The sequence below is a fragment of the Anopheles moucheti genome, chromosome 2, assembly GCF_943734755.1.
Source record: "Anopheles moucheti chromosome 2, idAnoMoucSN_F20_07, whole genome shotgun sequence".
NCBI lineage: Eukaryota > Metazoa > Arthropoda > Insecta > Diptera > Culicidae > Anopheles > Anopheles moucheti.
The window spans coordinates 4,432,260-4,699,008 of record NC_069140.1 but is presented as its reverse complement, the minus strand read 5'-3'; the positions used below and the strand labels follow the sequence as shown (position 1 = coordinate 4,699,008).

At 47.1% G+C, this 266,749-nt stretch overlaps 12 protein-coding genes and 2 non-coding genes across 16 annotated transcripts; 9 read left to right on the top strand and 5 right to left on the bottom strand.

Annotated features, from left to right (window-relative positions):
- Positions 1-68,403: 68,403 nt before the first annotated feature.
- Positions 68,404-83,731, bottom strand: LOC128303623 (fructose-bisphosphate aldolase). Of its 2 annotated transcripts, none has more exons than XM_053040643.1 (6): positions 83,696-83,731; positions 80,889-81,057; positions 80,568-80,811; positions 78,296-78,486; positions 77,797-78,225; positions 68,404-68,559 (listed from the first exon to the last, which is right to left on the bottom strand). In XM_053040643.1, exons 2-6 carry the CDS (start codon positions 81,021-81,023, stop codon positions 68,467-68,469), a joined length of 1,092 nt encoding a protein of 363 aa, XP_052896603.1. In that variant the 5' UTR covers positions 81,024-81,057; positions 83,696-83,731; the 3' UTR covers positions 68,404-68,466. The 2 variants fall into 2 exon arrangements, with proteins under 2 accessions (XP_052896603.1, XP_052896594.1); XM_053040634.1 differs by lacking the exon at positions 68,404-68,559 and adding an exon at positions 74,264-75,439.
- Positions 83,732-85,405: 1,674 nt separating this feature from the next.
- Positions 85,406-88,435, bottom strand: LOC128310458 (ras-like protein family member 10B). 2 transcript variants are annotated; one of them, XM_053047104.1, is made up of 6 exons: positions 88,414-88,435; positions 87,815-87,918; positions 87,500-87,736; positions 87,162-87,269; positions 87,026-87,093; positions 85,406-86,937 (listed from the first exon to the last, which is right to left on the bottom strand). In XM_053047104.1, the coding sequence occupies exons 2-6, from the start codon at positions 87,878-87,880 to the stop codon at positions 86,817-86,819; spliced, it is 600 nt and encodes a 199-aa protein (XP_052903064.1). In that variant the 5' UTR covers positions 87,881-87,918; positions 88,414-88,435; the 3' UTR covers positions 85,406-86,816. The 2 variants fall into 2 exon arrangements, with proteins under 2 accessions (XP_052903064.1, XP_052903063.1); XM_053047103.1 differs by lacking the exon at positions 88,414-88,435 and having other exon boundaries at positions 87,815-87,994.
- Positions 88,436-90,302: 1,867 nt separating this feature from the next.
- On the top strand, positions 90,303-90,375 carry Trnaa-agc (transfer RNA alanine (anticodon AGC)). Its single transcript has one exon. It is a non-coding gene; the product is annotated as a tRNA-Ala (tRNA).
- Positions 90,376-99,638: 9,263 nt separating this feature from the next.
- On the top strand, positions 99,639-108,499 carry LOC128310596 (odorant receptor coreceptor). The gene is made up of 8 exons (XM_053047278.1): positions 99,639-100,077; positions 100,333-100,493; positions 101,985-102,083; positions 102,241-102,358; positions 103,966-104,173; positions 107,817-108,021; positions 108,110-108,265; positions 108,449-108,499. Exons 1-8 carry the CDS (start codon positions 99,639-99,641, stop codon positions 108,497-108,499), a joined length of 1,437 nt encoding a protein of 478 aa, XP_052903238.1.
- Positions 103,418-103,490, top strand: Trnaa-agc (transfer RNA alanine (anticodon AGC)). Its single transcript has one exon. It is a non-coding gene; the product is annotated as a tRNA-Ala (tRNA).
- A 10,291-nt stretch (positions 108,500-118,790) lies between the features above and the next one.
- On the top strand, positions 118,791-127,004 carry LOC128309747 (alpha-tocopherol transfer protein-like). The gene is made up of 3 exons (XM_053046211.1): positions 118,791-118,869; positions 125,797-126,101; positions 126,177-127,004. Exons 1-3 carry the CDS (start codon positions 118,813-118,815, stop codon positions 126,796-126,798), a joined length of 984 nt encoding a protein of 327 aa, XP_052902171.1. The 5' UTR covers positions 118,791-118,812; the 3' UTR covers positions 126,799-127,004.
- A 1,095-nt stretch (positions 127,005-128,099) lies between these two features.
- On the top strand, positions 128,100-129,850 carry LOC128298865 (odorant receptor 83a). The gene is made up of 4 exons (XM_053034668.1): positions 128,100-129,146; positions 129,377-129,481; positions 129,578-129,733; positions 129,800-129,850. Exons 1-4 carry the CDS (start codon positions 128,100-128,102, stop codon positions 129,848-129,850), a joined length of 1,359 nt encoding a protein of 452 aa, XP_052890628.1.
- A 6,734-nt stretch (positions 129,851-136,584) lies between these two features.
- Positions 136,585-156,745, top strand: LOC128299672 (glucose dehydrogenase [FAD, quinone]). Its single transcript, XM_053035694.1, has 5 exons — positions 136,585-136,929; positions 149,734-149,965; positions 150,067-150,193; positions 154,708-156,002; positions 156,067-156,745. Exons 2-5 carry the CDS (start codon positions 149,816-149,818, stop codon positions 156,316-156,318), a joined length of 1,824 nt encoding a protein of 607 aa, XP_052891654.1. The 5' UTR covers positions 136,585-136,929; positions 149,734-149,815; the 3' UTR covers positions 156,319-156,745.
- Positions 156,746-156,880: 135 nt separating this feature from the next.
- LOC128299673 (uncharacterized) lies at positions 156,881-157,292 on the bottom strand. The gene is made up of 2 exons (XM_053035695.1): positions 157,247-157,292; positions 156,881-157,143 (listed from the first exon to the last, which is right to left on the bottom strand). Exons 1-2 carry the CDS (start codon positions 157,290-157,292, stop codon positions 156,881-156,883), a joined length of 309 nt encoding a protein of 102 aa, XP_052891655.1.
- Positions 157,293-158,191: 899 nt separating this feature from the next.
- LOC128298863 (uncharacterized) lies at positions 158,192-158,582 on the top strand. The gene is made up of 2 exons (XM_053034666.1): positions 158,192-158,237; positions 158,320-158,582. Exons 1-2 carry the CDS (start codon positions 158,192-158,194, stop codon positions 158,580-158,582), a joined length of 309 nt encoding a protein of 102 aa, XP_052890626.1.
- A 5,120-nt stretch (positions 158,583-163,702) lies between these two features.
- On the top strand, positions 163,703-164,360 carry LOC128298861 (general odorant-binding protein 84a). Its single transcript, XM_053034664.1, has 3 exons — positions 163,703-163,987; positions 164,064-164,193; positions 164,272-164,360. Exons 1-3 carry the CDS (start codon positions 163,703-163,705, stop codon positions 164,358-164,360), a joined length of 504 nt encoding a protein of 167 aa, XP_052890624.1.
- A 239-nt stretch (positions 164,361-164,599) lies between these two features.
- LOC128297945 (cytochrome P450 4c21-like) lies at positions 164,600-166,794 on the bottom strand. The gene is made up of 5 exons (XM_053033665.1): positions 166,443-166,794; positions 166,110-166,365; positions 165,585-165,711; positions 165,301-165,498; positions 164,600-165,240 (listed from the first exon to the last, which is right to left on the bottom strand). The coding sequence occupies exons 1-5, from the start codon at positions 166,792-166,794 to the stop codon at positions 164,668-164,670; spliced, it is 1,506 nt and encodes a 501-aa protein (XP_052889625.1). The 3' UTR covers positions 164,600-164,667.
- Positions 166,795-167,805: 1,011 nt separating this feature from the next.
- On the top strand, positions 167,806-171,478 carry LOC128309330 (microprocessor complex subunit DGCR8). Its single transcript, XM_053045686.1, has 4 exons — positions 167,806-167,852; positions 168,326-168,658; positions 168,720-169,009; positions 169,076-171,478. Exons 2-4 carry the CDS (start codon positions 168,397-168,399, stop codon positions 170,513-170,515), a joined length of 1,992 nt encoding a protein of 663 aa, XP_052901646.1. The 5' UTR covers positions 167,806-167,852; positions 168,326-168,396; the 3' UTR covers positions 170,516-171,478.
- Positions 171,479-226,229: 54,751 nt separating this feature from the next.
- Positions 226,230-231,900, bottom strand: LOC128297636 (uncharacterized). Its single transcript, XM_053033317.1, has 4 exons — positions 231,713-231,900; positions 228,764-228,940; positions 227,338-227,452; positions 226,230-227,247 (listed from the first exon to the last, which is right to left on the bottom strand). The coding sequence occupies exons 1-4, from the start codon at positions 231,867-231,869 to the stop codon at positions 227,082-227,084; spliced, it is 615 nt and encodes a 204-aa protein (XP_052889277.1). The 5' UTR covers positions 231,870-231,900; the 3' UTR covers positions 226,230-227,081.
- Positions 231,901-266,749: the final 34,849 nt, after the last annotated feature.

The window sequence follows — 266,749 nt, the reverse complement described above, 5'->3', positions numbered from 1 at the left end:
TTGGGCATCGTGAAGAGGTCAATAAAATGCGAAATTTTAAGCGGAAATCGAAGTCGGTAAATTCACACCGGGTTGTGAATTGGTTTATTTTGGAATGTGTTTTTGATTCGATAGCAACTTTCAAAAAGGGCTACAGAAGGAATGTGGGAAGGAGGAGACGTGTGCGGAGTATTCCATGACGATATGTAAACACAGCGAACCGTTTGGAGAATTCACGGATTATGACACCTGTCGAAGGTTGTTTCGCATTACGGAGTAGACTTAAGTTCACCAATCCCATCGGACAGTTTGTTTATCCATCGATTCCCCGTTAGATCAAGATGGTGAGCGCGAGACCCTTCGAGGGTGGATGTCGGTAGCAACAGGCGGTAAACGATTCAGTTTAATAATACCGGAAGCTATCGCGTGGTCAAATTATACTAATCTCACACCGCTCACTGCTACGCGATCTTTCGATGGAAACCCCTTAATCAAAGCAGGCGAGGGCAAAAAGTGAGAGGTGATTGTTGGGTGAACTATGATTACGAAATCTGATACCGGAGCTCTGGGGAATCCATTCACAAGCACTTGGTGAGAAATTTTATGAATGAGCTATTGCTTTAGGTTGATGCAATAGTGTGTCTTGTTTGAAGTGTCGATTCTAGCTCGGTAGCGATTTTGTTTTTGCTTCGAAATTCTAAACGATCATGATCAAATTGTTACAGCTATAAACACTATTATCCGATTATTTGTCATCCGTCAGTTCGAGGTAATATTCGATTTCCATTTCTAATCCCGCCATGAATAGCAAATCATGTCCGGTTGTTATCGACCGCCGCGCACAATGTTGTGCAGGGGCAATCCTTTCCGGTAGCCGGAGCCATCGCAAAACAAACTACAATGCAACATTTTGTCGCCGGCGCCTTATTGCCTTATTCCAGGCACGTACTGCAGTGCGTTGGCTATGAGCGAAAAAGACTGCTGCTGTTGAAGGGGAAACTTTGTGGATTGAAAAATCCCCCAAACCCCGCTCGGCACGGTGAGCGAATTCCGGTGGGACACTTCGGTGGGACACATTACGCGAAATCGTATTATGGGTGACCGTGCGCACCATTTTAAATCATTTTAATGATGGATATTCAGCGTTTCCGTGAACCGCTGCTGCTGATGTGCTTTCGTTTTCCGGTTTGCCCTCCGTGGGCCATCAAAGTAACATTATCGGAAGCGGTGAAAAAAAAAGAAGATAAGTAACGAGAGACGAAATTAAATGTTTATGAGTACTTAAATTATACTTTAGCAGTAGTTGATGAAGCTAGCAAAAGTTGGGTTTTAAAAAATAATTTGAATTGCACTTGAAATTTGCAGTTCGCGACCACGCTGCCAAAGTCGTTACACAATGCAATGTATAGTTTGCAGCAAAGTTTGGTCTTTGGGCAAAGTTTTGGGCGTCCGGGGGTCTCATCACACACACACACACTCCACTGTCCGGGATGGAACGGGTGGGTCCATCGCCTGAGCACGACCAACTTTCCACTTCCAGCACGATTGATCGTGAAGCCATCGTGCCGGTAGAGAGTGCGAGTGGGTTGCGGGCAGAAAGTTGCTCCGGAGGTTCGGAAAGTGAAATGGAAATGGAGTATTACGACACCCGCAAATCGTCGACTCCGTGCGGGGGTTGGAAGAGTCGTTTCACTGCCAAGGCCACCGGAACCGACCCGAGGTGCACATACGGGCTGGCACTATTTTAATCTGTTCCAGCGTAAAAAGGATCGTAAATTGGTGGTGGACTTGGAGGCTCAAGCTCCCCCGATGGTTGGGAGAGAATGCACTGTGCCGGGCCACAACACCAATCGGTACTGTGCGTGCATGAAAGTGTTATAACTCTTTCGCATCTTGCCGCTTGAACCGATGCATACGGTGGATGGAGACGGAAAAGTACCAGTCAATCTGACTGGCGTATCTGGTAGCCAGTAGCGTACAGCGTCTCCCGTTCTATTTATTGCGTTCGCATCAACCACAACCGTCGGTGGATACTGCCTCACTAATGGTGAGGTAGCCGGGCAAGACACCGAGACGGAGCGGCGCGGGTAAGGTGTTTACAAACCGGATAACGCTATACTGCAACTGCAGTTGCAGCTGTCCGCTGTACGCATTCCACGGCTCCCCATCACCCACCGGTAAGACTTGATCGTGAATCGGGTAGACCCGATTATATGATAATTAAGCACCAGCTCGCACACCGCATGCCGCATCGAATATTTGCCGACACGCTCGGCCTGCTCTTTCCACGCTTCCGCATCTCCGGGATGTAGCTGCAAGTGCACTGCCCTTGCATTCTGACAGTGCGGTTAAGTGCGTTCCCATTGGTTGGCTGCATTTATCGCTCTTTCTTATGGGGTTGTTTTGCTAAATGCAAATAGCTAAAAGCACAGCAAAAACAGAAAAACTCTCACCCGCTTGCCAGCGACTTCCGCTGCTTTCGATGGGTTGGGGATAGTTATGGTCTATTTTTATGGCTTCCTACTGTCCGACCCTGGATGCAGCTGAAGATGAAAGCGGCCGGGAGCAGTCGTTATGCCATTCGCGCGTACAGAAATCGTTCCGAATCGACAGTGTTTACCGCCGATTATAGTGGTTGTGGAAATTATCTTCTAAAACTTCCATTCTGTGTGATGTAATGCGCGAAGAAAGGCGGTTTGCGATGTGTCTTCGTGTGGTTACGGCAGCGTTACTCTTCCGAAACGGCGTTGTTTGACGGTATCTGGGGGTTAGACGATCCCTCCAAGATTTCTTCACATACAGAGCATTCATTGGTAACAGTGAACGTTTACAAAAATAAATTTGTTTTCAGAATTTTGTTCTGTCGAATTATTAGATAGAGGACCTTTGCTGTCATTTAGCGAGATCTTTGTAGTTAAAGAATTGCCCCTTCTCAAGTGAGCCTTCGAGCTCCATCATCCTCTACGTCCAATTCCGATGTGCTACAGGAAACATTAAAACGGAACTGCAAACGTTACGGAACGTTGCATGCATTAAGCGTAAAAAAGGCATCACCACACAACATACAAAAAGCGTCGAAATCCGAAACTCTAAAGATTCTTTTGCTTCCTGGTGGGATGCGGTTGCAATTTGTTTCAATTTATGTTCTATTACACGTCGGAATCGATACTGGAGAAATGGCACAACATAAAAGCTCCCGAACACGGGGTGCTGTGCCGCTTTTTCCTTCGCCTTTCGGTAAGGAATATTTACGATCTTCATCGGGGCGAGAATCGACAAAATGGGGGTTTTCGTCTGGTTGTGACAAGGGAGAATTAGATTGGAAAAGTAAGCTCATAAGGAAAGGGTAATTGGAACACAACGGATTAGAAAACTTTGTGCTATGCGCTTGATAAAAAAAGGGTTTACAACTCTCGATCCCTCAGTGCCAATTGAAGGTATGGGAAACGATGTTTCAATCGATGAGATTTCTTCGAAAATTGTTATTTATCTCAATACGGGTTGCGGGGAATCAGGAATTTCATTACAACTTTAATTAGCTACTCACCGATCTTTGGAAGTATCGGTACGATTTGTTCTCGAACCGGCGAGCTATTTATAGAGGGAAACTTCCCAAAACATACAGCCATCACATCGACTATCGATGCTAATGTATGCCTTATTTCAATAAAGCCATTCATCGCTGACGTTGGTCGTACCGCTTCAGGATGCTTCCGCTTCGAGTTCCCGTACGTCACTTCCCGATACCTTCCCAATCGGTGATTATTAAAGCTTTAAAACGTTGTTTACATTTGCATACCCGTGATTGAGCGATAAAAATACGTTGCAATGCATTCGATTGCCGGGCCGGTTGGTCTCGTGCCCGTTGTGGATGGTAAGGTTATTAACTTAGACCTAGACTGTATTGCCTGCCAACAGTGATCTGTTGATAGGCGAAGGAAACTCCCAAACAAATGCGTCATGCGGTGTGCTGGATAGTTTTTGAAGCTGGCAGTATAAGATTGTTCGTGGTGCTTTCGTGGTGAGAATACGAGCGTAATTTATTGCTGTACCAGTTACTATGCAGCTCTTGCATTCCAACTGTATGATGGGTAGAGCGATGTTTAGAGAAAGAAAATTTTAATTTTAGGTGTTCTGTTAAAAAAAACACTCACACATTTTATCCGGACATTGTCCATGCTCGACCCCAAAAGGTCAATGAAACAGTAAATTTTGAGCAACGTTGAGTACATGCAATCAAAAGCAGGGGGACCACTCCCTCATAAATAAACGCCAGTACAATCAACGTCCAATATTGTGAACAGCTGGATCGTTACGGTTCCGTGCGGCCTTGGACACATCACAGTTTTGCAAAAAGACATCTTCTCCGGGGGCGGAACGGGGCACGGGCTAGGCAGTGCATTAGCGGGTGGTACCGACTCGCCTTAATTAAGGCTACCACTTGATCCTGCGTGGGACTAATGACGAAATAAATGCATGACCGGACAAACACAGCACAAACACACGCTTTGTATGGCCAAATCGACTGTACGGAAGGGGGCCTCACTAATTACGCTCCAATGGCGTTAGAAGGAGTGAAGAAAAAGACGGACCTGCCAAAGGACAGACAGCGCGCAACAACTGGACACATTGAAGTAGAGATAATGTCACCGTGTATGAACACTTTCCTGCCAAAAGAACGGGAGCTTTAATGAGCAACAGGATGTTTCGATGCTAACGAACGACTAGCGCTATCTGTGCCATCATGTCAATCCCGCACGAGCCGTGTGGTGTGCAATGTGGTCTACGCGAGAGTGTTGATTGGCATTCAAGTGGCTTGAATATGTATGGTCGGGATATGATCGCTTTTGCAATGATAATGCTTGATGCAAATTGGAATTTTGCTATCGGGACGGAATGTTTACAGAAAATGACTCTGCTTTGACACGCTTTGTACACGTGGATTTGGAGTAAAACGAAGAATCTTGGTTAAAAGCCAATAAATTATTGATGTCATACATATTCGTTTACCGTGGGGACATTGATAAACTTCGACTGTGTATGGAGTCCCAACTCGCTTACAAAAGTGTTTTATCTTCATAAATCTGCCAGATGGCGCTGTCAAACTTATCTCTAAAGTGTGAACTCATGCAAACTGTCAGTGTCTATGTTGGGTTGCTTGGTTTTCCTGGCTTAAGAAGTGGCTTAACGAACAAAGCTAATGGTAAAGTTTAATTAAACAATCAATCAAGCATGCAATGGGTAGCAAATGTTCCCACTGCGCTGCCCTACGTCCAAAAATGTTCTATGTTTAGTAATAGAAATTCCCGAAAAAATCCATCCACATCCCGGAAATAATCACGTCCGCACAGCTAGCGACTAAAATCTAGGTCAAGGTATTTATCGCGCTGCTGATTGCGATCGGATTTAGTCATTGTTTTGCTCATCCTCCTCGTTGTGTGCGCTTCGTATTAGCAAACAACAAAAAAGTCTTATTGTTTTTTTGTTGGTTGTTGTCGGTATGTTTATGCTTCCCTGTTTTGCATGGCGAAATTGCTAACGAACCTCGAAGCACGGCCACCGTTACGCATTACACGCTCATCCGAGCACAATGGTGGTGATAGCATGAACGGCCGAACCAACAACAAAAAAAAAGGGAAAAAACAGCGAATTGTACACACAAAACAAAACAAAATGCCGCACGGTAAAGTTCGCGTGCCATTCGTTGGACGGAACGGTGGTGGTTTTCGGTTGTCCGACAGAATTTAGCATATTTTTGGCAATAAGTATAACCGCGCCAACCTTGAAGTTAATGTCAGACATGCAAGCACGCGAGATGGACGATTGGAGGTAGGTTTTATTGGAATTTTAATTTACGACATAATTGTGGTCAATTTAACGACGCTCGTATGATGGTTTTTGTTTCGTGGTCGAGATGTGTAGTCCGAAAAAACGATGCCCCAGAAGTCGTATCAGCTGCATGCGAAAATTCCAATTTTTACGCAGCTCGATTTGAAACAGCGCATTTGTGATTTGCGAACCATAATTGAGTGCATGAAGTGAATAAGTGTGAAGCAGTGGAAAAAAAGGGAGTGCAACAGCTTGCTGAGGTCATCGGGGAAATAGCGAGACACATTTTATTCGACTGCACAAATGTTACTTTCAACGCACAGCTAACGACCCACAACGAGTTTGACCGATCGCGCAAATGTTAATCCCAATTCTCCCTCTGCATCTCATTCGCATCCGGCTGATCCGGTTAGATTTTGCGAAATTAAATCAAAGAAGCAAATCCTCCTCCGAGCCAGATGGATCCGGGTGCGGTGGATGGAATGTAAATTGGCCTTTATACGCCCATTTGACGATTGCTTTTCACTGCAATCCAATTATCCAAGGCCAGGCCAGGTATTGTGTGGCGCTTATCATCATCCCAGCATCGACGGCGGCGATGATGCGATGAGCATAAGATGCTGGATGGTGGGAAGAATTCAATACAATTACCAGTGGACGGTGGAGAATTTTGGCGAAACGGTTTCGGTTACGGTTAAAGGTGGATTAGGGTCCGAAACCCCGATCATCTCCGTTGCTTTGGTGTGAACGTAAGTAATTGTTTGTATTGTAGCTGTTGCGTGTGGTTCATAGAATTACGATAGCTACGATGGGACGAGGCAGGCGGTGACTCCCGAGAGAAGCAAACTCGGGAACCAATTAACCCTGAACCACGAACGCTGCGTCTCCCAGCGTACAATGCAATTAGGGGCAAATGTTTGCTTCCATCGGGAGCTAACCGATACCGCGTATCTGTGGTTTGTCTACGCGACCGAAGGTTAAGGTAAGGGGCATAGAACTTTGCTTTCACCATTAGCCCTAGTTACCTACATGTCATTTGTTAAAGCAGAGATATTCCACAATGGTTTTAAGTAGGGACTTTGTGTATGCATAGTTTTTTAGTTTACGCTGAGTTTAAGCTGTAGCTTCGCGGTGCACTAAAAGAAACAGTCTATGGCTTACAGCGCTTCCGGTATCAGTGTGAAGTCATGCTGATCACTAGTACCGCGGTGATCCACGCTTGATTGCTTCAAATACACTCGATGCCGACGTTGATGGACGCATGATTGGGCACATGGTTCTCTGCCTCCAAAAAAATTCCCCCCCTACTCATCGAACACATCGAACAGGCTGACGTTTGATCGATTTTACCTCGACCATTTGGAGGCGATAAAACACAACTTACACCCCTTTGTAGCATTCCGAGTATCGACGTTGCAAAACAGGGAAGCGTGTTGAGTGTGCATAAAATTTGACAAATATTATCGCACAAGTTTGCGTGCGTTAAAGTGACGGTTGACTTCCCCGTGACGCGTTTCGCCAGGCACGTGTGAGTTTCAAGCGTAATTACCTTTATTTCACAGTCTCTCTTCACAGCATGAACCGAGCTAAGGTGTGCTCGACAGCAGGCGGTTAACGAGTTGGAAAGGTAGAACCCGCGGACCCGAGCGCCGTTGTTACGTGGTGTCAATTAAATTTGGTTGAAATAATAATGGCCAACAGCAAGAATGCCAACGCATTGTTGCACTTTACCGATGGTTTGTTGTTTGTTCTTGTTGCAGTGTGTGCACATACCACAGACACCCTTATGCATGTCGTTGAATCCAAGTGTAAATAGCAAACGATGTCAGTGTCGCTTTGCAAAGTGATTAAATATTATTTAAATTTTCATGGTCTTCTAGATCCAGCACGGCAAACTTTTTGTTGCTATGAATGATCGAGTATTCCAAGAGTGCTGCGATTGAATCATTTACGTAAAACATTCGGGCAGGAAATACTCCTCATCACAATTCAGCAATGTTCGAAATTGACATAGGTTGAACTAATGATTTGCAGTAATTTCATAAATTATTTCAACATTATGGGAATAGAATTAGATAAGCTAGCCATAAAATTTTTCTAGAGCTGTAATATTGAACTCATAGAATAAAGCACTTTGAACCTTACGATGAGAAACAAATCCAATCCAATTAAAAAGTACTCTAATATTTAACAATCTTTTTAGGAATAACTGTTTATTTAGGATGCACTACTTGAAGTATAGTGATTGAAAGGATAACCTACCTTTCCAGAATTTCCAAAGTACATCGGAAACGGTCATTTCATGTCAAATATCTCACTTTATGGTTTTAAATACATTACATAAATAATTAATCACATAAAATTGTAAGAACAATCGATCTACAAATACTCCGTCCCACGACAAAGTCTACGCTGTGAAGAAACAACTGCGCTCAGTGGAACAGAAGAACAGTAATAAAGGGCGATGTTTCATTCTCCATTTTATCAAATCAAGACCACCAACAGGTTGTAAAACATGACACGGAGCGAAAAGTTAGCTTGTTGAAAATTTTGGTCCCACCCCATTGGTACGATTCGGTACGCCAAGCGGATTAATATAGCGAGATTAGGAAGTACTTACCTCGCTTATGACTGTTTGAAAAGAATCTTACCGGTATTTGACATTTGCCCCTGGGTCCCATCCGCTCCGGGAAGTGCTTTGACCTGTGATAATTTCAGCATCCCCACACAACGCCACGCATCTCGCGCAAAAAGGGTATGTCACTGTAATGTCGTCTAAGTGCTCGAACGCACAGCTCCCACCGTGTCCCGTCGTAATCCTGTGGCGGTGTAAATCTTGAAGCACATTTAAGACGACATGTTCGGTCTCACGTTTCGAGCACGTTGCCAGCTAGAGGGATTAGGCAGGGTTTCATTACGGTACCCCTTCGGAGACAGCGTGGCGGCCTTTTTTGTGGTTGCGAGTGTGAGTGTGGCTCCCCGTTTTTCGAGGTGGTTTTGTTTCCGGTATTCTACTTCCCCACCGGTTGGTTGGTTAACCGGATACAGTCGGGCGGACGAAAGTAATAAAAAAAATCTTATTTATCCTGCACTACGCGACATCGACAACGTGGAAACGACTGTACCGGTGACGTATACACTAGCGGATTACCGGTTGCAAGAGCAGCACCATCACGGACTGAGCCAGAACGAAAAACAAAAGAACGAAAAACACTTTGTACGAAAATAAACTGGCCACACTTTTGTGTGCTGTAGCGAACACCAGCGGAAAATGACATCGCAGAAAAGGGTGTAATAAAAATTTACACTTCGTTCATGTTCCCATCCCACGTTTGGAAGCTTAACTTTTTAGAACGGACCGAATTTTCTCGTAACCACCGACAAAAGTGCCGTTGGCAGCTGGAAGGTCCACGTTGGAGAAGGAGAGAAAAAAAACCCCCACAAACACAATGTGCAAAAGTCCTTCTGCACCGCTGGTCACACGCTAGATTGGGCTTAGCCGAAAAATTATGGCTCTTTGGAGTGTTCTCGCCGGGATCCACGTGTGCCGTTGGGCTAATGTTTTATTTAAACGATCTCCGGATGCATCCATCCCACGTGGGGTTTTTAGCGCTTTTCATCCGCCGTGGGTTCTAAAGAATGCACTTGAAGTACATCGAGCAAAACTAAAAAAGCTTGCCGGCACGAGGATTCCAACGTGAATGAACGGGATAGGTTTGTTTGCTACGTGTAAAGGAAGTTACATCAGGTTTTTTTTTCATCTCGGGGAAGGAAATTATAATTCCTTTGGTACAGAACGCCGATAAACAGTATGGAATGGTGGCCACCTCCGGTGAGGCACTCATTAGCGCGTGAAGTGGTAAGTAGAGTAGTTACCATTACACACTGTGCTTGCTGTCGGAGCTTTGCTGAGGGAAAACGCTGGCTTCGAAGGCATGTATCGCGTGGAAACTTTATAATCCGCTTCCACAACGGAAGGGTCCAACGGAACTCAGGCTGGTGTAGTCTATTTTTAGTACAAAAGGGTAGCATTTTGCTAATGGTTTTTGTAACAGTGTTTACAACAATCAAAACTATATTTCATTCTATTAGAACTTCCTACCACTTCCGGCAGAAGAAAACAAGTTTCCAAATTTTACATGCTGGATTAAAGTGAAAGAGAATTTAATTTAATGAAACTTCCTAACACAGTTTAAAGCTTTTTGTGTATTTATCGTCAAAGTTTGGTTGCTTTTAGTTCCGCTTCGTTCGGTAGGTTTTGGTTCGGCAAATTAAATTGACCACCCCGACAACATCCCGTTAGAACCTTTCGGCTGGAAAATTGTTTGCATCATCTGGAATTGGTTTCAAAGCGCGATGAATTTGTGCTTCTCGTTTGCTTTGGGATTGCTTTAGGAAACTTTTCGTTGCCCACTATTTGTCGGAACCACAAAGCTCGCTCACGTTACATGTTGACAAGGGATTGAGTTTTTCTATTGATTGTTTTACAGACGGTGAAGCACCCGCTCGTACAACCAGACACTTTCCCAGCGCCACGCGTGGCGTAGTTTAATAGACAGAATATGCGAGAATAATAGCCGGGTTTCGGGTCCGCCTCGGGTCAGATGATGTTTGATGCATTGTATTCATGGGAAAACTTTCCGCCGTAGACCAACCCTTTCTAACGGTGCGCACACAGGAACGCCACTAAACGGATGGAGGCCCATTTCGGCCGATTCACCGGTTGGGTCAGACTTTTGACGTTTTGTTGGGCGTGCTGGGTATTTGTGGCCGGAACGGGGCAGTTTTGATTATGCTTTTTGTGTGGGAAAGTTTTGCCACCCATGTTCTGTGCGTGTGTAAAAGTTTCGGCGAATAGGCCTTTAATAGGTGGAAACTATAACAAGATGCCTTTTGGAAGTACGTTTGAAAGAGATATTTTAAGCCCAAGGTTGGAAGTAAGTGGAATATAATATGAACGTTAAAAGTGTCGAAGCTAAAAATAGAGAACGGAGCAAAGGCGGAAATCAATCACAAATCTACACAGGCTCTTGCTGTTCAACAGCTGTCAAGATGATTGTATTGCTGAGATAACCATGCTTACTCTTCTCTTATCGGAACTCTTTAATTTGCTGTATGATTTTTGGTCTAGCATTGTTTGTCTATCGTTTATTTCCTGCTGGTGGACTTATCTATGATTGAGTTATTCACTATGTGCCTGTTCTATTACGGGGATGACTTAGACTTTGGAATTGAAATGTATCGCATAATATTCAATTCTACGAGTTTTCGTTTAATACTGCTGTTCGTTATGCCTTCTAAAAGGGCATAACGAATTTTTTAAAGTATTCAGACGTCACCACCGTTTGACGTTTTGGAACCGTGGAATGACATCTGTCAGTAAAAAGAAGCAAACGTTGGTTTCTGGATAACACGTGGAGCACAAAACACAAAAGTTGTAAATTACTCAAATAAACTGTACTCGGATTAAAAAACATAAAACTGAGCTAAACAACTGCTTTCAATTGTGAATTCTCAGTTTATCTATTCCATCTTAAGATTAAAATTGTCAAAAAGAAGGTAAAACAAGCAGCCACGTGTCGGAGAAATTCACTGAGGAAACGTATCACATTCGTTAGTATAAGTACTGCTGGTGAAGTACTCTTTTTTAGGACTCGACCCGACATTCGTTTCGCGCAAGCAGATATTAGAATCGTGCTCCGAAAAATTGCATTGATTTTTTTAAGACGTTTGGTATGTTTGAAAACTACCGATCGTTGTCAGAGAATTCAATCAATAATTTAATAGAAACAATAAAAGAAACCCCTTTAACCAATTGCATCCAAAGATCTGAAGAAGTTTCATATATTCGGCCCGGTCGTTCTACCGCCAATAAAAACAATCTGAAGAAGTTCCAATATTGAGTCAATGATTCTTCAACCCTGTCGAATCGTATCCCTTTTGGCCAACATGAGTCTCTTCAGTTCACAGACGCGCACCTTTTATAACGCAGTTGCCCCAGAGGATCGGAAGTGCTGGAAAGGTTTAGCGTACCACATTTACATCCTCGAATGGAGTTCAGTGTGGCAGAAACATGAGTGCCTCCTCTGGTTAGCAACAAGCCCCTTGGGGGGTGGAAGCAGACGATGGTTTGAATTTCTTATTGATCAGTAAGGTCAAGTTCAGTGTGCACGTTCGGCTGATGACCATTTTTCAGTTCATCCCCATTGAAAAAACGAGGAACGAGAAAGGTCTCTAATGGGTTATGGTCAAAAGCACTCGGTGGACAGGAACACAAAGAACAAGAACCATTGTCCACTGTACGAGCGCCATGCACCGGAAGGTTAGGATAATTTTGCAGAAAGATTATACTCTCGGGAGATCACGTAACATTGTGCTTTGTGGTGGTTGGAAAATGACATGGGTTCTAGTGGACCAACTATCCACAAACTTACCAGTGTCGCTTAGGCAGAGTGCCCATTATTGGTGTAGCGAATAGCAGGGAGAAAGCGTTCAACAATGGAGTTTAATAATGGAAGAGTGCTTGTGGTGTTGGGGTGAAAAATGTTTGAATTAATGATTCCAATGTGATTAACCTTTTCTCTGTCCCTCGGAAACAATCCTTACACGATTGTAGCAGCCTGGCTTTTAATGAAGTTCCATAAATTAACAATTGCATTGACAATACGTGCATCACTTTCATCTATGCAAGGATTAGAAACCATTGTGCTGTAAATTGCAAAAGGGTAATATTTATACTGCCAAAACCCATCTTTTGGGATTAATGTTTCCGGCAAAAGGACCAAAATTTATGCGGCCCCTATTGTTACAATCCAAAACTCACTTGTGAAGCACCCCGGAATCACTTGTCGGGTTGTAATTTTGTGCAACATAATTACAGCACAGTGAGACGGGTAACTCACCCGGGGTGGCGCCCACGAGTGGTACCGCAAACGGTGTTAGGAAATTGACCGTTAGCGCCGTAACAGTACGGGGCCAGCATGAATTTGCCATTAAGTTTTAGAATTTATTACTCCCGCTTTGCTGTTCGATGACCGGGCTCGTCAAGCACGGTGCAAAAAGCTCGACCATTGCCCAAACGGCGAAAGCAACAATGGACGTAGTGGAGCTTCCGCCATTTTGGTTGACGTCATCGATTTTGCAAGTTTTGCATACAGCAATGGTTTCATTTATTATGCCATTCTTCCTGGAACGGTTATGGCCTCTTCGAATGCCATTTCACTGAGGCCGGAATGGCCGGTGAGTGGTTGTAGTGTTGGTGTAAACCTGCACCACATGCATCACCCCAGTTGGGAGGCTGTTTTTACCAATAACGTCGGAAAAATTGTTGTAAAGACACGGGGAGAGAAGGATGCTGTGCCAGATTTCAAAATTCAGTAGAAACCACCGGGAGCTTTCAAATATATTATGAACGAATAAAAGTATTCTTGGTAGTCGTCTCTGCTGAATCCTTTTCTCCGTATCTTGTATTTTTGATGCTGTTTTATATGCCAACAGTTGTAAAGTTTTATTGCAAAAGTTGGTGTGAAAAATCATTCCACTCACTTGTTCTGAGTAGAGTAACAGGGTCCCTGGATTTAAAATTAATGGAAACAGGGAGTTAGACTCAATTTGTGAAGAGTAGCAATTTCTTAAACACGCTACCATCAGACATTCTTATACATTTTTAAGATCTTCCGTATATCATTTCTTCGATCGAAATGTGTTCGAGAAGCACAACATTAATAATAAATTAGCTCGATGCGAGAACCTTCTCCTCGATGATGAAACCATTCTTGGGAGCACATACAAGGGTCGCTCCAAGAAAAGCAATCCATATAATTACACCTGGTATTTGTTGGCAATTCCCATATAGAAAATTCCCTTTTTACGACACACACACAAACACACTTAGAATCGATTCATGTTCACTAGTGAGTAGTTCGCTAGTCTTGTCATTTTCCAATTAAAATCTCATCTAGTGTGTCTCGATGTCAGTCTGGCAAAAAAATAGCTCAAACACGTTGGGTGATTTATTAACTGCGATCACGTTTTAAACAACGATTTACAAACCGGAAGCATGTGGTTTTCTTCTAAAACGTGTTGAGTGTGCCATGGAGCACGAGGTGAGGCTGTTTCCTTCCTGCAGATATTGTTCTGATTGATGCGTAACCCGCAGCTGGTTCCACCGGTGAGGTGACACGGGTACGCGCTAATGGTGCCGTAAGTATGCGATGGTGTTAATGGCATCGAGTTGCCCCTCAGATATAACGCAGCGTGTGATGACCGATGGGCAGAACGATTACTTGTAAACATTAGCAGGAGGTAAACGTTTTGCACCGGCAGCATTTGTTTGGTGTATCGTTTGATTCTATCAGTTTCTCCCACATGGGCGTTTAATTAGTTAGACGCTAAATTAACATGTTGCGAGAGATTAAAAAATAAAATCTATTCATAACTTTCAGCACGTGTTTCGATATGTAGTGAGGCAGTGCTTCTTTCATCAGATTATCATAGTGTGGAACAGCTTTAAATACATTTGTTCGCCAACAAACATACGCGTTCAAGGGCAACCCCCTTTTGTAGCTCAAATGTATTCGAAATTCATCATAGTAATGATGTTCGAGAGAAGAGATAAAGCAGAAAAGAAGACAAAACTGAAGGAAAAATGCAATAAACGCAAATATCTTGTGCATTTTGATGAAAGAATTCTTCGGATTGCAGAGATCAAACAGAAACTTCCCGGTAGTACAATAAATCAGACAAATGGGAAATAGAATAAAACATTACAGACAGCAAGACCACTGACAAAAGGAAGACACAACACAATGTAAACGAGCTCGAGTTTGTCCTCGGAAGAATAAAAAACCAATGTGCTATAGTTTTGTTTTGCAAGAACCAACTTAAAGTCGGCCAACATCCTGTCCGATCAGGTAAACATTACATTTTATTCTTGCCCGTGGCGAATCAGATCAGAGGATCAGAGGAATGTGGACGTTAGTATGATGGTAAGAGCATTACCAAATCGTGAACACTGAACGGAGGAAAAGAAGAACACATCCTGAGAACGAAACCTGGAAACTTTATGAGAAAACGTGCCTCGACAAACATTGGCCCGGCCGTCTGAGCCAACCGTCACCTGTTACTGGCAAGAATATGCATAAACCAGCTGGAAAAAGGAAGAGAAATACGAATCCAATACTGCAGCGCGAGAAAAACTGAAATATGCTACCAGGGTGAATGTTTTATTAGTGTTTCGTGCTTTGGCACCCAGCGCCGCCAGCGCGTGTGCTTTCAGTTGCAGAATATTGCTAAAAATAAAAACTTCCTCTGACGCTGAGGCGGTCCTGCACACACAGCGCACACCCTGTAATGGTGGTCAAGTACCGCCGGGGGTGGCCAGTTCCATCCGCAAGGATCGAGTTTGCTGCCCGATGCATGTCAAGGAGGGTGAAAGTTTCCTATTTTGATTAGATTTTTCTCGCTTTCTTGTCATTTCGCTCGCCGTTGCGGCTCGTGTTACACGAATGGAAATTTCATTTTCGTTTCGAAGCGTTTTTTTTGTTGTAGTTTCCGCGAGTGTGTGCTTGTGGCTCATTTTGATTGACTGTGTTTTTGTTTTTCGTCCACCGGTTCCGACCGTCGTATGGTTTTGTACGATCGATAGCAGAGAAAAACGAAACAAATGTGCCTTTGGTGCATTTTGTCCATGGCAATTGCTAACCAACTGTCAAATCGATTCAAAGACATGTTTTTTTTTGTGTGTACGCTTGTACCCACGGATGCCCGTCACAACCGACAGCCAGAGGTTCGTTCGATCGGGGCGTTTCTTTATGCAGTGGAAGTCATTTCAATCATATGTACCTTCCGGAGCTTAACGACGGATATCGCTGAGCAGCGAGTCGCTCAGTCGGGTTAGCTTTCTCGATGAATAGAAGGACGAAGAAAAAAATCCTTGCCCAAGTGTTCCCAAGGTCTCATTGAATCCGGTTGACTGGAAGGCAGCAATCAATGGAGACACGTCTGTGAGCATGCAATTGATTGCAAAATTGCTAGAATCAATTCCAAATCGGAGTACTTGTTTCGCTGGTTTTTGGCGCAGTTTTTGCGAAACCGGGCACATTATCTTCCCAAGGACAGCTTGAGAACCAAGGACGACCCGACCCGGTTACAATTTGTGCGTTTTTTTGGTTGGCTTTCGAAAACTTTCGAGTTCCCGGTACGAGCGGTGTAGCAGCAGCACAAACGGATGTTTGTGCCTGCGAAGGAATGTTACCAACGCTTCCGGGAATATTTTCCCCGAAATGTGCGATGCGTACGACGGAAAACACAACTTTCCGTTCCTGGTAATCACCCGGTACGGACCTTCTGCGTTTGTATGTTTGCCAGTTTTTACACATTTCCCTTGGGGAATTAGGAAGTCAGTGGAGTGCTTGTACCACACAAAGACGCACATGCGGAAGGACGAGTAGGATGTGATACCTTGAACACGAAATGGGTGTGTTATTGCACGTTAAAGTGTATTTAGTGAGATCCTTTAGTGAGCATGAACGTGCAACACATATTAATCAAGTGCTACCTGTGCTGCTAGTAATTATTTCCCAAAGTTTCCAGAATTTCTTTCTGGATACATTCCGCTCGCGAACATCTCTCAAGCATCATCAATTTATTGTCGTCTAAAAATGGCAACACACTCGAGATGGTTGATGGAAGTGGTGCCGAGTGTGACAGTGATGAATTAATCCTAGAATATCATACAATCGTTCAAGCAATAGCCCTAGCCTCGTCCCCATAATTCGTAACCAAATGTTGATGGATGACAGAGTGAGACTTTTGTTGATCACCTGACGGTGAGTAGCGGAAAGGCGGTACTGAAAATATTGTTCCAAAAATAAAACCTTTCGCAAAGGTGCAGTATCACTCGAGATCGAGAAAGTAGGTTACTCCTAGAATTATCCAGTTACACATTTCTCAAGTCATGCGAAGCAATACTTCGACTATATTCGCACACAGACCGTTTCTCTCGTACAGAGTTTGGAGTTTTGGAGAGATCCAGCCATCACGAGACAACCGGGTGCCAATGGCAACTCACGGATCAAGTACCGGTTAACTGCTTTTCGTGCTTGTCGTTGTAGTCTGCCCGTCATCTGATCACTAACAACCATTTTTGGTAGACGGCTTGTCGTCGTCCATCATCGTTTCCCCCAGCGGTAATCGCGGGTGTGTATATCTCCCGCTCGAGCACTGTCTCCGAGTGTCTCAAGATGAAACCGGGAAGCTATCTTAACCGCCCGGCGAAAACCCGTTTTGCGAATGAATCATCGACGGGAACACGAACACGGTTGACTTCTGGGCCGTATTAAGCGCGGAAAGACAAATTGAAGCAGTATCATCTTGGGCCGAACCTGGTGTATGTTACGATCGTGAGTTGTCATTTCCCCACAGGGCCACACCACGGGTGGAATGAAATATATGCAAACGCGTCGGCGGAAAGAAAGTGTCAATGCTCGAAGATCTGACATCTGATTGTTCGTTTACGGGCGGTATGTCCGGATCGTTGGACAAGGGTAAAAAAGCCGTGAGATACTAGCGCATTTTTTTATTCGCGCAACGAGACACTTCGCAACAAGCGTCTCTTTTGTGGCTGCAACGACACTGCTGGAATGACACGTAGAGCTTAGGGATGGCGAAGCAAAAAAGTGGAAGTGCCCGTGGAAGATTCAAAAAACCAACACCTTTCTGACACTTTACCCTCGCAGCTTGACATTGACCGCAGGATTGGTGCTCGGGAGCACCCACAGTATGTGCGGGTTGAGTTTTGAATTTCACCAGACTGGCTGACGACGCTGCGTGAACATAGTAATGGACGATTGGGCGAACAAAAAAAATGTAACGAATCAGCAGGCAGCATTGGATTTTTTGTCGTTATTAATTCTCAAAGTTTGCTGTGTAATCTGACAGCGTAAGATAGATGGCATTTGGCCATATTTAAGTTATTCGTTTTCAGTGACGATTAAAAATGGAGCTTGTCACCTCGCAGTATAAAGGCACTGTATGTCATGGCAATGGTCGAATTAAAAAATATGCTCGTTTGGAGACGAGGTTAAGCTTTGCTCAAAAGCCCAAAATTTGATCGATAGCTCTCTATAATGCATCACCGTTTAATTTATCGTCGCTCAATAAAACGTTCGCTGTACGAAAACGTTGATGGGCTGCTTTGTTTTAATCGATTCTCGTCTTTAATATGAACCGAACTCCACGAGAGCTCTATTGCTGGTGGTCTCTCGAGTACTGCGTTCCGTGGGTGTACGTTCGTCCACCGTCCTGCCGGGCAAATGGTATCAGCTGACGGGCTTTGCTTATGCGCTCGGCAACAGTGACACGCAAGCCCGATTCGCCGGCGAAAGCCATTAGCATTAAGATCGTTCGAGAAGCGAACCATTTTCGACCTTTCGGTTTTGTTTTGGTTTCATCATACCATTCTTGGGCCTGGTCCTGGCAATTATATATACAATAGCAGATGCCGGCGATTCTTCCGCAAGGCAGCTCCAATGGTAGTGCTAAGAATGACTCAAATGAGGGCAATGGCAAACCGAAAAGCAAAAAAGCGCCATAAAGTGATGAAGATTGATATTACGAAAGTGTGTTAGTGCTGTAAAAGTGGAATACATAATGAGTTAATGATCTTGGAAGGCTTTCTAAATCGTTTCCAGATTGGATTGCGTAATGCAACCAATGTTGTGAAATGTCAGCAATGTTTTAAAGTGTTAACTGTTCCACCGTAACATTGGTCGATGTTTAATGAATTTTTCTGAGTGCATTTGTTTGTTTCTGAAGCTCTTAAAATGTCGACCATTCGATAACGTAATTCTTTGTGTACAATAATGAATACTGCCTTTGTAACAGCAGCAAAATTTGATATTCTGCTGCTAACTCAAATCTACCGGGCTGGTGGGGTCATAAAAGTAGCTAAAAATGGACAAACAACATCGATTGATATTGGCCGGTTGATAGTTCTTCCATCTGCCGGAGCTTATTGAAATTGCAAAGCTATAATTCCAATCGATACACAAAACAGGCTTTGCCGAACCAGTCAGTCTGGCACCGGAGATGAGAACTGAGATCATAGCGGTGTACAGTCAGTGTTCGGCAAAAGTCTTTCCTTTAATTTACGAATTTTCATTAATGCCTCGTATGAAACGTCAACCAGAATACCAAATAATGACGTATAAACGAATGTACTAAGTATAAAAAGCGACATCTGTTGGATAAACTGTGAATTATAGTTTTAAAAACTGTTGAAAGTACGGTGAAGTCATCAGAATTTGTTAACAAGCTTGTCGAACACTGACTCACTAGATCGAATTATTTATCACATCGTATCGGCACATTTACCTGTGGTAAATGTTAAGCCGAGTAAGCAAGTTTTGCCCAATAGATGTATCCTTCCAAAGCTGTCCGATAATGTGTTACACATTTGTCCAGTTCCTGTTCGATTACAACCATTGGCTACACTAACGTTTATTATACACCGTGTTTCCATCCAACATCCCTCGGCCCGTGGGGGTTTTACCAACGAGGTACACCTCCAACAGGGAATTCATAAATTTCGCCAAACTTTTGCAACATTTGTCATGTCCGTCCGTCAGAAAGCGCAGCACGGTGGGGACTCGTTTTTCCCTCCCAACCATTACACGCCCGTGGTTAAACCCATCCATTTCTTGTTCGCAACCGGTCTATCCAAATAGGGCACACTCGAAATCCCATTCATGTCCCATGCCCCTTTTCGGCAAACGATCAGACAATCCCCGGGAGCTGACTCACTGCCGGGGGTGGCAAATTCCACGGGCGAACTGGAACGGTTCTATGCTGCATGGGCGAGCGATAGAGCATGAGTGGATTGGCTCATCTGTAATACAAAAAAAAAAAATACCCCGCCACAGACCGTTTGGGACCACAACAAATCATAAAATTAGCATTGCAAACCATATTCGAATGGTTTGAAAGTGTGCTGTGAACGCATTTTTATCGGCACTATTCTTACACTACCTACACTGGCTTCAGTTGGTGTAAAAAGTGTTCGAATGTGGGGGATTGATTTTAAGGCACCTGTTAGTCTTTTGGTCGCATGGGAACTGTTTCCGGCTTTACTCTACCGAGTCGTTTCGTGCGGAGATCGACAGCCAATGCAAATTGACGATACCACACCACATCTCTAATCGCTTTATTGTGATCGTTAGTGATCGCAGTCAGCAAGTGACCACTCTGGTGGGTAAATTTGCATACTAAACAACACCGCCGCAGGATGAAACGAAAGCCACTCATTCGCCCGGTTCGCCATTTCGGATGGTGTGATAAATGTTGGCAGAATTCGTTTCGGCACTGAGGTGAACCGAACGCGTAAATTAGTTCGTTCGCGTATGGGAGTGCGGCCGTACGTACGAGAACGATGGAGGTGTTTGCCACAAAAAGCAACCATCAATCTTCGTACCGGAGCGCTTTTCCTGTTTGTAGTAACAAGCGAAGACAACGATGGAAAAATGTTAATTTTGATAACGATGTGACCATGTTCGACGTTTCGCTGCACTCGCTGTACGCTTAAGAACGTTTAGCATGGAGGCGGTCCGGAGGCCCACACGAAACGGCCTTTTGGTAGTTCGTTCTAAATCATATTTGTTGCGCTTTGATGTACCGCCGGGGATGTGGATTGAAAACAAAAATGCTTAATTATTATTTAATTAATGTTTGAAGCAGCAGCGAACCACTCCAGCGTCGGAAATCGAGCAGAATTTCGTCGTGAGAAAACGCTCTGTTCAACCATGAAGAATTACTGATTGAACCATGTGGCGTGTGCGTGATGGATTGGAAAGCTAATACATTCTGATCGAAAACGGAATCCTGATCCGTCGCGTAGGAGATATATTTCCCCGTTTTTCTTCCAGCGTCCAAAGCTGGCTGACCTTTCCGTGCGGACGGTCGATCGTGTGGCGTTCTGACGTTTTGTTTGACTTTCGATTTTGTTCCATTTTTCATAACGCCACTAGGGGTGGCCATTTCGTCCACGTGGCAGTCACGTTCGACGCTTCCGGGCGCTTCTGGTCGGTCCCTTTCAGCTGGCTGGCTGGCTCGAAACCCGGCCCAGAACTTTCCCTTTATCAAACAATGCAATCAAACGTCCGGGTGCGATGGGCAGGAAAATTGAATCTTCGAAACTTTGAGACACATGTTTGCGGTAAAAGTTACGGTACGGTGCAGGCTTGCGGACTTTCGAATTGCTGGTGTGACATTCTGGCAGCGATGGTCACGGGCCCTGTTTACTGAGAAGTTGTTTACGGTGGCCTAAAGCATGGTTACCGGTTGACCGTAAAGCTTACAAACACTGGTCGTGGAAAAGCGAAGAAGCCAAGCAGAGAACAAATTTTCCTGGAAGGTTATTATTTTTTCTTTCGACAAAGCATTACGTTTGCAGGATAACTTTAACAGAAGCTGCAAGCTGAGGAAATAGCAATTAGGACTTTGTTGGAAATGTTTTGCGTGTCTGTGAAGATAAGAAAACGCATACCATTGAACGGCAGTTACATCGTTGTTGTTCAAGAATCTTTCTCGACTAATTTCCCATAGGCTCCCATAAGTTTATTGGAAATTACGAAACAACCTGTAAAGCTCGGAAAAACAACTCAAAAAAGTTACATCCTTGCCGTATGCACTCACTTTGTAATTCAAATTAGAGTGCTTGTTTACTTAGGACAGACTGAGACCCCGTAAACGTTCCCGAATTTTCTATACTGTGGAGATACTGGACAAATTCTCGCGAGCTTACGAAGGAAAGTTAGAGAATTACTGCACTTACCTAATATAGATTGTGTCGGATCTTTTTTTCTTGGCCCAATTTATATAAAGTTGTTACACGATTAGTTCGAATCTGCAAATAGAATAAAGCAATCGAACATTAATAAAAGTCAGTTAGCAAAAAGGCACATGGCCACGAAACTGTTTTCTTTCATTTATAATTATTTACTACTGTTATAAATCAACAATTCATCAATAGCATGCCAAAAACAAAACACTAAAGCGCATTACACTAAACACTGTTCCGCACTTCCATCCAGAGATACGCAAAACAACATCAGGGGCAATCGACAACGTCAATGCGATTTGCATCCCTCATGGGACGACCGGCAGCTTATCGGTGGCGCTGTCCTTTGCCGTCACCATCAAAGCCTCCCGGGACGACTTCCGGTGGAAGGTTTCGGCTGCGCCAAGCTATTAGGCAACAATGCCGCTTACAACAATAACTAAGCAGAGCGGACTTCTGTTTTTCTGTTATCGTCTAGCGTCTAGGGTTTGTGAATGTGTGCGCGAGCGCACGCCTCCGGAGGGCGTGTTTCGGTGTGTCCCGAGCAACCAGCATAATGTGTCGACCCGCCGTCTCGATCAAGCTGAATAAATGTTTATATGCATGGAAATTAAATTTGAATTAAAACACCCCATGTCCGGGGGGCAAGCAAGACGATGTTGCCACGGAGGTGCCGCACGCTCGCTGGGTTTTGACGCAAATCGGAACTGACGGTTTAGAGATGTTGGTGGACGGATTGATTCGTGGTCGCTAATGCTGATGGCTTCCAGACAGGTGACGCCGTTTTTAATCACTTTGACCATAACCTTCTGAATATCGCCATACCAAAACTGGACAAGTTTTAACGTTTTTTGCATAAAGTTAATCTTTCGCGAGGTGTGTATGAAAGGTGTGAACTATATAATTAACAAAAACTCGGAAAATCGAAAATAGAACAATTGTAGAAGAAAAAGGGTTCAGTGTAACATTTACATTCGAGAACATTCGTCTGCTTCAAACAACCCATTACGATACACGATAAATGATCCAAACCCGGATAAATATGCGAATAACCCACCGGCTCGTTGCGAGAAGGATTTTATATTTTAAACAGTTGCTCGAACAATCTCGATACCAGCGTTTCGCCATGTGGGATTATTTATTTGTGCGTCATTACCTGATACCTATGGCGATTCGAATCGGTAAGCGAATGGAACCTTTTTTGCACTGTTCAGGTCCGACATAAAATTCACTTGTACACTCTAGCAGGAACTCATGTTTTTACATTCCCAACCGGACGGATGTGCGGCGGTGGCGATCAGCTTGCCGACCGGTGCACAATGTTAGTGTAGACGGAATGTAATTAACGGCGGCATGATGCAGTGTGAACGTTTATCCATCTGGTTCTTATCAATCACCACATCCGATTTTCGCCCTGATGAATCATTGAGGCGCGTATATGTAGATCAAGCGATGGAATAATCCGGCAGCATCAGCTCCCGGATTATGTTGTTTCGGGAATTTTCCCAACGCGAATAAAAGGTAACTGACACATTACCCCTGTTCTTTGCGCTGTTCGAGAGAAGGTTAACACCTTTCTCCGAGGGATACGTTTCGTCCCTTACGTTCAACTCAAGCGCAATGTGGCGTTCAATCCACAGTGTTGTGCTTCCATTGTGACGTTTAAATGAACAATGCAAGTGTCATTCGTTCGTCGCCAAACCTTTTGTCAAACAAACGGCACAAAGCTTTTCACTAATTGCTCCGGTATCTGCTGTCGGAGGTGGAGTGATCGTTGCAGGTATGCTCGGAGACTCTGCATCATGCAAATGTGCTTTCACTTGCTGGCTTTCGGTTGGATTAGGCGTGGGAAGCAATTTTGGAAGGGAACTTTGCTGAGGATGCTGTAAATCAGGACGGATCGTTGCAAGACGGCGAACAACCGAACGTAATTGGTCGGTAGTTGTAGCTAGTGAAACATGGAAATAGGCTTGTAACTATTGGGTGAGAACAATAGTACTGCTAATCAACGATAGCAAAATACAGAAACAACTAAAAGTGTACAAATACAAAGCTAAGATCCTTGTTAGATTAAAGTAAGTCTAAATAAAAAATCATTCCTTCAACTGATCAACCGGCTTAACCAAATATCCGTGAGCCTTAGCTATGCAAGCAGCGAGTTAGTGACATGTCATCCACTAAATCCTAAACAACAACTAAACACTCTAAGCTATACATAAGCATTTTACTTTTTCAGCTCCATTTTGTCATAAAAATAAATAGACCTTTTGGCAGGATCAATCCAAGACAGTGTTGCAATGCAATAAACCCTGTACCCGGTAAGTATGAACAATTTTTAAATAAGTTATTAAGTGAGTTAAGTGCAATAGTACTTTCTGTCAATGATGTAGGACTCAGAATCTTCTTCCTACTTAGTTGTTTCTTAGATACGTATTGAAATAAAACAATTCTCCATACACCACAAAAAAAAACCTAACTTTCGTGTTCACCTAGTTTGTTGTAGAAAACGGTAAACTTCGCAACAGACTTGCAGTGACGAAAACGAGACAGCCCAATGGCGGTGTGTAATTGCTGTTTTAATTAAATTTCAGCAACCAAACTAAGTCCTGTACAACCCCGAAAAAAATAAACCCACCGAACAACCGAAGCGCGTCCGTATTGCGATGTTGCGACGCTCATAAAACCATAACTCCACCCAGTCCCGGGTTCCATTATCGTCCGAACAACCGGCTGCCCGGTCCAACCAGCACAAAATTCCTGCGCAGGGAATATCGTACGACCAAACCGTTTGTGCACGGTTGCCGCCGTTTGCGTGTTAATTGGAATCAAAACCGATCATTTACGGACGAGTCTGACACCGGCATTCAGGTAGTTGACAAGTCATCGGCAATTAATGCGTCCCTGCCGAAGTGGCGGACTCTGATCGAGTATGACGCAAGAACATGACCGGGTGTAAAATTACCCTGCACACCGACGCCACCCGGTCGGTCAGAAATCTCGTTCTCGAAAGGAGATTCCGCGATCTTCTGTGTCTGGCCGCGGTCAAAGGTTTTCGTATCCGGTGGAGGAACTCCTCCTGGTTACAGGCTCCCGGTCAATTACTCCATTTTACTAGAACCGGTGCACTGCGAGTGTTTCCGATCGATACACATGCGAGTGTAAATTTATATAATATAAGAACACGCTCAAAACATCCCATTTAATGAGCTGGAGCGATTGTGCGGACATGTGGCAAGTCATGTCGAGCGCTGTTATGTCATGAGTGTACGTTGCATGCATTCAACGCCATCATCATGATTACCAAACCACCCAGACGTGGTTGGATCTAAAGATTGGCAAAGTTACAAAAAAGACAACAAGCAAATCACCTTCAACCAGTGACACCAACTGCGACCAATCCGAATTATGGACTTCCGAACGAGCCGTGCGTCGAGTTTGATCTAATTAAAGTCCATTTTCTTCACGCGATTCTCGGCTACGGCACAAGGTGAAGCAAGCGTTAGAACCATGAGCACATATTGTGCTGTCGGTCTGATGCTGTCTGATGATGTTTAAAGAAGGAAGTGCTATTCACTGCTGACACCTGCCAATGGTATGTCACCCATCGTTGTGCATTGAGCAGCATCAGACATGCAGACGCGAAAGACGAACTGCATGGAGCATGGTAGTGAAGGTTTTGCTATCCCTTTTGATGAGTCTTTACCCGGTGGGATTTGTACGGGAAACAGACGAAAGGAAACGGAAACTCTCGCTTACTGTTGAAGCGTCCCTGCCATCTTGAGGATGATGGCACAAATAAAGCGAAGTTACTTGAGGGAAATTGTAACTTCACTCAAGTGATTGCGATGAGGGTTTCGTTTTGGGGTTCGAAGCCTCGAGACAATAAAAACCTCCCCTCTAGAACCCTCTAGCCGGCGATACCTTTACGCGTCTTTGAGACATCGGAATTCTCTTTGCACCTGCAAAACTAAGGCAAACTATACGGCAAGGGTATTTATAGCGCACCGTGTCCTTGTGTCGGTGTACATGCAGTACACCGTACCGAAGCTGTGGTGCATTAATAATTCATTAAAGGTTATTTATCAAATAATTAGCAAGCAATTCATGCTATATTGACTCAAAGTGGTCAACACTGGCACTATCACTGCACGTCTAGTGGTGGTTGTGTTACGTGATGTTTGATGAGTAGTTGCGGCTGCCGTACCTGCATTGCCTCGCCAAACACTAATGTGCTCGGTACAATTTCGATCAATATCTCAACATTGGTACACGCCGTCCGAAGGGATCACCGTGGTTTGGTGGTGTCTTACAAGCAAGCACCATTTGTAACTCGCTTCCGCGAAAGGGTTTTAGGAGCGGGCGCACAGTTTGGCGTGCAGATAGTTACCCTGCAATGTACGGTGGGCGTGGAGACCGGCAAGGAGCATAATGGACCATTAGAGGAGGGTCCGTGCCGTCCTTGACGGGAAGGGTCGATATCGATTGTAAAACATGACATGCTCTATTATCGCATTTGTAAACCCATCGATTGTCAAGGTTAGGTTGCGATCGCCTTGGGACCCTTTTGTACATGACGAATTTTAAATGTCTCATTACGAAGCTGGAAGGCGTTGGTCTGAGGTTACAGCATTACGCTCCACGGAAGTTGACGTTAAATTAGAAATTGGACCATCTGGGTCCACTTCAGAAACGCACCCGTCATTCCTTTGATATCACACCAAGCGATTCCGCGAATTCATTCGCCGGTGGTGGTAAATTGAAAAAAAGAAGACGAATAAATCAAACATAAACGCTGTACGCGGTTCGGGACGGAATCGGTTCTAAATTTAACAGTCCCGCGTACCAACCAACCAACGGAGGGTAACCTTCACCGTGGGCTTGATTCACGGCGTATCGGCGTCTCGGTTAAATAGTCGCGCAACTAACCAACCAACCAACCGACCGACCTCCCACCATCCTTCGCGCCGTAACTATTCAATCCGATTCGGTTCATCACACTTCGCGCGGTCCCTTCACCCAGCTCTCCTGCCCGAGACGGAAGTGCCCTTGCGAGCAGTAACTTTTCCGGCCCGGTTGGATGAGATGTGCGGAAAATCACTTCATCGTCACCTGTGCGCGAAACAGACGGCCCCCACGAAACAGACGGCACACGATCGAAGTTCAATTTTTCTTTCTACACTGCGCTACGCTTACCCAGTGGTTGTGTACGTTACCGACGGAAAATCGAAACAGAACGAACGGCAGCGCGGAGGAGGGTTGGGAACGCATTTACAACAGACAGTACGGAGATCATTTAGGCCAAGTTTAGCTGACGACAAGCTGATCGACGATGAATGGAAGCTGACGGTGGTGGTTTAGAGATCGCGCACGAACAAAGGAAAACAAAGAGCGTGATGGGTTTTCTTCGTCTGGTGGTGGTGTGGGATATTCGGGGAGGGTGGTTTTTTTTACGAGCGACAGACCGGTCGATGTTGCTTTTGAGCGGCCACATTTTGCACGCATCACTCATCGGTTCGGTACGATGCGTAGACGCACCGTACGCGTCGCAGATCGGGTTTCTATTTTTTAACCCGTATTTTCCTCTCTTTTATCTCCACCAACAGCTAAATGTCAACGCGGTAATGCGTTGAAATGGATCGTTCGCTTTATCGCGGGATCTTTGTACATTAAATGGACCAGTACAACTTTATTTATGAGGTGCGTGAACATGTGTGCTAAGAGTGTGTTTTAATTCCGGGAACGAAGATAACGCGTGTCGTTTGCTTTACCTGATTCATTGTGAAAGAAAGACTGTGTACAGAATCATGTATAAAGCTGGATGACAGATTGGTGTTATGTGAGACAAAGAGCTTTTATAAGAACGCGAACTGGCAAGAAAATTGTTTGAAAACTTCCTTTGTAATTGCTAATTTTGCTTGGATCGATTGCGAGTTTTTGGAATTGGAGTTTGTGATAATATTGATTGTAAGTTTTCAGAACTTATCAAAAAATAATTTGAAGTTCTTATTACTAATGGTCTTCGAGTAGGCGAGTGAGGACTCATAATAGGATACAGGGGCTCACAATGCGCAATATTTAACTGATCCCATCAGTCGAAAACTAGTTACGTAGTACTATTACTAATCTTATTTTCTCGTTTTTTGTGACCTTTCTGGCAAAATGAATTAAAGAAAATATTCTGTGTGCAATAATATTGTTGCCGTTCGCAATTTTTTTTGGAGGATTGCTTTGGGTGACTATCAACGTGATACATTTGCATACATTCACCCCCCCCATGTTTCTGAACGTTCATTTTTCAAACCAGTACGGTCCTGTCTAACAAACAGCTCGTTTACGATCGTACATTATATTTTATTATCTCTTCAAAGTTCCAGCGCAAATTGAAAAATAGGTTTCATTTTTTACACGCAGCGAAAACAAAAATCTTCGCTTGGGAATACCTTCGCCAAGTGCTCGTGCACTGAAACTAACCATCAACCAGCAGCGGGAAACACGAACGGCATTCTCCGCGGCATCAACGAGCGCCACATTTCGGTGGTAACAAACGCCAATCTCCGTCCATCTCCGTCCATCAGTACGTCTGTCAACACCCCCCGGAATAGTCATTGCAAAATGATTGTTACTAGCGACCACCGTCACCACATGCCGGGGCAAATTTGTACACCAAACGAAATGTTTCCACGCACAGCTGACTCCGTTTTTCCGCCTAACCGTACCAGCCAGGTGTTGATTAATGGTCTTTGTCTTGGCTGATGATGTACGCACAGTGCAGAGCTGAGCTGCCAGTGGAGCAAGAGAAGACCACGCAAACGAAACGCTCAGCGATGGGTGGCAAAAATGACGAGTACGACGACGATGATGACGATGATGATGATGATGGTGATCGGTGCCGTTTGTTGCGTTGTGGATGAAAATTTGATTCCGCCAGAGAAAGAAACCCGCCCGATGTTGGTAAGTTTAACCGCTAGTGCGAAGTAGTCGCTGTAGTGGTGCCATGACTGGAAGATTGCAGCATGGCTTGCTTTGTTTGCTGTGAGAGTGTGGCGTTATGGCAGTGACTGCAACTGTTCCGCATCTCAGGCGGAAAGTTTCAATTAATGCATGACGCGCGATGGAGTGTTTCGCTGTTTCGCTGGAAATGAGATGCAGTTGGATTACTCTCGGAATTCCGGAATTCCATGACAATTCCAAGATGACAAATAAGGAGGTTCTTGGTTTGCCTTCCGTACAAAGAATCCTGAAGCGCGTTGAATAAGGACCACATAAAGTGCTGTAAATTGTTGGCTTTTGCTAAGCGCGGGGAACTTTACAATTGCTTTTGTTACTTTGTTGCGATGATCGTTTTGTTCGATTGAGGTTTCGATAAAGTTGTTGATATATTTTGCATATAAACAGCTTAAGCAATACCATGAGTCAACTCATTGATTGAGATATTTTTGCGTTGCGTTAGTGAAGCCTATTGCGACTGAAATTTAGATTTAGAATTTATCCGTTGGTAGATTTAGAAGATTTATCCGTTGGTGGTTCGTTTTTCACATCATTCGGTGTCATAAAGCGTGCCAGTTTAAATTTATAACCATCCCGGATGGGGACCAGAGAGTTTCCTTATGTTGAAGACGCAAACAACAGGTGTTAGTTTTGAACAGTGGTGGAGACATCTTAAACGATAGCTCGAAGAACTCATACCAGCAACTGCAATCAAATCGAAGGACGATTATTCGCACGAGGAAGTAAACGACGTGACGTCAAATCACGCTGAGCGGCGTAACGTTTCGGGAGCATATCCTTGCCTTCAGTGAGTAATGAACATTGATTTCTGACGAACAACTCCCCCGTTCGCCTGTGCGACGAGTAATTGTGGAGTATGAAAGATCAATGATCCGCAAACGATGATGTGACGCTAGGCTAGATCACTCGCTGATTTTGCAAGGCTGTGACGGCATTGTGCGGTGTGCCGTGCATCAACGTCGCATTAAGCAGGCAGCTATTTATAAAAATAATTTCACGTAATACCCTTCACGTTCAGCAAGGAAAACGAACGAAATCGAGTCGGACACACTCGCATACATGTTTTTTTCCACTCCATTTTGCAAACCCAGCAAGGAACCGCCGGAACCGTGCGTCCCAATGGCAATGTTCTATCGATGTTTCAGCAACATCATCACCATCAGCAGCATCAGCAGCCTGTCCGTACGCGGAGCACGAGGATTTAGGCCATCGATGCGAGAGGGCGGAAAATTGCACATCGACCGAGCAAGATGGCAGCTAAGCCGAAACCTCGAACACGACACGTTCTGCGAAAGGCAAGCGTAGGACCTTTCGTGTATCGTTCACTTGTCTTGTTTTTTTCCGGCATGGAATGTATCCACTGGCCGGTGTCTATATTGGTGACCCATTTGTGCGATGCTGGGCAGCCTGGTCGGGCCGCTAGCACTATTTGGCCGGCGGCAAACATCGGCAGCTCGTTTTATGCGATGTAACGATGTGCTGTTTACCCGCGAAACTCCAACCAACTCGGGGCCCTGGCCGATATGACGGCGTATCGCAAACAGGGGGGGCCAGTTAAGCCGCAAGAATGAAGCTTCTTTTCCAAGATTAAACATGGGCCGCAGGGTTTCGAGCGCTTCGAGGCGGTGTTTGCGCTTCGAGCGAGAAGCTCATTAGAATTCGGCGAGCGAAGATTACAGATTTTGCATTATCCTGACGTACTGGTGCTACGCCGGCGACGCTACTTTCGACATTGCCACACTTTGGGACGAAGAGTATTGTTTGATGCTGAACGTTCGGAAAAATTAATGACGCCTTTATTAAGGTCTGATGGATGTGATGGTTCTGTGCTGGTGGTGGTAAGCAGCAGTACGACGTCTCTTTTTCTTCATCAACCAATTACCGGGAAGATGCGTACTTTGCTCAACTTGGCAGCAACTTGGAAGCGTTGTGCTGATGTGAATGTTGCATTAGCGCGTGAGTACACCGCATCAGACAGTTTGATGTTTGTAATCCATCCATTTCTAAAGGTGCATTATTCATGAGAGAACACATGCTTTTTTTCCGCAAAGTAAAATCAACATCAAACTGTGAAACAATTTCGTCTGGTATGGCTGTAACAATAATCAATAAGTTTTGTTGTTGAAAATGTTTCAATAAATACGAAGATGGAAACATTGTTGACATGCGAAGGTTGGAATAATATTTATGGCCAGTGGAAAACAAGTATTGTTACACGACCTTTTGCTTCAGCCACGTTCGTTTCCCCAGGTGAGAGAATCGGATTGGGACTAAATATGTCTCCAAGGAGGTCGTTTTAGTGGATCAATGAACATGAGGCGCGTAACGAGAGCCAAGCAAGCTGCCTAAATAAACTGGCAACCAAGCCTTAAAACGGTTACACGGGAATCATCGACCGCATGGACACGCGTGGTCGCAGGTGATTGCATCCAATCATACAATCATACGTTGATCCTATTACATGGAAACGCTCCCCGGGAAAGAACGACGCAGTGTAACAATTCTTCGATGGTGTGTTGTTTTTTGGCGATTTATTCCCCAATATTTGTGGTGTGGTGCACGAGTTGAAGGGTCATTATTGAGTTGCCCTGGCAGGTCGGAACGGTGATGGGAAATCGCGTCACGCGGAAACGATCTAATCACATGCGTCTTTTTGTTGCGATTTGTGGGTGACTTTCGTCTTCATTCTTATGTCACCAATCGGACACAGAAACATACGTACAAGAAGGAATAATCTCTGGTCTCTGGTTTGTTTGTGTGAGTCTCGCGAAGCTTCATAAACGATGACAACGCATGGGAAGAGAAGCGTAACAAACGGATACGGAAAAGCGGGTGTATTTTTGGTCTATTTTTAGCCTACCGTAGCGCAAACGAACGATGCCAAAACAATCATATTTTATCGTAGCCGATTTTCCCGCGCCTGCAAAGCATCTTCTCACGGAAAACGATCCCACCATTTTTACTGCTCTTGTTCCGCCATCGGACGCTCGATCGTACCGGCACCAGACGATATGGGTTTTTGGCATAAGGCTTTTCTTAGAGCGAGCGTTTTGGAGAGAAGAGAAAAACAAAAGAAACCGAAAACACAAATACATGACAGATTTCCGAGTGGGGAAAGATCGTAGCAGAATAATATATGACACACGAATCACAGCGCCGGCATGGGTGGTGTGATTGAAGGGGATTGTGCGAAATAAAAACACACAACATAACGCCTCAAATTAATACCAATCGCCACGAGTACTCGGGCGAATGATGAACGGATCTGGAACCCAAAATGAAACCACGACCCAGGGGAAGGGCTTATCGGATCGAAGTTCTCATGGCATAAAACAAAAGGCACAAAAGAAAAAACCCTTTTGTGGATTATTTGCGACAGAAACGAATCGCTTTGCTTTGCTAACTTTTGCCTAATGAAAGAAAATTGGATGAATAAAATAGTAATCTGAGCGTTCATGAAGAGTGACGCGTTTTTGAGCTGTGACTGTGGCCATGATGGATGCATGGTTGGATGTTTGTCTTATGCTTGAAGCTGAGACGATGGTGGATGGTTGAAAGAATTCTTTAAAGGCGACCTAAAGCTGTTAACCCCTTTGAATTGATCCAAGTAATCGTATTGTAGAACATTGCAAAAATTGCCTAAAAGTAGGCAATCTGCTTTACATTGTAAGAATTTTTAAGCTTTATGGACCACAAGTGATAGTGATATCTTTGAAATTGGAACATAAATCACGTTTATTATCAAATTTGCTAAAAATCTTCATGTAAATCCTCAATTGTTTGTTGGTTTTAATAAACGCGAGAACCAACATTTACAGCATGAAAACGTGGGCAAGGATCTCTATGCTTTCGGACATGTCCCTTAATGGTACTAAAGCGATTCACGAACCTGGTGTGCGCCCCTAAATCTAGTTTGTAATTTTCGTGCTGCTTTACGGTATGACAACTCATTTACTTCGTCCGAACTGGTCGAGCATCTCTAAGGAAAACCACTGTGCACTGTGGTGAGCAAAGTTTGCAGATTTTTGTGAAACCCTTTGCTTTGGCACAAGTTGCACAAGCTGCAGGACCATTGCAACGGCAGCATACAAATTACCCCACTAACTATGAGTAATGACTATGGGTTCAATTAGTGGTGACCCGTCGTTTTTCAGGCTCACTCTAAACAGTACCGGTGTACCGGGGATATGCTGACTGCAGCCGAGGGCTCTGTGCAGAAATATAATACATAAAGGTTAGAAGGAGCGCGGCACTCGGTGCGCAGGCAATGTAAAATGTTGCAACGGTCTGACATACCAACCAGGATGGAAGGATGGAATGTACGTGACGAGTTTTGGTACAAAAGATCCTAGCCTGAAGCGTGGCTGCAGAGTTTTCCGGCGGTTGAGTTAGTGTTTTTTTTCTCTCGCTCTAACTTCGGTTGGTCCCGTGTCTATGTGCATCGTTTCTATCATGATTCCGGCCGGCATCCTGATGACTGTGACTAAGACCGTCGTCCACGATGGACATAAATCATTCTGATAAAACAGCTTGATTTTTCCGGCCATTTTCCTTCGGCAACAAAGAAGATAGATCACAGAATGCCGACCAGCGGACATGGTCTCATGGAAGTGACGAATAATTATCACAAAATCTAATAAGCACCATTTTAATGTCGTCCGTGTGTCCGGGGCAGAAGTGTTGAAGCGCCACGTTTTGTGTGGTTGTGCTGCTGTAATGCACGTCCGATGGCGTTCATTAAGGCACATTTGTTGGGTGAAGCGTGCAGAATGGCATACTGATGAAACGGAACTAGCGAATGGCCGTTTTTAATTAGTTTATCTTATTTGAAGAATTCGTGAAGCCATAAAATCAAAATGTTGCTTGTAGTAAGAGTATTTTGATACTGGACTGCTTATACTCATCAATTATTACAGTATCAACCTCTCAAGAGCACTGTCACACTGCGTTTATTGACATTGCACTATGTAGTACGGGACCGGAGTTGCTCCGTCCGGAAGCATCATTGACCGGAATATGTGTATATGTGTCAACGATCTCGTGCCGTGTGCAATATCATCCCGCCCCAAACCACAAAACATCCAGTGTCCTCAAACGGCCAACGAAGAGCACCCTGCAAAACGTGTTGTGCGTTGATATGTGGAACGCTTTCGACGAGAGTGTCCTGGATTCGTTTCCTTCCCTCGAACATTTCCACAGCTCATTTGGAGCGTGCTCTAGAAACGAAAGGAAGCACTTCGGGTTCTCCGGGTCCGTGTTCGTCCCCGTGCTGTACGTCCCCTCCATCATCCGGAGGGAATACGATCAAGGTTAGGTACGTGTGCGGTAGTTTTGTTGCACAGAGTGCGGGATGGGTTTTATGAGCTTGTACGGCGTTGACGAACCCTGATCCGGTGGTCATTATTGCTCCGGTGGAACATGGCACTTCCTTCAAATTGATTAAGAGCACAAGCGTATCATCCTTTTGCGCTGACCTCAAACATCATCCAAGCCGGTCGTGTCATTAACCGACCCGTATGCTCTATTTCGGGAATCTCGTTAACCCGTCACTGGGTATTGTAAACAATATGACTCATTTTATGTTGGCAACAGAAGGAAAATTAGATGCAGAAGTTTATAGGCGATAAGGCGACATAACCTCACATTTGTTTTTGTACGGAAATGACATCAATTTGATTCCAGTAATTTTAATTAAAAATAATTGTTTTAATAGCCACTTCTTCAATGGTGCCTAAGTATTCAACAGGCTGTCCCAGGATCGAATCACAAGAATACGGCCTATAACATGGTCTTTCCGGCCATACTTCAACCCCTTACAAGTGTACGCAGGGTTGGGGTATCGATCAGTTGGAGGGTAGTGAAACGTTTTGTTAGGATCTGCGAAGGTGGTAGGTTGGTAGCCGCTGTATTTGCTGTCGTCAATTATGTAAATTGTGCAATCCATTAATTCCCAATCGATAAAGCAAACCACCGACCACAGAAGTGTAACACAACCACGATACACCGGTTGTAGGAGCTGCAAGAGCTACAAATGACCTTAATTGAGGAAGCCAGCAACAGCTATCCTGGGCTATGGGGTAAGCAAATAGTCCGGGAAGTGATTTCGGTGTGTTTAAATAATGTTCGTTGTTGAAACATTTTTTACAACTTTTAACAAACGAACCAATATTGAAATTAGTATTTGTTGGTATTTTTTACCATAATTTGCTATAATTTATGGAAGAACCTAATTGAGAAATGAAATCTGAAATCGCTTATCTTGTACAGAAATAAAAGTGATTCCTGTTGTCAGTTTGAAATAGAGCTATAAGTACGCATCCTTCGGCTGTTCTCTGTGACCTCCATAGCATCTACGAACAGCAGCACATAGTGGGGAGTACACGCGTCTCAAAGGGAAGCCGCGTGCTGGTAAGGATTGAATTAAAGTTCGTAGTATCCGGATTCATTCGCCCCTTCCATACGCCGAGTGCTGTTAGCCTCATTTTGTAAGCACGTGTTTCAAAATGATTCCTACGTACACGCAGCGATCCTCTCCCGATCGAGGCCCATCCTTTGTTTCGCATACGATGTGAATCGTTTTCCCCTGTAATCACCCGACATTATCACCGCTGGTAGCCAATCCGGCCGGTTGTTGGAGTGTATTTTTATCATGTTTCTACACTATCGTGAGTTCGGAATCAAAGCCCACCACCACCCCCATCGTGCGTGCGTGCATACTTTGCGCCGCCGTCCCGATTGGCATCGAGTTGCAACCGAGGCGGGAACCAATTTTCTCCGGGCGGATTCCAAAGCAGCTACGCCAGCCTGGTTGGAAAACTGTGGTGCTTGGAGTTGGGGGTGCTACCGTGCTGCTACACGTGTACACGCTGATTCGATGCTGGTGTCTGTCGCTACCGAGCGAACACGTCGCCTTGATGCTTTTTTATTCGCACGCCGGAACACACGGAGACGGCATGTTTATAAGGGCCGTTTTGCACTACATACAGTTTGGATTTAGTTTGCAATAAAATGGGTGGATGGGTAGGACGGGCGGTGTGTTTAGGCGCACATGCGACTCCCTACAGGAACCGATTGCTTGCCTTCGGTCGTGTGCACGTTAGAACTGGAATTCGAATGCCCCATAGAACTTGGGACTCGATAATTGGTTTGTGAGAAACGCTCAGAACACGATCCCTTATCTACGTCAGCTGGGGGACCGGGAGACTGACGGCGAAATTCCTTGTGCAAGTTTTAAGCTGTTTGTGGCTCATGTTTGATTGCATGTGGACGATGCGTCCGATTGTTCGTTACGCACACCCCTTGCTGATCGCCAGTAGCTAAGAATAGCAATAGTGCCACGTTCGTTTAACATATTTAGTTGTACGCAATATGAGCTGAATAACAATTACAAACTAAAAGCCGTTGGAAGGAGAATCTTGATCACGGATTGATAGCGTCTATCTAGAGGGCGTTTATGGAAATGTTATTGTTATCAATTTGTTTTGGTACTGTTCAGCTTACAGCACCATTCAATTACAGCGAAACACAAGAAGGAATTCCTTATTTACCTCTCGAAACAAAGAACACAATGCTGCGTTATAAGTAGGCTATTAAATAAGAGAAGAGTTATACAACTCCTCGATACAAGATGAAGTTTCAATCAACAACGCAATCTGAACGCATAATATTTACCCAACCGATTGTGAAATTATATAAATTTCAGTCGAGTTCTTCTGCGATTTTTCGCCACTTCTTCCGGTGTCCCCATTTTCTTGGAGCGATCCAAAGTTTTCGATTATGTCGCCAAACTCATCAGCATTCGTCCGGGGACGGGAGGCAAATAAATCGGGCCCCATTTAATCGGATGAATGTGCGTTAGTATATAAAATTGTTTGGTATGACGCAAAAACACCGATTGCATGACTACCCGTGATAACGGCCACACTAATGAAGCGGGGTACTTTTCCGCTACCAACATTCTACGGTGGACTTCAATTGTTGTTCTCGGTGTGATCTGGACGTTCCGGGGAGTTTTCCGAGCGATGGGAAAACTGCTTCCTACGGATGATTATAAAACCCGACCGTTTCGAGGCGGATTCCGCTCGGTGCTTAGCGCTCGATTGTATTAATCAATATTGATGGGTGCATAAATTGTGATCTGTATGATAAGGCGACGACGAAACGACCTGCCGCTGCAGTAACGCGATAGCTTAACGATGTCTAAGACGACGCTAATGGGTTTTGGTGCAGGGCAGTGCGTTGTTTGCTGGGAAAAATGGGCATTTGCGCACAGTGCTAGCAGACAAGAATGATGCAATACGACAACTAATTGTTTGGTTTGTTCTAAGGAAAAGTAATCGAAAGCGATGATTAAAACAATAAATTTATGTTTGTTAAAAACTTATTAGATCAAACCCAGTATGGCAGAAATAAAACACCGACTTCAACGTCTTAATCTACACAAGTTTTTACACCAAAAAGGGAGTAAAATAAAACAGCAAAATCAAAGTCACTCCATTGATGAGGTGGTGTGAAATTGGTGCAATCCGTTTAGGTTTCATCCACTTGCCGATTCAACACAGCAGCGGCACACCAAATCCATTCGCTTTTCTCACCCACGATTTTTTTTTATTCCTCCTGCAAATGTGCATTTTTGCCCACTTTCGGAAAATCGCCAACCGATGGGAAAAAGGGTGTAAGCGGGGGAAAAAACCGTACGAAGAAGCGGAATAAATGCCGGCACCGGTAGTCGGGCAGTTGTTTGAAGTGATGCCCTTGATTAATCGTGCGGTACATTGATTGGGTGAAATTGATTTCCGCCTGCAGTGCAGAGCCCGAAAGTACCGACTGCCGGAAGAGCGAAACACGAATTGCTTTTGAACGAAAGTGATGCATCTGTACTTGGATCAGACGTTTGTGTTTAATGGCTTTAGGTAAGAGGATTTTGTTTTGTAATTTATATGAAATGTTACAAGTAGTAAAATGGTTCTGTCAACTTTTCAAGATATCTTCCAATTTCTGCATAATTTTCACTGATTTGTCCTAAAAAACAAACTTAAAACTACACAGTTACAACACCTTACAAGAAATTATTAAAGAATGCGCATGTGACCCTTGACGAAATGAAATTCTTCTGGACGAATTGACCGCTTCGTGGTGTGATCAGGAAGAAGTTTGCCACGTTCGGCAAACGGAACAGGTTTTTGCGATTTTTGGGGCTCGCAGATCGATTGACGCAATTTATGGTGACCAAAATTGCGACCGATCAGTTGAACCGGCTTTAATGACTCACGTCGCAAGAAGAGGAATTCCGAAAACAAAAACATTGCGCGAGGGATTTGTGTTTTCTGTGGTAGTTCTAAAGTTGTTGTCTTAAAATTGTTTTCGTGTTTAATTAGCTGTAGCTATTCGTGTGCGAAAGCGAGACAAAGTTAAGGAACTTTCGTGCTACGTAAGAACTCAACCGAAATGTGAACTCTGCGCCAACCATAACATACCCGTTAAGCCTATCCTTCCATCAAGTCATGTGACTTCTGGTTGGTCTTTCCATTCCGCACCGGTTCCATTCCCAAAAAACAGCGGTCTCCTTCCGTGGGGAGAACATTTGAATCCACTCCGGGAGAACAGGTTTCGTTCGAACCCCTTCCGAGCAGGTTTTACGGTTAAGGGGTCAACGCGGTAAACGAAATTTTCGGCAAACGATCATCCTCCTTCGACCGGTGAAGGGAAATGGCGTGCCCCTTTCGATCGGAGGACAGTCAGGGGCACCGAATGATGCTGGTAGACACTGTGCCTGAGTCACATGACTCGTTTTGGGGGACCCGATTGGGAATGCGGCACGATGCGAATCATTAAGTTGGGTCACATGATTCGCTCCGCCAGGGAATCCGATCGCGCGGCGATGAGTCACGCTTGCGATCTGCGAAGGCATCATCAATGTCATCGTTTGGCGCGTCGAACATAACGATCCTCGTTGATCGGGCTGATCGGTGGGGTGTATTGAGCGAGCAGGGTGAGGACTTTAGACAAAAAAACCGGTCCAGCAAGCGTTGAGACGGAATGTTTAACATGAATGTGTTGAATAAATTGATTGTAAAGGGTGCATTATTATTCTTTTCCTTTTCGACGATCGTTTACGCCTTGCCAAATATAACCAACTGATGGGAGGCACGTGTAGCTTTTCGGGAGGATCGTCAATGTAATTATATCGCACGGTAGGTATGTTTCTGCATAAATGCATATAATTTAAAATAATTCCAAAATGGAGAGAAATCGAAAATAACACTCCTGTGGAATTTAAGATCATCACTGCGGCTCGCCGAAACACATTCGGCCGAAGCACAGAGTGCTGAAACTTTATCAATGCAAATCTTCTATGTCAATATCGTTGTGAGCATTTTTTTGTGTCACGCTTTTAGCGCGATAACATTGAGAAAATATTTCAGAATTAATTAAACAAGAGTCGTCAACATATAAAATCAACAAGTGTGGACATGCGTGTAGCTCTTCCTCGCACACGACGAGTGACTTTTCACCACTTCTTTGGTGTTTATTCTCATTCGATTTGGTTTGTGTAGAGATTATCAAGGGTAGAATTAAAATGTGATTCGGCTCATCACCAAAAAAAAAAGGAAGAAACCATTATTTATTTTCACTTTGCATGGCGACATGTGTTGAAACTCGTCAGATTTTAATCAACGTATTTACACACCTAATTTCAAAGTTTAATGAAGCAACATTCGAGATGTTTCCTTAAGTAAAATAAGAGTTGTTTACTGAAGAACACTCCTCAAATTTTGAACGTTCTCACGAGAATTATTAAAACAAGCATCATGCATGGAATATTGGCTCATTAAGCTTCAAAAAGTGTTAATATGTCAAGTATGTCAATAAGGTGATTAACTGTTGGTAAGTGACGGTATGCTTTACTGAAATCATTAGGCGTTTTAACGTATTTTGTCAATCCTTGTGGATACAATCACCAATGCGGACGTTTTGGAACTACTTGGAAATTCATTTTACTCCAGTAACTAACCAATTTTTATATGCTTGCAGTTGCCACCACGGTACTACTGTTTACTGCTAATGGTCAAGTTATTTTTAGAACACTGCGCAAAAATGCCCTTCAACCTTGAACTCCTTGCCTCTCCGTGCTGGACGCATGATGGTTAAATAATTAGGTACTTCGAAAGCTAAGACTCCCTGGAATAGAGCATCTACTAGTAGAACTCACTTGACGCAGACGGATCGGCCGACCTAACACGTTTTCTTACTGAGGAGATCTGTTTATCTGCCGCTCAATCTTTCCCATCTGACGACGCGGTCAAACCGCCACAATGCCCCACCATTGATAAATAGTGCTCCGGCAGCGGTATGGCGTGCTCATCACCATTTCCGTTTCCATCACTGACATGAGTGGCGCAAAAACATAAGACACCCAGCAGTGGGCCGACGGTTTCCTGCCCGACGGTTCGCTGTATACCGCAATTCGCACAGTGCATCTGCTTTTCATCAAAGGATTGACAGGCCGGTCGTACAAAAATGAAGTGCGCCGCTGGTTGGTATTGGCCGTCGGGCAGCTGTTTGCTGGAGCATACGTATATTTCATGCTCCAGCGAGCGGGAGTCCGAGTCAATTAGATGCTAATTTGTTTATTTACGCAAAGATTTGCAGCGTTTGCACTTCTGCACAAGGTTAGTGTGGTTTGGAGATCGGGGAATTATTTTTTGTTGCCTCGCATCGACGATGATGATGATGATATGCGCGCACCAGTTGGAGGATGCTGTGCGGTGGTGGTTATTTTAAGCCTCAACTACCTGCTTGTGTGGAGCGGAATTTCCATACCCATTTAGGCACTTCAAAGCGATTGGTTTAATTTAACTTCATGACTCATTGATTTTGATTGCAAAATGCGTGGTGTGGCAAGAGTTTGGCGTTAATTTTACGATAACCGAGAGAAATTTAAACACCACCGCGCCGCCGCTGGAAAGAGCAGCTTTAAGATCGATTTAGGCGTGTACTCGCGTCGCGATGCTAAAGTTACGCGAGTAAAAGTTTGGATAATTTTATACGCTTGCTTCCCGGCCGGGAGAGAAGATTGCTATCAATAAATCGGAATCACTAGCAAAGACGGGAACATTCCGGGTTTCGCTGTGACCACCTACTCTGGTGTGGTGGCGTCACACCGCGAAGGCCAACCTGGCCCACATGGTGCAACATCAGAGTGCCGTTCCACTGGTGCAATAACTCAAACACTTCAAAAGTCGCTCATTCGACCACGGCCAGACGGTCGTAACGCTTTTTCTTTCGAAGTTGTACAAACGGTCGCTCGGGTAACCTTCCCTTTGACTAATGAAGTGCGAACGAAGTCAACGCTGGCGGCGGTAACCGAACCAACCTCCGGAACGTCACGTATCCTGCCCACAAGCCACCAGAACTCCCGGTCACTGCGTCCAAAAGGAGCGTTCGCTGGGAGGAAAAAGTGTGAAAATGTAACTTTTCATCAAATTCATCTCACCCAAACCCACAAATTCAACCCTCTTCGGCCGAAGGCAATCGAAGTTGCCACACAAAACGGGAATGATGGGGCGAGCGTCACGAACCTCTGGGGAAGATGAAAGGCACGAAGGAAAAGGGTACGATTGATTTGTGGCGGCGACGTTGGCGAATCTCGGCAAAGTTAAATAAACTGTGAATAAATTTGTGGTTGTATTTTGTTTTTTTTCTTTCTCGCACTTTTTTTATTGAGGGGCGTTGAAAATTCCGATCACTGACCAGGGGCGAGAGTTTGGCTAAAAAAATAAGCAATTCCCAATTCCTGAGCAATTCGTTCTTGTTCGGGTATTTCCTCCACAATGAGGAGGTGTGTAGGACAAAAAATGTCTTCACTTTTATAAAAAAAATGAGACAAACTTCGCAAGTCGAAGATAACCATGCTGCTTGTGTTAACCAAATAACCAAATCTCAATATGGTTATAGTATGGTTCTTCGTATGGTTTAAAGAGACCCTTAAAATGGTGCGAATAGCATTTGCTTTAAGATCTTCGAAATATCTTTCCTAATCTCGATTGCTCAAGGTTGTCTACCTCTATCAAGCTTACAGGATCTATCAAATTTAACTTAGACTTCGTATTGAGACCTCAGATGATGACATTGATGACACAATAAAATACTTCTAGTTGAAATCGAGTAAAAGAATCTCTCATTACATTCAGTATTTGCCGTATTAAATGGAGATAAAATTTGAATACATAACAATCTTCACAGAAAACTCATTCTTAAGTGGAGAACAAGGCTGAGATTAGATAAATTCAGACTCCAAAATCATGTATCATGTATCTGTAACGAAGCTTTAACCTTCAAAAGAATTGAAAATGATTCAGAAATCAGTCAAGTAGAGTAGGTTTTATAATTTCACAAGATTAAGGTGAGATCTCGCCCTGAACTCAAGAAAATAAATAAATTCGAATGTCTATTGGTATCTGGAACCTCTCCGTAACTCCGAAAGCATATTTTGAAGTTGGTTTTATATTTATAAAAATAGGTTTCAGTATGAATGACATAAAAGGAATTAACCTTACTTACTTATCGAACAGCGCTGTTGGCAATGACTTATCGAAAAGTCACAAAACCCCGTCTCACGTCATGCGAACTCGGTGCAACTACCAGTCAGGATAAAGCAAAATCCGAAAACCCAAAACTAGGTTACCTTGCCAACCCGCTCCCGGGGAGTTTGCGAAACAACACGACCTCTGGAGACGTGATCCGTGCGCTCAGAGTCTGTAAATGGAAATTTGTCATTTGATCGCCACCCGCACGCCCGTATTTAAACGCATTCGCCGTTGTTCAACATTCAGCTTGTGACAAGCAAAATGAAATGCTACGCACGTAAGCCATAAATCAGTGAATGGTTGTGTGCGTTAGTTGCTCGCATGATCACGCCCGAAGTGCTCCGGATGGACGGTACGAACTTTCTCACGCCTCCCCACAAAAACGGTACAGTTTAAATGGATTACACATAAGCTGCCGGTAGCATTCATCATAGACGCTTGCACCATGCTATATAGTGGGTCGAAGAAATAAATCTTGCATTAGCTGTATTCAGTCATTTGTTGGAGGGTTTTTTCGAAAGCCAAAATCAACCCATCAGAAACTAATTGCAAAGAAAAAGACACAAACTCATTGCGATCTTCCATCCGGCCATTAAGCGAAATGTCGTCATACCGATACGGTTCCAAATCGGGTGAAGGAAAACCGGGTACAGATTTTCCAGACCGATTGCGTTTCCTCTTGGACGTGGGGATATCGCTCGCGCACACGCACACACACGCACAACTGTCACCAGTTCAATGTTCGTGGGTAAATCCTTCGTGACACCCTCGGCTCATATTTATAAATAAATTTATCTATTTATTTTTTCTGGGCGCGGGACGATCAACAACAATTTCCGATATTTTTTTCGGTCACCCCCGCAGACGATGGGGCCCACGGGCACTACTTTCGCCCCTGCCTGGGTTTGAAGATGGCCATGTGGAGTGGAGTGCACAGCCAATATTCCACTTCATTCGCGCCAATTTGCACAGCATTTTAATGTTGTTTTTTTTGCGCGTGTGTTGGTTGTTGTTGTATCCCTTGCATCAATATCCCAAAAAAACCAATTCCGATAGGCTGTGCCCGTGGCCGGGAGCGTAAGTAAGTGGCCGTGGTGGGTAAATAAACGACAGTGGGAAGAAAAAATTTACGTTCGTTTATGCAAACTCACTCGAACGCCACTATCGGGGCCCCGGGGTGATAGACCGGAACTCACGCAATACGCGCGCTTGTTTACACATCTCGATCGAACCATTCCGTTTCACTTGTTTGAATTCCAACCCAACCCAAGCCCAACCCTTTCCCGGCTGTGTGAACGTTTTACACTTCCCTCATCGAAGGTGAAGGTGAACAGTGCAGGAGATGCTTCTACTACTACTACTACTACTACTGCTGCTGGTGGTGGCCACCAAAAAGTACACCGAGGCGTGGAGAATAGCGGGTAGCGTTCACTTACGTTCATTCATGGAAAGATGTTGTGGGAAGTCTTTGACGATTGTTTTTAGCATCATCCCCGATAAGGTGTCGGAGGGCGCAATGATGGCGCAAATTCGTCCATGATGTCACTGACAGCTGTCAGCTACCGCTTGTTTACGCTCGCTCAACTCAACCGGACGATGCGTTGGTGCAGCTGACGGGCCGCGTGTTTACTTCTGCCTCCAGAAATACCGGATTGGGCCAGTTACAACAGCCATCGCAGGCTACGCATCCCTTCAGGAAAGGCTTCTCCGCGGTCCTCACTCGCGGAGTGACGCATATCGCACACACGTCAACTTCCCCAAAATGTCTCTCGTTTGTTTGGACATTTGAAGCGTCCAGAGCGGTGTCCGCGAAGGTCAACGGAAAGCAGTACGGCGTGGGCAAGGCGCCATTTGTTGATAGCCGCGTATCCGAATGAATCGGAATTGTTAGACCACGCCAGATGACTCATTGCCACGCTGTCAGTACTGCGGATGCTTTCTCTTTGAATGAACGATTGTCCATCGCGCAGTTGGGTGGTCGTTGTGTTGTTGGATATTTTCGGCTTGAGTAAACTCTTCTCCTATAGCCCTCAGCGATGGTTGATATTTTGCTGACGCTCGAGAAGCGTTTGATGGACAAAAATAACAATTAGCACTCGTATGCCACAAGATGACAGTCGGAAACATTTATCAGCAGCCAAGTAATGGGGAAGCATTAAAAGACGTCAAGCAGCACTCGTATCGGTGAAGTTCGCCTCATCCAGGAAGTAGACTGGGTGCTGTTTGATAGTCAGATTCGTGGAAAAAATGTGAAAATTTTAATGTACCCCGATATTACAGATCCTTTCTTTTTTCAAATGATCTAACTGATGCCACCCACAAACACAGTGAAACCACCCAAGATAATGATGATGATGGGAAAATTGGTTTGCTTTCATCCACCACTCTCATTATCCTTCTGCGACTGTCATCTGTGGCAATCAATGGTTAGAGAGACCTCCCTGAAGAGGAATCTGTGGGAAGTTTGCTCTTCACTTTTTCACCTCGGAGCAAAACTCATCCACGTTTTGGTGACACTTGATCGTGGAAACGGCGAAAATAAGGGGAAAATAATTGTTCCTTTTCCATTTCAACAGTTCGCGTAGCCCTAATCCGTTTGCAGCTCCTGTCGGTGTGGTCCTTTTTGGATGTCACTTCTGTCATATTTTTCACATACAACTCATAGTTTTATTTCATTTCTGCTGCAGCTTAAGGGTGGGCCATGTTTTTAAGCGTTTTATTTCACCGCCCGACAGAAACACGTGCTGCTGTCTGTCATTCGAGTCGGTATGTGGACAAGGTTCGTTTGCAGAAAAATTGTACCATTTAAGCGCGGTGATTTAAACGGCGTTTTGCTTATCTTTTTTTCGCGAAAATTTAAAATAGAACAGAAAATAAAGCATTTGGGGGGGGGGGGGGGGGGGGGGGGGGGCGAACATCTTAACACGAATGTTATTTTGTATTTCGTACCTCTTCTAATCTTTTAATCCCAAACATCCTCTGGCCGGGAACGAGCTGGCAAGCGTGCATTTATTCAACCACTGTCCAATTCCAAGAAATGTGGTAGTTCTCCATAAATTTTCACTTTTACATTCAAGATCACGCTTCTACGGTGGCACTCCAGCACCACCCGGCAAACGAATCCTTGACGGTACTTGTGTCGAGTTTAAATTAATTCATTCTTCCCACCAGCACCAGCAAGCGCACGGCACATTTTCCACAGTACTGTCCTATTAGTCCGGCACAGATCCGTCCACTCGATCTCTTACGAGCCTTGCCAGTCGGTTTATTTCAATTCTGCTTGTTATCAATTTATTTGTTTCAATTTGCTGCTGCGAAAGTATAAATTAATTACCTCAGCAAAGCTCAATTAGGATTTAGAGCGCACCGCATCGATTCTACCGAGCTGGGTGTGGGCCGAACCAATCTCCGGGCTTGCCATGGCGATGATGGTGATGATGACTCTCAAGGTTTGCCATTGCGTGAATCACGCCGAGTTCAAGGTTCAAACGGCCATATCTTTTGCAAGGAGTGGGCCAACCGAGTTTACCTTTGCTAATAAATCGCACCGAACACCTCAGCCAGCTCAGTCCCGGTGGCGGCGTCGAACGGATCGCTTTATTTGGTGAAAGAAAACAAATAGTTGCCCCGGGGGGAGAAAAGTGGCGGCGATGGCAGCCATCTGTGTCCTTGGATATCACTTACCGTACGGAGTGAAAAGTTGTTTTTTTCTCTCTCTTTGATAAAACCATTCCACACCTTATCGGTCGGTGTGAAGAAGGATGGATTTAGTGACGATTTGTTACACCTTTTGGCTCGGTTTTTGGCGGGCCCTAAGGTTTGGGTTACTTAAAGGCGAAAAGGGCTGTTCAGTTAAGCCGATCCGCATGCAGCACGGTAAAGTTTTCCCAAGCACCGGAGTGGGAAGCGATGAACTGTTATTTGAAAGATGGTCTAACTTTGCCGCGCTGCCGTTCAATAAATTGAGCATTTAAAATAGACAAAAAACGGTAAAACTTCTGACTAAGACTCTGCGTGCCGGATTTTCATTGAGCAGTTTTCCTGAGCACATAAGAAATGCTGCCGGAATTTCAATGAAAAGAAAACTCACATAATAGAGCTTACCGTTGCGTTGGATCCGCTTTGTCAAACGATTCTCACACCCTTGTCAACAGTGTTCCGAAGTGGTGTGCGGAGGGAGTGTAAAGTATATCATCCGAAAATAAAAAAACGGCAGTCTGGAAATTATTCACTTACCGTCGATATTGAGAAGCTGTGGTAGTCCTTTTTTTGGGTTCGCGTCGTTTATCGAAATCTTTTCCTTTGAACTGAACAGTATTTATTTATGTTGGAATTCTGAAAGTGCATGTTATCATAGTGCTTTGGGATTGGATTGGGTGAATTTTTCGTAAGGTAATCGGTTGATTGACGCTAAAAATAGAATTTCGGGTTGGGTCTCGAACATAATAAGACATTGCAGCTACATTTTACACTTCCATTACGTACTTTAAGATTACTTCAGATCGGTTAATAGATCTGGCCGGTGAATTGGCTAAGCTACTACGAAGAATTCATTCAATATCGGATAGGACTCTGAGGGAGATTTTTGGTTCTTCAGACTTGTAGAATACGAAGATATCTGCTCCGCTTCAACTATAGAACTTATCGAAAACTCTGATTTAATAGCCATAACTTTAGAAACCAGTGATCATGCGATATTTGTTTGCAATTTGATCACTACCAATTTACGACAATCTCGAACGTTTTCGTCAATCTTCTCAGGCTCGTCGACCTTGAATTCAGCTGATTTTCACAGTTCTGCCTGCCATGCAACGACCGTAACAGTACCGCTAAATTTGGTCAACTATAATTTACACACAAGCTGAATATTTTCGCACTGAAGGTAAAATCTCACCCTGCGGCCTTTACGTTGTGCTTCGTACCGATCCGGCCAAGCAGATAGTGCGCTCATAACTTTGCAACCACGCCTGCCTGAAACTTCAGTTGTTTGTTGCAAAAACAAAAAAACCTCTCATGCATCGTGACAGCGCACTTTAACGGCCCACCGGACGGCCTTGGGCGAAGTTGAGCGAAGGAAACCACATACTCATACAAGAACTGGACAATCGTACCAGAGGTTGATATCAAACAAAACAAAATACTGTACCAAGCTTCATCGCGATATGATCTACCACTTCAGACGGCAATACCTTCTCTCGTCCACGCGGAGGAATTCTCGAACATCTGGTTCCTGGTTTTCATGTACGATCAGCGAGTTTTTATTTTTCGTTGGCTAACAAACGGCTGTCAATTGTGACATTTCCACCGTCGATCACGTACGGTATTCATCAATGGGGAATTTGGAAGGCGTACTTTTGTTTATTTTTGCTCCCAGCCTGGCCTCTTGACTTCTTGGTGCGCAGATCAAAACAGCCAGCAAGCATATAGCAGCAAATGGAAGCGGCAGTAAGCATCCGAGACACACGACTCAGCACGATGATGGACAATCGTTTCCCGCTTGTACAGGTTTGTTGAAAACAGTAAGTGTTCTCGGTACACCGCTCTAGCCACCAGCGTGCTCGAGTGACGAATGTTTCTGTTGCTCTCGAGTTCGCTTCAAACCTGCCGGCAGGATGTCAATCATTGGTGGGATATTGATGGAAGTAAGGAGCCAGTTTGTTTAAACCAGTTCTCGCGTATGTTTTTGATGATACATTGCGATACAATTCTACGCGATTGTGGTAGGAGTGGAGCAGAGTGAAGTGCTTACACAGCAAATGTGCTCAGTGGATCAATCAATTGATCATTGGTAGGACATAATTTATGATTGGTTTCATCGCTGCCGCGTTGAAAGTAGTGATACACTAATGGAGATGTAAACGGTGTTTAGACAATCAAGGTAATGGAACTAGTTTTCTGGTTTCAACCGGTCAGAAACAACAGAATGATTAGACGACAGGTAACTAACAAGCAGATTGTAGGAACTGTTCAAGATAAGTCTATTTGATCAGAACCTTTAATTCAAACATAACTTCACTTCAGTTTCGGAGCACAACTCAGCACCAATAGTTACGTAAGTAAGGAGATAAATGTTACGGAGATAAGAGTTAGTATAGATCATAGCAAATCTTGAATATCTTCAAAATTTCAAGTAGGTATTTGGTACGATGAGCTATTATGAGGAGATGCACATAACCGATGAGCACTTCATAGTCGTGAGCGAGGGGAAAAAGTTAGTTTAATAACGAATGAAAACAGAGCAAAAGAAGAACGAGAAGAGATTCTAAATTATCAAAATGCTGAGATTTGAAAAATGAGCAATATAAGGATCTATTGAACTTTTTCAAATTATTTTTAGCTAAAATTTATTATTCCTCCCCCTTGGCAAAACATGACCCATGTATGCATTCCTTTTTTTATTATTGATTTCTCTTTTTTTATCTCGTCATTACTCTACCGCCAGAGTTTAAAATTCAAAACATACTTTGTCATGTAAACAACCCGCCTGCAGTGAGATGCCTTTACCAGTGGCATCTTTTTCCACCGCGCGAACCCATTAATCAACTTACCGAATTTCCCATTCATCATCAATTTTCTTTGGCGTAAAATGCACCAGTTCGGCACCAACCCGGGCATGCATCCGCACATTGTATCCCTCCGGGCAACAGTTTGTGTGCTGTGCGTGCGGCTTGGACGAGGATAAATTGAAAACTGGAAAAATATTGGTCGACCCGTCGCTCGTTCGCTCTTAGCGATAGGATGTACGTGATCGAGTTATGCGAGTTAAGGACAGCACTCAACGACCATGCACCGTGTTGGTAGTTGTGTAGGCATGTTCGAGTACAGCAACTACACGAACTCTTTTAGTGTAGCCAAAGTTTAATTTTTGCGATGTTATGGCAAAACATTGCCCAAATTATTCAATGGCATGTGTAAGCGCACGGTGTTGAGTCTGGTACGGCAACGGAAAATTTGTAACAATTAAAACCAATTATTCGGAACCGGCTCTACGGTAGATCATGGTTCGATCATGCCAGTACGTGCTGAATTGGAAAATTCAATATAAAAGGGACTTGTAAATGAATGGAACAACCAGAGCACCAAAGGATGATTGACCAGGGAGGTATTCCGTCAAGCTTGAAATACTCGGGTACTATTAACTTCTATGTGTGCATCCGCTTGACGTAGTTCATTAGAATGCATATTTTCCACGTACATGAAAGCATTTGTGAAGACATTTTCCGTCGAAATCATTCTACTACTGCGTCATATCCGTTTCCGATCGATTAAGGGAAACTATTTTCCATAGAACACCGTACGAATGGATTGAAGTTGCGGTTAGCCTCGATGCTTAATTGCTTACCGACCTGTAATTTGTGGTTAGAAGTAATGGATCGTATCGAAATCGAATTCTTCGAATTTATAATCAAAAAATGTCTTGTGACATCAAGTTATCTGAATGCTAAAACGATTGCATTACCCAAATGTAGCCCTGAGGATAGAAGCGAAAATCCTCATCCTCAGCACCCTTTCACTGACTGAGGATTATCAATGTGACATCAGTGATACATAATGCGTTTTACTTGTATCAACAACCACCTACTACTGCTTCTACAGAACCAAATACTTACTGATTGAATGTGTAAGCTGCAACTCCGACGACGATTCACAGACTTTCGCGAGTAGGTGTACGTTTATGGGTTTAACTTCCGTTTCGTCAGACGGAAGCATGGAAGTGCACACACTGGATCCGTTTGCAGTTTCGTTGCTGTCAACTTTTCACTCTTCGTAAAAGTGTATTATAGTTGTTAAAGCTTGAACTTATTTCACTGTTTCAATCGACATTTTATCAACTACACAATCACTTTTCACACAAAAGTATGGTGAAACTTATAATTGGGTAGCAGCTTTCCTTCGTAGGTTGCTACTAGTCACAGATCAAACGTATTATTGGGACTTTTTAAATATGTTTTCCACTTATTTCACTTACACTTGATATAGCTCGATCCTACATAAAGAGACACAACGCAATGCATTTAATATTTAATTTCGACCAGCACATCTTAAACACAAAACACCAACTGTCGCACGTCGCATCGCTCCGGTATCGCACCGAGAGAACAATATTTATGTTTTCCACCTTTCACTGCGAACCGAACCGAACAGAACCGAGCACGGGACCGATCTGTGCTGGGAAAAATATTCTTAGAAATCACACACCTTCAACGCACCACAAGTTCGATTGACTGAGGGGACGTTGATTGCTGTTGATTTTCCAATTTTTCCACCTCAAAGAATTTTGCAACGATAGCACCGACGCACCTACGCATCTATCTCCGTTCACACAAACCGTTCAGCAGCAGAAGCATGCAACACCTTCCGCTATGGGACCGATGTTGAGAAAAAAAAATGGCCATTTCTTGGCTCAACATTTAATTTCCATCCCGTCGAGTGACATATTTCGGTCGTATTTATCTTCTCGCCTCGCACCCGTTCGGTTCCAGTCGGGGAGGAAAAATCCGATCCGTCCCACACGGTTTGCGGTCGCTATTTATAGCACACACCCATCCAACAGCGGTACTTTCCGGCCACTAAACTGTCAATGGACCGAACCCGTCCGGTACCGGATGGACGCCGCATTGGAGAGCATCGACAAGTGCAGTTCGCACACGTGAAAGGCTGTGGAAGTTTCAAGGAAAAGTGAGTCCCCTGCTCCGATCAACAGTCAGTGCCACCATGTGAAGGGTTGTGCAAGATGAAATTGAAAGATTTTCACTCATTTGTATCCTTGGACAGAGTTCTATGCTTTTTTTACTACATGTTTAACCTCCATACCATTCGACCTCTCCCGTTCCGTTTTATCGATTGCAAAAGTTTTGAGACGTTGCTTGACGATTTTGCAAAAAAACCGAAACCCCCGGACAGGCGGTCGTTCATGGCCTGTTTCAGTGTTTGAATGATTGATGAAGGTGCAGCCAGGCTGATGATTATGGGGCTGATGAGAAGTTTGATTGGATGGTTTATTTCAGCCTGTGTTAACCTCTAAACTCTACTCTACTGCCCAATATTCCAAACTGTTCGCGCGTCGATCGCGCTTTTTGGGGTGTAGCACCGATAGCAGAAATAGCCCCCGGTCACATTCACACCAAGCGAACACGTTTTGCATTCTCCGCCTGCTTCAGGTGCATAAATATGCAAACACGTTCAACACGCGTTAAAGCACGCACCCCAACCAGCTGAAACCACTAAAACCGTCTCGTAAAACCGTAAGGGACCGTCCTGTTCGGTTAAGGTTGTTTAAAACAAAAAAGCCCCTCACGACCCCTCCTCCAGTATGATGCATTGCGCGGACAACCCTCTTCACCGGTGTGGGGCCAAAAGCAACGCACAATGAAGGTTGCAACCTGCTCAGACCTACATTGACCATATGCGTTGAGGGGAAGGGTGTTGGTGGGTCTTTATTTACGAATTTACCAGCAAAGCTCAAACAGACACACACACAAACATGCCTATTGGGGGGTGAAATGAAGGGAGAGGACGCTTGTGGGGTCGAAGAAACGTACGCACACACACCCCAGTGGCTTGGAGCAGATAGATAATCTAAGCGGCCCCATTTTCTCGGCCACTCGGCATGGTTGGAGCAGCAGTACGCGATGTTTGTTTATTTTTGGCACAACTCACTGCACTCTCTCGCACACACTATCGCTATCTGCTCGTCAGCGCACTCACTGGCGACCCGGTTTTTTTTTTGTTTTGGAACAGCTACCGATCAGAACGGTTAATGCAACTAAAATCTGGAAAAAGCACTACGTAATAATAAGCGCAACCACCAACGGGATCTATTTTCACCTGCGCGAAAGAAAACTCAACGGAGCGCACAGCGTGCAAACGTTAAAAATAAGCATCACAACTGAACGCGGTGCTCACCAGCTCACCGTTTCCTACGCGAGTGAGCTCACACACGGTCGCTCACGGCTCATCGCAGCTCACGCTCACGCAACCCCCTATATTCACCCTGTCACTGCACGATGGAGCGAGTTGTGCGCTCTTTTTTTGTTTACCAACGCACACGCAAACGGAACGATCGTGTCACGATCTACCGCTTGGCCCGAATATCCGAATCGCTTCTTCCCCGGTTGCGTCCAATAAGCAGACTGAGCCGGTATGGAGCTTTTCTTCGCGCTCACCTGCGAGCGTGGAGGGTTGTGTGTTTTTTTTTGCAATGAAAAGCCCCTCCTTTTCGGTTTGTATGGGAGAAGAAGTGGAAAGAAATACAAAAAAAACACCCAGCCATACCGTCATGGTGACCGATCTCGTACCACGTGTGAAAAACAACCAATTTCCCTTTCTCTTCCCCTTCTTTTTTTTTCGCTGTCGTACATTCTCAGACAGGCTTCCGAAGGTCCGATCGCACCGATCAGTTCCAGTGGAGAGCAGCGCAGTTGCAAGAGAAAGAGCGCGAACGGGAGATGGAGCTGTGATTCAACGTGAAGAAACTCGATCAACTTGACAGCAGTTGGGGCATGCATGCGTTGGGAGAAAGGGAAACCTTTCTGTTTGGGGCACTTGGTACGTACGAACGAGACACAAACCACACACACAAACATAACAGCATGGCGTTGCGGAAGAAAAACGGGGCAGAGAAGCCCGAGTCCATGTGCAAGTGGGTAAGCAAAGAGAACAAGCCGAAACGCAAGAGAACAAGCCAAAAAAACAAAAACATCACGAGGTCACCTTTCGACCGTAATTGAAGATGCCGAAAAGGATGTCGGAAGCTGGGACAGTCTGTACAGAAACGGCCATAATGTCCCACTCAATATCGGCACTCGGTGTACTGGTGTGTGACACTAGACGACATTTTCCTACCAATCTCGGTGAGTATTTTGTTGATCCAAGTGGTTTTACTCTTCGGCATCGTGACATGCATCGTATGTTCATCACAAACTACTGCTTGTATCGAGCCGGGTTTCTCCGAATCGACTATTTCGCTGTGACCGGGGGGTGGTTTTTGTTTCTCGTGTGCCAGAAAAACCGGTACCACCGTGGATGAGATGTAGCAATTTTTGGGGGGCACTGAAATTGAACGTCTTCTGTCCGATATGAGGAAAACGAAGCTCGAAACCACACACATAAGTACGCACAGTGAAAGAGAGCGCAATGTTTGATTGTGGAGTTATTTTGAGCCACATATGCTCTTCTATGCAACGACACATACACACACACCGAGCATAACGAGGTTTGGGAGGGAGATGCCGAAATAGGCCACTCACTACTGAGGCGACCTACTTTTGGGTCTTCTACTGCACGGCGGCACTAGACAGGAAAGACTTCAAGTAAAACCTGTTGAAAAAGGTGCACTTTTACAAAGAGCTACAGCGCGAACAGATGCGTTACGATTATTTTCATACTTTTGCACACCGAAACGTGTCGGTGCCATCACATATTAACCCCCAAAAGTGCCCATCACTGTCACGACGGTGTCGTTCACGCCTTGGCACTGGCACACACGGATTTACTGCGCCAACCTCTGAGCTGTCACGGTGCATTCACGCTGCACAATGTTTACATTAATTTTCATCAACCGAGTCAACCTCCTCTGGATGGGTTTACTCCACCCTTTACTGCGGGGCGGGAGGGAGTCCTAAGGAAAAGCTTGGCGACTGCACCATGTGAGAATGATGGTGAAGCATCGTGACTTATGCTCTTATTGTTGATTTTTTTTCCTCTTTCGCTCTATCTCCCCAGGGTTAAGTCCGCCATGCCGTTCGTTCGTCTGCTGGAAACGACATCTCGGGCCGATCCGATGTCCTTCGGGGCCAGCAGAATCACGGCACGTGTGCCAGGACTTGACTTTCGTGTGCAACAGTGCCAAGTGTGTGTGTCTGTGCGAGCGTCTGTACGAACGATTTGCTTGCTGCGATGGCCGTCGCTCGGATGCGATACATCTGCTGGGGGTTGACTGTTTTTTGCTGCTGCATCCATGCTTCCGCCACTGGATCCGGGATGGACACAAGGAAGGAGAAAACAAATCACATACACACGAGCGCGCACGCCGCTGTAAAGTTTGCTGGCACTGATGCTTCCTCAGGGCTGCTCAGCAAACCACCGGAGCCCCCGTTGGTTTGGTTCGGTTGGATGCCTTTTTTCTGGGTCAAGTTCAACCGCTTTCTCGATGAGGTTCCGAGCGGCCAGTGTTCCTTCAATCCTTCCCCGGGGCGAGTCACCCTCCATTTCATCGTGTCCCGGTCATGTGGGGTACGGTCAGAAGTTTCCTGATTGCCACTTGAAATTTCTCGTCCGTTTCATTTCAATCGACCCGATTCCGTATGCAACTTTACTTCACATAAAAGGTTTTTTAATGCGCTGCTTTATTTACAACAAGCTTCGAGATACGAACTCTTGCGCTGCTTAATTGCACCTGTTCAAAGAAATTCCTGCCCGCTTGCATCACACCGAGAGACTGGCCGCGAGCACAATAAACCACCCTCGAGGCATCGCTATCGAAAGCCTCCCCGAGGTCCGATTGCACTTTGCCGCGGGGACGATCACCATTGCAAAAGATCTCCATCTAATTGGAACGCGCAATGGTCGCGGTTTTCCATCGTGGTCGACCACAGGCTTTTGCCGGGTGGAGAAATAGTTTAACTGCAGCTGACTCAATGTCCGCACTCCGTACAGTTGGCAAAAGGTGACAGACTTTGAAACGAGTGGTGCGTTGGAATTCGATTAACATTCGTAACGCGTAAGTTTGCAAAGGAGGTTTGATTCTAGATGGTTTCGGTGCGTAATAGTCGATGGACTTCTAAATTGCGTTCCATTGCGTGTGGCGATGAACGATGTAGAATCCGTGTCAGTAGCTCATGTATTGTGGGACGTTGGAGCTCATCGGAGAGCGTCCTTTAAATGTTTGTGACATAAGATAACGCAATCAGACCTTCGTTGATCAGAACATCGAATGTGTTTGAATAATGAATTAAAATCAGATGTTCTTAACCTACAAATATCGGTTGATAATCTGTCTTTAGGGATTTTTCTCAAGATCAAGTAAAGAACTGATTCCATAAGACGTCGCACAATTGATGAACTCACCAGGATTTCCTTATGAGAACTTGAGAACTATTTTGGGAAATTCTACAAACTTAGACATCTGACGTGGGCAGAGGTAAGTCGTCTAAAGAGAAAACTAAGCAACCGTCAAAATTCTAAACTTCAAAGGGTGTTGAGAATGACATATCTCGACCTTTAAATCTGGGCTACTCAAACGCTAGATGAAGTATGGTCATTCGTCTTCAAGGTGGGCCCCTAAAATGCCACTAGTGGTCGTTCCCAAATAGCATTACACATAGGTCCTCAAGGGAGCTTATTGCGCCATGAAATTCGTCAAGTGTGCCATGAAAGAGTATGATGTCGCTGAGAATAGATCATTACTGCTGGAGGTAAAAGAAGTTGTATTTTACAGACAAGAGATTCTAACTTAATATTGCCTGTCCGGTGTTATTCTTGTGACATGACTTGCCCATTTTGTGAAGTGACTACTACTTCACTTCTAATTATATCTCCACATATTTTGTTGTTCTTTATCTTTTACATACTTAGTAAAAACCATTCAATACAATGTTTAATAATAGTTCAGCTTCATTCCTTCATTCCATCCAACTACTGTATTCGAAAGTAGTTAATTAGCAACAGCCCGTATTGTGTCATTACACAAATAGTTTGCAATTAGAATGGCACAAACACAATCAATTTAAATTGCCCAACGTTTCAACCCCTTTTGCTCAATTGAATTAAACGATTACCCTGCGGTACCTTTCACATGCGCTGCAACAGTGAGGTAATCAATCTCGAGAAGATGATCATTTACATTCAACGCAGGGCCTTTTTGTTGTGCTGTACATCATACCGGTATTAATGACCGTTTAAGATGCAATCCACCCGAAGGATGGCGTTATCCAATCGATAGCCACTACCCGGCTGTTTAATTACACTTCACTTTTCACTTCCGGCGGTAAGGCGCGGGCGCCCACGGGCTCGCGTCAAAACAACGCCACCCCACAGTTGCAATTGCAATTGAGGGACCTACAACAACGAAAGAAAAAAAAACGAAAAGAAGCACCCAATTGAACAAACAATTTACGCTGGAACACACCAAATAACAACAAATTCCCACTTAATCACGTCTCTCGTCTATCACACGCAAGCTTAAAACACTCACAACATCGTGTTAAACTGCCTTCGCCTTCTGCTACTCCACTTCCGTGCCATGTTAAAGCGTACGCCGATACCGATAAACCCCCAACCTCCTCCCCGAGCAATCAATGTTGATGTTTTTCTTTCATAACTTTGAAGAAAACACCAACCGAAGTTTGCCCACGGGCTCCACCGTGGTGGGTTAGCCACAGCGTTCCCCGCACAGCCCCGACCGGAATGCGCTACGAAGCGTGTCAATGTCCAGGGTTAACCCGGGTAAGGGAGGTGAAACAAACAAAAAAAAGCAACAACGACGAACCGAAGCTCGAACCGTATCGATATGTTCAATTACTTACGCTGGCCAAGTTGAGCAAACTTGCACCTATGCGGTTTTGCTCGCCCATTCGCCCCCATGCCCGTCCGATACACCGTTGGTGCCTTGCCTTCTGGTGCTGTTGGCACCGGCAAAATCGGCCGGCGTATGGTGTAAAAAGTAAACAGCAAGGCAGCAAGTACGCTGCACACAAACAAAACCCCACAAGGGCCCTCTGTTACTGTTGCAGAGTTGACAAAGTTACAGTGTTGCTGGCAAATAAGGAAACGAATTCGTCAGCTGGGCCAACAATAGCAAAGGAGGTCGGAAAATATGTTTTTATAGAATAAGTTATTTGATTGGAATACCTTCGGCAAGCTGTTTTGAGGGTTTTGGTCCCTTAAAGGTTGACATTCTTGCTGACCTTGCCCTGGCTGAGGGAAGGACAATCTTTCGCTAGGGTGTAACTTTACGAGGTGTTCTGACACACTGTTTGTCTGTTTACCTTTCATCGAGACGAGAGTGACTTTCCATTTCCACGGGGAAGATGCCTCATGAAGTTCCTCGCAGGAAGGGTCCTACAAGTGCGCTTTACGTTGTCAGCAAATTATAAATATTCCCCCCAAATCAATACAGTTACAAAGATGTCTTATTTTTTCGAAAAATGTTCCAGTTCCATGAGGCAAAATACTAGCCGGCGACTGAGTTCTGACTTGGGGACTTTGGGAGTTTTCCACCAAAAGCAGTCGCCGGTTATAAAATAAGACAAAAACACAACGCACCAGCAGACTGGCATCGACCGGATTCTGCGCAACTACAACGCACCGAACTATCTCAAACTGTGAAACAAAACAAAATCGAAACATTGTGTTTGATGGAACATCTCTGTGTTCCATCTCGTCGGATGGAAGAAACACAAACATCCCCCTTATGCCCCACCAATTGATTAACGCAACGTTACGCAAATCGGCTAAAGCCTCATTTTGTATCTGCTTCCGGATTTTTCCCTAGACACCCCGACAACGGAGCCGGTAATCAATCTGTGTGATTGATAATTTGTGGCTTCTCTCGATAAGAGTGTGGAAAAGCGTGGTTGAGGTGTGTATTAAACTTTTCTTTCCCCATCTTTCGCGAGCCTCACTGACAAAGCCATGCCCCCATAACAAGTTTGGTAGGTATTTCGGTTGCAGTTGCGGTGGAGAGCATTATGTAATGTGTGTGCGGAATGTGAGGTTTTGGTTTTTGTGGCGCGCGTAGACAACCGGTTGTTGATGGCCCTGGAGTTTGACAGCCGCGCGGTTGGTTCGTTCGGAAGATGGGAGAGTTAGATTTGGACGATTTCTAAGCACGTGGTTGATAGAAGACATTGATGCTGTTTTAGGGTAAGTAAAGACTAAGCGCAATCGCTAAATTCACCACCACCCGGAAACATGGCCTACTGACAGGTAGAGCATCCCCAAGAAGAAGTTCCCCTCCCTCATTATGCGGCTCGCAGCAGGCGCAGCTGCTTCGATCAAAATCTGATCAAATCTCGTCTGTACGGTGGTATGCAGTTGACATTCAAACTGCGTCCTCAAGCGCATTCGGGAAACCGGTTTTTGTTCCGAACCGGTGCGGTATTACAAAATAGTGCCCTCCTTCTCCGGATGTATCGGATGTTGCTTCCTCTCTCGGGCGGGTTTTATAGCGTGTGCGTTACGACGCTGCGACATTATTATGTCGGCAAACGGCATAACAAATTGGATATTATGTGAATCAATATCGTTAGATATGGATGCTGTTTCTTTCCCTTGCCATGCACTGGAACCGTCTGCAAACGGTGAAGAGGGAGATGTCACAGTCAGTCGTTTTTGGATTCGGACGTGACGACGTTCTCAGGACTGTTTATGACTTCAACCTCATTTTGGGCGAGCAAAGTTTCCATATTCAGTTCGCGATGCAAACGATGCTTTTGATAACGAGCGGTCGATAGCAAAAAAGGTATGTCAACGGACTGTGGCTGGCAAAATCATAATTTTCGACGCCAAGTAGGTCATATTTGTGAGACCTAGGATCATAATGAATTTACAATAAAATAATACTTTTATGCTTTTATTTTACGCAGCTGTCAAAACATGATGTAGTCTGCCTAATATTATGAAATACTTTATAATTTACCCTATTTTACGCCCATCGGAACGAAGTCCACTGTATGGGCGTTGGGAAATGCGCCTGCATGTAAGCTGCAAGTGCAACAATATTATTTTTCAATCATCTGGTTCGTAACAGTGCCGCCTCATTGTGCACTATTTGCGGAACAAAAGCGAAACGAAACATCTTCGTAAATGAGATGTAAATAAACGCACTGCGATTTTGCCACGATATGGGCATGGAAAGTTGAACTCCATTTGCTCCATTTTCCTTTTCCATTACCATGCTGCTCCGGATGTCTTTCGCAAGCGGAAAATAGCAGCACTGTTGGCGCTATTTTAAGGCTACCCGGTATTTTATTTCTCTCCCAAACGTTTGCCTTCGATGCGTAGAATTTTCCACTCGATTTCATTCCGTTGAGTAATGGCGGATCAATTTTGTGCAGCATCCCCTTATCGCACTAATCACACCATTAGCCCGGGGTTAATGGATAACGTAATGGAATGTCGCAAGTAGCAGCGACACGCCCTGGCTGACACATTTTTGCGAGATCTGTCGAAACTTAATCCACGTTCTCGAGTTCTCCCGTTACGTTGCGCGCACTCGGATGATGTGAATGTTTCACCTTCCGGCTGCGAAATAGCAGCGACCGAGTGCCATTTGAACGTCGTGCCGGATAACATGTTCGCCCACGCCATGGGGGAGTTGGGTTTTTGGCACATGTGCTGTACTCTTACATTGGTGCGGCCAAGATGATTTCCAATAATCTTCTTTTGGGAGACAATTTCCTCGCTAGTTTTTGAATGGAACGGTTTGTATTACATTCGCTTTAAGCTTACAGCTCTAATCTCTTAGTTGAAAAGCGGAGGACTTTTCTTTACTAAATGAACTGTCTCTTGTAGTTTGTGGATCCCATTCATCAAAAGTCGTAAGTCTGCAACAACTATTATCAAACTTGCTTGCTCGGGTGGCGTTTTGTTTTCATTCGTTGCCTGTGTCCAATTTTAGCACTGATTCATATGCGCTAGGTGAAGCGTACTATGGACTAAAAATAATGCCACCGACAGGTAAATCGTAGGTGGATCTTGATTTAGGACGCCCCAGCCAACATTCCGAAACATTGTCTTATGATGAGTAGGTTTTATGATATTTGTGGATCGGTGTTTTTTTTTCTCTCCGAATGTTTATTCAAAATGGAGTCAACAACAGTTCCTGCTATGAAAAGAATGTATTAAATAATAATGTCCAGCAACAATGGTTTGTTGCGTAACTTTGAAATTCATAATAAACGCTCTCCCATCCACTTTGCCCGTTTATTACATCTTCAAGATTTTCGCAAGACATCCTCGGGAATGACATAAATCTTCCCCCCATCGCTGTTCTGTTTCCAATGGATCCATTTAATTGCTTCGCTCGTCACGACCCACGCAGGCTCCCCACTATCGTTGTCAGCTGCATTTCACTGCCGGTGCGGTTTGAAGGAAACCCCGACAAACAGCGACCTACCCCAACGCAGATAAAGCTATTGAGTACAATCTAATTACTCGTCCCATTCCCACGGTCCCATTGTTGCCCGCATTTGTTGTCTGCACGCAATTCATCCCCCAGGACGCTTCGATGCCGGTCGCTCCGTAAACAGGTCATTTCCTTGACTGTTGGGAGAAAGTTTATCTCACTTTTCGGGATCAGCAAAGCTAGTTTGCGTAGTTCGAGTTGCTGCTGTTGCTGCTGCTGTTGTTCCTTACAAAACGGTTTTAGTAGGTGGTTTTTAGTTCGTGATCTACATTTAAACCCTCGTTTGTCGTTGACATCGGAGCGAGGGGGGAGGAGGAGGGGGGCTTTCTGGGTTGACATGGTTCACGGTGTCGACGGTTCTAAATCCCGTTACGACACGAAATCTTGACACGAACATAAGACATTCCATAAGGCACCCGTGAAGGAAATTTGTCTTGCTATGGGAGTCATGGGGTTTGGAGATGACCGACATCACTTAGATGCCGTGTCTGACTAGTGTAATCAAGGCACACTGACAGTGAATTATCTCATTAGTCAAGATCCCGATAACAATCCAATCAACCTGTTGCTGGTGTGACAGGATCCATTACGAAACCTATCACAAAATGAAATATATCTTGTTCCGTGGCATTGCTTCCAATAAATTAAACACAAGAGATATTAAACGAAATTAATGTTTGCCTTTTGCATTAATCAGTTTAAAGCGATAGTTTCGTGTCAAGATGGCTGACATGTATCAATGAACTCACTTACAGGGTATTGCCTTATTGTCCGCACATTCTCAGCAAGTATCCTTGGTCAAAGACATATAATAAGGCACACTATAAGGAACAGATCGAGACCAGCTGACAGTGATTCACATTCCCCATTTCTCGAAACCAAGCGAAGCGTGAAACTGTAACTTTTTTAAACCACAATCTACAAACCACCAGGCGCCTCCTTGAAAATTCATAAAAATCCACTATGCTGGTACAACATTTACCGAACATTCAACTACCAGGGCGAGACCATTGACATCGGTATGTGAGATTTACATACATACGTACAGAAGTGCATCGTACAGAACCTGCTGCACACGGATTGTTCAGTTCCCGTTTCAGTAGAAAATGTTTTACCATCCACCAGGCGCCTCCATCAGCAAGGCGTTGAAGGAGCGAAATGGGGCGAAAGAGCTGGGGATAGAAAGTTCACAGCGAAAAGTGCAGCTGTTCACAGTGGAGTGAAATGCACCAAACGAAACGGGGCTTGTTTGGAGTGTGATTACTCAGTAAACGGTTTGCGCTAAGTTTTACGAGCAGTTTCGTATTAACTTTTCCGAGTTCTACCGGCTGGAGAGAATGAAACAAGGCTCCATATCGAGCGCAAAACTTTTCATTCCATGCGCGTAATGATCTACACCGATTACTTTAACCTTTAGTGAAATTGCTTTAAAACGGTGCTTACACAAACACTCAAATGCCTTTACTACTGGTGCCCGAGTTTTGTGTTACAATTTATCACCAGCGTACGACAACCCCTCGGCAGTGAAGTGAAAACGAAATCGAAATGTATAATGTATAAGTTCATGATGTAGCTTTATTAGCAGCGAACCGGCCCACACGCGCCATCTGGCCCTTCCTTCAGGGCGGGACACCGTTCAAACCGGTCGGTCCTTTTCGGGAGCATCAAACGAACATAACGCGGGCACACTCGTCACCCTAGCGGGGTGATAAAATCGGTGTCATGTTACAAATGGGTAACGCAATTACAAGTAGTCCCCCCTTTTCGGCCAGGGTGCCCATAGCTGTCATGCCACCATACGTTCAACATCAAAAGGAATGTGAGAAGCAAACGTCAATTTGTTTCCACTTCAATATTCGTAAGCAGCTGCTGTTCTGGGAGGGCATCTCTCTCTCTCTCGTTAGTGTTTGTTTGTAGCTTACTGTTGGGGATGTTTTTATCTTACCACCGACAACCGGAAAGGATCAATTTTGATGTTTCGATATCAAAATCGAACCCTTTTTGTCTGATGGACGTACGATTCGGAGGGATATTGCTGACGCGATCAATCTCATGATTTGACAATAAAGATTGTCCCACCCGAGCGTAGAAATGGCAAATGGACAATCGAGGCTTTGATGACCTGACCGATGACCACCCGCCGCTTATCCACACCCCGGGTGTATGGTGTGATTGGATTTTTCGGGAACACTTTGGTCGAATCTCCTTCTGTTCTGAGAAGCAGAATTTCCTGGAATCATCATCCTGAAGGTTTCTCTCCCAGTGGGGAATGTTCAGCTCGTGCGACAAACAAATGGCTCAAAATTACCGAAAAGACCAGAGGGTTTGAAAAATCTTCCCCCATTTTACGGTGCGAATTCCAATGCACCATGGTGCCCGGATCAGGTCAGTGGCATATGAATGAAAATAACCGCTTCAGTGGAATATTAATGACGTACAAGATCGAATCACATCCTGCCTTGAATGGACGGTGGGGCTTAAGCCATAGTTGAAATTCAACCAAAACGCTCACTAATCAAGCGAATCGCGCTTGTTTCGGAATGGAAACATTGTGATGGAATTTTCACGCGTAATAGAATTTAACGTTCCCTTCAAGTGGTTCCACTCCACTGACCGGCAGATGTATGCGGGCAGCAGCTAGAAACGGTCTCCCTTTTTTCATTTTAATTCACATAATGTTACTGATTCGTTATGCTGCTTATTGCCATCTATCTTCACCATCCACCATCCCCCGGATGAGCTTCACCACATTATCAACGTAATGGTGCCCTCTTTGGACGCGACTTATTCGCGGCGGTCCTTTTTACTTCGTTACGCAAACCACCGAGAATCGCCGTACGATACTCGGGCGGGCCGAAAAAAGGAACATGCTGATGGTGGTTGGTGGTTGGCATTAACATAACGCGCGCGTTGCTTCATCGGCGAAGCTGCAGAAGGGAATCCTTCACGAGCCGGGTCTGACCTTTTCACGAACATGAAAACGAACCGGTACTGGTCGTTCGTTGGTTGCGCAATCATTTGTTGCGTTGCGAAGCATATGAATCGTGTGTGGAAAATGGCTTTTTTCGTCCATAGATTGACTGTCTGCAGTGAACTGCAGCTAGCGGGATGCTTTTTTATGATTCGTTTTCTTTGTGTAATGTAATGGATTACACTGAAATGAACCGTTTGTTGCACATTCTTATGCGGAGATGGAGAGTATGTGAAAAAAAATTGAAATATCAAATTCCTATCGTGTTTCGTGATCAATTGTATCTCACTAGAGTAATGAGAAGAAAATCCTAAAGATATTATTCTATACTAAGGAAGGGGTACTAAGGAACGTAAAGCTGACAGTAGGAAACATAAAAAATAATCAGGAACTTGTGCAGACGTAAACCAAAGAACAGAGGGTTGTTACAGTCTGTTGGCAGAGTGAAATTAGAACCAAACCAAACCAACGACCCACTAGATTGATGGTTAGAACACGACCTACTTAATTCTATTTTGTATCCAAGAGGTAACTGTCAACGTGACAGGACCAGTACGTCACCTGTCATTAATGTCAACACACTCTCGCAAATTGAGATTCGTAAATAGATATCTAAATCGGTTTACATCCACAGTCTTTACTATCTCTTCGCAACTATTAGAAACTAAAGTGCAAAAAAAGCCTGAATTGGTTGACCGAGAACTCTTGAGGTTATAGTGCCATTAAAGAGGATAGAGTCTTTTCCAAGAAGAAGATAGAGGGCAATATAGGATGAACTGAGATCAAGGTTGATATCTTGTAAACAAGCGATGAACAACGTTGGAATGAATGAGTCCTGGGTGAGCTAGCAACAAAAGGCTTTGGCCTACATGATGACAGGGTCTCTGAGTTGTGAAGATATTCTTACTATCAACTTCTGATATTTGTTTGACTTGGATATAAAATGCTCAACTTTGACGTTATCAGAGAGTGTCTGTTAACTCTTGCTCATTTTACAATGCTGTTTAATTCCTTAAAAAAGAAATTTCTCTAAAATTATCATAAGTACATCATATCAACGAACTATCACCAGCCACCACTAAACAGGAGGAGAAAACAGCCATCCTCACTGAACAAATGCAATTCGCATCCATAATCAGATAACTTACACTATCACCACCGTGGCAGACGGCTTCTAGCCGTTGACGAGACCAACGTAAATCTTGACCAGCGCAATCCAAAGCCACGAAGTGATTGCATTTATTTTTTCCTTGCTGCTCATGCCCACAAACCACCCGGCATTCTCCATTCCAACGATGTGTTGCATTGCACCGTGGCACATGGCAAATGGCAAATAATATTTACACCAAGCGCAACCTACCCAACACTATCCGGCTTATACCGAATCGTACGCAAGGAGTGAAGTACAGTTTCCCATCATCGGGTGCGAGTGCTTTCGATCCGAACGGCATGCAAATGCGGGGACGGTGTGTGCCTGTATGTCCCGGTGATTGCCGGTGTGCAGGAATAGCAAATTTTCAAATTAGATAACTATGATTCGCTCTCGTCGTTCTGCGTTGATTGCAAACAGGGTCATGTAAACCGGGCCGAATGTGTGTGGGTGTGTGTTAGTGTGAATGCACACACACACACACATTCCTGCGGGAGTAAAAATAGTTTCAATTTCAAATCGATCCATTACCCATACCCAACACATCCATACGTCCTTGCGTTATTTTGCATTTTGCTGAGCCTTCAAACCCCCCAACACCCGGGGGCACTTTATGATCACGATGGCTTCCAAAGGTAAAAAAAGGAAGGAACCGTAAATAGTATTCCTAGATATTGGAAGCAATGGCCGAACGAACGGCCGCCACGAAAACAGGTCGTTGAACAAACCGGTGTTGAATGTGATGGAATGGAATACCTGCGGGAGTGTGTTGTGAGCTTCCTGGGAGTTCAATGTGACATGCCAGAACGCCTTTGAAGATGGTGTACGAGGACGAACCCATCAGGCATTCGCACGGTATGCGGTACGGTCGGGACTTGAATGTTGTTTCCATTCCGGTTTTGGATACGTATTTTATGTTTTGCATTCCTGTTACTTGGGATGATTTATTGTACTCTATTTACAGTATTTCCTTTGGGAGTGCTATTAAAAGTAGTAAATTGATATTAAATAATATCTCAATGTACATTAAATTATTTTAGACGGTTTTGACGTTGGTTATATTGCCTCATGGATGTTTTGTGAACAAAAAACGCCTAAAAGTATGCAATTTGCAAAGCAGATTGTTGTTTTTAAGCGTTATATTTGTTGAATAGGTGATTTAACTAGTCCATTTTCATTACATTTAATAAGTATTGAGACATTTTCCGCGTTGCCATGGTGTAATAGTTGTACGAGTACTAAATCACGGTTTAAGGTTAATAATTCCCCCACCGTAATCGTTTGTTAGAAGAACATTGCTTTGAAGTTGCGCGGACAATGCTCAGTAAAATGTGTCATTACAGTGTAACTTTTCTAGCAAATAAAGGGACAAGAAGAAAAGTACATCCTTGCAGAAACTTTTCAAACTAAAGTTTTCGCTCTCGGATGAAGCACTTTTTTCCGTTCCTTTCTATTAAAATAAACATTTTTCAGTTCTATTGCTTCACTTCCTCAAGCTGGATTCTGCTTCTTCGTCTCGCTTTGTCTTTCTCGCTCTCTCTCTACAAGCAGACTCAACCTCATCCATCATTCAAATGCGAACTTTGTCATGTCCGAAGGGCAGCGAATTTCCCCGGTGTGTCGTTCCGGCCGAAGGTCGACTTTGATGGAGGCGCACACACACACTACACCTTGGCGTGCAGTTCCTTCGTTCGACGGTCAACCGTATGCGGGAAGGGATTGATGGATTTTAAACAGGGCAAGAGCACGGGAGAGTAAGGAATGAGGACCTTCCCTTGAAACCGATGCCGGGAAAACGTTGGGTTCGTTGGATTAATAATTTAACCATCGTAACGACCTTCCATTTGTCTTGGAAATGAGTTTGCGAGGACCAATTGCGGAATGCAATTGTTTTATAATTGCAGTACAACTCCGCCGCGCGGTAAGCGAGCAATCGAAACTTTTACAATGATTGATAAATGTTTGGGGAGTGTTTTTACCTGTGACTTTCTTTATGCGCTTTATTCTAAAGTAAGTTTATCTACAAATAAACATAAGATTCGCATACGTCGAGCCACGCTTCGAGAAAGGCTTTCATCACTCGTTTGCAGGGGTTCGCACAACAGGGTTCTTCACTCACAATTTGTCGTCGTTGTATGAGCGGCTGTGCGATGATCGTTACAATAAATTGTCAATAATTAATTTTCTTCCACCTTTCCGCAGCATTACACCATTCTAGCACAAGACACTAGACCCACCAAAGGCATGTTCGTGATGGGACGGAAAATAAACCATTGTACGTGAAATAAACATTCACCAGGTGCTTATCGGTCGGTTGGCACCTTTTTGTTCCGTACCGGTGAGCAAGGCAGGAGATGAAATTACGCATTTTACCCAAAAGGTCACCAGACGTGTTTTATGCTGCACGATTAGCGATGATGTCGGCAGGTCGACGCACTATTTGTTTGGCCACATTCGGTGACGGTTGATATTTGCGCCGTGTGGCCAGGTGAAAGTTGAAAGGTAAAACATCGCGATGTGCGTTGATTGATCGCTGGTGGAATAATAATGGCAAAGGAAAACGCACGTGTTGATGTCTTGTGTGAGAGGGATACAACCATTCCATTCCATGCCGCTTGGTTCTGAGGGAGCGAGGGCAACGATCTTGTTCAACTTTTCCAGGAATTGGTGTAATAAATCAGCGATTGATTTCGCTCGCGGCCTTCGTTTTGGAAGTTATATTGCGCACTGCAATTGCAAATTTTCACGCGGATGATTTTCCCGCGTTGATTACTGCTGCAACGTGTAAAATTAAAATAACAAGAGAAATTTAAATTGGAGCTGATGGTCCAGATGGGGAGAATTAATATTTAATTTTCTCCACACATCCTCGATCAAGTTGGGCGCGGGTAGGATTACTCGTGATGCATTTTATATTAATTAGTAAGACGCCATACTCCCTGTTGGTAGAACCAATTTTCCTGTTCATTATCCAGCAGGAGCATAATAATTCTGAGGCTGACATTTTCTATCATCTCGTACTTTCGGATATGCAAATGGAAAGGCTTGGGAAAACAATAGTAGTTTTATTAATTTTTATTTGTAACATTATAAGATACGTTTAATTTGTCCGTAGCATGGTACAATTGCTAGTTAGTGTATTGTTTTTGCGTACTTATGTCACATGCATTATTATACCATTTCCGGCATCATATAACAAATCCAGGCTTTCCTTTTTTGTCTCTAAACTAGCGATTATAAATAAGGAAAAACAAAACACAGCAACAAAGGCGATTGTGAGTTGTTTTCTTTTTTGTTTTGTTGGGTATTTTCTTCTTCACTTGTTTGACTAAGCATTGCCTACGGGAAGAAAGCGAGCTTAGCCCGCACGCGAATGGGATACGATAAAGGGAGGAAAGGTTTACGCAGGCGTTAGTAGTGCTTGTTGAATGATTTTTAAAGTCAATCACTTCAAGCCGCCATCTTTGCTTTCGTACCCTTATCGAGCACCTTACGCAACGCGCCACAACTCGCCATTCTTCCACTCAAACACACTAAATTCGATGGACTATTGCTTGACAGCAAACAGTGTGGAACCATTGCGCTATTGTTTTGTATTTTGTGTGTTAAAACTTTATCCTACAACGTACGATACTCGTGCGCGTTGTGTTCGCTACACAGTTCAGTTCTTAATTGAGAAATAAAAACACAATGAAGCTGTGAAATAGACAGATAAGGGAGCAGGGAATACAGGGAAATACACTCACACAGTACGCGTGGCGCCTCACGCCGGTACCACCAATCAGTTATGCTGAGCAGGTCATCACATCTCGGTCCAATGCCCTATAAGGGTGGGGTGTCGAAATGGACGATCTACGGCTGCGGTACTGACATGATGGCTTCTGTGTGATGATGAAACGGGAGTGGATTGGGGGGGGGGGGGGGGGGGGGGAGGTGCGCTAGTAGGATGCAAGTTCATGTAGATGCAAACGAAACGCCTTAATAAGCGTGGTTGGCGACGAACAGGCTGCCAGCACCGGCGGCACCCTGGACACCACCGCCGTACTTGCCGAGGGCGGCATCGCTGTTGGCCTGGAAGCAAAAATGAAAGAAAGAGAGTTTGTTAGTCAACAATTTTCTGTTGGATTCTAGTAATTTTAGTCGCCTGAGAATTAAGAATCTTAACGATTTATAACTCCTGATCTGTAAATATTAGAAGTCTAATTCGATATCTGAAGATAGATCAGAGTTCCCAAAAAGATGATCATTAAACCATTTTTTCCTTTTGAAGAATATGAATCAATTTACATGATATTTGACTCTAGTCAATACAACTTCTCGGGAATCCTGGTCATCGGCCTCAACATTGCCAGACGACCTACTATTCAAACAATATATATGAATTGCATACCTTCAAGTGAGGAAATCCAGTGCAAAATCTGATCAAGTCTACAAAAGATACTCCTACAACTAACGGAGTTCCTACGGTTGCTCCACTCTACTCTAATTCGCGTTAAAGTGTCAAATTTGTCAACTACCCTCGTATAAACAAATCATTACATCACGTCGTCACGGTATCCACTTTCCATAAATGTGCATCTCGCGGATCGCGACTCCGCCGTCTAGCGAATTCTCCGGACAAAACGTGATCTTTCATTCACGGAAAGTCCAAACATTGCTCACCTCCCTCTGCCTCGCCGTAGCTGAATAAACACAGCTGAGCTCCACGGCTGATGGTCCCATCGCAGACACACCGCGGCACACACGAGAGCGAAGCGTGCAACATCGTGAATGATGCTAATGAACTGTTAATTGCACTAGAAGCACGTGCTAAATACATCATTGTTCTCGCTGCGCTGTGGTTAGTGGTCGTGCCATAATCGATCGGAAGAATTTATGATCTGTCGAGTGATATCTCTTCCCGATGGGATCTTCGGTTTTTCGGGACATGAAAACACGGAATGATGCGCCATTTCACCCTGCCCCTGGAAGGGTGTCAAACGATACGATCAACACGATGTTTGTTTGCTGCGATGCAATGTTACTGGCCACTTATACTAATCGAGAGCTAACAGAGGACGGGGGTCTCATACAGTCGATGCCCACCTGTTCGTGCCCGATTTGGTGTGCTCGAGAACTCTTCTGATTCACACCACACGGACTGGTTCGCCCAACCAGTCTCCCGGGTGTTTGATTCCGGCCACTGTGTCCGTTATGCAATTGGTTGCCCTGCAGTTGGTCCGGAGGTGGCTGAGCCATTACCGAGCTACCTTGGCCTGCATTGCTCCCGGTACGGTGGGCAAGGTTTCGCTGTGCCATTATGCAGCCCCCGTGTGTTGGTAGAACCATTTCGTCACCGAGGGTCTCACCAGCAATGCTGGCAGTAAAATATTCATTTTTAGCGCCCTTAATATACTTCCGGTTGTAGTATGATGGTGGCCAGCAAGAAAATGGAGGACATTTGTAAGACGACCCAAACTGATTGGGAGTTATCTGTAATGGACACAAGTGGGAATGAAATGTTCAAATTCCATTCCGTTGACTACACTGAAGCTTCGTTCGAGATGAACATCGCACTCCAAAAAGGCACGCACAAGGTCACACATTGGTCACACCACCGATCGGAAGTGCTTGCAGTCGTCATTTAGTCATCGAGCGTCCCCGATAAGGCGACCTAATCCTATCAGCGATATTACATGCAAACAGTAGAAAACGCCACCAACAACCAAGGTGATAAATCTGTCACGAAATTTGATATGTTTATCATGTTTAGTCAGTCCGACATCCGGCCAACGAGACAGCACCGGGGGAAGCGAATGAACGACACACGGCCTGACCGTTCCGTGTAAGCAGATTTTAGCTGGCGGTACAACCGAATTTGGCACCGCTAAGGCTACTGTGACGCGAATGGAGGTGAGATGATTGAATTGTGCGCTTCATTTGCATAGCTCTTTTGCAGCAGCGGCAGCGTAAACTCATTCACGCCCCAACATATCAGTCACCTGGACGATGGTGGCGTTCGTTGTTGTTCTGCTAGCAATCTAATAAATATTTCACGCGCGAGACCAATCTAATATGGACCGTTTCTTTCCCCCCAACCCACTCTGGATGAGTTTAATTGCGTTAAAATGAGCATCTTTATCTACAATGTTCACTGAACAGACACAATTTGTGTGCAAACCCAAGCGTGCTCAATTTCCATTGTTGCTGATAAGCGGGTGCAAGAGCTCGAAGCAGAACTTAACAGGACCGCACTCGTTCACCACCTCCTTTTCGGTGGGCAACGAGTACGTTTGCTCCAACGATGATGGGATGGAATTTTAACACATTTTCCCAGCTCTTTTGTTATAACTTCCCACTTCCTGGGTTCGGCGACGACACTCGCAAACCCCGGGCGAGGGATAAAGAAGATTTATCTCCACTTTTACACACGGGTGGCTAAATTAATTCCTGTCTTAATTCATTTCATCGTACCGGTTTGTCCTGCTTCCCCTTGCAAACCTTGACCTTGTCCCCTTCTCGGTCTGACAGCTACTTGACCCATCCCCGGCGAGACACCTTACCCGGACCTAACTATCGGACGACACACAAGCTGTCCGGGACTAATGATGGGGAATGATGGGGGTTAATGAATATTCAAATGACATCCACAATGGGTGGAGTACAGTTCTGGATCAAGATCGTACCGCACCACCGATTGGCGACGCTCGAACGAGCAACACTGTTTACTGTCTCGTGTACCACGCGCTCGAAAGACCGGAAGTCCCACCGGAGACCGCTGCGTGCACAGCGAAGGTACGGGTGTCTCGTTGTGCTATGATCTAGTTCCCCGCACAGTGTCCAAATAAAGAATCACTTTCATCCAGTCCCCACAACGCAACTCGGTTCTGTTCGATTACACCCATTATTGGAATCGGGTAGCTTGGAAACCAACTGGAAGAATCAATGTTCAATTTGCATTCAATTATATCCTCAATACGGGGGAATGCTAACAGCTTCGCGATGCGATCGGGCGCATGTCAATTAATGTACAGGCGAACATGCCCGATGCGGACGCGTCCCGGGAGGAATGATTTACTATCGATCGATTTTCGGTGGCGGGAATTTACAAATTAGACACATGTAAAGTCCTATTACTATCGCCTGGAACGGGAGGTTCCAAACAATACCTACAAATAAAGGCTGACTGTCGCCTGTGTCGCACAAATCACAGAAAACCTTGAAAGCGAATGGCGCCAACTTGACATGCTGTGTGCTTCCTGTACTGAGACGCATTCGTCTGAGGTTTTAATCAACAAAAACAGACACTTAAAACCGTACAGTACGGGAACGCCACTCTTACATTGGCAAGATTCGCATTCGTTCGTTGTTTGATCAGTTGATCGTCTTGCAATAACGATCTTGCGGTAATTCGTTATTCTGTCGCAATGGTTCAAGAAGAGTAACTTTTAAATCTTCAGTAGAAACCCTTTTTCCAGTGTTGTCTTGACAACCGCTTCCGGTGGTCCATAGTGAGGGCTACTAGCAGATATTCCGAACCACCAAAAAAAAAAAGGAAAACCACATGTGGCATTGATCGATACTGGTTCAATTCCAAAAAGAGAATAAATTAATCCTCCCAAATGCGAATTCGCCCAGTACAAGCAGCGTCTGAGTTCGGGGAACTTATTTTCGGAATCAGCTCAACCTCGGGTATCGGTTAGCCATTGATCGATTGATCGATTCGATTTAATTGCTTAATTACAGCTAATAAAACACATACACAAGAACATACGGAACACGATGGCGGCAGCAAACCAATGCAATCGAAACCTCTTTCGGGAAAACTAATGACCTTCTAAAACTTATCCCGTACTCTAGCACTCAACAAACCACATTACAATGAGCATCCTTGTTGCCAGGGGTGTCACACACCTTTCGCATTAATTAATGTAAACTTTCACATTCCACGCGTCGTCGCGGTGCAAAGAGATTGCTAACGATCTACTGGCGACCTTGAACTTGTACACGTCCGTACATCATGCATTTTTGAAATAAATATAATATTTAGTACCGAGAGTCTCCCCCGTTATTGCGGCAGACGGCTCGATGCCAAACAGCGTTTGCCGATGTAATGGAGCAGCTACACGGTTGGTCCTGTATCACGAAACGTCGGAATAAACGATGTGGTTTAATTAGTTCTGGTTCGGGGTTTTCGGGTAAGTTAGCTTTCTTCCTGTGTACCGTTTGAGGGGATGTTTGGGGTGGTGGACTGTCGCCCTCGCTAGTACAGCAAAACGGCAGACACAACCCACCGTTGCCCCTAAAAACGGCGATGATTAATGGGAGATGGATGGTTGGGCGGACTTTGGTTGTGGGTTACACAAAACTTCCTCTGCTAAGCACCACATTGGGATGGAAGGAACAACAGTCGGGCAAGGGTTTTGCTAATATCATTTGGAAAGAAAAACCTCCTTCGGATCCCCGGAGGGTGGTTGTACAGCTGGAGTTCCGAATTATTTCGAAACAAGTCGCTAACAGCCTTCTCGGAAAAACAACAGCTGAGGCGGAAGGCTTGTTGTTCGAGTCAACACACTTTGTCGTTGGCTTTCCTTCGCAAACACACTTGCGGCCGGTAGTGAAGGACGCTTAGGCCGTACTTCTATGGTTCCGTTATCGTTTATCATCATCACGATCATCATTCGTCATTTGCGTAGACGCAGCCACCATTGCATTATCGTCGTTTGGAAACACTTTTGATTGCCACCATCGCTCAGGCTTGTCCGGGGATCGTCTATTAGAGAGGTGAGTGCGTGTACTAACCGCGCTGGCCACACAACGAGGAACGACGGTGTAAATTAATTGCCCCACCAGGCTAACTGTCGCGATTTTGGCCGACCAATAGTCCACAATCACATTAAGAAGGCGTTCCTTACTAGGGGGGACGCTGGTGAATGTTTTATTCTTCCCTTCTTCCCTCTCTACTTCAACGGCAACGGTGAAATGTAAACATGTCTCTAGCGCACAATTAGAAAGCCATTGTACACACTACTCTGTGTATCATCGGCTGACAGGTTGCCAGTTTATAACAATATAAGGTGAGCTGGTGAGGTGGTGGTAGAAGCACTTTCATTTTCTTGCTCCCTGCCTGCATCATGCCGGCCACTAATGTCATGCATAATGGAATTCGGTGCAAATCGATGCAAGACGGCAATTAAACGTTTGGAACGGGTGGCGGCTTAAGCTTAAACTGACTACAATAATAAATATTCAATCGAGCAATATTTGAGATATTATTTACACTGCTAGCTTCGGGCTTGGTAATGGTGTGTGTAGATTTTAGTTGTTTCATAAATCATAATTCGATTTCATCAACATTTCTTTCATTTGTTCTTATAATTATTGCATTAAGCGACTGATTTGAACTGTTTATGTTACTCAAATGAGAAATATCAATATTGCAGATGAGTTATTAGCAATTTCTCTTCATTCTGTTTATGTTTGTTCTTGTGTTCTGTTCATGCTCTAATTGATATCTTGAGTAATTGCATTTTCCAAGTCACTAAACAGAGATATCATATTGTTTGATCAGTTGAGATTCTAAAAGAAAATCACAAGTTCATGCTTGAGGAAGCTGCAGTTCAAATCAGTACCTTTGCGATTATTATTTTAAAATAAGCACATAAGGTATCAAGATCACAGCACATCATCAAGATTACGATGAAACAACTAACTTCTTACAAACAAAACTTACAAAACTAAATAAAAGCGGAGAAAGAAACACATAAAAGCAAATAGAAATAAGAAAAGGGGAAAAAATACATGCCTCGCCGTAGCGATCGAACGTGCAATGTTTTTTTTTGAAAGGCATTCAGCAAACGAATTTATTTTTCATATACACTTTTACTTTCCAATGGCTACACGCGCTCCCTCCTTTGCTGACTTATGTTGCGGGTTGACTCCTGCGGTCTCAGACTACCTGCTGTGCGCATTCTCCCGTTTGGATCGATTTTATTCGTGCCGGGTTTTGTTAATTACCGTATTTGATCAATTTATACATCTTTTCGTTTTCGTCACAGGCTTACGCACAGCATGTTGGGCCCCCCACAGAAAGGGAGGCTGTCTTTTCCTGAGTACTGAGCACACACACCCGGCCAAACTGCACAGCGTTAGGGTTTCGGATCAATTGTTTGGGTGTCATTTTTTTCTGCTACAATTGATCCGTTTAATCCTAAGCCACCACAGGACAGCAGCGGTGTGTGTGCTTCCGATTAAAAACATTGCACATACTGATGGTTTAATATATAGACGCCAGAGATTAGGAACAATATTGTGGTACGGGTTATATACTATCGAACAGGGTCGGGGAAGTTTACAAAAAAAAGAAACATTCAACACTTTGTGAGAACATTAAAAAAACATTGTTTGTTTATAAAAATAACAAGCGAGAATCGTAATCAAATCTAACATTTAAGACGGTGTGTGTTATAAAACATTATTTAAAAACAAAAGAACGACATTCAACAACTCTGTGTCTCTGTGTGTGAGCGTGGTAATTTAGGTGTGTATCGGTTTGCCGATAGTTGTGTAAGTCGCAACGTTGTTCGAGTGGATCCTGCGGTTCCGGAGCATGATCCAACGCTTAAAAATGAGACGACAAAATGTGTCCTGCACGGTTCATGCTATTGAGTCCCTCGTTCTCTCTCCATCTACTACGTCGTCGTTCATTCCACTAGCTTATCCGTTTGTGTTTATCCGCTTTCCGTCCTTCACATCGTTCCGCCGGTACCATTCGGTTCTCCTTTACAGTTGGGACACTATCGGTTTATCATCCACTGGATGTGTGTGCGTGTCTGGACGAGCACGAAGAACCAGAGAATGGCTGGGCAGGTGGTTACTAGTAGGCGTGCGACTTCACGAACAAGCTAGCGTTAGCGGCGTACGAGGGAATCGAACCGGGGACATACTTTGCCTGTGCAGCCAATCCGTTTGCCTGCGAATAATGTTGCGAATTGTTTGTTGTTTTGATTTTGTTCAATTGCGGTGTATAACATATTTTGCGTGAGTTTTGTAGTGTAGGGTAGGTAAGCAGTTAGTACAGCCAATGTTAGTGATCTACGCGGGAACACGTATTAGTATGGGACAAGACACACATCACACAAATAGAAAACGCATGCAGACATACGAAGTGTGCAAAGGAATTTGTACATTTAATGTGAAACCGTTCTCTTTACTTCCTTTGGATCGACTGGACAGCTGTCGGAATGACTATTGTTGCTCTACTTCTCTACCTCGCAGTGGTGAACTCTCGCAAGCAAGATAAATCAAACCACATCAAACGCCTCCACTGACAACTTTACTACAATCTACATTCGTAAGCCGATCAACTAGGCCAACTAATTGGCGATGGCAAGCGCTCAAGAGCGACCGTTCGACCGACGTTCGTTGCGTTGCTGCTATCCACCGCCGAAGGTCAGTCCGCTCGTATTAGGAAGGACGTTTCGTGGGTGCCGTAGGATGACGAGCAGCTGAGCGGCATCTAAACGATGAGCGGTTGCACCCCATTCCACATACGGAGCGCGGTAACATGAGACCCGAACAATGACCGCCAACCACAATGGCACAATTCGGTGTGACGGCACTATTAAGATCAGCCACCGCACACGTTTTATGCCATTGAACTTGGCGGCGAGCATGACATCAACCCGGGGTCCGCATATTATGTCACCCCCTCCCAGCACCGAGCAGCGGTTCGGACAACCACGGAAGGATTTGAATTTGGTGGGACAGATTGAAAGTTGTCCTAGCTTTCTTTGGCAACCCCATCAACGATCCCGCTGGGGTCGGTGAATGACACTGACTTTTCGGAAAGGGCTGTTGAACTTGACCACCAAAAGAAGGTACCGGTTGGTACCGAAAGAGATATGCGCCATTCGCCGGGTTCAAGGGCAACTGGACAACTTCAGCACAAAGCACACCAACGGTAGCAGTCCGGTATTCTCCCGTGGGCATAGGAAGCGTGTTCAAGGTACGCTTGGTACAGGTGCATAACTTAGCGTGCAGATGAGGTCACTCCCGAATAGTTTACGAGGGCGTGCGTATGTGCAGTACCTTCCACATAGGATCCGGTTGGCAGCCATCCGACGCCAACCGGTCCTGCTCATTATGGGCAATTTGGTGGGACACATCAACATGAAATAAGTGGAACTATTAAAAAATATTGAGAAAGTATCGCGTCGTCTAGCACACAATCTCCGACTGGACGATTAATTCGCGTTCGCCTACGTGCGGTGAACGAGATTCCGTCCAAGAATCTTTCCCATACGCAAGGGTTAGATGCCAACCGCAGAGTCAGACGTCGCGTCAAACGATACTGCCGTATGAAAAGAAGAAGGGGGAAATTAAACTATTATTTATGCGACTCGTTTTCACTGCATGCGCGTGAATGCGAGGGCAAGCAAACAAGTTGCACAAAACTGCAACAATTTTCCCCCCGGTGGATGGCGGATTCCGAAAAGAATGAGCGGGCGGATAAATATAATGACGGATAAATTATGACAATTCTGGGGTTGGTCCCTCACTCCCAACTCCCGCTGCAGTTTCCTCTGCCGGAACGCACCTAAGCACTGCGATTCAAACGAAGGAGAAGGGACGTTTCACTTTTTTGTGTTACCTATATTCATGGCGTTTCGCGCCTCACCGTAGGACACACGATGCGCCATCATGCGAACCTTGGGTAGAAAGGAAATCGATAGTGGCGTCTGCAATTCCCAGACATGCCAGGCGGCGGGGCGTCGTATGACATCAACCGCATCTAACCAACCAAAGGCGTGTCGTAAATAAATGATGAGCGTGTAGAGAGGGGAAAAGCGAAATGGCATCGCTTTACCGGTGTGTTTGTTACAAAAATATATCATCGATTGACAGGGAAAGCGATCCTATCGATTCACGTGATCGGGTGAATGGGGATGGGGAGAGGATAAAGGGCGTACTATGAACGTCCACACAAATAAACAAGTTGGATGATGCAAACATCCATTTGATTGATTGCGATACCCATCCTGCTACACGCTAGGAACGTTGGAGAAGGGCCAGAATCGGTACTCATCCGAGCAATAAGTAATTAATTCACTTCGTTCCTAACATTATCCACACGGTCGGTCGAATCGATTGGACATATTTCCATAATCTGCTATCCTTTTTATGGGTTGTACGATGCGGATAAATGAAAAAATGCGCTTGGACAAAAGACATAACATACAACACCCAAGTTACCCATTACCAGTAGAAAGGATTTCATCCGTCAAAAGCCCACCTTCACCGTTTAAAATATCATGGAAGCAAACTTACCTTTGCACGCTTGATGAGCTCCTCCTGAGCGGCCTTGAGGTTCTCCTTCTTACCACCCCAGGCACGGAGCACCGAAGCCTGCAGAGCACGACCGTACGAGAAGGTCAGGGCCCACGGTCTCAGCAGCGGCACCTGGTTGATGGCGCTCAGGTTCACGGAAGCTTCCTCCTCGGACTGACCACCGGACAGGAAGGTGACTCCGGGCACGGCGGCCGGCACGGTACGGCGCAGAGCCGTCACGGTGGCGAGGGCAATTTCCTGGGCCGATGGCTTCTTCGCGCAGCTCTGGCCAGCGGTAACCATGTTCGGCTTCAGGAGCGTACCCTCCAGGTAGACGTGATGGTCGTTCAGTGCCTTGTACACAGCAGCCAACACCGTCTCCGTGACCTTCTGGCAACGCTCCAGATCGTGGTCACCGTCGGGGAGGATCTGTTGTAATGGAATGGAAGCAAGAGTTAGCTATCGATATCGAAACAACGCTGAAGAGTGGCGTGCTTACCTCTGGCTCAACAATTGGGACGATACGCTGCGACTGGCAGATGGAAGCGTAGCGGGCCAGCACGTTGGCGTTCTCCAAGATGGCCTGGTAGCTCGGGATGTTCTTGCCGATCTTCAGCACACAACGCCACTTGGCGAAGTCGCAACCATCCTTCTTGTACTGCGCGCAACGAGCAGCGAGATCGTCCAGACCTGGCAATGAAAGAGAACGCAAAGTTTAGTCCCAAAACAGCACACAGAAAGATGGCATAATTCAATTTGCTTTAGAGAAGACTTCTAGTGAGTGGCATAATCCGAAAGACATCAATCCAGTAGAAGAACACACCACTCCGAACAGTGTTGTAAAAAGCAATTTAATTTCGATCTACTCCGCTCACTGTAATCCGATTTACTATTGCTTTCCGAGTTTCAGAAGTGGGATTTAGCTTCCACTGTCTCTCATACTTCAGCAGCATTTGCAAACAACAGCTCGCCAGCAGCACGATGATTCATGTTGACAACCAACTGGTTTTAGATTGTCGAGAAAAGTATAGCGATTTGCACGACGGACCCGAGTGTGAGCTACGATGAGCGATGAGCACCAGCTGTAAGAAAAGCGATGCTCAAGTTCAGGGAAATAAAGATACATATCCGACGCGATGCGACGCACGCTTTCCATTCCCATCAAGCTGTCGGTTCTGTTTGATTTCTCGCAAGTAAACGACGGCTTCCTGCTGTCTGCTTTCGACCCAACACAATACAAGCCAATGGAAATGGAATGAAAAATCCCATTACGGTAGCAGCAGAGCCGGAGCTGGTGGTACACTACAGTGCAGAAGATTTTACTGTAATAAAAGTCTCACCCATTCCCAGAAGGAAGTACCATAAGTGTTGCATTGACCCAGATTCCTGGCTGGTGGCGGGATTAATTGTTTGTACAGGGAAGCATTGCATTGCTGCAGCTATAAACCCACTTGTGTTACCAAGGATGGGAGGTTCGCTTCAACGAAAGAAGCACAATAAAATAAGTTTAAGACGCAGCACACAGCCGTCAGTACAGCAGATCTTGCTTCCTTAATTGAAATTTGGCCCAAACACTTCTGAACACTGTCTGCTCCACACATTGCACATTATCCTTTCGCTAATTCTTCCACTGTGCAGTGGAATGAATTCTTGCATGAAAATAAAACCACAGTGCTGAGTGGATCTAGGAAATAGGATTTCATGTCATAAGCTGCACAAAACTGGACTTCAGACCCGTTTCTTGCTGCACACAGTGGAAGATGGAATTGTAGAAATGTTTCCACTACTAAGCAAAACTCAACCACCTAGCTTTCTATTACTACCCTGTGACACCATTTGCACGGTGCACTTTCTTCACAGAAAATGTTTTGCTCAATCATCCATCCATTTCTGCACTCACGCTTGAGACGCAATTTTCCACAACGCAGCAAATTGCACAAGAAATGCCCTTTAATTAACCCACTTCTTCTATTTCTTGGTTTGATTTGTCCAACGGTCCAGTGCGGCTCCGTGCACCAATACCCTGACCTAAATAAGGACGATTTTCTTTTCCGCTAGGGTAAGGATGTGCCTTCATCGTTGCAATGTTGATCTAGCGCACACACACTTCCATTCCCATTCTTCCCACCATCCATCTCTGGCTGCAATCGCTAAGCGAACCGGGAAAAACAAGAACTGACACGGAGTAAGAGTTGGAAAATCCTTCCACGCTGCACGGGCCCTCCCGTTTATTAAAGGCACCCACACGTTTTCCGTCAAGTGGAAAACTAGCGCATAACGGCAGTGGGCGGATGTCCTCTTATTTACTCACTTAGCGGATGTTTTGCTTTCCCCCACCGCAAGCCCCAGCATACAACAAACGCTTGGGCTCGTGCGGTGGTATCCGGACGGTTGGTCAAACGGCAAACAACTTCCTTCCTAGCGCCACACCACGACAAACTGCCGCCCATTCATCTTAATTAAATACAACTACACACTACAGGCGCACGTTTTACTCGCACCTATCCACCTCATTCGCTCCCTACGGATAAGCGGTTCATCGATTGTTCGTGAGTATCATCATCGGCGTGAGTAACACTTTATCCGGCACATGCACAACGCAAAAAGGAGAAGCTTTAATTAACCGCTTCTCACACTCTGTGCAGATCCCTTTGGGGTGTGCCATCTTACAGTCACAGTCTGACGACATCCCGAACGAAAAGCACTTTTTTTTTGTAACGCACTGATACTGATTAGCCTACATTGCACACGTACGCCGCTGGGATGCTTACCCTGAGTAGTGCATTCGCCTTCCGAGCCCATCAGATCGACGACACCCTTGTCGACCTTGATACCGGCCAGGATGCCCTTGCTTTTCAGCAGCGCCGCCAACGGAGTGCCATTGTCGCCCTTCTGGTAGAGGGTTTCGTGGAACAGGATCACACCGGAGATGTGTTCCTGCAGGCGCTCGTCAGCGGTGAACAGCAGCTGGCGGTACTGGCGACGGTTGTCTTCGTTGTTCTCAACGCCGATATCCTACAAAGCGAGCAGAGAGTGAAGGCACGGAACGTTAAACGCGCTTCCGGGAGACCACAGGTGGTTGGTTTACTTACAGCGAAACGCTTGCCACAGGTCGCCGTGGACTCGTCGGCGGCCAAAATACCCTTACCGGGGGCAACAATCTGCTTGGCAATCTTGGCCAGCTCCTCCTGAATTTCCTTTGGTGGATAATTGAAGTAGGTAGTCATGATGCTGGAGGTAAGTTTGTTGGTATTGATCGAGCTGTAATTAGAGAAACATAATGATGAAATTCGGACCATGATGTCTTATTTTAAATTGCGTGAGAATTGCGCGATGCGTGAGTGAGATATCAACACCCGGCAAGTGAGAAGAAGCGCTCTCTATAGAGAGCATGGTGAATTAAAACTCACGAGCAACATAGATGGCGTTAGCGTCTATTAAGCAAAGACATCTACCGCCAATTGCGCCTCACAAGCGCCATCTATACTCAAACTCAACAAGCTTATTGCGTTCACATTAGCGGCGGTGATGGGAAGATCGAGCGGCCCTTTAGAGCCCTTTAGTTATGATCCTAACCGATTTTTTTTAGCATCACTAATACCTATTGCACCTAACATGAGTACAATTTCGTCATTGTTGACTTCATTTTCGTCATATTCTTCCCACTCCCGGAATCCTAACGCCTGATAACTGGTCCCCGTTTCCTATCGACTGACGTGCCCTCCAGAACATGATAAGCCCGTCCCCATCTATAGACCATCAAAATTTAGGATCGTTTGTTTTGTTGCCAACGGCAACATGGGACACTCTCTGGAACCGAGATTAGCTTTTCCATGGCTCTTGATACCTAGACGAGCCTCCTATTGCGCTCACGACACGCAACTATAGACTAGTTAACTGATAATCGTATTTACAGCTTCTACTAACTAATAAACGCGCTCGTTTTTGGTTGTGGAAACGTAAAGGTCATCTCAGAGAGGTCGTTATGAGAAGGAGAACATGTGTTTGTACTTGAGCTGTTCTTGCCATCGTAGTGTGCATTGATTTGTAATACGTCAAAATGCTTTTCAAGGATCAAAGGGCACTTACGAAAGGCCGAGCTCGGTGGAACAAGACGCAAATTGGCGTAGAAACGACTCAAGCTAATCGTGTTTGCAAGTATTGCTACAAACAACCAACTAGCTATGAATTAAATAAGGAGTATAATCATTCATCGGCGAGTGAGACAAGAGTAAGTTAAAACAAAACAACTACCCAGCGACTGGGGTTCCTTTTGATTAATCAAAAAGCTATTTTTGATCATGCCCCCACTTCACGCGTTCAACGGGAAAACAACCGAGTGTCGGATGAGAGTATCCGGCTGAAATCAGCTGACGTATTTGCGACGATCAAGGGGACATCAGAAGACCTGCACGCACAATCGCACAACCCGGCCTTACGTAACGCGAGCAATTGTAAACATAAGAAAAGCGAAAGTCGTCCTTGAACTTGTGCCAAGGATGAAAGTGATCTTATCAACCCGCATGCGAAGATGATGGTTTGAAGAACTGACGCCATAAAGTAACCCCAAACAACCGTCCGTTAGATGTAGTAACGTGGGGCAATTTTCGCATCGTTTGCGCTTGATTATTACTTCCGACTCGATTGCTTTATCACTTCACTTTAGCAAAAGCTCGAAATCCTCCACACGGCTAGTGAGCCTCAGACTGCGCAGTTGCGCGTGCAAGATGGTGTGGTGGTGTGTTTTGACTTCGCCGAGGAGTGTGCCTTTGGTGCTGACCTTCAAAATGAAATTCTGTGGGGCAAAAGGTGACTGTCGAAAATTTCGTACCAAAATCAAGTTCGAGTGCGGGGGTTAATCCATTGATACAAACGGGCCCCACATTCTGTTTGGGCCAAGGGAAAAGTCCACCTGCTTACGGGTACGATTCTTCGACTACTAAGTAGTTGTAGCGCTTGATCTTAATTTTAGACAGTCGATCGTGTCGATCGAGTCCAACGTGCCATTGCATTCCGACCGATGACGACGTTCGAGTGCAAGTGCAAGTGTTTGGCGGCATGTGTACCACCACCAACAACAACAGCAACAGCAGGGCAGCATTCCCGGTTCTCCATCGTGATAAGCCGAATCGAATGCAACGAAAAAGAATCATCCACTGTCATGCGCAATGGAGCTTGCAACAAATTGGAACATGTGATTATATCTGCCAAAGGTCGAAAAAGGGAGCCACTTTCAATCGAATGCACTTCCTCTCCGCTTTTGCAAGACGCTAAACAGGTGTCTTGCGGCAGATAATGGTGTGGAATGGCGTCCGGTTGGCTTAGGTACGCCAGCAGAATGTGGTGGAGACTCCATCTTCCCATGAAGCCAACTCCTTCTTCAAGGTCATTTCAAAGGTGCGAGGGCAATGACACTTTCACTAGCCGGATCATCTTTCGGGAGCATCCGCACAGTGAAAATTCGCCCCCGCGAAGGTTACTTCAATGTCGTACCGGAATCGTTGTGCAACCGTTTATAAACGCCCAAGTGGCGCTTCGTTGGCGCATCGAGTGAATGATGAAACTTGGACCCCGTGTCTTTAGAACAGTGTCTATAAGCCCCATCCCGTGCGGTTTTGTTGCAAAATCACCATGGCGACCATCATTATCACAAACCACCCCGCTTTTGCATCATTCCACGTATTCACCACGAGCTGGAGGACTAACTCTTCTTCCTCGCGCGGAAGATCGACCGGATTTGCCCATCAAACGAAAGGCCACTTAAATTGAAGCACTTCCCACGCGGTAAAACTTTTACATTGCACACAAATCCTGCCCTTGGGACGCACTTATTTGCAGATAAAGCGACACTTTCTTGATGCAACATGAAAGCTGGGCAAAGTAAGAAGAAAATACTCACTGGAAACCGGCGTTGACGAAAACACGCACACTTATCGGGCTCCGCAAAGTATAAATAACATTTCTCTCGGTCACAACATATTTATATCAAAGTCAAAAACAATATAAACCCGACGGGTTCGCTCATCGCTCTCGTGTCGTGTCGTTCGTCTGACAGTTGAGAGCAAGTGTGTCCACGAAGGTACGCAATAAAATCGCATTTAGATGATTTGGAGCTTTAATTGAAGCTACATTGTGCATTTTTCTACAAGTGCAATTGTTGAACAAGGCGCAGAAGTTGAAAAATCGAATAAAACTCATCCGAATACACGTAACTTCAGTTAATTTTATGACGATTCTCTCCCATCATGTGTACATATTCTTTTGAAAAATCTCTCGGCCATGTGTTCGCATGGCCTGGCCATGTCTTCACTCATTTCGGTAAATACTCTCCTGTCTTTTATTTTCAAGACAATAGTTCAAATGTATGCGAAGTGAAGGCATAGCCATAATTTTCTTGAAACACGTGGCTTTATAGTATGCTACCCAGCAACCAAACACGTGTTCAGTAAAATTGGAATATTATTACCCCAACGAATGATTGAACACAAGAAGAAAATTGATCTTCCTGACGATTTGTCGATTTTTAAGTCCTTACAACTATTGTGTATCTTGCTCTGTGCTGATTTTGCTTGTTTGTTTTATGTAGCTCCTTTCATTTCCAGTGGAATATTTTCTATTTCAAACAAATCGCACTGCATGAGACTTCATTATTGCTCGGATCCTGTTCTCAAGCTAATATTCTTCTTTTATGATATTATAAAGGATGCTGGTCTTGTTTAAATGGAATTGTTCAATAATTATTATTTGTTGTTATTCGTCATCAGTTTTCATTATAGCATGGTGCTATAATAAGGGCGAGATTTAAGAAAAGGTGCTAAAAAAGTGCAATAAACATTCTTCGTGTGGTTGTCAAAATTTTAAATTTCTAGTAATAAACAAAAATGCCTGTAGATGTTTGAAATTTGTTGAAAGATCTTTAACCTACCGAAAATAATTGATTACCTGCCTTTCACTTCTTTGCTTTTGCCCAACATAATCATTGTTGCACAATTTCAGTTCATCTCATGCAACTATTGCTGGAAATTACTTGGAAATAGAAGAAGAATGATGAAATGCTTACCGTTCTTGCTAAAGTTGCATCATTTAATGTTTGTAGGGCAATGAGAAGTACGCATGCGAATGATGACAGAGCGCGTAGAAATGTTGAATGAGTACAAATACTCACCATGAATCATGTTCCGATGTAAAACAACCAATCGGTCAGTATAACACGTTTTTGATTTCGATTATTTTTCCGCTCGCAGGCAGATATTTTTATTGTTATTTTTCAACTAACATTGCTTGATTCAATATCTGATAACAGTGTTTTGCCATTCGTTCAGTCATACCTCAGCCTTATTGAACCATCTGCTTAAATGGTCCTCCTGCCCATCCTACAACGATAGTCGTTTTTTTGGCCAATTTCGATCATTTGTCTGTTTTTACAATTAGTCACAATAGTAATTACGATAGCTGCAGTGTCAAACCTCTTCGGAAATAAAAGCACGTACTGCTAAATTCCTCTTTGAACGGTATAAATGATAACCAATCGTTTATTTGCTTCTGCTGCATTGGTGATAAAGATTTTATCCTCTTTATAAAGTGTCCTTTTAAGGGTTTTGAGGGGTGTTCCGAATATGATGTAACAGAAATGTTCGAATAATTCACACAACTCACTAAATTGTGGCAGTAAGTTTCAGCTTTCTTTAAACTTAAACTATACTCGTCCGCTTTGGCGTATCTCATTCAACAACACAAAACTGTATGTACACCTAACCTGTGCAGAAGGCTTACATTTCATCAAATGCAGCTGATGGTAACTCTTGTAACACTTTCCAGTAACGAGCTAACTAATCGATAACAACTAATCCACGCACAACTGCAAAACTGCTCGTCGAACTCTCGCTTCTGCTCTAAGTAATTCTAACAAATCAGCTAACGCTCTGATTCAACTCGTACGGCAACATAATGCACTACAGCTTAATGCATGCTTTCACTTTTCCTAACAACAACTTTGGCAAATTCTAAAGCGGCGCAGAGCAAACGGAAACCAAACCGTTCGCCATTCTTCGAACCGTGGGGAAAAAGCTGCAAAAGCTCAATGCAAGCAAAACTGCATCTCCTCTAAAATGTGTACGCTTGAACCATACACAACTACACCCACACGTACACACATACACACACATACATACATACATACAGTCCTACGCAACTACTATCGATATTGTTCTGTACTCGCCATCGAATGTCCCGGAGGTGCCCTTCTAACTGAAGCATCCCATGTAAAGGTGCGATGGTGAACTGTTATTGTCTATCTCATTTTTTAAATCACGTAAAATCGTGCGGGTCCTTTGTATGTACACTGGAGAGTAAAACGTGTGGCCTGATTCCGATGGTGATGATGATGACGATGGGTTTGGTTTACTAACGACGGCTAGTGTACTGGCTACTGCTGCTGTCAATACATTGAGGTTAGGTGTGGTGCTGTAACTGCATGCTCTAAAGGTAACTGTGCACGTCATCGCACCGTCTTGCTTTGTGGTATCTGCTCTAATGCTTTGTTGGCTTAATACACTATATTAATTACAGATTCCCGTTTTCCCACACCCTTATTACCGAACGACCAATATCCTGGGGTTCTTTACATGAAGGTCCTGCGATGAAACACATTCGACCAAGATTCAATAAAATCTTTTCACCGGCAATTTCACATGAGGATGGAGGATAGACAAGTGTGTGCCTCAAGTGTGGAACAACCTTTTGCATGAGATGAAGGAAAATATGCTACAAATGCTCCAATTTCTGTCCAAAAATCAATTTACAGGATACAGAGGTACGGGAAACGATGTCCGAATTCCGTTGGACGAAGATTTCTGGATGCGATGGATGCGTGATTGGCACTTCAGATGGAACCGTTTCGCTGAAGGTGTGATTCTAGGCGAATTGGATGGATTTAGCCATTGGATTTTTTGCCGGCGATGACCCGATGACAGGTGCCATCAGCTGAACAGCGTTGGAGGAACCCTCCAGTTCAGCTACTACTAGAGTATCGTGCAACGATTTTTCGAACCAATCGATTGCGTGAACTCCAACTTTGGTGCCGTCCCACCGACCGGGTATCCCATCAGCTCCTTGAAAATATCTCCAATTTTGTAGTTGTGCCTGCAATGGGAGGTGAAACAGGACACCGGCAAAGGAGAGAAAAACGTTACCATAAACGTTCCAGGAACGCTTCATCGCATGCCCTTACTTTGCCGAACATTCGACGTACCCACAGCGCCAGTGTTTCCGAACGAGGGTGGAAATGTCCTTCAGTTCCTGTGAAGATAAAGCGAAAAGGGTTTTTGCAATACCGGAAGATTGTGGGTAACAGCTTCAATGCTTACCTGAGTATGAGGGTTAGATACCATATCAACCTTGTTGCCCACAACCATTATCTTAAAATCACGGTGATTGAAACTTTCCAAAATTTGATCACGCATATTGCGGCAGTACTGTCGACATGAGAAGAAACGGAACAGGACTTTAGTATATCTGTGTGGTTATTCTCAAAGTATTGTACATTTTTTACCAAACGAATTAAAATATTGTCAACAAGCTAATTTTACTATTAGAATTGCATAACTACAGGCGGGATTGTCATGCGAATTGCATACTTCAAGGCTGCAATAATAATTTACAGATCACAGCCTGCTTTATAGTTGTCTCTTTGGAAATCACTAACCTGGAAGGTGTCCAGATTCCCCATGTCGTACACCAGCACATACGTATGGACGGTACGCAACCCTAGCGGATGGCCATTGTTCCACTCGGCCAGATTATCTATCGGGAAGTACTTCTGCGGTGGCACATCCAGTACCATCAGCTCGCGTATGCAGGTATCACAGACCAGACAGCTCCGATAGACGGTACGCTTTGCGGTGCGGAGGTGTTCCTTCGGGAAATCGTGCTTAAAGAATTGCTACGAATCGAAATCGGGAAAGGGCGCACGTTAGCTCAGCTGGAAGTGGTTGAGGAAGGCGAACTTGCAATACGATACCTGTAGGACACTGGTACGTCCAACGCCGGAGGCCCCCAGAAACGCAACCTTAAGGGGGCCTTGCATCCAGGGCGGATCCGGGCCTTCCAGAGTGATACGCTATGCTGAAATACACTTATTCTGTATTCGAATTTCCATATCGATGGACAGGATCTTGTTAAGCTTATTGCTAGCAGTGGTGCCCTTGGTGGTAGTGGTGGTGGTGTTGGTGGAGATGGGTTTAATTTTGGTGGTGGTGGTTTTGGTGGTGATGGAAGCATTAGAAGAAAGAGATGAAACTCTAGCGGCGCCGGTCGTAGCGTGAGCGCTAGCAGAAGCAGTAGTAGTGCTTGTGGTAGTAGTAGAAGTAGTAGTAGCAGAAGTAGAAGTAGTACTAGCAGTAGTAAAGAAAGAAGAAGAGCTGGTTGTGGTTGTGATGGTGGTGGTAGTGATGTTGATGGTAGAGGTTGGTTTGGTGTTATTAGTTTGGGAGGGTTTTCTGGTTGTTGGATGGGATCGGGCCGCCTGCGAGCTCGCTTTGGTCGGTTTGGGCAATCTCGCCTTATCCGAGGACTTACTGTTATGACTGATTTTGAGTGGGTTATTGCAATAATCTTTACCATTATCGTGCAACAGTCTATTGGAATTGGTCGGCGAGAGACGGTTCCACATTTTAGCGACAAGCTTGAGCAGGCTAATGGCAAACACTTTTCCGCTCCCGGGTCGTTGTGCCGGGACCCAGTACCAAGATGCTGCTGCTTTCCTGCTACTGCTGCTCCGACTGCTACTGCTGCTATCTCGTGCAATTGCGGCGTTTTTTGTCCAACTCCAAACAGCACTACAGCCGCTGATGTCACCGTGTTTCTATTTCTTCCGCGTTGTTCTGCTCGGGCACAAACAGTCGCCTCGTGCGCTCAGGTTGAATTATGGTAATGCCTTTATTCAGATTTACAGCGTAACGATGCTCCCGGGATAAGTCGACAATGGTGGATGGTTCTTGTTTAGCATTACCTGGAGCGCAACCAACTCCACGGTGGAGTACATCGCAAAACGAAGGAGTACACGTTTGCACAGGTGGCTTTCGCGTGGTGAACTCCGCAAGTTCTTCGCTCCGGTACGGTCGGTCGCAAACTGAACACGCGTGTAAGCTTCGGCCTAGGAACTGCAGCACCGGCTGTAACTACTCTAATTATCACTAGTCCACTTCGAACACGTTATTGTCTGCTAAAACCATTATTATAGCAGCGAGCAGGTCTTTCGTGTTGGTGGGTGCGTCAGCCAACGTCTAGCCATGGACAGACCTAAACTGTCCACCGTGTACATCCTGTATGCGAAGAAGAAACGATCTATTTGGAAGTCGTCCGTGCGTCCGTCCGGTCCGACATTGGGCAGGAAGAGTAGCGCGGCAACGGGAAAATGGTAAAACAAGGAATTAAATTTGAAATACGAGACAGGACAATTTTTCTAATGGACCAATGCGCAGCGAATGGGAAAGCGGCAGAGTGCGACGGCAGTCCACTTAGGGTACGGTAAGGGTACTTTTGATTGCCTCATTCAGTAATCCAAACCGAGCGATCTGCTGAATACTAACAACTGTGTCTCCAGTTGATTGAGAGTAGGTAATCCTTTAAGGTTGCTATCATTGTATCCCTTTACACCGGGAAGGTGTGCTCGGTGTGGCCAACCGAAGGGAATATGAAACCATCGAATCAATCGCAATTTTCAACCTACCGGCATACATCTCGTAATCCTTTCCATAAATCAAATCGATAAGTTCACCCATACATTAACTAATTGATTTCAACGAATGCCTTTTCCGTACTCGCGCTACTCATCACCCCTTCAGGACAAGCGCAACTCTTCCATATCTGGATTGGTCCTAAGTGCATCTTTTCTACATGCAGCGATCTTCCCGTTCTCCATAGACTTCGTTCGTGCCAATAGACGACCACATGCATGCAGAAAGTCAGCCTCTTACCCGCACGTCTAAGCCATCGTTTGGCTTGTTTTCGTATTCTACTCCATCTTTTTGCTTGATGCCTTCGACTTTACAAATGGTCTCCGTACCCAACCACTTACCGAGCATCGTCAGCCGGTTGACGAGCATAAATATGTTTACGTGCCCGAACGAGCCACACCACACAGGAGACAACCCACAAACGGGAGCTCGAGTTAGCTCAATGTGCACAAGCACCATCCCCGTCGGGCGCATTGGTCCTAAAAATACACCTCTTGTGGGCTAGTTGTGTGCTGCTGCTGTGTTGTCGTTGTTGCTGGTGCGGTTTTGTCGTCCACGGGCGGTCGCCTGGGACCCGAGTCTGTGGACGACAAATCCCCACCTACCGTGCCCACTTGTGAATGATGAAATGGTCAAGTTGAATGTCGAGCTGCAACGGTGCACGGCACACGGCGCTAATGGTGAGTTGAGATTGTAATAGGCTTTTCGAAAGTGAAAGTAGGGCAATGGTGCAGCCAACAGAAGCGTTTACGGTGGAACATTTGCCGGCACGGGGATGTAGCTCAGATGGTAGAGCGCTCGCTTAGCATGTGAGAGGTACCGGGATCGATACCCGGCATCTCCAAGTGTAATATTTTTGTTGACGGAAACTATCCCAAATGAAGTGGAAAAGAGATAAACACGGATGTACACGGCACAGAAAAGCGCTTAACAATTTTGCGACAGAAACATATCTTCAAGGACCCACCAAAACAAGAGCAATGAATGTGTTGTGGTGGTAAAAACAGATCCAATCAAAGCAAAAGGGAAAGGGACTGTAAAATGACCCATAAACTTGAAGAATTTATCTTAGAATGTCCCAAAATGCCATAATGATTGACTCAGTAATGTTCCTACTTCCTTTTATTCTGCCACATTTCATCCTTTGCACTCTGTTCGGTTGCTGCGAACGATTAGAAGATTATGATTTATCGCCATTCGAATCGTTTGGAAGGAGAGAAACAACTGAAAACTGTCGAACAAAGTTCCGCTTCCATTTTCAAAGCTTTTCTTTCGTTCCATTCGCGCGAAACGGATAAGGAACGTTGCTAACCCGGTAGAATTAAGTTAATTAACATCCCGCGGTACCTCTTAATTCGGCGAGTACTTGGAAGGGTTACCGTGTTTGTCCGTTACGGCCGTACATAATGTGTCAACAGAGCCGGAAAGGTTTGCCGAAATTGTTTGCCAATGTCAAGACGGAACAACAAATAAGTACGGGCTTGCTGATTGATGGCAGGCAGAGAGGTGGCGGATGAAATGGCTTCATAAAATGAGATACGAAAAACTTCTCAGTCGCTTTCCTTCGATGGGCGATTGTGGCATGGTCAAAACAAATAAACTCTCTACGTATAGTTTATGTTTTTTTCTATCTTCCGTAAAGTTTATTACGCACGTAAAATTGTACGTGAAAGGAAAGCTGTAAAAGATGAGCATGAAAGTTGTTTCAATTGAGTTTTGGAAGGTTCAAAACAAAGCTTTACGGGTCGTAGTTTGTCATAGGGTGTGTAAGTTACCCGTTGCTCAAGTCATACGGTTCCTTTGATGGATAAGTCACTAACAAAACCATCATCGGACAATGTTGTACGGCCCAGATTGAATGAATACGAGTGTATTTGTGCGCTTATTGCATACATTCAGGCGAAAATACAACGCGAGCAATCTTCCAAAATGAAAAACGCCTAAAGCTATGCAATTAGTTGTCGATTACTGCTTAATTCTATTTGTCCTTGTTATAAAATAGAGGGGCACTAGTAGACAATGTTATTTAGCTCTATGTTATCTCACCAAAAAACATATTTTTTGTTTCGAAAACAAATTTTCAATAATACCAACACAGTTCATAATGATCGTTGTAGATGCTGAAGTGTGATTTGTGTGTAGTACTCCCACATTCGTTTATCATTAGGCAGGCAGAAAACTTTTTTGTGCGTGCTGCATTAAACTGAACGGATAGCAAAATGAGCTCCAAGAAAACGTCCAACCTTAAAGCATTAACGAGCGGCATTGAGGTTTTTCATTACGTTGTTTGCTTTGCCGCGCTTGTGTGTGTGTAGTTCATCAAACGATTAAGATTATTGTTTGGTAAACATTGGCAATAGAAAATCGATCAAGTTGATATGCACAGTAAAACCTTTTGCAAGTGGTGAGCCGTGATGAGGTGGAAGAGTATTTCCCTTTGATCAAGACGAGACTGACCGACCGAAAGCCTTGGTGCCACCACGAATGCCGGGCGGCCGGTTTTGCCGAAGAGTGTCGGAAACGGTGGGGTTTTGTCTGGTAATCAATACGGTACACAGCGCTGATTGCAAAATCCATCCGAACGTTGATTAGATGAAAGGATTTCCGGACCTACGGACCAGTCCCATGCCGGCGGACAAGTACGTCGGTACGTTAGTTAGATCAGTGCGTGGCCGGAGTTGTTTGCCATCCAAACCGACCCATCTTCATGTCGGAGAGCATCGCTTGGAACCGAGTGGAGCCACCATCGAACGTAAGTAGATCAGAGAGCAGAATCCTTTGCTGGTGATCCACTTATCAATCTTGCTGCGAGCACTAGTGAATCCATATTCGTCTGTCCATGCATGGACGAGATGAGCGGACAATATACCATGAAGCCCTACAAAGGCGAAGCATCTTTTCAGCCTAAAGCACGCCAAGTAATACGGAGCACGGCTAACTCTCCTTTGATGCCCACTGCCACGAATGCTTCGTAGTTCTACAATCCCAAACAACCGGTGTACGCCCGCTTAAAATGCAATATACCCGTGCCTTGGCACAATGTGCAGGGCATATTGCTCACAGTGCGCTATTTATCGTGCCGGAGCGGTTTGCATTTGATAAACGATACGTGCTATTTCATATCCATTACGGTAATGAGATAAAGTCGTTACGATGGTTGCAATAGAAATGCGTTCCTACTGCGAACCATGGCTGGTAGTGCAATCCGATCGAAATGTGGCACGGTGCATAATCAAAGAATTTATGCCTCAATTTACAACGCTGTTACGTCGATAACGATGGTTGAATTTAATAAATTTGCACTGGAGATGAAATATTTGCCATAAGTGTATTTACCATCCCGCGCTACACGCCCCATTCCGCCGGAAGGTATGCAATCAGTGGTTTACAGACAACTTTTTATGGGAAAAAGTTGGATTGCTGATGAAAGAGCGAAAATCATATTGCATACTCCCGGGGAACTGAACGATAAATTGTTAGTATGAATCTGATTCGTTTTTATAAAAAGCGATGATGTTGCAGGGCAATTGTTGGCAAAAATGTTTATAAAACCCCGTTAACAAAGTTCGGACTGAAATAACACTTCAACATCAATTCCACCATACCGCACGCGTAAACTTTACTTGTAGCAATTTAATAAAGCGCTTAGTGTGTTTGTGTTGCTGTCACTTCAACAAACGAACCACAGCGAAAGCAGCGAAAAGCTACAGAGCTATTCAAATGGTGGAACCATGTCTGAGCCCTGTCTTTTTATAGCATTCTATTAGATCAGCTCCACTTCAGCTGGCGGGTTCCCGGTACGGGGGCCCGGACATCCACTGACAATGTTCCCGTTTCATGACAAAATAACCATTTTCTGTTGACAGTTATTTCGGAGCAAAACCGCTCGACCAGCACGACGCAAACGAAAACCCCGTCCGATGGGCTGGATCGCGCATCTCCGTCAGCCCATCAACCTTTGCCTCAGCCTCCGTGTACCGTTCATTGAATATTAAACTCCCAATCTGTACGGCTGCTAGGGGTCCGTGATAGCGAACGCATTAAAATTCGAACGGACCATAAACACACGAGTCTTGCATTATTTAGTTGGGACGAAACAAAGGTCCCCGAAAGGGTAGACATTTGTCAGACCCGAGTTCTGCAATGCCGCATGTCCCGTGAGGCGATGATTGGAGATGAAATATTGGCCGCTATCATCAGCGTAATGGCCTGGCCTTATCATGTTGTAAATCAATGAAGATGATTAAGTTTCTCCCCTTTTCCGCGCTGGGTCATGGTAAATCTCACAAGTTCTTAGGTGAACCTCAAAGAAACGAAATCACTGCTTATGCTAACTTCCGTTTAACAAAGTCCCCAACAGTATGATGCTGGTTAGCGTAATGTCAATGCCTATCAAAGCTTGTTTTGAATGTAAATACCGCAACCTAAGGCAACCCTTTCGAATCATGTTATCTTCACCATTCGGCACGAATAGACGTAAATAGAAAAACCGGAGCAGCATTACAGATGAAGTAAATCCATCACACACTTGGAAAACGGGAGAAAAAAAGGCCGTAACGCAGACACGCACGAACTATCCGGCTCGTCCCGTGCCGATATGCTGGCTTGTGATTGCATAACAGCCTCGTGATGCTCCTTTGTGCGGGATGGTGTTGTACAGGGCCGTCCTACGGAAATTCCCTTATTTTCCCCGGTTTCCCCGGTGAGTGACTCACTGCTCGGTCGCGGTTCGTCGTCTGTTCGTCGTCTGAGCGACTCGGTGGTGAGTCTATCTCTCACCCTTTTTACCGAGCGCAGACAAATTTGTAACTGCCCCCTTCCTCAGGCTGGTTGCCACCACCAAAGCTCTTCTGCCCCTTTTGTCGACGAAATTCCTTCAATATCGCTTCCTTACACTTATCCTCACTACCCAGACCCGGAATTATTGTCCGCCCTTCGAACCTGGGGGCTAGGGACCGTGAAAGCATCAACTATGATATCGCCATCCATCCATTGGCATCCACCACGTGCTCAGCCGCCCGTACACGATTGGTTTGCGACATAAGCCGATTACCGGAAATGGTTCGTGCTCATATTTCGTACAAGGTGTAATTCCTAGCCAACATCACCCTGGGTCTCGTTTGTTTGATTAATTAGATTGTTATTCCAACGCGGCCCAATGTTTTCCTTTTCTCTCCTCATTGCCACATGGGCACATTTCACTGAACCGAAAATTCGCACACTCACCCACACGCCCTAATCACAAACTCACAAATTGGGGCAAAGTAAGGAAAACAGGACTACGGCTATATTTATTTACTTCACATCCTTACACTCCCGGTGTATCCGGAAGGATCGATAGGCTTAACACGGCACTGTGGCTTATTGTTTAGACACTTTGTTCACTTTAATCCTTGCGTGTACGTCGCAAACGGAGAACCCTTTTGCACTTTATTTTTCACCCATCACCCGTTTGAATGGACTGTACTTGTTGATAACACCTGCCCGAAGATAGCAAAAACCCAAAAAAAGACTGGGCGGCTCGCGTTCAAACATCAAACACCGTACCTAAACACTAAACGGTTCGAACACCAGGCGTCTCCATCGGATGGGCGATGGTGGCGTTCGGTTTTATTTTTATTTACACTAGCACCTCCGTTGCTCCCACAGCGCTGCCAATAGCAACCATTGGTATACTCGGCTGCTTAGAACACTAACGCTAGTGGGCTCACCCGTCGCAAACATGAAAGGCAATCAATAGGGCGAAATAGAGAAATGGGGCACAGGCAGCACCCAAAACACTTAAAAAACAATACCACTTACTACAAGTAAAAAACAACAACTCCACACCGGGACGCGAACAACGTGTTACGCACTAATGTATTGTGTGTGGGTGTATGTGTGCGCGTGATGTAGAGAGGGAACCGTTTCGAAGCAGCACAGCACACACTATCACCGTCAACGAACCGCCAGTGCGTCCGCTTGATGGAAAGGTTCATGTACGACTAACCCGCGCTCGGTTCACAGTTCGGTGACTGACTTTGCTAAGCTTTTTCGGTGCTTTCGGGAGACCGGGAAGAACCGTCAGAACCGATTACGTCGTGTTTCGATGACCTCCCCGCCGAGAGTTCCCCGGAAATGGTAACATTTGCTCACCCTTGTATCAACTCCGGCGCTTCGGTGCGTGAGAGTGAGAGAGTGAGAAGTGAGAGTGAGTTCCCGTTCGACGGGGATGATTTTGGTGAAATAAAAAAAAAGATTGTAAATAAACGGAGCGGCGCGATGTTTGGTGGGGGGGAGGGGGGAAAAAGATGGTGAAAAACGGAGAAGCATTTGCTTGGACAATTTTCCTGGAAAACAGCTGAGCTGCGTACGGTTCGATGGATAGATAGCCTGTGGAGGTTATTTGTAGCAATGCGGTCCATGCGGTATGTTGGAAAGCGTTGCGAACATTGTGTCACTTTACGGTTCGTGAGGAGCTAATTGATTTTTAACCTTGTGCATTGCTTTTCAATCAGTCCCGTACAGTGATCTTGTTTTATTTCTGACATCCTTGCCTGGCTATACAAAACACTCGATCAAACGTTCTTTTCGGCGAAACCGGCATGGCGGTTTGATGTGTTCGTAGCAGCCGCAATGAATTTGAAACAAGCCCAGCACCCCGCTCAGCACCGTCACGCAGCCTGAGCATGAGATCCCGCGTTCAATGAGTGACGGCGTTCAGCAACTCGCACGCGGGCGTTTAACGAACTTCTGGCACATTTGAACGACATTAAACGTACGACAGCAACCACACACTTTATGAAGTTTAAAACATCGTTATGGTGTTTTTGAATCGATGGAGCAAATATGACGCTTTTATTAATGAGTGTGGTTAGCAGTCGCTCACCGAGCGCGCACGGTAGTGAAATCAATTAGGGGGTTTAATTAAAATGGCGTCTCACAAACCACCATCCCACAACACACAAGGCACGATTCCTGCTTTGAGCTTATCATTTCTGATTTTGATCGATTTTGAGATAGTTTCGTGCGGAGTTCTCCGAAGCAGGTAAGCGCGGAACGCTGTTTCAATCATACCGAACGCCGGGACCGAAACGAAACACATTCCGATATCTGGCGATGAAACGATGAAAGCATAATGTGTCCTGCTGCTGGTGTGCGGATCGAGAGGTTCAATGTGGTACGATGATCTCTTCCCCATTTCGAAAGACACCGATTCCCTTACGACACGTCAGCACGTTGCGAAGGTGCTACCCCTTTTTTCCCTTTATGTGCTTCAATGTCCCCACGGGACGAGTGTGTGTGTGATAGTTACGGTTAGCTTCAAGTGTCTCGTAAAACTAACGCCCTGTCGTCCACATCGTTTATATCATGGTTGGAGCATCGCTCCGCATGAAGCAGGTGGAAAGTGAAAGTTACAAGGCGCGAGCCCTTCAGCATGCTTCTGCCAAAGGGTAGAACAATGTCCCTGATGAGTTTCTTCTGGCCATTCTGCTGTGTGTATGCGCGTGTGTGTGTGTGTGGTGAAAAGGAAGAGTGAATCCCTTTTTCCATCTTTTCTACCATCATCACAGCTGAGGTGTATAAAATATGCCTAGTTAAGCTCTGGCAGGCGTTCGGCCAGAAGCAGCCAAGTGTGAAGGTCTTAAATGGTATTCCTGTCTTTTCTGTCTGTCCTCCCTCGTACTTGGCACCGAAAAAAAAGGCTCCCGTTAAGCACACACTGTTGGGGTGATAAGCGTTCTGTTAAACACAACGATTTAGTGTGATCGTTGTGAAGACGGGCCTACTTCTCCGCCTCTGCTCCGCACTTGGGAAACGAGTACGGCAAGCTATTAGTGGACGGTTTAAATTATTGGCCCATTTTTCATCACGCAGTTCCACGTTGGAGTGGTGCCTGCTCAAGGTAAAGGTCGTTTCCTTGCACCAGGAACTCGGGTCCGGGTGAGTTTTCAATTTTAAATCCTTATTTACGTCACCACTCGATGAGCTGTGCCTTTATTTCGAGGACACTTGTGGCCGCTGATACGCATCAATGAGGGGTAAAGACAATAAATTGGGAGGCAAATGTTACCCTTATTCTCTTGCTTTATCGTGCCGCTTTGTGTCACCGATAAGGCACGGGTTCTAATTCTAAACGCTTCCGTTAGCATGTGTCCTTCGCTTGCGATGACAACGATGCATAATTAATCGTGGGATCAGTGCCCGGCTGACAAATGTGGCCGTAAATGCGTAGAAGGACTTCGGTCGAAATGGATTTTTCGTCTTTCAATGCGACTTTAAAACTGGTTAGTGTGATAATTAAAATTCAGTAAAAAAAAGAAAGTTTAAAGAGTAAACGCTGTACCTTCAAGCTGACCTTAAACTGCTGTGTCGCGGACCGCCGTCCACATATCCGCAAGGTGAATACCAATAACCGACCTCTGTGGGGAAATTGTACACCACCCCACAATGAAAGTATCTCTCAAAGACCTCCCCATGCCACGATCGATCTTGTCTGATGTGAAAGAAAAGTGTGGCATCGAGTGGTTGTTAGCATAAAAGATTAACGCACTTAAAACTCCCCATTTCGGAAACTCCTGGTTCTAGCGAGGCGCACGAAACCGCACACACACACACATACTTGGTATGATAATGGTGTTGTGCGGTGGGAAAATGTGACTATTAGCTTCCCAGACGGAACAGATGTTCTCGGGCAGGGCGGGTGCTTGAATCCGTCTCCTGAAGATGATACGCAGTCCCTTGCGGTTGGTGCATGTGTACCGAGAGCCACCCGGTAAAAGCGACCCGTGGTGGTGTTCGATGCGCTGGGAATCAACTTGTATGTGGCAACGTATTCCTGATGGCCACGTAAGCGCCTCAAGGACAGCGAACCTGTGCGGGATGATCCGTACCATCGCCCGTCTTACATTCGATTGATACGTTGAGCGGAACGGACGTATCAAGTCGATCGTATCGCCGTGAAGCGTATCCGATTGTACAGAGCGTCCCCACTGTGAACTCTCAATCTACGACCGAGCCAATCATAAAGCGTTTTCGTTAGAGAAAGGTTAAGCTTTCAACGGCTAAGCGCTTGTTTCATCTCGGATAGTAGTGATTGGATATTTTTGCCTCGTGTGTACGTGTGCTTTTCCGTACCGAATAATCTTCTGATGCTGAACTGACGTGAACACGAAGCGCTGGAATAATATACGGTGAAGTTCTGAAAGAACAGTCTAAACTTACGATCGACTTGTTGGTGCGGGGCGAGTGCAACAAACCGTAAAGCTAACGGAAAATCGAACTATTTTACGGTCGCGATCCTTTTCCGCCCGTTGGTAGGCAAAGAATGTGTAAAGTTTTCGTTCGGGTGCGTTGTTTCTAGTACGGAACGTTGTATGGTACAGTACGGTGGCAACAGAGAACAAAGAAGATAAGTTTCCGAAGAAGCAATCGAACAAATTTGTAGTTGTTTCTAGCTTTGGTGCATTGTGTTTAGTCGTGTTGTAAAGTAAACTATTACAAAGTAAGTATTGAAACTATGGAAAACTTTTCCACATGTTTCAGTGATAGTTTAATCTGTAGGATTTGTGGATAGAAAAATTAATGCTTTGTATAGAAATTTATTAAAATGAAACTATGCTCCAATACGCCTAAAAGTATGCAATATGTATTTTGTATCGAACATGAAAAACCTCCTTGTTCATCAACATTGCATACTTTTAGGCGTTTCAGTTGAAAACAAATATTCCTAACTTGTTCTATTCTTTCCATCTCAGACAAACATTTTAGATAGTACAATGTTTGGATACTGAATTTCTTCGTTTTGTCAATGTTTGACAATCGTAAATCAAGTTAAAACTGTGTCTAGATTTAGCAAGTTACATCTCTACGCTTCACCAAACGATAGATTTGTTTGCTTTAGAGCTATTCTTGGGTTTCAACAGCGAGAGCTCGTTTACAATCGTTTCTCTTTGTTAGTTTTGCTGTCCCTCGACTAGTGTTCCTATCAAGTGTACGGACAACTTAACTCCTCTCCGTGATGTGTTTTCGTGTGTGTTGCTAAAAATCGATAAATCAATTAGTGACTCTCGGACCTCGGGCAAAAATCCACAAACGAAACTTTTACACTATTGAACATCGTTTCAGATGCAAGTCCAACCGTCGAAATATGTTGGCCTGGTGGCTGACCTGATGCCGAACATTCGGTTGATGCAGGCCAGCGGCCATTTCCTGTTCCGATACGTCACCGGTCCGATCCTGATACGGAAGGTGTACTCCTGGTGGACGCTCATCATGGTGCTGATGCAGTTCTTCGCCATCCTCGGCAATCTTGCCTCGAACGCGGACGACGTGAACGAGCTGACTGCCAACACGATCACGACACTGTTCTTCACACACTCGGTCACGAAGTTCATCTACTTTGCGGTCAACTCGGAAAACTTCTACCGCACGCTCGGCATCTGGAACCAGACCAACTCGCATCCGCTGTTCGCGGAATCGGACGCTCGCTACCACTCGATCGCACTCGCCAAGATGCGGAAGCTGCTCGTCCTTGTAATGGCCACCACAATACTGTCGGTCGTAGGTACGCTCTGGACGGGACGTCCGGCGTGTTCTGCCGGACTCAATCAACTCTCACGGTTGACCTGTGTTGCGTGGCCGTAAAATATCGCTCAAGAATAATTGAGTCTCCGGTGGGACGTGGGGGCAAATTTCGGTTTGATTTATCTTCGGCACGGTTCACTGGTTCTGCAACCGTGTGAGCCATCTTGGGCCCTGTTCCTTTCCTCTCGATAAATTACTCATCGCCTTTGTATGTTTCCTTCTTCCGCACGAACAGCCTGGGTTACGATAACGTTTTTCGGCGAGAGCGTCAAAAATGTGTTGGATAAGGAAACCAACGAGACGTACACGGTGGAGATTCCTCGACTGCCCATCAAGTCCTGGTATCCCTGGAATGCAATGAGCGGACCGGCGTACATTTTCTCTTTCATCTACCAGGTACGTACAGGTAAGATGGGACGGCATTGCTGGAAGTTTTCCCATCGGTAGCGTTCACTTTTTCCAGTGGAAAGGTTCTCGAAGCATCCAAGAATTTCGAATGCTCTGCTGTGAGCTTAAAGAGCCAAAACGAGCCAAATGAAATACATCCCTAAAAATGGAATGCTATTGTCATCCGATTGCATAACCTTAAGCGCTATTAACTACGAACGGTGGACAAAAACGCCCAAAGTTATGCAATGCGATTGAACGACCTGCTTTGAAGCTGTGTTTCACCCCTAACAAGGCTGTCGACGGGATATCAACTGCCTTCAAGTTGTTCAAGGTCAAAGAGCACCAAGAACGGCAATGTTCCTTCAAGATTATGGCCGTTCGCCGTTCGCGATTCGCGTTCAACCACAAAAGGCCTGTGGTACCGAGCGCACAAAGCACAAGGAAAAGGACGATTATGGAGATGTCCAAACCATTTCCCGTCCGTAGCATTATCTGATGATTTGCGGGTGAGGTGGCTTTTGCCAGTAACCATCGGTACTGCAAGCTTGCCAGCAGCGAAAAGAAAATGGACAGTTCTGGCGGTAGACCACTTGAATTGAATGTGGGTACTTAAGTTGGAGGATTTATATCACAAACTGTCCGGCTTTTGCTCCATTTTATGAAGTGGCACAAATTACAATGGCAATTATTTCATGCCAGCTCATTTCATTTTATAAGTTTGCTATAAATTACTCACAGTATTCAATCCACTGGGTGTACGATGTACGTTGTAAGATACGGAGACCACGAGACTTGCAAATGGTGATTTGAAATATTCATACAATCTTATGCAAACTTCTGTTTAATTAATTGGTGTACAATAACTTTAAAGTCTGCCACAGCTGTGATTCTCCTTCGATGTGCCACAGCGTCGACGAACTAATTTATTCCCTGCTATTCATACAGTCGTTTGTGCATTTTAATTAGCACAAAGCAATACTGAAAACACCCGCCCACCATTAAAACAAACTGCTGGCGAGCAATTGTTACGGGTTTGTTTCTATTCCATCATGCCCGAGATCCTGGTGCTCCGGTTCTTTGCGTCCCGAAGTGCATATCCTAGTGCCATTCCCAAGGGTAGTTCCGTAGCTGATTCCGAGCGCCATAAAGTTTGATGGGTGTTTTTAATATTATTTCCGCTCTTAAGCACTTAATGGACTTTTCATGCTTGACTAAAGCTAGCTACCGTGGAACGGCGCGAGCACCGTTGGGCCGATTTCGGTGGTCTATCGCACCAGCTAAACACTCCAATATTACCCTCATCAATCTGCGCTCCTTGTAAGGCACCGCGGGCAGGAAGTGAGCTCGTTGAAGATGCAGCACGACATACCGACGAAGGGATAATCCAACGGGATGGACCGACAATCCCACCATCCCGCCGGGCAACACCATTCGATTGGTGGTTGCGTTCACTGATGGATTGGGTACACCGTTTTACAAACATTTTCTGCTTCACAGATTTACTTCCTGCTGTTTTCGATGGTCCAAAGTAATCTCGCGGATGTGATGTTCTGTTCGTGGTTGCTGTTGGCCTGTGAGCAGCTGCAACATTTGAAGGTATGGTACACATGTTGCTACTTTGCTTTTACGTCCACTTCTGCTTATCACTTATGCACTGCCATCCTTCCAGACACGAGCACCATCGCACGTTCAACATCATCCTTATTGACATAGTGTTAACGATATTAAAAAAGTCAATCCCGTTCCCTCGTAGGGTATCATGCGACCCTTGATGGAGCTTTCTGCCTCACTGGACACCTACCGACCCAACTCGGCGGCACTGTTCCGCGCAATTTCAGCCGGTTCCAAATCGGAACTGATCATCAACGAAGGTATGTATGACGCGGGGTGGACCAGGACCACTTCCACCTTTATCTGTCCGTCTCAATGACCTTAGCACACCGGGAAGTTAAGCGCAACAGAGATGAGAGAAAGAAGAAAAAAATCACTATCCACTCGTCTTTTCGTCCTAAAGCGTACTGACTACGGCTTTTCAGGACGGAAATGAAACACACTGTACCGAGCAGATGACAGGAAAGAGAAAACAGAAAGATAAAACAATCCCGTCGTCGGTCGGACGGATGTACCAGCCGAACCAGAGCTAAAAAATATAAAACACAACAAATAAATTGAAGTTTAAAAATAGACTTTGGCCGTCCACGTGGGACGGTTGAGGGCGTAAAGCTCATTGGCCACCGGATTGCGTACAGTGCAGTGCAATAGTTATACGAACGAACGTAATCCTTGTTGGAAATTGCCGCTTCGTCATCGATGTTTTAGATTGCTTATGTTATCTATATTTATTTATTTATATTTAGTTATTTGAAATTTATTATAAATTATTTTAAATTCTTTATTCAAATCAGATCAGAATATCGCTTCGACTGATGCATCGCTGTGTAAAATCGTTTAGCTCTCGGCCCGAAAGTGGCCACGGTGGAAAGACCACGCCTGCCTGTCTAGTCCTACGCGAAATGCATATTAAAAAACCGTTGCCCATTCCCATTTGCATCGCAAAAGTGTATCACGGAGTTATGCTTTTTTTTGTTTAGTTCTCCCTCACTTTCATTTCGTGCTGCCACGGACTTGACGATGAGGATTTAAAAGAGTGGTTTTGTGTGTTCTCTTGTTCCTTCTTTTTTCGATGCCAATTCACTGGCATTGGCATCACTCAGCAATGGTGGGAGTGCAAGACCGATCGGGGCTAGTTTATTATCAGCTTTAGTGTTTATCCCACCTTGCGCTCACACTCGCTAAGTCCAGTGTAATTTACCGTGTTTATGTCGTTTTCCACCTCCTTCGTAGGATTTCGTTTGCTTGCCATATATGCGAATGAATGTAGGCCACACGGAAGCTTTAGTAGGCCTTTCAGCGATCGCTGTGTATCGCGTGGGGATGTAGCTCAGATGGTAGAGCGCTCGCTTAGCATGTGAGAGGTACCGGGATCGATACCCGGCATCTCCAGTTTTTACTATAAATACTAATGTAAGAAGATTTTTAAGGAGATCATCAAACAAGAGAGCAAAATATGCTCCTTATATCGAAAGAGAAAGAGAGAGAGAAAGAGAGACTAGTAAGAAGAAGAAGTGAGAAGTAGCGAATCCTTTTCTCTCTCTTCTCAAGTCGTTTCATTTGTGTGATCATTTCAACAAGAGAGTGAGAGTAGTGGCTCTTATAACAGACTAAAAAAGATTGCAGACCTCCTGTGAAATCTTCTTACCTTTTTTCCCCAATGTTTTGCATAACTCCCAAGTTAAGTAGCTCCTCTGTGTTTACTTCTTTTTTTTTCGCTTCTATTTGCATCTCGGAAGTGTTTTTGTGTTTCCGTGCTTCGGTTTCGCTTTGCGCTGTGGTTCGTGCACGTCATTTTGAGGTTATATTGCTTGCTGGTTGATTGTTACATTGTCCCCCGATTGCTTTACCCCCCCTAACCACACAGAGAAGGATCCGGACGTTAAGGACTTTGATCTGAGTGGCATCTACAGCTCGAAGGCCGACTGGGGCGCCCAGTTCCGTGCACCGTCGACGCTGCAAACGTTTGACGAGAATGGCAGGAACGGAAATCCGAACGGGCTCACCCGGAAGCAGGAAATGATGGTTCGCAGCGCTATCAAGTACTGGGTCGAGCGGCACAAGCACGTCGTACGGTAGGTAATTCCCTAGGTGTGTCTACACATCCGTCAGAACAGGGGTTGGTACATTCCGACATCGCTTGTACCGAGCGATTATCGCAACGAGCTGTTTTTGCTATATTATTTGAATACATCCAGATTTGGTCCAACATTAACAGCTTATTTACACTTTAAAATATACTTTAGCATAGCTGCTCTCTATCATACTTACCAAATCGTTCATGCAGAAAAATACCCAAACAACCCTAAACAAGCCCAATCCAAATGAGTAAAAGCGTAAAATATTTGCAAAACGGTTACATGCCTTAGGCTTTCGCCCATCCCCAAGCATACGTTATTGTGACTTTTTTCCCGTTCCGAGCGAAGTTACACGATTTCACCCGTATCGATTTTCCGCTAAACATGCTTAAATCGGTACACAAAGCTCCCAAAATCCCATTTCACCAATCCACCAATTTGAAGTCTATCGCCCTTTGTGTACGTGTGTTTGGGCCGGAGCGAGCCGGTAGGATCCCGGTAGGCGCGGGAAGGATCGGAATTTTATCGAAAACCTCCGGGAACCTCTTGGAGTTGCTACGAGACGGAAGCGACACGATAAGAATCCCTTCGGACTGGCTGTCCTTTCCCGCAGCCAGATTCCGATACCGGGAAAAGCCGAACAAACTGGTTGACCTCACCCTGGAGCGGCTGGGCTGGATTAGGAACCGGGAATTGTGATTTCTTCTGCTCCCATAAATCGCTGACGGTTTCCATTACCGCCTGTGGAGAGCGCGAACGTGAAAGGAAAGCGCAAAACGTTTAGATTCCAGCACTGCCGCTGCAAATTGAATCATCCGGACGCGACGACTTGTCCGGGGTTTCGTTCCGTACGGCTGGTGGATTACAGCAACATCACCAGCTGCCGCAGCTAATACAGCTGTAAATTTCGTTAGACATTGACTTGATTTTGTAATAGTACCTACCGATGCACACACACACGCACGGAGAGAGATATACACAAACACAAAGCTTGGCCAGAGTCTGGCACTGGTGTTTTTGTATGGTTACACTGGGAACACAGCATAACCAACAGTTATCCGAATCACGATACGGCTGTGTGTCTGTTTTCGGAAGATCCTTATCGATGACCCACTTTCGGCATCTTGGGATGTTAGCCACTTTGGCGCCTTGCACACAAAAGAAATGAAGATTTTCATTCATTTTCTAAATGTAATGTGTAAAGTCATCCAACCATGATATTTTGCATATTTTCACACATTTTGTGCAGTGTACAGACGTAATTGCTTGTGCAACCCAACGATGAGCACGACTTGAACCACCAATTGCATACTTTTAGGCGATGTTTTGAAACAGGGCTTGCGGAATAAGCATATCAAGCGCCCAAAGGTATGCAATTAGAAAGTAATTTATTCCAACAGCTAGCTTGTAATTCTTCAACAATAATATAAAAGAGGGATATCCTCCAGTTTGTTGACACAACGGATTTCAGATATTTTTCTTTATTTAAGACTTTGTTTTGGCACTGATGAACTTTATTCAGCGTCTCTGCAGAGGATTTTCGTGGGGCTTCCTTTGTGCGGCTGTGAGACGATAACAACCGACATGTGGTTCCTGCTGTTTAGACGTAATTTCCGTTTCTTTTACCTCAACACCAGCACATACACACCGCAATGTGTTTTTGGTTTTCGCTCTTATTTTATTGGACGCGTTTTCCCGGTAAAGGAAACCCGTAAAAAGCAACACGCGCTAAGCTCAGCATCCAACCATGCATGGAAAATGAGTCGTACGACAGATTTAAGCATCGGTTTTGCAGTACCATTCTATTTTGTTCTGTTTACTTTTTTACGACATTCTCTCACCTTTCATTCCCGCATGGCAAACCGTAAGCCGTGTGGCATTACGCAATCGAAACGAGCCAGAAAATGAGCACGCCAAAAGCAAAGAAAATCCCTTCTCGAGTGGCGCTGGGTGCGGGAAAGCTTCATCTTCACGTACCCGAAAGCGCTGAGCCCGCACAAAACATTGTACCAGCGTGTACCAGCTCACCATCGCCGCCAGCAAACATCAACAATTTCCATTCAAAAGTCCCCAGCAGGGAAGCACTGCACTGAAGAATTCAGAACATATCGTTCAGTGCTACTTCGTGCTGCTCTGCTTCTCGCCGGGACCGCCCTTCGGTATTCATTACGGGCGCTGTCTTCTACTAGGTGGATGAGACTTTTCTCAACGTTACGGAGCTGCTCTGCGAGTTTCGAAGACCTTGAACAAACACGCCCGGCAGCAATATTTAACCGAAACAAGAGCATCACCCACCCGCAGAAACCAACCCAGGCAGCAAAACGTCGTGATTTGAATGTCATCCCCCAATGTGTGAGTTGTTATGGAAACGGATGCACAATGGAGCTCCATTGAACGTGTGTATTAATTCAATGCTCTCGATTTTCTCACGATCGCGTCAACATTGTGTGGCGTTGTTTGCCAGCTTCCCTTGAAATCTTTTGGTTCGCCTTTCTTCCGGACAAAAAAAGAGTGCAACGAATCAGAAGGGCTTTTCAGGTTGGAAGAGAATGGGCAGCGATTGAAAGGAAATTCTATATTCATACAGACTTGTCCATTATCAATGGCAACAGTTCTGTTTACAAATGAAATGATGAAATCATGAAGTTATTATGCGCCGAAATGTATGCATTTTGCATTACATACGTTTCACAGGCTCGTAAAAAGTAGGATCGGTACCTCTCCCATTTTCACGCCATGATTTTCCACTGCTTGTATAGCAGAGCGTGTATCACATCACGGTAGAAATAATTTAATTTGATGCTATCATCATTCCTCCATCAAAGCGTACCGATTATTTCCGCATTACCGAACGCTCCTAGATTGGATAACACAATTACACGCATTACACTACTACAGTTCCAGCTCAGCTCACTATGAGCTCATGGTGCTGACAGACAGAACGATCTTCTTTATTGAATAATCTCAAATTTCGGCCCCATTGCGGCTTCTGTTCTCAACACCTCATCGATACGCAGCATCCTCCATTATGTGCCCGTTTGTCGTATTTTCATCGAACAAATAAACGTTGCAAACAGCTTCACCGGAAGCATTGAATGCCCGCCCGGAATGCCATCGATGTGGAGCAAATTCAATTTGGTGCTCTTCTCGGAATCATCGCACAATACGGTGTGGAGTGCGTTCTGCGAATTCTAATGTTTCAACACACAACACAAATGTTATCATTTCCACATCGCTGACAAACAGAAGGCCTAGTGTGTGATTCCCATCACTGAATGATCGATTATAAGCGGCATTCAGCATTCAATTTCCCGCGAAAGAAACCGTCTTCCATCTGCGAATCGCACACTCGTGTCGTGAAACGTTTGAAACGATTCACTGTTATGCTTATTTGAATTCAAACAGTCCCGTCCATCGATCATGCATGATTTGATTAATATTTTTATTATTCACCTGGGCGCATTTGCCGTTGCGCGACATTCAATTTCCGGCAAGTATTCAAGGAAGCGGTTCGAATTGAGCCAGCAAGAGGATGAGGACTCGGGAACGGAACAAGTCTCCAATATAGAAAAAAGCTCTCCACTTTGATTGCCTATTGCTTTATGGCTTCTGTTTTTTTCGTCTTTGCGCCTAAACACAGACTCGTTTCGGCCATCGGAGATACGTACGGACCCGCCCTGCTGCTGCACATGCTGACCTCCACCATCAAGCTGACGCTGCTCGCATACCAGGCAACCAAAATTGACGGTGTCAACGTGTACGGATTGACCGTAATCGGATATTTGTGCTACGCTCTGGCTCAGGTTTTCCTGTTCTGCATCTTCGGCAATCGTCTCATCGAGGAGGTACGCTTTCCACATTTCCATCATATTTGCATCACAAAGCCATATCAGTGCGTCACTATTTTCATTTACCATTTCAATCTCGGCCCAGAGCTCGTCCGTCATGGAGGCGGCCTACTCGTGCCACTGGTACGACGGTTCCGAGGAGGCAAAAACCTTCGTCCAGATCGTTTGCCAGCAGTGCCAGAAGGCGATGACTATTTCCGGAGCCAAGTTTTTCACCGTTTCACTAGATCTGTTTGCGTCGGTAAGTGGTGTCGTGTGCGTGGAAAACGGCACGAGTGCTAGAAGTCATCGTCTGGTTTATGTGCGAGCTTCAGCAAATCCTTCCCGCAACACATCGAGTGTTTGATCTAATGTTTGATCTAACGTTTTTGTCTGTGTGTGTCTTCTGTGTGTCTCCCATTTTACGCTCATCCTTTCCAACCAGGTTCTCGGAGCCGTCGTCACCTACTTCATGGTGTTGGTGCAGTTGAAGTAAACAAATGGTCACACGGTTTGGGTTTTCTGTGCACAAGCCCCTAGCACACTTCTACTGCTATGGTTTACAAACCGTTACACCGGAACGATGGAAACAACATAATTTGTTTTTTGATGGAAGGAAACGTCGGCAAACGGCTACGAAAGTGCTTAAAAACGACTCGGTTGGATAAAGAGAGGGCTCGCTTGACTCATTCTCTTCAAGCACTGTTTGTGCCTTTCATAACATACCTTTATGATAGTAGTGAAACAATAAAGAGTACAAATGTTTCTTAGCTCACGTTACGATTTTGTTTGTACAAAAATGTATCAAAAATCCGAATCATTACTCACAAATGGGAAATCCAGCATCCAAGCGTAGCGCCATCTGGTAGGAAACGTCATCGGGGTAGATTATTTCAGTAACGCTATTAGCTAATGGTTGGAACTCAAAATGGAGTTCTTCTCGGGCAATCGAATGACAAGAACAGTGGCGGATCAAACGGTAGGCGGAGTAGGCGGTCGCCAAGGGCCTCGCCGTGTTGTTGTATGCAAACAACGATGATCCTCCACTGGACAAGAAGCAATAAGAATCGTTTTCATTGCGTTCTACAAGAAGCTCTGTCCGTGAAATGAATAAAGTAGAGAAATTAGCATAAACTATCTCCATCCAAAGAATGGTAATTAATTCTCGTTTCTTCCTTTTTCTTTGCTCAATCCTCAATCTGGCAAAAGAATCTCGATCTCGACAAATTTCATTCAACCAAATTGTCGCTTAATATCTTTACATACCATTCTGCGTTCTTCTTCGTGTTGTTCACTTGCGCTAAATAAAGTTAAATCTTCTTTGTCGGCTCAAACCTACAGCTATGTGGCAGTGGCATGTTTTCACGGAAACGGATGAAAAAAAAACACCCCGCCCCGTCCGCTTGGGTAAAATTTGAAAATGCATAAATTAGCTAAAAATTCGCAAGCCATCCCATCCAAGCGAAACAATCAACTGGCGTGCGCGAAAGAATCCGCTAACGGCCCCAGTGGCACGGATTTTCATTCCCCGTTGCTGTTATTTCGTGTCCGTTTTGCCTTGTTTTTTCGGGGGTGAAAACTTTCCCGACCACTTCGAAGCAAAACTCTTTCTTGCCCAAATTGCTCACCCGAATCTCGACCCGAAAGGAAATGTAATTGCGAAAATGCAACTTTCGGATGCGTTGCGTATGTGTGCCGAAGAGTGGAAGGCAAAGAAAAGGGAGGTTGGATGGGAAAATTGCATTCGCGAAATGGTACGCACGGTGCGTCGTCGTCACTTCCAGCATCAATTAACTGGCCGCTGATTTCTACACAGGCGAGTGCAATAATTTTCTGTGAATTTAATGGGTTTTCTTTGGTATCCACCATTCGGTGGCTATCACTGAAATCGATAATTCGAGTCAAGCGCTGCGAGCTCAGTAAGATCACTGGAACCATTACAAAGACGTGCTCTGCTATATTGAAATCGAATGCTATGGTCACAATACGTCCAGTGCTGAGTTTCTTCGATAAGTTTAATCAGTTGGGAGCTTGATAAGCATTAAAAACGTATTTTCGGTGCAAAGTTGTTGTAAAAACATGCAATGTAAATACGTTGCATAACTTTAGGCGCTTTTATTACAATTTCCTTACGTAAGACTCTGCTTGTAATATTTAGTTCTTTTTGGGAATAAAACGTTTATTGGCCAGCATGAATTCTTCTGCCATGATTTGTATGACTGAAGACGAACAATTAATTCGTGCTATAACAACCTTAACTCTATTGAATTTGCTATTCTATTCTGTGCTTCTCGATTGTGTTTTCTTCCTAAATAGCCAGAAATAACACTTGGGTTATTATTACCAGGAAAGACAAGTACGACCATAAATAAAGCGATGTAAAGATGAACAAAAGCCTCCCTGCCTTAACGCACTATCGGCGTAGTAAAATTGTCCAAATGACGTAAAACGCTACCCCTTGCTTTTCTTGTTTCCTCCAACTTATCCTCCTTATTCCACCTCTCGCGCTTCCTTTCCTCGCCATTCCACACCGATTGCGTCACGAAGCTTCGCGGGGGCAACCGAATGCTACAGTTATCTATTAGTGGATTTTGTTTGCTTCCCGAGAAGGTACATATGCAAGCCGGCCACGACCGATACGGTGTGGCCCGTGCCTCATGAACATACTGCTCGAATAATGAACAAATCATAAACATGTGTTATATCAGGAGCCGACGGCCACACGGCACGGCATCGAAGGAAGCTTTTCATGCATCAAGAAACGTTACCTACCATCGCCGAATGCGTAGCTTGATGCGCCTGCCAGTCTTTTCGGTTGGATGGGATGGGGTTTACTGGCCACCGCACATCACCAGGCCCAGGGAAGCTGCACAGCTGCGATCATCACCATACATTACCCACGCATGCACACACATACAGGAAAGACGCACACGTGCACGCTGAGGCAAATCGCGCCAGACCGTAACCAATGTTCCAGTATCGGGTATAATTATCTCGTTAGCAAGCGGGCCCACGGAAGAGGAAGTTCGCGGCGCGGCCGGAACGGGACGGTTTGCTTTCGCGAACGGGAAATAAACAATAAATCATCTACCACCCGAAATTGTTTCCAGCAGAAAAAAAAGTGTCTCCATTTTGAGGTGCGAGAAGCACAATAGCGCCTCGCGGTGGAAACAAAAGCCTGCGTGGCGCTATTGTAATGAATCATAAATCGCATCACTCGTGTTTAAAGTGCAAGTATTATTGCCGACCGTACCTGCATAGCACAGCGCAGCACACGCGTGCTTCCCTTTAGGGCGTTAAAATGCATTTCTATCGACCGGTAATGCAACCATGCAACTCGCCGTAAAACAGCAAAGCAAGGAAATGATAAGTTTTTCAGCGTTTTTTTTCTCTTTCCTTCTATGCAACCCATATATAACCTCTATTCGTTTCGCTGCACTATTATACCCATTGCGCCATTTTGCTTTGTTTCGCCCTTGTTTCCGATTTAATGCAACGCCTTGCATTACCATCATGTGCACCTTTATTGTACCTTTCGGTTCCATCCGATGCAATCACGATGCCATTTCGCTTCCACGGCTATCGGGCGAGTGCATGATAGTCCGCCCGGTGCGCCCGGTTACGCATCATGGTGCTATTTTCCGGCGTGCAAGATTTACTTGCCCTAGGCGCCGGGAAATCGAATCGCCGCCACCGGTGACCTTCGGCGGCTGTTCGATTTCGTTCGCAGTGTTGTAGGCGTCATGGTCGGGGTTTCTCAAGAGCAATCACAGCGTTAAGGATGTTTGCTGCGCGGAAAGAACGGATGGTCCTGCTTCTCATGAAAGAGAAATTATTTAAGCAAAGAAACAAATAGATTTTAATAAATATTTTATTTCCGAAGGAGTGGATGAATCAAAACATCAACGATAGTAAGAAATAATTAAAAAGTTGTCCTTGGTATGTGAATTGCATACAACTAGGCGTTACCAGCATATACCCTTGAACCTGTTCACCCCTAAAGTATGCAATCCGCAGGACCTAGTATAGGAGTAGAATGGAAATATTATTACAGCAGTAAACACAGTTTTACTGCATTATTTTATGGCAGTACTCGTAGGGTGATAGGATCATAATGATTTGTTTGAACTGCTGACATTTGTAATTTACTGGTGAATCTTATAAACTTTTTGAATTGGCATTATTTTCTAGCAAAGTTGTACATCAATTTCCAACAGATACAATATTCGATTGTCAACGAAAACATAAAAAATCAATAAACCATATTCCAGGAAGTAATGAAGCTCCTACACTGGAAAACAGCTTACCTGATCATAAGCCATAGTACAATAAATGCATCAAACGTTTTCAGAATCAATTACCCAAGTGATTATTGATTCCGTGGAATTTACAGTTCCACCGAACTCGAAGCTTAATTCCTGATGCGTTCATTACCGCGCATCATAAACAGAACGAGGCCGGTAGCAGTACACGGCATCCCCGATAAGCCAAATCCACCCATGACAAATCCCGGCTTTGAAGCGCACTTCAATCAAATAGAAGCACCCACTGACAAGGAAGGGAAACGGTGCCACACTTCCTGAACTCACGCCACTGCTCGTCGTTACTACTTGTTGCTGCAGCCAAACTAACAGCAAGAAGTGGGTGGAAAAATGCAAGGAATGAAGCCGAATACACGGACGGTGTCAAAATGGTGAAAAACGAAAAAGAAAGCAGCAAATAGTTGGGCAAATGAATCAAAACTGCTGCAAATAAAAGCAATACAAACGGCACCGGTTGGGACGTAAACGTGGCGGGATATGAAGGTGGGAGGGTAGGAGGAGGGCTAAAATAAAGCACGATCGAATGGTTGAAAATGATACTGGAATTTTAATTGATAGCGTAGCAGCATAAAGCTTTCAGGTGTAATTACCAATCGTGAAGCACAGGGCAAATAATAACGAATTCCGGTCCGTTGCGTGTCAGCCAACGAGACGGGCCGATCGGGAAGGGACGGAAGCAGAGATGGGATGCGATTGTGGAGGGTTGATGAAATTGAAAATCAAATGCTGAAAGGCACGAAAATCCTCCAGCCACCTCATTATGGGCGGCTTTCGTTTGATAGCGCCATTGCGAACTTCAGTTCCGATGAAAATCGGGCTTTAACGCAGGATTAACGCCGGTGCAGTATGATATGGTGGATGCTGACATGGAAGTTTGTTTCCAAACAAACTGTGCGTAACATATCGGTAATGTATTTAAGGTATGTAGTAATCATTTACACCTACTTAAAAATGCCACTTTATGTGGTATCGGAAGATCGCACACGGACATACGCTCCGTAACAGATTAACATAAAATATTACATTTATATTACGTCTCTCAGTCGCTCACCCCTAGCGTCAAAGTTCAACTGTGTACGGGGTCACTTTCTCCTTCGGATTCACTTTTGTGAAGCGTCCAAATGGTCACCCTCCATGATGGATGGATTTTCCGATTTGCCGTCTGGACAATCCATTTCCCAAACGCCTTTGACCACACCGTGTCCACCCGTTGCATTCGGAAAAGTTCAATCACTTCCACTCGAGTCTTCCACGCAAGTTCGAAGGATTGTACATTTCCGCTTCCTTCTCGCTGTGTGTTTGCAATTAGACGGGCCAGACATGTGCTTGTGTGTATGTGTGTGAGAGTGTATGTGTCGAAATAAAGGTAATCAATAATGACGGACTGGCGGAGGCTGTGGCTCGTTTTGCGAAATGGCGTCAGCGATCGGATCGGCGCTGGAGTGAAATTGATTGATCGTTCGAGATGCGATTGTGGGTGTTACATCTGCACTTAGCGGTGTTGTAATGGATGTGTTGTTATCAAACACTTCCTAGATTTTCTTTTCGTTTGTTTGTTTTTTTTTTGTGCGTTGGAAAAGCTAGACTTCTTCAGCGGAGGAATTCTGTCGGAAAATGGCGTACGTAATCAATGGTGGAAGGTGCAAAAATGGAAACTTAAAGGTGACCTGAGCACAATAATGTGTTTTTTTGTTTATTCATGCGGAAATCAAAGGAGGCCTTAAATTTTCATACCGTCTTGAGCGACATTCTATCAAAGAAAATTGGTTTGAAAACCCCTGCTTTTCTTTGTATCTGTGTTTTATTTTACTTTTAAACCTTATTGTAAAGCAAACAATTACAACGCGATTTTTGTAATAAGAAGAGCACAGAAAGATACTAATTAGTGGAAGGATTGTTTGGTATCGTGTTCATGACATGATTGACCCAGCTGTGCTATAAAAGCTTACAATTGCTTTCTATACCCCGATTGCACCTCAATAGCCCACCCGAAATTGTGCTTATCAGGTCGTTATAAAACAATCAAATTACCACTTTGCAGCTATTAAATCATTTCGCCCTAAGCTGAGGGAATTGAGGGAAATTATCTTGGAAAAGATAAAAATGAAAGTACAATTCAGTGAACATTGATCGACCACCGCTCTCCGTCCATTCGAGAAGATCATTCAATTCGCTCGTAATTTTATGCAGTAGAAACTGTGGTCCATTACGAAAACAACGAAAAATCGTACTTTGGCTGTTGAATCATTCATCAGGTCAGGATGGTTCGAGAGGCACCGACGATGATGATGACTCATAAAGTTCGACGCATGGAAAAACGGCCTCAAACGCAACGTGCGTGCGGCGTTGCATTTGCTAATATCGCACGCGGGGCATGCACTCGGTTTGGATGTGTAAATCTATTGATAGCACAACACAACGGTCCGAATTTGCAATCGCTCGCTCAATTTGCACCCTTGCGAAATGTGGAAATGATTATAGTAGGGCTTTCGGTTGGAATAAAATTGATAACTCAACGGCAGATGGCGCTGGACCGGTTTTGGGAGGCCGTGAAACATTAAAAAATCACATAAACATGAAACGGTAGCTGATTGTTTCGGTGTGGCTCGTAGGACGCGCCATCCGATGAAGTAAAATGACTCTCGTTTTATAATATCGTCGAAAGTCTCACCACCAATCTTCGCGCAAACCGCGCCGATAAACCACCACACGTACCCACACGCCGTATATGTTTCGCGCCGCAAAAGCGAAAATGAAACTCGAAAAAGTGTAACATGCACGCGCTTCACGGGTCACGAACAAACTTTATCACGCGCTGCATTAATTAATCATTGACGTTTATGATTCTGCGTCGGGGTGTGTGCTTCAGGCTGGCGAGCCCAGCGAGCAGGAACGTCGAACCGCCACCGAAAACAATTAAATTTCTATCAAACGGGCAGCCTCTCCCTCCCACGAGGAAGCGGACTGCAACGCTGGAGGTGTTGTCATTGTTGTATGTGTGTGTGTCCGTTTTCCACGTTCCGCTGCATCCGAAGTTGGGTGGAAAAGTTTTATTTCTCACTTGGTGCGCTGCTTCACCATCTTGCTTGTTTTCTTCGTGCTTGTCACGAGCGGGGGCGATATACTGCCATTTTAATGAACTTAGTGCGGACGAGAATGGTGACTGCTGCGTTCGACTGCATTGCAAAACATTCTCTGCTGGCGTTGGAGTTTATTTCTTTTCCACCCAAAGAAGAACTTTCAGTTTAAGCTAAATATGTTGCTAATTGCTTTTGGGGATGAGTTTCTTCGTAACATGGTGCTTCACAGTTAATGTGGTTGGGAGCAGCGTCACGGCTATAATGGAGGTGAGATGATAACGGCTAATGTTTGTCATCTGGTGCTTTATTAAAGTTGAAATTCTGTTGAGCTTTTACAAACATACACTTGGTGTTTCTGAGGTAAATTCCATGAAGAGACAGTTTTCAACTTCAGTGCATGTTCGATAGACAATTCTACTAATTCAAAATTGGTCATAACGAAGAGTGCATTTAATTATTTTATGTAATAGTTACGGTGAATGTGGAATTATTGATATAAGTCTCGGATATATTTATGAGAAAATTTAAGCAGGAATTTCTACCTTTTTTCGAATATTTTCTGTAAAATGATTACTGCTGCTCCATCGCATCGCGTTGGGTCCATTATGCTGGATGTTCAACATTATCATCTCGACCACCTCGTGCTCTCGTACAACAGTTGATAGGGTCCACTTGCTAGTGAGACTAGGACTTCTGTCTATTGTTCAGTTTGTGGTTCTATGCGCGACGTGCTGTACTACTCACATAGAAACCGACGGTACGATACTTACTACTCAAATAATTAAGAATAAGGGAGAGTGGACATTTAGACATTTTTCTCTGATGAGTTTCACTTATGCTAAGCCCTCTGTCGTAAGTATGTCTAACAATGATCTTCCGGCCTTATAAAAGTCTCCATAAGTCCAATGAAGATGAGTTTGTCATGAAAAATAATTATCCATGAAAAATAATTGTCCTGTGATAGACTTTGAAGAGGAGCCCTGACAATGCTTATTGTATCGAGACTTGACCGAACATATTATGAAGTTAAAAGCATAACCTCTAATATGGCAAACTATTATTATATTGTGGCAAACTATTGAATTACTGTTAACATTATTCCATTTAAGATTTCATTTGTTTTCTAAACGGCTTTCTGTGATTAAAGTTTTCTCTGGATAGTCGGATAGCAGCAAAGTCTAGCACATTTTGATAATTCAGCCCAGGCTTGGTGGACATATTTGAAACCCAATCACACTTAATAACTCAATGCTTTATCAAGTTTTCATGTAGAATTGCCCAATGTATAGTTCAATAAATCCCTACCAACTTCAACTCACAGGTCAGCCCATTCGTACAGCAAAGCTCGCGAAAAGCTTGTCCGGACAAAGGCCACCACGCCGAGCAACTTCCCTTACGCTCCAACACCAGGACATTACATCGATAATAACACTCCCTTGCAGCCAGTACAACCGGAGGAAATTGAATTTGTGCATGCCCTTCGAGAAAACAAAGAAAAACGCTCGCTCGGTATTTCCAAATTCCGCAACCAGCGTGCGCAATCTGCCCGGGCATGCACGGTACCTTCTTGTACTGGAGCCCCACCACCACCACGTATTTAGAAACATCCTTTTTGCGTTGGCCCTCCACAGCCCCTCCCGTCCTTCCCCCGACCAACCCCTTTTCATGACAAAACTATTTCGCTCCTCTAACGCACTGCGGTGCGTGTTCGTGTGTGTTTGGTTGCGAAGGTATCGCGTGTCTTGCGGGCCACGGGCTTCTGGTCTCGCCGTGTTGTAGCCAGATCCTAACCGCCGGGGTTTTTTGTTTCGGATTCCTTTTGGCACGCGGCGCCCCAAAGTACAAGTGTGGCGCATGTCAAGCCCTTGGCGTTATGCACCTCGCGGGTCGCGGTTGGGTTGGGTCACTGCCGTGTGTGCGTGTGTTGGTCACTGGTGTTAACAGCTAATGTTATCGATGATTCACCGGCGTGCGTTGCTTGGTTGCGTCTTCATGCATTTTTCGCGCATCATCCGACCATCGCTCCTCTCCACTTTTTTTTTCCACTCCCGTCCGCCAGTTGGGTGAAAATTGAAACGCGTACCAGCATATAGCACTAGCAGCGCGAAATTATGCTCCATCCCACTCGCACCGAATGGCGCACGGGGATTGCGACTGTGTGTGCGTGCAGGGGTAGTGCGAGCGATCTTCACTAGCCGAAGATCTCCCCACCAGTGCGCTGGAGGGTGCAGCTGTGTGCGGTTCTTTAAATATTACCTCCCGGCGCACCGAAAGCATCGTTCAGTTCGGTTTCAGCGGTTCAGCAGTGCAAAGCTAGCAAAGCAAACTCTCCAGCGTATAACTCCGCTTTTGGGACGATCGGACAGCAGCAGCAGCAGCAGTAGCCACCGAACCGAAAGATCTCCTGCACCGCAGCATTAGACCAAAGAGTGTGAACCTCGTGTTCGTGATTTCTTAGCTCGAAACAAACCAACCCCCATTCTTCAAGGTATGTGCACCAGCGGGACAAAAACCCGTTGCGCTAGCGCATAAAACCATTCGTTTGTGCAGGCCACCCCCGTCTCGCCCTCCCCAAAAAAAAGCAAGTGAACCCACCAGACCCCTTAGTGAACAGTTTTCCAGTTTCGCAAAGTCTCGCGGCTCGGTTTTGGCGTACGGGAGCGGTACAAGCGGGCAAAGCTTCCCGGGAAATCAGTGGTACGAGCAGAGTTTGTGAACGACGGACCGCCAAAACCGGTTAGCGGTTGCGAAAAGGCATCCCCCTTCGGGGAGGTGACAAACCCTCTAAGACCGGGTGGCCGATCGAGTGCAAAATCGCTTACGAAATCGATCATCTTTGTTCGGAGTGTACACCGTACTGTACTGTAGTGACTGAACGTGGTGCTGTCTGGTTGATGCGTTGCAACATCGTGATCGTATACTGTACGGCAAAACAGGGGGTTTCTGCCGATTGCTGGAATCGGCCCGTGTTCTTGGAATTGGCGATGTTGAAGTAACGATTCGAATGTGCAACCGGAAGCCCTCCGGGAACGGGTTTTCCTTTCTATTTTAATCGTACGCTTTCCGGATGGAAAGTGCCTCGGAAAATCTGCGACTTTCTAGTGTATCTTTCATCGCTTTTGTTGTGCGTTTCGTGATAGTAAGCGCAGCTTCGTTCACTTGTTGCAAACATACCTTCACAACAGACAACTCTTTTATCTATCGCCTCTTTACTACCAAAAATCAATATCTTCCAACTAGAAAGTTCCTTCCTTTCCCATCTTTGCATTTACGCCTTCTCCAGCAAGCCAAATTCAGCCCTCGCTCTAATCTTTCCAAATTCTTTTCTTCTTTCACGATCGCACCCCCAAAACGCACCATCGAAAAGAACATTGTATCGGTAGTCTGTAAGCAAGATTGTAGCAAAGATGCCACCGACCGTGCACAAGGAGACCAATTTCTCCACCACAGACCTGAAGTGGAAGGTATGTTCGACGGTCGCTGCCCACGGTGGCGTGATCGATGTGCTTTAACCGTTCGGTCGCTACGTAACCAAGTAATAGCTGTAAACGGGGGTAGTGGGGACGGTTCACTACCTTCCCCGAAATTGTCTAACCACTCAATGTTGGGATGCATGTAACCCCCCGTTAGTTAAGGGTGCCATTCCTAAACCTTTGTTCCCTTCATTCCTCACCGAATTAAACCAAACATGTTAACGCAAGGCAAAAGAAAAAAACGCTTCTAAAAAACTAATTTAAAATGTAACTACCATTCGTCTAAGTGCCTGTTGAGGTGTCCCTCGAAAAAAAAAAAACAACTCCCCCTCTAAACCTCTCGTACGCTAATTCTTACCCATTAAGTATTCGCTCTGGTTTGGTTTTGGATATTACTTGCAAAAATGCAACACCCGCAAATCCGCATAACGGAACGGAGCAGTAAAAAATTGGAACGATAATCAATCAAACGATCGCCGGAGATGCGTTCAGCTTTGCGGCCCCATTCGTGCTCCACGATTTACGATTTCGTGGTTGCGGTTTATAGCTTCTTCCGCTGATGGGAGTTTCCCTGGGTGAAATAATCACCAGCCTGCCTGAACGGGGGCCTTTCACCCACGAACGGTGGAGAAAATGTTAATGGAACGAAAAGCGCAGGAAAGGAAAAATTAGCCGATCGAGCCGTAAGTGTGCTGCATTTTCTCCAAAACTTCCACACCGATGTACGTGTGGCTGACCCCTTTTCTTGGTCGGTTAGGAAGGAATGGAAGGCGGGAGAAAAAAGGAAAAACATTAACTCAACCGGAAACACCGGAGCTTCAGAAAAAAAACATACACTGAAGAGCAAAAGAAAATCTTCTCCCGGCTGTTCGCTTTCATATTTTCATTGATATTGGGATCGATCGGGAAAAAAAGCAAACCGAGCAGGCTTGCTGGCGTGTAATTGGGTGAGTTGGAATTATATTTTTATTCCAACGCCCTGTTCCACCCATCCGAGAATGATTTTCCAACAGATGGCCGGCGTTTAGCGCTGGCGGCTGTAGATTAATATTTGACTAGTGCACGAGCATCGGCTTAGCGGGTGCACGGACAAACAATCCCGTAGAATTTCATTTCACGGTCAGCTGCTTTCGTGGCAAACTTCATCGCTAGCTACCCCCTCGCCCATCTCGATCGTGATATTTATTGCACGCAGTAAATATGCCACCGGCCAGTTCGATCGACGTGACTGAATTCGATGCATGAGGCCAGTCAGGTAGGAAAGCGCTAGAATAATTGATTGCACGAATAATGGAACGCGTAACGTGTGCGGTACCTAATTGTTCTGATATGCCATATTTGCGTTGCTACGTGCTTCGGTTATTGCCGATGCAGAAATTCGATGCCCCCATAGAGAGAACGGAGAAACGGTGGCATGGTGAGGAAGTTCCGGAAAGAACATAATCACGTCTATTTTTCTACTTGACACTCGGCAAAGTTTACGATCGAGTTCGGTTAAGTAATCGATTGCGAAAGCATGAGTTATTGCAGTTTGGGGATGAGCTTACGAAGTCTCTCACTATTTCGCATCTTCCCAATTTTTGCAATCCAATGCCATAAATCTTGCAAACAACAAAACGAAGAGCAAATAGAGCTGCTTTCTTTTCCCCCTTTAGGGAGCACCACGGGAAGAACTTTCTACACCACAACACGGAAAGCAAACTAAAAATCATCCCAAAATGGACGTAGCAAAATAACTTGCACCAAAGCTCCGGCGAAAACGATATCGATCGGACACGGGCTCCGGTTTGCAAAAGCCGTCGCTCGAAAAGGTTGGCAGAGAGATTGCAAACTATCATAAATTTAAATAGGAACATCCTGGTCGGGAACTTGTTTACAGCGATGGACCTTTTTCTGAAAGCGTTGGCGTTTTTGGTGGTGGTATGCTGAATGCTTTACACGCCGCGCTGTGCACTGTTTAGTGTGGGAGTTGCAGGAGTACTTGCTGCTATGTCCGGTGAGCTGGACCAGCTGGATAAGGTCTTGCTTTTGACGGCATGCTCTTGTGGTGTGGTTGCTGGTCCAAGTTGGTCTTGTAGTTTAACGAGAGTGTGATGCTTTCGCTGCATATCCTTGGGGAGTGCATTTACAAGCGTGAAGTTTCGTAAACTATTTCCCTGATGCGGAGAACAACGAATAGCGTACCTTTTAATAACGCAACTTCAGAAAAAGGCCAACTTGTTATAAATCTCACCACGTTTGTATATAGAGATGTTCACACACACTGGCATATAAATGGAAGTTCTGCACCCAAAATATTTATGCCTCCATTGGCGGTACTCTCATTGACAGTTGCGTTAGCCAAAGGTGAAGCATCATCTGCAGACCACTTCATGGCCTTTCATCAAGGTTTCTTCTCCCGTATCAAGCCACACTCACCACATCACCCCCCCCACATTTCAATGCATGTCTCATTCGTTAGCAAATAGGGTCATCAAGTGCCCAACAGCTCAACAGCTCCATTAGGCAAACGATAGAATGAGTGACCGAATAAATCCCACGATGAAAAGCCGCTCGGGAGTTGTATGTCCACTCCAAGGGCTTCGAAAAGTTCCGAAAGTCTCTTGTACAGGAGGGGTGTGATTTTTTTTCTCTCGAAATTGACTTTTGCTCGCTATACTTACGCCCCTCGGTACGGGATGCCAAAACGAACAAATGGCTACATTACGTACCACGAGTCATGCAGCCGCTGAATATCTTGAGTATCTCGAGCGCAAAGCGAGACGAAGCAAAGGCCCTCACAGGTCTTGTTGCATAACTTTCACCAGGCCTACACGCTGGTCAGTACTGTGGCGCTCCCCGGCTACACACCGAGCTCGGCGATTTCTATCGTCATCATTATCGTCATCAGACATTGCCCCTCCCGGCCCAACGACATATGCACACCGAAAACTGTAAGGAGCTTCAAGCGTACCAGCAAAAGTGCAAGTAGAAAATATTACGAAAGCTCCGGCATTACATTCGTCGTGGTCGCACACCGTGTACGGCAGACATTCTCAGTTTTGTTTCTCGGAGGCAGTCGCCCTATTTTCCACCGCGTGCTATTTCTATCCTCCTTCCATTCATCTACACACACACACACACACACACGCATACAGATTCCCTTAACCTAGTGCCCGCCATTTGCACGTTCTATTAAGGTAAGTGCTTTTTCCCGTTTGGCTTACCACATCCGTTATCGCCTTGGTGTCGTCGGACGAAAATCTTCCGCAGGAGGAAAAAAAAAACAACCATACGGATGCTGCCAGCCAGCTAGACATCGGAACCTAACCTAGTTGTCATCCTTTTGATGATGGGGTTCTGTGTTTTATACATTTTTTTGTTGGTTTCTGCCCTTGCGTACATGAACCCTTCGGCCTTCGGACAACTGCGTCAAGCCCTTGGGAAGATTTATGCAACACAAAGCCACACATACAGACAGAGAGAGACATTCGCTGCTGTGTGTGAAGTGTCCTTCTGGGACAGTGAGGGAATTGCATGAATCAAACATGAGTGCTGTACTGTTTGATTTTCCCAGCTCATCTCAACCGTCACGATGGGTTTTGAAGGTTTAAAATGAAAATTTCAAATATTCATTGACGGGCGGTTCAAACCTCAGCTACCCTTTCATTTCATTATCCACCAAATACGAAAATGCCACCACCGCCTAATAGCTTCCCTAACCTCAAAAACCAAAAAGAAAAAAACACTCCAGCCTGAACGGGGGTCGGCAACCACCCGGATTGTGTAGATCATCCCTTTTGGCGTTCGGAAAACTTTTTCGCGGTTGCAGTGGTCTTATTTTCGCCATCCGGGTATGCCGCGCCGGAGCGCTTCTACATCTAATGGATCTAAAATAGGTGCTGAAATGCAGTGATAGCCACTTCAGGCGAGAAAAATTAAGAGAACCATTTCCTGGGGGTGTTAATTAAGGAGTAAATTGCGTTTGGCCGGCAAAACGGATAGAATTGGTACGGTGCAGCAAAAAAAAAAACCCCTTGGAGACTGGAGTAAGAAAAGAGAGGTGAAAACAGATCGTTGCTTCAGTACGATTTTTTCATAGTTGATAATTAAATCCGATAAAAAGAAACATTACTGAAGCGAAGGAGAAGAGGCGGCCGACGCATTTTCTACGCTTTCTTGCTGTTCGATAGCCACCTCAAAGCCATCTGTGGCGATGAGGATGGTTTAAGAAAGGCAGAAGCTTTCTAGCGTTTGAATTCGAAAACTACCCCCTTTCAACGCGGGCAGTAGTTTGGGGGTTGTTCGACTGTTTACTTTCACCGCTTTGTACGTAGTGGAGATTTATTTCATTGTCCGTTTTTTTTCTTTCTTCGCGTCTTTAACGATCATCCAACAATCAGCATTACGTGGTGGATTATGAAACAGTAATAAAACTTCAAATTAACCCAACGCGTGCTGCTGGGCCAAGTGCTCCACTCCAACCCCGTAGTTTTGATCCGATTGCCCAACCGCTCAAGCGGAGGTAGATGAATAAATCTTTTTGCTGAAATTATTTCTCAAACCGCCACGACAGCTTTGCGTCATCGTTTGTTTTATATGTATCTTCCTAGTGTACCACCTTCCCCGACGAACGGAGCCCACTCTTTCGTCACACACTGTCCAAAACTGGCGCAATTCACGCTGAACGATGAGAAATAACATAGCATTAATGATAATTTAGTTTTGTTTCTACTCGGTGTTTTTTTGCACCATCTCCTATTAAGAGTAAATGTTCCATGAAACTCAAAAAAAAGACCCCTCACAGTGTGAAAGACTCGAGTGACTAAATTTGAAGGTCCCGTCAGCCTTATTTCTCAAGGTTTTCTTGATAAGATTGGACAACCCGGGGTTTTTTTGCTCTCTCGTTCAACTTTGACACGGGTTGGACTCGGACCCTGTCGGAAAGATCGACGAAAAGCTTTTCTACTTCACAGTCCGCTAGATTCCGACTGCCCACCCCACCGGGGGATATTCGTGTTGACATTGATTTAATAATCTAATTTACCGAACCGCAGTCCAAAATATCTTTCCCATTTCTCCAGTCCATATGGCAACAGTCCGCAACGTAGGCCGCGGTGCGGTGGTTTGCGTTTTTTTGCATACGCTTGGAGCCATTTTTTGTGTATCCTGCCCACTGCAGACCAGGACCGTCCATCACTGAGCTAACCTGCTCGAAAGTCAATGTCAACGGCATGCAGCGAAAATAAATTGGGCGAATGACGGGTGAGGTCTGGCCGGACGATGAAAACCGGTGGTTATATTTGCTTAACCAAGATTAGAAACGGGACATACTCACATGCGTGAAATAATACGGCCTAGACATCAGCCAGAAGGCCACGCAGAGGTTTACAAACGATGTTTGAAGTGTGGAGAATGCGACGAGTAAACACAAATAACGGTGCGCTAACGGTTGAGTAATATCTTCATCCGATCCGATGCAAATGAACGCAAGCAAATTACTACGCCAAAGCAAAACAAAGCTAACCTTCACGACGGGCATGACGCGTGGTGAGAAGTATCACATCAAAAACCTCGCCACGTGTTCGATTCCGCCAACTCACCAAGTGACGTTTTGAGAGCTGTCAAAAGCGCCACTAGCACTAGTGTTGAACTTTAAGCAGCTCATGCAAAATGTATCGCAAATGGAAGTGTGCGAACCGAACCGATTCAGGCTTCACACTTCGACAGCTTTCTAGCGTTACATGAATAATTGCTGCAACGCTTTTTCAAGGTAGGGTTTGTAGCATTACGCCTTTCCCATTCCAATGCGCGCGGAAACATTGCGCGATCGTGGTTTTTCGCGGCATGCTGCGATGTTTGCAGCTACCTGTTTGATGGTTGTGTGTTGGTGTTGGTTTTTTTTTCCTCCTACCATGCTGCTATTATGCTTGCTTCATACTTCGGTATGTTTGCTTGTTTTATGACTGCCCTTGTTTAGGGTACTGTTTCTAGTTTTGATTCTTCATCTGTTTAACTCTCCCTCCCTTGGATGCGAAAACACGATTGCATAAAATCGCACCAGCACACAACTACCAAGAAATGGCATCTCGCACACAGTAGGGCACAGTTGGAAAGGTTTCGCCTATGGATGCGTCCACAGCGTTGATTAAGACGCGGGCCCTATCCAACCGAAAGCCAGCGAAGCCACTGTGGCGGTCCACTAGTTGTGTTGCTGAGCAGGTTTCGTTTCAATGAGCGCGACTTTGGTTGGTGTTGCGGCACCAGCAAGCTGCTGGAAGCTTGTTTCGGAGATGCCCACACACGGCTCTCAGCCACGAGCCCGTGACCAAGCAGCGGGCGAATTTTCTTACGGGTAAAGGATGCAGCCAGTACAGCACGGTGTGGTCGTTGCGTTACCGAAAGCCGCACGTAATTGGAACCATTCGAACGCGATTTCCCGGCACTGGGCTTCAGACTGGCAGGTTCGGTCCGTATGCTTTAGGTTCGTATGTTTGGCTTGGCGCGTAATTAATGGCTTCGGAGCTTGAGCGGGACCGGCTGACTGGGCGGCTACCATCTACCACGTCTATGTTATGTGTCGGTCTGCTGCACAGGAAGCAGTCGCGTGATGAGCTAATTGCTTCCACCACCAGTAACCGCAAAAACCATCGTTCCCGGGAAGGAAAGCCATCACGAAGGCAGCTTTCGGAGCATTATGCAGTCTAATATTGGGCTAACACGAGTATTGTGCACGCTACAATGGAGGGGGGGAATGAGCTGGATGTGTTTAAGTCAGTCTTAATTATTCGCCTCTGCATGATCAACATCTTAATCTAATCCGTATGAAGATATCTCTAATGATGCTGCTAAGGTGTCTGGAAATCTCCAACGTATTGAAGCGAACGAAACTAACAGTACGTTGTCGCGATTTGTCTATCGCCTTTACCACCAACACAGATGTCTCTGATCCAGCCGACCGGTGAACTGAGCGCCAAGATCAAGGAGGAGCTGCGCGAGCCAGCGAACCCGGCCGACATTGAGCGCGACATTGGCATCATCCGCGAATGGTTGGGCAAGCAGCCGCATCTGCCCAAGGATATGGACGATGCCCGCCTGCGCACCTTCCTGCGTGGCTGCAAGTTCAGCCTGGAGCGCGTCAAGCAGAAGCTGGACATGTACTACACCATGCGCAATGCCGTGCCGGAGTTCTTCACCGAGCGTGATGTGAGCCGTGCGGAGATGGCCGAGGTGCTGAATGTGATGTAAGTGGTGTGATTTGGTGGCAGCTCTGGAACTTTGTGCTAACTCCGAACCCATCCCACTCCCTATCCCTATAGCCATATGCCGCCACTGCCGGGTCTGACCCCGAATGGATGCCGTGTGGTGATGCTGCGCGGTACCGATAAGGACATCGCCACCCCGAACGTTGTCGAGTCGATGAAGGCCACGCTGATGATCGGTGACATCCGTCTGGCGGAGGAGTCGGTCGGTGTTGCTGGTGATGTGTACGTGCTGGATGCGAGCGTTGCCACCCCGACGCACTTCGCCAAGTTCACGCCGGGACTGGTGAAGAAGTTCCTGATCTGCGTGCAGGAAGCGTACCCAGTCAAGCTGAAGGAGGTGCACGTCATCAACGTGTCGCCGATCGTCGACACGATCGTCAACTTCGTGAAGCCCTTCCTGAAGGAGAAGATCCGCGAGCGTATCCACATCCACAGCAACATCGAGGATCTGTACAAGTTCGTACCGAAGGCGATGTTGCCGAGCGAGTACGGTGGTGATGCCGGCTCGTGCAAGGAGCTGAACGATGCGTGGCGCGCCAAGATGGGCGAATACACCGCCTGGTTCAAGGAGCAGGAAGGTTCCAAGGCGAACGAATCGCTCAGACCGGGCGCACCAAAGACGGCCGATGAGCTGTTCGGCATGGACGGTACCTTCCGACAGCTGACCATCGATTAAGCCAGTCATCTTCTCCATAACAAACCCAACCCAACCCATCATCCACCGATGCTACGTCATGAACCCGCTTCGAATCATCTCATCAAGTGTGTGAATCTTCCGGTACCGTGGCTCTCTCGCATAGCTTGCCCACTGTACAGCTATGGACAGCACCCGGTACGGAACGAGCACGAGCATAACGAAAAGAATCAAAAAAAAGAATCCATCCTCCAATCCCATTTATTTTTCAACCCTTCATCTACGTCACATAATCATGTTTTTTTTGCGTGTAGTGTTAGTAACGAAAAAATCCTAATTCTCATTTGTATATCCCCTCCCTTCCCACCCCATAAAGCGTTTTCCTTTTCGCCCACTTCCGGTCCACGGGGGCGAGAAGGCTTTGAATTCGATTCGGAGAATTGTCTAAAGATTTCAAGACTTATAAAGTCTGCCGCTAGTGATGCTCAAGGAAATGAAACGGAAAGCGATCATTCCATCCTAACGGGGCTGGGCATAATGTGCGACGCGGGACACTCCATTTGTGGAGCTGCACCTGACCCACATTGATCCGCTCTTTTACTTTTCCTCGTTTTGTTTTGCACGCTCTCGTACGAGAATTGAGATTTTTCCTGATTACTCATTAATATAAGCAAAAAAAAGTCAATTTTGTTACAGTTTGTTGTATTGCGTATTGCTATTAAAGACTTTCTTGTTTAAAAGGAATTTCACGAGATGTGTGTCTATTCATTTGTACAGTTAACATGTAAAAAATATCACATGCGAGTTAACGAGTTTTATGATTCATTTACGAAAGGTTCTCCACCGACGGTCTCCCAAAATTGCTCCAATCAAGCCCACTTTAAAAGGTTCAATATGAAGGTATTCAAAATGTCTTGGGCCATTTTGAAAAGCATTTATTGACTCCAATTTTCCTCAATTATGTTCTTACCTTTGGCTCCGGAAAACCCTTTTCCCGTTAAAGGGGGAACCTCACCGAAGAGGATTATTTTGACCATTTAACCACCTCCAAGAACCTTCCGGGCACCGAGCACGATCCAAACCTGACCCCTTAAATTATGCATGCATAATTTGACAATTAATACCCACGCCAAGTCATATACCACCCCCTCGGAAGGATGCCCACTGAGCTGACTCGAGAAGGACCGTTGAAATTCGCTCCGTGAAAAGGAATAAATAATTAAGGCAAATATATTTACCAGCGTAGATTCTTCGGATCGGAAAGTCATAAAGCTGGGCCCGTGATAAAAAGGAACGTTCTCGCGTTGATTTTGGGTTTCTGTAAGACATCAGCTTACGGTAGCATGACGTTGCGGTCCAGCTGTGAGACACTGTCGTTGAATTTCCGGATGCTCGAACGGGTATTGCGGTTTGTGGCCCTGTGGCCAACGGACTATAATCCCTATCTGCCGAAGTATCTGCGCGGTCGGTATCTACTCTCGGAGCTGATCAATTCGTGCTATATGTTGTTTTGGTTCTTCGTCTGCGTGCATATAGCGGCGTTTCACATCGTGTCGATTCTGACGATCAATTTAAGCTACGACGAGCTGTTTCTTACGCTGATCACTACCAGCATCTACTCGATCCTGACGGCGCTGGGCGCGTATCTTCGACTGTACGAAGCTAACATACGGCAGCTGTACGAGTTCACGACGAAACACTTCCGAAAGCGGTCCGCCGCCGGTGTCCACTACATCTCGATCAGTTCCTCCATGCGGTTTACCAACCGGTACCAGTTCTGGTGGCTTGTTATCTGCGTACTGGGCACGATGCATTGGGCAATCTATCCGATTCTGTCCCAGGAGCGGACGCTACCCTTTCCCTGCTGGTACCCGGTGGACGTCCAGCAGTCTCCGATGTACGAACTGGCCTACATCTTGCAGGTGCTTGGACAACTGCAGGTGAGCCTTGTGTATGGGTTGGCCGGAGCACTCTTCATGGTGCTGGTGTTTATGACCTGCAGTCAGTTCGATATGCTGTGCTGCAGTCTAGCAAACATCTGCCAGTCGGCCATGATCTTGAATGGAGGCTACCGAACAGAGCTTCGCCACTACCAAGACAACCACGAGATAGACACTCGCGAGTACATCCTGCAGGAAGTGTTCCGAGAGGATCTTGAGAATGTGCAGGCTACTCGAACCGTTTCGAAGCTCGACCAACTAACCGCATCCCAACGGTATCTCATGGAGCTCTCGGCAGAGCTAACCTGCGTTCTGGAGGACTGCATTAAGCATCATCTACTGCTTCTCCGCTTCTGTCGACTGCTGGAAAACTGCTACCATCCATACATTCTGTTGAAACTGTTCCAGATCCTACTACTGCTTTGCTTCCTCGCCTTCATGGCAACGGTGGTAAGCTTCCTGTTTTCTCTGTTCAAATCCTGCTTCCTCCTTTCTCACCTTCCTCGTCCCATCCAAAGAAATCCAATCAAAATTCCATCCATTCATTACGTGCACCCTTAGTGTATTTGTCTACTGTTCTCCGTCCCACACGTTCAACCCACTTGAATTTCCAGTTCATTGCAAAGTATTTTCCACTCACATACTAGCGCTGTTCTTCGTCACCCATCCTTTTTTTCCAGGAAAGTTTGTCTACAATGAAATTAATTAATGTGCTCGAGTACTTTATGCTCACGATGACGGAACTGTATCTGTACTGCTTTCTCGGACACATGCTCATGAACCAGGTACGGGTGGATGGGTGGTCGCGATGGTTGGTGGACTGATTTATGTTCTGATTTGTGAGTGTGGAAGTAACATAGGATTTTCATTGTCAATTGCAGGGCTTGAAGGTGGGTGACGCTCTGTGGAAATCTCCATGGCATCTGTGTGGAGCTTCCTATCGCCGCCGCATGTTGATTATCCTGATGAATGCCCAGCGCCCGGTACGCTTGACGGGTTTGAAGTTGTACGAGTTAAACCTGGAAACGTATTACACGGTAGTTTGAACTTTATGTTACTATCCATTCATGGTTGAGATATGTGGTCTGCTTCCCCTGTTACAGGTCCTGAAGGCGGCATTTTCTTACTACACGTTAATTAAAAAGTTCCGTTAGCATGCTGTTGTTCGTCGAGAGTCTTTCATCCATAGCCCGTAATAGCTACCTAATTCCCACAATCAAAGCGTCATGCATCACAGGAAACGAACCGACATTTCATCATTTGTTCACCGTTTATTGCAATCTCTACATCCCAACAAAAAAGATTCCTAACCTTACCCCAGCGTATCTGATTTTAATGAACGGTTCGGTTAAACACCCTTGCTCAGGATTTTATGTACCGCATTATCCTTCGTCAAAAGCTCGTACGTGTACGAGCGACCTCGTGTACCAAACTGGACCAGATGGATAATTTTTTCCTCTCACACGCAGTTCCCTACTCACTCAGGTTACATTGGGTAAAAGGCACATCCCGGCAAAGGCACATGCGAAAAGGTACGCATTCCTGGTACGCTTTTCAAAGAAAAAGCATTTCCACGACTAAATTTCCCTTCGATCAACACGATTTTGACTTGTGTTCTAGATCTCGTTCACTTTCCTCGATGCTTCTTGATGGAGGTCCCAACCGAACTGACTGGGTGTGCTCGGAATTCGAAGATGGCTTCATTGATTCTGAGCACGTGTCAACCGCTGGAGACATCGACGTCATCGAAAAGGAAATCCCAACTCTCTTTAAGCTCTAAAGAAAGGCGGAAAATCCACGTCCAAACATTAAAGTCATCACTTGTGTGATGCGTGCAGATGAAACAAGGAAAGATCTTGGAGATGTAATCGTCAGAATCATTCCTTTCGGTACATTCCATATTTTACGATAGTTATACAGCAGACTGCGGATGTTTTTCATTAAATGGCATAGTTTCCATGAACAAATTCTTTGATGTCTCGAAAAAGAAGAGGTTTCTGTGAACGTTCTTCTTGTTATTCTCTTTTATTAAGGAAGTACTATTTATATGCTCAGCGTTCATCCTGCCTTCTTGGTGGATTATATTGTTTTTAACCTTCTTTCCTTCCTACTTATTGTACACGTTGTCGAATAAATGAATGAAATCACGTTCACCATAAAACTCCCTTGCATAATGTATAATAAAGAACCAACCTTTACCCCGATAGACATTAAAAAACATCCGTTTTTTCGTGTCCTTGGGCATTATCCGGGCTATGTTTTCGGTGCTAACAAAAGCCATTATGCAGCTAGATTTTCTTTTCGTCTCGCAGAGAGTAATGATTGAGCAGTGTAATGCCACTGTTTCCTAAATGAATACCTCCCCACGTGCAACAATGCCAATCCTGCAGCTTCCGCATCTTTCCGACCCCATTTTTAAAGGTCCTTTGTCTGCTACGGGCTGCACTATTCAGAGTTGCCGCCGCAGTTTCACGATTGGCATTCACATTTTGTGGTTTGCTTTTGGTAGTATGCGGCACGATATTTTCCACCACCGAGGAACATTTCAATAGGTGCAGGGCCATGGGAGTTGACAAAATGCTGACAAATTTGTCAAGTGACAAAATCAGCTTGTCACTGCGAAAAAGTACAATACCGTTGCCCGCGCTCACAATTGTTTTCAGATTTCCGATACCAGGAGAGCATCCACGGAAGAGGTAGCACCTAGTACAGCAATTTTGCACGAAAAACGCCGAAAGGTATGCAATGTTTAAACACTAACTTTCGGCAATCTGAAAACAGCTGGTTTGTATGGAAAGTTAGTGTTTAAACATTGCATACCTTTAGGCGGGCAAAATTACCAGGTGCTACCTCTTCCGTGGATGCTCTCCTGGTAGTTATATTTGTGTGAATACTTTACATTATCTACCCAATCTCTTTGTTCAAATATTTCGCTAACGAAAGAAAATACAAGCTTACAGCAAATCATGATCAACGGTAGGACATTTATCGACTGGCATTGGAAACGCTCGTGCGATAAATTATTTACTTCTCTTACCAGTCGGCCCCAGCCGGATACACCGAGCGTATTTAACATGCTAAATTGCTCAGAAAATATTTGCCCAAAAGTCTCCGTTATCTCGACACTGCTAAACACCTTCGTTTTAGGACCATTTACGCCCGAAAAGACACCCCGACACTGCCGCACACGCATCATCCCAGCCGTTTTTTGAGCCGCAATTTGCTGTCTTGGTTTTTCCGAACCCGGGCTAATGCTGTTTGCCCTTCGTTTGCTAACACTTTGGTAAACTTGGCTCCAGAAACTTTCTTCTTTCTCCGAACTTCTTGCCCACCCGAAGAATAGCCCCGTGCCCTCGGTGGTGGATGATTTTCCGGGACGATAATTTGGTGCGTTAATTTATACGCCCCAACAGTGAGGATGATGGGAGACTACCCTGGATGAGCGGAAGCGGAAGTCATGCCGGTTGGGCTATCGTCCAGCGAAACCTTTTGCCGAATGGTGCTTTGGTAAACAGTTCGTTTCAGTCTCCTCCGTACTAGGGACCAAACACAGACCCACACACAAATGCTTTTCAACTTCAACCAAACGCTATCACCGCCATCGGACCATGGAGCATGGACAACGAAGGGTATGCAAGATACAGTCCGAACGGTCTGCCGGTTCTGTGCCGTCTCCCGGGGATACTGCGACACGAGTTTTCCAGTCGACCGGGTTTGCCGGGACGGAATTTCATGCTTCGAAACATGGCTGAAACAACAAAATTATGAGACAGCTGGTCCATTCGTATTATCTTTCATCCCGAAAGCTTCTCTTGCGCACTGTAGCTACCCGTTTCCGTCGCTTACTTCCTGTGACGCGTTGGACAAGCGCCGACGATGGATGGATGGATGTGGCGCGACAAATAAAATTTACACGCAAACGACTGTGTGGGTTTGGGTGTGTGAAACAACTATCCTTGGGCCAGTACGCATCCCTAGACTCGCTGTGCCCATATTGGTATATTATTTTCTCACCCGAGCTAAAGCAGGCCAGCGTTACAAGGAGAAGCTTATACTTTAATTAGAATCAAAGCACATTTACTAACCTACAGCGCCAAGGGAGCATTGTGAGAGGCGAGAGGAATGTCGAGGTGGACTAATCCTGTTTCACCTAACTACTACCGACTGTCGTCGACGGAACCCTGAGTGTTCTCATAATAACGATGAATTATTAAAGCAGATTAATTAATTTCAATCTTCTCCCATAAGGTATTCGGTGTGGCCGTGTCTCGCTCGGGATATAGTAACTGGATGAAAACTAAATGAAACCGCCCGGGGAGGAAGTATATGTTGCCAGAGCGATACAACTTGCCAATGGACGATGAAATAAAAGGCGGTTTTAAAGTATATCATTTGTTCCTGTCACACCAACATGTGACATGGCTTTAATATACGCTTTACTCATTTTTACATGAGATTTACTAGCTCCGTTGAAATAAAATTCATCTCACCTCTGAATAAAGTCGGTCGGTCGGTAGGTCGGTCGTAAAATCGTGCATGCCTAAACCTCTTACGTAAAGTTGTCAAGCGAATAAGTAAGTTGAGTAAGTGAAGTTCATGTTTTGTACATTAAACTCAAAAAATGTATATAATTGATTTTTAAATAATGCTTTAAAAATATGTTATCGCTGCTTTGCCTTCCTCGCGCAAAAGCTCCTTTTAAAGCCAAATGCGCCTATGCTATGCAATCCGCATCACATGAAAGACTATGGCACAGGGTACGGTCATGAAAAAAATAAGCATGCAACAGACTGTGATCGTGGCGAATGTGGCCTATTGGTCAAATTTATTTAAAAAAATTATCAAAAAATAGAGTAATATATTCTAATTAGTTATAAATTCGTCCCTAAGCTCCTTGGACCTGGGACTAGATAGTTCTAAGCTTAATTATTATTATTAATTTATTTTTGTTATAGATCACGATAAGCACAATTTCATCGTGGTTTGGGAAAACGAACTTATGTCTCCGAGCCTATACAGGATACATGTTTTAGATTGCTAGATTTAAAGTTCTGAAGTGGTTTGAATAATTTGAGTTCTGGAGTTGACCGGGCCAGATGTGGTTTGACCTCTCAATTTGAAGCGAATTAGTCGGAGGTCGTCATTGCAACAGCTACACGAATAACCAATGAAACCAAACTTTTCTGGATTCAGAATCCAGATGCCATTCAACATTGACTATCAACAACCAATAATCTCGTTCCTTCTTTTTACGCTTTTTCAAGTCCTCTTCCAGCTGAAACGGTCTTAAGCTCGAGTCACGATCAAATAATCAATTTCAGATGTACTATCGGGAATACCGCATAACGTGCAGGATTTGTTTATTTACTACTGGAAATACCTACCTATCAACAGGAACTCTACATACTCCTCCGTTTCGCTACTAGCCTCCCCCACGGGTTTTTCGCACATCCGTCCAGATGATTGTAAAGTGATCCCGGCCACCTTTACCATAGCTAGCCGACAAAGATTGCCGGAGCGTTGATAACGAAATTAGCTTCCAGTGCCAGAAGTTTCGCATGTGTTGCACGAAACCGTGACTCCATCGGATGCCTCCGTGCGGCAACATCGCCAACCTTCTTCTCACGTGTCCGCTCGCTAGCCTGTGTCTTGTGCTTGATCAAACAAATGCACCCAGCATGCGAAGAGCGACGTACTTACCCACTTCTCCGTAATTATGATGTGCGAAATATTCTCCCAAACGGGTGTTGCAAAGCGTTTTGCTTCCAGCAAATGCCCAAGTGGGCTCACTCGAAACCGATCCCGGTGCGTGTGGCCAAATGTTGGATGGGGGGATTTTCCACGTACCACCTAATCACCCCAAGCAGCTGATGGCTTCCACGGCGTTCGGTTGAAGTGTTGGAGTCGGAATTTGGTAATGAGATTAAAAAATAAAACATCACTATTGCTCCGAGGGTAGCGCGCCTCATTTTCAGCGGGGAGAGATGAAACCTCCACATAATGGGAAGACACACAATAAGCGTAAGCATGTTTGCCTCCTCTAGTGGGTTGTTTCGGAAAAACCCCGCATCGTGGAAAAGGTGCGTCACGGTTTCATTTAGATTGAAGCACTTCCAGCCTGGTGCAGCAGCACCAAAAATCAAGCTTTAATTAATCGCTTACTTGACATTTGTCGCAATGTGAGTCGACAGGTAACGCTCAACGGCGAAACGACATAACCAGGCAAATGAGCTCTCGGGAGGGTAAGGTAAAATTCCATGGCATCGGTGTAACGATCGAAGAAGATCGTTTTACGGAAAATTGGTCATTATGCTGTGCCGCTTGAGACCGTTTTATTGTGACTTTATTGCGCGAAATTGTGCGGCGAAGCTGACGGTGCTGCCGTGGTGATGTAACGGGGACGCACTAGCAACGCAATCCATAATGCTGTCGGTTTTTAATTAATGCCCAGCTAAATAAATGTCGTTATCAGCTCATTTGGGGTAGACGACCGGGTAATGGAAAGCCTTGTTTCCGGCGAACAAAGTTTGTGAACTCTTCTCCCAGCGGATGGCATAAGAATTATGGTTGGGATGGCAACCTCTGTCGTGATTAGAAAGGTGTAAAAATAGTCATTATTACGTTTGTGATTTATCCGTTTCAATCTTATGCTCGGATAACGCAGAAACAATTCCAGAATAAATGATGTCCTGATTTGTATCTCGAATTCCACAGATACTGGTGCTCTGCGTTTAAAATTAATACTTTAAATCATGACTGAGCTAATATTCGTGACATGGAGGTAGGTTGAAAGTTAACTGATATCTCCTTCCCTAACTCCAAATTCTAAGTCTCTCCAATAACAAGACTCATGACCTATTTTTCATCTTGTCTAGAATTTCTCTTCCAACTCTCGAGCTCCACAAACGATAAGCTAACCTAAAATCCCAAAACCGAAAAGTAGGTTTCCGATTTGTTTGATAAATCCGTTCCAAATGGCGTCACATTTCTAATCTTCATCAATCATAATGCCTTCCAGAATTGTGAGTGATACTCAAAACAAAACCGCCCAGCAATGTCGATTACCAACCGAACGAAATAACGTCCCACAAGACGTGAAGGAACTGCAACGAAACACCACCAGACAAGTCATGCGAGGGAGCCTGATCTAACCATCTGATACCTTCCGAGCCTTCATCCAGAACTCGTACCGTCCAGGTTCACCGCAAGTTCAACCCCGTGGCGTTCGTTTGCATGGTTCCGTTGCGCACACCGCGGCCCAAACGATCGATCGAGTGAACGGGCGTGCGCACGCTTGCGCCGCCGCGCGGGTTTCGCGTCATTGAGACCGAACGGCGTGATAATGCAAAGCGCGAAGAGAGAAATAATTGCGAAAAACCTTTGAAACTGGCTGGTTGTCGGTGTTTCAATCCCGGCCCAAGAAAGACGGAAGGAGGGAAAACAAGAAAAAAGAGAGAGAAAGAGAGAGAGAGAGAGAGAATAATGGAGGGAGGTTGGAAGAGCGACACAATTGTGAAGAAACGCGAAGAAAACGGCGACGCACTAATAAGCCACCTCTCATTTGTTGGCCAAAGCTCACCAGGGAGACTTCAATATCTTCAGAAAACTGAACTGCTGAGGAGATCGAGGGAACGCTTTTCTTCGATTCTGTGCGTTCCTGTGCTCCATACCCGAAGTGGGGAGTTTGTGCGTGTTTCTGTCCGTGTGTTGCTGTTGTTCGATCCGCCGAGATCCGCACATTTCGTACCGCGGGGTGTCGCAAGTGATCGAGAAGAATTTTCTCTCTCGCGGTTCGCTTGGGTTTCGCGACCGCGCACAAGACAAGAAGGTACGTCCGTTCGGAACGATCGGTTCAGATGATCTAGTGAAGTCAACCGGGACGGTGTTGTCTGTCCTGCGAAGCAGCTTCAGCAGTGTTGTATCGTGCGGTACATTCCCCATCGCCATCGCCATCGCCAGAAAGTGCCATAGTGATCGTTAAGCGCAACAGCAGCTAGTGAAGTGAGATTCAATTTTCGGTGGATTCATCACATCGCCCCAGCGCGAATCCGTGTGCTGTGCTGCAGGAAGTGATCGTCCAGCGGAGTGCAATTATCGAAAAGCTCATTAGAAGCTCGTTACGCGACGGACACATTGTGCCGAGAGACAATACACAGGCGGCGACAGATCGTTACGGCAGCTTGACACTTCGACGCACTTTCGGAGCGCAGGGGCCCAGGCAGCGAAGAAGAAGGTGAATTTTCCGCACTTTCCATTTCTACACCCCATATATATCCGCGAGGTTCCGCGATTGCTATCGAATGCTTCCTTGCTTGTTTTGTTGCACATAAATTCCGCGTTGCGCCATGACACCAGCGGGTAGCAAATGCAAAACGCACCCTACCTAATTAGCTAACACCGTGTCCCATTCTCCTTCCCATCCCTGTTGTTAGCATATTTTGCGCTTTTGTCTGTTTCGTTATTTGCTATTGGACGCTAAATTATGAATATTCCGAATCATTCCGGGGCCATGTCTGTCGGCAACGCACACCTCCGGCCTTAAAAAGTAAACCAACCCGCAGGCAAACGAAAACATGACTTGGAAAATGCAAACAACACCAAACAATCTGCTAGAGGAATTTTCCCTTTCGAACAGCAAATATAAACTCAAGACTCATTTTCAGCAGACCTGCGACCCCTTTCTTTCGCCCTTTTCACTCCTTCGCCGTGCGCTTGCTTTGATCGACTTCCTTTCATGCATTTAATTGTGTGTCGCTACGGTGTCTTGGGATGCCTCGGGAGGTTTTGGGGTCGAAGCGGCAAATGAAAGAGGGTTTGGCCCCCGCTGCCATGCCCCCGCCCAAAAAAAAACATCCTCCCACATAAAAGAAGCGGAAAAGCGGTTTGAAAAAGCAATGATGGAGCACCTTTTCATGCCTCCGGAACGCATTGAACGTTTGCTGTGTGAAGCTGCATAATGAAGAGGAACCCGAAAAGCGGGAAGGAACTTTATAAGGCGGGTTTTGTGTGACTGTGCAGTACATCGCTTATCAGCTGCGATCTTCACCGTTTGCTATCTTCGCTGGAAAGACAATCGAAAGTAAAAAAAAACCCTTTTCCTTTACTCCCCTGTACCACACACCGGGAAAGCACGGTCAAAAACAAAAATGGAGAGAAAGAAAAGGTTAGCTTAACTGGTGGAAATAAGATTCCCGTTGGTTAAAAGGTTAAAAGGAAAAACAACAACCGGATGTGTACGTGTGTTTGTGTGATATGTACGTGTGCAACAGCAAATGTTGGAATTTTTAACCAAATCGGAAGCACCCACCCACCCCCTCTGTTTCCATTTCGGGCAGGGAAATTGATGCAATTTCCAGACTCACCCCCAAACGGGGGTGGAAAAGCTCAAAATTATAACACATTGAATCAAGCACATCACCACCAGATTAGTGATTTGCTTCGCTTGGGAATGTTGTTTTTTGGAGGAACCACCCCACATCATAATAGGAGTGGGTTGGTTGGTGGGGTTCGTCGTTTGCTGTGGGGCTGTGGGGTAGTTTTGTCTGCCACCCCGACGACCACAGGGAGGTCATACCGACACGGGAGCGTATCGTGACGCGAGCTAATCGTGGGAGTACCCCGAGATCCGCTACTTTCCGTTTCATTTCCTTTTCCCACACGATGGGGGATGGAAAAGTCATGCCTTAATCTTGGCGACTTCCAACGACTTCACCGCGGGCATCACCCGGACCGAACGGGGGTTTGTATTTGCATTTTTAAAACATTTTTCATCGTGCACCACACCGGGCCCAGGCCGGGCGCTATGATTGGGATGATTTAGCATTAGACCGAATCGCTTTGCTGGATGGATGATGCTCTCGGACGGTGGCGAGACGTGCTGATTATGGGGCTTTGTTTATGAATTCCGCGATTCCGCCGTACCTCATCGTCTAAGACCCGCTGTCCGTTCCCTCCTTGAGGCATTGTGGAAAGGGAGTGAGGGAGAAAAAGGGGGGACATATTTTTGTTTTGCGAAATCGTGCCCACAAAAGCAAGCAGAAGGAGGGCAGACGGTACAGATGGTACTAAACCGAAACACCCCGTTCGGCACATTTGATTTGACCTCTCTAAATAGCAAATAATAAGCTGCTGCTTAGGTAATCGCTTGGTACTGGCTTGGTAATGCTAATTTTCTAACGCAAAGCCTCCCTCCAGCGGCTCGCCCCGTAGCCCACCGATTGCATTTTTGGAAGAAGACACCCCAAACCGACTCGGTCGGTCAACATCATAAAGTTAAAGGGGGGTCGGAAAAGCATAATACTCGCGGTGAGGCTGCTCGAATTTATAGTGCGCTGCAAAGCGAGAGAGAGAGTCCCTGGGGGCGAGCTGTTGTTGTGATTGTTTCATAAGTCTCGGTTGGGAATCCCTTTACATTCCACCTCCTCTCAGCCACCTTTATCTTCCATCGAAACAGCTACGCTAATGATTGAAGGATGATTATCATGAAGCTGAAGGGCTCGCTTATCAACAGCGTTGGTTGGTGCCTTGCGAAACCGAGTGTCTCGTGGTAATTGAATCGAGTTACAGTTTGCTCGGAAAATGAAAGAATAACTTAAGACAAGCGGACCGAGGGAAAACGACCACCCTAAAATGCGATTTGCAGCGGGGAGGCGTAAACACAAAAGCGATCTACACCACCCGCACACCGTGCGTCCCTTGATACGCCTGCAAGGGCTTGATAACGTGGCGAAGAAGCAGACAGGGCGTCGGTGGGCAGTTTGTTCAGTTGTTGACAAGTTGAAATAAACCGTCCACTTTTCCCTGAGCACTTCAATCTGTTTATCATAAACTCAATCCAACTTCTTCGTACGACACACTCTAATGTAATTGGAGTTTAAACTCCTCCAGCCTGAAAAGTCCTCACACGGCTCTCGCCGCCAAGCCTTTCGGCTTCTCGCTAGAGTGAAGTTATTATTTTATCATAAAAAGTATTTACTGTCCATTTTATGCTGAACTCTATGGCACATCATCATCGATGCCATCATCATCATCATCACCGTCACCATCGCTGTCGAGGAGAAGACACTTGAAAGTGACAGAAAATATCAACCCCAAGCACCAAGCACACACATCTTCCTCCCAATCGAATGCCGTTGTCGTATGAAACTTGCATTTGCTTAACATTTCAACTTTGCCGATAAAACTTTTCCAACCGTATTGTGTTTGTCCCATCCACCCAGCACACAACACAAAAGTGTCGAAGCGTAAAACTTGGCTTCAGGAAACTTTAGCCCACCAAGCCGGGCACTGCTCGTTTGGGGGTTCTTCCACTTGATGGGCGATACCTGGCGAAAGAATACAGCATAAGGGACGCTGTGCTGGCTTAATTATGGACTGGTGAAGGACGATTCCACTGGGAGGCTGACACGAACGCAACGGAAGAGCAATTAGTGTAGTTCAGTTCTTTTTAGTGCCATTCCAGAAACAATATCGCACCCTATGATTTACTCATTATCTCGCATCGGTTGAATGTCGCCGCTAATGATTTTGCCATACACTTTATTCAATATTCTGGATAAGGAATCCAACCCAGTCACCCGATAGTCCTGAAAGTTGAAACAAAGGAATAATCGTTGGTGTTTTTCGTCTTTCCACTTACGTAACCTAATTATGAGCTTCCAATGAATGGTGGATCCGCTGAGGGACTACTGAAATATCGCCGGGAAGGTACGAAAGCAACACGATCACAATCCGTAACAAATTATCACAATAATTGCGAACAAACGATTTCGCATTACGCAATATGATACATGATGTGCTATGCTTTTGTTTACTCGTTGTTTTTTTTATTAAATTCTTCCCATTTGATCCATCCGAGCGAGCGGTAATCGAACACCCTTCCCCGTACGAGCGGAAATAAATTGCAACAAAGTGTTCTGGATCGCGATGGAAGCAGTCATTTGATAAATTGCTCCAACCGTATCGATGACGCTGCCAAATTGAATGTTCCGCGGGTATACCGAGGTGCAAGATAAATCATCACCACCGTGATATTAATCGCCATTCTGTTTTTGAGACACGAAAAAGGATGGAACAGATGGGAAGAGTGGGGGATTTTCCAAGGGACTAGACACGTGCAATAATTGAGTTGTGTGTGAGGTACACGAATTTATAATACGGAACGATATTAACGAGACTCGACTCGAGATACAATCACAATCGTTCAATCAAAGCACCAGCTCAAGTTGAAATAGAGGTTAAATTATTGAGGAACAAAACAAAGAGAATCTTCTAGAAGCATTCTGTAATAGTGTTAGCTATTGAAGGGTATTCCTCCATTGCTTTGAGTCGATTCCGGATATGAAGAGTTAGCTCTTTGTCCTATTTAAACACTTCCTAATCGAACTCTTGCTTTCTTCCTGCATTAATCCAACACACAGTTTAACGAAAGCGATAGAAAAGCTTTCGCTTCAGTTTGCATAAATTTACATAAGTTTCTATTTCAACTTCGAACCAAAAAAAAAAAACAAACACTCAACAAGCAAATCGCCATTTCAGATAGACTCAGAATATGAGAGAAACGCGACTGAAAGTGAAACGACCCCGATTAGATCCTGACAGGGATGTCAATAAACATGCAAAGTTGGAGTGATTCGATTCTTGTGGCTCTCAATTTACGAGTGAAACTGTCAGTCCCAAAATCACCTCCGCGGATGAGTTTCGGTCCCCACTTGGGGGTGTGCTTTTATCTCGATGCATTTCTAGTTAGTTGTCTTAGAAAGGCGGTTGGAAAACACCACCCCGCAAGTGTCCAGAGCTTCGTTTGTTTACGCCCGCTTCTAGGTCATCGGGGTTCTCCGCGCGTCTAGTAATCCCGGTTTCGGGTGCCCGTTCCTCGTCAGCTGTCATGACATCGTGGCGTCAAAAAGGGGTGTCTAAAATAAATGTACAGTTAGTCCCGGACATCCCCAATCACCCGGCTTGACCGCGTTTGGTAGATGACTGCTTACTGCTTCATGCTAAATAAACACCAAACACACGGGGCCGGGTTCGTTTTGCAGGGCACGCGCGTGAACAGAATGCGAAAGCTGCGAAGAAAACGGGACAGAGAAAAAGGCTCCGCGAACGATGACCCCCGACGGGTACACAAGTGCGGGATGCGTGTTTGCGTACGTTTTATGGAAGTCACGAGGAAGTGACATTAAAAAATGACCACCCCAAACCAGGGATCCATCCCTGCGGGGAGATTGAAATGGGTTAAAGTGGGTTAGATTTCGGATAAAAGTTTAAGTGACGTTGCCGTTGGGGTTCGTCTAATACGGAGCTGAATCTGACAGAAGCGATCCCCAAATCCCGAGATCCGATTTACGTTGGGTATGATCCGGCCCAACTAAAAGCTGGAAGAGATTAATTGACGTAGGGTTTTTAATAACGTATCACGCAAAGGTTTGGCATTGGCCGTTGCTTCACTGCAATGTGACAGACAACATCCCAGATAGCAATCAAACACGGTCATATCGCGGTGTCTCACCCTCACTGAGTCTCCGTGTGCCTCTCCTTTTACCATAATGGATGCACAGCGTTCACCTTCCGATCATGGTCGAGGACGGATCGAATGCATCCCTCCGTAACCCTTGGCTCATTAGCTCAACCTTGAACTTGGAAAGCTCTCAACTCCAACGGTGACGCGACATCGGTTGCTCACGCTGGCAATGGGCTGCAAACGGGCAACACCATAGCAACCGGTTCCGCCCGGTGTGCTGAAGCGGATACGGCGAGACAACGCCACATTTGTGAGCCGGTTTATCGATGGCGTTGGCCGAACCGAACGCACACCATACCAAACCGGTTGTGGCACGGCAAATCCGCCAACAAACAAAAACCCATCCCCCATCGAAGCAATGGCAGTAAGGCGAAAAAGCATCCTCAATGGCGTGAAGTCCACCGGGCCGTAACAGAAGTGCGATTGATAATCATCGGCACAGATAATGAAGCAACACATCGCGCTCGTCCACTTCAGTGTCATCTTTGTCGGAGCACAATTTCCGGATGTCGTTGATGAGGAAATTCGTGCGCATCTCCGTAGAGTCCACCGTGGAGGGGTGTGTAGATGGGAAAATCAAGGACACCATCACATGACCGCGGAAACAAACGCCGGAAATCGGAACCAATCTCGCGCCGTTGCGGGACCGAGCATATCCGTCGTTGGGTTTTCATTTCTGCCGACGGTGCACAATGCACTGGGCGGAAAATATGGCGAAGGGTTCATTGTGCCAGCAGGATATCAGCGGACAGAGAGAATGCTCCCAACGGGGTGACACTCGTCATACTTATCGTGCCGTTGCTCCCCGGGCAGCGAATGGGGAATCACACTACCAGACACACATACGAAAATGGCTGCAGGACCCCCCAGTAGGAATAATCGATTCAACGACAACGAACGATTTGTTTGTGCCGATTTTAAGCCACACATTGATTGGGAATTTGTGGTTAGTGATTGTGGAATTTAAGCTGCACCTGATTGCATCGCTTAATTGCATCCGTTTGTTTGCCTTTTTTTCAAACTCTACTGCAATGATTCGAGCTTACGGTGCGGCGGTTTAGCCATTTGAATTGGAAATACAGTTCAATGGTTGGAGATATGCAAATGAAGGATAAATAACAAATATTAATGCACTCTACAGAATATAAACCTCGCATTTGTATTCAACTTCCAGTAAGTTTGCATAGGACTTTTCTCAAAAGTCTCAAAAAAAAGTACTAAATTCAAATTGACAGTTTGATGCGTTACGACGAGTTACGTCAGTTTCGTTAAGTATCCAATCGTTAATTATAGATACGAGAATTTTCTTTCCCGGTGTGCCATCAAAAGTTCTTCCAAAGACAGATAATTCCTCTTAAAAGGAACCACGAAGGCAGAAGTCAGGCAGAAGTTTCAGAACCAGTTGTGTGGGTAATAATCCAAAAAGCCCACCGCCGGAATGGCTTTTGCCAAATGTCAATTAAACTGCATTCACATCCTCACCAATAAACCGGTTACCGGTGCTGCCCAAATACCAAAATTGTTTCTTTCGACACAGAATCTTAATCGCCTTACTTACCTGTTGGACGGTTCTTGCCTTATGAGCATAAAGCTAATCACCTTTTGCCAATTCGCAAAAAGGCGCTGTTCGGTGCGTGGCTGCCCAGTCATTTGAGGCACACGGTTACGTAAGCTTCTCACGTGCGTGGAGATGGCGTTTTCTTTCCTCCATTGTTCGGCCATGCGTACCGTATGTGTCGAGAAGTCATCGCAGTTGCACAGGTCGGCGATCGGCTGACCTGCCCGGGGAGTTGAACGATCTTTTGTGGCGTCCGATGTTTTCGAACCCGGCCCCACCCCAGTCACCAGCGGCATGTTTAATCAAGCGATGCGATAGATGATGGTGGATTTGTGGCGCAGCTCGTTTACTTTGGCTCGGTGTAGTTTTCCTACCACGAATACCGCTGCGAGGAAAAAGGGCTGTAAAATTAATCTCATTGTAATTCTCGCAGGAATTTGCCTTCGTTTGGCTTTCCTTTCTCAGCGTTTCCCTCAGTTCTGGGCGTATATGCGGATGGTTTTGATTTGCGTGTTACAATCCGAAAGGAAATAAATTGTAAAGTAAACGAATTTTCTTCCTAGACATCCAACGAACTCCCAGAAGGGATACGCTTCGGTCGTGCTTACTTTATCGTTCGTATCGTATTTTTATAGATAATTCTGCTATCGCTCTATTTGCACCATCCGCTGGCGCTATCGCCCAGACAAAGAAAGCATCAAAGAAAGCTTCTTTGTACACAAAACACAAAGATGGCCATCTTAACCCACAACCTCACCGCTGTCTTTTCTGTGACGCCTGTGAACATGATTTTTCGTTTTACGAAACCACTGCATCCGGCGGAACCACCATCCTGCCCGGAAGGATTCGTCCACCCGTTTCGATACTTTCGCTCGAGTGCCGTCTTTAGTTGGGACGTGAGCAGTGACGGACAAACTCGCTACCGTTGTCAGTGTACCTCCCAAATGCCCACCGGCCAAAGATAACCCTGAATCATTGCTAGACGTTTAGTTTCTACCGCGACGGGACAGGACACGGGATGCTTTCCACTTTTATTGTGTGGGGAAAAACTTTACCACCGGCCATCACAAACTACAGAGCGCAACATAAATCTTTGCAAATGCTTCCTGGGTGGGAGGAGATGGGATGGTGAAGGTAGTTTCCACCGACAGGAGTTTCTTTTCCACGCTCGTTCATTAATATTCGACTGGAATCTGGGAAAGTGTTTTATTCTTTACGTGCGTCTGTCAGCGCACACGGTGTAGCACAGCACGAGGAGGAAAAGATTTCCCTTCTTTGGAAGCTAGTTTCTTTAAATTGGAAGAATTTTCATCGCACCGATAGAGAGCTGAACGTTCATTGATAAATCGGGTTGAGAAGCAGGTTTTGATGCGTTAGAAAGCTTTTTAAATTAACAATGAGTTTCACTAAATTCTGTTACACGAACGAACCTTTATTAGTAGTTTCGTTAAGTTTGTTAGTAACGCGTTATGGTGTGTTACATATCGACTTATGAGAATATCGTCAATATATCCATAAATTATGCCTTAAACAGGCTTATTTTTTTTAATTTAACACAATCAACTTTGTTATATTATTGTTGTGTTATTGTTTAAGTTAATTTGATTTGTTAACTAACTTTGTATAAGTGAAACAATTAAGTCAAATAGGTTTAAGTTGAGTATCCGTTAAAACAATCTTCGATTCTTTTTTAAATTTTATGAAAAAGGGTAGATTTACACAAGTTTTCGTTTATTTTAGTTTTTAAATCGTTGTAGTTAAATAAAGTGCTTTTCGTCGCCATAATCTTCCATCTCGTTATCTTACACTCGTTACTTTGTAACACAGATTTACCGCAAGCGGAAGTTAGAATTAGCTTTACATCCCCACCGCCTTTAACCGTTTCCTTCTGGATGTTGTGGTTTTCCTTTCGACTGTAGAATGGATTTAAAGTCCCTCGGTGCTGCATTCACTGCAGCAACTGAAAAAGACACAAAATGAGTAGAAAAAAACAACACTCTCGTTGCGGTGTCCGTGTCGGAAATTGATTTCATTTTTCCAACCCAATACCCAATCTCGCCCCTATAAAGCCCTCCAGGGCAACGCTTCGCTCGGGTTTCAGAAAGTTTCACCGCAAAATCTTTAACATTGCATTCTTTGCCATGTCAGACACACCAACCCTGCACGAACCCTTGCCTTCTATCTGGGCCCATAACAGTACGCCAACAAGTGTCGACCCGGCGTGAACCTGGCGTGTTGGTAAGAAAGATTTCCTTGACAGACTAAGCAGCATATTTTTTGCGTCCGGTCCCGGCGACACCGTAAGAGACATTCTGGTTCTGGTGTAAATACAGCCATTGGAGCCTCCATAAGCTTCGAAGCTTTATTTCTACCCATTCTACACGGCGCAATCTTTTCTGCGTCACACTAAACGCTGTTTGAAACGATTTTTCTTCCCTTACACGGTGCGGCTTTCGAGCATCTTCCATTTTTTTCTGGTGAGGTCTGAAAAATTCATCGACCGTACTAAATGGTGCATCAATATGCTCGCAAATATATGGTTTTATGCGAACAAGCACAAGGTTTGTACGCGCGCTGTACATAATTTGCAATTTATTTGAGGTTGGTGTGTTCCAACCCGTTTTTGGAAAACATGTGGCTGGTGCCCGAAAAGGTTTGCTCAAAGCGATCTTCTTCATACGTGCACCCCATGACAGTGCTGGCCTTTACCATTTTACCCGTCAATGGAGACTTAATCGTACCGTACCGGCCATATTGAGCTTACCCTGAGCGGTGTAACACAACAGCTGGAGTAACACGCGTGCGTGTCACAACCTGCCCTCGACGTCAATCACTGGGTGGCAGCGTCGTTGGATGGACGAGACACGATCCTCGTTCGATTTGTACGGGAAAATTTAATCCCTCCATTTACACCCCGCGTACGCTGAAGATGCGACTTATCTAGTGGATTTTCTTACCGCTTCCGGCGTACCCAGTACAGCAGCGGAAGCGGTAATGCAATTTTCACCATCAATCGTCTTAATGAACGGTTTTGCCGGATTTTCTGACACCGTGCCGGTAGCATCAGCAGCAGTTGCAGCTCAATTACCGCCAACGGTTGTACACCCGTTTCGATCGGTTCCATGCTGCCTGGAGGTGCACAGTAATCAGGTAACCGATCCGACCCTACTTTTATGTTTTTCGCCCGCGTCCGGGCGAAATGGTTCAAGTTAAGCCGTAAAATGAAATTACACCCAAAGTAATTAATGTTGGAACGTTTTCGGTAGTGTGCGCAATGGAAGGGAGAACATTATTATCCTTGTCGCTTCATTTACTTGCTGTGGTGTGTTATCGATAGCCTGTTTACTTGATTTAATTGGGGAAGAATTTGATAAGAGGAGCTTGCGACCTAAAAATATTACGTATTTTAAACTTCATTTGGAGTATCTCAACTTTCTAGGAAATATTCACGTTTGATTAGCATTTTCTTAGGCCTCTTAAGCTTTTTTGTTAGTAGACATTTGTTTGCGATAAGACATTATTACGACAAAAAGCAAACAAGGCTCCCTTTCACACATAATCGCAACGTTCTATGGAGTCCATCTGTTGATTACGTAGCTCTCCGGTAGCGAATGTACGTCGACCAATTTCCTTTCAGACAATAATCAACTCTCGTTGTCTAACGATTTATCCAATCCGATTAAAAAGACATCCACCCAAGAAGCAGTGCCGTAACAGCATCTCCCTATCAGCCCGAATCGATCTACCGAATTGTTCGTGCCGCGGGGCAACGATTTTCCCAAAAGAATGCATTTGCATTTGATTTACGGTACATCGACAGTGTTCCGCTCATTCATTCCCATCCCGGCAAGATAGCAGAAGTCAATGCTCAGTGAACGCCTTCCCAGTTCCGTGCATTTTCCGTTGATCGTTTTTTTTTTATTATTAGACTCACGAAATTCACAGTCCCACAACACGCGCCCTCCCGTCGGAGTCTCTCAGCCGCTGCTGTAATGTTGTAACCTTTGATTACACAAAACCTTACCAACGCAGGGTGTGTCGTGAAGCAGAAGAGATGCAAGGAGGAAGACGACCCTGGGCCAGACAAATCATCCGACCCGTCGGCTTTGAGCCACTTTGGAGCCAAACTGAAACTGGCAATTTTATCAAATCTTTCAATTACCCTTCGATGCACCACGGTTACATACGGTCTGGGTCGGACGAAATGAAGAACGCTCTCCTCCCCTTTCAGAGGCCTACACGGCCGTGATGTGTTAGAGAAGGCAGACAATGACCACGCGGAGCTCCGTGTTTTGGGTGTTTTTGTGTTGCATTTTTATTGTTGTTCCGATGCAACTTACTTAATTCTCGTTAGCAGTCATGTTTCTGCATTAGCGCTGTTATTTTTCGTGCAGATCCAATTTATTTCTTCCGGCAGCCAGAGTCTTCCTCCCATCCGCCGAATTCGAACGATGCACGCTGATGTTTGCTGTTGCGCGAAGCCACTCGATACGGCCTAGAGCTCGCCTAGTCGTCAGCATTTCCCGGGGATGTAGCCGAGGTTTGCTTGTTATTGCTACCGTCCTTTTGTTCGATGCTGCTCGCATTGCAAATTGAATCGATTTCCACATCGCACCGTTCGTTACGCCGGATACGGGTTTCAGAATATAGTCGAGCTTTTAGCTCGGAAAGTATGACGAGATTGATCGATGCTGCTCGGAAACGGAACATCAACGCAAACGCTCATCTTCTCGCAGGTCGTAGGCTTTACGGCGGGATGAAAATTTCCCTCCCTGGCCCTCGCTCGGACCTCAGCGGTTCCGACCGCAGTGTGTGTGTGTGTTACTTCACCGAAACAAACAACACGAACCTACGCCATTACAACGATATCCGTAGCAACAAGCAGAAAAAACCCGACGAAAACAATAAACGTTTGTTTCAAACATGCCCGTGCAGTTGTAAAGCACGGCGAGATTGTCTTCGTCGTACACTAATTGGGTACAAATGCACGAACAGTTAAACAGGATCTTGTTATTCTTCGGTGCGTGATAATTAAAACAAGCGAATCTCGTTAAATGTTTACATGGTTTAGAACCAATTCGGCGTCTATTAATCCCCCGAGCGTCTTTTATCTTAATGCTTGATTCTAATACGAACGGGCGGTCTATTTTCCTGGAGATCCCACCAGTAATGTTCAACAAATTGAGCGTTTAAGCAAAGTAGCCTACAATTTACATTGTTATTTAAATAGCCGTAAGTTGTTTGGAGAAGAACTCATAAGAAGAAGCAAGCGAGGTTTTTGCTATTTTTATTTTGTGGTTAGTTATACCAAGGACGTTGCTATTCGAAATCGCCAACAGATTGAGTTGATCAACCAAAAAACGATTGAACTTTATAAGGACTTCTTGATATAAACTGTACATTTTTAAAAATTTTAATCCTTTCACATATTACGAGTAACACACTTCCATAACTCCTCGCAATCGAAGAATATCATTGTGACAGCCAGCAATGATCCAAATATCAAAGCTTGCTTAGGTCTAATTTTGTCAGATTCGAGCAACAAGTCTTTTGTCTCCACGAAGACTTCAAGACGCAAAGAATTGTTTCCATACTGTATGGACATTATTTTTCCCCAACAATTCAATTACGACTCTCGCGCTTCGGTACCATTTGCCAAACAACATCACACATCTCGGGTCGCCATTCACTCACCCGGCATACAAGGTACTCCACACATTTCCGTGATGCAATGTACGTCACTCGGCAAGCTTTCGTGATGCCGCACTGGTGCTGGTAATGCTCTTCACGCTGCATCAGCAATAACAAGAAAGAAAAAAACGGCTCGCTCGCTCGATCGATTTGGCCTTGCTCCGATTATTATTTACCACTTACCGTGATCGAAGAAGTTCACCATTCGAAAGCCTGCCTGTAACCGTCCACATAACCGGAACATTTCACGTTGGTCATTTTTGCAGCAAACCGAACCGAACGGATCGAAACAAAAGCGCACCTTGACATTACGTCAGTGGTGTCGGTAGCGGCACAACCGGTGACAGGATGTCGTCCTGTGCGTGTCCTATGACGAGCCCCGTCGGGGCAACGCTTGCGGCACTGTGCGGCGGTACGCAGTACATGCTGTTTATGGGACTGCTGGAGGTGTTCATAAGGTCACAGTGCGATCTGGAGGATCCTTGCGGACGTACCAAGGTAAGCGCTACTGGCAACATTCCATCCATTGATTCCTACCGGTGAAAGGATCCGAACCGGTTTTGGGAGGTTTTATCGTTTCTTCTCTTCCCGACCCACAGGCGAAATCATCCCGAAATGTGGACTACGAGTATGACTTCATCGTTGTCGGTGGCGGATCGGGCGGTTCGGTAATCGCGTCGCGGCTGTCGGAGATCAAGAACTGGAAGGTACTCCTCATCGAAGCAGGTTAGTTCTTGGGCAATCTGGCAAGAAGCTGTGAAGCGAAAGAGAATGTGTCCTCGCGTCTCGGTTGGTTGACCTCCGACGGTCCTCGGGGAGGTTTGCACGCAGGAAAGAGCTCTTCTTAATAGCCTCGCTCCGAAACCAGTCTTGCAGTCATTTGCAGTACAATTCTCGAACAACAAAGCTCGGCCTGCGTGTATGTTTGTGCAATTCGTACTGTGGTGAGGTCCCCCGATAGAATGGAAGATTAAAATAAATGGTGCACAAACTTTCACGCGTGCTTAGTCCGGACCACTTCAGGTGGTGATGCTGCAGTCACGTTTTGTGAGGTGGATGTTGGTTTCGTTTGTTTGTTGGTCGTGGTTTTCGATTATTAGCAAATGGTACAAACGCTGACACATCGTCCCAACCTCACTGATGCTATCCGGGACCATCAAACAAGCCCTGCTGTGGTTACGGCAACCTTTTCGTACCCTTATGGCTGGTCATCGCCTTTCCTGTGGTGTGCGTATCCATACGGAGTTCCCGAGATGCGTTTGACACGACTCGTCAGTGCCTAATGTGTCGCGGATCGTTACGGAACGAACGCAACAGGTTCTGGAGAGATCTCTCCAACTCTGTGTGATGTGGGGATTTACAAAAAAACGGAGGGAAAATCCCAGTCGCGTCCTTCCACTGTCGAGATGTAAATCTCGCACACTGACCATGGCCTCGCACGAGTTTTTGGTACAGCGCAGGCAGAGCTTCCTCCCGTCGGCACTGGCATTTACCGCCACTGCCAATGTTTGCAATTCTCCCCGACATCTGGCGGCGGTGGTGGTGATGTTACAGCAGGGTCTGACATTTACTTTCATAAAATACCGTTCTCTTGGGACGATTTCCACTGCGGTGAGCATGTGTCGGCAGTTACTCGTTTTATTATACTTTTGTTGCTGCTGCTGCTGTTACTGTTACTGCACTGCCGTGTCCGTGTCCAGAAGCTCCGGATGATGATTGCCAAGTTGACTTTGGCCTTTTTGGGAGTGTTATTTTCGGGGGGTGCAAAACAACGAACAAAACCGTACGCCGGGATGACATTTACTGCTGCGAAAACTCGCATCGGTTTTGTCGGTGGGCAGAATGTTTGTATCGCTTCTACTGTCGGGGTCGTCTGGTTGGCCTTTTCGGGGTGTTTTTTGGGGTTGCTTTACATTTTTCCCTCTCAGACACTAAAAAAAAGCTTATTGCATGGGGACCATCGGTTACCGCCGGGGAACCCAGCACCATTTGTACCGCTGAATGACGGTCAAGGGGGCGATTTGTTAGTGCGGTCGGTGAAGTAGTTATTAACTTCAGAACCTGTATTGGCGAAAGCTGCTTCCAGAAGGATTATTACCATTCCGGGTAACCGGAATCCATTGGCGTGACATTTGCCTTCTTTCACAGCACAATTGTGCAGCTTTTCGGCTCATTTTCCAACACTTTTCCAATCGTATTCCTCACCGACCAAATTAACGTGCACGATCGTTTCATTACCACACAGAACTTCCAACGCTTTCCAGCGCTGATGGTGGCGATCATTACCCGCGTCACAGCTCATTTCACACGATTAGCAGCGTTTTTCTTTGCATCTTGCAATTATGCGTTCCTACAATTAACATCGATTCCGTGCGCACCGCTGACCTTGACCCAAAACGTGGCCAGTCACGTCCAGCACAACCGTCGTTCTATCGGAAACGATCGTCTTCTTCAGCGCAGCTCTTCTGCAAGTTCTGCCAACACGGCTCCGATTGGCTCCGTTGCATGAATAAAACACAAGCAATCCACCAGCCGCCATGCATTAGACGCCACAATGGCCACATTTGCCCTACCATCGGGCACGCCAAACAGAACCGCCAAGTGTGAGACCGTTCAAACGAACGCCGAAAAGACGCGAGATTCGCGAAACAACATTCCAGTCCGATGTGCGGCGTGCGGTTCACGAGGAAACAATCATCTCTTGCAGCATTGTGCCGCATTTTCGGTTCATCTGTACGCTCTGCGTCTCTCCTGCGCGCGCCCATTCGATTGACCCCTGGGTACATCCAAACATGTCCATGCGGCAATGGGCCGTAGCTGAACATTGTAAGCAGCAGCAGCAGCAGCAGCAGCAGTTGGTTGTTGCTCTTGTTGCAGAAATCTGAACACGGTCAACTTTGGTGCACCAACTCCCACTGGGAAGCGAGTCAAAAGGGTGGTACGACCGATCGGTTGGCTAATCGAATGGACCATCTCGGTGGGTCCCGTGATACCTCGGGGTGGGAGACGGTGCGGGCGTGAATAACCCTCCAAAGGGGTGGATCGAATCGGCAAGAGAATGCATCGAACGGAAATCGTTCCTCCCTTTCGCGAAGGTGGAGGGAGAATGGGAGTTTCACCCGAACTGAGAACTGGGTCGTTTATCGATGTTTTATTCGCTGCAATTAGCATCCCCATCGGTACGAAACATAGCGCCGCGAATTGCACAAGTATGATTTAGCGTTCAGAGCGTTTAACTATTCCAAAACGAACTTTCGGACATTCCAGTCCGGTTTGCCAAACCGAACAACACCGCCACTAATCGATCATCCATTGCGTGAGCTTTGCAGGGCTTTAAAGCTTGAAAAAAAGCCCCAAATAACACCCAATTGATGGCGGATTAATCTGTCACACTGCGGGGCGGGGAAGAAAAAGAGAAACATTTTCACTGTCAGCCACAGCAACAGCACGAACAAGAGCTGGAGTTGCTCGGTGACTTTGGACGAATGAACGCAAACACGTGTCAGCTTGAATGCTCACGAGCGTGTGCAACAATTTGCAGAATATTTGCAACAACAACCGCCACACCACCCCTCGAGTCCTTTGGGTGTAGGTAGGGAAAATCGTTCCAATAGATCCGCCATTCACTAGCACTATGTTCCAACAATTCTGCATACGGTTCGCTTTTATGTGCCATTTTGGTGCCTACGCCTGATAGCAGTGGGATGTACCGCACACAATTCAATTACATTTTCCCAAGTGCATCAATTTCCCTTGCAACCGTGTGTGTTTGTGGTTGTGTGATAAGCCGGGAAAGCTAGCGCTGTCGGACAATTCGCAATCGTTGGGGTTTTCCGCCCGCATATCAAATGTGGAGACACGTTTTGTTGTTCGATTCTTTTGTGTTTGCTGCTATCAAACACCCACCCCCAATGCAACTCACGCACACAGGCAAGCTCCATGAAAAGCTCCATAGAAAAGGTAGCAAAAAAACAGCTCGACATTTACGAACCACAACGAAACGTTGATTGACGGTTGTAATGAACCGATGGATGGAAGCTGTGATGCACAGCGGATCCCATTTTTTGTCTGGATGCGTTACATTAAAGTGTAGTTGTTCTAATGTTTATTTTAAATTTAGCCAACCGGTAGAGCCATTTTTTTTACATATTCCACAGCTTTGATTGCTTGGAAGCCTTGGGCATTGGCAAAGGGGTAACAAAGGGGCAAGGTTTTGAAATTAAAATCTTCTGCAATGTACGTCTAATGATTCGTCATTATCTTGGCCGCAGGTCTGCATGATAGTGCAACACCGATCGCACACGGCACCGGGTGGGGTAATAATCGTGAATAAATTCAATTAGCCACCCGCGCCCCACCGTAACCACTGGCGCTGGAAGCTGGCGGTGTCTGCGTGACGTATTTGGAAGTGTTGCCGTCCGTACTGCACTTGCGGCACTACGATTAAAGCGATGATCAGTGTTTGGCACGTTTGGCTCTACTTAAAAGTGGTCTATTATTGAACAGAAAAGTCAACGTGTGTATCCACAGAACTAATCTTTTAAGCTGATGGACTGGAACACTCTGCTAGAGGGGTTGTTTGGCAAATAGGACCAACAACCCAATTCACTGTATGGCCCTCCACCAGCAAACGGCGGCAAACGAGAAACCAAACTCCCTTTTTCAATGATGAATCGTCGACAAGATGCTATATACGTGCCACATGCTCAACCGGCAGCTCTCGGCCACCGGCTCGGGTGGGTGGGTGTGTGTTCACCACACATCGCAGATGGGATCATGCCAACTGGCAAACGCGTACCCAACCACGGCAGCACAATTGAAAAGCAAATCTTGCGGAAAATTCACCATCGATGCAAAAATCCCACCCGGCACTGGAGCACGTGGCGCGAAGAAAGGGCCCGCGGATAGCACAGGGTGTAGCTGAAGAAGCTTTTTGTACCGATTACTTCACCCTTCGGTTCGGTACGTTCGTTCAATCTTGCTACACACACACACACATACAAACACACATCAAATATTGTTTCTGTAAGTCTGCGAGTGCTTTGCAAGAGTCTGGGCCTGGAATCAATTGTTTTCCCTATCAGCCTAATCGTACCGTGTTTGCCGTGGCAGTCGTCTCGAAAGACGTCTAATTAGCGATATTTGCCAACCTCTTGGCGCACATTACCAACCGCTGGATGTGGTAATGGTGTTGTCTTTTCCCCTCACTCGTTTCTGCATCATCTCGCTGTCTCCCGCAGGACCGGACGAACCCACCGGCGCCCAGATTCCGTCCATGTTTCTGAACTATCTGGGAAGCGACATCGACTGGAAGTACAACACGGAACCGGAGCAGTACGGATGCCTTGGTTCGCCGGAACAGCGCTGCTACTGGCCGCGCGGCAAGGTGCTCGGCGGTACCTCGGTGCTGAACGGCATGATGTACATACGCGGTAACCCGCAGGACTACGACGACTGGGAAGCGATGGGCAACCCGGGCTGGAAGTGGAAGGAAGTGCTGCCGTACTTTATGAAGTCGGAGGACAATCTGCAGATCAACGAAGTCGACTCGAAGTACCATTCGACGGGCGGTATGCTTCCGGTGGGACGTTTCCCGTACAATCCACCGTTCTCGTACTCGGTGCTGAAGGGTGGAGAGCAGTTGGGCTATCAGGTGCAGGATCTGAACGGTGCCAACACGACCGGTTTCATGATAGCGCAGATGACCAACAAGAACGGCATTCGGTACAGTGCCGCACGTGCCTTCCTGCGTCCTGCTGTCAATCGGGCCAATCTGCATATTCTTCTGAACACCACCGTCACCAAGGTGTTGGTACATCCGACGTCCAAAACGGCGCACGGTGTCGAGATTGTCGATGAGGATGGCCACATGCGGAAGATTCTCGTCAAGAAGGAAGTGATCGTGAGCGGTGGTGCGGTCAACTCGCCTCAGATTCTGCTGCTGAGCGGTATCGGACCAAAGGAGCATCTGGAGAAGGTTGGAGTGCGACCGATCCATGATCTACCGGGAGTTGGTAAGAATTTGCACAACCACGTCGCGTATTTCATCAATTTCTTCCTGAACGATACGAATACGGCCCCACTGAACTGGGCCACCGCCATGGAGTACCTGCTGTTCCGTGACGGACTGATGTCCGGGACGGGTGTGTCGGCAGTGACGGCGAAGATCAGCTCCAAGTACGCGGAACGACCCGACGATCCTGATCTTCAGTTCTACTTCGGCGGCTTCCTGGCGGACTGTGCCAAAACCGGCCAGGTCGGTGAGCTGCTCAGTAACGATTCTCGTTCGGTGCAGATCTTCCCGGCCGTGCTGCATCCAAAGAGCCGCGGGCACATCGAGCTCAAGTCGAATGATCCGCTGGAGCATCCCAGGATTGTGGTGAACTATCTGAAGGAGGATCACGACGTGAAGGTGTTGGTTGAGGGTATCAAGTTTGCAGTGCGCCTCTCCGAAACGGATGCCCTGCAAGCGTACGGTATGGACCTGGACCGAACTGCCGTCAAAGCTTGCCAAGACAAGGAATTTGGATCGCAGGTAAGTGTGTTGCTCTGAATGGCATGTATTCGATGGTACTGATTTTGTCTCGTGTTCGTGGCAGGAATACTGGGAGTGTGCCGTTCGGCAGAATACCGGTGCCGAGAACCATCAGGCGGGTTCGTGCAAGATGGGCCCCACCAGCGACACGCAGGCAGTGGTCGATCACGAGCTCCGGGTGCACGGCGTGAGGAATCTGCGGGTCGTCGATGCATCCGTCATGCCGAAGGTGACCTCGGGCAACACGAACGCACCGATCATCATGATCGCCGAGAAGGGTGCCCACCTTATCCGCCGAGCGTGGGGCGCTCGCTAGAGAACTGATGCTTGCAGGACGGCTGCTCCTAGCATTTACGGAATGGGATAGATTCATTTATCACATAAGCTCCTCGTTTAGGCACAAGTTCGTCCCAGTTATTGCCAAGGTTCAGCAAGGAAATGTATGCGCGCACCCGAGGAAGTGTTCGATTCTTTCGAATGTATTATGCATCTTTCAGCAATCGTTTACGCTCCGTCTACCTCGAATGGCAAACGAACTTCTTCTTTCAAACCATCATTAGACTGCGAGGTTCTCGTGGTTCGAATAATCCAACAGCGACCAGTGCCTGTTTTCTATAGCTAAACAATCGGCATACATTTCCCTACCCTCTAGGCATGGCAAACCCGTCGCATGTCCCGCTCAAATTGTGTTAATGTAAAGTTAAATTATGAATATCAATAAAGAATAACTATGGTACAATCGATCGTTTCGTGCAATACGGTGAAGTGGAGAAGAGTCGTTCGAATCGCGTTTGGAGAAGTTTGGCCAAATTTATTACAATAATCTTTCTTCATTAGAACCGGGGCAGCGTCGAATTAATGCAAAGTAAGGTTCTCAATTAATGGTTGTTGTTTCGGCTGTTGATGCGGTTAGCAATTCGGTTACCCAGCGTGTTGGGCATACCGCCGATGTTGGACGGCATGGTGGCGTTCTCGGCACCACCGACACCTTCGGCCGGGTTCGAGGGAACGGTCGTGTTCATGTTGTTGGGCAAATCGCCCGGGTTCGTCTGGTTTCCACCGACCGGCGCCTGGATCTCACCGACGGCCGGCGTGGTCATACCGCTCGGCAGCTGGTCCATCTGGGGAGCCGCATTGATGGCTGCACAAAGAGTTGGAAAAGAAATAGTTTTTATGTGCAATAATATCCCCCTCTCCCCATTTTCTTTTGGACCACTTTTTGCACTGCGACTTTTAAGACGTACCGACAATGGTCAACAGAACAGCGATGGCAGCAACTTTGAAAGCCATTTTTACTATGCGATGGAGCACCACAGCGGGATGTGCGTTAGAGTACGGAATGATGAATGTTTGTCCGGAAAGAACGCTCCCAGCGCTTTTTATAGCCAACTTTCTAACGGATAGCTTCATGTTTTATGATGATAGCAGGACAATTAGTTTTCAGTATCAGGCCAAAGTTTTTGCACCGCTGGTTGGATTGATGATAACATAGTTGAGACAATTTTGCGCTTTAAAAAAACAATTTGCTATCAGACTTAACTTTAGTAAGCATTCATGTTCATTGCCCTGTTAGTGATATGGTCGTTTTTCGATGATTATAATGTGCTACTTGGAGCAATGCACGTACACCTGATGCCGTATGCTAACGATTCATGAGATTTTTTTTAATGTTAGCGAACTGCACCAATATACCCCTAAAAGAAAAGTCGTTGAGCGATGTTTAGAGGACACTAAGAAACATAGTTTTAAATTTACTCCTCCATGAACTCCTCCTTAAATCTTCCTTAAATTTGTATATTTTTAACAAATATCTCAAAACTAAATGTTACATTCTTTCATTGGTGAGCTGAGCTTCAAAGTAGCTTGAGGTACTTTCAACAAAATTTGAAACATTATCACCATTTTTACTTTTCTGTGAAGCGCCAATTGAAAAGTAATTAAGTCGGGAAAGAATTAAGTGTAATAAATGAGGCTAATGTGCACGGCTGCAGATATGAACAAACCATAATTAATATTCACCTCAGATATCGCAAACACATTAAGCACATGATTGGATGCGTGGTAGGCGAAACACTTTCCAACTTTCAGAACGGAGTATAAATAGTTGACCATATTGGTTGGAAAAGTCACATCAGTACTTGTTGTGTTTCAGTAAGCGAACAAACGTTAAACCACCCAACAACTTAACAATGGCTTTCAAAGTTGCTGCCTTTGCCATCCTTCTGGTCATTGTCGGTAAGTTCTTCGTACGCAAGGTTCTTGATTCTTCTTACGGCTTCATTACGAAGATTAATGCCTTTTTCGTACTGCTTCGCAGCCATCAATGCGGCTCCCCAGATGGACCAGCTGCCGAGCGGTATGACCACGCCGGCCGTCGGTGAGATCCAGGCGCCGGTCGGTGGAAACCAGACGAACCCGGGCGATTTGCCCAACAACATGAACACGACCGTTCCCTCGAACCCGGCCGAAGGTGTCGGTGGTGCCGAGAACGCCACCATGCCGTCCAACATCGGCGGTATGCCCAACACGCTGGGTAACCGAATTGCTAACCGCATCAACAGCCGAAACAACAAACAGTAGAACACTGATCCGATCAAGGCTGGAAGGATTTGGAACGCATGACTACGCATTCGATGTAGATTGAAGCCTCACGATACATTCAAATAATAAAGTCCAAAAATTCTGGTATTACGCATTTTATGCAGTTGCTGTAATAAGAACCAAACATCACAGTATGAACTCTTGATGAGTCCCAACGTTAATTAATCGCACAAACGCACACACTCGCACTGCAAGGTATAAGGCTGTTCCACTCGTGTTACATATCCATTTCCCAGGATCATGCCAAACTTCCGGTAAGGGACAAAATTTAATGTGATTGTCGTTCTCCAGCACGGTGAGCGCTATCCACGTCGTGCTACAGAACTGTCCTTTGATCCATTTCGCCTTAATGGGCTGTTTAAAATGCATGCATATTCTCCATACATTACCCGATCCGGAGCGCTCAAGCGCGTTTAATGTGACAACAAAATTGATTACCTCGGCTGTTCCCACTTGCCCGGGAGCTTTAAGCACCGTTTGCGTACTGCAGCTTTAAAGGGTTGGACATTTATTCAAGCATTGTGCATTGCAACCAGGAAAGGTTATATAAAAGCTACATGTTATAAGTGAAAAATTAAAGATAAACTCTCAATTTCCCACGCTCGAGTATTCGCTATCTACTTGCAATCACCCGGAAAAACTTCGCATAAACGCACCAGGCAATCATTTCAGCGGCGGATCAAACGGTAGGCGGAGTAGGCATAACACAAATTATTATTAGTATATAAAAGTTGCGTTGTTTTGTTATGCGTTGTTTTTAAAATTAGAGGTCCCAACTATAATTCCGCCCTGGGCCTTCTCCACTGAATCATTTTGAATGCCACCAATTGAAGGGATGATAATTTTTCAAGGTTATCCAAGCACACTAAAAGGACTGGGAGGACAGCACAATTGTAACGAGACGCAGCCGTACCGAGCTGGCTCTATTGCTTGTGGAGAAAATTACTCTCTATTGACCATGCCGGAAGTAGTCCGATCATAATTCGATCAAATTGTCCATCATGTCATCAATGTCAAGCAAAATGTCAACCGAACGTTGTTTCATCTAGTTGAATCGGACCGTATAAAATTGGATCATTCTGCATGGGTTTGGATTTATTACATGTTCAACGTGCGATCGGTACTAAGCTCAGCGTGAGTGAGATTTGTGAGTGAACAAAGGAAGAGAGTTAACAAGAAAGGTACTACCGTAAAACTGTTGGATGCAAAATTCCTCCTGATGTGTAAAAGCAATCGTCTGCTGAGAAGCGTGATAGCATTAACTAAAAATGTCACTAAAAGCGATTGTATGAATGTGCATGAATCTTGTACCGTGTTCCGCGGTCCTATAATCCTACAAAACCACCATCATCATTGGGTTTGGTCAGCAATTTTTGTGCATGTCTCTGCAACTAACTGAACAGCAAACGCAGCATTTCGTTGCACGCGTACGACAGAACGGTTCATAATTCCCTCACCCCAAAAAGGGCTGAAGGCTGTTTCGATATCGAACGTGTTAAGTCTTCCATTTCGCTGAAAGGCACGCCGTGTTTAGGCGCACGGAAATGGAATTAGTGAACTTTGCTTATCTGAGGCCATTGTTTCCGCTGCGTAAAGTTTTCATCCGACGAGCCTTTCGGCTTTCCAAAAACACTGCCCGCTGAGAGTGTGAAATGATGTATAAAATGCGTAAAACTTTCTTCCTAATGTTTGACGATACGAGGAATCATGTTCCGGCTCGGTCCAGGAAAACGCTTCCTGTGCGATAGACACAAACAGTGCGATGCTGTTGAATTCCCCGAAACTTTCATCAAGCGCTCGTTGCGCTGATTATTTTTAACTCACTTACAGACGAATTTTCTCCTGGAAAATGTTTACCAAGAAAAATGTGTGCACATTTACCACCGTTGATGAAAAAAAGTCGACGCTTGCTTCGGTTAACTGTGCCAGCTGGTGCTAAGTAAAACTTATTGCCAAACATACTAGACCAGTGGCACAGTGTCGCCATCTAGTGGATTTTGTTTGCGCTCACCAAAGGAGATGTGTGCCTGTCTCCAACGACCGCGTTACTCTCGTCCGTGGGTAAGGCGGGTTCGTGTCCTGTAGCCTTTTACGACAATGCAACCCACCCATGGAAATGCCTCCGTAATTGATTGCCGATTCAGTGTGATTTACATGTGCTTACTCATGTAGTGATATGCCTAGTGGCAGATGCGCCAAGGCCAAGGCACGATTAGATAAGGTTGTTTTCGGAAAGTGTTTTCGTATTCGCCAGAAGCATAAATAATCCTTGGAACACATTACCGGATTAGCTATGTGTGCGTATGTGCGTGTGTGCGTGTGTGATAGGATGTGCCTTTGGATGGTGATTTTATTCATGCGTGTTTCTTTCGCACGAACATGAAGAGTTCGAAGGAATAGCTTCCCCTTCCCGGGGTTTTGATCGATACGCTTGAACGATTGCTCAGAATGGGTACGTCGATTGGGCGTTTAATTCCTGACTGCCAGCTAGCGCAGATTGAGAAAGTTTCGTTTTATAGCCAAGGCGAACTAAAATAAATCGCTTTTTGTTCGATTGGGTTATTTTTATTAAAGAGCAAACAGGAACGGCTGCCCTTTTTTGTGATATTTGATTGTCGATTCGTGGGATCATTATTCATGGTTAGTTTAAATCGTGTGGTATACTCAAAAGTATTTCGCTGAGTAAAGCGTTCAAGAAGTAACGCCTAAAAGTATGCAATACGTTGCTTTATCGACCCGTTGGATAGAGTGTTTATGTTGCAACGCCCGAAACGGTGCAATACGTAGTGTGTGATGCTTTATCGCTCCTTTGATGAAAAAAGTTTGTTTTGTAAAGCTTGAAAGAATATTATATGTAATTTGTGACGCTTTATAGGGACATTTGGAATAAAGTATGAATTTTGCATGCGCCTGAAAGTATGCAAAATTTAGCTGTTGTTGCTTAATGACTGCAAATTGTGAATATGATTTGCTTTTTCAGAATCTAGTAAAGCGTTTAGTATTTAACCTACCACTAACCTGCTTGAGAGTTATTTCTATCGGTGGCCATAATTTCTAACCACAATAGGTTTCATATGATCCAGAAATAACTTACACTCACAGCGCTCGAAATCAAGTCCTGTCCCGTGCTTTTAAACCACTGGTAGTTGGCATCTCAAAGTTAATACAACGAATAACGATGAGAAGTGGAATTCCCGTTGCCATTGCAAACATTTCTTAGGCAAACACCTTCACCATCGCAATGGATTCAAATCACACCCATTTGGCGACTGTTTAACGGTCGTTTGAGAAAGCTCGCTACATTTTCGCACTACAGCAGTGCAAACAATGAGGTTCGCGCAGTCACCTGTTTACTTTAAAACGTATCGCATTGGCAAACCCAAAACGGCAACGACAAAAACACTCAATTTAAAGAACACACACGCACTTTTACAAACTTTTGCGCACGAAAACAATTCTTGAACCGTTTCGACAACCTTTAAAAGGTGGACGAGGGGAAGAGGGAAGAGGAGAGTGTTGCTAGTGGGGTAAGTTTCCATCCGGAGAAAACTCGCATGAATCATGCACGCCACATTTATTTATGCTGCCAGCAGACGCGGGCACCCCAAAAACTTCGCGGGGCTACGTTCGCGTGAAATTGAAACCATCCAACGTCCTCCCCGTTTTGTTCCGTTTTCAACACACTTTTCCGGTCGGGAGGAAGCTCCGAAACGGGAGTAGAAAAAGAAGAAGAAAAAAAACATAATGGCGACGAGATTGTTTTCCAAACATCCGAAAATGGGCATCTCGGGCGCTGGATGGGCGATGCTTTTCCTTTTTTTCCGGTCCTTTCTTTTTAGGAGGAACGCAAAAAAGACAAAACGACGCACAGGAGCAGTTTTCAACGCATCTTCCATTCGCGCACAGTCCAAGTGTTGAAAAGTGAGAAAATATTTTCGTCCCACAAACATGTCCCGGCAGATCCTGGCATTTTTTAATGCTTCTTTATGCTTTATGGTAGATTTCGTATGCAAATGCCAAAAACCCACCCCGTCGGGATGGGTTTTGTTTTCGTTCTCCGTTTCCAGTTCCGGTTCGCGTTAAATTATAATTTTACGCTAGCAAGTTTCGCCACGTAAAAACCCCGATACCGCGACCGTTTTGCGAACGATGCAATTCGCAGTGGAAGCACGGATGGCACTGGAGAAGAAGGAGAATAAATATTAAATTTCCAATCGATCGCTTTAACCTCCCAAAAATGGAATAAAATCAACAAGCTTCCTTTTTTTGCCGTGAGAGGAGATATTTGACGCGAAATTCAATTGAAAAATGATGAGGAGAGGATTTCCCGTTTGTTCCTTCACTTCCCTGCGATGACTTTGATGTACGACTGGCGTAATCGACACCCGGGATTTATTGAAGAGAGTGAAGTCTAATGCGGCGAGCCAACGGAAAAACGACTTCGGCATGGATTGGCATAATGCATGCCGTGCGCTGTACGCGAGTTGTTAATTGCGTGCCAGCAACAAACACTTTCCACCTCAATGACCATGCTGCCGGTGGTCGAAGGCATTTACATTCGTGATGATACCGTTTTTAATACGATTTTTATTTCAACTTGAAAGTGAATGGGTGTCGTGCTGTGGTGGTTTATTATTGTCTACGATTTCATTGCTAACGACGAAAGTTGATTGTGCAATTCAATGCACTTTCCTATAATTAATCACTTTTCAAATATGTTTTTCAAACATAAAACCCCAACATAACTTCCCAACAGCTTATTTCAAACCTCTCAACAAAAACGTCCAGACGGAAAAACTGTTAAGCTTTTGGTGACAAAAGAAGCAGCTGAGAGGAAACTGTTGCACGTGTTGCACCGGCACTTCTTGCAGCATGCAACCGTTTGCATTCGTTATGCTTGTTTTTATGCTTGCGAAACATTTCCTACCTCTTCGTGCGCGTACGGTAGCTACGATACATGCCACGCGCCTCCTCACCATCAACCCCGAAACCACGCCAATATCAACAGTACACACATTAATGTGCTAAAACATTATGTTGCTTGTTATTCCTGTTTCCCTTTCTTGGCCCGGCGGCAACGTTCTCCTAACAGCATTGCAATGAACCACCGTGCCGTCAGTCCGCCGCTGTACGCCTTGCTACTGCTGGTCACCCTACAGGTGGCCCTACCGGAAGGGGCGCACGGTTGCAGCATGATGAACAACGATAACGCCGAACAACGGGGTGCCATGCTGGCCGATCCGGCCACCACCAAAAAGATGCCCGAAATCTCCATGCAGGACGCGGTGGCGCAGTGCAACCGTACCTTCGTCATCCAGCCCGACTACCTGTCCGAGCTGAACGAAACCGGAAGCTTCCCGGACGAAACCGACCGGATACCGTTGGTGAGGGACCAGGCGCCCTGTGACATGTTGGGAGAGGGGGAAAAATCGATTTTCAATCTCGCACATTTTCCCACAGTGCTTTATCCGGTGCTATTTGCAAACACTCGGCATCCTGACGGAGGACGACAAGGTTAACAAGGAGACAGCGCTGGCACTGAATTGGGCCACCTCCGGCGAAACTGTGGACGAGTGCCTGGACGAGATGAGTACGTTTTGCCTCTGCTCCTTGTTTTTCTGACTTCAACTTCGCAACAGTGATTTCTCATTGTTCGGTACTTTCACAGCTGGATCCGGCTGTGAGAAGGCGTACTTCTTTACGCGCTGCATCATGACACGGGCCCTAGTGGATGGGAAAAGCAAGGATAATAAGTAGAGAAGAGTAGTGGAGCTTATCGCGATACCGGGCCTACAGACCGCACTGTGACAGATGTGTACATAGGATAGCTAACGGAGTGCACAATAAAACACCGCGCATTTTAAAGAGCATCATGAACTTGAACTCGGACTTGATGTCTTTCTTTCCTGAAACTTGTGTGATCGATAAACAATGCCTAATTCTCTTGTAATTCTCTACTTGATGTACTTGATTCTTTTATTTACTATCGTGTACTAAGATACTATTTTGTGCACAAACGTAGTAACTTGGAATGAGTTCTAGCCTTGAGTAGTAGATGTTGATGTTAATGCCTCCGACGAAGCTGCACCTCATGCGGGAAGGCTAGATTCAACGAAATCTGATACTGGTAGCGAATATCCTCGTACCGCAGATTCGTCGTCAGCTCATAACTCCTCAAGATCTTTGCCAACAGCGTCTTCAAACTCATCATGGCGTACCGATATCCAATGCACCCACGTGGACCTCCACTGAATGGCAAGTGCGCATACGGATGTCTTCCGCCGTACTGAAAACGATCCGGATTGAACTCATCTGCCGTCGGTCCCCAAACATCCTTCCGGCGATGCAGCGCATAGAAATGGAACAGAAACACACTGCCCTTCGGTATCCGGTGCCCATCCAGCACTATCTCGGCCAGATTCTGACGTCCGACGATCGGTGCGACCGGCATCAGACGCATCGCCTCCTTCAGCACACACTCCACGTAGTGCAGGTCTTTCATCAGCTCGATCGTGATCTCCTGATCGGGTGAGAAGACCAACGCACTAACCTCCTCGTACGCTTTTGCCTGCACCTCGGGATGCATCGCTAGCAGCAAACAGGCATGTGCTAATTGTGTAGCAGATGTCTCATTACCCTGGATGGGAGTTCAATTAGGACCGGTACAAACATTTGCGCAACGCCAATTAACACCTACCGCTACGATCATCGTGTAGATGTGGTCCGAAATTTCCTCGTCGGAAAAATGGCGTGCAGACGGATCGGTGAGTGGCATCTTCATCAGCTGGTCGATGAAAATCTGCGGCTTGCGGTGTTGGGGCTCCTGATCCAGCTCCTTCTGGTGGTCTTTCGCGTCAAAGAGACGAGCAATCTCCTCCCTTTTATCCTGTATTATCTGTGAAGATTAGCGGGAAAAGGCATCAGCAGTACAATACCTTCGAAGGAGGACTGAATTGCGGTTTGCGGTAAAACCCTTCGTACCTTGCTGGTAAACTGCTGGCAAATGTTGATGGCTCGCATTTCATTCCGATACAGCTCGGTGAACTGGTAGATGAAGTCGATGTGCAGAAAAATATTGAAAATGCGCACGCCAATCGTTTTCAGTGCTCTGTTGTTTGGAAAAACGGGGAAATACAATCGTGTTTTTTCTGATTCCCGTTCGAGTGACAGAAAATGAAACGGGCGCTGAATATTTAACCTAACGCAACCCTTCTAATTACAAAACTAATCAACTAAAAACATAATCCTCCCGCTCAGCGGGCTGTGGAAGGCATGATTATCTAACCGTTTAATAACACCAGCAATCAGAATCAATCGTATAATTATTGCTTTTCGCCACCATTCCGCCACCCAGATCGACCACAAATTCATTTCCAATTTCCCATTCGTAGCACGTGCAATTATTGCCCACAACTCCCACCACATGAATTTCGCGATGTGCAAAATGTCGCTCAAATGAATGTCTAATAATCAATACTAATCGAATATCGATCCGAAAACACTTACACCTCCAAATTGGCTATAAACTGTTCGGCACCGTCGCGCTCCAGAACCTTGCCGCCCAGCGAGGTGCGGCTTATCATCTCGAGCGTACAGGCCGAGATGTACTCCAGGATGTTGCACCGGTCGCCTGTCTGGGCGTAGCGATCCAACCGGCCCACTAGGCGCTGCGTGCAGTCGTTGAAAATCGGCACAAAGCTCTCCAGTATGCGGGCGTTGAACGTTGAGTTGAGCGTTTTCCGATGCGCTTTCCACACGTCGTCTGCGCGAAGAGCACACACGCACACACGGTTTACTAATCACAATCGAACAGAAAATGGAATCCTTTTTTATGCTTACATTTTGCCGCCAAAAGACCATTCGGCAGTCGTACCACCTTGTATAGATCCGGCTTCGCCTGACAGTCGGGATGCGTGAGGACGTACTGTGCCAGCTCCGGATGCGTGATGCCGATCGCGAGCTGTGATCCGAACCGTAGCGTAAACAAACGATCATGCTGCCGGAAGTGTTGATCGAGCACCAGAAACACTTCACCCGGGCTTTTCCCAATAAAGTCACCCAAATTTCCCAACCACCGATTTAAGGGGCGAGCGCGCGGAAGCCGATCAGCCCATCGTAAGCGCTGCTTCCAGTACCAGGACAGTGTTACGGTGCACAAGATCACCGCCAATACGAACAGCCCGGGAAGCATGGCTTTTGCAACGACCGTTTCCACTGCAGACAAAAATGCAACTGTCGCTCCAACCCCATCATGCACGTGCACCTGCGAATGGGGCCTAATCAGTGTTGGTGCACTATTAGTGGGTGCTCGGTCGAAAGTAACCTGCGGTTTACTCCACCCCACCGTTAGTTGCAAACGAGGCTCCTGCTTTCATCGGGGGATAGAGAAAACGAAAGGGCAGAAGGTGTGTTGATGTTTTCCGCCAAGGGCCAGCGGTGCGTGTACAATAAAATCGAAAATTAGTGCAAACCATTTGTACCAAGGGGTGGAAACATAACGGCGATGGCATGCGTACGCGAACATAATTTATGCTATTATTTTCGCGACGTGGGCCATTGTCTGAGAACTAATCGTCCGGGTTGCATGGAAATTGCTCATGCGTCGTACTTTTGCTTTTATTATTACTTTCGATATCCCTCTGCTGGCAGTTACTGGTGTACGTAAACATTATGTAGTGCTGAGGGCAGCCAATGTTTGCAAGGGTCAATGATTCGGAAAAAATTATTTAAAATAAGCGTAATAGGCAACAGTATTGAATATCCCCGGTGCAGTAATCGAAAGTTAGAATGACGGAGTTGAACATTTGGTAGAACCAGACATTTTTATACCTGAAAATCCCTTTCAACCTGATGCCATTCTTTTTATAAACATCGAAGGGTTAACACGTGTTCTAGCATATGCAACAACCATCGTTGAAGCTTACTTCCGACAAGCTTCAAAGTTTATCAGCTTGATTATTTTACCAAGGACCTAGAACCTTAACAAATATATATTTTATATTGTTCTTAAATTCAACGTAGACAGTTGTTGTGCTTATGACACTATTAAAGTAAACAATAAATTATAATTTTCTCCAGTTGTCGGAGAAAGCAAATGTCGCACATCTACATCACGACACCTCAACCGTGGGTTGTATACACAAGCACCACGTTTGGTAACCACCGCCATCTATGACAGCATGCGGAAAGCTCCGAAAAAGGGAAAAGTGTAAACAAACGCCTCGTGAAAATTCGATTCCCTTGTTCAATGTACCATATTTATCTGTTTTCCGTCAGTATCCGGTGCCGAATCACTGTTGTGCATTTTTCGATTGCAGGAAGCTATAGCGCTTGACGTTCTTGCGTTGGAATTTGGTGCTTCAAGAACGCCAAGCCGACAGATTTCTGCATCATGAAATAACAGCAATTGTAACGAGGTTATCCCACGCCCTCCCTGTTTGCGTTGTTGGTGCTTGGTGTGGTTTGGAACTAAAAATCTATCTTCGAAAAGTTCCTCGAGTGTTTTCTCAGTGTGCTGCTCTTTGTATAGTTTCTAATTTTCTACCACCGACCGATGGGAGCGAGTCTCAATTTTGATGCACAGTTTTATTACATTCACGCCGCATAGAAAAAAGAAATTGATTTTGTTCTTCATTGGGTGGCTTGGTAGAAAATGTAAAGCGTCGATGTATGTGGATGTTGTACATTGAGTAGTATCCGTATTTTCGTTTTACTAAATGCAGCGATAGGGAGACCGATTGAGTTTGGGATCAGTGGGAAACACGTGATTAGCATATTGCACGGCCAACGCAAAATGGACGCAAGCGGAAGTGCCCTTTCTGGGATTGAAACGGATGTTCAGGGAACCGAGGGTTTGAACAAAGCCCCCGGGTGCCCTATGGCAAAGCGTCGAAAAATCGATTGTGACGCGTTAAGCAGGAAAGGAAGTGAATCCGATGACGAAAACTCAACCGATGCTACCCCTCAAGAGACCGGTACTGCGGATAATCTGCGAGAGTTCGACGTATTGGATGAAGTACAGGGTGATAACTCAGAAGATGACTCGGAAACAGGAGGTAAGGTTGCTTTCACGTGGAACAAGCACAGCAGATTGATTTCGTTACTCTATACTTGCAGGTGGTGAGGCAGACGATGGCAGCTCTGAGGGGTCAGACGTCAACTACGACGATATTGAATCAATGCTCGATGAAGGACTGCCGGAAGAGCTAAGGAACACTGCCAAGAAGCAACCCTACGAGGAACGCTTCAAACAGGTGCTGGAAGAGAAGGGTCGCAATCATTTCGAAGTACTTCCGGAAGGTTGGGTTCAGGCAACGCACACGAGCGGAATGCCGCTGTACCTTCACAAAGCGTCACGCGTTTGTACCACCTCTAGGCCATACTTTCTTGGACCGGGTAGTGTAAGAGTAAGTAACAATAGAAGCTTTCTTCGAAAGTGCATTCCAATTTACTTAACAACACTCGCATTGCAGAAACATGAAATACCATTAAGTGCGATTCCCTGCCTGAATTATCGCAAAGCACTTGAAAAGGAAGCGGAACTCAAGAAGGAACTTGCGGAAGCATCCGTGGCACAAGCGTGCGCTCCGAATGGATCCGAAAATGGTAGTGACACGCCGAATGAATTTGCCAATGAGGAAGATTTAACCAAAGAACCAACAGAGCCCACTCAAGAGCGTCAACTACATAATGCACAGCTTAGCAAAATGATTGCCGGCGCGACGACTACCGCCGAAGCACAGGCAAATGCCAAACTGCTCCCATTGAAGGTGAGTGCCAAGATCGAAACGGTAACGGAAAACCTAAAAGCCCAATCACTCACCTCCGACGCTGTAATGGATTACTGCAAGAAGCTGTTCCGCTTCAAAACGATACGAGTGTTACGGTTTAAGTCGTGGGCAGCACGTCGGAAATTCACCAAACATAGGAAGCACATAAAGAACTTACAGCGACCCACACTGCCAGACGGGACGAAGTTGATAACGTTTCCCATGTTGAACATCGAGGACGAACAGGGCAATCCACACGCACGGCCAAAGAAGGAATGGATCATGAATCCGAATGGCAAGAGCTACGTTTGCATCCTCCATGAGTACGTTCAGCACGCCCTCCGCAAGCAACCGACGTACGAATTTAAAGAGCTAGAAAATGCGGCCACGCCCTACGCAGCCACCGTTACGATAAACGATCTAAAATACGGTATGGGCTATGGAACGAGTAAAAAGCAAGCAAAAAGTGAAGCAGCGCGGGAAACGCTTGAAATTCTCATTCCGGACATGAAGGATAAAATAACGAGCAAGGAATCGAAGAGCAGCACGAACGGAAGTGGCTCTCAGCAGCAATCTTCCGATCTGCGCGAACTGTCCGTGTTCGACGAGATCAAAATTGAGGACCCACGGGTGGCGGAATTTTGCGCTAAAACAACGGAACCATCACCGCATGCCATTCTGCTGACCTGCTTGCAACGTAACTTTGGACTCGGGGAAGTACACATCAACTACGAGGTGAACACGATGAAGCACCGCAAGAATGAGTTTACCATGACGGTGGGCAAACACGTGGCGACGGTTATCTGTAAGAATAAACGCGACGGCAAACAGCGCGCCTCACAGGCGATCCTGCAGATATTGCATCCACACATTAAAACATGGGGTTCTCTGTTGCGGCTTTATGGTAACCGATCGGTGAAGTCGTACAAGGAGAAAAAGCAAGAGGAGCAAGAGATTACAGTGTTGCAGAGTAAGGCTGCAATTAATCAACCCAACTATGCGATTCTGGAGAAGCTCAAGCAAGAAATGTCCAAGCTGGAGGAACGTCAACGCAATGTGCGTGTGATCGGCAAGTTTGTACCACCTTCGGATGTCGATCTGCCGACCGGTGCTGGCGCTAATCTAAAGAATGTTGATCTTTAGGCACGGAAGTAAATGTTCTTTTTTGGTAATAATCATGTTGCTTCTCACACAGTACTTCGTTGGAGGATTGAATACGGTGAAAAGTTATCAATCGGCAGCAGATATTAAAACAAGTACAGAAGACATCGCTCAGGACTGATTAGCCGGGTATCAGTAAATCATATTGCAGATAAAACACTGATATGCAGGCGTAGAATTATTAAGGGAGAACTAAACGCTCATCGTCAATAGAAGAGAAAAAAATATTTCTTATCACTTTTCCTAATATCTTCATCATGAACTGTGCATAGACTCATGTAAAATGAGATGTAAGGCTCTGTTAGCTTCATTCTTCTCTTGCAATAGCCAATTAATCGATAGAGATTTGCCATGTATGTGCAGACACGCATTCAAACCCCTAAAATTGTACATAATGTTCGCAATAAATGTAACGATAGCAGTAATGTGCATTTAAGCATTATTACTGAATACTGATTTGCCAGAAAGTAAGCCATAAAGAAGAAAGAGTCCTTCTGATAAAGGTTTTGGAGAACTCAACAGTTTGAAATTTAAAAAGAATGTATCGTTTAAAAATGGATGCCAGCAGATATCTTAAGCTGTAATTCGCCACGATCTAGATAGGATAACAGTGAACACACATTACTGAGCCGCGCAAATGAAAAAGATAAACACGACGTTTGATAATGAAACACAAACAACTTTACTGAATTGCTAAAACTGAATATGGAATCGCGTACAGTTAATTTACAACTAGCACGTGTTAGACAGTAGAGACGGCGTGCGTAATGAGTTAGTCTTGTGATAGACCATGAAGGAGATGAAATTGTAACAGTCAATATAGCGATAGCTTAATGATTAATTGAAACGTTACTACAAAATCTAAACAAAGTACACGATAGACCACGAGTTTATTGATTTTTCTGTATAAGAGAATAAGAAAAAGAAATAAGACAATATAAGTTTAAAGCATATGTGCATGTACAAGTTGTTCTGCTTCTGGGAAATATTTTAGATGTGGAGTTTAGCTTGCTTGTTTTTTGGAATTGCAATTAGTTATTATTGCGCTTTAGTTTTCAATATAGGTGTATAAGTTTAATGGTGAATGTCCTATAAGGCAATCCAGATTTTGACACGCTGATACGCTGATGATATAGACATCATTAGTTGACGGCTTGCCCGAGAATCGAGCGAACGGTGGTCTTCCAAAACAATTATCGATTGACACAGGAGTGACGAACAGTTAGCTGACTACTCTTTTGAAGAAGTCCAAAATTTCACCTACATTAGCCTTTGAGACATGGACCTTGCCCCAAACTCTTATTCGCGTTCGAAAGTAAAATGCTCAGAAGGATTTTTGGTCTCGTTTGTGTGTAAAGGACAATGACGAACTCTACGAGTTGCTACAGTATGACCGCAAACTTGTTCCTTCTTCCAATTTTCCGAGGACGCTGCTCGGATTTGGTCAATGTTTGTGGCATGGTGCAAGGTGTCCAGCGGCGGATCAAACGGTAGGCCGAGTAGGCGGTCGCCTAGGGCCTCGTCGTGTTGGGGGCCGCAAATAATTGGTGCCGATTGTGTGATTTTTGGAAATTTTACATCAGAGTTAATTTATAGCAAAGAATCTAATTAAAAAGGTAAAAAATTGATCGAAAATATCCTTGGTATATCGAAAATATCCTTGGATTTTATATATCCTTGGTTATATAAAAAATTTGTTTCTATTTGACTAGCTATATCGGCCCGGCTACGTAAGAGAAGTATGCAGTGTACAGAAACTCCTTCTTCTTTATCAGCATGACATCCTCAGGATGTGTAAGCCTACTGTTTCTGTTTTTTTTTTTTACTTTATGTACCCGTAGGATAGTCAACGGACGGAGGTACGGAGGTTTGGTGGTCCAGATAAAAATTTTTCCGTGGTCCTGTCTTGTGCAGACCGGCTGCGCTACCAATACACCATCTGGCGGCCCCGTGAACCCTTACATTCCCTTTTACTTCAACCTATTCATGTATTCTAATCAGTGGAGGATCAATCCCCTTGGAGGCCCAGGGCGGAAATATAGTTGGGGCCTCTAATTTTTAAAACGATGCAGGAGGGAAGGGGGACATTGAGGGGACTTGAAATGAGACATGGCGAAAAGCGCAGTAAGACGGGGCCTATTGCCGTTTGATCCGCCGCTAGGCTGTCCCTAATCAGTCATACGTATGAACTCATGTCTGTTCGCGATGAACTGCGCCTTTGCCTCCTTTCACGTATACCCGGTATTGACCAGTGCCGAAACAACGCACCGACTGCAGGTGAGATGGGTCATGTGTGTTTGTGACTACATCGCCGGTAGCACGGAACATACACGGGAGATTGTGCTGCAACATCGTGCTACAGGATCCTTAAGGCCAGTGTATGAGACCAACCAGATCATGCGTCCACTACAGTACCCGATCCTGTTTCCACGGGGTGAAGCCGGTTGTACTCATGGTATGTTGAAGATACGTCGTCGAGGAAGACAGCCGAAACAATCGAGCACAGGGACAAACACAGATAGTGGTGCCGTCATCAATGAGGATGATCCCCAGATGGAGCCGAATGGAGAGAAAAAATCATTCAATCAAAATACTCCACGTGAATATGCCGCATATTGCATATCCTGGCGGGAGATCGCTCATTCTCTGACGCATTGTGAGGGGTAATCACCTGTCATACATTTTGCAATACAGAATGAGCAAGTTACTAAGTTGTGAATTTCGATTTTTTTGTTTGTTTATTATTTAGTGGATTGTTTAACATTGTGTATCCCATTAAACAAACAACGCAAATTTTATATAATAATAATAATTTGTGTTATGCACAGTCGGTTAGATTTGCATAGCTTTTAGCATTTGAAAACTAAATGCTAGGTCAAGTTTTTGTGTTGAAAGACTACCTCCATGATCATTCGCTCACGTCGATGTTTTAGGCGATGAATAAAAATTAACGGTTGATTCCTGTGGTGAGCTTCTACTTACTGAACTTTTTCAACAACTGATCATGTTTTATAGCATTCTTTGATCCATTAGGTGCAGGGCCACGAGAGTTGACAAAATGCTGACTAATTTGTAAAAATGACCAAATCAGCTGGTCAACTGTGGAAACCACTATACCGTTGCCGCGCACACAATTGTTTTCAGATTTTCGATACCAGGAGAGCATGTTTTTCAAGAGGTGGAATAAATTTGCGCTGCAGGTGAAATAACCTGCAGCGTGGATTAAATTTGCCCATCAATATTGCATTGCGTACTATCAAACCCGTGAGAGTGTTCACTAGTTTAAGAAAAATGGATGAAACGGAGAGCATCCTTCATTTCGCTCAAACTTTCCATGGGCTGGTACGAAATTCCATACAAAACCAGCTGTTTTCAGATTCCCGATACCAGGAATGCATCCACGGAAGAGGTAGCACCTTGTACAGTAATTTTGCTCGAAAACCGCTTAAAGGTATGTAATGTTTAAACACTAACTTTCCCGTTGGTCGTGAAAAATTTCTTCGAAAACCGCCGAAAGGTATGCAATATTTAAACACTATTTTTCCCGTTGGTCGTGAAACATTTCTTCGAAAACTACAAGTTTTCGAATGTATAGTACCAGGAGAGCATGCACGGAAGAGGTAGCACCTGGTAATTTTGCCCGCCTAAAGGTATGCAATGTTTAAACACTAACTTTCCATACAAACCAGCTGTTTTCAGATTTCCGATACCAGGAGAGCATGTTTTTCAAGAGGTAACACCTGGTACCAGCAGAGCAAGATGGCGCCCAACAATTCATGAAAAGTTTCATGAAATTATTTCATGAAATATTTCATGAAACATTTCATGAAAATTTCATGAAAATTTCATGAAATATTTCATGAAATATTTCATGAAACATTTCATGAAATATTTCATGAATGAAATTTTTATGAATGAAAATTTTTTGAATGAAAATTTCATTCATAAAAATTTCATTCATAAAAATTTCATTCATAAAAATTTCATTCAAAAAAATTTCATTCAAAATAATTTCATTCATTAAATTTTCATTCATAAAAATTTCATTCATTAAAATTTCATTCTTAAAAATTTCATTAAAAAAATTTTCATTCATGAAAATTTCATTCATAAAATTTTCATTCATGAAAATTTCATTCATAAAAATTTCATTCATAAAAAATTCATTCATAAAAATTTCATTCATAAAAATTTCATTCATAAAATTTTCATTCATAAAAATTTCATTCATAAAAATTTCATTCAAGAAAATTTCATTCATAAAAATTTCATTCATGAAAATTTCATTCAAAAAAATTTCATTCATTAAATTTTCATTCATAAAAATTTCATTCATAAAAATTTCATCCATTAAATTTTCATTCATAAAAATTTCATTCATGAAAATTTCATTCTTAAAAATTTTCATTTATAAAATTTCATTCATTAAAATTCCATTCATTAAATTTTCATTCATTAAATTTTCATTCATTAAAATTTCATTAATAAAAAATTCATTCATAAAAAATTCATTCATAAAAATTTAATTCATAAAAATTTCATTCATAAAAATTTCATTCAAAAAAAATTTCATTCATAATAATTTCATTCATTAAATTTTCATTCATAAAAATTTCATTTATTAAAATTTCATTCATGAAAATTTCATTCATGAAAATTTCATTCAAAAAAAATTTCATTCATAAAATTTTCATTCATAAAAATTTCATTCATAAAAATTTCATCCATTAAATTTTCATTCATAAAAATTTCATTCATGAAAATTTCATTCTTAAAAATTTTCATTTATAAAATTTCATTCATTAAAATTTCATTCATTAAAATTTCATTCATTAAATTTTCATTCATAAAAATTTCATTCATAAATATTTCATCCATTAAATTTTCATTCATAATATTTTCATTCATGAAAATTTCATTCATGAAAAATTCATTCAAAAAAAATTCATTTAAAAAAAATTCATTCATAAAAATTTCATTCATAAAATTTTTATTCATAAAATTTTCATTCATAAAAATTTTATGAATAAAAAATTTATGAATGAAATTTTTATGAATGAATTTTTTTTGAATGAATTTTTCATGAATGAAATTTTCAAGAATGAAATTTTTATGAATGAAATTTTCTTGAATGAAATTTTTATGAATGAAAATTTAATGAATTAAAATTTTTATGAATTAAATTTTTATGAATGAATTTTTTATGAATGAAATTTTTATGAATGAAATTTTCATGAATGAAAATTTTATGAATGAAATTTTTATGAATGAATTTTTTATGAATGAAATTTTAATGAATGAAATTTTTATGAATGAAAATTTAATGAATGAAAATTTAATGAATGGAATTTTAATGAATGAAATTTTATAAATGAAAATTTTTAAGAATGAAATTTTAATGAATGAAATTTTTATGAATGAAATTTTCTTGAATGAAATTTTTATGAATGAAAATTTTATGAATGAAATTTTTATGAATGAAATTTTTATGAATGAAATTTTTATGAATGAATTTTTTATGAATGAAATTTTTATGAATGAAAATTTTATTAATGAAATTTTTATGAATGAAATATTTATGAATGAAAATTTTATGAATGAAATTTTTATGAATGAAAATTTTATTAATGAAATTTTTAAGAATGAAATTTTTGTGAATGAAATTTTTATGAATGAATTTTTTATGAATGAAAATTTTATGAATGAAAATTTTATTAATGAAATTTTTATGAATGAAATTTTCATGAATGAAATTTTTATGAATGAAATTTTTAAGAATGAAATTTTAATAAATGAAATTTTTATGAATGAAAATTTAAGAATGAAATTATTATGAATGAAATTTTTTTGAATGAAATTTTTATGAATGAAATTTGTATGAATGAAATTTTTATGAATGAAATTTTTATGAATGAATTTTTTATGAATGAAATTTTTATGAATGAAATTTTAATGAATGAAATTTTAATGAATGAAAATTTAAAGAATGAAAATTTAATGAATGGAATTTTAATGAATGAAATTTTATAAATGAAAATTTTTAAGAATGAAATTTTCATGAATGAAATTTTTATGAATGAAAATTTAATGGATGAAATTTTTATGAATGAAATTTTTATGAATGAAAATTTAATGAATGAAATTTTTTTGAATGAAATTTTCATGAATGAAATTTTTATGAATGAATTTTTTATGAATGAAATTTTTATGAATGAAATTTTTATGAATGAAAATTTTATGAATGAAATTTTTATGAATGAAATTTTTATGAATGAAATTTTTATGAATGAAATTTTTATGAATGAAATTTTCATGAATGAAAATTTTATGAATGAAATTTTCATGAATGAAAATTTTGTTAATGAAATTTTTAAGAATGAAATTTTAATGAATGAAATTTTTATGAATGAAAATTTAATGAATGAAATTATTTTGAATGAAATTTTTTTTGAATGAAATTTTTATGAATGAAATTTTTATGAATGATATTTTTATGAATGAAATTTTCATTCAAAAAATTTTCATTCATAAAAATTTCATTCATGAAATATTTCATGAAATGTTTCATGAAATATTTCATGAAATTTTCATGAAATTTTCATGAAATTTTCATGAAATGTTTCATGAAATATTTCATGAAATAATTTCATGAAACTTTTCATGAATTGTTGGGCGCCATCTTGCTCTGCTGGTACCAGGTGTTACCTCTTGAAAAACATGCTCTCCTGGTATCGGAAATCTGAAAACAGCTGGTTTGTATGGAAAGTTAGTGTTTAAACATTGCATACCTTTAGGCGGGCAAAATTACCAGGTGCTACCTCTTCCGTGCATGCTCTCCTGGTACTATACATTCGAAAACTTGTAGTTTTCGAAGAAATGTTTCACGACCAACGGGAAAGTTAGTGTTTAAAAATTGCATACCTTTCGGCGGTTTTCGAAGAAATTTTTCACGACCAACGGGAAAAATAGTGTTTAAATATTGCATACCTTTCGGCGGTTTTCGAAGAAATTTTTCACGACCAACGGGAAAGTTAGTGTTTAAACATTACATACCTTTAGGCGGTTTTCGATCAAAATTACTGTACCAGGTGCTACCTCTTCCGTGGATGCATTCCTGGTATCGGGAATCTGAACACAGCTGGTTTTGTATGGAATTTCGTACCAGCCCATGGAAAGTTTGAGCGAAATGAAGGATGCTCTCCGTTTCATCCATTTTTCTTAAACTAGTGAACACTCTCACGGGTTTGATAGTACGCAATGCAATATTGCTGGGCAAATTTATTCCACGCTGCAGGTTATTTCACCTGCAGCGCAAATTTATTCCACCTCTTGAAAAATATGCTCTCCTGGTATCGAAAATCTGAAAACAATTGTGTGCGCGGCAACGCTATAGTGGTTTCCACAGTTGACCAGCTGATTTGGTCATTTTTACAAATTAGTCAGCATTTTGTCAACTCTCGTGGCCCTGCACATATTAATGTGAATTTCGATCGTTCGCTTGATTTTCGCGTATTAAGTTTGATGCTTCAAGTGGAGATCGGTTGTCCGTGCGTCAAGAAATCCATGAATTTCTGGGCCGATCTCTTCGGTCATTGTGAAGACACTTGCGATCATTTCGTCACATTTACACTTGCACATTTACATCAATATGAAACACACTATGTGCTCCTCAGGCATAATTTGATACTCAGTAGCAAATTATAAGGATACAGCACCACAAAGCACTCACTATTTTTTTCTCAAACAAACTGAGTTTTCAATGCAAAAAACGAGACCGCTTTCAGCACGCACGGCAATGTCGTCGTAACGTTACGTAATATTTGCCAGCTATTGCCATTACGATACTCGTGGTGTGGTATTGTTTTCTCTCACCGATTGAACCGTGAAAATGTCCAGCCTACGTGTTTCGAAACAGTATTGTGGTGGAGTATTGTGTTTAGTATTTCGATTGTCATAATTTCTGCAAGTTTGCAAGCCGGTAATGCTGTCAGTGTACTACGACATAGCTAGCATTGTCATAGAATATGAATAAAATCATATTGCAATCATTAGAACTCTCTTTTCCGTTTGATATTTCATACCTCATGGTTCTTGGAATACCATTTCTATCTTTCTTGATTAATACTTAATCGAAGCTGGATTGTAGGTCCAGCTTATATCCACCCATCCCAAACTGTCCAAACCTTTCATCATATCCCCTTGTAGAATACTGTTCAAACTACATTGTTGTAATCTCGGTAACATTTGCATCGTTGTTAGACTGAAAATGTTCTAAAATTTCCAATTCTAAATCCATACGGTTGAAGATCATCACCGCGAAATCGTTAATCTAAATTAAAAAAAAAACACGAAAAAAGATACTTAAAGAAAACAAGTATGCATTGATATAAAAACAATGTATTCAGTGAAGAACCTATCGTAGTAGTCTTGCTTAAACATTGTTAGCGATATTGTAATCCTCTGATCGGATTTATTCACGAAGTCGTGTTTTTTTTTATGAATGAAGAAACGCGGACGCGACTGCTCTCGGTTGTTTTTAGATTGGAAGTGTGTCTATTTCTACAATGTATGTTCTTATATATCAAAAATTCTTAACAGCGTTAGTGCTTATCCCACACGCCGTGAGTGTGTGTTAATGTCAAGAGCGTGGGAGGAAGAATCCTAGATTCACGTGTTTTAGGATTTTGGATCCGTCGTCCATATTATTTTTTTGCCGGTCTTTCCTGTCGGTCCATATTATTTTTTGCTGGTCCCTATTTTTACCTATACTCAGACCTGACGGTTTCTTAAAAATGCATTTAACTGTACGCAGTTTTATTGCATTTACCTGTACGCTACGGCGTGCGGGGATAGCACCCTTATGGTATTTCCGCTTTTGTTTTTTGTTGTCCGTACGAAGGACAACTTATGTTATGCTGTTTTATTGCATGCGTGTCGAGACCATTTTTACCTGGCGTTCCCAATTTTTCTATTGCATTATGAATAACGTTTGCCTAGACTGGCGTCGTATCGTAGTTTGTTAAGATTAGAACGATTGATCGTTGCGTTTACAACAGATATCGTACGTGCTGAAAGCGGTCTCGTTTTCTTGCATTGAAAACTCAGTTTGTTTGAGAAAAATTAGTGAGTGCTTTGTGGTGTTGTATCCCTATAATTTGCTACTGACTATCAAATTTAGCCTGAGGAGCACATAGTGTGTTTCATATTTATGTAAATGTGCAAGTTTTTGTTGTTTTGGCTTATAGAGACTTTGCGTCTTTCGACGGCATTCGTCTCTTTAAATGTGCAAGTGTAAATGTGACGAAATGATCGCAAGTGTCTTCACAATGACCGAAGGGATCGGCCAAGGATTTCTTGACGCACGGACAACCGACCTAAAATTGGAGCATCAAACTTAATACGCGAAAATCAAGCGAACGATCGAAATTCACATTAATATGTGCAGGACTACGAGGGTTGACAAAATGCTGACAAATTTGTCCAATGACCAAATCAGCTGGTCAACTGTGAAAACCACTATAGCGTTGCCGCGCACACAATTGTTTTCAGATTTCCGATGCCAGGAGAGCATGTTTTTCCAGAGGTGACATCTGCAGCTTGGGACAAATTTGCCCATCACAATTGCTATTGCAATCTATCAAACACGTGAGAACGATCGCTAATTTAAGGAAGATCAATAAAACGGAAAGCATCCTTCATCTCGCTCAAACTTTCTGTCGGTTGGTACGAAATTCCATTCTAAACCAGCTGTTTTCCGATTTCCGATACCAGGAAAGCATCCACGGAAGAGGTAGCACCTGGTACATCAATTTTGGTCGAAAACCGCCGAAAGGTATGCAATATTCGAAACATTAACTTTCCCGTTAGTCGAGTAAAATTTTGCAGCAATTTTGCTCAAAAACCGCCGAAAGGTATGCAATGTTTAAACACTAACTTTCCCGTTGGTCGTGAAAAATTTCTTCGAAAACTACCAGTTTTTGAATGTATAGTACCAGGAGAGCATCCACGGAACAGGTAGCTCCAGGTACTACGCCGTAAGGTATGCAATGTGTATACACTAACTTTGCAACCAATTTTCCGCCGTAAGGTATGCAATGTTTTTACACTAACTTGAAATGCAATGCGCCGTAAGGTATGCAATGTTTATACACTAACTTTTCATACAAACCAGCTGTTTTCAGATTTCCGATACCAGGAGAGCATGTTGTTCAAGAGGTAACATCTTCCATCCCCCTCTCCCCCTTCCCCACAAAGATGGCGGCCAAGATGGCGGTCAAGATGGCGGCCAAGATGGCGGCCAAGATGGTGGCCAAGATGGCGGACAAGATGGCGGCCAAGATGGCGGACAAGATGGCGGCCAAGATGGCGGACAAGATGGCGAACACAAGATGGCGGACAAGATGGCGAACACAAGATGGCGGCCAAGATGGCGGACAGGATGGCGGACAAGATGGCGGACAAGATGGCGGACAAGATGGCGGACAAGATGGCGGCTAAGATGGCGGACACAAGATGGCGGCCAAGATGGCGGCCAAGATGGCGGCCAAGATGGCGGACAAGATGGCGGACAAGATGGCGGCCAAGATGGCGGACACAAGATGGCGGCCAAGATGGCGGAAAAGATGGCGGACAAGATGGCGGACAAGATGGCGGACAAGATGGCGGACAAGATGGCGGCCAAGATGGCGGCCAAGATGGCGGACAAGATGGCGGACAAGATGGCGGACAAGATGGCGGACACAAGATGGCGGTCAAGATGGCGGACAAGATGGCGGACACAAGATGGCGGACAAGATGGCGGACAAGATGGCGGCCAAGATGGCGGCCAAGATGGCGGCCAAGATGGCGGACAAGATGGCGGACACAAGATGGCGGCCAAGATGGCGGACAATATGGCGAACACGATGGCGGCCAAGATGGCGGCCAAGATGGCGAACAAGATGGCGGCCAAGATGGCGGACAAGATGGCGGCCAAGATGGCGGACAAGATGGCGGCCAAGATGGTGGCCAAGATGGCGGCCAAGATGGCGGACAAGATGGCGGACAAGATGGCGGACAAGATGGCGGACAAGATGGCGGCCAAGATGGCGGACAAGATGGCGGCAAAGATGGCGGACAAGATGGCGGCCAAGATGGTGGACAAGATGGCGGACAAGATGGCGGACACAAGATGGCGGCCAAGATGGCGGACAAGATGGCGGACAAGATGGCGGCCAAGATGGCGGCCAAGATGGCGGACAAGATGGCGGACAAGATGGCGGACACAAGATGGCGGCCAAGATGGCGGACAATATGGCGAACAAGATGGCGGCCAAGATGGCGGACAAGAAGGCGGACAAGATGGCGGACAAGATGGCGGACACAAGATGGTGGCCAAGATGGCGGACAAGATGGCGGACAAGATGGCGGACACAAGATGGTGGCCAAGATGGCGGACACAAGATGGCGGACAAGATGGCGGGCAAGATGGCGGACAAGATGGCGGGCAAGATGGCGGACAAGATGGCAGACAAGATGGCGGCCAAGATGGCGGAAAAGATGGCGGCTAAGATGGCGGAAAATATGGCGGACAAGATGGCGGACAAGATGGCGGACAAAACGGCGGACAAGATGGCGGACCAGATGGTGGACAAGATGGCGGACAAGATGGCGGACAAGATGGCGGACAAAATGGCGGCCAAGATGGCGGCCAAGATGGCGGACACGATGGCGGCCAGGATGGCGGACAAGATGGCCGCCAAGATGGCGGCCAAGATGGCGGACAAGATGGCGGCCAAGATGGCGGACAAGATGGCGGACAAGATGGCGGATTCAAGATGGCGGCCAAGATGGCGGCCAAGATGGCGGACTAGATGGCGGACAAGATGGCGGCCAAGATGGCGGACAAGATGGCGGACAAGATGGCGGACAAGATGGCGGCCAAGATGGCGGACACAAGATGGCGGCCAAGATGGCGGACAAGATGGCGGCCAAGATGGCGGCCAAGATGGCGGCCAAGATGGCGGACAAGCTGGCGGCCAAGATGGCGGACACAAGATGGCGGCCAAGATGGCGGACAAGATGGCGGCCAAGATGGCGGACAAGATGGCGGACAAGATGGCGGCCAAGATGGCGAACAAGATGGCGGCCAAGTAGGCGGACAAGATGGCGGACAAGATGGCGGACACAAGATGGCGGCCAAGATGGCTGCCAAGATGGTGGACAAGATGGCGGCCAAGACGGCGGAAACAAGATGGCGGCCAAGATGGTGGCTAAGATGGCGGACAAAATGGCGGACAAGATGGCGGCCAAGATGGCGGCCAAGATGGCGGACAAGATGGCGGACAAGATGGCGGACAAGATGGGGGACAAGATGGCGGACAAGATGGCGGCCAAGATGGCGGACAAGATGGCGGCCAAGATGGCGGCCAAGATGGCGGTCAAGATGGCGGACACAAGATGGCGGCCAAGATGGCGAACAAGATGGCGGCCAAGATGGCGGACAAGATGGCGGCCAAGATGGCGGCCAAGATGGCGGACAAGATGGCGGACAAGATGGCGGCCAAGATGGCGGACACAAGATGGCGGACAAGATGGCGGCCAAGATGGCGGACAAGATGGCGGCCAGGATGGCGGACAAGATGGCCGCCAAGATGGCGGCCAAGATGGCTGACAAGATGGCGGCCAAGATGGCGGACAAGATGGCGGCCAAGATGGCGGACAAGATAGCGGATTCAAGATGGCGGCCAAGATGGCGGCCAAGATGGCGGACAAGATGGCGGACAAGATGGCTGCCAAGATGGCGGACAAGATGGTGGCCAAGATGGCGGACAAGATGGCGGCCAAGATGGCGGACAAGATGGCGGACAAGATGGCGGACACAAGATGGCGGCCAAGATGGCGGACACAAGATGGCGGCCAAGATGGCGGCCAAGATGACGGACAAGATGGCGGACAAGATGGCGGACAAGATGGCGGACAAGATGGCGGACAAGATGGCGGCCAAGATGGCGGCCAAGATGGTGGCCAAGATGGCGGACACAAGATGGCGGCCAAGATGGCGGACAAGATGGCGGCCAAGATGGCGGACAAGATGGCGGCCAAGATGGCGGACAAGATGGCGGACAAGATGGCGGACACAAGATAGCGGCCAAGATGGCTGCCAAGATGGCGGACAAGATGGCGGCCAAGACGGCGTACACAAGATGGCGGCCAAGATGGTGGCTAAGATGGCGGCCAAGATGGCGGACAAGATGGCGGAAACAAGATGGCGGCAAAGATGGCGGCCAAGATGACGGACAAGATGGCGGACAAGATGGCGGACAAGATGGCGGACAAGATGGGGGACAAGATGGCGGACAAGATGGCGGACAAGATGGCGGCCAAGATGGCGGCCAAGATGGCGGACACAAGATGGCGGTCAAGATGGCGGACAAGATGGCGGACAAGATGGCGGCCAAGATGGCGGCCAAGATGGCGGACAAGATGGCGGCCAAGATGGCGGCCAAGATGGCGGCCAAGATGGCGGACAAGATGGCGGACAAGATGGCGGACAAGATGGCGGCCAAGATGGCGGACAAGATGGCGGACAAGATGGCGGCCAAGATGGCGGACAAGATGGCGGACAAGATGGCGGACAAGATGGCGGACAAGATGGCGGACAAGATGGCGGACAAGATGGCGAACAAGATGGCGGACAAGATGGCGGACAAGATGGCGGACAAGATGGCGGACAAGATGGCGGACAAGATGGCGAACAAGATGGCGGACAAGATGGCGGACAAGATGGCGGCCAAGATGGCGGCCAAGATGGCGAACAAGATGGCGAACAAGAAAGCTGCCAAGATGGCGGACAAGATGGCGGACAAGATGGTGGACAAGATGGCGGACACAAGATGGCGGACAAGATGGCGGACAAGATGGCGGACAAGATGGCGGACAAGATGGCGGCCAAGATGGCGGACAAGATGGCGGCCAAGATGGCGGACAAGATGGCGGACAAGATGGCGGACAAGTAGGCGGCCAAGATGGCGGACAAGATGGCGGACAAGATGGCGGCCAAGATGGCGGACAAGATGGCGGACAAGATGGCGGCCAAGATGGCGGCCAAGATGGCGGACAAGATGGCGGACAAGATGGCGGCCAAGATGGCGGACACAAGATGGCGGACAAGATGGCGGACAAGATGGCGGACAAGATGGCGGACAAGATGGCGGACAAGATGGCGGACAAGATGGCGGCCAAGATGGCGGACAAGATGGCGGACACAAGATGGCGGCCAAGATGGCGGACAAGATGGCGGCCAAGATGGCGGACAAGATGGCTGCCAAGATGGCGGACAAGATGGCGGAAAAGATGGCGGCCAGGATGGCGGCCAAGATGGCGGCCAAGATGGCGGACAAGATGGCGGACACAAGATGGCGGCCAAGATGGCTGCCAAGATGGCGGACAAGATGGCGGCCAAGACGGCGGCCAAGATGGCGGCCAAGATGGCGGACACTAGATGGCGGCCAAGATGGCGGACAAGATGGCGGCCAAGATGGCGGCCAAGATGGCGGACAAGATGGCGGACAAGATGGCGGACAAGATGGCGGCCAAGATGGCGGCCAAGATGGCGGACAAGATGGCGGACAAGATGGCGGACAAGATGGCGGACAAGATGGGGGACAAGATGGCGGCCAAGATGGCGGACAAGATGGCGGACAAGATGGGGGACAAGATGGCGGACACAAGATGGCGGCCAAGATGGCGGACAAGATGGCGGCCAAGATAGCGGACACAAGATGGCGGACAAGATGGCGGCCAAGATGGCGGCCAAGATGGCGGCCAAGATGGCGGACAAGATGGCGGACAAGATGGCGGCCAAGAAGGCGGACAAGATGGCGGCCAAGATGGCGGACAAGATGGCGGACAAGATGGCGGACAAGATGGCGGACAAGATGGCGGACAAGATGGCGGACACAAGATGGCGGCCAAGATGGCGGACACAAGATGGCGGCCAAGATGGCTGCCAAGATGGCGGACAAGATGGCGGCCAAGACGGCGGCCAAGATGGCGGCCAAGATGGCGGCCAAGATGGCGGACACTAGATGGCGGCCAAGATGGCGGACAAGATGGCGGCCAAGATGGCGGCCAAGATGGCGGACAAGATGGCGGACAAGATGGCGGACAAGATGGCGGCCAAGATGGCGGCCAAGATGGCGGACAAGATGGCGGACAAGATGGCGGACAAGATGGCGGACAAGATGGGGGACAAGATGGCGGCCAAGATGGCGGACAAGATGGCGGACAAGATGGCGGACAAGATGGCGGACAAGATGGCGGACAAGATGGCGGACAAGATGGCGGACAAGATGGCGAACAAGATGGCGGACAAGATGGCGGACAAGATGGCGGACAAGATGGCGGACAAGATGGCGGACAAGATGGCGAACAAGATGGCGGACAAGATGGCGGACAAGATGGCGGCCAAGATGGCGGCCAAGATGGCGAACAAGATGGCGAACAAGAAAGCTGCCAAGATGGCGGACAAGATGGCGGACAAGATGGTGGACAAGATGGCGGACACAAGATGGCGGACAAGATGGCGGACAAGATGGCGGACAAGATGGCGGACAAGATGGCGGCCAAGATGGCGGACAAGATGGCGGCCAAGATGGCGGACAAGATGGCGGACAAGATGGCGGACAAGTAGGCGGCCAAGATGGCGGACAAGATGGCGGACAAGATGGCGGCCAAGATGGCGGACAAGATGGCGGACAAGATGGCGGCCAAGATGGCGGCCAAGATGGCGGACAAGATGGCGGACAAGATGGCGGCCAAGATGGCGGACACAAGATGGCGGACAAGATGGCGGACAAGATGGCGGACAAGATGGCGGACAAGATGGCGGACAAGATGGCGGACAAGATGGCGGCCAAGATGGCGGACAAGATGGCGGACACAAGATGGCGGCCAAGATGGCAGACAAGATGGCGGCCAAGATGGCGGACAAGATGGCTGCCAAGATGGCGGACAAGATGGCGGACAAGATGGCGGCCAGGATGGCGGCCAAGATGGCGGCCAAGATGGCGGACAAGATGGCGGACACAAGATGGCGGCCAAGATGGCTGCCAAGATGGCGGACAAGATGGCGGCCAAGACGGCGGCCAAGATGGCGGCCAAGATGGCGGCCAAGATGGCGGACACTAGATGGCGGCCAAGATGGCGGACAAGATGGCGGCCAAGATGGCGGCCAAGATGGCGGACAAGATGGCGGACAAGATGGCGGACAAGATGGCGGCCAAGATGGCGGCCAAGATGGCGGACAAGATGGCGGACAAGATGGCGGACAAGATGGCGGACAAGATGGGGGACAAGATGGCGGCCAAGATGGCGGACAAGATGGCGGACAAGATGGGGGACAAGATGGCGGACACAAGATGGCGGCCAAGATGGCGGACAAGATGGCGGCCAAGATAGCGGACACAAGATGGCGGACAAGATGGCGGCCAAGATGGCGGCCAAGATGGCGGCCAAGATGGCGGACAAGATGGCGGACAAGATGGCGGCCAAGAAGGCGGACAAGATGGCGGCCAAGATGGCGGACAAGATGGCGGACAAGATGGCGGACAAGATGGCGGACAAGATGGCGGACAAGATGGCGGACACAAGATGGCGGCCAAGATGGCGGACACAAGATGGCGGCCAAGATGGCTGCCAAGATGGCGGACAAGATGGCGGCCAAGACGGCGGACACAAGAAGGCGGCCAAGATGGTGGCTAAGATGGCGGCCAAGATGGCGGACAAGATGGCGGACACAAGATGGCGGCCAAGATGGCGGACAAGATGGCGGACAAGATGGCGGCCAAGATGGCGGCCAAGATGGCGGACAAGATGGCGGACAAGATGGCGGACAAGATGGCGGACAAGATGGCGGCCAAGATGGCGGACAAGATGGCGGACAAGATGGCGGACAAGATGGCGGACAAGATGGCGGACACAAGATGGCGGCCAAGATGGCGGACAAGATGGCGGACACAAGATGGCGGCCAAGATGGCGGACAAGATGGCGGCCAAGGTGGCGGACAATATGGCGGACACACGATGGCGGCCAAGATGGCGGCCAAGATGGCGGACAAGATGGCGGACAAGATGGCGGACAAGATGGCGGCCAAGATGGCGGACTAGATGGCGGCCAAGATGGCGGACAAGAGGGCGGACAAGATGGCGGACAAGATGGCGGACAAGATGGCGGCCAAGATGGCGGACACAAGATGGCGGCCAAGATGGCGGACAAGATGGCGGCCAAGATGGCGGACAAGATGGCGGACACAAGATGGCGGACAAGATGGCGGACAAGATGGTGGACAAGATGGCGGCCAAGATGGCGGACAAGATGGCGGACAAGATGGCGGCCAAGATGGCGGCCAAGATGGCGGACAAAATGGTGGACAAGATGGCGGCCAAGATGGCGGACAAGATGGCGGACAAGATGGCGGACAAGATGGCGGACAAGATGGCGGATTCAAGATGGCGGCCAAGATGGCGGACTAGATGGCGGACAAGATGGCGGACAAGATGGCGGACAAGATGGCGGACAAGATGGCGGCCAAGATGGCGGACACAAGATGGCGGCCAAGATGGCGGACAAGATGGCGGCCAAGATGGCGGCCAAGATGGCGGACAAGATGGCGGACAAGATGGCGGACAAGATGGCGGCCAAGATGGCGGACACAAGATGGCGGCCAAGATGGCGGACAAGATGGCGGCCAAGATGGCGGACAAGATGGCGGACAAGATGGCGGACAAGATGGCGGATTCAAGATGGCGGCCAAGATGGCGGCCAAGATGGCGGACTAGATGGCGGACAAGATGGCGGCCAAGATGGCGGACAAGATGGCGGACAAGATTGCGGACAAGATTTCGGCCAAGATGGCGGACACAAGATGGCGGCCAAGATGGCGGACAAGATGGCGGCCAAGATGGCGGCCAAGATGGCGGACAAGATGGCGGACAAGATGGCGGCCAAGATGGCGGACACAAGATGGCGGCCAAGATGGCGGACAAGATGGCGGCCAAGATGGCGGACACAAGATGGCGGACAAGATGGCGGCCAAGATGGCGGACAAGATGGCGGACAAGATGGCGGCCAAGATGGCGGACAAGATGGCGGACACAAGATGGCGGCCAAGATGGCTGCCAAGATGGCGGACAAGATGGCGGCCAAGACGGCGGAAACAAGATGGCGGCCAAGATGGTGGCTAAGATGGCGGCCAAGATGGCGGACAAGATGGCGGCCAAGATGGCGGCCAAGTTGGCGGACAAGATGGCGGACAAGATGGCGGACAAGATGGCGGACAAGATGGGGGACAAGATGGCGGACAAGATGGCGGCCAAGATGGCGGACAAGATGGCGGCCAAGATGGCGGCCAAGATGGCGGTCAAGATGGCGGACACAAGATGGCGGCCAAGATGGCGGACAAGATGGCGGCCAAGATGGCGGACAAGATGGCGGCCAAGATGCCGGCCAAGATGGCGGACAAGATGGCGGACTAGATGGCGGCCAAGATGGCGGACACAAGATGGCGGACAAGATGGCGGCCAAGATGGCGGACAAGATGGCGGCCAAGATGGCGGACAAGATGGCCGCCAAGATGGCGGCCAAGATGGCTGACAAGATGGCGGCCAAGATGGCGGACAAGATGGCGGACAAGATGGCGGACAATATGGCGGACACAAGATGGCGGCCAAGATGGCGGACAAGATGGCGGCTAAGATGGCGGACAAGATGGCGGACAAGATGGCGGACAAGATGGCGGACAAAATGGCGGCCAAGATGGCGGCCAAGATGGCGGACAAGATGGCGGCCAGGATGGCGGACAAGATGGCCGCCAAGATGGCGGCCAAGATGGCGGACAAGATGGCGGACTAGATGGCGGACAAGATGGCGGACAAGATGGCGGACAAGATGGCGGATTCAAGATGGCGGATTCAAGATGGCGGCCAAGATGGCGGACTAGATGGCGGACAAGATGGCGGCCAAGATGGCGGACAAGATGGCGGACAAGATGGCGGACAAGATGGCGGCCAAGATAGCGGACACAAGATGGCGGACAAGATGGCGGACAAGATGGCGGCCAAGATGGCGGCCAAGATGGCGGACAAGATGGCGGACAAGATGGCGGACAAGATGGCGGCCAAGATAGCGGACACAAGATGGCGGACAAGATGGCGGACAAGATGGCGGCCAAGATGGCGGCCAAGATGGCGGACAAGATGGCGGACAAGATGGCGGACAAGATGGCGGCCAAGATGGCGGACACAAGATGGCGGCCAAGATGGCGGACAAGATGGCGGCCAAGATGGCGGACACAAGATGGCGGACAAGTTGGCGGCCAGGATGGCGGACAAGATGGCGGCCAAGATGGCGGACAAGATGGCGGACAAGATGGCGGACACAAGATGGCGGCCAAGATGGCTGCCAAGATGGCGGACAAGATGGCGGCCAAGACGGCGGAAACAAGATGGCGGCCAAGATGGTGGCTAAGATGGCGGCCAAGATGGCGGACAAGATGGCGGCCAAGATGGCGGCCAAGATGGCGGACAAGATGGCGGACAAGATGGCGGACAAGATGGCGGACAAGATGGGGGACAAGATGGCGGCCAAGATGGCGGCCAAGATGGCGGACAAGATGGCGGCCAAGATGGCGGACAAGATGGCGGTCAAGATGGCGGACACAAGATGGCGGCCAAGATGGCGGACAAGATGGCGGCCAAGATGGCGGACAAGATGGCGGCCAAGATGGCGGCCAAGATGGCGGACAAGATGGCGGACAAGATGGCGGCCAAGATGGCGGACACAAGATGGCGGACAAGATGGCGGCCAAGATGGCGGACAAGATGGCGGCCAGGATGGCGGACAAGATGGCCGCCAAGATGGCGGCCAAGATGGCTGACAAGATGGCGGCCAAGATGGCGGACAAGATGGCGGCCAAGATGGCGGACAAGATGGCGGATTCAAGATGGCGGCCAAGATGGCGGCCAAGATGGCGGCCAAGATGGCGGACAAGATGGCGGACAAGATGGCTGCCAAGATGGCGGACAAGATGGCGGCCAAGATGGCGGACAAGATGGCGGCCAAGATGGCGGACAAGATGGCGGACAAGATGGCGGACACAAGATGGCGGCCAAGATGGCGGACAAGATGGCGGCCAAGATGGCGGACAAGATGGCTGCCAAGATGGCGGACAAGATGGCGGACAAGATGGCGGCCAGGATGGCGGCCAAGATGGCGGCCAAGATGGCGGACAAGATGGCGGCCAAGATGGCGGACACAAGATGGCGGCCAAGATGGCGGACAAGATGGCGGCCAAGATGGCGGACAAGATGGCGGACAAGATGGCGGACAAGATGGCGGACAAGATGGCGGACACAAGATAGCGGCCAAGATGGCTGACAAGATGGCGGACAAGATGGCGGACAAGATGGCGGCCAAGATGGCGGCCAAGATGGTGGCTAAGATGGCGGCCAAGATGGCGGACAAGATGGCGGACACAAGATGGCGGCCAAGATGGCGGCCAAGATGACGGACAAGATGGCGGACAAGATGGCGGACAAGATGGCGGACAAGATGGGGGACAAGATGGTGGACAAGATGGCGGACAAGATGGCGGCCAAGATGGCGGCCAAGATGGCGAACACAAGATGGCGGCCACGATGGCGGACAAGATGGCGGACAAGATGGCGGCCAAGATGGCGGCCAAGATGGCGGCCAAGATGGCGGACAAGATGGCGGCCAAGATGGCGGACAAGATGGCGGACAAGATGGCGGACAAGATGGCGGCCAAGATGGCGGACACAAGATGGCGGACAAGATGGCGGCCAAGATGGCGGACAAGATGGCGGACAAGATGGCGGACAAGATGGCGGACAAGATGGCGGACAAGATGGCGGACAAGATGGCGAACAAGATGGCGGACAAGATGGCGGACAAGATGGCGGACAAGATGGCGGACAAGATGGCGGACAAGATGGCGAACAAGATGGCGGACAAGATGGCGGACAAGATGGCGGCCAAGATGGCGGCCAAGATGGCGAACAAGATGGCGAACAAGAAGGCTGCCAAGATGGCGGACAAGATGGCGGACAAGATGGTGGACAAGATGGCGGACACAAGATGGCGGACAAGATGGCGGACAAGATGGCGGACAAGATGGCGGACAAGATGGCGGACAAGATGGCGGCCAAGATGGCGGACAAGATGGCGGCCAAGATGGCGGACAAGATGGCGGCCAGGATGGCGGACAAGATGGCGGACAAGATGGCGGCCAAGATGGCGGACAAGATGGCGGCCAAGATGGCGGCCAAGATGGCGGACAAGATGGCGGCCAAGATGGCGGACAAGATGGCGGACAAGATGGCGGACAAGATGGCGGCCAAGATGGCGGCCAAGATGGCGGACAAGATGGCGGCCAAGATGGCGGCCAAGATGGCGGACAAGATGGCGGACAAGATGGCGGACAAGATGGCGGACAAGATGGGGGACAAGATGGCGGCCAAGATGGCGGCCAAGATGGCGGACAAGATGGCGGACAAGATGGCGGACAAGATGGCGGCCAGGATGGCGGACAAGATGGCGGACAAGATGGCGGCCAAGATGGCGGACAAGATGGCGGCCAAGATGGCGGACAAGATGGCGGACACAAGATGGCGGACAAGATGGCGGACAAGATGGCGGCCAAGATGGCGGTTAAGATGGCTGCCAAGATGGCGGACAAGATGGCGGACAAGATGGCGGCCAGGATGGCGGCCAAGATGGCGGCCAAGATGGCGGACAAGATGGCGGACACAAGATGGCGGCCAAGATGGCTGCCAAGATGGCGGACTAGATGGCGGCCAAGACGGCGGCCAAGATGGCGGACAAGATGGCGGACACTAGATGGCGGCCAAGATGGCGGACAAGATGGCGGCCAAGATGGCGGCCAAGATGGCGGCCAAGATGGCGGCCAAGATGGCGGACAAGATGGCCGCCAAGATGGCGGCCAAGATGGCGGACAAGATGGCGGCCAAGATGGCTGCCAAGATGGCGGACAAGATGGCGGATTCAAGATGGCGGCCAAGATGGCGGCCAAGATGGCGGACTAGATGGCGGACAAGATGGCGGCCAAGATGGCGGACAAGATGGCGGACAAGATGGCGGACAAGATGGCGGACAAGATGGCGGACAAGATGGCGGACAAGATGGCGGCCAAGATGGCGGACACAAGATGGCGGCCAAGATGGCTGCCAAGATGGCGGACAAGATGGCGGCCAAGACGGCGGAAACAAGATGGCGGCCAAGATGGTGGCTAAGATGGCGGCCAAGATGGCGGACAAGATGGCGGCCAAGATGGCGGCCAAGATGGCGGACAAGATGGCGGACAAGATGGCGGACAAGATGGCGGACAAGATGGCGGACAAGATGGCGGCCAAGATGGCGGACACAAGATGGCGGACAAGATGGCGGCCAGGATGGCGGACAAGATGGCGGCCAAGATGGCGGACACAAGATGGCGGCCAAGATGGTGGCTAAGATGGCGGCCAAGATGGCGGACAAGATGGCGGCCAAGATGGCGGCCAAGATGGCGGACAAGATGGCGGCCAAGATGGCGGACAAGATGGCGGACAAGATGGCGGACACAAGATGGCGGACAAGATGGCGGCCAAGATGGCGGACACAAGATGGCGGCCAAGATGGCGGACAAGATGGCGGCCAAGATGGCGGACAAGATGGCGGACAAGATGGCGGACAAGATGGCGGACAAGATGGCGGACAAGATGGCGGCCAAGATGGCGGACACAAGATGGCGGACAAGATGGCGGCCAGGATGGCGGACAAGATGGCGGACAAGATGGCGGACAAGATGGCGGCCAAGATGGCGGACACAAGATGGCGGACAAGATGGCGGCCAGGATGGCGGACAAGATGGCGGCCAAGATGGCGGACACAAGATGGCGGCCAAGATGGCGGACACAAGATGGCGGACAAGATGGCGGCCAAGATGGCGGACACAAGATGGCGGCCAAGATGGCGGACAAGATGGCGGCCAAGATGGCGGACAAGATGGCGGACAAGATGGCGGACAAGATGGCGGCCAAGATGGCGGACACAAGATGGCGGCCAAGATGGCTGCCAAGATGGCGGACAAGATGGCGGCCAGGATGGCTGACAAGATGGCGGCCAAGATGGCGGACAAGATGGCGGCCAAGATGGCGGATTCAAGATGGCGGCCAAGATGGCGGCCAAGATGGCGGACAAGATGGCGGCCAAGATGGCGGACAAGATGGCGGACAAGATGGCGGACAAGATGGCTGCCAAGATGGCGGACACAAGATGGCGGCCAAGATGGCGGACAAGATGGCGGACAAGATGGCGGAAACAAGATGGCGGCCAAGATGGTGGCTAAGATGGCGGCCAAGATGGCGGACAAGATGGCGGCCAAGATGGCGGACAAGATGGCGGCCAAGATGGCGGATTCAAGATGGCGGCCAAGATGGCGGCCAAGATGGCGGACAAAATGGCGGCCAAGATGGCGGACAAGATGGCGGACAAGATGGCGGACAAGATGGCGGACAAGATGGCGGACAAGATGGCGGACAAGATGGCGGCCAAGATGGCGGCCAAGATGGCGGACAAGATGGCGGACAAGATGGCGGCCAAGATGGCGGTCAAGATGGCGGACACAAGATGGCGGCCAAGATGGCGGACAAGATGGCGGACAAGATGGCTGCCAAGATGGCGGACACAAGATGGCGGCCAAGATGGCGGACAAGATGGCGGACAAGATGGCGGCCAGGATGGCTGACAAGATGGCGGCCAAGATGGCGGACAAGATGGCGGCCAAGATGGCGGATTCAAGATGGCGGCCAAGATGGCGGCCAAGATGGCGGCCAAGATGGCGGACAAGATGGCGGACAAGATGGCGGACAAGATGGCTGCCAAGATGGCGGACACAAGATGGCGGCCAAGATGGCGGACAAGATGGCGGACAAGATGGCGGAAACAAGATGGCGGCCAAGATGGTGGCTAAGATGGCGGCCAAGATGGCGGACAAGATGGCGGCCAAGATGGCGGCCAAGATGGCGGCCAAGATGGCTGACAAGATGGCGGCCAAGATGGCGGACAAGATGGCGGACAAGATGGCGGACAAGATGGCTGCCAAGATGGCGGACAAGATGGCGGCCAAGATGGCGGACAAGATGGCGGCCAAGATGGCGGACAAGATGGCGGACAAGATGGCGGACACAAGATGGCGGCCAAGATGGCGGACAAGATGGCGGACAAGATGGCGGACACAAGATAGCGGCCAAGATGGCTGCCAAGATGGCGGACAAGATGGCGGCCAAGACGGCGGACACAAGATGGCGGCCAAGATGGTGGCTAAGATGGCGGCCAAGATGGCGGACAAGATGGCGGACACAAGATGGCGGCAAAGATGGCGGCCAAGATGACGGACAAGATGGCGGACAAGATGGCGGACAAGATGGCGGACAAGATGGGGGACAAGATGGCGGACAAGATGGCGGCCAAGATGGCGGCCAAGATGGCGAACACAAGATGGCGGCCAAGATGGCGGACAAGATGGCGGACAAGATGGCGGCCAAGATGGCGGCCAAGATGGCGGCCAAGATGGCGAACAAGATGGCGGCCAAGATGGCGGACAAGATGGCGGACAAGATGGCGGACAAGATGGCGGCCAAGATGGCGGACACAAGATGGCGGACAAGATGGCGGCCAAGATGGCGGACAAGATGGCGGACAAGATGGCGGACAAGATGGCGGACAAGATGGCGGACAAGATGGCGGACAAGATGGCGAACAAGATGGCGGACAAGATGGCGGACAAGATGGCGGACAAGATGGCGGACAAGATGGCGGACAAGATGGCGGACAAGATGGCGGACAAGATGGCGGACAAGATGGCGGACAAGATGGCGGCCAAGATGGCGGCCAAGATGGCGAACAAGATGGCGAACAAGAAGGCTGCCAAGATGGCGGACAAGATGGCGGACAAGATGGTGGACAAGATGGCGGACACAAGATGGCGGACAAGATGGCGGACAAGATGGCGGACAAGATGGCGGACAAGATGGCGGCCAAGATGGCGGACAAGATGGCGGCCAAGATGGCGGACAAGATGGCGGCCAGGATGGCGGACAAGATGGCGGACAAGATGGCGGCCAAGATGGCGGACAAGATGGCGGCCAAGATGGCGGCCAAGATGGCGGACAAGATGGCGGCCAAGATGGCGGACAAGATGGCGGACAAGATGGCGGACAAGATGGCGGCCAAGATGGCGGCCAAGATGGCGGCCAAGATGGCGGACAAGATGGCGGACAAGATGGCGGCCAAGATGGCGAACAAGATGGCGGACAAGATGGCGGACAAGATGGCGGCCAGGATGGCGGACAAAATGGCGGACAAGATGGCGGCCAAGATGGCGGACAAGATGGCGGCCAAGATGGCGGACAAGATGGCGGACACAAGATGGCGGACAAGATGGCGGACAAGATGGCGGCCAAGATGGCGGACAAGATGGCTGCCAAGATGGCGGACAAGATGGCGGACAAGATGGCGGCCAGGATGGCGGCCAAGATGGCGGCCAAGATGGCGGACAAGATGGCGGACACAAGATGGCGGCCAAGATGGCTGCCAAGATGGCGGACAAGATGGCGGCCAAGACGGCGGCCAAGATGGCGGCCAAGATGGCGGACACTACATGGCGGCCAAGATGGCGGCCAAGATGGCGGCCAAGATGGCGGCCAAGATGGCGGCCAAGATGGCGGACAAGATGGCGGCCAAGATGGCGGACACAAGATGGCGGACAAGATGGCGGCCAAGATGGCGGACAAGATGGCGGACAAGATGGGGGACAAGATGGCGGCCAAGATGGCGGACAAGATGGCGGACAAGATGGGGGACAAGATGGCGGACACAAGATGGCGGACACAAGATGGCGGCCAAGATGGCGGACAAGATGGCGGCCAAGATAGCGGACACAAGATGGCGGACAAGATGGCGGCCAAGATGGCGGCCAAGATGGCGGACAAGATGGCGGACAAGATGGCGGCCAAGATGGCGGACAAGATGGCGGCCAAGATGGCGGACAAGATGGCGGACAAGATGGCGGACAAGATGGCGGACAAGATGGCGGCCAAGATGGCGGACACAAGATGGCGGCCAAGATGGCGGACAAGATGGCGGCCAAGATGGCGGACAAGATGGCGGACAAGATGGCGGACAAGATGGCGGCCAAGATGGCGGACAAGATGGCGGCCAAGATGGCGGACAAGATGGCGGCCAAGACGGCGGACACAAGAAGGCGGCCAAGATGGTGGCTAAGATGGCGGCCAAGATGGCGGACAAGATGGCGGACACAAGATGGCGGCCAAGATGGCGGACAAGATGGCGGACAAGATGGCGGCCAAGATGGCGGCCAAGATGGCGGCCAAGATGGCGGACAAGATGGCGGACAAGATGGCGGACAAGATGGCGGACAAGATGGCGGACAAGATGGCGGACAAGATGGCGGACAAGATGGCGGACAAGATGGCGGACAAGATGGCGGACACAAGATGGCGGCCAAGATGGCGGACAAGATGGCGGCCAAGGTGGCGGACAATATGGCGGACACACGATGGCGGCCAAGATGGCGGCCAAGATGGCGGACAAGATGGCGGACAAGATGGCGGACAAGATGGCGGCCAAGATGGCGGACTAGATGGCGGCCAAGATGGCGGACAAGATGGCGGACAAGATGGCGGACAAGATGGCGGACAAGATGGCGGCCAAGATGGCGGACACAAGATGGCGGCCAAGATGGCGGACAAGATGGCGGCCAAGATGGCGGACAAGATGGCGGACACAAGATGGCGGACAAGATGGCGGACAAGATGGCGGACAAGATGGCGGCCAAGATGGCGGACAAGATGGCGGACAAGATGGCGGCCAAGATGGCGGCCAAGATGGCGGACAAAATGGTGGACAAGATGGCGGCCAAGATGGCGGACAAGATGGCGGACAAGATGGCGGACAAGATGGCGGCCAAGATGGCGGCCAAGATGGCGGACACAAGATGGCGGACAAGATGGCGGCCAAGATGGCGACCAAGATGGCGGACAAGATGGCGGACAAGATGGTGGACAAGATGGCGGACAAGATGGCGGCCAAGATGGCGGCCAAGATGGCGGACAAGATGGCGGACAAGATGGCGGACAAGATGGCGGCCAAGATGGCGGACAAGATGGCGGACAAGATGGCGGACAAGATGGCGGACAAGATGACGGACAAGATGGCGGACACAAGATGGCCGTCACAAGATGACGGCCAAGATAGTTGCCAAGATGGCGGACAAGATGGCGGCCAAGATGGCGGACAAGCTGGCGGACACAAGATGACGGACACAAGATGGCGGACAAGATGGCGGCCACGATGGCGGCCAAGATGGCGGACAAGATGGCGGACACAAGATGGCGGACAAGATGGCGGCCAAGATGGCGGACAAGATGGCGGCCAAGATGGCGGACAAGATGGCGGACAAGATGGCGAACAAGATGGCGGCCAAGATGGCGGACACAAGATGGCGGACAAGATGGCGGCCAAGATGGCGGCCAAGATGGCGGACACAAGATGGCCGTCGCAAGATGACGGCCAAGATAGCGGCCAAGATGGCGGCCAAGATGGCGGCCAAGATGGCGGCCAAGATGGCGGACCAGATGGCGGCCAAGATGGCGGACTAGATGGCGGACGAGATGGCGGCCAAGATGGCGGACAAGATGGCGGACAAGATGGCGGACAAGATGGCGGCCAAGATGGCGCCCAACATGGCAGACAAGATGGCGGACAAGATGGCGGCCAAGATGGCGGACACAAGATGGCGGCCAAGATGGCGGACAAGATGGCGGACAAGATGGCGGACAAGATGGCGAACAAGATGGCGGCCAAGATGGTGGCCAAGATGGCGGCCAAGATGGCGGACAAGATGGCGGACAAGATGGCGGCCAAGATGGCGGCCAAGATGGCGAACAAGATGGCGGCCAAGATGGTGGCCAAGATGGCGGACAAGATGGCGGACAAGATGACGGACAAGATGGCGGACAAGATGGCGGACAAGATGACGGACAAGATGGCGGACACAAGATGGCCGTCACAAGATGACGGCCAAGATAGTGGGCAAGATGGCGGACAAGATGGCGGACAAGCTGGCGGACACAAGATGACGGACACAAGATGGCGGACAAGATGGCGGCCACGATGGCGGCCAAGATGGCGGCCACGATGGCGGCCAAGATAGTGGCCAAGATGGCGGACAAGATGGCGGACAAGCTGGCGGACACAAGATGACGGACACAAGATGGCGGACAAGATGGCGGCCACGATGGCGGCCAAGATGGCGGACAAGATGGCGGCCAAGATGGCGGCCAAGATGGCGGACAAGATGGCGGCAAAGATGGCGGACTAGATGGCGGACAAGATGGCGGCCAAGATGGCGGACAAGATGGCGGACAAGATGGCGGACAAGATGGCGGCCAAGATGGCGCCCAACATGGCAGACAAGATGGCGGACAAGATGGCGGCCAAGATGGCGGACACAAGATGGCGGCCAAGATGGCGGACACAAGATGGCGGACAAGATGGCGGCCAAGATGGCGGCCAAGATGGCGGCCAAGATGGCGGACAAGATGGCGCACAAGATGGCGGCCAAGATGGCGGCCAAGATGGCGGACCAGATGGCGGACAAGATGGCGGACTAGTTGGCGGACAAGATGGCGGCCAAGATGGCGGCCAAGATGGCGGACAAGATGGCGGACAAGATGGCGGACAAGATGGCGGCCAAGATGGCGCCCAACATGGCAGAAAAGATGGCGGACAAGATGGCGGCCAAGATGGCGGCCAAGATGGCGGACACAAGATGGCGGCCAAGATGGCGGACACAAGATGGCGGACAAGATGGCGGCCAAGATGGCGGCCAAGATGGCGGACAAGATGGCGGACAAGATGGTGGACAAGATGGCGGACAAGATGGCGGCCAAGATGGCGGCCAAGATGGCGGACAAGATGGCGGACAAGATGGCGGACAAGATGGCGGCCAAGATGGCGGACAAGATGGCGGACAAGATGGCGGACAAGATGGCGGACAAGATGACGGACAAGATGGCGGACACAAGATGGCCGTCACAAGATGACGGCCAAGATAGTGGCCAAGATGGCGGACAAGATGGCGGCCAAGATGGCGGACAAGATGGCGAACAAGCTGGCGGACACAAGATGACGGACACAAGATGGCGGACAAGATGGCGGCCACGATGGCGGCCAAGATGGCGGACAAGATGGCGGACACAAGATGGCGGACAAGATGGCGGCCAAGATGGCGGACAAGATGGCGGCCAAGATGGCGGACAAGATGGCGGACAAGATGGCGAACAAGATGGCGGCCAAGATGGCGGACACAAGATGGCGGACAAGATGGCGGCCAAGATGGCGGACACAAGATGGCCGTCGCAAGATGACGGCCAGGATAGTGGCCAAGATGGCGGCCAAGATGGCGGCCAAGATGGCGGACCAGATGGCGGCCAAGATGGCGGACTAGATGGCGGACAAGATGGCGGCCAAGATGGCGGACAAGATGGCGGACAAGATGGCGGACAAGATGGCGGCCAAGATGGCGCCCAACATGGCAGACAAGATGGCGGACAAGATGGCGGCCAAGATGGCGGACACAAGATGGCGGCCAAGATGGCGGACAAGATGGCGGACAAGATGGCGGCCAAGATGGCGGCCAAGATGGCGCCCAACATGGCAGACAAGATGGCGGACAAGATGGCGGCCAAGATGGCGGACACAAGATGGCGGCCAAGATGGCGGACACAAGATGGCGGCCAAGATAGTGGCCAAGATGGCGGCCAAGATGGCGGCCAAGATGGCGGACAAGATGGCGGCCAAGATGGCGGACAAGATGGCGGACAAGATGGCGGACAAGATGGCGGACACAAGATGGCGGCCAAGATGGCTGCCAAGATGGCGGACAAGCTGGCGGACAAGATGGCGGACAAGATGGCGGACAAGATGGCGGCCAAGATGGCGGACACAAGATGGCGGCCAAGATGGCGGACAAGCTGGCGGACAAGATGGCTGACAAGATGGCGGACAAGATGGCGGCCAAGATGGTTGCCAAGATGGCGGACAAGATAGCGGACACAAGAAGGCGAACAAGATGGCGGCCATGATGGCGGACAAGATGGCGGACAAGATGGCGGACAAGATGGCGGACAAGATGGCAACCAAGATGGCGGCCAAGATGGTGGACAAGATGGCGGACAAGATGGCGGCCAAGATGGCGGCCAAGATAGCGGAAGAGATGGTGGACAAGATGGCGGAAAAGATGGCGTATCAGACGGCAGACAAGATGGCTTCCAATTTGGCCGCCATCTTGTCCGCCAACTTGGCCGTCATCTTGGCCGCCTTCTTGGCCGCCATCTTGTGTCCGCAAGCTTGTCCGCCATCTTGGCCGCCATCTTGTGTCCGCCATCTTGGCCGCCATCTTGTCTGCCATGTTGGCCACCATCTTTTCCTCCATCTTGTGTCCGCCATCTTGGCCGCCATCTTGTGTCCGCCATCTTGTCCGCCATCTTGTCCGCCATCTTGGCCGCCATCTTGGCCGCCATCTTGTGTCCGCCATCTTGTCCGCCATCTTGGCCGCCATCTTGTCCGCCATCTTGGCCGCCATCTTATCCGCCATCTTGTCCGCCATCTTGTCCGCCATCTTGTCCGCCATCTTGTCCGCCATCTTGTGTCCGCCACCTTGGCCGCCATCTTGGCCGCCATCTTGGCCGCCAGCTTGGCCGCCATCTTGTCCGCCATCTTGGCCGCCATCTTGTCCGCCATCTTGTGTCCGCCATCTTGTCCGCCATCTTGTCCGCCATCTTGTCCGCCATCTTGTCCGCCATCTTGTCCACCATCTTGCCCGCCATCTTGTCCGCTATCTTGGCAGCCATCTTGGCCGCCATCTTGTGTCCGCCATCTTGTCCGCCATCTTGTCCGCCATCTTGTGTCCGCCATCTTGTCCACCATCTTGGCCGCCATCTTGTCCGCCATCTTGTCCGAAATCTTTGCCGCCATCTTGGCAGCCTTCTTGTTCGCCATCTTGTTCGCCATCTTGGCCGCCATCTTGGCCGCCATCTTGTCCGCCATCTTGTCCGCCATCTTGTCCACCATCTTGGCCGCCATCTTGTCCGCCATCTTGTCCGCCATCTTGACCGCCATCTTGGCAGCCATCTTGTCCGCCATCTTGGCCGCTATCTTGTCCGCCATCTTGGCCGCCTACTTGTCCGCCATCTTGTCCGCCATCTTGTCCGCCATCTTGTCCGCCATCTTGTCCGCCATCTTGGCCGCCATCTTGTCCGCCATCTTGGCCGCCATCTTGTCCGCCATCTTGGCCGCCATCTTGTCCGCCATCTTGTCCGCCATCTTGTCCGCCATCTTGTGTCCGCCATCTTGTCCACCATCTTGTCCGCCATCTTGTCCGCCATCTTGGCAGCCTTCTTGTTCGCCATCTTGTTCGCCATCTTGGCCGCCATCTTGGCCGCCATTTTGGCCACCATCTTGTCCGCCATCTTGTTCGCCATCTTGTCCGCCATCTTGTCCGCCATCTTGTCCGCCATCTTGTCCGCCATCTTGTCCGCCATCTTGGCCGCCATCTTGTCCGCCATCTTGTCCGCCACCTTGGCCGCCATCTTGGCCGCCATCTTGTGTCCGCCATCTTGTCCGCCATCTTGGCCGCCATCTTGTCCGCCATCTTGGCCGCCATCTTGTGTCCACCATCTTGTCCACCATCTTGGCCGCCATCTTGGCCACCATCTTGGCCGCCATCTTGGCCGCCATCTTGTCCGCCATCTTGTCCGCCATCTTGTCCACCATCTTGGCCGCCATCTTGGCCGCCATCTTGGCCGCCATCTTGTCCGCCATCATGTGTCCGCCATCTTGTCCGCCATCTTGTGTCCGCCATCTTGGCCGCCATCTTGGCCGCCATCTTGGCCGCCATCTTGTGTCCGCCATCTTGGCCGCCATCTTGGCCGCCATCTTGGCCGCCATCTTGTGTCCGCCATCTTGTCCGCCATCTTGGCCGCCATCTTGTCCGCCATCTTGGCCGCCATCTTGTCCGCCATCTTGTGTCCGCCATCTTGTCCGCCATCTTGTCCGCCATCTTGTCCGCCATCTTGTCCGCCATCTTGTCCGCCATCTTGTCCGCCATCTTGGCCGCCATCTTGTCCGCCATCTTGTCCGCCATCTTGGCCTCCATCTTGTCCGCCATCTTGGCCGCCATCTTGTCCGCCATCTTGTCCGCCATCTTGTCCGCCATCTTGGCCGCCATCTTGTCCGCCATCTTGTCCGCCATCTTGGCCGCCATCTTGGTCGCCATCTTGTGTCCGCCATCTTGTCCGCCACCTTGGCCGCCATCTTGGCCGCCATATTGTCCGCCATCTTGTGTCCGCCATCTTGTCCGCCATCTTGGCCGCCATCTTGTCCGCCATCTCGGCCGCCATCTTGGCCGCCATCTTGTCCGCCATCTTGGCCGCCATCTTGTCCGCCATCTTGTCCGCCATCTTGTCCGCCATCTTGGCCACCATCTTGTCCGCCATCTTGTCCGCCATCTTGGCCGCCATCTTGTCCGCCATCTTGGCCGCCATCTTGTCCGCCATCTTGTCCGCCATCTTGTGTCCGCCATCTTGTCCGCCATCTTGTGCCCGCCATCTTGGCCGCCATCTTGGCCGCCATCTTGGCTGCCATCTTGGCCGCCATCTTGGCTGCCATCTTGTCCGCCATCTTGGCCGCCATCTTGTGTCCGCCATCTTGGCCGCCATCTTGGCCGCCATCTTGGCCGCCATCTTGTCCGCCATCTTGTCCGCCATCTTGTCCACCATCTTGGCCGCCATCTTGGCCGCCATCTTGGCCGCCATCTTGTCCGCCATTATGTGTCCGCCATCTTGTCCGCCATCTTGTGTCCGCCATCTTGGCCGCCATCTTGGCCGCCATCTTGGCCGCCATCTTGTCCGCCATCTTGTCCGCCATCTTGTCCGCCATCTTGTGTCCGCCATCTTGGCCGCCATCTTGTGTCCGCCATCTTGGCCGCCATCTTGGCCGCCATCTTGGCCGCCATCTTGTCCGCCATCTTGTCCGCCATCTTGTCCACCATCTTGGCCGCCATCTTGGCCGCCATCTTGGCCGCCATCTTGTCCGCCATTATGTGTCCGCCATCTTGTCCGCCATCTTGTGTCCGCCATCTTGGCCGCCATCTTGGCCGCCATCTTGGCCGCCATCTTGTCCGCCATCTTGTCCGCCATCTTGTCCGCCATCTTGTCCGCCATCTTGGCCGCCATCTTGTCCGCCATCTTGTTCGCCATCTTGGCCGCCATCTTGGCCGCCATCTTGGCCACCATCTTGTCCGCCATCTTGTCCGCCATCTTGGCCGCCATCTTGTCCGCCATCTTGGCCGCCATCTTGTCCGCCATCTTGGCCGCCATCTTGGCCGCCATCTTGTGTCCGCCATCTTGTGTCCACCATCTTGTCCGCCATCTTGTCCGCCATCTTGTCCGCTATCTTGTCCGCCATCTTGTCCGCCATCTTGGCCGCCATCTTGTCCGCCATCTTGTCCCCCATCTTGTGTCCGCCATCTTGTCCGCCATCTTGTCCGCCATCTTGTCCGCCATCTTGTGTCCGCCATCTTGTCCACCATCTTGTCCGTTATCTTGTCTGCCATCTTGTCCGCCATCTTGGCAGCCTTCTTGTTCGCCATCTTGTTCGCCATCTTGGCCGCCGTCTTGTGTCCGCCATTTTGGCCGCCATCTTGTCCGCCATCTTGTTCGCCATCTTGTCCGCCATCTTGTCCGCCATCTTGGCCGCCATCTTGTCCGCCATCTTGTCCGCCACCTTGTCCGCCATCTTGGCCGCCATCTTGTGTCCGCCATCTTGTCCGCCATCTTGGCCGCCATCTTGTCCGCCATCTTGGCCGCCATCTTGTGTCCGCCATCTTGGCCGCCATCTTGGCCGCCATCTTGGCCGCCATCTTGTCCGCCATCTTGGCCGCCATCTTGGCCGCCATATTGTCCGCCATCTTGTCCGCCATCTTGGCTGCCATCTTGTCCGCCATCTTGTGTCCGCCATCTTGTCCGCCATCGTGTCCGCCATCTTGGCCGCCATCTTGTCCGCCATCTTGGCCGCCATCTTGTCCGCCATCTTGGCCGCCATCTTGGCCTCCATCTTGTCCGCCATCTTGTCCGCCATCTTGTCCGCCATCTTGGCCGCCATCTTGTGTCCGCCATCTTGTCCGCCATCTTGTCCGCCATCTTGTCCGCCATCTTGTCCGCCATCTTGTCCGCCATCTTGTCCGCCATCTTGGCCGCCATCTTGTCCGCCATCTTGTCCGCCATCTTGGCCGCCATCTTGGCCGCCATCTTGGCCGCCATCTTGGCCGCCATCTTGTCCGCCATCTTGGCCGCCATCTTGTGTCCGCCATATTGTCCGCCATCTTGGCCGCCATCTTGTCCGCCATCTTGTCCGCCATCTTGGCCGCCATCTTGGCCGCCATCTTGTCCGCCATCTTGGCCGCCATCTTGGCCGCCATCTTGGCCGCCATCTTGTCCGCCATCTTGGCCACCATCTTGTCCGCCATCTTGTCCGCCATCTTGGCCGCCATCTTGTCCGCCATCTTGTTCGCCATCTTGTCCGCCATCTTGTCCGCCATCTTGTGTCCGCCATCTTGTCCGCCATCTTGTGTCCGCCATCTTGGCCGCCATCTTGGCCGCCATCTTGTCCGCCATCTTGGCCGCCATCTTGGCCGCCATCTTGTCCGCCATCTTGTCCGCCATCTTGGCCGCCATCTTGGCCGCCATCTTGGCCGCCATCTTGGCCGCCATCTTGTGTCCGCCATCTTGTCCGCCATCTTGTCCGCCATCTTGTGTCCGCCATCTTGTCCGCCATCTTGGCCGCCATCTTGTCCGCCATCTTGGCCGCCATCTTGGCCGCCATCTTGGCCGCCATCTTGTCCGCCATCTTGTGTCCGCCATCTTGGCCGCCATCTTGGCCGTCATCTTGGCCGCCATCTTGGCCGCCATCTTGGCCGCCATCTTAGCCGCCATCTTGTCCGCCATCTTGGCCGCCATCTTGTGTCCGCCATATTGTCCGCCATCTTGGCCGCCATCTTGTGTCCGCCATATTGTCCGCCATCTTGTCCGCCATCTTGTCCGCCATCTTGTCCGCCATCTTGTCCGCCATCTTGGCCGCCATCTTGTCCGCCATCTTGTTCGCCATCTTGGCCGCCATCTTGGCCGCCATCTTGGCCACCATCTTGTCCGCCATCTTGTCCGCCATCTTGGCCGCCATCTTGTCCGCCATCTTGGCCGCCATCTTGTCCGCCATCTTGGCCGCCATCTTGGCCGCCATCTTGTGTCCGCCATCTTGGCCGCCATCTTGGCCGCCATCTTGGCCACCATCTTGTCCGCCATCTTGTCCGCCATCTTGGCCGCCATCTTGTCCGCCATCTTGGCCGCCATCTTGGCCGCCATCTTGTGTCCGCCATCTTGTGTCCACCATCTTGTCCGCCATCTTGTCCGCCATCTTGTCCGCTATCTTGTCCGCCATCTTGTCCGCCATCTTGGCCGCCATCTTGTCCGCCATCTTGTCCCCCATCTTGTGTCCGCCATCTTGTCCGCCATCTTGTCCGCCATCTTGTCCGCCATCTTGTGTCCGCCATCTTGTCCACCATCTTGTCCGTTATCTTGTCTGCCATCTTGTCCGCCATCTTGGCAGCCTTCTTGTTCGCCATCTTGTTCGCCATCTTGGCCGCCGTCTTGTGTCCGCCATTTTGGCCGCCATCTTGTCCGCCATCTTGTTCGCCATCTTGTCCGCCATCTTGTCCGCCATCTTGGCCGCCATCTTGTCCGCCATCTTGTCCGCCACCTTGTCCGCCATCTTGGCCGCCATCTTGTGTCCGCCATCTTGTCCGCCATCTTGGCCGCCATCTTGTCCGCCATCTTGGCCGCCATCTTGTGTCCGCCATCTTGGCCGCCATCTTGTCCGCCATCTTGGCCGCCATCTTGTCCGCCATCTTGGCCGCCATCTTGGCCGCCATATTGTCCGCCATCTTGTCCGCCATCTTGGCTGCCATCTTGTCCGCCATCTTGTGTCCGCCATCTTGTCCGCCATCGTGTCCGCCATCTTGGCCGCCATCTTGTCCGCCATCTTGGCCGCCATCTTGGCCGCCATCTTGTCCGCCATCTTGGCCGCCATCTTGTCCGCCATCTTGGCCGCCATCTTGTCCGCCATCTTGGCCGCCATCTTGTGTCCGCCATCTTGTCCGCCATCTTGTCCGCCATCTTGTCCGCCATCTTGTCCGCCATCTTGTCCGCCATCTTGTCCGCCATCTTGTCCGCCATCTTGGCCGCCATCTTGTCCGCCATCTTGTCCGCCATCTTGGCCGCCATCTTGGCCGCCATCTTGGCCGCCATCTTGGCCGCCATCTTGGCCGCCATCTTGTCCGCCATCTTGGCCGCCATCTTGTGTCCGCCATATTGTCCGCCATCTTGGCCGCCATCTTGTCCGCCATCTTGTCCGCCATCTTGGCCGCCATCTTGGCCGCCATCTTGTCCGCCATCTTGGCCGCCATCTTGGCCGCCATCTTGGCCGCCATCTTGGCCGCCATCTTGTCCGCCATCTTGGCCACCATCTTGTCCGCCATCTTGTCCGCCATCTTGGCCGCCATCTTGTCCGCCATCTTGTTCGCCATCTTGTCCGCCATCTTGTCCGCCATCTTGTGTCCGCCATCTTGTCCGCCATCTTGTGTCCGCCATCTTGGCCGCCATCTTGGCCGCCATCTTGTCCGCCATCTTGGCCGCCATCTTGTGTCCGCCATCTTGTCCGCCATCTTGGCCGCCATCTTGGCCGCCATCTTGGCCGCCATCTTGGCCGCCATCTTGTGTCCGCCATCTTGTCCGCCATCTTGGCCGCCATCTTGTCCGCCATCTTGGCCGCCATCTTGTCCGCCATCTTGGCCGCCATCTTGGCCGCCATCTTGGCCGCCATCTTGTCCGCCATCTTGTGTCCGCCATCTTGGCCGCCATCTTGGCCGTCATCTTGGCCGCCATCTTGGCCGCCATCTTGGCCGCCATCTTGGCCGCCATCTTAGCCGCCATCTTGTCCGCCATCTTGGCCGCCATCTTGTGTCCGCCATATTGTCCGCCATCTTGGCCGCCATCTTGTCCGCCATCTTGTCCGCCATCTTGGCCGCCATCTTGTGTCCGCCATCTTGTCCGCCATCTTGACCGCCATCTTGTGTCCGCCATCTTGTCCGCCATCTTGTCCGCCATCTTGGCCGCCATCTTGTCCGCCATCTTGGCCGCCATCTTGTCCGCCATCTTGTCCGCCATCTTGTCCGCCATCTTGGCCGCCATCTTGTGTCCGCCATCTTGGCCGCCATCTTGTGTCCGCCATCTTGTGTCCGCCATCTTGGCCGCCATCTTGGCCGCCATCTTGGCCGCCATCTTGGCCGCCATCTTGTGTCCGCCATCTTGGCCGCCATCTTGGCCGCCATCTTGGCCGCCATCTTGGCCGCCATCTTGGCCGCCATCTTGGCCGCCATCTTGGCCGCCATCTTGGCCGCCATCTTGGCCGCCATCTTGGCCGCCATCTTGTCCGCCATCTTAACCGCCATCTTGGCCGCCATCTTGTGTCCGCCATCTTGTCCGCCATCTTGGCCGCCATCTTGTCCGCCATCTTGTCCGCCATCTTGGCCGCCATCTTGTCCGCCATCTTGTCCGCCATCTTGGCCGCCATCTTGTGTCCGCCATCTTGTCCGCCACCTTGTCCGCCATCTTGGCCGCCATCTTGGCCGCCATCTTGGCTGCCATCTTGTTCGCCATCTTGTCCGCCATCTTGGCCGCCATCTTGTGTCCGCCATCTTGTCCGCCATCTTGTCCGCCATCTTGGCCGCCATCTTGTCCGCCATCTTGTCCGCCATCTTGTCCGCTATCTTGTCCGCCATCTTGGCCGCCATCTTGTCCGCCATCTTGTCCGCCATCTTGGCCGCCATCTTGGCCGCCATCTTGGCCGCCATCTTGGCCGCCATCTTGTCCGCCATCTTGGCCGCCATCTTGTCCGCCATCTTGTTCGCCATCTTGTCCGCCATCTTGTCCGCCATCTTGTGTCCGCCATCTTGTCCGCCATCTTGTGTCCGCCATCTTGTCCGCCATCTTGACCGCCATCTTGTGTCCGCCATCTTGTCCGCCATCTTGTCCGCCATCTTGGCCGCCATCTTGTCCGCCATCTTGTCCGCTATCTTGTCCGCCATCTTGTCCGCCATCTTGGCCGCCATCTTGTCCGCCATCTTGTCCCCCATCTTGTGTCCGCCATCTTGGCCGCCATCTTGTCCGCCATCTTGTCCGCCATCTTGTGTCCGCCATCTTGTCCACCATCTTGTCCGTTATCTTGTCTGCCATCTTGTCCGCCATCTTGGCAGCCTTCTTGTTCGCCATCTTGTTCGCCATCTTGGCCGCCGTCTTGTGTCCGCCATTTTGGCCGCCATCTTGTCCGCCATCTTGTTCGCCATCTTGTCCGCCATCTTGTCCGCCATCTTGGCCGCCATCTTGTCCGCCATCTTGTCCGCCACCTTGTCCGCCATCTTGGCCACCATCTTGTGTCCGCCATCTTGTCCGCCATCTTGGCCGCCATCTTGTCCGCCATCTTGGCCGCCATCTTGTGTCCGCCATCTTGGCCGCCATCTTGGCCGCCATCTTGGCCGCCATCTTGTCCGCCATCTTGGCCGCCATCTTGGCCGCCATATTGTCCGCCATCTTGTCCGCCATCTTGTCCGCCATCTTGTCCGCCATCTTGTGTCCGCCATCTTGTCCGCCATCGTGTCCGCCATCTTGGCCGCCATCTTGTCCGCCATCTTGGCCGCCATCTTGTCCGCCATCTTGGCCGCCATCTTGGCCTCCATCTTGTCCGCCATCTTGTCCGCCATCTTGTCCGCCATCTTGGCCGCCATCTTGTGTCCGCCATCTTGTCCGCCATCTTGTCCGCCATCTTGTCCGCCATCTTGTCCGCCATCTTGTCCGCCATCTTGTCCGCCATCTTGGCCGCCATCTTGTCCGCCATCTTGTCCGCCATCTTGGCCGCCATCTTGGCCGCCATCTTGGCCGCCATCTTGGCCGCCATCTTGTCCGCCATCTTGTCCGCCATCTTGTCCGCCATCCTGGCCGCCATCTTGTCCGCCATCTTGTCCGCCATCTTGTCCGCCATCTTGGCCGCCATCTTGGCCGCCATCTTGTCCGCCATCTTGGCCGCCATCTTGGCCGCCATCTTGGCCGCCATCTTGTCCGCCATCTTGGCCACCATCTTGTCCGCCATCTTGTCCGCCATCTTGGCCGCCATCTTGTCCGCCATCTTGTTCGCCATCTTGTCCGCCATCTTGTCCGCCATCTTGTGTCCGCCATCTTGGCCGCCATCTTGTCCGCCATCTTGGCCGCCATCTTGTCCGCCATCTTGGCCGCCATCTTGTCCGCCATCTTGTCCGCCATCTTGGCCGCCATCTTGGCCGCCATCTTGGCCGCCATCTTGGCCGCCATCTTGTGTCCGCCATCTTGTCCGCCATCTTGGCCGCCATCTTGTGTCCGCCATCTTGTCCGCCATCTTGGCCGCCATCTTGTCCGCCATCTTGTGTCCGCCATCTTGGCCGCCATCTTGGCCGTCATCTTGGCCGCCATCTTGGCCGCCATCTTGGCCGCCATCTTAGCCGCCATCTTGTCCGCCATCTTGGCCGCCATCTTGTGTCCGCCATATTGTCCGCCATCTTGGCCGCCATCTTGTGTCCGCCATATTGTCCGCCATCTTGTCCGCCATCTTGTCCGCCATCTTGTCCGCCATCTTGTCCGCCATCTTGGCCGCCATCTTGTCCGCCATCTTGTTCGCCATCTTGGCCGCCATCTTGGCCGCCATCTTGGCCACCATCTTGTCCGCCATCTTGTCCGCCATCTTGGCCGCCATCTTGTCCGCCATCTTGGCCGCCATCTTGTCCGCCATCTTGGCCGCCATCTTGGCCGCCATCTTGTGTCCGCCATCTTGTGTCCACCATCTTGTCCGCCATCTTGTCCGCCATCTTGTCCGCTATCTTGTCCGCCATCTTGTCCGCCATCTTGGCCGCCATCTTGTCCGCCATCTTGTCCCCCATCTTGTGTCCGCCATCTTGTCCGCCATCTTGTCCGCCATCTTGTCCGCCATCTTGTGTCCGCCATCTTGTCCACCATCTTGTCCGTTATCTTGTCTGCCATCTTGTCCGCCATCTTGGCAGCCTTCTTGTTCGCCATCTTGTTCGCCATCTTGGCCGCCGTCTTGTGTCCGCCATTTTGGCCGCCATCTTGTCCGCCATCTTGTTCGCCATCTTGTCCGCCATCTTGTCCGCCATCTTGGCCGCCATCTTGTCCGCCATCTTGTCCGCCACCTTGTCCGCCATCTTGGCCGCCATCTTGTGTCCGCCATCTTGTCCGCCATCTTGGCCGCCATCTTGTCCGCCATCTTGGCCGCCATCTTGTGTCCGCCATCTTGGCCGCCATCTTGGCCGCCATCTTGGCCGCCATCTTGTCCGCCATCTTGGCCGCCATCTTGGCCGCCATATTGTCCGCCATCTTGTCCGCCATCTTGGCTGCCATCTTGTCCGCCATCTTGTGTCCGCCATCTTGTCCGCCATCGTGTCCGCCATCTTGGCCGCCATCTTGTCCGCCATCTTGGCCGCCATCTTGTCCGCCATCTTGGCCGCCATCTTGGCCTCCATCTTGTCCGCCATCTTGTCCGCCATCTTGTCCGCCATCTTGGCCGCCATCTTGTGTCCGCCATCTTGTCCGCCATCTTGTCCGCCATCTTGTCCGCCATCTTGTCCGCCATCTTGTCCGCCATCTTGTCCGCCATCTTGGCCGCCATCTTGTCCGCCATCTTGTCCGCCATCTTGGCCGCCATCTTGGCCGCCATCTTGGCCGCCATCTTGGCCGCCATCTTGTCCGCCATCTTGGCCGCCATCTTGTGTCCGCCATATTGTCCGCCATCTTGGCCGCCATCTTGTCCGCCATCTTGTCCGCCATCTTGGCCGCCATCTTGGCCGCCATCTTGTCCGCCATCTTGGCCGCCATCTTGGCCGCCATCTTGGCCGCCATCTTGTCCGCCATCTTGGCCACCATCTTGTCCGCCATCTTGTCCGCCATCTTGGCCGCCATCTTGTCCGCCATCTTGTTCGCCATCTTGTCCGCCATCTTGTCCGCCATCTTGTGTCCGCCATCTTGTCCGCCATCTTGTGTCCGCCATCTTGGCCGCCATCTTGGCCGCCATCTTGTCCGCCATCTTGGCCGCCATCTTGTGTCCGCCATCTTGTCCGCCACCTTGTCCGCCATCTTGGCCGCCATCTTGGCCGCCATCTTGTGTCCGCCATCTTGTCCGCCATCTTGGCCGCCATCTTGTGTCCGCCATCTTGTCCGCCATCTTGGCCGCCATCTTGTCCGCCATCTTGGCCGCCATCTTGGCCGCCATCTTGGCCGCCATCTTGTCCGCCATCTTGTGTCCGCCATCTTGGCCGCCATCTTGGCCGTCATCTTGGCCGCCATCTTGTCCGCCATCTTGGCCGCCATCTTGTCCGCCATCTTGGCCGCCATCTTGGCCGCCATCTTGGCCGCCATCTTGTCCGCCATCTTGTGTCCGCCATCTTGGCCGCCATCTTGGCCGTCATCTTGGCCGCCATCTTGGCCGCCATCTTGGCCGCCATCTTAGCCGCCATCTTGTCCGCCATCTTGGCCGCCATCTTGTGTCCGCCATATTGTCCGCCATCTTGGCCGCCATCTTGTGTCCGCCATATTGTCCGCCATCTTGTCCGCCATCTTGTCCGCCATCTTGGCCGCCATCTTGTGTCCGCCATCTTGGCCGCCATCTTGTGTCCGCCATCTTGTGTCCGCCATCTTGGCCGCCATCTTGGCCGCCATCTTGGCCGCCATCTTGGCCGCCATCTTGGCCGCCATCTTGTGTCCGCCATCTTGGCCGCCATCTTGGCCGCCATCTTGGCCGCCATCTTGGCCGCCATCTTGTCCGCCATCTTAACCGCCATCTTGGCCGCCATCTTGGCCGCCATCTTGTGTCCGCCATCTTGTCCGCCATCTTCGCCGCCATCTTGTCCGCCATCTTGTCCGCCATCTTGTCCGCCATCTTGGCCGCCATCTTGTCCGCCATCTTGTCCGCCATCTTGGCCGCCATCTTGTGTCCGCCATCTTGTCCGCCACCTTGTCCGCCATCTTGGCCGCCATCTTGGCTGCCATCTTGTTCGCCATCTTGTCCGCCATCTTGGCCGCCATCTTGTGTCCGCCATCTTGTCCGCCATCTTGGCCACCATCTTGTCCGCCATCTTGTCCGCCATCTTGGCCGCCATCTTGTCCGCCATCTTGGCCGCCATCTTGTCCGCCATCTTGTCCGCCATCTTGTGTCCGCCATCTTGTCCGCCATCTTGTGTCCGCCATCTTGGCCGCCATCTTGGCCGCCATCTTGGCAGCCATCTTGTGTCCGCCATCTTGTGTCCGCCATCTAGGCCGCCATCTTGTGTCCGCCATCTTGTGTCCGCCATCTTGTCCACCATCTTGGCCGCCATCTTGTCCGCCATCTTGGCCGCCATCTTGTCCGCCATCTTGGCCGCCATCTTGTGTCCGCCATCTTGTCCGCCATCTTGTCCGCCATCTTGTCCGCCATCTTGTCCGCCATCTTGTCCGCCATCTTGGCCGCCATCTTGTCCGCCATCTTGTCCGCCATCTTGTCCGCCATCTTGTGTCCGCCATCTTGTCCGCCACCTTGGCCGCCATCTTGGCCGCCATCTTGTGTCCGCCATCTTGTGTCCACCATCTTGTCCGCCATCTTGGCCGCCATCTTGTCCGCCACCTTGGCCGCCATCTTGGCCGCCATCTTGTGTCCGCCATCTTGTCCGCCATCTTGTCCGCCATCTTGGCCGCCATCTTGTCCGCCATCTTGTCCGCCATCTTGTCCGCCATCTTGGCCGCCATCTTGGCCGCCATCTTGTCCGCCATCTTGGCCACCATCTTGTCCGCCATCTTGTCCGCCATCTTGGCCGCCATCTTGTCCGCCATCTTGTCCGCCATCTTGGCCGCCATCTTGTCCGCCATCTTGTCCGCCATCTTGTCCGCCATCTTGGCCGCCATCGTGGCTGCCATCTTGGCTGCCATCTTGTTCGCCATCTTGTCCGCCATCTTGTCCGCCATCTTGTCCGCCATCTTGTCCGCCATCTTGTCCGCCATCTTGTCCGCCATCTTGTCCGCCATCTTGGCCGCCATCTTGTCCGCCATCTTGTCCGCCATCTTGTCCGCCATCTTGGCCGCCATCTTGGCCGCCATCTTGTCCGCCATCTTGGCCACCATCTTGTCCGCCATCTTGTCCGCCATCTTGGCCGCCATCTTGGCCGCCATCTTGTCCGCCATCTTGGCCGCCATCTTGTCCGCCATCTTGGCCGCCATCTTGGCCGCCATCTTGTCCGCCATCTTGTCCGCCATCTTGGCCGCCATCTTGTCCGCCATCTTGTCCGCCATCTTGTCCGCCATCTTGGCCGCCATCTTGGCCGCCATCTTGTCCGCCATCTTGTCCGCCATCTTGTCCGCCACCTTGGCCGCCATCTTGGCCGCCATCTTGTGTCCGCCATCTTGTCCGCCATCTTGTCCGCCATCTTGTCCGCCATCTTGTCCGCCATCTTGGCCGCCATCTTGTCCGCCATCTTGTCCGCCATCTTGGCCGCCATCTTGGCCGCCATCTTGTCCGCCATCTTGGCCACCATCTTGTCCGCCATCTTGTCCGCCATCTTGGCCGCCATCTTGTCCGCCATCTTGTCCGCCATCTTGTCCGCCATCTTGGCCGCCATCTTGGCCGCCATCTTGTGTCCGCCATCTTGTCCGCCATCTTGTCCGCCATCTTGTCCGCCATCTTGTCCGCTATCTTGTCCGCCATCTTGTCCGCCATCTTGTCCGCCATCTTGTCCGCCATCTTGGCCGCCATCTTGTCCGCCATCTTGTCCCCCATCTTGTGTCCGCCATCTTGTCCGCCATCTTGTCCGCCATCTTGTCCGCCATCTTGTCCACCATCTTGTCCGTTATCTTGTCCGCCATCTTGTCCGCCATCTTGGCAGCCTTCTTGTTCGCCATCTTGTTCGCCATCTTGGCCGCCGTCTTGTGTCCGCCATCTTGGCCGCCATTTTGGCCGCCATCTTGTCCGCCATCTTGTTCGCCATCTTGTCCGCCATCTTGTCCGCCATCTTGGCCGCCATCTTGTCCGCCATCTTGTCCGCCACCTTGGCCGCCATCTTGGCCGCCATCTTGTGTCCGCCATCTTGTCCGCCATCTTGGCCGCCATCTTGGCCGCCATCTTGGCCGCCATCTTGTGTCCGCCATCTTGGCCGCCATCTTGGCCGCCATCTTGGCCGCCATCTTGGCCGCCATCTTGGCCGCCATCTTGTCCGCCATCTTGTCCGCCATCTTGGCCGCCATCTTGTCCGCCATCTTGTCCGCCATCTTGGCTGCCATCTTGTCCGCCATCTTGTGTCCGCCATCTTGTCCGCCATCTTGTCCGCCATCTTGGCCGCTATCTTGTCCGCCATCTTGGCCGCCATCTTGTCCGCCATCTTGGCCGCCATCTTGGCCTCCATCTTGTCCGCCATCTTGTCCGCCATCTTGGCCGCCATCTTGTGTCCGCCATCTTGTCCGCCATCTTGTCCGCCATCTTGTCCGCCATCTTGTCCGCCATCTTGGCCGCCATCTTGTCCGCCATCTTGTCCGCCATCTTGTCCGCCATCTTGTGTCCGCCATCTTGTTCGCCACCTTGGCCGCCATCTTGGCCGCCATCTTGGCTGCCATTTTGTTCGCCATCTTGTCCGCCATCTTGGCCGCCATCTTGTGTCCGCCATCTTGGCCGCCATCTTGGCCGCCATCTTGTCCGCCATCTTGGCCACCATCTTGTCCGCCATCTTGGCCGCCATCTTGGCCGCCATCTTGTGTCCGCCATCTTGTCCGCCATCTTGACCGCCATCTTGTGTCCGCCATCTTGTCCGCCATCTTGTCCGCCATCTTGGCCGCCATCTTGGCCGCCATCTTGTCCGCCATCTTGTCCGCCATCTTGTCCGCCATCTTGGCCGCCATCTTGTGTCCGCCATCTTGGCCGCCATCTTGTGTCCGCCATCTTGTGTCCGCCATCTTGGCCGCCATCTTGGCCGCCATCTTGGCCGCCATCTTGGCCGCCATCTTGTGTCCGCCATCTTGGCCGCCATCTTGGCCGCCATCTTGTGTCCGCCATCTTGGCCGCCATCTTGGCCGCCATCTTGGCCGCCATCTTGGCCGCCATCTTGGCCGCCATCTTGTCCGCCATCTTGGCTGCCATCTTGGCTGCCATCTTACCCGCCATCTTGTGTCCGCCATCTTGTCCGCCATCTTGTCCGCCATCTTGGCCGCCATCTTGTCCGCCATCTTGGCCGCCATCTTGTCCGCCATCTTGGCCGCCATCTTGGCCGCCATCTTGGCCACTATCTTGTCCGCCATCTTGTCCGCCATCTTGGCCGCCATCTTGTCCGCCATCTTGTGTCCGCCATCTTGTCCGCCATCTTGGCCGCCATCTTGGCCTCCATCTTGTCCGCCATCTTGGCCGCCATCTTGTCCGCCATCTTGTCCGCCATCTTGTCCGCCATCTTGGCCGCCATCTTGTGTCCGCCATCTTGTCCGCCACCTTGTCCGCCATCTTGGCCGCCATCTTGGCCGCCATCTTGTCCACCATCTTGGCCGCCATCTTGGCCGCCATCTTGTCCGCCATCTTAGCCGCCATCTTGTCCGCCATCTTGTCCGCCATCTTGTCCGCCATCTTGTCCGCCATCTTGTCCGCCATCTTGGCCGCCATCTTGTCCGCCATCTTGTCCGCCATCTTGTCCGCCATCTTGTGTCCGCCATCTTGTCCGCCACCTTGGCCGCCATCTTGGCCGCCATCTTAGCCGCCATCTTGTCCGCCATCTTGTCCGCCATCTTGGCCGCCATCTTGTCCGCCACCTTGGCCGCCATCTTGGCCGCCATCTTGTGTCCGCCATCTTGTCCGCCATCTTGTCCGCCATCTTGGCCGCCATCTTGTCCGCCATCTTGTCCGCCATCTTGTCCGCCATCTTGGCCGCCATCTTGGCCGCCATCTTGTCCGTCATCTTGGCCACCATCTTGTCCGCCATCTTGTCCGCCATCTTGGCCGCCATCTTGTCCGCCATCTTGTCCGCCATCTTGGCCGCCATCTTGTCCGCCATCTTGTCCGCCATCTTGTCCGCCATCTTGGCCGCCATCGTGGCCGCCATCTTGGCTGCCATCTTGTTCGCCATCTTGTCCGCCATCTTGTCCGCCATCTTGTCCGCCATCTTGTCCGCCATCTTGTCCGCCATCTTGTCCGCCATCTTGTCCGCCATCTTGGCCGCCATCTTGTCCGCCATCTTGTCCGCCATCTTGTCCGCCATCTTGGCCGCCATCTTGGCCGCCATCTTGTCCGCCATCTTGGCCACCATCTTGTCCGCCATCTTGTCCGCCATCTTGGCCGCCATCTTGTCCGCCATCTTGGCCGCCATCTTGTCCGCCATCTTGGCCGCCATCTTGTCCGCCATCTTGTCCGCCATCTTGTCCGCCATCTTGGCCGCCATCTTGTCCGCCATCTTGTCCGCCATCTTGTCCGCCATCTTGGCCGCCATCTTGGCCGCCATCTTGTCCGCCATCTTGTCCGCCATCTTGTCCGCCACCTTGGCCGCCATCTTGGCCGCCATCTTGTGTCCGCCATCTTGTCCGCCATCTTGTCCGCCATCTTGTCCGCCATCTTGTCCGCCATCTTGGCCGCCATCTTGTCCGCCATCTTGTCCGCCATCTTGGCCGCCATCTTGGCCGCCATCTTGTCCGCCATCTTGGCCACCATCTTGTCCGCCATCTTGTCCGCCATCTTGGCCGCCATCTTGTCCGCCATCTTGTCCGCCATCTTGTCCGCCATCTTGGCCGCCATCTTGGCCGCCATCTTGTGTCCGCCATCTTGTCCGCCATCTTGTCCGCCATCTTGTCCGCCATCTTGTCCGCTATCTTGTCCGCCATCTTGTCCGCCATCTTGTCCGCCATCTTGTCCGCCATCTTGGCCGCCATCTTGTCCGCCATCTTGTCCCCCATCTTGTGTCCGCCATCTTGTCCGCCATCTTGTCCGCCATCTTGTCCGCCATCTTGTCCGCCATCTTGTCCACCATCTTGTCCGTTATCTTGTCCGCCATCTTGTCCGCCATCTTGGCAGCCTTCTTGTTCGCCATCTTGTTCGCCATCTTGGCCGCCGTCTTGTGTCCGCCATCTTGGCCGCCATTTTGGCCGCCATCTTGTCCGCCATCTTGTTCGCCATCTTGTCCGCCATCTTGTCCGCCATCTTGGCCGCCATCTTGTCCGCCATCTTGTCCGCCACCTTGGCCGCCATCTTGGCCGCCATCTTGTGTCCGCCATCTTGTCCGCCATCTTGGCCGCCATCTTGGCCGCCATCTTGGCCGCCATCTTGTGTCCGCCATCTTGGCCGCCATCTTGGCCGCCATCTTGGCCGCCATCTTGGCCGCCATCTTGGCCGCCATCTTGTCCGCCATCTTGTCCGCCATCTTGGCCGCCATCTTGTCCGCCATCTTGTCCGCCATCTTGGCTGCCATCTTGTCCGCCATCTTGTGTCCGCCATCTTGTCCGCCATCTTGTCCGCCATCTTGGCCGCCATCTTGTCCGCCATCTTGGCCGCCATCTTGTCCGCCATCTTGGCCGCCATCTTGGCCTCCATCTTGTCCGCCATCTTGTCCGCCATCTTGGCCGCCATCTTGTGTCCGCCATCTTGTCCGCCATCTTGTCCGCCATCTTGTCCGCCATCTTGTCCGCCATCTTGGCCGCCATCTTGTCCGCCATCTTGTCCGCCATCTTGTCCGCCATCTTGTGTCCGCCATCTTGTTCGCCACCTTGGCCGCCATCTTGGCCGCCATCTTGGCTGCCATTTTGTTCGCCATCTTGTCCGCCATCTTGGCCGCCATCTTGTGTCCGCCATCTTGGCCGCCATCTTGGCCGCCATCTTGTCCGCCATCTTGGCCACCATCTTGTCCGCCATCTTGGCCGCCATCTTGGCCGCCATCTTGTGTCCGCCATCTTGTCCGCCATCTTGACCGCCATCTTGTGTCCGCCATCTTGTCCGCCATCTTGTCCGCCATCTTGGCCGCCATCTTGGCCGCCATCTTGTCCGCCATCTTGTCCGCCATCTTGTCCGCCATCTTGGCCGCCATCTTGTGTCCGCCATCTTGGCCGCCATCTTGTGTCCGCCATCTTGTGTCCGCCATCTTGGCCGCCATCTTGGCCGCCATCTTGGCCGCCATCTTGGCCGCCATCTTGTGTCCGCCATCTTGGCCGCCATCTTGGCCGCCATCTTGTGTCCGCCATCTTGGCCGCCATCTTGGCCGCCATCTTGGCCGCCATCTTGGCCGCCATCTTGGCCGCCATCTTGTCCGCCATCTTGGCTGCCATCTTGGCTGCCATCTTACCCGCCATCTTGTGTCCGCCATCTTGTCCGCCATCTTGTCCGCCATCTTGGCCGCCATCTTGTCCGCCATCTTGGCCGCCATCTTGTCCGCCATCTTGGCCGCCATCTTGGCCGCCATCTTGGCCACTATCTTGGCCGTCATCTTGCGACGGCCATCTTGTGTCCGCCATCTTGGCCGCCATCTTGGCCGCCATCTTGTCCGCCATCTTGTCCGCCATCTTGTCCGCCATCTTGTCCGCCATCTTGGCCGCCATCTTGTCCGCCATCTTGTCCGCCATCTTGTCCGCCATCTTGGCCGCCATCTTGTGTCCGCCATCTTGTCCGCCACCTTGTCCGCCATCTTGGCCGCCATCTTGGCCGCCATCTTGGCTGCCATCTTGTTCGCCATCTTGTCCGCCATCTTGTCCGCCATCTTGGCCGCCATCTTGTGTCCGCCATCTTGGCCGCCATCTTGGCCGCCATCTTGGCCGCCATCTTGGCCGCCATCTTGTGTCCGCCATCTTGTCCGCCATCTTGGCCGCCATCTTGTCCGCCATCTTGGCCGCCATCTTGGCCGCCATCTTGTCCGCCATCTTGTCCGCCATCTTGTGTCCGCCATCTTGGCCGCCATCTTGGCCGCCATCTTGGCCGCCATCTTGTCCGCCATCTTGGCCGCCATCTTGTCCGCCATCTTGGCCGCCATCTTGTGTCCGCCATCTTGGCCGCCATCTTGTCCGCCATCTTGTCCGCCATCTTGTCCGCCATCTTGGCCGCCATCTTGTGTCCGCCATCTTGTCCGCCATCTTGACCGCCATCTTGTGTCCGCCATCTTGTCCGCCATCTTGTCCGCCATCTTGGCCGCCATCTTGGCCGCCATCTTGGCCGCCATCTTGTCCGCCATCTTGTCCGCCATCTTGGCCGCCATCTTGTGTCCGCCATCTTGGCCGCCATCTTGTGTCCGCCATCTTGTGTCCGCCATCTTGGCCGCCATCTTGGCCGCCATCTTGGCCGCCATCTTGGCCGCCATCTTGGCCGCCATCTTGTGTCCGCCATCTTGGCCGCCATCTTGGCCGCCATCTTGGCCGCCATCTTGTTCGCCATCTTGGCCGCCATCTTGTCCGCCATCTTGTCCGCCATCTTGGCTGCCATCTTGTCCGCCATCTTGTGTCCGCCATCTTGTCCGCCATCTTGTCCGCCATCTTGGCCGCCATCTTGTCCGCCATCTTGTGTCCGCCATCTTGTCCGCCATCTTGTCCGCCATCTTGGCCTCCATCTTGTCCGCCATCTTGGCCGCCATCTTGTCCGCCATCTTGGCCGCCATCTTGTGTCCGCCATCTTGTCCGCCATCTTGTCCGCCATCTTGTCCGTCATCTTGTCCGCCATCTTGGCCGCCATCTTGTCCGCCATCTTGTCCGCCATCTTGTCCGCCATCTTGTCCGCCATCTTGTGTCCGCCATCTCGTCCGCCACCTTGGCCGCCATCTTGGCCGCCATCTTGGCTGCCATCTTGTTCGCCATCTTGTCCGCCATCTTGGCCGCCATCTTGTGTCCGCCATCTTGGCCGCCATCTTGGCCGCCATCTTGTCCACCATCTTGGCCGCCATCTTGGCCGCCATCTTGGCCGCCATCTTGTCCGCCATCTTAGCCGCCATCTTGGCCGCCATCTTGTCCGCCATCTTGGCCACCATCTTGTCCGCCATCTTGTCCGCCATCTTGGCCGCCATCTTGGCCACCATCTTGGCCGCCATCTTGTCCGCCATCTTGGCCGCCATCTTGGCCTCCATCTTGGCCGCCATCTTGTCCGCCATCTTGGCCGCCATCTTGGCCGCCATCTTGTGTCCGCCATCTTGTCCGCCATCTTGGCCGCCATCTTGTGTCCGCCATCTTGTCCGCCATCTTGGCCGCCATCTTGTCCGCCATCTTGGCCGCCATCTTGGCCGCCATCTTGTCCGCCATCTTGGCCGCCATCTTGTCCGCCATCTTGGCCGCCATCTTGGCCGCCATCTCTTCCGCCATCTTGGCCGCCATCTTGTGTCCGCCATCTTGTCCGCCATCTTGGCCGCCATCTTGTCCGCCATCTTGGCCGCCATCTTGGCCGCCATCTTGTCCGCCATCTTGTGTCCGCCATCTTGGCCGCCATCTTGGCCGCCATCTTGGCCGCCATCTTGGCCGCCATCTTGGCCGCCATCTTGGCCGCCATCTTGGCCGCCATCTTGTGTCCGCCATATTGTCCGCCATCTTGTCCGCCATCTTGTCCGCCATCTTGGCCGCCATCTTGTGTCCGCCATCTTGTCCGCCATCTTGACCGCCATCTTGTGTCCGCCATCTTGTCCGCCATCTTGTCCGCCATCTTGGCCGCCATCTTGGCCGCCATCTTGGCCGCCATCTTGGCCGCCATCTTGTCCGCCATCTTGTCCGCCATCTTGTCCGCCATCTTGGCCGCCATCTTGTGTCCGCCATCTTGGCCGCCATCTTGTGTCCGCCATCTTGGCCGCCATCTTGGCCGCCATCTTGTCCGCCATCTTGGTCGCCATCTTGGCCGCCATCTTGGCCGCCATCGTGGCCGCCATCTTGGCCGCCATCGTGGCCGCCATCTTGTGTTGTCCATCTTTTCCGCCATCTTGGCCGCCATCTTGTCCGCCATCTTGGCCGCCATCTTGTCCGCCATCTTGGCCACCATCTTGGCCGCCATCTTGGCCGCCATCTTGACCGCCATCTTGGCCGCCATCTTTGAGGGGAAGGGGGAGAGGGGGATGGAAGATGTTACCTCTTGAACAACATGCTCTCCTGGTATCGGAAATCTGAAAACAGCTGGTTTGTATGAAAAGTTAGTGTATAAACATTGCATTCCTTACGGCGCATTGCATTTCAAGTTAGTGTAAAAACATTGCATACCTTACGGCGGAAAATTGGTTGCAAAGTTAGTGTATACACATTGCATACCTTACGGCGCAGTACCAGGAGCTACCTCTTCCGTGGATGCTCTCCTGGTACTATACATTCAAAAACTGGTAGTTTTCGAAGAAATTTTTCACGACCAACGGGAAAGTTAGTGTTTAAACATTGCATACCTTTCGGCGGTTTTTGAGCAAAATTGCTGCAAAATTTTACTCGACTAACGGGAAAGTTAATGTTTCGAATATTGCATACCTTTCGGCGGTTTTCGACCAAAATTGCTGTACAAGGTGCTACCTCTTCCGTGGATGCTTTCCTGGTATCGGAAATCGGAAAACAGCTGGTTTAGAATGGAATTTCGTACCAACCGACAGAAAGTTTGAGCGAGATGAAGGATGCTTTCCGTTTTATTGATCTTCCTTAAATTAGCGATCGTTCTCACGTGTTTGATAGATTGCAATAGCAATTGTGATGGGCAAATTTGTCCCAAGCTGCAGATGTCACCTCTGGAAAAACATGCTCTCCTGGCATCGGAAATCTGAAAACAATTGTGTGCGCGGCAACGCTATAGTGGTTTCCACAGTTGACCAGCTGATTTGGTCATTTTTACAAATTTGTCAGCATTTTGTCAACTCTCGTGGCCCTGCACATATTAATGTGAATTTCGATCGTTCGCTTGATTTTCGCGTATTAAGTTTGATGCTACAATTTTAGGTCGGTTGTCCGTGCGTCAAGAAATCCAAGAGTTTCTGGGCCGATCCCTTCGGTCATTGTGAAGACACTTGCGATCATTTCGTCACATTTACACTTGCACATTTACATCAATATGAAACACACTATGTGCTCCTCAGGCACAATTTGATAGTCAGTAGCAACATACAACACCACAAAGCACTCACTATTTTTTCTCAAACAAACTGAGGTTTCAATACAAAAAACGAGACCGCTGCCAGCACGCATTACAATGTTTGAGCAAGACTACTATGATAGGTTCTTTACTGAATATGTCGTTTTTATATCAATACCTGATTTCTTCAAGTATCTTTTTTCGTGTTTTTTTTAATTTAGGTCAACGATTTCGCGGCGATGATCTTAAACCGTATGGATTTAGAATTGGAATCTTTAGAACAATTTCAGTCTAACAACGATGCAAATCTAACACGATAGACCACGAGTTTATTGATTTTTCTGTATAAGCGAATAAGAAAAAGAAATAAGACAATATAAGTTTAAAGCATATGTGCATATACAATTTGTTCTGCTTCTGGGAAATATTTTAGATGTGGAGTTTAGCTTCAAAAGATCATTGCTTGTTTTTTGGAATTGCAATTAGTTATTATTGCGCTTTAGTTTTCAATGTAGGTGTATAAGTTTAATGGTGAATGTCCTATAAGGCAATCCAGATTTTGACACGCTGATACGCTGATGATATAGACATCATTAGTTGACGGCTTGCCCGAGAATCGAGCGAACGGTGGTCTTCCAAAACAATTATCGATTGACACAGGAGTGACGAACAGTTAGCTGACTACTCTTTTGAAGAAGTTTCACCTACATTAGCCTCTGAGACATGGACCTTGTCCCAAACTCTTATTCGCGTTCGAAAGTAAGATGCTCAGAAGGATTTTTGGTCTCGTTTGTGTGTAAAGGGCTATGACGAACTCTACGATTTGTACGATGAACTTACTGTTACACAACGAATTAGACTCGCCATGCTCCGTTGGGCTGGTCACGTCATGAGAATAACACCCAGCTCGTAAAGTTGTTTTAATATTTCTCCAAGTCTTACGTTTCTTTCAGTCAGCTATGTTGGCACCATAATTTTGTTAGGAAACATTTGTATTTTTTATTCATCGTTCAAGTTGTAATCCTTCCCCGAGCGGATTTTGGATTTTATCGGCCCCCGATCTCGATAAGAATAGATTCGCATATGGTACGAGCTACAGTATGACCGCAAACTTGTTCCTTCTTCCAATTTTCCAAGGACACTGCTCGGATTTGGTCAATGTTTGTGGCATTGTGCAAGGTGTCAGCGCTACACAAAAATACGGTCCATGTGCCAGTATTTTGCCCCTTTACAGGTTTCCCTAGCTTTGTGCTGCATATGTTTTCGGTTAGCTGCTGAATGTAATGGATGTATCCCGTGTGGTGGTTCATTATGCGTTATATATTACTAGTAATAATGTAGTTGTAACATAGCTTCTATTGTGTTTCGGTTTTGCTGGTTGTTTGCCTTAACGTCTAACTTCCCATTCCACTACGGAACCGGGTCTTTACCACCCACGAGAATGTAACTGTATGATTCTGACAACTCCACAGCGAGATATAGAGAGAGAGCGAAACAAAAATGTTATTTCAATACCTTGAGTGCTTTGAATAGGTGCATTTTACGTTTAGCATATTTTTCTACCTCATATTACATATACTTTGTATTTCAAAATGGATGTACAGATACGGTACAGAACGTACCCGTTCCATCCCTCCCTTGCCAACCGCAATTGGTTTAGTTTGGTTTTGTATTTCACAGCATCCCTGAAGCATTTTGTAGCTTTGCAACGGTGCATTGATGCATTGCATGCCTGAATGTCGCATTGCTGCTCCATCGTTTTGATATCACATTTAAGTATATTTGTATGCTTTGCTGACCAGTTTATGTACAGTTGATCAGTTGTCCGTGTGTTTAATATTTTGTTTTGTTAATTATGTTCTCTCGCTTAATAACATGCGCCGGTTACAAGAAACCTGGAATTTCAAACTGCGTTGCCAGTGTCAGAGGAGACGTTCTACGAACATGTTTGTTCTACCGGATTGTTTTGTGGGTGGGAAATTGGACAGGTGGTGCCTTTTACATACGAAAGCATCTTCCTATGGAGGAGGTGTAAGAGGAGACCTGGAGAAGGTTGCAGCTTGTTGTGCGTGTTTAATACCAATCATGGATGAGCGTTTTGTTTTTTGTACATATCTTAACCGTGAACTTTTGTTAAAGTAATATTATTAGGCACTTATAATACAATTACTTGGCGGCCTGTTCTTTACAAACTTCATTAATTTGTTTTGGTCGATTTGCATCATCTCGTAGTGGTTAATAACTAGCCGGTCATTCCATCGGGCAGCGCGTAAAGTAAAAAGCTACCTACTACTCTCGCTTGCGTATTTATTCTGCGTGTTTGCTTCCATGGGCTTAATGCTGTTCTCGCGCACAGACTACCTAATGGTCGCGTATGCCACCATCGCTAGTGCGGCAAAGGCCAGGAAGCAACATTGAACGCCTTGAAACCATCGCTACTGTGTGCTGCATTTCGCGCTAGCCTGAAACCCGTCCAGCAGGGGGATGAGCTAGTGCGCATTTCTACAAATTGTTACATCCTACGTTTTACACACTGGTCGTCATCGGTAAATGGGTTATCCTTTTTTGTTTTTTTTGGCTACATATCTGTGCGACAGTTGTGTTGAGAAACATTAAGCTTTGCGGTGGACGCAAGATGGAGGAAACAAAAACTTAGTTCTCGTACACACTCATTACACCATAATAAGCTAGACAACAAGGACAGTAGTGCGGTTTCCCTTTGTGCTTCCTTATGCAATAAATAATAACATTACTGATAAGCAGACAAAATACTGTACCACATTTAATCGTCCCTTTCCGTTTGTCTTGCATTTGTCTCCCACAAACATAACTTCAGCTCGTTTAGGATGAACACGCACACCATGCAACATTGGGAAACAAAAGTTCTTTTTTGGGGTGCTGGTGAGATGAAAGCGAAAACAACAGTAACAAAAACTCTCTTGGACCAAACACTTCTCGTAGCAATCTCATCAAGGCGGTTTTTGGGCGGTATGATACAATATGTTGTTTCTTTGCTTATACAACTGATAAGTTTTTCATTCCTCCTTCGTTTGTTTGGTGCATGTGTGTGGGCAAGCTTTCACTACTCATGTGAGACACAGTGAACACACAAATAAGATCTGATCTTAAATTACAAGCGGTCATAAAGTTGGATTTGTACGTATATAAGGACGTGGTGCGGACATGGCAGCAAGTAGTTCCAGCCCTAGAAAAAGCTACTCTCTATTCCTTAGAGTTGGTCCATGGTTTGTGCTAGCCTTGGAATGGCAAAGTAACGAACAGAAATAAACTGCCAGTCGGCTGAAAAAAAAAACGTAATAGAAACCCGTCTGGTCTTACACGAACAATCCATTTCTGGGGCTGTTTTTGCCAATAAGACGAAAAATTGAAGCAATAACATATGTTCTAGTTACGCTACGTTATCTTCAGAACAGTACCCATCATTTATCGTTTCAATTCTATCTGCATTGCAACAACGGTCACCGACAATGAAAGCGAGACATTTCCTGAAACTCTCATTTTACATCTTGAATCACCCGTTATTCTTAACCTTTTCCGTGTGTGTGTTTGTTTTACAATTTACATCGAACGGTGCACGTGTGGTTTTATCAATTAGCCTTAGTTTATCTATTTGGTTTGTTTGTTTGTTTTTTTTTTCTCTTTTTTGCTACTACTTTGCAAGATCATTTCCTATCCCTAGTAATTGGTTTTGCTTTATGCTTATACGTTTATTTATTTGTTGTTTTTGATTCTTTCTCAACTTTCAAGTAGCTTTAATAGTAATTGTACGCTTCGACAATCCATTTCTGTATAAATGTAGCTAAATGAACATCATCTCGTCAGTGGTAAACCAATTTCCATTAGCAACAATTCAATTTCTGCAGTTTTTTTCGCTTTCAACCGCAACTCAAAGGTGCGTTTTGTATGCTCAATAACACATTGCTAATCGATGCTTATGAAATTAATCAGCTGCTAACATAAAATACGAAGATAAAATAAACAAGTTTTGATAAGTTATCATGTACTCCATGGAGGCGCATCATTGTTTGATTGAAAGTGTTTCTTTTGTTTGTTCTATTGGTCATAAATTGTTTCTCCTCTTTCACGCTACACACACTGTAGTACTACGACGCAGCTGTGCCTTCATAAGACACAGCACGATGGCACGGTTGCCTGCCCGTTCCAAGTCCAGCTCTACCTTTTTCGGTCACTTTGTTAGCTTCCGTTAACGATTCGATGCCACCCGGACGGTTGTAGTGTTGCTGACACCAGCAGTGATCCGATAACGGCCAGCAGGATAAGCCACAGGGTTGATGAACCTCTCGGTGCAGCATTGCAGGCGTCCGCATCGTTGCAACTCTGCAGACACCCGTGCACGTATCTTTGGATTTTGTGTAGAAAACAATGAGAAAAACAATGAAGAAGTTATCTTTCGTTGAATGGTGGAAATTGATTGGTTCTGTCCCCGTACCTATCATCGTAGTAGAATCGTCCACAGTGTGACATGCGAATGATTTCGGTATCCGTCGTCAGCGTACCACTGTCCAGAGCGCATCCACGAACGGTTATCGTTTCGCCGGTGTCATCTGCAAAACAAAAAAACCCCACCACATCAAATGAAATTGAATTTGTTATCATTTCCAACATGGAGATGGATGATTTGGTGAATCGTTTTACAATGAGCATAAATCCAGCAGCCAACGGCAATTGAAATACAATGGACCACGCTACTCCTGTTTAATTAAAACACATTAGGTGCCTTGTTGTTTCCAACCCAAAACAAGCAATTATTTGCACCTAATTTCGATCGATGGCTGCTAAAAATGGCTGCCGGACTGCCGGACTACACGTGCACGGCTGCAGTTAATGCAATTTCCATGGTAATTCTGACCCAGCCTCTTCGGTGTATCGGTCCGACCGTGTTATGTTGACCACTTTTTCAACCTGCACGACTCCCATGTCGGCTGTACATGCGTACCAGACGCACTTAATTGCAACCATCACTAGCTTCGCGCTGTTGCGTGGGATGCTACTGCCGTACTGCGGGTTGCATACTGTAAGGCGTGTACGGTGATGACAGCTGGATCAACGTTATCCTTTGATGGTTGCCTTCGGAACAGTTATAGATTTTTGAATTGTGCCCGTATTTTCGATTTACGCTGCAATACGCAAACTCTATTGCTATTTGGAAGATTTTGTAGATCGTTTACCTATCGTTTACCGATGTAGGACTTAAACGAAGCTACATACATTCAGGAGTTCAAAAAACGGTCATTTTTGGGCTGTAGAAACAGAAACACTGCATCGAATATTGTATATGCATTGTTTCCACCTTCAAGAATACTTTATGCTGTGTACAACATGAATAACATGGAAAAATTTAAATTTGAACTGAGGAATTGTCCATTTCTTCTTTTGCCCATGAAACAACAAGCAAACCTTAAGCTTCTGGAAACTTGAACCGTCTGGACATCTCAATAAAGAATTCAAGTTCTGGATGTCTTGCTACATAATTGTAGAAAAATAAGCAAAGATTGAAGTGATAAGAATGCTATTAATAACAATAAAATAGTTTATCGTCTTTAATATTTAAATCAATCTATCGATTAGAAAAATCAAATCAATTAAATTATGTGAGGTTATTGAAACTACAAAACAAAACAATCTAGCTCTTGTACAATATGACTTCTTTAAATTTAAATAGTTGAAAAAAGCTGCTCTGCATGGCAAAAGTTGCACAAATAAAATTATGCTCCATTTTTACTGCAACGCTTCCGCTTTAAAGACACAACATCTCTCCCATTACATGCACAACATTGTACCGCTGAAATTCAATCGCACCGAGAATGAAAATAACAATAACGAAAGCCAATAATAACACACTCAATAATACTCACCATAATAGCCGGCAATTTTAATGCACGATGTGGCCGGAAACAGTCCATCCCGGCCCTTCCGGCCGCCCATGCACGGTGACTCCAGAATGGCCGCCGAGTAGTTGTTGTGGAAAGGATCATCGCACGCCTTATTGGCACCGTTCATTGAAACGCACTTAAAGCAATCGATACCGTACACTGCAAAGAGGCGGACGAGGAACCAGAAAGAACCATTTAACAAAACGCCCAAACCAGGTAAATGAAATTGTATCCACGATGGTGCTGAGGACAGTAGGGAGGATGGGCGTGGGTGGGATGGAGGAGTGACCGAAGGCACAAAAATGTATGCCAGAACTTGGCAGAGAAGCGATCATAAATCAAATTATCCTCGCATCATACGCTCCAACCTTGCGCCCTTCGGGCCCCGTAGGCAGTACTTATTTTTAAGGCTTTAGAAATGTAGAACACACGGAGTTGCTATTCCATCGAGAGTTTGCGGTGATTTGCTTACAAAACAAATATTTCTATGCTGTCATTATACCCGGGTTTCGTAAATCGAATTCGTTTTGGCAGCTACCTAGCCGAGGGGTTTTAACTTTTTGCTTTGCTCACCCAGCTCGTTATCCAGCCCCTTTTCATTCCGTTCCCTCGTTACAGAGATTCGTGCAGCCCAAAATGTAGAGAAAAAATGCGATCTTAAACAAACATTAAATTTGGCACAACGTACGAGCGTTATGCAAATTCAAGATTTACGTTAATTGGCTTATGAATAAAAGATGTCTCACCTGTACCAATACCCACACACATCCGCATTCAAAATTTTCATCCGAAAATAACCGAAGCTGATTGGATCCTTGCTGGTTCAATTCCCGATCCTCGTAGCCGTGTGGGGCCGGGCGTTCGCTGTCCGCTGATTAATTATGTATTTTTGTGACCTGCAGCCCATTCAAATAATCAAGCCCATGGTCAACGAAAACATGTCCAACACAGACCCATCACGCTGTTGTTTACGTCGTTACAGAAAGCCCAACTCTTTCTCTCTCTCTCTCTCTCTCTCTCTTTCACTGTGCCTTTTTTACACACATTTTACTGCATCATTGCACAAACATGTGGCTAACCGGCTGATGGGTGCTGCACACACGGAGCACACACCTTTCTGGTTGGCTTGGTTACCCAGCACTCATAAATTATGGACCTGATGGGGAAAACAGAAAACAATTGCAACTGCAATGGAGACGCATGGTCGTTTGTGCTATTTGGTTGTCAAACCTGTCGTCCGGCTTTGGTTTTCTTGTGTTGAAGCGAATGTAGCTGTTAATTTAATTGTCAACCGTCTTTAACTCGATGGTATAACGTGGAACATGTATGTTTCGTTCATGTTTCCATCTATGTTGATTTAACCTAACCTCAAATCAACGGCGGATCAAACGGTAGGCGGAGTAGGCCCCTTCTTACTGCGTTTTTCGCTTTGTCTTATTTCAATGACCTCAATGTCCTCCCTCCCTTTTCATCGTTTTTAAAATTAGAGGCTCCAACTATAATTCCGCCCTGGACCTCCAAGGTGATTGCCTCAAATAAACTGCTAATAAACTTCTCTTTTCAATATATCCTTCACAACAAGTAAGTACAACGTAACTGGATTTCTTTTTCAAAAAAAGAAAATTTATCAGGCCTTTCTACTAGAGTCTACCTAAATGGAACTTCCAACTCACTGCTGAAGCGCCAGCACTTCAGTGACACAGAGAAACGCCACAAAGAAACCACCAAATAGCCACGTCCGAAATGTAAATCACGTACATGGGTCCTTTTTCTGCTGCGTCCACCTTTCCTCGGTACACCTGTTTCCGATTGATTTTTCCCCCACACGCTTGTTAGTCATCTCTCTCTCTCTCTCACTTTTTTTTCGTTATAACACCAATAAATTTCGAATTCTGTGGAACCTATACAAGCACACAATACCGGCAAACGAATGTTGTGCATGTTCGCTCATGCAATATTCAAACCGGATGTGGGCTGAGGGAATGTAAAATTTTGTGCACAGAATACGTAAAAATTGATCCATCTCACCGGGACAGGTCAAAGTGCTTAGCAATTCAAAGCCATTGATGGCGATACAAGACAATAAAATCCGTCAATATAATCTCACATTTCTACTAACAATACGGTAAATGTATTGTTCTATAGTGAATGGAAACGTGTCTTTTAAAAATATTGGAAATTTCATCATCCTATTAAACTTCTTTTCACTCCTGCTTTAAACATAACATCAATAAAGATAAGGAACCCAATTCCATTGATGTCAAACACTTGCTGGAAGATGTCCGGAACGACACTTTTCAGGGGGACAGATGGGAAATGAATTTTCTGAACGATCTGAAAGCACTCCGTCTAGATGGATCGAGTGTGCTGAGAAATAATTTACAAGCAAGCGAACGTTTACACGCAGCAAAAGGTTGCTTGGATGGAGCGGTCATGTGTGCGGCAACCCGTGGGAGCTTTCGAAACTTCCTCAAATAGATTTCTCAATGGAAAGAAGCATTGCTGGCAAGGAAAAGACAACACGAAACATCCGCTTCTTCCTGTCCTGCATGTGTGGAGTGTTTTAATTAAAAGTGTGCATCTCTGGGTAAGGATGAAGTACCTTTCCGATATTACATTACTCCAGGGGGTGACCTGTCTGGATTGAATGTTGGCAAGGGGTTTCTTTTTAATGTTATCAAAACATAATACAATCATCCCAACCCGCAAGACTCCCACGAATGACGCCCCACTCTATAAGACGTATTAAGGTCCTTAAAGCACCAGCATCCTCAACAGTATCACGCTTATTACTCTTCCACCCGGTGTATATCACTATCTGGAATCTCATCATTCTGCTTAAGCAACATCCCAACAGAACCACTTGTTTCTTTGGAAAGCATAAAATAAAGCAGCTCACCTTTCTCGCCTAAAGCCTCCGTTCGTACTTACCCATCGGGAACGGCATCACTGTCAGCAGCAGCAGTGTGATAGGGACGAGTATCTGCGTCAAGGTGTTGCTGCTGCTGATATGTTTTAATATGGCCGCCATATTGACTCGTCTGCCACGTGCCGGGGCCACCCGTTCCGTCACCGTCGAAACGTGCATCACTGTCCCACCGACTGGGTTTGCCAGCCGAATGCACTCAACCCGCAACAGTCACGGTACTATCTGCTTCCTCGCGCGACCCAACGGTCTTCCTTACGCTTAGCACGACCGGCAGCAGTGGATAGCTCATAAAAAATTAATGTTTTATGGTAGTGTTTACTTTTCGCCGCTTTTCTCCCTGTCCAGCACAAGGGAAAGCGGCCCCTTTTACTTGGCCAGCACTGCAAAAAGGAGTTGATGTCGTTTGCGGTACGGTTTATGATATTTTCTAATTAAGGTATGTTTGCATATTCGACCACCAGCTTCCGTTCCTTCTTGCGTGCTTTCTCTCTGTCTCTTTATTTCTTTTGCCTTTCTTGTGGTGGAAAAACTTTCTTCACTTTGGCCAGTCCCCAAGGGGATAAGGTGTCCTTTTTTCACCGAATCTTCTCAACTCAACTCAACTCCGCTACTCCCGTTGTTTAACAAGGAAACCGAAATGGTCGCAAAGAATTAAAGCAGCTTGCAGTTCATCGTATTTTTGATTGTGTGAACCAAGAAGCTGCCCCGTGGAGCTCCCCGAGGAATGGTGAAGCGAGCTGTTCACAAAGGAATCCTCCAATGGGTTCGTTTCGGACAAGCTATTACTTTGTCCGCGTTGTCTTCGTTCGGTTGATGTTTTCCACGTCCCAGGGGATGGAAGGAGTAGTCAGTGCGCTGTAGGCTTCGGTCATGGTCACGGATTTACAGGACGATCGGTCGCTCGGTATGTGATAACGTTTGTTCTCTTCGAGTGAGTTCCCTTCTGCTGGACAGTGCTTTATGCTGATGCTACCCCGACACCAGTACGGCTCAGTTCATTCTGCCCAGTACTGATCTATTTCTGCACTAATCCTTCAGCTATTTCCTGCCCGGTTTTTTTGATGTCCGTGTTGCAGGGGTTTCCCTTTTGGTTCGGATCTTCTCCGACGGAGCACCAGAGTCGGACGGTCCAATCCCGCGTCTATCATCGAACGGAAAGCTCCCACCGGAAATCGTTTGGTCGGATGCAGTGTGGAGAGAGTGGAATCACTTTAGTCCCGTGTCCTTGTTCACGTGATGATTGCGATTTTACCACTCGCTTCTTGCCGTCCGGTCGCCCGGTTGAGGCACATCGTTTCCTTTGATGGGACCGCTTCGGTGCCTCGTTGCGCCCTCCGCCGTCAGCACTTTTGGGACGATTGGACTATTTCAGGCCGGACTTTGTGACGATGTCATGTTGACGTTTCCTTCAGCGATCACCGCCCCAAATTCCCTTTAGTGCGGGGCAGCGCACAGCACGAGCCCACCCATCATCATCATTCAGCGTCCTCATTCAGCGGATTTCTTTCGGTGTTCTTGCTGGCTGTACTGCCGCTTCCACTTCCGTGAGCACTGATCGTGAAAATTGGATTTGATGGGTGGATTCCGCTCACTCACCAAAAGCACTGACTCGCCGAACGAACGCATGAATACAAATGCTCGAACTCACATCACCATTTTTATGTGCCCCTACCCCATCCGCGCCAACCCGGTACTCGACATGGCTTTTCGGTGGGGTGTTGTGTGCGTGTGAGTGTGTGAGTGCTTTTTTATGGTCCACACACCGTTCCCCTGCAAACCAGCACCGATGGTTGCCTCACCGATGATGAATGATTATTCGTTCGTTTCAATTATTACTGCCAACACTCGGGAACTTCGCTCGGGTCCTGCAGCGATCCTGCCACGGTCGACACGCCTGGCCCCGGGGTGAAAATGTCTGGCGAAGAAAGAGAATTGGAAGAAGAGAAAAAATCATCATGAAAGAAAAACGCCAATGACATCCAGTCGTTGTGTCCCCTTCTTTACCCGCCCCTACACTCCCCACCTTTTCCCACCCCCCTCCTCATCCGTACAGAAAAAAGGACAACTTCAAAGTGAAAACCAGTCGATTCAGTGGAATGGAAAAATGGCCATTAAAACGTGCGGCATTAAAAGCAGATAACAATCGGTACTTCCAAAAAAACGAAACGAAACGCGTGGAAAAAGCTCACACAAAGATGATAAACAGCAGTACCATACACTCCGGATCAACAACCTCCCAAAGTTCGCTTCGAAAAAAAAGGAAGAAAATCAGCCGTAAATGGTTGTACGAAAATTGATTGATTTCCATTTTGGGTGTTCGGTTGTTCGGCGTTTTTATTCCCTGCGCCCAATAAAATGTTGTAGAAGGTTTGTCAAAAGCAATTGCCGGCTGCGACTGTGACGGTAAATTGCTCGCCAATGTGTTTTTGTCGCCCTTTATGGTTCTTTGGAGTGGGTGAGAATTTCGGCAAATGAAAAGGATTTGTTTGTGTTGGGAAATAAGCCCGTTAACTAGCGGATCAACAATTTTGCTAGATGTTTCGCTTTGATATTAGAGCGCTGTTTTTAGTGTCACAAATTGATATTTCTATCGCGAAACAGCACGATTGACGGTTGGTGCCGTGAGCAGGATTACATTTTTTTCTCATTCTCATTCCTTCCACACCGTTAAACAACACGAACTTAACCAAAATGAACCAGCGAAACAAAATGTTGTTCAACAAACTCTTAACAGCGTTAATTTTGTGTACGGAATTTTCCCCAACGCGCACACTATCTCATTTCCACACCATCATTTCTTAATAGCTAACCGACGGCATCACGCGTGCAACGGAAAAAGCATTGTTTAATCTCTTTCGGTCGTAAAAGTGGCTTCTGGTGAAATAAATCTTTTACGGTCACTCTTACCTTCAGCTCCTCCCGGAGGGGGAAAAACGATCGCTCCTAATTTCCCACCTGCTCCCGTTACATTTCACATCTAAAAGTCATGTTTTTGCGTTGTACGAACATTTTACATCCATGCGAACACACGCCAGCACCCGGACACTCTTCGATGGAGTAATATTTTTGTTCCAAGGATTTAATCTGCTCGCACCATCGTGTGCAGTTTCCACCTTGTGTTTTTTTTGCACCCAGATTTGATAGCCTCTTAAATCACTTTTTTTGCTTGACTCGTTTCCATCTTCCACTTGACCGCCATTTGCCAAAGACTGCATGGGTCATATGGTTTGGTTTTATTGCCGTGTAGGGGTTTTTCCCCCCCCAGATCTTTCTTATCCTATTAATCCACATACATGGTCGACTACCGTAACGAATGAACATTCCCGGACCTTTTTTTCTGCCTCTGGTCCTCATCATCTTACACTTTCCACTCCAAGCTGCAAGCAGAAAACCGGTCAGTGACATAAACCTTCCACCAAACCATCGCGGGTAGCTCCTATCGGTGTGAAGTTACAAAAGTTAATTTCTACCTTTTTTCGCCCATCATTTGCACACCTTTTGTTTCACGTTGTACGACCGCCTTCTTCGACTCCGGGTCTGTTGCTTTCAGTCGGACACAAAAGCCCGAGCCCGAGGACCAATAAAATAGCCATGCTCAAAATTTAATCTATATTGAAATCAACCTTCATCCAACTTTCAGATCTATCTGAACCATTTCTTTATCCAGCCAGAACCCCGAAGGATGTGGATGTGGGGCCCTCAGGAAGGAAAGCTAATCTAATTTCCTGTGCGCTCCAAAATATGGTCCTGGGAAGGTTGTCGACGACATGGCCACAATGGCCCCGGCCAAAGGACATTGGCACTAGCTGAAACCGAGCAAACCATCGTCTATCAATGATTCGATGTCCGACCAGCTCCGTTGTAACACGGCTAGGGATCAGTGAGCCGAGATGGTGAAGCTACAGCCGTGGGTGAAATTTTAATTTCTCGTCCATACGCTAGTGCTCCGGAAGCGGGACACCAAACCGCAGTGGGGACAGAAAGCCAACCACCAAAAGGCTAAAGCGTTCGAGTCGAGTAGTGGTTGATAGAAGAAACGTTGCACCGCTGAAGCTGAGCTGAAGTAAAGTGAAGCACCGGAACGGAAATTTCCTCCAGTCCCTATTGGTTTAAGGACAAGGAAGGCGGCGATCTCAACAGATCAAGGTCAAGCCGATCGATAAGCGGTGGCAAAGTTCATACACTTTTGCAAATTATGACACTTTAAATAGCCAAAACATTGGCGTTATCTGATGTTTTTGTAGGGCTTAAAGACACCAGATGCAAATTTTGACTTTTTCAATCTATTTTTGTTAATCTATTTTTGTATCTATAAAGGGAAAAACCATTGAACCACGCTATTTTTTGTTGCTATGTTCGCTTCCTGATTGGTTTTTTGTTTCGCTAACAACGATCGATAAGATACGGATGCTGTTTTTCCATACACAAAAGAGTTCGAAGGAAAATTACAAAGCATTCTCGTTGTTTCCGGAAAAGGAATTACATGCATCCCTCTGCTTTTTATACACCTAGAGACCATCCAATGACCCGACGAAACAAATCCGATTAGTCCGAAAGAATCCTCTTTCTCCACGGTACGGTTCGGTCACCACCCCGGGCTTAGCCTCTAATCTGGTTACGCTGCCAAGATCCTTTTGATGAGTGAATGGACCGCGAACGAAGGAAAGCAAACCGTGGGATGGGACCCGGAATGTGGCATCGAGTAAGTCGTAAATTTGTCATCGCCGTGCAGGGTCACTTTTACCGCGCGCGTACCGGTGTGCTGTTTTATGGGAAAATAAGATTCTTTTCGCTCCAAATCGCTCCCGAAAGAATGCTCGAGAATGGGATTGACCTTCGGCCACTCTGTTTTTATTTGATGTTTTTGATCTTTTCGAGCAGGGAGGATGTAAAAGTGCGGGCTACACGTTTAATCTTCGGTTGGCAGCGCCATAAAACAATTTAACGACATGAATGCGCATGAATCTCGGCCAGCGTTGGTGCTGCTTTAAGTAATTCATGTGAGGTTGAAGATCGTTTAACCAAAAATTTTCCGCAAAACAGCAAAACGCTGCTCGGCCCACCGTTTCAGCCGTACCATGGTCGACATCCTTCCCTCTTCCTTGCGCGGCTTGAAACGGTATCAATTATTGGTCTAGCAGGGGAAAAGCTCCGACAAAGAATCTAATTTCATATCGTTATCGTATTCCCCGAGCAATCCAATTTGTTTTCATTTCTCATAACGAAGTCTAGCATGGCAAAACATGACCTCCGCCCGGGCCTACCATGCAGGACTAATAAAAAATTCAATTATGACATCAATGTTTTAAGAGAGGGATAATCCCCCGAACCATTACCCGGCAAAAGCTCGCCGAAAACGAGCGGCAAATCCACCCAGCTAGGAGCTGGATGGGATGGTAATTCATGTCTATTAGGTCGATGGTTAAAATTTTCTTCCCCTACATCTTGTTCGCTTCATTATGAAGCGCTTTTCCACTGGCCCTTGCTTCAGCACGGTGCGCACCATGCGAGCTGAAATGGTTTAATTTTCCCAAACCTCCCAAACCAGCCGTGCATCATAAAACGAACGAATCATAAAAAATGCCACACTGTCTGGCAAGGTGGTGATGTTACCGGGTGCGTTTTAAATTGGTGACACACGGCATGTCTCACACGGCAACAGATCACCTTACGCGCGAAGAAGAGCGTTACGATGTAGAATGGCGCACAGAGGTATGGGACGGAACCGAACCCGCCCAGCACCATTTTACGATCCACAAGATTATATGTAATGCCTTCGAACGGCGGCGAACAGGCATCATTAGACGAGCCCTGACAGTGCGATCATTGACAAACGTTTATTACTGTTGGTGAATACCTTCGCAGCTTGGATGGTTGGGAGTTTTTCACTCACGAGCTCACCATCAGACGCGCACGCACGTCCACGCCAGTGTACGTGCGGAGATCGTACGCATCCATCAAGCGGCCGAATCGTGTCGGTACGGTAGCTATGGAATAAATTATTCGCTTTAATGTATCCTTCCATCGAGAAAACATCCACGAAATTCGCCTCCCTCGAATAAGCATAAGCACGGAGGATTGGAAACGGAGTTCCCCTAACCGAATCGAAGACATCTTGCCTGCTGTCAGTTGCAATAGACAGAACGCCATTTTGCGCATTTCAAATTCCATTTACGTGTCCGTTTGTCGATTGTGTCGGGCTCGTTTGTTCGGTACAACGCATCCGGAGCGGTGAACATGGACCATAATTGGACAGCGATGCATTATACGTCTAGAACTGCTTCAAAACGTGGCTTCGATGCGGGTCCCAAGGCAACTGCAATATGTCTTTGTCTGGCGTTCCCAATATCCTTCCCTTCACTGCTCATTCCGCGGATGGCTAACATTAGCAACAAGAAAAACAGTATCCTTTTCGTAAACATTGCTCAAACTTCCGCTCTTGATACAATTTGAAGCGGATGAAAAACTATTTTCCATCCGTCTCCCCATAATGCTTCTTCCGTAGTAGATTTTATTTTTAATACCCACTTAAAACAGCTCTTCAACTCTTAACAACGTCACGCTGAATGTGGAATGATATTGACTGTACAACCGGCCCAGCACTCACTGACCTTCCTCCAGTCCACCAAACCGCAACGCACATCAAGGTTGTGGAGCCACTTTCTTTTTGCGAAACCTCATTCTTCGCATCAGCTCGCCCCAATACTACCACTGAGCAAAGGGCTGGGATGAATGTTATGAAGCCGAACTTTTATGGAGATTTATGACATCATTATGAAGCATTTTATATCGGAACCGGGTCAACAGTAGGAGTGACGGTGGGAAGGGAATGGTGGTCACAGGCAAATGCCAACTGTTGTTATTCTCGCTCGAAACAGTTTGGCGCTAGGATCCAGTCGTGAGGCGATCGATCGGTGGGCGGCGCGAACACATTTTCACACGTCCCGAGGTTCCGTGCGTGGAGCGAGGGCCTAAAGGGACGTTTCAACGGGTAGAACGTTTGTCGAAGCTTTGCCAACCTCACGACAACGAAGCTGTTGAACCATTCTCGACGACTTCTTGCCGGGGCTGGATTATTTAAGGCCATTTGATGATTGATAAGAAATAGCCGCCGGATCATGTTTCCGTCAGAAGAGTAAACGTTTCATATTTAATTATTCATTTCGAGATATTTGATCTGACAACCACTGGCTGGAGAGAAAGTGGTGAAACGAATTCTAATTTTAAAGCATTTTAATATTTAATAGATCGATTTTGTTGTGCGGTTTGCATACCTTCAGGCTGAAATTAATAACCGTTAGTTAAAAGATGACTAAACAATAAACAAATGCCCAAGGTTCAGGTGCAATTTACTTCAATTACTGGAACACCTTGAATCATAATGAACTAAGCGTACACGGTGAGACGGCATTACACCGACCTAAACGTCGTTCGTCGCACAAAGTTTAATTTCGCCACAATAATGCTTAATGCACGCAGTGAACCAAATGCTTCCCACGGAATGCTTCTTTTACGGGCAATTACGCATGAAATGTAGTGCAAATGTTGCTCGCCATGAAGCCATAAGGGCGGTGAAGCTCGCAGAAGAAAATCAATACGGTTTCGCTCTCTATTCCGTCACGGTAGGTTGGTAAGCCAGTGCCAAGAATGTCACGATAGGCCGAACCGAAGCCGTGTTCTCTCCTTCGTAACGCTGAATGAGCCTGAAATATGTTACACATTTCTAGTGAAATAAAATTCCCGCGATGAAATCGGAAACGGATCGGAAAACGCGTGACTGATCGCTATGAAAACCGTTCTGCTGGTGCGTTCCCAACCGTTAAGCTACATTCCAGTGTGTGGTCGAAATTGACGATGGGCTTACTATTGTTAACCCGCACAACCACATACCAACACAAACGGGAAAAAAAGCTCATGATGGGTTGTATGTTTACCCTTGATGAAACGCTGGTGGATACGATCATAAACATCACACACCGGTCGCCAAAACCTGCGTCGTCCTGCAAAAGGTGTTCGAAATGCGGTGGTAAATATTGGCTCAAGTACCACCTTTGGCAGTGGTGGCTTAGGCTGTGAGCCATGCGATGCGCCAAAATACGTTCTTCAATCCGAAAACCCCAAAATCCTGCCTGATGAGGAACGGAGCCATGTTGTGAAAATGTTACACCACCCCGAGCTTAGCGATACATTCGAGGCACGTGCGGGCAGTACCCCCGCACGAATGGTTCGCGGGTGTGGCATCAAGCTTTGGGTGGTTGTTTGCATGGGTTTCGAGAGCCCAGTACCGCTGTACTGCACCGCCACAGGGTTGGGGCATACAAAATGGATTACGTACTTTATTTGTTTACATCAAAATTTATGTTTACTCCGTATGCGATCCAACCTGGCAGCAGCCTGTCGACAGTGTTGTCGTCGGTGGCAACGCTCGTAATACATCCACCGGAGGGCTAAGGCAACGACCGATAAGCTCCAACCGTACCGATCTCTGGTGAGGGGGAAGCGAAATGGATGAATGAAAATTGTTTTCCCTACCCCAAAAGCCTCTCCCAAATCCCCACATCCCCACCCACCGCTTTTTAAGACTAACAAATCTAAAGAAACACATTTCGACAGACCGGGATTCGGAAGATTCAGTGCCGTTGTTTTACTCTATCCTTCCTGCTCCTGTAGAATGGGACCATTTTCCAGCCTTCATTCACTTTCACACTTTGCCGACCAGCTCGGAAGTCTATTCAATTTTCCAGGGCTGGAAAACCAAGGGATTTAAAAGGCGAGCATTGAAAAGTGAATCTGCCCGGAACGGCCACACCGTGCAACAGCTCGGATTCACACATCGTACGTCAGGCTGGTGAACCGATCCGCGCCAACCCACAGGAAATCTTCCCCGAGACTGTGCCTGCGTGTATACTTTCAATTAATGCAACAGTTTCATCAGCAAACTGCGGTGTCTCTTGCACACTGCGAATGGAAGCCGTTGGAACTGAGCCTGGTGTCCTTATAGCGATGCGCCGAAGGATGTGGAAGCATTATCCTTGGGGGAGCTTTTTGGGTGCAAAGTATTTGCACAAGACATAATGCTGCTTTAATAAAGTAAATTTACATGAAATTATTGTTACATTAGGGTTGGCAGCAAGTATATTACTGATCCGCCTGAAAGTATGCAATCCAGCGTACCGCATCACATTGCGCCTGTTGTTATGCAATATAATGTGACAATCATGTTTCGTATCGGGATTAAATGGTAAATTGTTATTTTACAATAACATACAATACAAGGAAATTTTAAACATAAATAATATATTACTGCCCTTTCGAACGTTCGAAAAACGACTTCATACATCACACACATTAACGGACCGTTCTATAAGCTTTTTATCCATTTGAATGCCACCCATTAGAACGACCCCCATCCTCCGCCGTAGTGTACGATAGCCTTCCATTTTCACATCCATTAATGGTGTTTTGTATTTAGTGTTTTCTTTACTTCCCAACCCTCAACCACACCATCATTACCGTGGTCGAACAAAAACGGGGGCTCCCATTGTTTCCTGTGCCCTTTTCCGCCTTTCCACCTGTCCACCCGCTCTTCACCCTTTTTTGGTTAGCAAATTAAAGGCACAAAAGGACGTAACAAGGAATTCTATCCGAGGGTGTGGTCCTTTCGGTTTCGGTTGGTGGTACATTTTTCACGCCATTCAACATTCTTCGGGATGTTGCGAACCCGTTCACCCGCGTCAAACTTTCGGGGCTCGGGCTGATTTTTCAACATGCTACACTCCCGCCCTCCCGAAAAAAGGTCCATTAAAGATTCCTTTCTGCCGTGGCCGTGGTGATCGTTTAGCAAACATGAGCTTTTGTCCGCTGCGAGGTATGGTACGAGCCGTTTCCACTGAGGTAACGTGTCAAGTTGCAACATATTCGCATTAAAAGCATCGTTACGAGCTTTTGGTGATGGTGAGTATAGTAAAATTTTATCGATACAGGCCACTGTAATCTGGTTGGTCCGTTACCGGTGGAATTGATAGCGTGATAGCTGTCGATAGGGGTTTTCCTCTAACATAACAACTATATTCTGTCCAACCGGTACCACATAATCCAGTGTCGGTATTTCCTAGTGTTGGCATTATCCTTTTCATCCAACGTTCGATACAGAGCTGTGTGATGAGCTTAGCCTAACAGCAAGCCGAAAAACCTAAAGAAATCATATCCCTTTCAGCTTCAAACGCATGAAGCTGCTTATCGAAACGATAGAATGGCGCACTACCCAGAAAAATGGGCATTGTTTGTCGCAGCACAATTTTGACGAAGGCAAACATTTGGGCATAAATTTAAATTTTTACTCTACCACCTCCACGAAACAACAGTGCACAGCCATCCGCCCATCACCCAGGGGATGAATTGCTACCGATAGAGTTGTCTATTTGACAGTGAAAAGGGACCCGATTCTTACGAAAGCCGATGACGCGCACACGGCCGCGACCTTCGCCGACACGTCGAAGCTGAAGTAACAAGCTTTTGTTACAAGAAAGTGAACAGTACCGCTGGTGGCATCATAATGCTCCACATCACTTTCTTTATTTGCTGGAATTTTAAACAAGTTCCATCCCATTTTCATACCACTTTGTCGTATGTTTTATGAACATTCCAGAGTTCCCCGAAGAAGGGCCGATAGACGGGCGTAAGAAGGCGAGGAAGAAAAAAATTACGCCCACAGTGAAAGTCCGTAACTTTTCGCAGCCTTTAGCATTATGTAAAGCCACCAAACAGGCACTAACCGTGAAGAGATGCCTTTCATCCGGTGCGTCCATTCGGAAGCCGGCCTTCCGTTCCCCGGTCCCGATTACAGTCGCTGGCAGCAGCCATTTTAGACAAACATCCTTTTGTCCCTTTTTCCGTACTACCGGAACGACCACTTTCTTCCATTGTTGCTCACTTCAGATGGAGAGGGATGTGGAGCTTTCCTACCTGCCCGAAGCCCGGGCGCCCATCTCACATCCCACTGCGAACGCTTCATATCACACGCTGAATAGGATGGAAATCCATCCTGACAGCGTACGAGACGAATGTCGCGAAAAATTACAGCTATTTACTGTTGTAAAACCACAACTCCACACACACACTTAGCGCATGGTCCACGCGCTCGTTACATTGTTTTTCGAGTGTGTCTTTGGCACTTGACAGGCAGAATGTAGTCGCTGGTGAATGAGAAGTACGCGCACTGTTGCCATTTCTTTGCAGCACAGTGCTACTGCTAACCAAACCATCGCGTTACCACGCACGGTACGTACCGGCCCCAGTAAGGGTGCTTTTGTGGTGCGTTACATTACTCTCGAACCTCTAGGTGTCTTCCGAAACCAGGCCGCTCCAAAAACTGAGCCGCCGTTATTATCTCCGACAAGATACATCTTCTTCATCCGGAAAGCGTTCTCGCACGGGGAGTGTAATCAATTATTCAGCAAACATTCAGATTACAACATCACAGTTCCACCTTTACCCGGTGCGTACTATACCCGGTTATTCCTATACCCTCCAGCAACGATGTTCCACGACTCGATTCGATCGATTGGGACGTTCTCCCATTGCAAAAGGAGATGGATCTCTTTAAGAACTCGCGTCACTTTAATGAGCGTCACTCTATCGCTCGGGAATGTGGAGCCACAACGACCATTCGCCAACAACTTCTTGGCCCACCCTGGTTGGTGTACACGCGGGGATGCTTCCCGATTCCTGCCAGGCAAATGATGATTAATCTTTTCGCTTCGCCGTATCACCGGCTCGTGCATCAGCCAGCCTGGTAGGTGGTACCGCGTAATTGGCCGGATTGTGTTACTCTTCCCAGGTGCCCTGGGCTGTATGCCACGCGTGAGAATTTGATTCTATGGTATTTTCCCCCAGCGTGTGTGAGAATGCTAAGCCCACTCAGCAGCTAAGGAGCACGCAGTCTGCTACAGAGATCCACCCGGGTACCAGCTAATGACTTTCGCCAGGCTACCCGTTACATCCATTAAAATCATCCCTTTTTGACGGTCATAAGCCGTGAAATTCTCGCTAAAAGCTCATCGACGTACGGTGTAGCGGAACACACGTGGGGAACCCACCCACCGAGTTCAACCATCCCCTTTTTTTGTGGTCCAAAACTTCCAAACACATTGTTGCGTCATGATTAAAGTACGTTACGTTACCCTCTCCAGCACTGAATGGCAACGGAACGAGTCGCTAAAAAACAAATCCTTAGGCATTTAAACAATTTCCCTCAGGCGTTTTGGGGGGCCGTATGACGTCGGTACTGCACGTAAACAAAGTGTTTTCTTTAAAGTGCCAAAAAGACGCTAGTGAGCACGCGTTCCAACGCCGTACCATCCGCCAACGATAACACGGCAAAACGGTCGCAGCATCAAGCGCGCCAGCTGATAAGTAATCCTTCATCTTTATTCAGGTGCGTTAAGATATGGACGCGTACAGGCCGCCGTTACCGTCGCTGGGTTCCTGATCCGGACATTTAGGCATTTAGGCAGATGACTCCAGCGCACGCCGGGCCATCCCTCGTGCGTATCGCGTAGGCAATGAAATATTCATTCCGCCTGTCATGGCTGCCGGTCGCATGGAATAAATTACCTCCACGGGCGCAACGTGGTGACACGTCAGATAGCACAAGCTCCACAACAACAAAACTACGCTGGACAAAAAAAAATGTTAAGAACGAGTTGGTTTTTTCCGAGCGATAGAAGTGAACTTGGGACGAGATCAGCAATGCAGTATTTGGGATTATATTGAGATTCACCGTAAATAAAGAACTCATCGTAAAGAAGAATTGTTTTCAAACATCTAATTAAAAAAGACCCACTCCCTGCTTTAGAATCTCTCAATGAATGTTCAAGCCCCACATGGAAGGTCGTCGGGTACAATCATCAACTTTCTGCCAACTATTTTTCACCTCAACCACAGCACTGAAGTTCTTCCCATTCAATAAACTTTTCACGTCAATCACAACAAACCCCCAACCGGTCTCTCATTTCCACATGGTTTGACATTCCCAACCAATCGCCCCCAGCAGCAATACACTATGCTCAAACTAAACACTACACTTCCGGCCGAAAGCATCCATTTTGTTGGTCATCGTATGGGCGTGTACGAACGGGCACATCTTCAAATATATCCAATCTTCAATTGTCAAAACTGGCCAACTTTTTCTCGCACGCAAACTCGTCCGCAAAACCGTTGGCCACAAATCACTCGCGCACCGGCTGTATAGCCACAGTTTTTCAATTAAAAATCTGTCACAAACTTTCATCATCACTCGTCAGTGTGAACTTTTTCCCCACCGCACGGTTTCGGTTTCGGGGCCCCCTGCGTTCCGAGTCCCACTGCACTTGGGTTCCATATTTTCCGTTGCTTCGGCGGGGTGTCTCGTGCTCATCATCATTCAACGAATCGTACATTTAATGGTACAGCACCAAGTACCACGCTCCACCATGGCCTGCCCACCTCGTGGTTCTGGGCGTTCGGCACTTTTTTTCTCCACTCCGTGTTTTTGTTCGGAGTCTCTCCCTGGGTTGTTTTTGGTTTTAGGCTTCCAGCGAAATCAACCTTCCTGTGACTGGCGCAATAACACAAATTATGCAGTATATTAAATGAAACAATCACTTGTGTTGTCTTCCGGTTCGCTTGCTCACTTAATTTCTTTCAATGCCTTTTTGCGTTCCGGAAGATTTACGTCCAACTTGCACCCCGGGACCACGGGGGTCGGCAACACAGCACAACAGGCTGACGAGGGAAAATACATCATTCCGACAAACTTTCCATCAGTCGGCAGTCGAGCATTCGAGGGCCGGGATGCAGGGGAGTGCCGTGAATGGCTGAATGGTTCGCCACGGATGAATTTGATTTCGCTCAAAAGCTCCAACGGAGCGGAAGCAACACAGGCAACAGAGATTCACAACTCATTCCTCCACGCCCTCGCACGCTGCCAACCGCCAGGAGCGTTGTTTTGGTATGTAAAACATTTTGCCGGTACATACGAAAATACCCACCCATCATCTGCCGTTTGGAGCCTTCTGCTCCGAACAATCTGTTTGGTTTGGTCGTTTTGTGATAATAAAAAAGGCAAACCTCACATGAGATAAAGTGATACACAACGCTGCCGTACGGTCTTGTGCACCATCGAGAGATGCATTGCACTGTGGGGGGCTCTTCTGATATACACAAGGGTTTGATGGGCCAGGTACCAGACAATACTGGGCCAACGGAACTTTTCATAACACAAACTGAAACGGAACGAAATGGGTTTAAATATTAACAACAGCACCAGGTCGTCTAGCTTACCATCACGACCTTCCGCTTGTGCCGTGCCCGGATGGGAACGGATGGTGGGAAGTTGGGACCGGCAACTGCCAAAAAAAATGAGGATCTATTAATTATAGATGGTAACCACAGCTGCATGTTTCACTCAGAAGAAAAACATTCGACTGGTTCTATGATCTTCATGTACGGGAGTTTTGAATAATAGTTGGAATAATGCCCAAATGATTTGAAGAGTTACTCTCAGAAAATGGGCAACTTCAGTTCCTTCGTGAGGATCTTCCCCTAGTTGTATATAGTTAGAACAATGAACAATGTTTTTAAACGCTCAAAACACATTCAACATTCCGGAATTTGCAAATTATAAAGTTAAAGGTAAATACATAGTCTTTTGAAGAAGGAAACAAGCAAAAGTTGTTATATTTTACACGTAAACCTATACTCTGGATTGAGCGTTCCGAGGGTTTGTAAGCAGAATGTGACTCTTTGTTCTTTGAAATTACTTCATGATGTTCACTTTGCTAAAACATCTTTGCCCATGACGTTTGTTCCATGTCGTTTCACGTTCAACTTTTGGTCAACTCTGCTGCCACTCGTAACAAAGCGAAGACCAATGCTTTGGTCGCACTATCGACAAGCGTTGACACTCACTGACGATAAGAAAATGAATGGTAACATCCATTCGATCGATCGTTTCTACTCTGGCCGAAACCTCAACCTTGCTAAAAAAAAAACCCCTCCCGGAAGCATCGGTTTCACACGGTTTGTGTTCTATTCACCACCAAAAAAAGGTCCGTACCATCTCATCTCAGCACGAGCTCCGTACGAAAAGGTTGCAGACACTACAGACAGCCACAAATTTAGGCTATCGGTCAAATGGCACCAAATTTGTGTCGCTTTTGCCGTTGCGTTGTGGCCACCGCAGCTGGCCGCACTAGAGAAGGAGAGTCACTTTTATCTCGAGCACTATAAAACCCTAATCAACCCGAAAGGCAACCTCCTCCGTACGGCGTCTGCAGTATCCGTAACACGACGGTGTCATCCTGGAAGGCATACCTTCCGGGGTTTTCCATTGCGATAAGCTTCCGGAGTGTCGTCGGTGCAACGAAAAGGGCTTTGATATATGGCCACCCTACAAGTGCGAAAGGATACCCATTACGCATATGATACCCTTTGGAGTTTACCCATTTGGGGCGGCGAGCGGTGCTAAAAAGATGCAAAGATTTCTGTACAACTATGAGGAATTACAATTCTATGCGTTGATTAAAATATCGTGTCCTTACACCGAAAATCCCTTCTGCAAATAGGTGGACATCTTATCGGAAAGTAATCATTGGTACAATATTTTAACGATAAACATTTGCCCGTTTTTCAAACGGTTCCGGCGCGCTAAGTCAGAGCCTTGGTATTATGTACGCCAAAAATCATTCACCCATTTCTCGTGCACCTTCCAGTCCCGGTCGCAACGAGCTCATCAATCAACACTGCCAGTTATCTATCTTTCGATAATTTCCACTCTCCCAGCGCTCCCACCTCCAGCACCGGACACACTCCGTGGTCACATTCAACAATTCATCTTCCTTCTTCGGAACGGGATAAAGCATCACGGAAGACGAAAAGCGAGTCTTTTGTATCCTTTTGCTCATCCAACTTCGCACCCAAAATGTTGACTGTGCGTAGTCCATCAAGTAGCACTTAAGATCAGCAGTAGCAAGCACTACACCACTAAAGCAAACGATTCAACATCTTCGGTCTGCTTTGGGGGGGGTAAGCTTTGGCCACGAAGTGGTAAAAGATGAAAGTTGGAAAATCGAACCGTTCACACCCTAACCTTCATGGGTTCGTTCGGTTCTATGGCAAGGCCACGGTTTATATCATCACTGATCAATCGTTTCGGTTTCAGAGGCCACTCCGGGCGGTGCGAACGCCTACAACGTAAATCGTGCGGCTTCTACTATTCCACATCCGGCACGGGAAGAACAGGAGGAAGGATATTTCCACAAGTATTTCGATAAATATTTGATGAAAGCTATTCCTTTGGTTGCATGAACGGCAGTGAAACCGGTGGGCTGTCGGTTGGTTGGCTGGCTAATGGATGAATGAAATGAGCATGAGGCTCTCATGGGTAGGCGCCCGCAGTACTATGGCCTAAATGTATCGATTAATTTGGACAGAAAATAGTGCAAGAAGAATGTCTGTGGTAAAACCGTACACCAACACGGATAAAGCACTTTATCCTGTTAATTGAATACTTACAACTGACAGGAATTTGACAGCTGCTCGCGACTATTCATCAAGTTGAGCATTTATGTTAGCAAAACAGGCATGCTTTAGCAGACGAGACATGGCAGAAATTATAACAAAAGCTAAAGTTTTCAACTGCATCCAATTTTTGGGTAAACAAGAAATCTTTGTTTATCCATTATCCGAACCATATTATTGATCGAGTGCTCAACCTCAACCAGTTCTAGCGACATTCGCGCAATGTACGTGCTCGGGAACCCAAAGAGCCATAATCTAAGTTTGATGATTTTGCCAAACGAACCTTTCCGACCCTCTGCTGACCCTTACGCTATGGTCAACGCTGTTCGTTAATACAACGATCCACGGTACATGACCATCGTCCCCAAAAGCGTGATTTGTACACGAAATTCAGGACTGGGATCCGATGCTCCCCGTTATTTGTGTTTGATCAAATCACCCCACGAATACATCTTCGTCAGCAGTTTGACCAATCGCGTGCGAATTACAATTCCAATCACACAAAAACACACATTTGTTTCGATTAACCTCAATCAACCGCGCTCGCCGGCAAGGAATATGGCCGGTGGGACGCAAAATTTATGCACCCACTTTCCAGTGGTCGAGCGAATCACAAGCATTAGACGATTCTCGCTACCCGAAAGATGAAAATCGCCTCAACCGGTGTGAAGTTCTCGTCGGGTCGTTGGGTTAACAAAGCCGTCCCTCTTCAAGTGTCAATTCGGTCGGGGCAAAAATTTCCCATCCCTAGCAACCCCCAAGGCAGCGATAGATTCGTTTCGGTTTCCCTTTCAACTCGTATGTCTAATATCTTACCAAGGAGGGGAACATCCTTGCCATTCCCGAGGATCCCCGTGCTGCTGCCCGCCCGAGAGTACACCGCACGAGACGAACTCACTTGATAGGCAATTCCCGGACCTTAAGCCTTAGATTTATGAGACTAGCAGAAAGCTATTTGCTGTGATTTATTATCGCCCAGCCCGGTACGAGAAGGATGATGACGGATCGGCGCCAATTGCTGATCCCGCACCTGGTCCACAAGAGCGATGGATGGCTCGTACCAGTGCTGCGTTAATGCCGCTCTAAATTGTTTTCAATAGTGTGCTAGTGGAAGGGATAATTTGCGCCAGAATGCTCTGTTGCGCAATCAATCGTGCCTTACTTTCGTGCGGTTCGAGAGCTCACGTAAACAGCGGGATGGATTCTTGATTGTCTGTTGCTGTCCCTCTTTGATCCAATCTTTCCCAACCGGAATGAAGATGTCTAAAAGCCTCATCTGTCACTCAATCACACGCATCGTGTAACATGGGGCTCCGGTCTGATCTTTAACTTATCCCTTGTGTAACATTTGGGACGATCGTGGTCAGTCTTGGCAGGTCTACAGTGTTGCTAATATTCTAAATAAGTGTCTTTCCTCCATGTAAAAGCGTTCTCCTGCGAGAAATAAGGTGATATCATGGATAATAACCACGCCTCAGAATATCCAAAACCCATGAAAGGCCAACCCGGTGAAAAGGTTCTGTCTCTAATGTACCACCGGGGACTATGAAACCTACGGCCGCCACCTTGGGGTCGAATTTCCCAGCCACACGTGTCGGGGCAAAACTTTCCATTCTCACACCAGTTCGGCCCACGGGGAGACATAATTAGCCGCTCGCATACCGTCCGTAGGGGATCTCCGCAAAGTTGTGTTAGCACACCGACGGAACGACCTCAAACTGCCGATGTGACTGTAAAGAGGCAGAGATAAATAAACTGGTGCTGGTTGCCATTATCAGCTACGCAGCAAAGGAAAAGATCGTTTAATGTTAGCGGACGAAGATACAGGGGTTGAGTGAAGGGAAGGAAGATTTATTACAGGCTTTTACTCCGACAAAAGAGAACTCAAAACTTCATTAGTAAGTAGTTTCACACACGAGTTTGTGACATAATAGAATCAGTGTTTATAATATTAGATAAATCTTACCAGCATGTGTTTAGATTTTTTAGGGTCTTTGATTAAACCTTGAACTGGAACGTGTACCTCAGATACAAAGCTGTCCATTGAGATGTGGGTAATTCAAGTCTCAGACAACTCCAACTTTTAAGCAAGGTATATCAAAATTAAGGAAAAAGGATAATACCCTCGAGTTTGTATGCTGACAACCCTCTTTAACATCTATAATATCTATGTCGGATTCTATAACACTCTTTAAGATCTCTATCCTCAAAATTTCGCTGTAATCTTCATGATAAGTACGTATGTAAAAAAACAATAAAAAGGGAAAAGGGAAATGGAAAACCCAATAAAAAGAATAATAAAACCTCCCAGTGCAATAAACGAGCAATGTCCATTCAACAGGGCGTAGGTCCAATTCGAGCTTTTCTGAATGAATATAAAAAGTCTCCTTACCGTATTAGACCATTACTTCCAGGAAACAACCAACGATTGTGTCGAGTTATGCGATTTGTAACTCACCATTGTTCGATCTGAACAGGAGCCAAAAATATAGCAGCGAACACCCCCTCGCTTGCGGTCAAACTGTAATTGAAATCCTCCAACCGATAACCGATCACTTCCGCTTTCGAGCGGTGGAATAGACCTGCCTCAGACTAAGAAAATCTCGACAGCGCGATAGCCTGCCTTGCCAAGTTCGCATAATGATCAAATTCATAAAATACTTTTACATTTCTCGAGTGACATAGCCATACATCCACACACACACACACAAGGGGGTGGTGGAGTTCTGTCCAGGATCGCGTGGGCGCAAATGTCAGGTCAAACGGAAAGTCAAGGATTGTGCTATAACAGAATTCGCTTGTTGGCTGCAATCCGTTTCCGAAAACGTAGCCATCCAAGCAACCGTGCTAACAATGGAATCAGCGAAACGATTCACTGGTCCAGTGCATTCTGGCACTGGTTGCAACGGCACTGAGCTTTGCATTCGAAGCGGGACGTTATTTTGGACATTGGACCGTTAAGCCTGCATCGAAATTGTGAGGTTTGTTGTACGCTTGTTTGCCAGCCTGCATATCGTGCGGAAAACAAGCGATCCAAACAATGTCTTCCGTCATGGGCATAACGTTTACGTGCAACATTCCTGTGTTTCCAGCGAAATTGAACATTTGATTGAAATGTGACCTGTGGATGAACGATGGTATGGACGAACCGATGAAGGTATGGTTTTGCAACATTGAAAAGCTTTTTCGGATGTGCCATAAGGATAACGAGCGATTATTATGGTATACGTGATCTAATGTAATGATTAGTTTTCTGTAGAATGGTAATCAGACATACGAAACATTTGCCAAACAAACTGAAATATGAATAGAATCATTAGAATTTACTTACCTATGTATGCACCAAGAATGGAAACGATTGTTCTGCAAACAAAGAACGATGGAGAAACACATTAAAACACTTTACAGTAAAAAAATCTAATGCGGTAATTAACCTTTACCCGACTGATTGCCCAACAAATCAACCCATCATGACTCTCCAGATGTGTTCATTAGGCTGCATATAATTGCAAACATCCCGTCAATCTGTTTGCCATGATATCCCTCGAACACACACTCTTTTTGCTCGTATGCGCTGGAAATAGCTTCACAATCGAATCTAGGCCTAGGCCCGGTGTGGCTTTCTGTTGCCTTCATTTGTAACCAATTATCCGTCGATGCTCAGGCGAAGGATACAGGATGAGTGATATCATCGATATGCTTTGCGAGAGATAATATTTTTATCCTTCCGTGTCATGCTTCAAGTATTTTCCTCGATAAATATACACCTGCCACCATGCCATCGTGGGGTGGATTTGGATTTCTGCGTAAAGGATATCTTTCGATGAGGGACGTCAGGTATAAGCGGGGATAATGAAAAAAAAACACCTTCCTGTTGGATGATGATGCCACCGTGTTCCGTACTGATCCACCCGGGATGTTGTTGGAATGCTTGGCAATATTTTGCCTGCACCGACGGCAAACATCAACATCATCCAGGATGTGGTCCTATCTTCCTCCATGTGCGGTACGGACGATAATATGAAAATAATGATGTTGTCATCTTCACGCCAAAATTACCATCGGCTACAGGAAATGATGCTGAAAGCTACGAAGCCCGTGAACGTCTGGTACCGTGACTGCCACACCGAACCCGTTCCATCAGAATGTCTGATACATGACGCAAACATATATCATCCTCACACCGTCCGGTTTGTGCCGTACCGAGTGCTGAAGGTGACAAAGCAACATTCGGAGCACATACATGCGCGCCAACATGATGAACGTGCACGTACCCCTCGGCATCTCGGTGACATCCTGCAACACGATCGGAAGAATATTGCCACAGAATAGCTTTTGATAGGATTATTATTAGCTGTACTATCTCACCTTCACGATGCACCAAGTTGACCACACCTGCCATGATACGTCGTACGCATGCCACGTAAAGCCAGAGAACACAGCTTCAGGTGTCTGTTTATGTTCGACTGTACTTTCTCGCTGAAAACAAGACAGCAATATCGCCGAACCGAAGGAAATTGTTCCTTGTGTGAGAAATTCCACCAACCATCGATTGTCGTTATCGTCATGGGATGGAATGGCACCCCAGTTGCTGATGAAACATGTTTCATGCTGTTCTGGGGTTTTGTGTGCTTCTTCTGAGAAGATGTTTGTTTTTCTTCTAAATAACAATAAGTAATTGTTATTCCTTACAATATCTATTATAAGGCTGGAAACACTCTCATAAATCAATAAAAATGACTTAAAATGCCCGGGAAAGAAGAAACGTTATTAAACTTGAAATATGAAGCCTCTTAAGACACGTGTTGTTCAAACTATCTGCTGCATACTTGTAGGCGCTAAAAGTATCTCACACAAACTCGCGCGCTCTTTTTCAATCAAAAGTTTAACAGTAAAATTTATTTATAAAAATACAAAATCACACAAAAGAAAACCCTTATTTATTCTTCTCGTTAAGAAATGTCTTCGCTTCGCCCGTTTGCTCACTATCATCAATCCGGATTAAAGTTCGAACGGATTGTTCCGAACCAATAAATTCACACCGCCGTGAGAAATAATCTCCATAAATCTCATCCACCGTGCGACCACCTGCAACTGACGGATGCCGTACGACGCCTGGCACGTTCCGAGCCCGAAAGCTCGTCTAGCTCGTTGACAAAGAATTCATCACAAAGATCCGCCACGGCACATCAGAACACTGCCGCCGCGCGAGACGCGTTGGCGTAGAAAACAAAAGGAACTTGAGCTTGGGAAATTGCACCCACTGCCTGTGCGGCCCTTCCAGAAGAACTCACGCCCAGCAAAAACCGAACGTGAACGAATCTCTCAACAATCGCTTTTAAGCATTCCGATCGCGAACTCTTCAGATTAGTGGATACGCAAATGCCACACCTTCCCGCCTGCCTCGACACGGCCTTGTTGCCTTGGCATTTCAAATGAAGCCAGCAAATGTAATCGCATTCAACGAGGTAGTTATGAATTTTAATTTGAATAAATTTTTCATTAGCCAAATTCGTAACGCCAACGTTAGTCATTCTCGCTCTTTCGCGTCGACTGCCGCCGTCGCGTTCAATCTCTGTTCCAAAATTGTAGCATTTGTGCAGGATTTTTGTTCTGCTGCTCGTGGGAGACTTGATTTGAATCAAAACCTTGCCATTTCTCCCGACACCGGAACACGGTGCCGGCTTGCTGCTTGTTCGCGGAATCGTAACGTACGTGAGCGGCATACATACTGGCAACCTTTCTGCACGGGAAGCATTACGAGTGTGATTGTCACCATTTCGCTTTGCCATTTCACGTTATACTCATAATCAAAAAGAGAAGCGACCAGATATAACTGGGGCGAACTACTGACGGCGTCGGGAAATGGCATTCGGATCAGGATCACATCATCCAAGGTGTCGCGCTTTCAAGGATCTGCTTTCCACCGGTTCCGGAGATTGAACGATGAAATCCGGACACCGAAAGGATCCAATAATCTTGTTTAACTGTCTCGTCGGGCGCCTTTCTTTAGCGAGAAAGAAATGGTTCATCCGTACACGGGCACACAGCATGAAAGAAGCAGCAAGCCGGTAGAGTGCAGGATGATTTCGATCGATTGGAGTCATCGAACGGAATGGCAAAAAGTAGCTACATCAACTTCTCCTGCACGTCCAACATTACAGCAATGGCAACGGTATGGACCCTTATTCCGGTCACGAAATTCAACCCTGTGTGAGAACTCCCGATACCTACCGTGGTTTGAGCTTTATTTATGTTTTTCTTAACCGTCTCAAACTTGAACCATGGGGTTCTCTTTGACTATTTTCCCTCAGTCAAAACCAACATCAATTATTGTGATTCTAAACATCGACAATCTGGGCGATTCTTCCGAACGTTCAAGAAACGCTCGTCCAATATGAAAGAATTCGCAACATAAAACACACCAATCCTCCTTTCAAACAAAATTGTCTTAATTAAATTTGCCCTAATTGTAGGAAACACATTTATACGGGGAACGTTTCTCGGCCTTTTTTTTTCTTGGTTCTGCACTAACTTAATCAAACCATTATAAGTTGGTGCTTTCGGTGGTTGTGCTGACTCGCTCGTATACACTGGAATAAAATAAAAGCGTAAACGAACCCCCAAACGAACAGTCTGCTGGAACTGCATGCGGTGTTCTGAGCGGTCTGAAACACCCGAAGGCTGCTTCGTGCTTCGCAGTATCGGGATGGAACAAGATTTTCTACTTAAAACCACTACCGCAATGTTGGGGAACAGTGTTTTCGAGGCAGCGTAAGGTGCTGTGTGTGACAAAGACTCGCCAGCCATGGATTCATCGTACCGGTTGGTGATGAAGCGTTATAAGGGATAGAAAATTGAAGCCAGGAGCAATAGTGAATACATTTTTAGAGTAATTGACACGAAACGTCTAACGGATGGCGGTCTTTTGAGTACTCTGAATGCTCAATTGGGTAACATATAACATGTTGGGTAATATATAACGTAAGCGCACATCCAGTGTGAATTAACTTTGTCGCTGTCTATTATAGCTTAACTTCGATTTTCTTGGGTGACATTTGCTTGAATCCGACAGTTTTCAACAGTTTCTCAAATGTTTAAGTATTTCTGAATTTGACAGCTCAGATTGACTATTTAAACTGTAGTGTAGAACTAGTTTTTAGCTACCTCGAATACTACCTCCGATAACGCTAATTGTCTTGCGTATTGCATAACCTCAGGCGCAAAAAAATGACGTAACGGTTTCATCCGGTATTTTGATTTTGTAAAACTGACATAATAGATTACATCCTAGTGACAAAAGAAATGATCTCGAATGGAATTTGTAAAACAAAAGATCAGATTTGTTTTGTAACTTCAAGTACTGTCGGCGAATGGCTCCTCCAATGCAAAGACTTTCGCAAATATCTTTTTGTACACACGATGTCTTTATTTCAATACCAAAAATAAAAAAAAAACACATCTCTTCTTTGCTTTCATACCGACTTACTTAATACACCCGCCTAAAACAATGAAACTCTCTCAATGGGAATTTCGGTTCCCCAATCCAAAATTAATGATGCATCAGCAACTACTCCTAGCTGTTGCTATCTATGTCGGCCCTACCTTCGAGAAAAGAAAGATGATTTCTGAATCTTGCTGACTACAGCAAACATTATCAGCAGGACCAGCTTGAAAACTGAGAAAAGCTAAATTGCTTGTGGCGACACACTTTCCGGTGCGCCCCGTTGTACCAAGCCGTAACTTCTTCACCTGTGTGTCAGTGATCCGGCTGATTGCCGAGCCTTTCGAGCATAACGAGCTTATACCGCCCGGTTTTGCTACCTAACCCCCCTGCAGCATGAGCATTTGTAAAACTGAGCTTGTCTAGTGTCTCTCCCACTTGGTGTGTTATCCTTCCCCCTTTTTTTGATATTCTCGCTTTTGTCATTGCCCATTGTCGTTCGTTACGGGGCCACCACCGATGGCCAGTGCACCGTCAGCATTGTGTCGTACTTTCTATTTTGTATTCCATGAAGGATAACGATAATCTTAAAGTCCTTGGAGGTATCAACAGCACAAAAAAGCTCCACCCGCATAGCTCTTTTTCTCGCCGTCCATTGTGCTTGGGTGCGTGGAAAGCGGTAATCCATCGCCTACCGGTCGGTAACCATTGTCCGCGTCAGGTGACTTTTCGCCAGTGCGATCTCTTTATCCAATTTGTTGCCACTCCGCTTTTCAACGGGCGCTTTTTTTCCTCTCTTCTGGACTTACTTTCGCCCTGCTAGCCCGAAACCGGTTAAGGCACACCTTCGAAACAGTCACTTTTTAAAGAAAACCCTCATCGCAGAGCTACGAATCCGATAGGACGATGCTACAATACGCTCGCTTTCCCATCATTCACATCCATCACAAGTCAGTTTCGCGTGTCAGTGGTTTACTGTTACTGCTTGCGCTTTCTCAGAGCGCCTGACAGAGCGTGCGGGCAGACATCATCTGCTTAATCCGCTACTAATCCGCAAGCTGAGCAGATTGAATGAAATTGAATTTTGCGCACATCACTTTCGGTCGAGCAAAACCCGGCCCGGGGGTTGATTTTTCATTTTGTAAACAAAAAGCAAACGTTTGTTTTCGCTGTATTTATTCAATTCCGCAACAAACATTGTGTAAGGCCCGGTTTCGCTTTTGCTGCCCATTCCGACCTTGTCCGAAAGCTTCCCAGCGCGATAAGGAAGCTAATAAAGCGGACAGTTTCTATAACACACTTTAATAACAGCAAAATCTCCCTTAACGATTCAATGCTGTTAGCAACACATTCCACCAACAGTCCGCCGGTGCTCTGGGTGCGAAGATGGCACGAAAATAGCGTTGCCAGCGGATCCCAATTCAACCGAAATGAATTTTCCCCTCGAAAGGGATTTGTCAAAGAGCTTCTTTCGAGACGGTTCCATTAGCATACAAACACCTCCGGCCGATCGTTACGGTTGTGAAATCATTTCGCAAAACTCTCCCGGCGCTCGCTCAAAGTACACACATTATCATATAGATTTTTGGGGACAGCGACGCGACGACCAACCGAGGAAAAACTCACACACACAGGAGAAAACTCGAAACACCTACCGTGCCGGTTCTTCTGGCTGCTCGCCCTCCAACCGACCCCGACGAACAACATTTTCTCGAACAATAATCACAATCTAGGGATCCCCCGGAACCATTAGTGCCGCGCCGGTCGCCGGTAACGCTCTCTAATTTCCCATCACCACCGGGTGTGTTTCACGATACTCCGTGGCGTGGGATAGACGCATGCTAGACGCCCAAAAATTACCTCAATACCTTCTTCACCGCCTCCTTCGATGGGTTGGCCAATTTAATGTACCGCCGCTCCGAAAGGTGGCTCCCTATACCAATATTGATTTTTCCTTTCACTCACCCCAGCAAACGGAGTGCACGGTGGCATCTTCGCAGGAGAACAAAAAAAAACAAAACAGAACCAACATTTTCCCACCAGCCAAACATCTCGGCAGGCACATGAAACCGAGCGGAAACATTTGTTTACGATGTAAAGATGGACGGTTTTTGCTAAGGAATTTCCCGCAACAAAACTCTCGCACAAAATTGTTCAGTTTCCCCCCAAAAAAGCGATGCCCAAAACGTGGCCAAAGTAACAAATTTGTTTCGTCTTATCGTTCCACCGATATCGCCAGTGGAAACAGCTTTCACGCATCGTTCTCGGGCCACTTTAAAGCAGCTTTCCACTTTCGTTGTTGCCTCTGAACCGCGTGAGCGCATCGCATGGTGGAGACGCATGGTGTTTAACCGCCTGGAACGGGCATCCGTTTTGCGTTCGGGTCGGTGCACGAATATTACTTGATGCGTGTATTCGAACCATTTCATCTGCACATAAAACTGCTTTACCGAGGGAAAATTAAATACGCCCTAGTTCGTTTTGTATCTTCGAGTGTAAAAACTCTATGAACCGACAACGTATAAGCTGCTGTAAGCAACGACAAAAAAAGTCCCAACCAATGAACAATCCATCCGCCAAGGAAAAACCATCCGCCCTGACGGCATAACGATCAAGATAGATTATTGAACACGCACAGCTCACACAGCGCAAGGAAGGCTACATTTTGTGCTCCAAATGACCCCATAGAAACGTGCCATCCTTCACTTCACCGTTTCACGCTAAGCATACGTCCCATTACTGGGTAATGCTGTTCGCTTAGTAAAATTTCATTAACGCCATAAAAGTTGCCTCTCTGCTGTGTTGCTTTTTTTGCGAATCTTCGTCCAAATTCAATACTGTCGGTCGGTGTAAGGATGCTGGCGCTAAATAGCGCTTCCACACTCGGTCCGCTCCACTGTCGTACAATTCATTTAACAAGTAAAAGCTATTATGTTTGAGCGATTTGTTTTATGCGAATAGATAATCGCTTCTTAAAGACATGATGTCATTTAGTTGCTGCTTAGTAGTACACAAGGAGCTCCCCGTGTGTACAATACTCTTCTCCGCACTCAATGTAGTGTAATAAAAGTTAACTTTACTTTAAAAGCGTGGCCAATTTTCTGCTCTACAATTTAACCATCAAATGGTAAGCTGCTTTAAAGCAATATTTACTTTGCTCCATCCACTCCTCTTAGGCCTAATGTTTGTTGCTTCACAGCAAAAACGTAGCCACGGCGCGCAGTACAATGATGAAATTGCCCTCGGGAAAAACACGACGAGATACACGACTTCACAGGAAACGATGGCACCAAATCTGGCCATATTCATAGCATTCCTCATTAAGCAGAAGTCTGGCAACAATGGTAAAACACAAAACAAACGCTATCGCAAACAGTTTATAATTGCTAACAACACGATCATCTCGGCGAAGGACGAACACGGGCGGACAAACCCAAGCCCGATTCGTCCGCCCACGAAAGACGTTTCCAGTCCTTGGTAAGACCGTAGCACGACGGCCCAGAAGCCCTTGTCGTTGTGCAGTGTGCGCAGACCTATACCGTTCGTTCATAATTGATAAGAAGAATATTTACCTCATCCACCGTTTCCAGGCCCTTCCTCCAGGCCCTCCTCACGCACTTTAACTTCTCGAAACTAGGACAACAGAACACCTATTGTGTGTGTGTGTTTGTTTGGTGCCGCTTCCCGAGGGCAGGAAGCAGGAGCTAGAACCAGAGACCCAGAAATTGCCTGCAAGAGCTTTCCCTTTCATTCACAACGCGGGCGCTCCCTTCGATTGTGTACTTCGAACCGGCCAACAGCGACAAAGCATACATAAACATATTTTCATTAAACCATTCCCCTTGGGCTCGATGGCAATGCTGTAGCTGCTCCTCCACCCTTAGACACGGGGTCGCGCCACGTTCGACTTGACTACCGTTTGCTTTTCTAGCGTGGACTAGCCACCATTTGTGCTGGCTTTCTTCTGACTGTCAGGCAGGCCAAGTGTGCCAACGCCGGGGTATGTGTTGCGCATGTGAACAATCCATAGCACCGGCACCCTACCGCAACCCGTAATCCCTTTGGAGAGTTACGGAGGAGTTCATTTTCAACCCGAAAGCCCCCTGAACCGAAACTGAATAAATAACGAGCCAAAGCCATGTGCCGATGGTTACTGCATCGTCGCTTTCGACATTTTGCCTTTGCCGAAGCAGGAGCAGAAGGAGACGAGAGATCCAGCCAAACCGCCTTCAGTGATTGACCTTGCCACACCCGAAGGATGGAATCCTACCTTTTCCGTCGAGGCTCAAAACGCAACCCGAGGGATTCAAAACTCCACTTCAATCTTGTTTAGGAACAGAAAAACGGTTTCTTCGCCCTTTCAAGTTGCAACCGGTTCCGTTCTGCGAGTGACACGCAGCCATGCCCTAACCCTTGCTGCGCAAATAATCCCAGCTGTCCGGACAAACCATAGCGCAGACCGTGATTGTTGTGTTACGCTCGTCAACCGGTAAAGCAACATGACGCTTCTTGCAAAACACGCCACAATGATGGACTGGTTCACTTACAGTCGTGCGAGATAAATCTTGCAGTAACAGTGCGTGGCTAATTGTGTCATGATCATGTGCGTATCGTTGCATAAATGATTTACCGATGGGTTGAATGCGAGAATGCATCTTCAGAACGGGAACTAACCACTTGCGTGGAGATATGAATCTGGATTTATTCAGTCACTGTCTCTGACTGTAGGTCTAGGGGTCTTCAGATGCATGCTATCAATCCATCAAGTGCCCTGAGTTAAAGTCCTTGGTAGCTCACGATGTGCGAGAATTCATATATTTCTTTTATCCTTTATGCTGCAACAACTTCGGAGCGCAGGCCTACGTATGGACGGTGATTCTTCAATCTGGATCTTCCATTGGTTGACTGGTTGACTTCTAGTTCACTACAGATTCATAAACTATTGATATCTGAACCGGCAGCGTATGTCAAGAAGGATGAACTCTAAGATCCCTCAACACAGTCACTGAAACTTGAATGGCCTTAGTTGTAGTGTCACGGAGCAGGAGATATCCCCCAAGGCGTACTTCTTAATCCTTAATGTTTTGGCCATTAAACTTTACCAGATATGATTACCACAGCTGGCATAATTAGAGCTTGTAAGCTAAGTCGAAATTCCCAAGGAACTCAATGAGATCTAGACGAAGGAGAGCTTCTGCTCCATTCTTTGGAAGTTGTTTCAAGGGTGATAGTTCTAATATAGCTAATTAACCCCACCAAATCTGCAACAGTTGTACGTTCGTTGTGAGTTTATTAAGAGATAGTAATTAATAACTCACCCTGTCTTTGAGACCCATAGACACCATTTACTCCTTTACTAACATTCCCAGAATTATATTTTTTCGAAGTTGATCTCATTGGGTTTCGATAAGCCTTAAACACTTGTGCCAGCGATAAAGGAGATGCCTCTTCAAACGATTCAGTCTTACAAATACGAAGAATGTTTACGATGCCCAACAAATTTTGTTCCAAACAGTGATTTAAACCTCATCGCGTAAAGCTTCAAGCTTCAAAGAATACACAACGACAAACCTGAATTACTTGCCGCCTTGAGAAGGTATTTTCATTAAAGTATGAATTTAAATTTGCATAAAATGCCACTTACCATCCGATGTCTGCGAAACCGTTAAAACTTTGCGTTCATGTGCTTTTAATTAAATTTTACATCATCACTAGCGACGCGCTTTGTCATATCGACCCATCGGCGTAGCACCTCATCCGCCGGAGCTAGCAAAGGGCTTCAGTTCTTAATTTTTATGTGTAATCTCGTTCCGAAACAAATAAGCTCAATGTATTCGTACCTTTCATAGCGAGCTACCCGGCACCCGGGTGATCCTTCACATCGTCACATTTAATGTCTTAACAGAATGCGGGTCAAAACAACCATATCAGGACGAACTTCGCCTTCGCCAGTGAGAGAAAAATGAGCACGGTTGGAGTGAGGGAAAGTTTTGGCAAATTTAATTACACGCTCACCCACTCGCCCCACATGCTAGTTTCCTTCCGCGGGTTGGAAAGTTTTCCCTTTCCCGGCTGCCCCAAAGAAGTAACCGAAAACGGGAACGGGAAAATCTCGGTCGTTCACTGGAACGATTCATTATTGCTTGTTCTCGACAGGGTGCTCTGTTCGGGTTCGTCCTGTATTTTTTTGTACATCGAAACTACGCAGTCATAAATCGGCTGCAGCTTTTGTGCTGTTGCTCTGAATGAGCTGAGCTTTTTTGTGTTTGCCGCACGGAAGGTATTGGGTGTATCCCATGAAATGTAGCCAATACATTTAAAGCCTTTTTTCTTGTACGATAATGTTTCCTTTTCCATTCATCAAATGCATTACCCATGTGTGTGTTGTTCGACCCTTTGAAAGGTATTATCCTGGTGGCAAATCTTTCATTTCAATAATCAACCCTACCCTAATACTAATGAAAGTAATACATCAAAACAACATTCCCAGATTCCCCGTTGGTGTGAACTTTGAAAGAGATTTGTCATCTAGATTAGCACCGTCACGGTCATGACACCCCAAACCTGCAACATTAAACCACCCGTCCACCAGTTCGGGTGAAAAAAGTGTCCCGAAGGGTTGGCGATGGCTTCGCGGAGGCTTTAATCATTTTTATACCACCGTGGATGATTCATTACCCCGCCTAAAATTCTCTCGAGTTGACTTTGGAATGTGTAAAACGGCCGAAAAACAAACGACCGTCGCAATGGTTTCATCCTTCCGGAAAGGTTGTTAAATCTTTCGTGTGAAAAATGGGTGTCATTAAGCTGGTTTTTCTTTTGCCCGAGACAACGTGGCACCCTCAAGTTAACCACCCAAAAGGTTTTTTTTAACGACTTTGGCCCATTTTTTCTCCCCGTGTGACATCGTGAGAACATTTTTGAAGTCAAATAACAGATTGGTTATTAAAACCTGCGTAAACTGTATCATGTTCCATACACTATGTTGAGGACTTTTTCGCTCTTGCGAGCTCCATCCCTTACATTACCACATCTTCTTCAAGTACAAATAACAACACAGCCAGGATGATGATCCTTTCATCGGTTTGTTTAACATTTGTTCATTTCGCAAAACTAACTTCACACAAAAGCACGCCAGTTTTCAACTTACGGGAAAGCATAACTTTACCCACGGGACCCTAACTAAATCGGTCGTCTGTAAATATACATATATTGAAAAGTTCCATCAGGTAACACCGGTGCGGAAGGAAGCGACGATAAGGTGTCCTAAAACGAACAAACAGCCACGGCAACCTAACAAAAGCTTCCGGAGAGCGAAATGCCTTCAACACTGGTCTCCCAACTCCCCTCCGGATCTGCTCCAACCGTTCCAGTTCCGTAAACTATCAAAACGTGAGGCGGAAGATCCACCCCGGCATGTAATATCACCCGCCGTCCCCATGGTAACATTTCCGCCTAGGTAACTTTGGCCGTACGCCGAAACCATTGTGAAGCAGCTGAGAACTTATGCGTGCCAACGAAACGGCAACAAGTTCGACAAGTTTTCATCCCTGCGCACGGCGGGATGTACGTGCGGGGAATGTGGAATGTGGGGGTAGGAAGCGCCCAAAGTACAATTGCTTGGCAGTTGTCAGGTACACCGACATCGGGACAACTTACCATATTAGCTCGGCATTGCATTTGAAGTGGATTTCTTCGAAAAGTCGTTCACAGTGTAATCATTATCTTGTTTCCAGAAAGTTTGCCATTCTGCAACGTTCTGTGTTGAGCACACGGTGGTGTGTGAGTGATAGTTATGCTGTGAGCGTGTGTTATTACTATCGAAAATATTTTATATTAGGCCTTTTCTGAAAACACACTGGAAGTAACTTAAAAACATGCTCAATTTGGGTTTTATGCTTGAGTTTGATCGTACATAGACAGCAACAAACGTATTTGGAGCCACTGAGACGAAAATAAACCCCCAATGGCTCAAAATTTCGTATTTTAACCTACAGAACCAGCTCTAAGATCGATGAATTGCTAAACATAGTTTGTAACCCAATTAGACATAATCCGGCTTTACACACGCGCGTTGTTTATAGTCGCATATATTAGCTATCCATTTCTGGTTCAAACTGCACCGTCTACCGTCCACGGTTTTACACTTGTAAAGCGAAAGTGTATCCACAAAACTTTACGCTCAATTGCGAAGCAAGAGCTTAAAATTGGTCCGAATTGCGCGGGGAACAAGCGAGAATGCGAAATAATAAAACGTTATAATCCTCCGCTAAAGTTTGTACTGAAGTCGTTCGTGCCGATGAAGTGTTCCGTCCTTTCCGCCCTCAAGCCACTGCGCAGGGTGGAAAAGTGGAAGGAAAAACTCACAACAAAATGGCTGTACCGAAGCGACAAAACGCAAAACCAGACTTTCAACTCCACCACGGTTGTTCGTGTGGTACATATTAAATGGTCTACCATTTGTATCGCAGCCCGTAAGCATGTTTTTATTTTGCTGCAAAAGCGTCCCACCTGCCGTCTGGAGTTCGAAAGCGTCCCACCTGATATCGAAGCAATCGAGATCATATTTTTACCATTTTGTTCATTTTATTACCCACCCCGATGTGCTTGCCAGGATTTTCGTGAGGGCAATTTTGCATTACATTGCTGTGTGCGTTAGGTTTGAACTAAGCGATCTCGGGCGAAAAAAAAACCCGGTAAAATGACATTTACCTTTTTAGGGGGACATTAGAGGGGTTGTCGAAAATTTATGGACTAACTTGATCCCATTCGATTGCAGTGTGACAGTAGGGATGGTTATGTCAATTTAGTGATTTGATTAAAAAACGCACTTTGCTGTACTACAAACCACCAACCCTGCAGCACCAAGCTCAGTGCAGGGTTACTCTGTTTATGAAGCCTTTTTTTTATTTTGGAGGTGATACACAGCTATGTACACAACACATAAAACTTGTTATCGTTTGCACATTTTATTTCCCGGTTTTAATCTAAAACCACCCCTCGACATATTTCAGGATTGCGACAAAACGACACATTCCAGGGGGACACAAATGCGTACAGGAAAACTTGCCCTGACAGCTGCGTAGGTAAAGTTTTTCCATCCATTCCTTTGCCCCAGCTCAAAATCGAAGCTCAGGTGGGCCACCGGTAATAACCACATCCGATCCAGTTTCGGAAGTTTCGGCGTTTACAAATGTAAATCCTGCATCCCACACCGATTATCCGCACCACGCCAGTACGCCAGCGAACCAATTGCATTTTTAATACATTTCCCTCCCATCCACACGACGGGTATTATTCAAACTTCCATTTCAAATTCAACTTCCACGAATCCACGTCAGTCTCACGAGCTGCAAAACACCGTCAATATGAAGGTGAAGGAAGTAACATGTAACAAAAAAACCACCCTAACTTCAGTCGAATACTTCCGCACAGCGTTACGAATATCACAGCGAACGTTCGCTACATTTTGCAGCACCGTTTCCACCACACGGTGGCCAGAGCAGTGCGCACAGAAAGTGTCAAAAATCCGTCCCAAAACACCTTGCAGCCATTTGCAATGCGGATGCGGCGTGCTAACTTTACGAGCTGAGCGATTTAGCATAGCCAAACGGTTTCCAGGACCACCGTTTGGAAAAAGGTCAACTGTCGGTACAGTCCTGCACCATTCGTTCTGCACTGTTCTGCCGTTCGCGGAAGGTTTCACTATTATCGTAAAGTTCTATTATAATAGGCATGAAAAGATTACACAGAGGCGTGTTTAGTAGCTCCGTTAGAAGTCGTTTCATTCGCGAGAAAATGGGCTGTGTGAATGGGTGGAACGTATATGGTAGGAAAATGTATTCGATTTGGATAAATTGAGTCAATTTACGTACAGCAAACTGTGTTTGATTTAGTTTTCAGCAAGGAAATAAATGAAAAACGACCAAGATTTAATAGATAACATAATGAAATAAAATAAGCAACACCATAAACGTAATTTCTAGTTTGATTAAAATTTCGACAGGACCTGTACTTGCAGTTCTGATCATTCCACTAAACTCTTGGAACTCAATCTTGCGGATTAACGGCCACGCAACAATATGGAAGCTAATTAAACAGTGACATTTCATCAATAAATTATAATCGACGCTAACTGAAAATTTTTCTCAGAACAATTACACAGAAAAAGATCTTTAAACATTGGCATAAACATGCATTACGAAAAAACACATTTTGTTGTCAACGCCTAAAAGTATGCAATGCTATGTTGACACTTCCAAGATCTCATCAGCGGTAATTGCAACACATTGCATACTTTATGGCGTATATGAAAGTAACACGCTGCTAAGGCGAAGGCTTCCCTGTGCAACAACGTATCAAATTTCAAACGAACTGTGTACACTAACCCTCACTGTACTGCATAGTCATCAAATATATTTTACATGTTTAATTGTCCGTTTCGCGAAATTATCTTCCAAAACACATGGTCCCACATTTGTTTGGACTGCAACACACGACCAACGCTCATGGTAAACTTGGTTCGTTACAGCAAACCCTCTACAGCACGTTCTTAACCCACACATTCACACCTCGTTCATGCTATCACCACAAACCTGTTTACTTACTCCATTTAAACTAAAATCCCTAAAATCAGCTCAACCGCCCTGTTTACAGCGTGCAGCCCTTGCTGACCATGCACCGCGATGCAGAAAGTGGGCCAAAAAAGACACCAAACACTGGCATTACTTCCTTGCAGCTGTTGCATGGCGTGACTCCGGCCACCACATTGTGTACTGCAGAGCGCATATACATTCGGAGAACGATGCTGCAACGAAGATACCGCATTGGATCGTTCTGCCGGGTGGCGAAATTGTACATCCGTTATATGGTCACTTTCACGCCCGACGCCTCTCACCGGTTGCACCGAGGCAAATAGAACCGAAGCGCAAACAGGACATCAAATATTCTACCTTACCCGCTGGTTGGGCAAAGAATGCAAAACGTTCGGTGTTTTGTTCTATCAACCGTACCATCTACGCTCACTAAAAGGTGA

Coding starts and splice junctions, on each gene's coding strand:
- LOC128303623 (XM_053040634.1), bottom strand. CDS start 81,023: ATGACTACCTACTTCAATTATCCACCAAAGGAAATTCAGGAGGAGCTG. Junction 80,812..80,888: donor CCTGTGGCAAGCGTTTCGCT/GTAAGTAAACCA, acceptor CTCGCTTTGTAG/GATATCGGCGTTGAGAACAA. Junction 78,226..78,295: donor TCCCAATTGTTGAGCCAGAG/GTAAGCACGCCA, acceptor CCATTACAACAG/ATCCTCCCCGACGGTGACCA.
- LOC128310458 (XM_053047104.1), bottom strand. CDS start 87,880: ATGCAAGGCCCCCTTAAGGTTGCGTTTCTGGGGGCCTCCGGCGTTGGA. Junction 87,270..87,499: donor GGAATCTGGACACCTTCCAG/GTTAGTGATTTC, acceptor TCATGTCGACAG/TACTGCCGCAATATGCGTGA. Junction 87,094..87,161: donor TATCTAACCCTCATACTCAG/GTAAGCATTGAA, acceptor TTATCTTCACAG/GAACTGAAGGACATTTCCAC.
- LOC128310596 (XM_053047278.1), top strand. CDS start 99,639: ATGCAAGTCCAACCGTCGAAATATGTTGGCCTGGTGGCTGACCTGATG. Junction 100,494..101,984: donor TTTTCTCTTTCATCTACCAG/GTACGTACAGGT, acceptor TCTGCTTCACAG/ATTTACTTCCTGCTGTTTTC. Junction 102,359..103,965: donor GGAACTGATCATCAACGAAG/GTATGTATGACG, acceptor CTAACCACACAG/AGAAGGATCCGGACGTTAAG.
- LOC128309747 (XM_053046211.1), top strand. CDS start 118,813: ATGCCACCGACCGTGCACAAGGAGACCAATTTCTCCACCACAGACCTG. Junction 118,870..125,796: donor CCACAGACCTGAAGTGGAAG/GTATGTTCGACG, acceptor CCACCAACACAG/ATGTCTCTGATCCAGCCGAC. Junction 126,102..126,176: donor GCCGAGGTGCTGAATGTGAT/GTAAGTGGTGTG, acceptor CTATCCCTATAG/CCATATGCCGCCACTGCCGG.
- LOC128298865 (XM_053034668.1), top strand. CDS start 128,100: ATGACGTTGCGGTCCAGCTGTGAGACACTGTCGTTGAATTTCCGGATG. Junction 129,482..129,577: donor GACACATGCTCATGAACCAG/GTACGGGTGGAT, acceptor TGTCAATTGCAG/GGCTTGAAGGTGGGTGACGC. Junction 129,734..129,799: donor ACCTGGAAACGTATTACACG/GTAGTTTGAACT, acceptor CCCCTGTTACAG/GTCCTGAAGGCGGCATTTTC.
- LOC128299672 (XM_053035694.1), top strand. CDS start 149,816: ATGTCGTCCTGTGCGTGTCCTATGACGAGCCCCGTCGGGGCAACGCTT. Junction 149,966..150,066: donor ATCCTTGCGGACGTACCAAG/GTAAGCGCTACT, acceptor CCCGACCCACAG/GCGAAATCATCCCGAAATGT. Junction 150,194..154,707: donor GGTACTCCTCATCGAAGCAG/GTTAGTTCTTGG, acceptor TGTCTCCCGCAG/GACCGGACGAACCCACCGGC.
- LOC128299673 (XM_053035695.1), bottom strand. CDS start 157,292: ATGGCTTTCAAAGTTGCTGCCATCGCTGTTCTGTTGACCATTGTCG. Junction 157,144..157,246: donor TGTTCTGTTGACCATTGTCG/GTACGTCTTAAA, acceptor CTCTTTGTGCAG/CCATCAATGCGGCTCCCCAG.
- LOC128298863 (XM_053034666.1), top strand. CDS start 158,192: ATGGCTTTCAAAGTTGCTGCCTTTGCCATCCTTCTGGTCATTGTCG. Junction 158,238..158,319: donor CATCCTTCTGGTCATTGTCG/GTAAGTTCTTCG, acceptor ACTGCTTCGCAG/CCATCAATGCGGCTCCCCAG.
- LOC128298861 (XM_053034664.1), top strand. CDS start 163,703: ATGAACCACCGTGCCGTCAGTCCGCCGCTGTACGCCTTGCTACTGCTG. Junction 163,988..164,063: donor AAACCGACCGGATACCGTTG/GTGAGGGACCAG, acceptor ATTTTCCCACAG/TGCTTTATCCGGTGCTATTT. Junction 164,194..164,271: donor CGAGTGCCTGGACGAGATGA/GTACGTTTTGCC, acceptor GTACTTTCACAG/CTGGATCCGGCTGTGAGAAG.
- LOC128297945 (XM_053033665.1), bottom strand. CDS start 166,794: ATGCTTCCCGGGCTGTTCGTATTGGCGGTGATCTTGTGCACCGTAACA. Junction 166,366..166,442: donor TGGTCTTTTGGCGGCAAAAT/GTAAGCATAAAA, acceptor CTCTTCGCGCAG/ACGACGTGTGGAAAGCGCAT. Junction 165,241..165,300: donor TCTACACGATGATCGTAGCG/GTAGGTGTTAAT, acceptor ACTCCCATCCAG/GGTAATGAGACATCTGCTAC.
- LOC128309330 (XM_053045686.1), top strand. CDS start 168,397: ATGGACGCAAGCGGAAGTGCCCTTTCTGGGATTGAAACGGATGTTCAG. Junction 168,659..168,719: donor AGATGACTCGGAAACAGGAG/GTAAGGTTGCTT, acceptor CTATACTTGCAG/GTGGTGAGGCAGACGATGGC. Junction 169,010..169,075: donor TTGGACCGGGTAGTGTAAGA/GTAAGTAACAAT, acceptor CTCGCATTGCAG/AAACATGAAATACCATTAAG.
- LOC128297636 (XM_053033317.1), bottom strand. CDS start 231,869: ATGCACGTTTCGACGGTGACGGAACGGGTGGCCCCGGCACGTGGCAGA. Junction 227,453..228,763: donor TAAAATTGCCGGCTATTATG/GTGAGTATTATT, acceptor TTTGTTTTGCAG/ATGACACCGGCGAAACGATA. Junction 227,248..227,337: donor CGATTCTACTACGATGATAG/GTACGGGGACAG, acceptor CAAAATCCAAAG/ATACGTGCACGGGTGTCTGC.